The sequence below is a fragment of the Nelumbo nucifera genome, chromosome 1, assembly GCF_055504915.1.
Source record: "Nelumbo nucifera cultivar China Antique chromosome 1, China Antique-T2T, whole genome shotgun sequence".
NCBI classification, from domain to species: domain Eukaryota; kingdom Viridiplantae; phylum Streptophyta; class Magnoliopsida; order Proteales; family Nelumbonaceae; genus Nelumbo; species Nelumbo nucifera.
In genome coordinates, this window is record NC_142649.1 from 115,473,744 (window position 1) to 115,762,101 (window position 288,358).

General features: G+C 38.2%; 7 protein-coding genes, 2 long non-coding RNA genes and 3 pseudogenes across 21 annotated transcripts in view; 6 read left to right on the top strand and 6 right to left on the bottom strand.

Moving 5' to 3' along the window:
* The window catches only part of LOC148803728 (uncharacterized), a 3,932-nt gene extending 3,582 nt beyond the window's left edge, over positions 1–350 (bottom strand). The window contains exon 1 of the long non-coding RNA XR_016079526.1: positions 113–350. This is a non-coding gene — a long non-coding RNA (uncharacterized LOC148803728). The remainder of the gene's footprint in view (positions 1–112) is intronic.
* Positions 351–30,663: 30,313 nt separating this feature from the next.
* On the top strand, positions 30,664–67,016 carry LOC104601859 (uncharacterized). The gene is made up of 9 exons (XM_010265350.3): positions 30,664–30,899; positions 32,053–32,124; positions 32,201–32,275; positions 52,583–52,666; positions 53,872–53,941; positions 54,022–54,113; positions 66,003–66,044; positions 66,150–66,230; positions 66,515–67,016. The coding sequence occupies exons 1-9, from the start codon at positions 30,873–30,875 to the stop codon at positions 66,584–66,586; spliced, it is 615 nt and encodes a 204-aa protein (XP_010263652.1). The 5' UTR covers positions 30,664–30,872; the 3' UTR covers positions 66,587–67,016.
* A 1,974-nt stretch (positions 67,017–68,990) lies between these two features.
* On the bottom strand, positions 68,991–74,026 carry TTN5 (ADP-ribosylation factor family protein). 2 transcript variants are annotated; one of them, XM_010265348.3, is made up of 5 exons: positions 73,486–74,026; positions 73,236–73,337; positions 72,771–72,933; positions 70,946–71,026; positions 68,991–69,401 (listed from the first exon to the last, which is right to left on the bottom strand). In XM_010265348.3, exons 1-5 carry the CDS (start codon positions 73,548–73,550, stop codon positions 69,264–69,266), a joined length of 549 nt encoding a protein of 182 aa, XP_010263650.1. In that variant the 5' UTR covers positions 73,551–74,026; the 3' UTR covers positions 68,991–69,263. The 2 variants fall into 2 exon arrangements, with proteins under 2 accessions (XP_010263650.1, XP_010263649.1); XM_010265347.3 differs by having other exon boundaries at positions 73,227–73,337; positions 73,486–73,998.
* Positions 74,027–92,646: 18,620 nt separating this feature from the next.
* On the top strand, positions 92,647–94,715 carry LOC104601857 (3-ketoacyl-CoA synthase 4 pseudogene; annotated as a pseudogene). The gene has a single exon (XR_016079529.1). The product of XR_016079529.1 is annotated as a 3-ketoacyl-CoA synthase 4 pseudogene (transcript).
* A 12,731-nt stretch (positions 94,716–107,446) lies between these two features.
* On the top strand, positions 107,447–110,532 carry LOC104601855 (GATA transcription factor 18). Its single transcript, XM_088896605.1, has 3 exons — positions 107,447–108,023; positions 108,474–108,983; positions 109,141–110,532. The coding sequence occupies exons 2-3, from the start codon at positions 108,537–108,539 to the stop codon at positions 109,441–109,443; spliced, it is 750 nt and encodes a 249-aa protein (XP_088752731.1). The 5' UTR covers positions 107,447–108,023; positions 108,474–108,536; the 3' UTR covers positions 109,444–110,532.
* Positions 110,533–114,855: 4,323 nt separating this feature from the next.
* LOC104601853 (alpha/beta-Hydrolases superfamily protein) lies at positions 114,856–118,865 on the top strand. The gene is made up of 4 exons (XM_010265341.3): positions 114,856–115,650; positions 117,477–117,569; positions 117,662–117,729; positions 118,049–118,865. Exons 1-4 carry the CDS (start codon positions 114,967–114,969, stop codon positions 118,179–118,181), a joined length of 978 nt encoding a protein of 325 aa, XP_010263643.1. The 5' UTR covers positions 114,856–114,966; the 3' UTR covers positions 118,182–118,865.
* Positions 118,056–136,335, bottom strand: LOC104601854 (sugar transporter ERD6-like 6). Of its 3 annotated transcripts, XR_735978.3 has the most exons (19): positions 135,882–136,335; positions 135,723–135,785; positions 135,527–135,616; positions 135,346–135,405; positions 135,181–135,246; positions 135,020–135,085; positions 134,794–134,869; positions 132,737–132,801; positions 132,552–132,644; positions 131,245–131,325; positions 130,688–130,772; positions 128,214–128,260; positions 127,883–127,945; positions 127,727–127,786; positions 127,517–127,582; positions 127,362–127,421; positions 118,729–118,843; positions 118,352–118,637; positions 118,056–118,209 (listed from the first exon to the last, which is right to left on the bottom strand). XR_735978.3 is itself a non-coding variant. In XM_010265342.3 (18 exons), exons 1-18 carry the CDS (start codon positions 136,083–136,085, stop codon positions 118,525–118,527), a joined length of 1,473 nt encoding a protein of 490 aa, XP_010263644.1. In that variant the 5' UTR covers positions 136,086–136,335; the 3' UTR covers positions 118,291–118,524. The 3 variants fall into 3 exon arrangements, 2 of the variants coding, with proteins under 2 accessions (XP_010263644.1, XP_088749442.1); XM_010265342.3 differs by lacking the exon at positions 118,056–118,209 and having other exon boundaries at positions 118,291–118,637; XM_088893316.1 differs by lacking the exons at positions 118,056–118,209; positions 127,883–127,945 and having other exon boundaries at positions 118,291–118,637.
* LOC148803729 (uncharacterized) lies at positions 129,645–130,307 on the bottom strand. Its single transcript, XR_016079538.1, has 2 exons — positions 130,114–130,307; positions 129,645–130,027 (listed from the first exon to the last, which is right to left on the bottom strand). It is a non-coding gene; the product is annotated as an uncharacterized LOC148803729 (long non-coding RNA).
* An 11,343-nt stretch (positions 136,336–147,678) lies between the features above and the next one.
* Positions 147,679–151,045, bottom strand: LOC109114974 (uncharacterized; annotated as a pseudogene).
* A 5,118-nt stretch (positions 151,046–156,163) lies between these two features.
* LOC104601851 (uncharacterized) lies at positions 156,164–184,989 on the top strand. Of its 6 annotated transcripts, XM_088893337.1 has the most exons (5): positions 156,172–157,867; positions 180,134–181,119; positions 181,643–181,716; positions 182,974–183,054; positions 184,643–184,989. In XM_088893337.1, the coding sequence occupies exons 1-2, from the start codon at positions 156,612–156,614 to the stop codon at positions 180,162–180,164; spliced, it is 1,287 nt and encodes a 428-aa protein (XP_088749463.1). In that variant the 5' UTR covers positions 156,172–156,611; the 3' UTR covers positions 180,165–181,119; positions 181,643–181,716; positions 182,974–183,054; positions 184,643–184,989. The 6 variants fall into 6 exon arrangements, with proteins under 6 accessions (XP_010263642.1, XP_088749463.1, XP_088749458.1 ...); XM_088893332.1 differs by having other exon boundaries at positions 181,643–183,054; XM_088893333.1 differs by lacking the exon at positions 181,643–181,716.
* A 12,281-nt stretch (positions 184,990–197,270) lies between these two features.
* On the bottom strand, positions 197,271–201,442 carry LOC104601924 (putative receptor-like protein kinase At1g11050 pseudogene; annotated as a pseudogene).
* A 15,546-nt stretch (positions 201,443–216,988) lies between these two features.
* Positions 216,989–219,771, top strand: HB24 (homeobox protein 24). 4 transcript variants are annotated; one of them, XM_019198501.2, is made up of 3 exons: positions 216,989–217,942; positions 218,032–218,167; positions 218,270–219,771. In XM_019198501.2, the coding sequence occupies exon 3, from the start codon at positions 218,398–218,400 to the stop codon at positions 219,466–219,468; it is 1,071 nt and encodes a 356-aa protein (XP_019054046.1). In that variant the 5' UTR covers positions 216,989–217,942; positions 218,032–218,167; positions 218,270–218,397; the 3' UTR covers positions 219,469–219,771. The 4 variants fall into 4 exon arrangements, with proteins under 4 accessions (XP_019054046.1, XP_019054048.1, XP_088749475.1 ...); XM_019198503.2 differs by having other exon boundaries at positions 218,032–218,078; XM_088893349.1 differs by having other exon boundaries at positions 216,989–218,167.
* Positions 219,772–288,358: the final 68,587 nt, after the last annotated feature.

Here is a 288,358-nt window from a genome sequence, read left to right on the forward strand (position 1 = left end):
AACAGAAAGTCATTGACACACGAAAAATAAAAAAGAAAAAGAAAGAAATAGCTCTGATTTAACGGGGCATTATTATACTGAGGGAAGGTGAGAAGCCGAGTCCAAGACTTACCTTGTTCAGTATGCGCAAGAGTCAGGAGACGAAGCTGCAAGAAAAACCGAAAGCTTGTGTGTTTGGGAAAGCTACCTCTATCTCTATGCAATGAAAAATTGAAAACCGTATGCTCGTTCGCTTGTTTTGTCTTCTCCAAACCGCTTTATCAAGGAACGATATCCAATCCGCGCGCAGGAGATGTTCCCAATGCATGTGAGGTCGGTGTGAGGCGCCTTGGGTGAGGAGCAGATCCGGTCTCAAGTTCCAAGAGATGTACGCTGAGGGATGGCAATTGAGAAGATTTGGGGAGGGTTTTTATAAATTCTAGATTCTATAATCCTACTTGACGCTACCCTTCCTATATTCAAGGGTAGGGGCATGTTGGGTTTAAAATCTGCATCTAATTTTCTATTATTTCTTTTCATATACAAGCAATAAATAAATAAAAGGAAAAAGTACAGACAAGCCCATTGTAGAAACCTGAATCCTAGGCTAGCCCATACAGAATCTATAATAACAATCAAATTTAACTTTTAAAATTATAGGACAGATTCCCATGCCAACTAAGCATCATACTTTTTTCCCTATGCTTTTCCTTTGAGATGGCAATCCAGCTTGGATTCCATGTCATAATAACATTTATTTAAATTTTTATTTTAAAATTTAACCTTAAGTTGAAAAGACTAAAATGACCCTGCTAGGGCCGATGGTCAATGCTCTTTCCCACCCTCCCTCTTCTCTCTCTTTCGTTGTCTCTCACACTCTCAACTCTCTTCTCTTCAACTGCTTCTTCCTGCAACTGCAAGTTCTCCTCCCCAGCGGCGCTCCTCTTTCTCACTCTCATTTTCTCCTCCCTCGCTCCCCCTTAGTCTGGCTCTTCCTCTGTCGCACCCTCACTCTCTCCCGCTCTCCCTTTCTCAATCTCTCTCGCTCTCCCTCTTTCACACTCTCATTTTCTCCTCCCTCGCTCCCCCTTAGTCTGGCTCTTCCTCTATCGCACCCTCACTCCCTCCCACTCTCCCTTTCTCAGTCTCTCTCGCTCTCCCTCTTTCACACTCTCATTTTCTCCTCCCTCACTCCCCCTCAGTCTTGATCTCCCTCTGTTACGCCCTCACCCTCTCCCGCTCTCCCTTTCTCAGTCTCTCTTGCTCTCACTTTCTCCCGTTCCCGCTCTCCCTCCCTCTCTCCTGTTCTCCCTCCTTCTCGCTCTCACTCTCTAACTCTCTCTCGTTCTCCCTCTGTCTCGCCCCCCCCCCCCCCCCCCCCCCCGTCTCTCTCTCCCTCTCTCTTCCCCTCTCTATCGCTCTCCCGCTCTCCCTCTGTCTCGTTGTCCCTCTCCTGCAAATTTGTGATCGAGGTTGAATCTAGAGGCATTGGAACTTGTCAACTGGAGGCCATTTCTTGATGGTGCATAAGTTGAATTTTCCAAGTAGCATTCTTGTTTTTTTCAATTCTATTCCTGTCTCAGTATATACGAGGTGAAGGCCCATCTTAACCGTTTTTGTTTTTTGCACAGCATTTTTCACTGCTCCATCATTTTGTTTGGCTTATCCATAAAACTAAGGCTTTGCCCAATACATTGAGGCCTTCCCTAACTGGAGGAAGTTGTCAGTTTGAACACTGGTGTCACTAACAGGTATTTGACAATTTCTTTGTATGATTGTTTAATTTGTTTTAGTCAATCAAAAAGTCCTTTCAAATAATTTGATTTTTCGCTCTCTTTGTATGTGTGTTTGATTTTTAGAAAATGAGTGTACATTAGTTTACACATGAAAAAGCAGATCAAGCAAGTGTGTGTAAAATTTCTTCTATGGAAGGTCAATCTACTTTGCTTATGAAAATGTCTCTCCAAAATTAAGATGATAGTTTAGTGGTAATCACTCATAACAAACATTAATAATCACATATTGTTTTGTTTTAGACTCTAGGAGGGTGTGTGCCTTCTCAGCATGCTATTCAAATTCCTCCTATAAAGAGCCAAATTCAGTTAATGAGAAACATTAATTTGTAAGTTGAATGTCCTCAAATCAAAGAAACCTGGATTTGCTTACCTAAGGTGAGAATTCTAGCTAAAATTAAAATAGTAATTAAAAGTGATGTTGATAAAACTTAAATAGGAATAATAACTTTATAACCTTAATATGGAAGGACGCTAAACTAATTACAACGAAGGCCATCAATAAGCCTGGAATAAAGCAAACAAACATGTTTTGAATAAAGGAAAAGAAATTTATGATAAAAATAAATTTATAACAGATAGGCAGTAACCGTGGAACAAAGCAAATCAGTGGAAAAAAAATTAAACAAACAAAAGTTTGAGAACAAAACAAAAGTTAACTCCATCACACCATTTGTAAGCTATTGTCATACCAAAACCACAATCAAAGGGGGTGAGGCAAAATGAAGATAAGTTATAGATTGTGATTGAAGATACACTAGCATGAAAATCCAAAAAATTAAGATATGTGACTCATGAAATACCAAGGTTAAGAATCTCCTCAACCCAAACCTTACCTTCCCCATCAAATCCACACCTATTCTGTGTAAAGCACAAAATATAAACTGTTAGAAATATTTCTCCCATATGGGATACAGAGAACTAAATAAGGGAGAGTATTGTAGTGTATATTACACTGAACTGAATCCTAGTTGTTGTATTCCAGACATAAGTTCTTATCCAACCATCCAATAAAGGGCATTTACCTTACAATGATCCCAAGGCTTGGCATTTCAAAATTAAGTCCTAATCTTTGGCAGTTTTGGACAAGACTGAAGCCAACATTTTCTTGCTTGGCATTCCAAGACTTTACCATTGCACCACTAATGGCCCCCTCATACAACCAATTTAATGGCTTGGACTAAGCACCAACTTTTAAGTTCAAACATTTCTTGGAGCTAGATTTTCTACAAAGTAAATGAAAGAATATCCTAGAACTTGATAAAGATAGTCAATTAAATCATAAAATTGCTTCATTGGTGTAGTTTCTGAATTATTGCCCATTTGGTTTTGGTATTTGGACTCTCGATATTGTTGGGCAGATGTGTGCATTCATCACACATTTGATATGGCCTTGCATCACCCCTAATAAGTGCATATAAGTTCAAAAGATTACATGATTAAACCTTGAGGTATTCCATTATTTATCTCTCAATGCATGTCAATACTTTTGGACAATAAATCCCAACAAAGAAAAATTGGTTGGTAGGTTAATAGATCTGAAAGCCATGTCAGCACAAAAGATGGACATGGCATAATAGTTACAACTATTGTGTCCTTACACTCCTTATATTAGGCTTATATACTCTAACTACCATCTTATTATTCATGTACATATGGATTTAGGTTGTTAGGTAAATTGATTGGCAAGGACAAGACAACCTCAATTGTATTGACATTGCATAATGATGATCTATTTAAAAAAATGAAATAATAGTTGGAAAAAGTATAGACTTGGACCCGCCTGTAATGTATGGACAAGTTTTAGGCCTTCTTTCAACCAACATCTCAACTCTCGTATTCTTCACTCCCTTTTGGTCCTTCTTTTCAATGGATTAGAGTTTCCTCTAGTCCTCTCACTAGATTGAAGGTAGCCCCAACATAGTCACCAAACATCTCCATTGAACACATGTTTTAGAAGAAGAAAGAGCCTAAAGAGAGAATATTCATGAGAGAGCTTAAAGAGATTTACTTAGTTTCTAAAAAGGCGTATGGTGTTCCACCATAAATCAAAGGAGGACTACACATAATATTGTTCTTACATATTAATCACTTTCTAACATTGGACTTGAATGATTGAATGCCGAAATTGTCAACCAAGCAAATATTTAGAATGATGAGCACGAAATATTGGCCAAGTTCATTCTTACAAGAACAAAGTCTAGACATATATAATTCACATGGTCATAAACTTTCTCACTATCTAATTTATAGATCATTGTCCAATATCTGTCTCCCGTGAACAAAGGCACTTTCATTTGTATATATCACACCAACCAGAACAGTAGCCAAACTTTTATAAAAACTATTTAGAAGGTTAATAGGTCTAAAGTCCTTGATGTTAACAACCCCAAACACTTTGTGAATGAGGAAAATAAATGTGGCATTTACACTTCTTTGCAAGGAAGCACTGCTATGAAAAGGTTGGAACACATTCAACACATCTTGCTTGATGAACTCCCAACACTTGACATATAAAAGATTTGTCAAACCATCTGGTGTGGGGGATTTATTTGTGTCCATTATATCAATTGCTTCTTTAACTTCCATCTCAATAAAATGTTTTTCTAAATAAGCTTTATGCTCATCAGAGAGCCTATTGAAGTGGGTGTGAACAGTTGTTGGACCTGCTACAATTGTTATAAAAAAAAAAAAAAGAAAGAAGCCAAGGATTTAATTTCAACAGCCGATTCACCAACTCTACCCTCAAACTCTAGTCTGTTGATCTTCTAAACTCTTCGAGCATTGGCCATTTTATGAAAGAAGCCACTATTCTTATCCCCCACCTTAAGCCAAGTATATCCATCTAATTTTAGTAGCTTATCAAAATTCGCCTTGGCTTGATACCTTTTCAGCCTTTGATATTGGGAAATCCGACCAATTTCGGCTTTATCCACCTCTTCAATCACACTAAGACATTCCCTTTTTTCAATTTCTAGTGACATACTATTCTCTACCTTCCAAATTCTGGTTAATCTTTAATTATCCCTAGCTTTTTAGTTAGAATATTGGAGCTAGAACCATTCACTTCACAATCATTCTAGATTTTGTCCAATCAAGACAAGAAACCATTTTCCTCAAACCAAGCATTTCCAAATCTGAATGGGATATTAGATTTCTCAAAGGAACCACAGATTAACTAAATTGAGCTATGATTAGAGACAAGTCTAGGAATAGCAACTTGCTTAAAAGAGGGAAACAACTCATCCCAATCAGATGAAACCAGAAATCCGTCCAATCTAACGAACATGGGAGAATCCTGAATATTTGTCCATGTGAAATTACCACCCATAAGTGTCACTTCCAGCAAAGTCTCATTGAATAAGCTTAATTTGAATGCTTATTTTTTTCAACAAATGTTTGTTTATTGAAGCAAAACTAACACCAAAAAACTACAACTAATGATTTATTAAGGAAATATTAGATTTCTAAAACTTAGGAGATATCAGTTATAAGACAAGGAAAAAACTAAAACTTGAATACAATAACTTGATAGGAAAACATGTGTGAATGGGAGTGTAGGAGGAGAAACTTGAAAAGGCTGCATAGCCTTCGAAATATAAGGATAATTTTGGTTGAAAATATGAATAGGTATATGGAGTATGAGACTCATATTGACAATGGTTGTATTTGAAATTTATCTTTATTAGTGGTATTTCTCAATCCATATAAAGACATATAACTTCTTGAGCTATTAAGCCCCAAAAGAAAGATATACTAGGTATGGTGGTGTTATATTTTGGATATCCTCTTATTAGCAAGAGGATTATTACAACAAGCGATTTGGTATTGTCATTAACTGCTTGAAGCTATTTATGCTAACCATTACTAAATTGAGAGGTATACACCAAACATCTAACATTAATCCCCTCATAAACAAGTACATAGATAGACATTGTCCAAAGTATCAGAATATATTTTTGCACAACTTGCAAAATGTTATACCACTACTTATAAAAAATACAAACATTTTGCACATCTTGTAAAATATTACACCACTGTTGCTAGAAAATACAGTCATTACCAAGGTATTTGAATTTTTTTGGCACAACTTGCAAAATATTACATCACTACTTACAAAAAATACAATTATTACTCAAAAAATTCAAAAGTGTAAGACATGGACACTACCAAAAGACAAGACAAAAACCTGTACCTTTGCTTATAATACTTGGGAATGCATCCAACTAATCGATTGCAGTTCGGCAAATGCGTCGGTAGTGACCACTTTCTCCACACTAACTACAATGCACTTCCCTTCTTTTAATTGGTTATGATTCAATTCTTTTAGTCCTATGTCGATCAGGTTGACGTTTTTACTTTGGTGGCAACAAGTTCACAATATTATAATTAACACCACTACTCATAAAAGAAACCGACTCATTACTGAAATTAAGCAGATCTGAATTAGGCATCGCATGTATGTGCTCTAAGTAAATTGCCTGTTGAGTTTCTTTCAGATAGTAATCTTCAACAAAAATCATAAATGTTTAGGCCCAATAGACCAGTGGCATGACATGCATGCACACATGGTAATTCAACCATTTTCCATGCCTTACATGAACAACTTCTAAAAGTCAAGTACATCATTTCCTGTTTTCCCTTATAGCGAATTTCAAATTTATCAGCCTCACATTGTATGTACTCTAAATTTATGGACTCTGATATGTTAAACATAAGAAAATCCTCTATTTTAGGGTCTACTGGCTGTTTATATCTCTTAACCTCACATTGCCTCCTAAATATCAACTCTGTCATTTCCAAGCAAATTGTGTTGACTAAGGATATGATAGGTTGTTCCCGTGCCTCTAACACCCATACATTAAATGACTCTACAAGATTAGATGTAAACTTATCATACTGTCTACCCTTGAATAAAGAATTTTCCTAATGTGGTGGATCACTATCCATTATCCAATTATAGATATCTAAATTCTGATTATGTATTTTACTGAGATAGAGATCAAACTTTATGGTACCCCTTGTATAAATTAATTGGTTCACATAATCCTTAACTACCTCTTTTTTTAGCCTTTAATAAGCATAGACGACACATGTTTCCCTTACGGTTCTTTATCAAATGTCTTGAACAAAATGCATGATATTTATAGTCAAACACAATTTTTATTGCATGGCGAATGCTAGTATTACGGTTAGAAACAATTACTAGCTTCCGGTCATAGTTCAATGCAATTTTCAAATTCTCTAGAAACCAAGTCCAATCTTGAATTGACTCGGATGAAACAACTACAAACACAACTAGAAACATTAATTATTTGCATCATATGCATTGACAACTAATAATTGTCCTTGATAGCTACCATTTAAATGGGCCGCATCAATAAATAGCATTGGATGACAACCAATTCAAAATACATCTAAGGATGAGTGGAAAACAACAAATAATTGATTAAACCTACCCGAATCATCAATGGTAAAGTAGCAACTATTCCCGGATTAGTTTCAACCAACTTTTTGCACAACCAAGGAATAAACTTATACGAATCATTTGCAAAGCCATTAAGCAACTCTTTAGCTTTCTATTTCCCCCGCCATGCTTGTTTATAAGTTAGTGAAATGGCATGATCATGACTAAAATCCTTTATTATATCTGATGGAAGATACTTAGGAGAACCACGAAGCTTTTCCAACAAAATAGCACTTATGAACTTATTTGACATACAAAACTGACAACTTGATTCATCACCAGCTGAATGTGTATGTACGAGATTATATTTATACACCATGTATGTTGGTCCGCCACTAACTACACTTGCTCGGATTTCCCATCCATAAGTGTTGACAGTACATCTACATTGTATGTATTCTTTATCATTCTTTAGAAACTTTTATGCAAATCTTCCAGCAATGGAAAATTTATTTAATGCATTTCCAAAATCATTTCCACTATCAAATGTTTGCCACATTCCAACTATCTCCTACTCCCAAACTGATAACAAATTGGCATGATTGATGATGTTAAGCTCAGTTGTTGGTTGTTTAGAAGATGTTGCTAAATCATATATAGTATGTGCATGAAGACTTGGCTGAGTTTCAACATTAATTTGCTCTATGCCCTTCCAAAACACATGCACATTTGCACTCTCATTATTCAACTCCAATAAATTTGAAAGGTCACGTGGCCCATTTAGTGGCAAAAAACATGTTTTGTTGAGATATGTTGTATAATGTAAATTCATACTATTAGCATCAACCTTCAAACCACCACACACTTCATCAGCAAATTCATTAAAATCTATTTGGCTATCAACACGAACCCCAATTATAGTATATTCAAAAGTGCAATAACATAATAAGACCTTATGTGGAGTTGTTGCCATTTCTACACAATAAACAATATGAAAACCTTGTCATAAATTAGAATAAAGACATGAATATATAAATTTAAATAAAGAGACTATGCAATCTTGTAAATATTACGAATCATGGATCTAATTTTTATCACTATGAATTATTTAATCCATATTAATCTTTTATCACATCATTTTCCTCTATACATATTTCATAGTACACTATAAAATGTGTTAATTATGATGCTCAAACATTTATTGGACAACGTGATGATGGTTGTAGGGATGTGAATCATTAATCATCATAATATATATGCTTGAACTATAATTTAATCAAAAAAATGTTCGCATAAAAAAAAGATCACATACTCTGCATTTCAACATTTGCATTCTCTTCAAATATGAATTCTAAGGTAGATAATTTATAAATTAGAAAAGGAAAAACCTTATCATCATTCCCTTCATTTTTTTAATATATAATTTGGTTTAAATGCCTAATTGTATTTAATATATAATTTAAACATACTCTTCATTTCAACATTTGCACTCTCTTTATTTGTTGCATTTTGCTGATTTAATGTGGGAATATTGGAATTCAAGCAAGTCTAAAACAGGAAAAAAATGTTATTCAGACAATAAAAACCAGTCTTGTCCAATCCAAAACTTAAGTGTTGAGTGTGAATTCCATATCTGAAACCTTGTACAAGAGTCTTTTACTTATATGGTTCAGAGTTCTTGAGAATGCCATTCTTGGAATCAGCTGGAATATATTCCAACAAGTTGCATTGATATTCTAAAATGTCCTTAGGTACACCATTATTTGTAAAATGACCATAATGAGTTGTGTCATTGTCAGTGCCAAATTTGGTTTTGAATGGTGAGAATGATAACAAAATTTCTATGGTTACAGGATGTAAGTTTTAATGAAATTCCATTTGCTAAGAGTCCTTTTATAATTTTGTAAACTAGCTTTTTCTTATTGACGATGACAGAACCTAGTTGTGGTATTTACTATCATCTTAATCTAACATTTGCTACAAATTCTTTTTATTCTAAAGAATACTTCCATTAGAAAGTTTGGGTCTTCCAAGGACATTGCAGCTCTGCTCATGGAGATCCCATGTAAGTTTCATTTTAACCTTTTATTGACATTTCAGAGAAATATCATTAGTGTTTTAATTGGATTTGTGTAGTTAATAAAAATAGTTGTTTTAGGAATTAACAAAGCTTTCCGATTAAGGTTTGTCATTAGATAGGTTATGCTAGTATATATGAATGAATCATACAGGTTTGATAGAATTTACTAGCTCTTAAACTCTTTGAATTGATCTATTGAATATGTTTATCTAGTGATGGATATTACTAGCTCTTAAACTATTTGAATCAGTGCATTAGATAGGTTATACAAATCTGTTCAACTTTAGCTTCACCCACTTTTAATGTAAAAATAGTTCAGGAAATGGTGTTTCCTAGACCACTTGAAAGGAGATTTTTCTTTTGTTTTCTAGCCTTTAAGTCAGCCTATTCAACTTAAGTGGCAAGGGTAATCTATCAAAAAAAGTAGCAGCACGTATTCTATCAAATAATCTAAAAAAGAACTTCTATACAATAAGAATTTTGTTTATAGGATTGACCTTAAGACTTAATTTGAAGCATTTAACAATAAGAACTTTCCATTATGGAGGTTAGTTAGATTTAGGTACCGAGAACAAATGACCACACAGTGAGAAAAAAATAACATTAGAATTAAATTATAATTTACTGCTCCTAATTATATGCACAAGCTTAATAATATGCATATTGTCAAATACTTCGAAATTATTTGGTTCTTTCTAGGAATAAGATCATCTTAATACTTGTGAAATTGAAGTTAGCCCTTTTCATTTACAAACTAAACTCCATGGCTTATGTCATCAAGATCAGCCCTAGACCAACCCACCATGCTTGAATGCTAAATCAAGCTTGAGAAGGTGGAGTCTTCTGGCCAGTAGTGCTAGACAAGATCCTAACAAAGTAGAATCTAGTCAGAAGAGGTCTACAGGTGGTAGATTTGGATTGCCTCTTATGTAATGGTAATGTGGAGTCTTCTACCCACCTAATGATTCGATGAGAATTGAATTTACTCATTGGAGTTGGTTAAGGATGGTAGGTATATTTGATGCCAAATGGTGCTTCCCAGCTGAAGTTAAGGGTCTCATTGAGGCATGGCATCTAAAAGGTTTAAGTAGAGCTGGAAAGGTAGCATGGAGCATACTTCCTTCAATAGTGTTATGGGTTCTGTGTAGTGAAAGAAATAAGAGATTTTTTGAAGGGATTCAGGCTTCAAAGGAAGAAATCCTATGTAAAATTGTGGGGATGGCTCATTCTTGGTTGGTAATTCACCTTTTGTTTAGAAATAGACATTCTAGTTATTTCTTTGATTCACCCTTTGTTTAAAAATAGACATCCAAATTGCCAAGCAATTTGGGCATTCAAACCTCAAAAGACCAATGTTAGAAAATGAATTAGAAACAAAGTAAATATCTTCTACTTCCCTAAACTGGTAAATGGGTACCAATATAGGTTAGCTCATATCATTGTCATGCATCTTCACTCATACCTAACTTAACGAAAATGTTAGATTTGGGAATTCCACGCCAACTAATGAATGTTAGAAAGTGAATTAGAAACAACCATCCATTTAGTACAATAGGCATGCAAGAAGAATCAACAAACAAATGTATTTGCATGAACTTCTTCATAAACTAAAACAAAATGAATTATGTACAAAGAAATTGTCAAATACCTGTTAGTAAGCTTCTTCAATAAGGATTGTCTTCAACACACTAGGCAAAACCATTGAAGGAGAGGGAGAGCGGGAGAAAGGGAAAGCGAGATAGAGGGAGTGAGAGTGGAGAGGGGGCAGGAGAGAATGAGGATAGAGATGAGTTCTGGGAGGAAGAAAGTTGCGTAGGAAGAGATTTGAGAATGGCAAAACAAAAAAAGGAGAGTGGGAGAGGAGGGAGAGCAGGAAAGATCAAGGGAAAAGTAAGGAAGAAGTTCAATCGAAGGTCAAGGAAAAAGTTGTAGGAAGAAACGGTCAAAAAGAAGAGAGTTGAGAGTGTGAGAGACAACAAAAGAGAGAGAAGAGGGAGGGCGGGAGAGAGCAATGATCGTGGGCCCTAGTAGGGTCATTTTAGTCATTGCAACTCAAGGTTAAATTTCCAAATAAAATTTTAAATAAATGTTATTATGACATTGAATCCAAGCTAGATTGCCACCTCATAGGAAAAGCATAGGGAAAAGTATGATGCTTAGTTGGCATGGGAATCTATCCTATAATTTCAAAAGTTGAATTTGAGTGTTATTATAAATTCTGTATGGGTTGTGGCCTGGGGTTCAGGTTTCTACAATGGTCCTGTTCGTACTTTTCTCTAAATAAAATAGCACAAATAAACATCAAGATTTCTAATTATTTGATTAAGAAATGTAAAAGTTACATAAACTATCAATTATCTTTCACATAAAACTTAAAATATTATTAAATCCAACACCTATTACATAAAGTTTACATGCTTTCCAACAATATGCGGGTTAGGGAGAGTTAGGTTTAGCCTAATACCGTACCTTACCTATACTTGTACAGAATTATAGAATCCCAGAACTCGTACCTGCCCCAAAACCCATCATTTAAGCAAAAAAAACCTACCCCATTGGGGAGGGTTAGAGGTGTAAAGTGGGTCGTGCAGGGCACCGCGAGCTGTCACAGGCCGTGTTGCCCTCCCCAGTGAAAAGTTTGGGGGTCGGCATGGCACGACCCACGGCCCAAGCCCGTGCGGGCCTGTGGGCCAAGCCGGGCCATGGACTAGGCAAAAGCTATTTTTGCCTATTTATTTAAAAAAATTGAAAAACTTAAAATTTTAATTTTATATGAATTTTGATGTATACAATTGCTTATATATATACAATAATTAAATAAATTAGAATAATAAAATTGAAAACAATTGTTTATTTTATTAATATATTATACTATATATTATTATATAATTATAATTTATATAATATTATATATTATATATTATATTATAATATAGGGAAAAGTACGAGCAGGCCCATTGCAGAAATCTGAACACCAGGCCAGCGCATACAGAATTTACAATTACTCTCTAATTCAACTTTTGAAATTATAAGACCGATTCCCACGCCATGTAAGCATCACACTTCTACCTAAGCTTTTCATGTGACGTGGCAATCCAACTCGGATTACATGTCACAATAACATTTATTTAAAATTTTATTTTGAAATTTACCCTTAAATTGCAAAGACTAAAATGACCCTCTTAGGGCCCACAACCATTGTTCTCTCCCGCCCTCCCTGTTCTCTCTCTTTCGTTCTCTCACACTCGCAACTCTCTTCTCTTTGACTGCAGACGACTGAACTTCGGTTGCTCTCCCTCTCGCCTGTTCTCCCTCCTCGCTCTCCCTTTATCAGTCTCTCCCTTTCTCCCTCTGTCTCGCTGCCATTCTCTCTCTCTCTCCCGGTCTTCCTCCCCTTCTATCGCTCTCCTGCTCTCCCTCTATCTCGTTCTCCCTCTCCCTCTGTCGCCCCCACTTTCTCCCGTTCTCGCCCCCCTCAGTCTTGCTCTCCCTTTGTGGCGCCCTCACCCTCTCCCTTTATCAGTCTCTCCCGTTCTCCCTCTGTCTCACCACAATTCTCTCTCTCTCTCTCTCTCTCTCTCTCTCTCTCTCTCTCTCTCTCTCTCTCTCTCTCTCCCGGTCTCCCTCCCCCTCTATCGCTTTCCTGCTCTCCTTCTATCTCGCTCTCCCTCTCTTTTGTTCTCCCTCCTCGTTCCCACTCTATAACTCTCTCCTGTTCTCCCTCTGTCTTGCCCCCATTCTCTCTCTCTCTCTCTCCCAGTCTCCCTCCCCATCTATCGCTCTCCTGCTCTCCCTCTGTCTCTATCTCCCTCTCTTCTGTTCTCCCTCCTCGCTCTCACTCTATAACTCTCTCCCGTTCTTCCTCTGTCTTGCCCCCATTCTCTCTTTCTCTCTCTCTCCCCATCTATCGCTCTCCTGCTCTCCCTCTATCTCGTTCTCCCTCTACCTGTAAATTTTTAGGTAGCATTGTGTTTTTTTCACTTCTATTCCTGTCTCAATTTATACCTAGTGAAGGCCCATCTTAATAGTTTTTGTTTCTTGCGTAGCATTTGTCATTGCTCCATCATTTTGTTTGCTTTATCCATCAGACTAAAGTTTTGGCCAATACATTGAGGCCTTCCCTAACCGAAGGAAATTATCATTTTGAACACTTGTGCCACTAACAAGTATTTGACAATTTCTTTGTATGATATTTTAATTTGTTATAGTCAATCAAAAAGTCATTTCAAATAAATTTGATTTTTTGTTCTCTTTACATTTCTATCACAGTAAATAGGCTGTCGTTTTTATATAAAAAAAATTGTTAAGTTGTGTTTGATGTTGATTCATTCCTGTTGAATGTGCATTAGAGAACGAGTGTACATTAGTTTATACATGGAAAAGAAGATCAAGCAAGTGTGTGTTTGTAAAATTTCTTGTATGGAAGGTCAATTTACTTTGGTTATGAAAATGTCTCTCCAAAATTAAGATGATAGTTTAGTGATAGTCACTCATAACAAGCATTAATATTCACATATTGTTTTGTTGTAGACTCTAGGAAGGTGTTTGCCTTCTCAGCATGCTATTCAAATTCCTCTTATAAAGAGCCAAATTCAGTTAATGAGAAACATTAGTTTGTAAGTTGAATGTCCTCAAATCAAAGATAGTAATTAGGTGATGGTTACTAGGTTGGCACATTTGGCACCTTATTTGCCAAGGGGCCAATAAGATTTGTTTTTTTTTTTGTGCTTTTGTTGAAGAATAAGATAAAATTCATTAGGAAAAAATACATTATGATGGTGATAATCCATAAAAAATTCCAAAAGCCCAACTTTGATCTCACAAATCTCATACTAATACCCGTAGAACCGGATGGCAAAATCTTATCATATTTTCTCTAAACAACCTCTGTCACAGTCCAAAAAACAAACCAAAATATTCCTTTATTGTCACAAGATCTTGCTACACTTAACCAAATATTCCTTAACCAATATGTGTAGCAATCCACATTTAATTCATTACCTAGAAATATTAAATCAAACTGCAAAAAGGGTAATGAATATTTGGTTCTTGGTTAAGTGTACATCTTAACCAAAAGCCCTTGAGATGTCACCCTTGAATGCCCTGTGTACACTTAATCAAAAGCCCAACTTTGAGAGAAGTGAAGTATAATGTATTAACTGAAAAAAGAGTACGTGTATGATACTCTTCCCCTCTGTACAAAAAGTTTTCTACATGTTTTTACCCCTCAAAATTTTATTTATATCTACCAACAACATCCTTGGATTTTAGCCACTTCTAATCCTGCAGTTTTTTTTAGCACTCTACTTGGGCACCCATTTCAGAAATTATCAAAAGTCCAAAGTGCAACTAATCGACCAACTTTGATTCATCCTTCAGGAATTAACTGATAAATTCACCGTCAACCTACACTGCCCAATCCAGAAGTGTGGAGTGCATCACTAAATTAGGGGCCATTGCTTAGTGCAATATTAAAATCTGAGGCTGACAAGCATAAGATGGGTTCAAGTCTAAGAGCAATCACCATGTACCAGTCTACCACTACCAAGTTGTTGAATGATTCCAAAGAGAGCCTATATATATATGTAGGAAGCCTATAGTTGAGTTTGGTTTCATTTAGAAAAATTAATTCATTAATTAGAAAGTATAAGGGCATGTAATGAGCTGATGCCATAAAATACAATTAACCTTGCCTTCTCTCTCTTTCTCTCGAAAAAAAAAGTATCAAGGGCATGTAATAGACCATGACAGAGGTTATAGGCTTTTTGTGTTCTTGGTTAAGTGTACACAGGGCATTCAAGGGTGTCTGGATTTTCTCCATTTTACAAGTTGGACCTTTCTTTTGTTGACACGTTTTTGTATATTCCCATTGTACAGGCTCTCATTATACATGGGTTGTTATTTATGTTCTTCCTCGTACATTAATATAATTCAATACCTTAACCTGTTTCAAAAAAAAAAAAGCAGACCATGACAGAGGCCTCAACTTAAAAGGCTATGATCGAGCTGATTCCATTCTCTCGTCAAACTGAAGCCAATCTTAGCTCAATCAAGCAAAATGACTTACCTTTTAAAAGATGCAAATTCATTTTGTGATGTTGTGCACTCTAGATTTTGGTAAAATTTAAACTTCTCATGTTTTACTGACAACCAAGAAGTGGGAAATTCATATTTCCCAAAATATCCATTTCCAAAATATTCTACATCCAACCAAACACAACCAGCTATTTGCATATTGGACAAGATTTTGAGAATGGATCCAGTAAGTTGGAAGATATTACTTAAAGGATGCATCCATTGTATGCCTTGAGGGTGGGAAATCAGTTGGCAATGACCTCCTTCCTTTCCCCTTTGCAAAACATAGCATGAAGCTTTCTGCTTGTTGGGGTTTCCTAGGTGCTACAAGTGAGTAGTCATGAGATACTTCATAGTAAGTGATATGGTGGTCCAAGTGCAAGCAGATATAATTGAGGATAACTCTATTTGCATTTGGAACATGACAAAGAACTCCTCTAACATTTCCTTTATTTTTTATCTTGAACAAAATCCAAGAACTTTGTTGATATGTAATACAAGAATACACTAGTCTAGTTTACCCAAGGAAAACTAGGCCTGAAACCTCTCGAAGGAGAATGCCACCGAATGAATAACACCTTTTAACATCTTTTGTTTGAAAAGATAATGAAAGAACTTCATAATAACAATAACAATAACAATAATAAAATAATAATAGATGTAGATAAACAATGAATAATGGCTCTTAGATACTAAATATAGAAGCAAGATAATTGCAAAACTTCGAGTAGAGAATAGAGATAGAACACATATAAGTTGTTGGAAGATCTTACCATAGAGGTGAAGAGACAGACTATCTCCATTGATATAATCTGCAAGTACCAGCCTTTCTTGCTCCTTGGGCCCCCAATAGTAATTCTTGGACTCTGGACATGCCTCTCTTCCCTTGGGTAAAGCAAACTCTACAGTTTCAACCACAAACTCTTTCTGCCCAGACAATGGCCTTGCATTTGATGTCAACAAGTGATCATTTGAAAAAGTCAATGATGTTGGAGAGGGTTCAATGTTTTTGTGGAATTTGAAAAGGGAAGTAGGTGTAAATATTCCAGATTTAATATCTCTTCCCATTGTTTGGCCATTCATTATACTTTTTCTAGGAAATTGTTGGAACTGTCCACGATAATAAACCGGTAAAACAAAAGAAATCATCAAAGTGGCACTTACAGAGTCAATAATAAATGCTACTCTGATATTAGATTTTGAACTGTGATGTTGCCCCTTACCATTAAAACTCATGGGGCTATTGCTCTGTGAAGGCACAATATTTGCAAAGATTAGTAGCATATTTCCAGGATGAAATGAAGTATTTGGAAAATGCACCAAATTTTTAGGAACTTGTCCTGATAGATCACTATAAGACACATTGAAATCCTTTAGACTAGATGGAAGCCCGTCAGGGATCTTACCATTGAAATTATTATTGGATAAGTCAAGGTACTCTAAACCATTAAGCTTACTCATTGTACCTGGTATCTCTCCTGACAAGCTATTCCTTGCCAGATTTAGCAACCTAAGCTTCCCTAAGTTACCTAGCTCAGAAGGCAAGGAACTTGTCAATGAATTATTAGAAAAATCAAGTGACTCCAACTGCGAATAAGAAGGTAAAACCAATAACTCTGTTGTCCTTGAGCCTTGAAGAGGAATATTTCCTATGAAATTATTTCCTGAAATATTCAAGTTTATCAATGACAATGAAGTGAAGAAACTACTTGGAATGGGCCCAGTAAGTTCATTTGAGCTGAGATCAACTATAGTTAGTCTTGGATAGGTCCCAAATTCAATAGGTAGGTCACATCTTAAAGAATTATAAATGATCTTAATAGAAGACAATCTCTGAAATTGATAAGTAAGGTTTGGAAATGTTCCAGACAATGCATTTGAACTCAAATCAATGATCTCTAAAGTATCACCCCAGCTTTTCATAATATATATATCACCAGAGAGACCATTTTTGCTAAATTCCACCATCACACATTTTCCAAGAGTAGAAGGCAATGGGCCTGAGAGCAAATTTGATGAAAGATTTAAAAACTTCAGAGTAGTGGAATTAATTATGTGAATCAAACATGCAAAAAGGGGAAACTTTATACAATTGGTTTTATCTCAAGCTGATATACTTAGCACTATGAATTCTTCATTATTTCCTTGTGTATATATACTTGTTTTAACTGACCTTGATTATTTTCTGTAGATATTTACAACGCAAGATGCAAGTATACACTAGAAATAGTATCACCCATTTGGTGAAATTTATTTCATCACTTAATTTGTCTAGCCATAAGGGTGTTGAAGATGTCATGGGACAAACACCATTTGCACATTTTCTTGACTTCCTAGATGTAATGTCTGAGAAGTCACTTCTATCTGCACTTGTGAATTGTTGGGACATGTAGTCAGCTTCGTTTAGGTTAGGGAGAAAGCTTGTCACATTCATGGCATCTGATGTAACTTTGATTTTGGGTTTGCCTACGAGAGGCAATTTTGTAGATTTGTACATGGCCCCACATACATTACATTTACAAACGAAAATCTTTGGAAAAAATGTGATACAATGGGGCGATTTAGAAGAAAAAATTAGGGAGTTGTTAGGAAACAAGAAAGTAGAAAGGAAATATGTCCCAAAGTTGCTTATTGTCTATATATTGGGTCAATTCCTTTTTACAAAGACCTGCTATAACATTGACAGTAAATGGTTTGAGTACGCTGATAAGTTTGAAGAATTAAGAGATTATGATTGGACTGGTGTTGTTCATAGGGAGCTACTAAATAGTTTGAATGAACTCTCTATGTCAATGATGAATGAGGCACCACCCAAATCTAGGTAGCTACGTGGTTGTGCTACTATACTCATCGTAAGTTTACATTTTGTATAAAAATTAATTCCATTTAATAAACCTTGTATGCTAACATTGAATGAATTCTTATCTTGTCACCTGCAGATTTGGTTGTTTAAACATTCCACTTTATGGATTCCTTCCATGATAGATGCATTTCCAAGAATTGCAAAATGGTCTACCACCACTTATCATCGAAGGAGAACATATAGTAATACTATTGCCATGCTTGTGGATGATGAGGTAATATAATGGGATTTTATCTATAATGTCAATCTTCTAACATAGATTATTGTTCTAAAACATTTGTGCTTCATTTTTTTTAAGGTTCTTCAAATTTTAGTTCCTACCTCCAATGAAGAAATGGCTTTGTTGGATGGTGAAGAAGATGAGGAAGGAGCCTCCTCAAATCAGGAATTGGTTTTGGAAATTAGAAGTCTTAAATCAAAGGTTGCACAATTAACCGAGGAGAACATTTATCTTCGGTCCTTGTTACCATCACAAGTATGGGAAGAAAAACAATGTGATGAAGAAGATCAACCTGACGAAGGTGGTAGGAAGATTCACTCCAGGCGAGAAAGAAAGAAAGTTCATATTTTGTGTTCACCATTTGTTAACGAAGGAGCAAAAAGGATTGAGAAAATGTACACGATTGATGTAGATAGTACAACATCACCATCAAATAAGGAGGTATATTTCCATATTGTATCTATTAAATATGATGGGTTGGCAAAACAAGTTTAACAACCTAGCAACATTTTATATTTCAGGTCATCGATGGAAAAAGATTATGGAGATCCTGCAACTTCAAATGCCAGTTATCTAAGAGTCAACAATCAACAATTAGACGGTTTCTATCAGCTCCAATTACTAGGTTGATTACACATGCATTAGACATAAGTAAATAATACACCCCTGATTTATCGAGTTATTAATACAGTTTCCACATATGTAGTGAAATTATTTGGTCTGATATGGACTGATGGAACCAACATCTTGTAGTAGATTTTTTTCACCTATAATAACCATTTTTATTTCATTTATTATGTATCCATATATTGAATAATCTATTTTTTCTCTTTTCAAATACATATATTAGGAAATGGTTAAAACGGGTGATGATGCTGCAATAGAGCCCTATATTGGTCATCTTCTAAGGTAACGGTATAGCAAAGTATTTATAACCGTGCAAAATAATGGGCATTGGCATCTTTTGGTAATAAACGGGGATAGTGACTACATTGAATGGTATAGTTCAATTCAGTCTGCTATATACAAGCAATTTGCTAGAACAATGGTATGCGTATATGCATTGCAATATTTTCATGTGCAAGTGTTTTTGTATTAATCCATAATTATCATTGACTTTGTAATCAATATTTGTTTTAGTCCAACTACTACAGGAGTAAACTCTTAGGAGTGGGGATTTAAAGTATACAAGGATGCTCCATTCCAACATGCCAATGGGTATGATTATCACGTTGTTTACCATCCGTATTTAATATACTGGTACATATCTTAAGTATTGCAAAGTAACTTCGCCATACGTGTTGTGCAGGACCGAATGTGGGCTTTTTGTAATGAAGTACATGGATAGTTTATGTCAAAATGCCCCATGGGATTTTGCCTTCAATGATACAATAATTTTATGTGGAAGATTGGTGCATAAATATTGCAATCCTAACTAGAGTAAAACATCACTAGCTCATTCAGGTCATCCACCCATCTATACAGCTGTGTGTGTTACAACGAAATAGTGTATTAATTAAATTAATTATATGTGATGTATTACTTGTGGTGTATGAGTTACACCAATATGGTTTGGAACTTTTGCCATTTGCTTTTCTATCGACACCAATCAATTCTTGGATAGAGATGGTGCAAAACTTGCTTCGTGTAAGGTCTCAATGGCAATAGAGATGGAATTTCAAGCTATGCCAAAAAACTAAGCCAATGCTCATCTTGGTTACATTTTATCAATATTGCTATAAAGGCATGTGGTGCTATTGAGGCATGAGTTAGAAAGATTGTGACTCTTTCTTGTTCATAGGGTTTAACTAGTAAACTTTATATTAGATGAATCTGAATAGATAGTGAACTTTATATTAAATGAGTTTGAATACTATATTAGACATCAAAACTAAATACATAAGAACCTTCATTCTTAAATTTACAAGCATTATAAGCTAGTAGATGGGCATACGAGTTTGACAGTCTAGATATAGTATGTACATACTCAAAATATTTAATTAGGTTTAGAGTGTAATCATTAGAATTCTTCATAGACCAGTCCATCCCCATGTCTTCGGTAGTTGCATCTGTAATACTAGTAGAGTTGCAAAAAATCATCATATGTTTTGCTCTCAATTTCTTGGCTTTCATTAAATCATCAATTACAGCCCTTCATTTAGATTGAGCTGCAACCGATTCTTCTTTTGTTTGTATAGACAGAATACAAGTCTTCATACATTATCATAAAAGTTGTACTTCCTATCAGATTCTTCTTCTTTTTGGCATCGCATATCAGTCTTATTATAATTAGAAACTTTTCCAATAACAGTTGTACCTCCTACCTTTGGTAGGTGAGATAATTTAACAAGAAGAACTTATTGGTTGAGGTTGATGGGGATCCAAATGGGATCTTTCACCTGCATATCCTACATTCATGTTTTTATTCACACTAGCCCAAGTTGTTGATCTGCTAAGTTTGCTTCAATACCAAACAACTAACCTTTCATCTTATGGACTAATTTCAAATACAACCCATCTACAAACAATCGAGTATTAGGTTATGAAAGTTAATTTGATATGCTAATAGATATCATTCAATGCAATTCATATACATGCTTGTTGTACTTTATTTTGCGCCTTGCTGAATTATGTACTAATTCATTTCTCTGTATTAGTTGTAAAGAAAGATTGGGAACTAGTTTCAGCTGCTCATATATTGATGCTAATCAATTTTTATTGGTCACAGGTGATGGTGCTCTTTGGAATGTATCAAGTGATTTGGAAATGGAGTTTCAATCTATCTACAAAACTTTGTTCTTCCCGATGGAAGTGGAACCAAAAGCAATATCATACTTTCAGATGTAACATTTATTTTGATCTCTCTTAATGGCGAATAAAGATAATGTTCGGTGTTTTTTAGACAGGCATATCATATCTACTAGGGATGATTTGTTGAATTTATTTTGCTAAATTCATATGTATAGTAATTATTGTAAATACCAAAAAAATTGTCATAAGGACTATTATGGTGTTGGTTAAATATTTTTGAACGATGGAGTTATTACTCATTTGCAATGTTTTCGACAATGGCGTGATTGTTAATTCCACATTAGACTATGATTCAATATTGGTTTGATGGGCTAAAATGCCCAAGTTAATATATATTTATGTAGATGGATGTGAAGTGTTGAATGAAAAAAAGTAAAACATGAGACCATGCTCACCACCTCCTAAATGAACATTTATCAAACAAGGAGGTTATGTAGGTGGATGTGACAGCTTGATGGGCTAAAATGCCCAACTTCATTCACGTAATAGTCATACATGCCTTAACAACCACCTTAGTAAAGATTTTCCAAGATGGAATTCGAGATGTTGGTTAAGTTTATCTGAGAGAACATATCATCCGCAATTGGAACATCTGTTTCGTATGAATTAACTAATAACAAATGGTGAAATAGTGTCTATTATTATGTGTTTTCCCTTTCCTTAATTGTCATTTTCCAAGGACCCCATATTATTGAAATTTACCAGGTTGGTTCATATGACCACAAGTTGTCAAATAGTCATCTACCAACAGATGTTGATCATTGCATCAGCTACCCCCATCTCCCAGTGGCCACGAAGAAGAGTAACTAAATAATTTTGCTAGTAGTGCCCCATCCTGGTTATCCTAATCCCATTCAATGAAAACAAAGCTTTGCTAGATGTTGGAGAGGAAGCGGTTGAATTCACCATAGTGGAAACAAAGGAAGGCACTATGGTGAACGAAAACTGGCTCTTAAGGTGCAACCATTTGATTATATTCCACATTACTAACCTCTACTGCAATAAGCAAGAAAGGTAAGCAAAAAACAAGTTTATATAGTTGAACTACAACTTTGATTTCAAAAAAAATTAGAATTTGACATAAAAATTGTGGTCTAATTTTGGTGTTCTACAACGTGAATGTTTTTTCTTTCACTTGTTTTTGAAATTGACACATTGGCAAAAAACCAAACACTATTTCTTGAACCTTGTCTTTATTTGGAAAAGCAAGAACAAATTGGTTTTGTTCCAAAAATAATTCATGTTTTTGAAATCATCAAAATACTGGTTTTTAGACAAAAACAACTCTTGGAATACAGCATGGAATAGTTGATTCTTTTCTCTATTGACACATAATATTTGCATCCAATAAAATACTTAACTAATATATACTCTACAATATGTTTATATTGCTAGAAGAGTCCTGCCTGAGGATGATGGATTGATTTGACTACTAATGAGGTATCAGAATAGGGCAAAATAATGTTGAGTCTTTGATTTTTAGACTACATCATATTTAGATTTCTAATGAGGAAAAGCACAAAACTGCATAAATGGCGTTAGGCTCCTGGATTTATTTTCCTCAAAGTTGATGGTTCTAAAAGTATCTTGACTTTTAAGGGATAAACCTCTATTTACTAGCATCCAAGAAGATGCAAGCTTTGAGTGACAGATGATTCTATGTTTAATTTATATTATAGATTATGCTGCTTGCAGATTCTTGGTAACAACTTTATGCTATCTAAATACCCGTGTTATCAAATTGATGATGGGGTTGAATATGCTATTACTCAGTTAAAATTAACTTTAAGGGATCAACCCAAAAGTTGGTGCAAGTTTCTCACCTGGTGGCACAATAGGCATGTTTCTAAAGAAATATCAAAATCGGAGGTACAAGAGGGTTCTAAAAGCTGGTGTTTTCACTGCTAATTCCAAATTTTATTTTTGGCACAAGTTGCAAAATATTACACCACTACTTACAAAAAATACAATTATTACACAAAAAATTCAAAGTGTAAAACATTTGTAGTACCAAAAGACAAGACAAAAACCCGTACCTGTGCTTATAATACTTGGGAATGCATCCCACTAATCGATTGCAGCTCGATAGGTGCGTCGGTAGTGACCACTTTCTCCACACTAACTACAATGGATTTCCCTCCTTTCAATTGGTTGTGATTCAATTCTTTTAGTCATAGGTCGACCAGGTTGACATTTTTTCTTTGGTGGCAACAAGTTCACAACATTATGATTAACACCACTACTCATAAAAGAAACTGACTCATTACTGAAATCAGGCATATCTGAATTAGGCATCGCATGTATGTGTTCGGAATAAAATGCCTGTTGAGTTTCTTTCAAATAGCACTCTTCAACAAAATCATAAATGTTTAGGCCCAATAGACCAATGGCACGACATGCATGCACACATGGTAATCCAACCATTTGCCATGCCTTACATGAACAACTTCTACAAGTCAGGTACACCATTTCTTGTTTTTCCTTATAGCGAATTTCAAATTCATCATCCCCACATTGTGTGTACCCTAAATTTATGGACTCTGATATGTTAAACTTAAGAAAATCCTCTATATTAGGGCCCACCAACTGTTTATATCCCTTAGCTTCACATTGCCTCCTAAATGTCAACTCTGTCATTTTCAATCGAATTATGTTGACTAAGGACATGATAGGCTATTCCCGTGCCTCTAACACCCATGCATTAAATGACTCTGCAAGATTAGATGTAAACTTATCATACCGTCTACCCCTGAATAGAGAATTTGCCCAATGTGGCGGATCACTATCCATTATCCAACCATAGATATCCAAATTCTAATTATGTATTTTACTGAGATAGAGATCAAACTTCACAGTATCCCTTGTATAAATTAATTGATTCACATAATCCCCAATTACTTCTTTTTCAGCATTTAATAAGCGTAGATGGCGCATGCATCCCTTAAGGTTCTCCATCAAATGTTTTAAACAAACAGCATGATATTCAGAGTCAAACACAGTTTCTACTACATGTCGAATGCTAGTGTTACGGTCAGAAACAATTACTATCTTTCGATCATCATTCAATGCAATTTTCAAATTCTCTAAAACCAAGTCCAATCTGGAATTGACTCAGATGAAACAACTGCGAACGCAACTGGAAACATTTGATTATTCGTATCATATGCATTGGCAGCTAATAATTGACCTTGATAGTTACCCTTTAAATGGGCCGCATCAATGAATAGCATTGGACGATAACCAACTCGAAAGCTATGTAAGGATGAGTTGAAAGCAACAAATAATTGATTAAACCTACCTGAATCATCAACAGTAAAAGTAGCAACTGTTCATGGATTAGTCTCAACCAACTTTTTGCACAACCAAGGAATAAGCTTATACGAATCATTTGCAAACCCATTAAGCAATTCTTTAGATCTCTCTTTCCCCTGTCATGCTTGTTTATAAGTTAGTGAAATGGCATGATCACGACTAAAATCCTTTATTATATCTGATGGAAGATATTTAGGACAATCACGAAGCTTTTCCAACAAAACAACACTTATGAATTTATTTGATATACAAAACTGACAACTTGATTCATTACCAACTGAATGTGTATGTACGGGACTATACTTATACACCCTGTATGTTGGTCTACCACTAACTGTACTTGCTCGAATTTCTCATACACAAAGTGTTGACAACACATCTACATTGTATGTATTCTCTATCATTCTTTAGAAACTTATATGTAAATCTTCTAGCAATGGAAAATTTATTTAGTGCATTCTGAAAATCATCTCTACTGTCAAATGTTTGCTCCACTCCAATTATCTCATGCTCCCAAACTGGTAGCAAATTGGCCTGATTGATGATATTAAGCTCAGTTGTTGGTTGTCTAGAAGATGTTGCTAAATCATATATAGTATGTGCATGAGGATTTTGCTGAGTTTCAACATTAATTTGCTCTATGCCCTTCCCAAACACATGCACCTTTGCACTCTCATTATTCAACTCCAACAAATTTGAAAGGTCACATGGCCCATTTAGTGGCAAAAAGCATGTTTGTTGAGATATGTTGTATAATGTAAATCCATACTATTAGCATCAACCTTCAAACCACCACACACTTCATCAGCAAATTCATTAAAATCTATTTGGCTATCAACACGAACCCCAATTATAGTATATTCAAAAGTGCAATAACATAATAAGACCTTATGTAGAATTGTTGCCATTTCTATACAATAAACAATATGAAAACCTTATCATAAATCAGAATAAAGACATGAACAAATAAATTTAAATAAAGAGGCTATGCGATCTTGTAAATATTACGAACCGTGTATCTAATTTTATCACTGTGAATTATTCAACCCATATTAATCTTTTATCCCATTTAAAAAAAGACATGAACATACTCTGCATTTCAACATTTGCTTTCTCTTCAAATATGATTTCTAAGATAGATAATTTATAAATTGGAAAGGAAAAGCGCTATCATCATTTCTTTCATTTCTTTAATATATAATTTATACATACTGTGTATTTCACCATTTGCACTCTCTTTAATATATAATTTATACATACTCTGTACCATGTGAAAATAAAAGAACGTTTTAGAAACAAACAATATCTTTTGATTTTTGGAAACAAACAATAAAGACATCCGAATGCTTTTGGAAACAAACAATGTCTTTTGACAATAAAATAATACCTTGGTTTGTATTATCAGACTGTGATGGAGGTTCTTTAGAGAAAAAAGATTATCAGATTTTGCTAGAGACGGGGCCAAATGTGCCAACCTGGTAAACATCATCTAACTTGGTAAAATTTTACCATGATAGAATTAAAATGACAATATGAAATATAATGGCATGCAAAAGCCATAGAAAAGAAGCAAGATCTTGTGACAATAAAGGAATATTTGGTTTGTTGCTTGGGCTGTGATAGAGGTTGTTTAAAGAAAATATGATAAGATTTTGCCATTCGGTTCTATGGGTATTAGTATGGGATCCGTGAGATTAAGGTTGGGCTTTTGGAATTCTTTATGGATTATCACCATCCTAATGTATTTTCTCCTAATGAATTTTATCTTATTCTTTAACAAAAAAAAAAAAACAAATCTTATTGGCCCCTTGGCAAATAAGGTGCCAAATGTGCCAACCTAGTAATCATCACCTAACTCGGTAAAAATTTACTAAGATGGAGTTAAAATGACTATTTTTAATATAAAGACATCCGGAAGCCTTTGAAAACAAATAATGTCTTTTGACAATAAAATAATACATTGGTTTGTATTATCAGACTGTGATGGAGGTTCTTTGGAGAAAAAAAATTATCAGATTTTGCCAGAGACGAGGCCAAATGTGCCAACCTGCTAAGCATCATCTAACTTGGTAAAACTTTACCATGATAGAATTAAAATGACAATTTGAAATATAATGGCATGCAAAAGCCATAAAAAAGAAGCAAGATCTTGTGACAATAAAGGAATAATTTGGTTTGTTGCTTGGGCTATGATAAAGGTTGTTTAAAGAAAATATGATAAGATTTTGCTATTTGGTTCTATGGGTATTAAATTACCAAGATGGAGTTAAAATGACTATTTTTAATATAAAGACATCTAAAAGCCTTTGGAAACAAACAATGTCTTTTGACGATAAAATAATACATTGGTTTGTATTATCAGACTGTGATGGAGGTTCTTTGGAAGGAAAAAGATTATCAGATTTTGCTAGAGACGGGGCCAAATGTACCAACCTGCTAAGCATCATCTAACTTGATAAAACTTTACCATGATAGAATTAAAATGACAATTTGAAATATAATGGCATGCAAAAGCCATAAAAAAGAAGCAAGATCTTGTGACAATAAATGAATATTTTGGTTTGTTGCTTAGGCTGTGATAGAGGTTGTTTAAAGAAAATATGATAAGATTTTGCCATTCGGTTCTACGGGTATTAGTATGGGATCCGTGAGGTTAATGTTAGCTTTTGGAATTCTCTATGGATTATCACCATCCTAATGAATTTATTTTATTCTTCAACAAAAGAAAACAAAAAACAAATCTTATTGGCCCCTTGGCAAATAAGGTGCCAAATGTGCCAACCTAGTAATCATCACCTAACTTGGTAAAAATTTACCAAGATGGAGTTAAAATGATTATTTTTAATATAAAGACATCCGAAAGCATTTGGAAACAAACAGTGTCTTTTATAATAAAATAATACATTGGTTTGTATTATCGGACTGTGATGGAGGTTCTTTGGAAGGAAAAAGATTATCAGATTTTGCTAGAGACGGGGCCAAATGTGCCAACCTGGTAAACATCATCTAACTTGGTAAAACTTTACCATGATAAAATTAAAATGACAATTTGAAATATAATGGCATGCAAAAGCCATAAAAAAGAAGCAAGATCTTGTGACAATAAATGAATATTTTGGTTTGTTGCTTAGGCTGTGATAGAGGTTGTTTAAAGAAAATATGATAAGATTTTGCCATTCGGTTCTACGGGTATTAGTATGGGATCCGTGAGATTAACGTTGGCTTTTAGAATTCTTTATGGATTATTACCATCCTAATGTATTTTCTCTTAATGAATTTTATCTTATTCTTCAACAAAAAAAAAAAACAAATCTTATTGGCCCCTTGGCAAATAAGGTGCCAAATGTGCCAATCTAGTAATCATCACCTAACTTGGTAAAAATTTATCAAAATAGAGTTAAAATGACTATTTTTAATATAAAGACATCTGAAAGCCTTTGGAAATAAACAATGTCTTTTGACAATAAAATAATACATTGGTTTGTATTATCGGACTGTGATTAAGGTTTTTTGGAGAAAAAAAATTATCGGATTTTGCCATTCAGTTCTAGGGGTATTAGCATGAGACCAGTGGGATCAAAATTGGGTGATGACTTATCACCTTGCTAATGTGTTCTTTTTCCTAATGAATTTTATCTTATTATTCAAAAAAATCTACATAACCCCTTGGCAAATGTAGGGCAAAATGTGCTAACTTGGTAAGCATCATTTAACTTGGTAAAAAATTATCAAGATGCAATTAAAATGATAAATTTTAATATAAGGAGCTGCAAAAGCCATTGCAAACAAGGATTATCAGTTGGCAATAAAGGAATATCTCAATTCGTTTTAACATAAGGAGCTGCAAAACCCATTAATCATCATCTTCGATATTATTTCATTTACTTTGTGGAAAATCTAGGTCGAAGAAATGATTGAGCTTAAGAGTTGCTGCTTAGTCCAAGCCATTGAATATATTTGTATGAGGGGGCCATTGGCGGTGCAATGGTAATGTCATGGAATGCCATACAAGATAATGTTGGCTTTAGTTTTGTCCAAAACTGTCAAAGATTAAGACTTAATTCCGGATTACCAATCATTGGGATCATTGTAAGGTAAAATCCCTTTATTGGATGGTTGGATAAGAACTTATGTCTGAAATACGAAAACCAGGATTCAATTCAATGTAATATACACTGTAGTACTCTCCCTTATTTAGTTTTCTTGTGACAATAAAGGAATATTTTGGTTTGTTTCTTGGACTGTGATAGAGGTTGTTTAGAGAAAATATGATAAGATTTTGTCATCCGATTCTACGGGTATTAGTATGGGATTTGTGATATCAAAGTTGGGCTTTTGGAATTTTTTATGGATTATTACCATCCTAATGTATTTTTTCCTAATGAATTTTATCTTATTCTTCAACAAAAAAAAAAAAAAACAAGTCTTATTGGCCCCTTGGCAAATAAGGTGTCAAATGTGCCAACCTAGTAACCATCACCTAATTACTATCTTTGATTTGAGGACATTCAACTTACAAACTAATGTTTCTCATTAACTAAATTTGGTTTTTTATAAGAGGAATTTGAATAGCATGCTGAGAAGGCAAACACCCTCCTAGAGTCTATAACAAAACAATATGTGATTATTAATGCTTGTTATGAATGATTATCACTAAACTATCATATTAATTTTGGAGATACATTTTCATAACCAAAGTAAATTGACCTTTCATACAATAAATTTTACAAACACACACTTGCTTGATATTCTTTTCCATGTGTAAACTAATGTACACTTGTTCTCCAATGCACATTCAACAGGAATGAATCAACATCAAACACAATTTAATAATTTTTTTTATATAAAAACGACAGCCTATTTAGTGTGATAGAAATGTAAAGAGAACCAAAAATCAAATTTATTTGAAAGGACTTTTTGATTGACTATAACAAATTGAAATATCATACAAAGTGATTGTCAAATACCTGTTAGTGACACAAGTGTTCAAAATGATAATTTCCTCCGGTTGGGAAGGCCTCCGGTTAAGATGGGCCTTCACTTGGTATAAATTGAGACAGGAATAGAAGTGAAAAAAACACAATGCTACCTAAAAATTTACAAGTAGAGGGAGAACGAGACAGAGGGAGAGCAGGAGAGCGATAGATGGGGAGGGAGACTGGGAGAGAGAGAGAGAGAGAGAGAGAGAGAGAGAGAGAGAGAGAGAATGGGGGCAAAAAGGGGGAGCAAGATTGAGGGGGGCGAGAACGGGAGAAAGTGGGGGCGACAGAGGGAGAGCGATAGAGGGGGAGGGAGACCGGGAGAGAGAGAGAGAATGGCGGCGAGACAAAGGGAGAATGGGAGAGACTGATAAAGGGAGAGCGAGGAGGGAGAACAGGAGAGAGGGAGAGCAACCGAAGTTCAGTCATCTGCAGTCGAAGAGAAGAGAGTTGCGAGTGTGAGAGAACGAAAAAGAGAGAACAGGGAGGGCGGGAGAGAACAATGGTCGTGGGCCCTAAGAGGGTCATTTTAGTTTTTGCAATTTAAGGGTAAATTTCAAAATAAAATTTTAAATAAATGTCATTTTGACATGTAATCCGAGTTGGATTGCCATGTCACATGAAAAGCTTAGGTAGAAGTGTGATGCTTACATGGTGTGGGAATCAGTCTTATAATTTGAAAAGTTGAATTAGAAAGTAGTTGTAAATTCTGTATGGGCTAGCCTGGTGTTTAGATTTCTACAATGGGCATGCTTGTATTTTTCTCTTATATTATATATTATATATTATATACATAAATAGTATATATGGGCCGTGCCCCAGGCCGCGGGCAGCATGACCCACGGACCTAAAACCCTAGGCCCAGCATGACACAGACCATTGTGCCAGGCCTGGCATGGCTCGTGTGCCATCGTGTCGTGCCGGGTGGCCTGGCCCGATTTACACCTCTAGGGAGGGTAGGGGCGGGTACCCATCGGGTAGGGTTGGCCAATCCTCGTGTGACATTTCAACATTGACCCACATGAAAGATGACGTGGCTAAGTTGGTCGGGTTGGCCGATCCTTCCAGGTTTCTTGTCATCAGGTTGAACCGGAAAACCCTGGTTCGAATCTTGGTCATCAATCCTCTTGGGGTTCTCATCTCTCCACACTCCCAGCCTATCTCGGTGATTGGTCTACGCAGTATATACCCTGTCTCGCGCCCGCTGTGCCGTACAGATCTCTTCCGTCTTTCCCCTGAACTGAAAGAAAAGCTTGAACTTCAGAGGGTTCGTGCGCATATCAAGTAGTAGTGCTTCCGTTTAGCTCCGGGCATAAGAGATAACAAGAGGAGGAAACAGCGAGATAGAGATAGATGGCTACAGATACTGCTTCCTTCAAGGTAGCGTCCTCCATACTTGGAAAATACTCTGCCCCTCTACTATCTTTCTGCTATTCGTATCTCTACGTTTCTTATCGACTTCCATGAATTTCCTTTTTCTGTTCCTATGGATATACTGTGCAAAAATTTAGTTTTAACTTACTCAGGTGATGCTCATGTTGTATACGGTCTTTGGATGAAAATCACTCTCTTGTAACCAACTAGTGTTTCCCCTCCAAAAACTTATGTCTTTATAATAGTCTACGACATCAGTGAGAAGAATTCATCTGTTACAATTCGAAGGGTCAAGAAGAGCTAGGGGCATACTACACAAAAAAGGACATGGGTTGAAGTAGAGATAATGATTAAAGGGCTCAGTTGAGTTGGACATATAGTCTCCACTTTGGGTTTCATTTATTCCATGAAGTATGGAGCGGGAGATACAAAGAGAGTCAAATGACATGGAAAAAAATGCATTACTGGGAAAACAAAGAATTTTACACTGTTCATGAAGAAACAAATTGGTAGAGTTAAATGTGGTCACAGGTCCTGAACCAACGAATGTTAGGTTGCTGTCACCTCAGTTGAAATGTTCCTGGCAATTGACGATAATCCTTCATTTTGAAGGGCTTCGGCATTGTGCTAGTGGAAATGGGCAATTAACTGGAAGGGACCGTTACCATTACTTGGTGTAATGATAAAATCTCAGGTTGACAAGAGTGAGATAACAGGTTTGAGTCTGAGGGTGGCTACTTTTTGTGACAAATGGGGAAGGTTAGGACCCTACCCAGTCTACCCCTCCCAATACCCCCAGGTAGCAGTGACCAACATTGGTAATGGCCTTTTTTACATAACTGCAGCTAATTTAGTTTTCTACCTTGTAAAACGTAGGCGCTTTATCAGATATACAAAATAGGAGTAATCTCCAGGCTGTTGCAAGTAGCAACGGGATAATATTAATTATTGCCCACGTAGTTCTGCTCATTTCATTCATATCACAGACTGTGTCCACCTTCTTCATGGGAAGAGAAACTCTATGTGAATATCCATGTACAAACTCATATATGTAATATTCGATTGCTTCAGTTCTTGTAGAACTTTTAAAAAAATTGAAAATTCATTGTTTGGAATATGTATATTTCTCAACACTTTGATATGATTTCACATGGAACAGATAATCCTGGGGTCCAAGTCAATGACTCGCCAAAATATTTTAACTGAAATGGGGTATAAGTTCACTATAATGGTAGGTTCTCGACATACACTTGTTCTTTCTCTCATTGTCTATGGAAACCAGAAGTTTAATATGGCTTGTGATCTAGACTGCAGATATAGATGAGAAGGCAATTCGAAAGGAACATCCAGAGGATTTAGTAATGGCTTTAGCTGAGGCAAAGGTATGAGTTTGTAGAGAACACTGATGTGGCCCCCACTGTACTGCACTTGTATGACTGTAGTTAGCAGTTAGTTATTTCAGTTGTTAGTTGGTAGTTATTTCATTTTATAATTATTAGTTTCTTTTATTTTTTGCCATGTAAGCAGTAAGGGTAATTCAGCCCTTTTACTTTTATTTGAGAATTAATATAAATTGTAAGAGTGGGGCGGCAGTTAATTGTCTCTCCCTTTTGTAAGTCTCTTCTTCGAATTCTTCTTCTCTTCTCTTCTTCTCTTTTCTCAATCTTTCTTTGTTAATTGGACATTAAACCTAGGACTGATTGTAGTCCTATTCGACTACATGGTATCAGAGCCAACCTAGGAATTCTTATGATAGTCTAATATGGTCGACTACATAAGAACTTCCTAGGGTTGGAAGTTTCAGCAGAGATATGATCATTGGCTGGTTCTTGGAGGTTGCTGGCAGTGTGCAATTGATGCCCAAGGACTTGTAGAACCTTGGAGAATGTTCAGCGATCAGGAAGAATCAGAAGAAAGGAAGAAACCTAGTTTTAGGGTTCCAATTTTGGTTTGAAGGTGGCGGCTGATTTTTTCTGGGTAAGATAGTATCTTTTCTTGAGATCGAACGTAGAAAGTTTCTCTTTTTATCAGTCTGGGAGGTGCGGCTGGGAGATTTTGAGTTTTCTCAGTTTTTTAGGGTTTCCTTCTAACCTACGACCAGTTTTAGGGTTTCTAGGACTGAAACCCTAAAGTTTTGTTTGCTGCCAATTCTAGGGCATTTTTTTTTAGACCTGTTTCAGCTTTCAAGAGTGGGTTGTTCTGGACTCTGAAGATTTATGAAGTCTGTTTTCTCTTTTCTGGGTGGTGGCTGAACCTTCTAGGTCTGCTGTTTTGACCTATTTGAGTTATAAGAGTTGTGTTTTGACCTATAAACTGAAAAGGGCTGACAGCAATGGAGCTTAAGAACCAAGGGGAAAGTTTTTTGGTAGCTGGTGGTACTGGTAGCATGCCTGAGAACAGTTTTTGGATTACCATTGTCAAGTTTGATGGATCAAACTAGTTGGAGTGGGCCCAATCAGCCATGATGGCCATTGGGGGTAGAGGGAAACTGAATTATTTGTTGGGGGATGTGAAGTAACCAGCCATGGAGGACCAAATATATGCCAAATGGGTTTAGGAGAACTATTTGGTTATGACATGTCTATGCAACTCCATGCAGCCACATATCAGTCGAAACTATTTATGGGCAAAAACAGCTAAGGAAATTTGGGATATTATTAAAGAGACCTACTCCCAACCCCTTAATGTTGCTAGGGCTTATGAGCCGAAATGTGAGGTAAATAACCTTAAGCAAGGAGAGAAACCAATCTCGGTTTATTTTTCAACATTGAAATCCTTATGTCATGAAATTGATCATTTAGAAACAATTGAGTCTGAAAGTCAGAAGGATGCACAGACTTACAGAAAGCAAGTTGAAACTAATAGGGTGTTTGAGTTCCTAGCTGGTTTGAATTCTGAGTATGACATTGTGAGATAGCAACTTTGAACAAGAGACAATGTGACCTTATCACAAGCCTACTCCTTGGTGCACAGTGAAGAGAGTAGAAGGAAGGTTATGTTGCAGCACCAGCCCCTTGAATCAGCCTTGGCAGCAACTAAACCTAAGTTTGGGGGTGGTAAGGAGAGAGATATGAAGAAGGAAGACAAGAGGGACCTAGTAGGTGAACATTGCAAGAAACCTAAGCATACTAAAGAAACCTGTTGGAAGTTACATCCCCATTTAGTTCCAGCAAAACTTAGAAACAAAAAGGGGAATGCTAATGTGACTGTTACTACTGATTGTGCAACCTCATCGGGCACAAGAGCCGCATTACTAGACACTCTAGCTGCTGTCTGGGCTTCTCTGACTCAGTTGGAAAATGAAGTTGGTAATTCAACACCATCATCTCAGCCGTCAGTAATAACATCAACTCCTCTCACCTCAGCTTTTGCTCATTCAGGTACACGGGCCTCAACTTATCATGCTTCAGCCCAGGTAATGCTGAACATTGTTGGGTGATAGACTTAGGTGCATCTGATCATATGACTATCTTGCCCTCACTGTTTACTACCTATCACTTATCCTCTGGCAGAGACAAAGTGTCTACTGCTGATGGCTCTCTTGTTCCCATTTCTGGCAAGGGAGACATCAAGTTGTCTAATGTCATTTCCTTGTCTTCAATTTTGCATGTTCCTAAACTTAGTACTAATTTGCTTTCAGTTAGTAGCATTACCAAAGCCAGAATTGTTCAGTGGCTTTTTTTCCTGATCGATGTGTTTTTCAAGATTTGGAGACAAGGAAGGTGATTGGGACTGGCCGTGGGACGAATTAGATCTATCTACTTGGAGGGAGCTCTCACTAGGAAGATAGTGAAGTTAGGGGGTCTCTTTTGTTTCTCAGTCTGTTAGTCAAGTTATGCTTTGGCATAACCGATTGGGTCAATTATCTTTTAGGTCTTTGAAAAGTTTGTTTCCTACTTTGTTTGAGTCTATACAGATGTCCAATTTGAAATTTGAAAGTTGTGAGCTTGCAAAGCATTGTAGAACAACCTATTCTTTTTTTTGATAGATAAAATTCAATTGATTTCATTAGAAGCGAATGATAAATAGTTCGTTACAAGCATCCCAATATGAGGCATGAGGTGTAGCCTCACTCATTGATATAGAAGCATCATAAAGTTACAATTGGGCCCAGTACAATTGTTCCCTAGTTACCCCTTGTTTAGCTAGAGAATTAGCAAAAGCATTTGCCTCCCTCCCTCCCCACCCACTGTATAGTTACCTCCATCTACTGAGTTAACCATTTGAATTTCTTCAATTAATTTCTGTAAACCCAGATCACTGAATATGGGTTTTATAGCCAACCCACCACCACCTTGGAGTCCCCTTCTATCACCAAATTTTCCAATCCTAACTCTCATGCAATCTATACACCTTGTAGGGCTGCGTACAATTCTGCCTTTAAGGAGTCTCCATTCCCTACTAGTCCTGAGAAGAGTGCTCTTAAGTTTCCTTCCTTGTCTCTAATGACCCCTCGTATTCCAGCTGGGCCTGGGTTGCCTTGATTACTCCCATCGAAGTTTAATTTCAAAATCCTTCAATGGGAGGAGCCCAAGGCAACCTTGCCATAACCTTCTGCATTGAGCTAGAAGCCATTAAAGACCAATTCCTCCAAATATCATCAAATGTGAAAATTTTGAATAGTTCCACCATTTGTAGCCAGTGTATTACCCTAGTCATTACACACCACAATTTGTTGTTTGCCCCTTTCTTTCTCTTGGAAGATTCTGACATTTCTCTCTTCCCACAAGGTCCATACCACTATTCATTGAGTAATAAAAGAAGTAGTATTCCTTTTGACATTGTGCATACCGATGTTTGGGGACCTTATCACATCACTGTTATGGGGGGGTACAAATATTTCTTGCTGTTTGTTGATGACTATACCTGCTTTTCTTGGGTTTACTTGATACGTTCTCGAGATGTGGTTCCTACCTTGACCATGATCTTTCATCAAATGATTCTAACCCAGTTTGGGGTAAAAATCAAAATTTTCAGATCCGTTAATGCGAAAGAGTACTTCACAACACCACTAGCTTCATATTTCCTTGACCATGGGATTATCCACCAGAGTACTTGACCTCATACACCTTAGCAGAATGGGGTTGCTGAGAGAAAGAATAGGCACATATTGGAGGTGGCTAGAAGCATCATATTTAACTCTAATGTGCCTATACGTTTCTGGGGAGATGCCATTCTCACTACTGTATATCTCATAAACCAAATTCCTTCACGGGTTCTTGACATGAAACCTCCATTCACTCTTTTATATCCTGATAAAGAGTTGTTTTCCATTCCTCTTAAAACCTTTGGTTGTACTCGCTTTGTTCAGACTCTTGGCCCTTGTGTTCGATTGAGAAGAGAAGAAAAGAGAGAGAGAGAGAAGAGAGAGAAAGAGAAGAGAGAGAGAAAAGAGAAGAGAGGTTTGATTGAGAACTAAAGATAAAAAGGGGTTGGCTGACTACCAACTTCTTATTTATATTCTCTTAACATAATAAGACTAGTAATTACAAGAATGCCTTTGGTGGCAATTCATAATAATGAACAAATAACAAAAAAGAAAAAAAGGAACTAGTTGACAGCACCTAGGTTGACTAGGCTGATAGCATACTAACAGCATACCAAAATAAGTTTCACAACACTCCCCCTCAAGTTGAGCTGTATATGTTTATCATGCCCAACTTGTCATACAACTCATTGTGCCGCGAGTATGGAAGTCCTTTTGTGAGGACGTCAACAAGTTGCTCCTTGGAGTTGACATAAGGGATGCAAATTCCCCTTTTTTTTTAATTTTTCCCTTATAAAGTGTTTGTCCACTTCAATGTGCTTGGTCCTCTCATGTAGGACAGGATTGTTAGCGATGTTAATGGCTGCCTTATTGTCATAGTAAAGAGACATAGGATTATGAACAACAACTCCAAGCTCCCCTAGAAGATTTTTTTAGCCAAAGAACTTCAGCCACCCCATGTGCCATAGCTCTATACTTCGCTTCAGCACTTGACCTTGCTACCACACTTTGTTTCTTGCTTTTCTAAGTCACTAGGTTTCCTCTCACAAATGTGCAATACCCACATGTGGATTTTCTGTCATCCACAGCACCTGCCCAATTAGAATCTGTAAAGACTTGCACCTTTAGATGATTATACTTATTGAATAGTAGACCTGTTCCTGGATACTTTTTTAAGTATCTTTAGATGATTATACTTATTGAATAGTAGACCTGTTCCTGGATACTTTTTTAAGTATCTAAGAACTCTCTCTGCTGCCTCCAAATGAGGTTTCCTAGGAGAGTGCATGAATTGGCTTAGGACACCAACTGAATAAGCAATGTCTGGATGAGTCATGGACAAATAAATTAACTTTCCCACTAACCTTTGAAACTGTTTTACATCTTTCAGAGGTTCACTGTCACAGTTACCCAATTTATGATCAACATTCGTAGGAGTATCTGCTGGTCTTGCAATTAACTTGCTTGTGTCTTGTAACAGATCAATAGTGTACTTCCTTTGAGAAATGAAGATACCCCTTTTAGAGTGGGCAACTTCAATTCCAAGAAAATACTTTAGAGGACCTAGATCTTTCACTTCAAATTTAGATGCAAGGAGTTATTTCAATTGTTGTATTTCTGAACTCCAATTTCCTGTGATGATGATATCATCCACATACACTATCAAAACAGCAACCCATTCCTGACATCTCTTCACAAAGAGTGTGTGATCGGACTGACATTGCTTGAACCCTACTTGCTGAACTGCCATATGAAACTTACTGAACCAAGCCCTGGGAGATTGTTTCAAACCATAGAGAGACTTTCTTAGCTTACACACCTTATTCTCACTTCCCTTGACACAGAATCCTGAGGGTTGAACCGTGTACACCTCCTCCTCTAGGTCACCATTTAAAAAGGCATTCTTAATGTCTAGTTGATGCAATTCCCAATCAAGATTAACAGCTAATGATAGAAAAACTCGAATTGAGTTCATCTTAGCTACTGGAGCAAATGTCTCATTATAGTCAACTCCGTACACTTGAGTGTACCCTTTGGCTATGTTAAAGTTTGACCTGCCCTAGAATTCTATCTTGTTCGTTGACTGTAAAGTAAACAACAAGAAGTAGGAGAGGAAAGAGGAAGAGAGAAAAGAGAGGAAAGAGAGAAAGGCTGGTTCGAATTAGAGAAAAAAGTTATCCCTAGATTCGACCAGACCTGTTATTATATTATTAACTTATTGGAAAAGACTTAAGTGCCCTTCTTTAAGTAAGAGGCACTCGAACTAACATAACAGTACACATCAACATTCTCAACAAGTACAAAGACCGAAATACCCCTTCACTAACACCACTAACACTCCCCCTCAAGCTGGTGAGTATATATCATATAATCCCAACTTGTTACATATGTAGTCCACTCTCCCCCGACTCAAACCTTTTGTAAACAAGTCTGCCCACTGGTTTCCCGTACTAACATATGCAGTTTCTATCACCCCATTCAGCACCTTCTCTCTCACAAAATGACAGTCAACTTCGATGTGCTTGGTTCTTTCATGAAACACCGGATTGGAAGAGATATGAACCGCTGCCTGATTGTCACATTAGAGCTTCATTGGAGTACTGATGTCATATCCTATCTCCTGTAGAAGGTTCCTCAGCCACACTAATTCACAAGCAATATGTGCCATGGCCCTATATTCTGCTTCTGCACTGCTTCTTGCCACAACTGTTTGCTTCTTATTTTTCCACGTTACCAGGTTACCCCCCAGAAAGGTGCAATAGCCTGTGGTAGATCGTCTATCAGACATAGAACTTGCCCAATTAGCATCGGTGTATCCTTCTACTACCAGTTTTCCACCACTCCTATACAGCAAACCACGACCAGGAGCTCCTTTCAGATACCTCACAATCCTTAGCACTGCATTCCAATGTGGGACCAAAGGTTTCTGCATGAACTGACTCACCACACTAACCGCAAATGAAATATCTGGCCGAGTAATGGTTAGATAGTTTAGTTTGCCTACAAGTCGTCGGTATCTGCCAGGGTCTTCAAATACTTCATCTATATCACTACTCAACCTCGTATTTGTTTCCATAGGTGTCTCAGCTGGTTTAGTACCCAACAACCCTGTTTCTTCCAGTAAATCAAGCACATATTTCCTCTGACACAAATTAATGCCATGCTTAGATCTTGCTACCTCTATGCCCAAAAAGTATTTCAACTTGCCAAGGTCCTTTGTCTGAAAGTGTTCCTGTAGGAATCCCTTCAATCTGTCAATGCCCATTTTATCATTCCCAGTCACAACGATATCATCCACATACACCACCAATATTATTTTGTCTGCCGACGAGTCAAAACTGAAGACAGAGTGATCAACTTGGCACTGTTTCATACCAAACTTCTTGACCACCTCACTGAACCTACCAAACCATGCTCGAGGGGACTGTTTAAGTCCATAAATAGCCTTCTTAAGTCTGCATACCTTACCATCCTCCCCCTGAGCAACAAACCCTGGTGGTTGCTCCATGTAGACCTCCTCGAGCAAATCACCATGCAAAAAAGCATTTTTGATATCTAGCTGATGGAGAGGCTAATCATACATAGCTGTAAGGGAGATGACGACACGAACTGACCCTATCTTTGCAACTGGGGAGAATGTCTCTGTGTAGTCAATGCCATAGGTTTGGGAGTACCCTTTGGCAACCAGTCGCGCCTTCAGGCGCTCAACACGACCATCTGGCAAGTACTTAACACTATACACCCACTTACAACCGACAGCCTGCTTCCCAGGAGGGAGAGCGGTGAGATCCCAAGTGTGGTTATGATGCAGAGCAGAGAGCTCTTCTTCCATAGCACAGCACCACTCTGGAGAGGTAAGGGCTTCCTGGACATCCTTAGGAACAACCACGGAGGATAACAAAGAGATGAACTGGCGATGGGAGGCGGAGAGGTGGGTAAGTGAAACAAAATTGGAAATAAGGTGAAGGGTGCAAGTACGTTTACCTTTCCGGAAGGCAATAGGAAGATCTAGGTCGGAGCTGGAGCCGGATCTGTCGACGGTGATGAAGCTGGAGGAGCTGCAGTTGGTACACGCGGGCGATGTGTATACACGTGACGGATGGGTGGACGGTCAACCGACGGTGGCATTGGAGGCAAGGACGTAGGCATGACTGGAACCAGAGAAGGTGGATCAACCACAGGAAGAGGAAGAGGAGGTGGTGATGTAGAGGAAGCAGCAGCACCGGACCCCACGAAGAACGGAGTAGACTCGAAGAATGTAACATCAGCACATACCAAGGAACAACGAGAACTGGGATGATAACACTTGTACCCTTTCTGAGTGCGGGAATAGCCAAGGAAGATACACTTCAGGGAATGTGCATCTAACTTGTCAGTCCCGGGACCCAGATTATGAACGAAGCAGACACACCCAAATACCTAAGGAGAAAGTGGAAACAGAGACATGTTGGGAAATAAGGCACTAAAAGGAGAACGACCATCAAGGATAGACGTGGGCATCCGATTAATTAAGAAACAAGAGGTGAGCATTGCATCGCTCCAAAAGATTTTGGGAACATTCATGTGGTGCATGAGGGAGCGTGCCGTTTCTACAAGATGGCGGTTCTTTCTCTCAGCAACCCCATTTTGTTGCGGAGTGTAGGTATATGAAGTTTGGTGTATAATGCCATGTTGGTCCAAGTATTCTTGAAAAGATGAAGACAAGTATTCACGACCATTATCAGCACGGAAAATTTTGATGTGAACACCAAATTGATTACGGATCTTAGCATAAAATTTCTGGAAGATGGCAAATAATTCACTTCTTTCTTTCATTAAATAGAGCCACGTCATTCTTGAACAGTCATCAACAAAAATAACAAAATATCGGTATCCATTATATGACATCACTTTATAAGGACCCTAAACATCTGAATGAATTAAAGAAAAAAGACTCGACACACGGTTATCGACCCTAGAACGAAAGGGAACACGATGGTGTTTCCCAAATTGACATGACTCACAATCTAAAACAGAAAGTTGACTCAATGAAGGGACTAAGGACTGCAACATTTTCAGCGAAGGATGACCAAATCTACAATGCCACTGGAGAGGAGAAATGGATGACTGAAGGGCCGTTGACGTTCGTCCACCACCATCAAGATAATACAGTCCATCGGCTTCATGCCCTCCACCAATCTTCATCCCCGTCTTGAGATCCTGAAAAACACGCATAGAAGGGTAAAAAGTGATGGATCACTTAAGGGACTTGGTCAGCTTACTAACAGACATAAGATTAAATGGAAGCTTAGGTACATATAAAATAGAGGATAGGGATACAGGGTCTAGGTCAACATTATCAACACCACATATAGATGATGTGGAGCCATTAGCAAGGGTAACAGATTGTGATGTCGAGCAATGAGTGAGAGATGAAAACACACCTGGAGTTCCCGTCATGTGATCGGAGGCCCCAGAGTCAATAATCCAGGGGTTGGGTGTGGATGCCAAACAAGCCATACTTGAGTGTGCAAAGGAAGCTGTGTTCTGCTGCGACTTGGATTGAACAAACCTCTCATACTCGTCCCGAGGAACACTCACCATCTCCTTGCCTGGACCATCTGAGGGAGTAGAAGGCATCGGGTCAGCTGACCGGTTCTCCTGTCTAGAGCTGAAACTGGTGTCACTAGTCATGGCATGGTTGGCCCACGTCGAGGGAGGACCATGTAAGTCATAGCAGTAGTTAATGGTATGTCCATCCAAACCACAATGAGTACACTTCCGTGAACCCGAGCCACGTCCTCTACCACGAGCTCCCCCTGAATCTCTGCCTCCAGTACGACCACCACCACGGATATGTGTAGATCCACCACTACCACTCCTGCCAGACTGGGCTCCTCGAGCCCCACTTCTGCCACCTCGACCTCTCGACACTGCGAATGCTGATTTATCGGAGACATTAGAATCCATAGATCCAATGGAAGCCCTCCGAAGACGAGCAAACACCTCCTCTGAAGCTGGAAGAGCAGATCCCCCTAGTATCTGGGCTCGTACTGGTTCATACTCAGACTTCAGCCCCACCAGAAACCGTGTCACATCAAGCTGCTCTCGCTGTTGCTGTTGAACTTTGACATCAGAAGTGAGAGGATGATAGACATTTAACTCATTACGGATATTCCTCACACTGGCATAGTACTCCTCAAGGTTCTGATTTCCCTGTTGCAGATTGAAGTATTCCTGATACAGTTGATATACCCTAGTGGTATTATCCTGACCTGAATACAGTTTCTTAGCATGATCCCACACCTCTTTGGCTGTGTCAAGAAACATGAAGTTCACACTGATTTTGGGTTCCATACTGTTCCACAACCATGTAATGATCTGTGCATCTTCCTGTTTCCAGTCTTCATACTCTTGAGAATTAGCGGGGGGTTTCTCCTCTCTTATATGCTTCACTTTCTTCTTCGCCTTCAGAAAAACCTCTACAGACTTGGCCCAAGGGACATAATTCTCTCCATTCAGTTTAATGGAGGTCATTTGGACATTCAGGTAGTCAGTAGATATCATGACACTAGGTTTACTATCACTATTATCTACCATTGCCGAACTCCCTTATCACTGAATTCTGAGCACTGAATTATGAGCACTACACACTGCACACTACACACAGACACTTCACCGAAATCTGCACACTGATTTCAACAGTAATAAATGCTGAGAACTGCAACACCACAAACCCTACTCACCGAAATCTGCACACTGGTTTCAGCAGTATTAAATGCTGAGAACTGCAACACCACAAACCCTACTCACCGAAGTCTGCACACTGATTTCAGCAGTATTAAGTTTTGAAAACTGCAACACCATTAAGTAGACACTATTGCCCTTCGAATCACACACAAACCAGAAAAAATAACTCTAGCATAAACCCTAGCATACTGCAATCTGAAAACCCATCATGCGAACTGTACTACACCTCTCATGTATTCCATAACAGATAATATGCATAAAAAAAACTTTACCTCATCGCCTGAAGACCAACCACACGAAGGGCTGAGACACCACTGCACCACACATACCAGCCCTAACTAGGGCTTAGAAACCACAACAACCAATCACCAACGACACAATCGGAGGCATAGGAACCTCCTAGGGAAGAGGGCGATCACTCCTTTTCAGCCCTTTTCCCAGTCTCCAACTCACAGCTGAGAACCCAAGAGAAACCCTAATTCGAATGTGCAGAAGACAGAATTCTAGCAAGTCTGATTTGTTGAACCTCGCTTTGATACCATGTTAAAGTTTGACCTGCCCTAGAATTCTGTTTTGTTCATTGACTGTAAAGTAAACAGCAAGAAGTAGGAGAGGAAAGAGGAAGAGAGAAAAGAGAGGAAAGAGAGAAAGGCTGGTTCGAATTAGAGAAAAAAGTTATCCCTAGATTCGGCCAGACCTGTTATTATATTATTAACTTATTGGAAAAGACTTAAGTGCCCTTCTTTAAGTAAGAGGCACTCGAACTAACATAACAGTACACATCAACATTCTCAACAAGTACAAAGACCGAAATACTCCTTCACTAACACCACTAACAGGCTACTAATCTTGCTTTATACCTTTCAACTGTCCCGTCCGCCTTGTGCTTAACTGTAAATACCCACTTACACCCCATTGGGTCTTTCCCCCTTGGAAGATCCACTAATTCCCAAGTTTGATTTTTATAAGGGCATTAATCTCCTCCTTCATAGCATCTGTCCATTCAGGGTAATTTAAGGCTTCTGCAACATTTTTGGGTACAGGGATGCAATCAACTGCAAATAGGAAGGCTTAGTATGAGGGGGAAATGTGAACATAGGAGACATACTAGGTGATGAAGTGTTTGGTAGTGCATGACCTGACTCCCTTTCTTTGAGAAATAGGAATGTCAAGGTCATCCACAGTAGGAGCAGGGGTGTCAATAGGTATAACAGGGTTTGGACTTACCTCCTGGGAGTTTGACGGTGTCGGATGCTCAATGTTTGGTAGTTCCACATCTCTGTCACATTGTTGATCTCTACGGCGTGTACGTTGGAAGACACGAAAGGGGGCTAGGTTCGGAATAGAAGGAAGAGAGACTTGGCGGACTTGAACCTGCTTCTCTTCCACACTACTCTCCCCCTGAGGAGAAGCAGGGAAGAATGGTTTAGACTCAAAGAAAGACACATCCATAGAGACAAAAAATTTATGACTAACGAGATCAAAGCACCAATACCCCTTTTGAGAGGAGGGATACCCCAGAAAGATACAAGGAGTGGACCCAGGGTCTAACTTTCCCTGAGACGGAGACAAATCAAGGACAAAAGCATGGCAACCAAAGACTCATGGGAATGGAAAATAGAGGGGACTGAGGGAACAACAACTGATGAGGGGCCATGCAATTCAGAACTCTAGAGGGCATGCGGTTGATGACATAAGTGGCTGCAAGTATAGCATCCATCCAAAACCTTTTTGAAACATTCATGTGTAACATCCAGTGTTTTAAAAGGTGTGGGCGGCGTACGCCTGGAGGTGCGCCTCCCAAAATGCCCTGAAGCGTATGCCAGAGGCGTTAGCGTACGCCTCATGTGCCTCATGCACATTTGATATAAAAAGAAAGAAAAAAAGAAAAAAAAGGAAAGGAAAGGAAAGGAAAAGAAAGGGAAGAGAAAGAAAAAGAAAGAGAAGAAAAAAAAGAGAAAAGGAAAGGAAAGGGAAGGGAAGCAAAGATAAGGAGAAAGAAAGTGGTTTGCCCCTTGCCCCCTTTGAACTAATGTTATGCATCTTTATTCTTCTTAATATAAAAGATTTTTATTAAAAATAAAGAAAAAATGAGATCCCCCCTTCCTCTTCATCCTCTTCCTAACCCCCCTCCTCTTAAGGAGGCTTACGCCTCACGCCTCATGCCTCACGCCTCACGCCTCTAGGTAGTGGAACGCCTCGCGTCATGCCTCCGCGTTTTAAAACATTGGTAACATCATCCCTCAAGCTACCTCAAGAAGGTGAGTTTTTTCTTTCGACAACACCATTTTGTTGCGGTGTTCTTGCACATGAGCTCCTATGAATAGATCCATGGGAGGCAAAGAACTCATTAAGCTCACAATGGAAGTATTCCTTGGCATTATCTGATTGAAAGATCTGTATTTCAACATGGAACTGCGTAAACACCATCCGCTGGAAATCTTGCACGATCTTTGGAACTTCATCTCTGTTACACATCAGGAATACCCATGTATAGCGAGAGAAATCATCGATCAAGGTGATAAAGTACTTATACCTGCCCTCAGAGATTATAGTAGCAGGCCCCCATACATCAGAATACACAATATGAAAAGGAAAACTGGATCTTTTATTAATTGAATGAAAGGTTGTTCTACATTGTTTGCTCAACTGACATGTTTGACACTGGAAATCGGACACTGGACATGACTGAAATAAAAATGGAAACAAAGACTTCACTATTTCAAAAGAAACACGACCTAACCGACTATGCCACAAAAAAATTTGACTCTTATTTGACTGACTATATGACTTCGAGGACAACACTGAGAGACCAGCTTTATTGTCGAGAATATAAAGACCATCCACTAGGCTTCCTCTACCAATTGTCCTCCCAGAAGTTAGATCCTGAAAAACACATGAACCAAGGAAAAAGGTTACACTACAGTTTAAAGAGTTTGTGATGCTACTGATTGAAAACAAATTTATAGGAAGTTGGGGAACATGCAACACACTATTTAGGTTAAGGCCATGGGGAAGGGATATTGATCCTTGGTCTGCAATGGAGGAGAATGATCCATCTGCAAGCCTCACTTTATCCTTTCCTAACAAAAGGCTACAAGTCTGAAATAAATTTGGCTTACTGGTCATGTGGTTAGATGCCCCTGAGTCAATGATCCAAGGGGAATCAGTAGTAGTGGTGACATGGAATGTAGAAGCCGCATTACCTGATGTAGATGCAAATGAAGTAGGAGTACCAGTAATTGAACTATCCATCTGTTGCAAAGCCCTACCATGTGACTCCAAGTGATCTCTGAAGGAATTCATGATATCTTCCTTGGGGTCAGAACTAGTAAAGTGGTCCCGGGTAGTACCAACAACTTGAGTATCTTGGGTTGTCACATGTGCTGCATTATGTGTTGTATTCGACTTCTTCTAACCTTGCACTTTATCTTGTTCTTGGTTCTTCACTGCCCACTTGCGCTTCCCGTGAATTTCTCAACATGTGTCACGTGTATGTCGCAAGCGCCAACAATGGGTACAAAAAAACTTGTCTTTATCATCAGCCTTCTTAGAGTCACTTTTCTTCCCCAGATTGTTATTACCCATTGCAACCAAAGCTACCTGTTGCTCCCCCTCAGTTGTAACCATCACACTCCGCCTACTTTCTTCAGATTGAACAAGGGCATATACCTCTTGAACCGAAGGCAACTCTTTGCTTCCGAAGATCTGAACTCTCAAGGGTTCATAAGCAGGGTTCAGTCCCAACAAGAAAGCAAACACCCGCTGCTGAGAAACCAACTTCTTATAGGCCTTAGCATCATCATCATGTTTCCACTCTATAGCTTGATAGTGATCCAATTCTTTCCATACGGAAGTAAGGGCCAAATAATAGGCAAACAAACTACAATTTCCCTGTTTACAGGTTGAGGATTCAGCTTGCAACTGGTAAATTTTGGCATAATGCCTTTGTTCAGAATAGGTGGTTTTGGCTTGTTCCCAAATCTCACTAGCGGTGTCTGCCCACATAAAATTCTTCTTCACCTCGGGTTCCATGGCTACAAGGAGCCAAGACATCACCATACTGTTTTCTTGGTCTCACCTATCATGTTCAGCTGCCTCACATTTGGGTTCTTTCACTCTGCCATTTATGTAACCAGCTTTTCCCCTTGTTACATAAAGTTTCACACTTTTAGCCCACTCCAGGTAGTTCAGGCCATTTAAAGGGGTAATTGGCATGGGAAACATCATGTTTTCACCCTCCATACCAGCTGTACTACGAGTTGGTGTAACTCCAGAAGATGCTGAATCATAATTTGCCATTGAGAATAAAAAAGGATCACAAATATACCAGACCAGATCCCATGCAAACAGAATGCTAAACTCCTAAGAATTTCTACTTCCGGAAAGAGAAAAAAATACTGCTGAAACAGTTCAGCAATATGTCGGCCCTTAGAATAGCCAAGTAATCAGTCCAACCACTAGTCTACTAACAGGCTACTGAAAACAGTCCATTAGCAGCAATAGTTCAGCCACAAGGAGTCATTAACAAGGCCTACCAACAGTTCGACAACAGCACATGATAAAAAAAGGAAACACATACCCCTGTCCAACATGGAGATGTAAACCTCAAAACCACGGCATTCACAGCTCTTCACAGCATGGACCACAGAGAAAAAAGGGGGCACATACCCCTGTCCAGCACTTGTACGAAGGTGCAAGAGATCAAGAAAAAGAACCCATTTTTTTCACAGCATCGGAAAATCCAGAAAATGCTTTCCACAGCAGTGAACTAAGAAAGGAGGGTCATTCCAGCATCGCCCCTCTTCTATTAAGGTTTCCTTGGTGTTATGACCAAGGAGGAACCCAAAGAACAACAACCACAAGAAGTTTGGTCAATCCGATTAGAGTTCTTGGTCTTCCATGTCCAAGAGATCAAGAGAGAGGAAAAAAAGAGGATTGAGATTCAGATGAGAAAAAAAAAATCAAGCCCCAGAATTATTGCTCTGATACCATGTGTTCGATTGAGAAGAGAAGAAAAGAGAGAGAGAGAAGAGAGAGAGAGAGAAGAGAGAGAGAGAAGAGAAGAGAGGTTCGATTGAGAACCAAAGACAAAAAGGGCTGGTCGGCTACCAGCTTCTTATTTATACTCTTAACATAATAAGACCAGTAATTACAAGAATGCCCTTGGTGGCAATTCATAATAATGAACAAATAACAAAAAAGAAGAAAAGGAACTAGCTGACAGCATACTAACAGCATACCAAAATAAGTTTCACAACAGCCCTCACTATTCCAAATTTGATCATAAAGCCTCAAAATGTATTTTCCTTGGTTATGCACAAACTCAAAAGGGATATTGTTGCTATGAACCTACTTTTGGAAAGAGATTTGTCTCTATGATGTCACTTTCTTTGAGGATGTATCTTATTATCCCAAGGTTTCTTCTCAGGGGGAGAGTAGTGAGGTTGGGGTTACCACATCAGAAGTTCCTTTACCTGTCCCATTGAGTGAAGAGGGATGTAATGGGGAAGGTTGTCAGAGGTGTCGAGATTTGAGAGTCTATCACAGATGGTGGAGGCAGGTTGATTTCGGTCATCAGTAGTCCAGGTGCCACAGTTCATCTTCTATTACAGATGAGATACCTTCCACTGTTGAGCCTTCACCACCTTTTGTTGAGCCCTCACCTCCTTTGGATGATCTTGACCTCCCCATTGCAGTCCGTAAAGGCAAACACCATTGCGCCTCATCCACGATCCACTGTATTTCATAATTCTTGTCTTGTGGTCATTTGTCTCCCTCTTACAAGTCCTTTCTTGCATCCATTGCTGATATTCCCATTCTCAGAACAGTGGAGGAAGCCTTGTTAGTTCTTGAGTGGAAGGATGCAATGAAGGTAGAAATGGATGCCCTTTTGAGAAACAATACATGGGAGCTAGTTGATCAACTTAAAGAGAAGAAATCGGTTGGATGTAGATGGGTGTTTACTGTGAAGCATAATGCTGATGGTTCCATTGAAAGGTACAAGGCCTGATTAGTTGCAAAGGGATTTACTTAGACATATGGTATAGACTATTTGGAGACTTTTGCACCAGTAGCAAAGATGACCACTATCAGAGTTTTATTATCTCTTGCAGCCAATTACTCCTAGCCTTTGTTTCAGATGGATGCTAAAAATGCCTTCCTTAATAGACTTGCAAGAAGAAGTTTACATGCAGTTGCCTTCTGGATTTTATAGTACAAAGATAGGAAAGAAGGTTTGCCGGTTGAATAAAGCCTAGTACGGACTAAAACAGTCCCTCGGAGCTTGGTTTGATAGATTCAGACAAGCTCTTGAAAAGTTTGGCTATGTGTAGGCTCAGTCAGACCACACTTTGTTTATTAAGAAAGTGGATTCTTCCCTAACCTTGCTTGCTGTATATGTGGATGATATTGTAGTGACAGGGAGTGATAACAGTGAGATTGTGTCTCTTAAGCAACTTCTTCATCAAGAGTTTAAGGTAAAAGACCAGGAAGAGCTACGATACTTCTTGGGTTTTGAGGTAGCTTGGTCCAAGCATGGGACTTTTGTTTCTCAGAGGAAGTATGTTATTGATTTGTTGGAGGAAACAGGAAAGTTGGGTGTTAAGCTTACTGACACACCTATTGAACAGAATCACAGGATCAGTGTGGAAGGTGGAGAGCCTCTTGAAGATAAAGCTATGTTCCAACGGTTAGTTGGAAAACTCCTCTATCTTTGTCTCACACGACTGGACATCAACTATGCAGTTAGTGTTGTTAGTCAGTATATGTACTCTCCTAGAACTACTCACCTATTTGCAGTTGAGAGGATATTGGCATATTTGAAGAGGTGTCTAGGCAGAGGTGTACTATTTAAGGATAATAATCACATGAAGATAGAAGTTTATGTTAGACAGTGTATGCCCTTAGCTCCAATCAGATTGATGTACTTGATGACATTTATTGTAAATGAATAAAAGTACATAATTGATTCATGTGTTTTGTTGTGTTTCTGTGTAATACCCTTAAACTGGACACTTATGAGACTCGTGTTAGTTTAGAATCTTCATAGCCGTCGGATATATCTGGGGAGATTTATCCTGTCAAGGCTGACATTGATGTGCCGCCAAGTTGGTTGGGGTGGCTTGTCTCGGCTGTTAGGGTGAGAACTAAGGTACATGCAGTGTGGGTTTTCTTGAAACTCTGAACCGGACCAAAATTCTAGTATTGCCCTGGACCTTGGAGATAGATGGGCAAAATTGGAATGTTGCACCTGACCCCTAGACTCGATTATGGTACTGCACTAGGTGTCGGATCGGGCTGTCTTTGATATGCCAATCAGTGAGATCCTTAGAGGGGGTCAAAACCTGAGTATGTTGGGACAGTCCGAGAATTCATCTGAGTGGGTGATCATATTGACAGGATCAACCCCTTTGTTGGACAAAGTGAATGATCAGGGATGCACTCTCTCTGATGGAAACCTGAACTGCCGGTAGTTGATTTCAACCGTTGAAATTTGTTTTTGCAAAATATATTTATATAGAGATATACATATATATATTATGGTTTCAAAATGTTTGCACAAGGTTTTAATTCCCGGGATCTATGTGAGTAGAGAGTGCAACACTGTTCTTTGCAGCCAAGGGAGAGGTTTTCTCTTGTTGGACAGTGTTTGATCATTATGGATTGAGAGGTTAAGTGTAAGACCACTGAGGGTAATGCCTAATGGGCTAATCTTGCATTTGCCCACAGTCATTGGGTTTTCATAAGGTGGCTGGACCCAATGACCATTTAGTGTAAATGTTGGGCCCATTAAGAGCCCATAGTGATGGACTCAGGGGTTTACTATCTCCTACAATGAATTGGGCCAGACCTTGTAACAAAGGTTGGGCTGAACCCATGTGGCTGATGTGTAGATCAATATTTGGGTCCTACGCCATACAAAGAGAGCTAACTGAGCAACAGGTTAAGAGGTTAAGTGAGCACATAAACTTAATGGGCTTAAAGACCAATTCGAACTGGGCTTAAGTTAGTTAATTAAAAGGAGGCAAGATAGGATTTATAATCTGATTAGGATTAGTTGAAGGATAAAATAAGTCTTATCCATTCAAGAGTCTAGATCCAAATATCATATTTGGATTAAGGAACTATCTCCTAATTGGATTAGGAGGCTGATCCTGAGAAGGCTATAAATAAAGGGGGTGAATTCCTCAGTTATACCAAAAAACAGCAATCTGCAGAGTTCTCCCCTGTTCTTGCCGCCCTTACCCAGTTCGATCTCCACTTGTGGGAGTGATCAAGAATTGCTCTTGATATTGCTTCTTGGTAGAAGAAGCAATCTGGTGTCGTTCTCATTAGCCCTCTACTCCATTCTTGCTGAAGAATTCGGTTCTTGTTGAAGAGCTGTCCTACTGATCCTGTTTCACTACACACTGTGTCATCTTCAGTGGAAGCGGGTTTTGGTTTTCTCTTTGGGCGTGAACACCTTCATTGGGAGTTACTGCTACTTCGTATCAGGTATATCCCTATCATCCCTTTGGTTTCAGATTTGGTCCGGTTTTGGTTCAAGATTGATCATTGAAAATGCAGTTTTCTAAAATAGGGAATGCGATTCCCAGATGGGAGAGAGAGAAATTTTTGAAATTTCGCCCTACCTTCCTGCAGGGTTCGGCCATCTATGTGATGGATCTCTCATCCCTTCAGTTTACACAGATGCTGATTGGGCTGGGTGTGTTGATGATATAATGTCTACCTTTGGATATTATGCTTTTGTAGGAGGTAATCTTGTCTCTTGGAGGAGTAAAGAAACAAACAAAATGTTGTTTCTCGTTCTAGTGCTGAAGCTGAATATAGGTCCATGGCAAATGGTGTGGCTGAAATACTATGGTTGAAATCACTTTTTGAGGAGTTGGGTATTGCCTATGAGAAATCCCTAATGTTGTACTGTGGTAATCAGGCTGCTATTAATATAGTCTATAATCCGGTACAACATGACAGAACTAAGCATATTGAAGTAAACCGACATTTTATTAGAGAAAAAGGTTGCATCTCAAGAAGTATGCCTTCCATATATCACCTCCAACATGCAACTTGCAGACCTTCTCACCAAGACTGTTTCAAAGAAGAAGTTAGAAGCAGATCTATGCAAGTTGAGAATGATAGACATCTATTCCCAACTTGAGGGGAAGTGTAGAGAACACTGATGTGGTTCCCACTGTACTGTACTCGTATGACTGTAGTTAGCAATTATTTATTTCAGTTGTTAGTTGGTAGTTATTTCAGTTTATAATTATTAGTTTCTTTTACTTTTTGCCATGTAAGCAGTAAGGGTAATTCAGCCCTTTTACTTTTATTTGAGAATTAATATAAATTGTAAGAGTGGGACGGCAGTTAATTGTCTCTCCCTTTTCTAAATCTCTTCTTCGAACTCTTCTTCTCCTCTTCTCTTCTCTTTTCTTCTTCTCTTTTCTCAATCTTTCTTTGTTAATTGGACATTAAACCTAGGACTGATTGTAGTCCTATTCGACTACAGAGTTCTCTATTTCAATGTAAAAATTTGAAATGATAATGTTTTCAGAAATACTGTGAGTTTATGAAAAGAAAGCCTAATTACTTAAGTTTACTATGTCCTCATTTCTACTCATATTTTTACTAAAGGTGCACTCAATATGTTTCCCCTCTGTTTGCACTGTTAGGTTCACCTTATATTCAACCTTAGTTTTTTTATCATCCCAAAACATGGATTACATGCCTATTTAGAAATAACAGTGAAATAGTAATTAGATATTAGTGAATTTTGGCTGGCATTAAACTCCCATTTTCTAACATGCTTAATGATTTGATCCATTACACTTTTTCCAGTATGTATTTTCTGTTTGTTTCTCTGAAAAAGAAGATTATGATTTCTATGTCCGTTCTGCTAGTTTGGGAATTAGGAATAGTGGAGGAAAGTTTTCAGATCACTTATCTCACTTGAATGGAAATTTCTTCTCAGGCAGATGCTATCATTTCAACGCTCCAAAACACTGATTGCAAAGACAAAGACGCTGTCCCAACACTTCTAATTACCGCAGATCAAGTATAACTCAATTCCTTCTTTATTTCCTCAATCCGACAAATTGTCTAATGCCATGTTGCACATAATCACTGACATGATAAAATGATTCACTTCATGGAATTTTGTTGGATGTAATATGGTGCTCGTAACCTTGTTCTCATTTGGTTTTTGGCAACAGAAAAAAATGGGGTCTGATCCTAAGCATTCCATGGTTCATATGATGTAATATTGTTGCTTTCAACTATATGTGCTTATATTGGTTTTTGGCATTAGTGATAGTTGGGTTTTATCTCCAACATGCTATTTAAGTGCCCACATATTTTGCTTCATTGTTGGTTGTGGAAGACAAGGACAATAGTGTGTTGCAGTTATAACTACTAATTATACAATAAAGTATCTTGAATTCTTGACATTGTGTCTTGAAGCATATTTACATTGAAATAAGAGATGGAGAAAAGCTGCCCTGCCTGCCTGTACTATACATCTTGGTGTAGATTCAGGCCATTGCAGTATATATATATATCACTTGATTGATTTGAGATGGCTTTATCCCCTAAAGTAATCTCCTCAAGAACTCATGGATAGTAGATTGTGTGCAATGGAGAAACAATGATTTTATCTTAAGTGTTTCACCTACCATGTAATTTTATGGATGATGGATGTCTCATGTCTGCAATCTGCATGTTAGGGCTGTAAAAAGTATCCACCCCAATCCATTCTAATAGATCCAAATCCAACAATATTATGACATATATTTATATACTCATAGGAAACCAGCATCTATTTATTAGAAAACTTGGTCTAGTTGTTTTATCCAATGGATTATAGGTTCAATTTTCATAGAAATGATTTTTATATTATCTGAATTCTATCTGAGTCCATTCTGAATCTAACAGATAAAATTTCATTCAAATCCAAATATTAATAGGATCAAGTTCAGATACAGGTATATCCAGGTCCAAACCTGATCCTTCTGTTGTTCTATGCTAGGTCTGCTTGAGATTGCCTTCTTTCTTTCAGTATCCTTAATCATAGATGGCCTAATTAGCTGACCCCATATAGTTTGGGTAAGGCTTGGATGATGTTGATGAATCATAGATGGCCTAATATTAATGAAATATGTTGCTTATAAATAATTTAGAGGATGTTATCTTTTACTTCTCTATTTTGTTGGAAATGACACATATTGAAACTATATCTTACTTGTATACTTAAATGATTTGGAGGTGGTAGTTATTGAAGGTAAAATCAGAGAAAAGCCATCCAACAAGGAAGAAGCACGCCAATTCATCAGAGGTTTGCTTAGTAATTTTCCTTGATCCATATGTTCTTGTAACACAGCTTATCTAGATATGGTTGTCTTACATGAATTGCAGGCTATTCTGGTGGGAATGCTGTAACAGTGGGATCTGTCCTTGTTACCAACCTTAAGACTGGAACCAGAAGAGGAGCATGGGATAAAGCAGAGGTAATGCTTTCTCATCCATCTTTATTGCAGTATCTTTTCTATATCACTCCTAGCACATATGGTTATCTAAAAAGTTGTATTTCAACTGCATTGAGGTAATGTTGGATTGATTTTGTTCAACTGAGAACATTTTTTCCTATTTTCTGACAACCAATGTAGAGAGTTAAATTTATCTAACTATAACCTTTGGAACTACAAAATATACAGGCTTGATGTTTCTGGATAAGATTTTCTGCTGATAAAATAAAAGGAAAACTTTATATAAAATTAAAGGAGCTTGAGGAAACACCCTAACATCAAACATTTATAACTAGAAACCAAATTAGAAAGATCATTACTAGCTGGCATTGATTGTTTACAATATTGTATTCTAAAACTCCAGCCTAAAAGCATCCCATCTACAAGAAGTCCAAGTATAAGGTTCAACTACATCTGATGATTGTGGCTGTTTGATCATTTTGCCAATTTTATTACATGTTTAGAAGAATACTATTCCCTTCACAAAAGGTCATTATACGCCCATTTAATCAGGTTAGTATTTGGCACAGGAGACCTTGATGGGATCTAACCATCAAGGAATTGGTGGTTACTGACATTTTTAATATATGCATCTTGTGAACCTCACAAGGATAATATTGCCAAAGAGGAAAGAAATTCTGATCTCATGATTATCCAAGGTTTGTTTAGAAATTAAGATAGTTGCTTTGTGCTACTTTGCTACTAAACATATTCAGGGGGGAAGTTCCATGGTGCATGTTGTTTGCAGATGACATTATTTTAATTGATGCAACTAATGAAAGCGTAAATGCAAAATTAAGTTTATGGACAAATGCCTTAGAAACAAGAGGTTTTAAAATAAGTAGGACTAAAAAAGAGTATGTGACATGTAAATTTAGTAATAATAGGAGTGAAATCAAGATACACTTGGGATTGAAGACCAAGAGATAACTCAATATGACCATTTCTGTTACCTTGGTTCAATAATTCATAACAAGGGAGAGATTGAGGAGGATATCACCCAAAGAATTAGAGCAGGATGGGCAAAATGGAGGGGTGCATCTGGGCTTTTATGTGATAGGCGAATACCACTTAGATTAAAAGGAAATTTCTATAAAACAGTTGTAAGGCCAGCTATGTTGTATGGAGCAAAGTGTTAGGCAGTCAAGAAACAACATGTCCAGCAATTGCATATGGCAGAAATGTGAATGCTAAGATGGATGAGTGGAAAAACTAGAAAAGATATTAGGGCTGTTCACGGGTCGGGTTGGGTCGGTTTACTGATGTTTTTCCAACCGACTTGACTTGGTCGGGTTACCTGAAAATGAAACCGAAACCGACCCTGTGTTAAGCAAAACCGGCCTAGTCGGTTTGGGTCGGTTTCAGCTCTACGTAGTGGTGACTCGGTTGTTGTTCTTTTCTGGCTCTACGTTTCCAAAGGAAACCGACATTTCCTTAATGGGTCTCATGATGCTTGTCTGTACTCTTCCAATTACTTTGATATACTTCCCCCAATGGGGTGGAATGTTTTGTGGCCCATCCATGGATCCAGATTTTGTGGAGGGAGCAGAGTACTATTTGTTGGATCAAGTTTTCAATCTGTAGGAAACTATGTAATAGATGGATCAAACTATCAAAGCCGGCTGGCTCCAACAAAAGCTAAGAAGATGCTCCCTGCTACTGTAGATAAGTAATGGTGAAATTTACGGCAAACATTTATTCATGTACTCTTTTTTTATTCGCTAATGGGTCATCTTTAATGTTTACAACATACCTACTGATGAACTCGGTAGTGAAGGGTTCCATATAAAACTCTATCTTTCTTTTAACCCTTTTTATTGTTAAACCCAAAACTTTAAGAAAAATATTTGATTTCCTTTAATTAATGAAAAGAAATGGAGCCTTTGGATCGGTTGAAACTCTATCTTTCTTTCAACCCTTGCATTGGTTGAAATTCAAGTAAAGATGTCACAAAATTCAAAGTCTAAAGTTTGGATGGAACTCGATCAAAATCCATTGTACGAGTAGTGTAGTGTAGTGTAGTGCCTTGTTTCAATTCCAATTTCCACCGAGTTTTGTGGAGGGTAACTGGTGTGTAGCCAAATTTGAGCATTAGATTCCAGACTCCAGAGCATTGCACTAGTCGTTTTGCCAACCGGTGTCCACTTACACTATAGAGATGAGAGATATATAGGTGTCCACTTACACTCTAGAGAATAGAGATGAGAGATATATAGGTGTCCACAAACAAGAAAAGTTTGTTTTAGATTGTCACATTACTTGGAAAATGAAAATTTAAATTGTAGAAAAAATAATTACACTTGTAAAGATTATTAAGTCTTACCAAAACATCAATCATCATCACTTAATTACACTTGTTCCGTTGTTCTTGAGAATTCTAAAACAAAGAAACAAATATTAGTATGTAACCCAAAAAATTATATGTTATAAATAATATCATGAAAGTTTATTCACAAGATAACAAATATTACCTAATGCAATTTCTTCATATTTTTCCACTTCATCCATAGCTTATCAAACATCAATTGGGATTGGTTTGGACCGTAACCAATCTTGACCACATATATGAGCCTCCACCATTTTTGGAGATAGTGAACTCCTAAATGGATCAAGTAAACACCCACTTGTGCTGAATGCCGATTTAGAAGCAATTGTAGAAATTGGCATGACCAAGACATCTCTTGCTATTTGAGAAAGTATAGGATACTTTTGAGAATTCATTTTCCACCAAATCAAAATGTTAAATGAATCACTTGGCTTTTCACAACTCTCTAACAAATACCTTGCAACCTTAGATTTACTTTCTACATTTTTTCACTTTCTAAGTGTTTTGCAAATTGAGATGCTAAGAATTTCCATGTATCCTCTTCATTATCATCAAAATCCATCTCATTAGAAGCTTTACTTGAACTTGATGCTTCATGTCCAGCATTAAGATTTGAATTGCATTCATGATCATGATAATGGTAATATAAACGATTAAGAGTTGCCTCTACTCTCTCGGTCATCTCTCTAGCCCTCAAACTATCTTATATTTGACCAAAACAAAATTTCACATATTTTAATTTGTAACAAGGATCCAAAACAATGGCAACATATAACAAGAAATTCAGATTTTCAAGGTTCTCCCAATATTTATCAAACTTTCGTTTCATGCTCTCTGCCATAGAACTCAAGAGATTGTCTCCACTTCTAGACAAACGAACCAACCTAGTTTGCAATGCCACGAGTTCATGAAAAAATGCATTCGATGTGACATAAAGAGATCCCGAAAACCACAATGTTACATTATAGAAAAGCTTTAGGAATTTCACAAAACATCTAGCGTTGTCCCAATCATCATAATTAGGAGGCCCAATATGCTTATTCCCTCTCCCTTTTCCTCTCCTATTCCCACCTCCACTCTCCTCATTTTCATCCTCATCATCGCCTTCAAAGTATAAGAGATATCTTGGGTCATCCTCACCTAGCCGATCAAAAGCTCTTTCAAATTTTCAGCAACTTCCAACATCAAATAGGTAGAATTCCACCTAGCCTCAACATCAAGACATACAAGATTCTTATTTTCTATTTTCTCCTTCTCAACACACCTTTTGAAAGTTTGAAACCTAGATGGAGATGATCTCACATATCTTATTTCATTTTGGATTTTGAGAATAGACTCATGTAAGTCTTCCAATCCTTCTTTCACTATCAAATTCACAATACGAGCTGAACATCTTAAATGCATGAATTCATGTTCTAAGATGGTGTCTTTCCAATCCCTAGTTCTTCTTTTTAAATATCTAATTGCACCATCATTAGAACTTGCATTATCAACAGTAATTGTAAAAATTCCATCAATGCCCCATTCTAGCAAGCAATCCTCAATAGTCTTACCAATTGTTTCTCCCGTGTAATTAGGAACTTGACAAAAGTTTAAAATTTTTTTGTTCAAGTTCCATTCACTATCAATCCAATGTGCTGTCAAGCACATATAATTTAAATTTTGGATTGATGACCAAGTACTAGTGGTAAGACATATGTTGATTTTTCATTACTTTTTGTAGTTTCCTCTTCTCCTCAAGAAAAATTTCATGCAATCTCTAGAAACTGTGATACGAGATGGGACTGTAAACTTAGGTTGCAAAGCTTGAGAGTAGTTTTTAAATCCTTCCCCCTCCACAATCGTAAAAGGCAATTCATCAATTATAACCATTTTAGCAAGCTCCTTTCTAGCTTCCTCAACACTAAGGGTCACTGCTTTTAGCTTACCAGTAGTGAGACCATCTTCTCCTTCATTTTTAGGCTCAAAAGACAATGTCTTTTGCCTTTTATCAACCCTATAGGGATATTTCATGCACTGTTGCTGCAAATGACTCCACATGTTACTAGTGTTATGATTTTTTGTGTCACATGCGTAGTCTTTGCCACAATAGTTACATGCAGCCCTAGGTTCATCCTTATCCTCCATTTTAATGAAATGATCTCAAATTTCTGATTTTAATCTAGAACCTTGCCTTTTGTTTTGTTTAGTGGGTTGTGTCCTAGTAATTTTACGAGGAGCATGGGGATTTTTTACCGGATTTGCAACCTCAGAATCTTGTTGCTCTGAGCCGATTGCTACTGGATCTTCAACTTCATCAACTCTATGCACATTTTCACTTCTTTTAGGATCCACCTGAAAACAAAATACCATTATAAATTTATAATGATTATTTTGTTTCTCAAGATGAACATCCCTAATGTAACAAAATACCATTATAAATTTATAATGATTATTTCTGATATTATATATCTGATATATTTCAGATATATATTTGTGGAAATATAGTTTTTGTGCAAATTATGAAATTACTATAAATATCTATTACTACATTTCAAATATATATATGAAAAATATATTCCGAAATATATCAGATATATATTTATGGAAATATATATATATCTCAGCTTTATTATATATTTCAGATATATATTACTATATTTCAGTTTTAATATATATATTTCAGATATATTACTATAATTCATCTTTATATATTGGAAATATACATATTATATAAACTGAAATATATATATTTCGGAAAAACACATTATATATAATATTTCAAAATATATTTTCTGGAAATATATTTAAAACTGAAATATATATATTTAAACAAAAATATATATCTGATATATTTCAGAATATATATTTTTTAGAAATATATAATTGCGGAGGTTTTGGGGAAACTGATTCACAGAGTAGATTCTAGGGGCTCTTTAGAGGCTGGAGAGTTGGGAGGGTGGAAACCCCTTTCACTCACTTGTAGTTTGCTGATGACACGATTCTGTTTTGTGAAGGCTGTAATGTGAGCTTTATCAGGAACTTGAAGTCAGTGATACAACTGTTTGAGCAAATGTCTAACTTGAAGGATAACCTTGGGAAAAGCTGTGTAGTGGGGGTGAATTTGGAGGAGGGAGAGATAAGGGAGAGTGCTGAAGTGCTAGGGTGTGAAGTCTCGGGGTGGCCTTTGAACTACTTAGGGTTGCCTTTAGGTGATAATTCCATGAGAGAGCTTTTGGAACCCGGTGGTGGAAAGATTTGAAAAAAGACTGGTTTCCTGGAAAAATAACTACCTCTCTCTTGCTGGGAGATAGTTTGTAGGAGTAAGACCTATGGTGGTTTGGGGCTTGGGAGTATTAGGAGAAGGAATATGACTCTGTTGGGAAAGTGATTGTGGAGATTCCCTATGGAGAAGGAAAAGCTATGGGCTAGAATAGTGGCAAGTATACATGGGCTGGAGCATAATGGATGGGACACTGGAATCAAAGCTAGGACCACAAGCAATTCTCCTTGGAAAGCCATTCATGACTTGCTACCAGCTTTCTCCCCTAATATCATGTATGATTTGAATTTTGGTAACTCCATAAAATTTTGGGAACAAACCTGGGTGGGGAGTGCCCCTCTAAAGGATCAGTTTCCTTCTTTGTATGCTCTTTCTGATTTGAAAAATGAGCCAATCTCGTCTTTTACCACCCCATCCTCTTCCACTTCTGGGATTGGGTGGAACTTGGGTCTAAGAAGGGATTTGAGGGACTTAGACTTCGACAGTATTTCAAGCCTTACTGCACTTCTTGATAACGTTGTCTTAGACCCCACTAGGGCGGATTCTAGAATTTGGACACCTACCCCCAACGACATCTTTTCTTGTGCTTCTTTCTTCAAAGTCTTAAGTCAGTCCACCAGTCCTACCTTCCCCCCTTTTCCTGTTGATGAGGTTTGGTGTAGAGCAATACCTCCTAGGGTTGGTAGTTTTTGTTGGAAAGCCTATCTGGAAAGAATCAACACTGGTGATCTACTCCAAAAGAAGAGACCCAATACTTGTTTGTCACCTCAGTGGTGTGTTCTTTGTAAAGCGGATAGGGAGACTGGTTTTCACCTACTGGTGTCTTGCCATTTTGCGAGGTCAATTTGGGAATGGGCTTTCTCCCTATTTGGATGTAGCTGGAATCCCCCATCAGACTTGCAGGGCCTTTTATCCCCTTCTTTTTTCAGGTGGCAGATAAAAAGGGGAAGGACAATGTGGAGAGGACTAAGGGTTGCAGTATGTTGGACACTTTGGGAAGAAAGAAACTCTAGGATATTCTCAGAAGCTCAGAGAGGAGCAGCAGATCTGAGGGCTATCATACATATTAGGGCGGTACAGTGGCTGAAATCTTTGGAGCTTTTCACAGATTACACTGTGGATGACATGTTGAAGAAGTGGGGTGAAATTGCAATTTGCACACATACCAAGTCAGTAATGAGTGTGGCTTGGACCCCTCCACCTGGTGGATTCGTGAAACTAAACTTTGATGGGTGTAGTAGGGGAAATTCGGGACAATCGGGGATTGGGGGTGTTTTTAGGGATGAAAATGGGGTCATTTCTGCCATGTTCTCAGGCCCAATTAGAGTGGGTGATTCCCTTAGAGCTGAGATCTTTGCAGTTATGGAAGGAGTCCAGAAAGCTAAGGAGTTGAACATCAGGAAACTCATAATTGAAGGGGATTCAGAGGTGGTGATAGGGTGGCTGATTAAAGATCACAATGGCTTATGGAAGTACAATAATGAGAGGAGGAAATTCAAGTGGCTGGTGCGGCAGATGGAAGTTAAGACACGTTGGGTTAAAAGGTCGGCTAATTCCTTAGCTGACGGTTTAGCTAAACAAGGGGCAGAAAGGGATTCACTGTTTTGGGCTAAGCTGTAACTATAGTGTTTTTTCTTTCTTTTTTTCCTTTTCTTGAGGTTCTTTGCTGCTCTTGGAAGATAAGTGTGTTTGTCTTCCTCTTGTAAATCTTCTATTGATGATTTAATGAAAGTGTTATTGATAAAAAAAAACAGTTTTAAATATAAAATATATTTAAATTAAAACCGAAATATATATTTAAATAGATTAGGTTTTTCATACAAAACTGAAGTTTTTTGTGCAAATATATCATAAATAACCGGATTTTTTTCAAAACTTAAACTTAAACAAAACACAAATAAAACATATCAACTTGTAACATGCATTAAATTCAAAAAAAAATTAAATAAAAAAATACTAACCTTTGAATGACTGAATGTGATGCTTGTTGCTTGAGTCTTGAGAAGTTGAGACTTGAGACTTGAGCTTGAGTTGAGAGAATGAGAAGATGGGAGTTGGGAGAGCCAAGTTCGAGTGATGTCTTGAAGTTGAGAAGTTGAAATTTCAAATTTTTGATTCTTGAGAGTCAAATTGCATTAGAGATTGTGCTTGAGTTGAGGGGCTAAGGGTGGACCAAGTTAGAAGTTACCAAGAAAAGAGAAAGTCAAATTGTATTAGAGAAAGAAGACTGAAATTTGGAAATTTCAAGAAGGCTTATAATCTAAGTAAAAAAGGACACCTAATTATAATTGCCTATTTGGTGTAAAAGACCTTAGAAACTAGGCTCCTTTCTTTAAACTTTTCCAAAAAATGCAAGAAGTTATCATCTAAAGGAGGAAAGGTATAGGGGGAGAGAGAGAGAGAGAGAGAGAGAGAGAGATGATTTGTTACACATTGAAAAGGCTAGAAGAGCTCGGTGTAAACCAAAAGGGACATGGAAAGTAGTAAGAAATGATTTAAGCAATAATAATTTAACAGTGTACTATGTATATGGCTTTAAATAGAATGGATTGGCGAAACAGGATTCATGTGGCTGACCCCATATAGTTGGGATAAGGCATGGATGATGATGATGATATTTCCAGGTTCGTTCCAGTTTCATTCAGAAGTTGGGTGATAGGGGGGGATTTCAATGCCATAGTAGACCCAGAAGCAAGAAAGGCTGTAAAAGGAGAAACAAAGGCATGAGTCTATTCAAGGATTTTATTCAAAATTGGGAGCTAATCAATTTGCCCCTCTCTGGAGTTAGGTATACCTGGACCAATAATCAAGATAGGCCTTCATTGGTAAGACTAGACAGATTCTTGATCTCTACTGATTGGGGAGATGCCTTCCCCAACTCAAAGCTGGAAGCCCTTCCAAGATTTGTTTCTGACCACATTCCACTTCTATTAGACACAGGTGGTTTGAGAAAATTTTCACCCCCCTTTAGACTTGAACACTGTTGGCTGGAATCAGAGGAGCTGGTTTCCAATATCCAGCAATGGTGGGCTGAAAGTTCCTTCGAAGGCACAGCCAACCATGTGTTTTTTAAAAAACTCCAGTGGCTGAAAGCTAAACTAAAAGAGTGGCAGAAAGAAAGATCAAGGAAAGATGAGGAGAAAAAGGACTTTTTCTTGAAATTAATTGCTGATTTGGATGCAAAGGGGGAAAACTGGACCTTTGGATGAGGAGAAGAGAAGGAGAAGGGCAGGGGCAAAGAAGGATTATCAATCCTTGGCTTACCAAAATGAAATTAAATGGAGACAAAGGTCAAGGGCTATGTGGCTAAAAGCAGGAGATAGCAATTCAGCTTTCTTTCACAAGTTAGCTAATGCTAGAAGAAGGCTAAATTCCATAAACCAGCTAGAGGTGGGAGATAAGACTATCTCAAGAAAAAGAAATTGCTGAAGCATGTGAATTCTTCTTGGTAAGCCAAGAAATTGCTGAAGCATGTGAATTCTTCCGAGAAAGGTCAATACCAAAGCTGAATGGTATTCGGTTTGACACCCTCACGGATCAGCAGGCAAAGGATCTAGAAAAACCTTTCTCGGAAAGAGAAGTTAAGGAGGCTATTGACAGTTTGGAAGGGGAAAAGGCCCCTGGACCAGATGGATTTACTGTCCTTTTCTACAAGAAATTCTGAGAACTAATTAAAACAGAACTGTTGAAAGTTTTGGAGGAGTTTTATAAATCCACTGCTTTAGAGAGAAGTCTGAGTGCCACTTTCCTATCTCTGATCCCTAAGAAAAGCGGAGCTAAAGAGATGAAGGATTTCAGGCCATAGTGTATACAAAATCCTAGCCAAAGTACTGGCAACAAGGCTAAGAGCTGTGATGGAATCTCCGATTTCACCTCACCAAGGTGCCTTTGTTCATAATAATCAAATTCATGATGGAGTTCTTATTGCAAATGGATTAATTGACTCCAGGTTAAGAAGTGGGAGGAAAGGGATGATTTGCAAAATTGACTTAGAGCCTATGATCATGTTAATTGGGCATTCTTAGACTATATGCTGGATAGGATGCATTTTGGTTCAAAATGGAGGAGCTGGATTAAAGTCTGTATCTCAACCTCAAGGTTTTCATTTATAATAAATGGGTCAGTAAAAGGAAACTTACAAGCCCAAGAGGGCTGAGACAGGGTGACCTGTTATCACCCCTGCTTTTTCTAATTGTGATGGAAGGCCTAAGTAAACTGGTGGGAAGGGCTTCAGATTTGGAGTTTCTAGACGGTTTTGAAGGCCCAATGGGACCAAAATCCCCATGTTACAATACGCAGATGATACACACCTTTTCTGCAATGCTTCAGAGGATCAAATTATAAACCTGAAATATCTACTGTTGTGGTTTGAGATTATTTCAGGCCTGAAGGTGAATTTGACAAAAAGTGAAATAATAGCTGTGGGGGAAGTCCCTAATATTCATGATTTGGCTGATCTATTGGGATGCAAAGTGGAAAGTCTGCCCTCAAGTTACTTGGGTCTGCCCCTTGGAACTATATGTACTTCCAAAGCTATTTGGGGAACAGTTCTAAAAAGGATGGATAAAAAATTGTCAACTTGGAAGTCAAGGTACCTCTCTAAAGGTGGAAAGGTCACACTAATCAAAAGTATGTTAGCTAGTTTTCCAACTTACCTTATGACCCTTTTTCCTATCCCATCGAAGGTGGCAAAGGAAATGGAGAAAAAGATGAGAAACTTTCTTTGGAAAGGCTGGAAAGAGACTCACAAGTATCATTTAGTGAGCTGGGATCAAATCTGCAAACCTCAATCACAAGGTGGTTTAGGGTTAACACTTAAGACATTTGAAGTTGTTCAACATAGCTTTATTGGGAAGTTGTCTGTGGAGATTCTCAACTGAACCAAATATTCTGTGGAGAAAAGTGATAGAGGAGAAGTATGGCCTAAGGAACAATGGGTGGGATGCTGGACCACCCCCTCAAACCTATGGTTGTGGAGTATGGAAAGGAATTTGTAAGGCAGCTAGAAAGTTCTCCGACTGCATCAGTTTTAAAGTGGGAGATGGAAGAAAAGTGAAATTCTGGTCAGACCACTGGATTGGTGACAGAGGCCCCTAAAGGAGATATTTCCTGACTTATAGCCTTAGACGAAGAAGCCTTAGTGGCAGACTCATTCAGACTTAAGGAGAATAGCATGTGTTGGACTCCCTCATTTAGGAGGAGTTTCAATGACTGGGAAATTCAGCAGGTTGCTGACCTTCTCTCTCTGTTACAAAACCAGCAACTAAATCTCCATCCCCAAGACACACGAATCTGGAAAGGAACCAAAATTGGAGTTTTCACAGTTAAATCCTTCTATTATAAGCTAGTGAGGAGGACTGAATCTCCTTTTCCTAGTTGGGCCATTTGGGGGAATCTAGCTCCTACAAAAATTAAGTTCTTTGTTTGGGTTGCAGCTTTGTAGAGATGTTTGTCTTAGGAAATGTTGATAAAAAAAAAAAAGGAATGAGCATTCCAGATATAAGGTGCTGTCTATGTAATGAGGAGGTGGAGTCAGTTGGACATCTCTTCCTATATTGTAAGTTTAGTACTACAGTATGGAGCCACTTTTTGAAATCCCTGAATCTGAACTGGTGCATGCCAGCATCAGTTAAAGCTCTTTTGGAAGAATGGCAGATTTCTCCACTTTGCAAAAACGGGAGACTTTGCTGGGCTTCTGTCCCTCCAGCAGTGCTATGGGCTGTGTGGTCAGAAAGAAATAGAAGGCTGTTTGAGAAGAAATCCTCTTCTGAAGCTGAGGCCATTAATTTAGCCATAGATGCCATTAGGAGCTGGTTGTCAATACATTCTGATTTCAAAGATGTTACTTCTGATCATACTTTTTTGATAGTGGACTTCTTTTGAGGTCCTTTTTTGTACAGATTCTCGTTGTACAAAAGACCAGTTATTAATATAATCATACTTTACCTTCTTTCAAAAAAAAAATAAATAAATAATAAAGTTTCATCCAGAAGTTTGATACCTTGCAACTTTGCAATTTACAATCTTTTTCCTGATAAAACTGTTGTGACTGTTTGGACAAGGTTGAATTTGCGCATTCCTAAATTTTTCGAGTCTTACATGCATTTTGAAGGAATAATATTCTGTGGATACCTTGCAACTTTGTAATTTACAATCTTTTTCCTGATAAAACTGTTGTGACTGTTTGGACAAGGTTGAATTTGCGCATTCCTAAATTTTTTGAGTGAGTCTTGCAACTTGCATGCATTTTGAAGGAATAATATTATGTGGTCATGCTATGCAGGTGTATTTCCGTGACATACCAAATGAGATCATTGAAAACCTGGTAAAAATTGTAGATGGCTTATCTTATCCTGCTATTTGTTCTTGTCTCTTCTTTTTTCCTTCCATTTTTCGTTTTTATGATGGTTGGTTGGTCTTCTGAGTTCAGATTGAGGAGGGGCTTGTTCTCAATGTTGCTGGAGGCCTGATAGTTGAACATCCATTGACACAGCCTTTTGTTGAAGCAGTGGTTGGTTTTCTTTTCTCTGTTTGCATCCCTGTCTTGTGGACAATATATGCACTGATTAAAGCATGCTTATTAATAAAGATACATTCTGGCTCAAGAAATTCCTGATGTCATGATTCTGAATTCTGATTTTTGTGGGCTATTTTCTGAGCATTTATCAGTGCTAATAAAGACAGGGCTAGCTAGCCTTATGGATTGATGTATTGGTGAATGACTTTCATAGTGTTGTTATTTGGTATCATTGTATATTTCCTCTATTTTTCAAGTCATTTGATGACAATGTGCAGGTAGGGACCACAGACAGCGTGATGGGTCTCCCCAAGTCTCTCACGGAGAAACTTATAAAGGAGGTCTTCTAGCAGAAGTAACAGTTATTGCACCAAGGAATCTCTACTTTGGCTGAGTTGCGCAATACATGGTTCTTTTCTTCTTTTGCTCACTATATAAGCTGGGATCAAGCCCCCAAACTGAAGATTACAAGCATTGAAGAGAGCAATATGCTTCCTTTTGGTTTATTTAACATCTGTGAGGGGCTTGATTGTTACTTAAATTTCCAATGTATTCATTCAGAATGGAATCTTGGCAGGCTCTAGATTATTATAGAAGATGTTAATCTTTTGTTCAACTTTCAGCAATGTTACACTCCTCAGGTAAAAGGGTAGATGCACTAATATTTCTCCTTTTTCCTTTTCTCTTCTTGTTCAGGGAGACCGTTTTAACTCATCACCTATCTATATTATTATAAAGTGGATACTTGCCTTGGTTTTGATGTAGGTTATAAAAATAAAATGTGATTATATAATGACCTTGTATCTTTACCTTCTTGCACACCTGCATAGCATATGCTTATGCATGTGCCCTGGTAATTTATAAGATGTTAATTGATTCTCGGCCTGTCTAATCAGCTTTCTTCTATGTGGGTGTATCATCTCCTTGGTGTGCTCGAACAAAGCTTAAAATTATTGCCTGCAAACTTGAATTTTAAATAAAATCATACATATAGAAGAAAATCATCTGGTTTTTCAGAATATTTGGATAAACCACAAAGACTAGTTCATTGCTTTGGATGGTATCTCATGCTTAGGTACAGTGAAAAACCACAATGAAATTCATTTTCATTCCATGTTGCATCCTGACATGCTATAGGTTTTCGACATCAGAATTCAGGAGAATATATACACCATGCTCACCAGTCACCACTATAAGGTCTTTCATGGTTTCACCAAATCTCCTACAGTGTGTTTGGTCATACTCATGGTGGGTAAGGGTGAGTAAACGAGTTGGTTCTACCTAGAACCAAATGGAACCAACTTCAAATTGGTCTTGAACTGACCATATCCAATCTGTTACCAGTTGGGGATTGGATCCAAATTCTTGGACTGGTTCCTATCCAGGCCAGTTCTAACTTCTAGGGTCTAGGGATTTACCCAAATCAACCTGAGGAACTTGCTTTGGTTGGCCTTGGAATCAAATTTGCATTGAAATAAATCTCAAAATACTCTTGAGGATGTAAAGGTTTGAAACCAAACACTCATAGTTACGAAGACAATGGTCTCACTTGACCATTGAGTCACCTAAGGTTGTGTTTGGTTTGAAAGGAAAGGTAATATATTTATTGAAACAAGCATTTGAACGTGTATAATGTAAAAGGTAATATTTACAAAATGTAAATTATAGTTATAACTTATAAGTTTTGAACCATATATTATATTAATATAGGGTAAATTACAAAGACCTCCCCTTGTACTTTGGGGTCAATCATCAGTGACAAAGATGCCCCCCTATATTATAATTTGTGACAAAGATCCCCTTGAACTTTTATATTGTGACACACCCACTCAACCGTTAAGTCAAATGACACAAATTACCAAAATAGTCCACTAAATGCTCTCTATTTTTTTTTCTTGCCCATTTTCTCTTAAAACCTAATTTACCCAAAAATACCTTCATTGCTTCTCGTCGGGAAAAACTTCTATCATATCATCAGTGATCATCATTGGAAAAGGAAGAAATCTCCGATAGGTTAATTACAAAGGGACACTTGCCATTGGAAAAGGAAAAAATCTTTGGTGAATTAATTAAAAGGAGCATTCACCTATTGAGCATGGATTTTGAAAACTCTAGACATTCATCTTGTCTTTACTATAGCCATTTCAGTTAACTTTAATGGAGAAGAAAATAAACAAAGTATAAAAAAAAAGTAAGATGGTTTCATAAATTAAAAAAGAGGGTAAAATAAATTAGAAAGGATAATTTAGCAATTTAGAAAAAACAGTTGAATGACAATCTCAGAATACTAACAGAGGGGGTTTTTGTCTAACGTCTAAGTTTAGGGGGGGTCTTTGTCACAAATTAAAGTACAGGGAGTCTTTGTCATTGACCCCATACTAAAAAGGGGTTTTATAATTTATGATAATTTACAAATTAAATTACTCAATTTAATTAATAAAGGTAATATAAGTTTTAAACTATATATCATTATTGTTGAAAATCAAATTTTATTTTTTAGAGGGGAAAGGGTAAAGAAAGAATAGGTTCCACAATTGGACCCTAAAACCACCAAGACCGGAAGAGAACCTGGAATTGATCTTGATAAAGTAGGTTCAACCTTTGAACCAAACCAAATGGAGCTATGCTCACTCCTAAGAGAAGGTGGTGGGAATGATGGAGAGAAATAGAATCAAAGAAACAAAAGCAGAATCCAATTTTCCATTGTTAAGCGCAGCAGTAGTCGGTTCGAGTATTTTAGACGTAGAATTCATCTTAAGGAATAGGAAGTGTATCTTTTCATTAAATTTGCCATTCCCATAAGGGTTTAAATTTCTTTGTATGACTTAGCGAGAGTTATCTTGCAAATTAAATATAATTTTACACAAAACATGAAAACCAGTTATTTATGCAAATTGTTTCAGCAATAATCAGTCTTTTTTTCTCTAGCTCGGCAAAGGTAGAAGGGGCCAAAGAACAGAACGGGAGGGTTAGTTCATCCCCCAAAACCCCATGCCCCCTCCCCCCACCCCAACTCTGCAACAATAATTAGTCAAGGACATAGATTCGAGAGGCAATGTCTTGAACCAACCAATTGAATCCCTCAAGTAGTCCCTCTCCAGTGTATGCACTACATCCCACAATTTTCCAGTGCCGAGTTTTGTCCATTGCGCCCAAGTTGAGCACCTGCAAAGGAGCAATGAAAGCCCAACTTAGCCACTCAAGAATTCCACCTGCATAGAGTATGTTGCACTGAGAATTAAAAAAATAAAAGAAAAATAATTTAACAAAAATAATAACAAAAAAAAAATGAAGTTGTGGTGCTCAATTTGGCCTTTTCATTTTCTTTTGCTGTTTCAGTAGCATGACTGCATGATCATCTTGGTTTATACTCCTTCCCGTCCCCATCCCAATTTCTATTAAAATTTAGCGGATATAAGCCTCAGTCACTTTATCCAACAAGTCCCTCCATTTCAAATATCAATAAAATTCTAGTAAATAGTTTTACCATTGTTTAATCTGCATCAGTATCTACCCTCACAACCCCAACTCTGTAGTTGATGATCAAATTACTGCACAAGGCATGCAAAGAAATTCTATAAACTTGAACTCCATTACTGTGAAATTGGTTTGAGATGAATAAAAAGGGCAGCCCAGTGCACAAGGCTCCCGTCAATGTGGGGTCTGGGAAGGGGCAGATGTACACAGCCTTACCCTTGCACATACAGAGGCTGTTTTCCAAGATTTGAGATGAATAACCCAGTAAATTTTAATAGAAAGAAACAGAGAAATAAGATAACCCACCTCCCACACATAAAAAGTAAATAAATACAAAATGATTTCTAAAGAGAATCCCAATAATGTCATCCAGTGCTCTTAGATCCATTTCTGCAACAAATAAAGGTTTAGTGTCTGAATGGATACGAAGCACCATCTGCGAAAGGCCTCTATGGCTAACAATGCAAACATAGAAAATGTGCCAATAAGAAATTTTGGACCTTTTCTAGTATAATTCCTTAAATCTTTTAACACTGGTCCTTTCTTAGATTTTGCCTTGCCTCTTCAACTTGCCCCAAGTCATTCTTCACAGCACAGGTGCAGCCACTAGTCATTGATGCATATGCTTAAGCCATCTCAATTCACATTCTCTCATAGTCTCATTTTCTGGAGCTAACCCTAGGTCCCTATGAATGCACTCACTTTCCTAGTCTTTCCATCCATTGGTCTCAACATTCTCATCGTAGGATTTACTATGTATCCATTATTGGTTGATGAAGATGGATAAAAGACTCTAGGAAGTAGAAAAATGGATCTTAACATAAAACATTATGAGGGGAAAATATGTTTTTTTCTTTCTCTTTTCTTCTTAAAGGCAACCAGTAAAGAGCATATACACGTGTACATAAATTATACTTTGCAGCTCCATACTCAAGACAAAAGAAAACCAGATGGTAATAGAACTGTCACCATACTGAAAAGTATAGTTACGAATGAGCTCATTTGGGTAATAATCTTTTCTAAAGGTTATGGTTATGAATCAATTAAAAAGTCAAAGCTGGATAAGGGATACTAAAATTGAAGTATCTGACATGATGTGACACCCTTGTACAGGTATCTGGGTATCATAAGGCCAAAGATATATATATACACCTACTGCAAAGCAATATGCATTTAAATTAAGATGATATTCAGATATTTAGGTATGGTAATGCATCAGCATGTAACCTTACTTTAGCTATTTCATTTGGTGTAAGAGCACCTTGTATGTCCTGCTTATTTGCTAGTATCAATAAGGATGCTCCAGATAATCTCTGTCAAGAGCACAGATAAGTAAAAGCTGTAAATAAATCATCCTTATCATCATCCAAGCCTTATCCCAAAAGCTGTAGATAAAATGGAAATAAAAAACTGAACAAAAAAATCAATAATAGAAATTTTTGTGAAAATTAGTGGTACTCTTTGTGAAATGGTTGTTGCATGTAAAATTAGGTACTAGTAACAGAATGCAGCATTACCAAGAACCTGAAAATGAAAAAAAAAAGTCTTGTGGCGTAGTAGAGATGTGTTCTTCTATAGCAAAACTTAAAATAACCTATTTCTTGTTTATATTTCTTTTACGAAAATTTATGACTTTACTGCACTAAAAATGTTATACCATTCCAATAGTTGATCAGTCTTGAAAACTTGAGTTATTACTTATAATCTTGAATATTTGCATCAGAATTACCAATTTATATGGGAAATGAATCATTCTAGAGGATTTAATGGTGTGAAGAATTCCCAAGAAGGAAAGTAATTCTGCTAGGGTACCAGTTTTGTACATGCAGTTATGGTAAATTATATTTTCAATCTGATGATGAAGGCATAAAAACCGGTTGACTTGGTTCCAGTGTTTTAAAAGTGCAAGGCACAAAAAAGGCGCAGGGGTCAATTTGCGCCTGAAACGCAAGGCGCAAAAATACAAAAAAAAAGTTAAAAAATAAAAAAAAAGTCAGAAAATTCAAAAAATTCAAAAAAAACAAAATATATACATAAACATAAGATGTAAAGCATATTCGAATGAGAATTTAAGAATTAAATCAAACATATAAAACATTTTCAAGCATGTAAAACCTCTAATCTCTTTTCTCACTCAATAGCATTACTTCAAGTAGCTAATGTAATGTAAAGCATATTATATTCCTGATTCTACAAGCCACCTTTGTGACACGCCCCTCGAGGAAAGTCCAAACAAGTCCACGTTAGGTGTTAAATTCTTAGTTCTCACACTAAAAATAATGAATTTATAATTTTAATTGCTTTTTAAGAAAATATTTTATTAGGATGAATGAATGAACAAGGACTTGTTTGGGCTTCCTTCGAGGGTCATGGCATGGGGACTTGTGACTCAAGGAACTAAGAATTTAACAAGGACTTGTGAGAACTAAGAATTTAACACCTAAAATGGACTTGTTTGGGCTTTCCTCGAGGGGCGTGGCACGGGGGTCCAGGGAAGGATCCCCCAGCCCAGCCGCTATGTTCAAAAAAAGCAAAGAAGCGTCAAATTTTCAAAAGGCGCACACCTGGGCTGAGGCGCAAGGCACGTCAGACACACACCTAGGCACACCAGGCATGCACCTTTTGAAAGGGCTGCGCCTAGGACCTAGGCGAGGCACAAACCCTAAAATGCATCACGCATGTGCACCTAGGCACGCCTTTTAAATCACTGTCTGGTTTTGCCTTGAACAGCCATTCTATCTTTGCTCTAAAAGTAATCTAGAGCTACAAGTTGCATGGCATCTAATGCCAGGACTATAGTAATAATAATAATAAACTTTGATTTTGCACTCAGATTCAACCTTGGATCTGTATTTCCTCCACAAGTAGCCGGTTACTCATTAAACAATCTTGATCTATAAGTTAAGTACTGGATTTGAAGAAGATGATTGATTATTGTAACAGGTTAATATTTTTTTATAACAAAGGACACCATAATCACAAAGGACAAGAAACCCGATTGCAATAATAACTTGATTACAACAAGATGCTGGTAACAGGAGTCGGAATATGCAATACCTCTTCCTTCAAAAGATTATCTAGCTCCATTTTGCAATCATCCAAACGTCTGACATCTGAACTATCAACAACCCATACCAAACCATCAGTTTGTTCAAAATAGTTTCTCCAGTAAGACCTTATTGTTCTTTGGCCACCAACATCCCATATATTAAGAGTATACCTGACAAAACGAATTTCAAATAAAAATATCAATAATACTTTGAGTGCAATGAAATGCCTTCTAGAACTTCAGAACATCATAAGAACAAGGAGCCAGGTTGTAAAATCAATTTGATGCAACACAACCATCCTCTGTATGACGAATTGCCTCAGAGAACAGAACTAAACGGGCCGATCCACTAGGTCCCAGGAACAAGAGTTAGGAAAACAAAATGAGAAACAAAAACATGAAAATGTAAACCCATAAAAAAATGCAGCTCCCTAGCTTTCAATAAAGAAAGTAAGAAACCTTACTTTTCGTACTTGATAGTTTTGATATTGAAGCCCAATGTAGGGCTGATAACGCTTGTGTCCTCCCCATTAATTCTCAGAACGATTGTGGTCTTGCCGGAATTATCAAGGCCCCTTCCAAAAATTAAAAAGGAGAAAGGAAAGATACTCAGGAACAAAGTTGAAATGGGAGAAGTAGATGAAAGTAAGAATATCAATGCTTCATGTGACAGTAGTAGTAGTAGTAGTATAACTATTGGGGGAAAGGGGTTTCGGAGCATACACCATAAGAATTCGCATCTCTTTCTCCTTCCTCTTGATCTTTCTGATGATACTGAGGAGCCCCATTTTCGACCAGAGTCAGAGACCAAGAGCGAATCCTTGCTACAGATCTATTCAGTATTCACGGCGATACAAATTCCCCTTCGGTCTATTCACGGCGGGTAGAAAATGTGAGTAGGAAATCTGGGTTCGTCTGTTTTTCCTTTCTTTCGAGTGTTCAAACGAAGACGGCCCTACCAACTGAGGGGTGGCTCGATATGTTAGTGGCCCAAGATAGGGGTGGCAAAAGGGTGGGGCCTACTGACTCTTGGGGATGGAAAAGCCTAGTGAAAGGACTCCAATGGCTAAAGAAGGGTTAGACACAAATTTTTGGTGAGAACTGGGTGATCAATAGACCTCTTAATGATTTCAGAATTCAGAGGGGCCTGTAACTTCTCATGATCCCAATCAAGGTGGCTGATTGTATCCAACAGTTTGATTGGAATCTTACAGAGGTAATATCTATCCTCCCTTCTGGTGTAATAAAGAAAATTTTAGCAGCTCCAATTTCTTTCAACTCTTCTCTAAGGGATAGCAAGAATGGGAAACCTTCTGTTAACACTTAAGAGTGCTTGTGACTTTATTTTTGCTGAAGTGTGGATGACAGGTCGTGGAGAAATGTCAAATGGGACCCTCCTCCCCAGGTTCGGATCAAAATTTATACTGATGGAGCGGCAAAAGGACATCTAGGATTGGCTTCTGCAGCTGGTATTTTTTCAAGATCATCAAGGAAGTTGGAAGGATGGCTTCACAACCCACATTGGAATATCCTCTAATAATATGGCAGAGCTAATGGGCCATCCATGAAAGTTTACGACTTGGGCTTCATAGGGGACTCACTAACCTAACAACTGAACCTGATTCGCAGCCTACCATTTCATCTCTAATCACTAGAAAATGCCCGAAATGGAAAGCTGAAGCTCTCCTTTTGAGCAAATTACTGATTTACGGTGTAGTTTTGGAACACTGTTATAGGGAGGCCAATAGATGTGCATATATGCTAGCTAAGTTAGGCCTTTACCGGTTAGGACTTCGGAAGATGTAACTTTTTTCATAGTCTTCTTATAGAAGTGTTATCCTTAATGTGGGAGGATATTTCCGCTTTAGCTCAATGGCTCCTAGTTGGAAGGCAGTTTGGATGTCGGTTGTGTAGTAGGTCGGTCGAACTGCAAGATAGATGGGATCAGAGAATCCGGAGTGGTTAGCCTGGTGGGATCACTTCGATGCTTAAGTTACTACTGGATGTAAGCAGCGAGCTGAAAGTTTGAGATCTAGAGATCTAGAATCACTAAATTGCATGTACCTGGGTCTCAGGGGCTGATGCCCTTATATAGTTGGTCTATCGTGGGTCTCATGAAACATTCCTGAGATCTTCAGCCCGAGCCGTAGGAATTTGTTCTGCTCCGGAAGGTGAATAGCATGCTAGCTGATAAGGCTTATCGTGTCCATTTGATTCGGGCGGGATGAGGATGAGGCCTACGGTTGCACGGTGTGATCCCGAAAGGCTCAGAGACAGTTGGCAAGATTCTAGAATCTACTACGTGTTACTTCATCAGGCTTAGTCATCCTGAAATTGATGTGGGCGCCGGCAGTAGCAGCAGTAATTTAGTGCAGCAACAACAATAATTTAGTGTTCTCAGCAGCAGCAATTTAGTGTTCTCATCCTATCTTATCTATTCAGTATTCTTACCTTATCTACTTTCAGTAGCAGGGATTAGTAGGAGTCTTATCTATTCAGTTATCTTATCTTATCAGTTCAGTATGATAGATTAAGGGAGTCTTATCTTATCTTATCAGTTCAGTCTTATCTTATCTTATCAGTTCAGTCTTATCTTATCAGTTTAATAGGATAGAGTAGTAGATTAGCAAGGAGTCTTCCTAAAAGTAGGATTCTACCTCTTGTAATCTCCTATTTAAGGAGCTGATATTATTCAATAAACATATCAAAAATTTCAGTCAAGAAAGAGAGCAAGGAGAGTTAGGTGATCTCTTGGACAAATCACCATTAGGGCGCCAAGATAAGTTCATCAAGAGCAGGGAGGAACAAGGGAAAATAGGAGGTTTTCCCAGTGGACCGACCCATGACGAGATCCTATTCGTGGGCCCATAACAGAAATACTCGGGCTTCAGTGCTATCCAAGGTGACCAAGGTACCCGAAGTGGCCCATCCTGCCGAGGTGGCTGAGAATACTAAGTCATGTGACTGATTACCAAGTTGTGTCCACGTGTCCACTACTTAATAGGTCGGGCCTAATCACCTCTTATCAATAAGCATCATTGATGAATAAAATGGGAAGGTCATTATGGTTTGTTCTTCCTAAATTGCTAAACAAGGGGCTGGTTTATTTAATAAATGTCCTTACAGTTTGGTCTGGGCTTTGTGCATGGCCCATCTATTGGATTGGACCTATTTCATTGTGACCTTTGAGATCCCTAGACTTGAAGCTGGATCTTGTTTGTTGCACACAAGCCCGTCCTTACAAAATTATATGTTTGGGAGCAGGAAAAAAAAAACCTATATATTTGGGTCAAGCAAGCAGACTTGTACGCTTTTAATTAGGGGCGCAACTAGGGCGAGCCCAACTCAAGTCAGACTGACTCAACCCACAATTTTACATGGATTGTGCTTAAATTTTTGGTTCTTCAGCTGGATTTGGGCCCAAAATTTTCGGCTTTGTTTATTTTTCAAATTAGGCTTAGGCCAGCCCTTAGGTAGTCCAAACCCAGCCCGAGTTTATCCTAAATTGAGCCCGATCCAACTATATACATGTATATATAGACACATATTTGCTTGCATATATGCATCTATACATGCTAATTTTTAATAAACCATGTATGTATACAAATGCACATATATGCATAAATATACACATACTTTTGTTAATTTTTAGTTTGGACTGGTTGACCTGTTAGACAGTTGTATGCCCTTAGTTTCAATCAGAATTATGTACATTATGAATTTATTGTAAATGAATAAAGTACTCATTTGATTCATGTTTCTGTGGTGTGTTTCTGTGTAATACCCTTAAACTGGACACTTAATGAGACTTGTGTTAGTTTAGAATGTTCACAGCCATTGGGTAAGTCTGGGGAGATTTATCCTGCCAAGGCTGACACTGGTGTACAGCCAACTGTTGGGTGGCTTGTCTTAGCTACCAGGGTGAGACCCGAAGCACATGCAGTGTAGGATTAATAGAACCTTTGAATCGGACTAGATTTCCAGTATTGCCCTGGACCTTGGAGATAGATGGGCAAAACTGGAAAGTTACACCTAACCCCTAGACTCGATTATGATACTACACTAGGTGTCGGATTGGGCTGTCTTTGATGTACCAATCAGTGAGATCCTTAGTGGGGGTCAAAACCTGAGTATGTTGGGATAGTCTGAGAATTCATCTGAGTGGGTGATCATAGTGACAGGATCAGCCCCTTTGTCGGACAAAGGTAATGATCGGGGATGCACTCTCTTTGATGGAAACCAAGACTGCCGGTAACCGATTTCAATTGTTGAGATTTTGTTTTGCAAAATATATTTATATAAAGATATATATATTACGGTTTCGAAATGATTTGCAAAAGGTTTTAATTCCCGGGATCCATGTAAGCAGAGAATGCAACATTGTTCCTTGCAGTCGAGGGAGAGGTCCTCCCTTGTCGGGCAGTGTTTGATCATTATGGGCTGAGAGGTTAAGTGTAAGACCATTGAGGATAATACCTGATGGGCTAATCTTGCATCTGCCCACAGTCCTTGGATGTTACAAGGTGGCTTGGCCCAGCGACCACTTAGGGTAAGTGTTGGGCCCATAGAGCCCATAAGATGGGTTTCAGGGGGTGCACTGTCCATAACAGTGTATTCGGCCAGACCTTGTAACAAAGGCTGGGCTGAACCTATGTGGCTGATGTGTAGATCAATGTTTGGGTCCCACGCCATACAAGGAAGCCCAACTGGGCAGCAGTTTGGAAGGCTAAGTGAGTACATAACCTTAAATGGGCCTTAGGCCCATTTTGAACTAGGCTGATTTGATCAGTCAATTAAAAGGGGCGAATTCTGATATGGATCAGCTGATAGGATTGGGCCTAGACCCTATCCACTTAGAGAGTCCAAGATCTAAATGAGATTTATATATGGAAGCCTCCTAATTAGATTAGGAGATGGCTGATCTGATCTGTAGATAAGATAAGGGTTATCCCTTATCACTTAAAGTGACTTCTAATCCAAATATGATATGGATTAGCAACTCCTAATGGGATTAGGAGCTGATCCCTTTAAGATTATGAAAGAAAGAAAGGGGTGATACAGTTAGTGATTGGTGTTCAATTCTCTTCAGAGCTGAAAATCACAAAAAGAGAGATTTCTGCACCCTACGAATTCTCTCATGCCGCCTCCTTCCTGCCGCCGCCATTACCCTCAGTTCGATCTCCAGTTCTTGGGAGAAATCAAGATCTGATCTTGATTCCAATCTTTTGGGAAAAGATTGGTTGGAGCTGTACTCACAAGCCATCCAGTTGATTCTTGCGAAGGGTCAAGTTCTTTTGGAAGAACATTGCTGATTCTGCTCCATCCTGCACTGCGCCATCTTCAGTGGGAGCAGATTTTGGATCATTCCTTGGGCATGAACACCTCCATTGGAAGATATTGCTTCTCTGTATCAGGTACATCCTCCCTCCTACTCCTTTTGGTTCAGATCTGGTTTGGTTCTTGATTCAAGATTGATCATTGAAAAACATGTTTTTCTAAATACAGGGAATTCGATTCCCTACAAAGATGGGAGAAATTTTTGAAATTTGCCCTATCCATTCTGCAAGACTTGGGCGTCCATGTGATGGATATCCCATCCCATCATGACCAACCCAAGCCCAGGCCAGGTCTGAGTCTAACCACCAATTGCATCAAATTTCTGTGTAGGATAGCCGGATACGCCTATGTTGGATAGTTCAGGCTTGACCTCGGGCTTGATCTGGTTTCAAACCTTAAACCCAATTATTAGGGTTAAGCCCACCCAAGGTTTTAAATTTTGAAACATATCGGCCGATATGGGCCAATACGTATCATTTTGGAAGAGTTTTGATACATGGAACATATACAATTAAATAGTTTCATATTTTTTCATTCGGCCTTGTATCAGACCATTTCGGGTATGTATCGGTCGATACAATCTTGAAATAGGCCGATATGCATTATGTATCAACCGAATTTAATTTCACTCTCTTTTCTAAATTCAAATTTAAATTTAGTTCATCTCTTCTCTCTCATTAATATCAAAGACGTCATTAAATGTTAATATTATTTAATTAAATGCTCATTTGAGTTACCTTAAGGCATTTATTACGTATTTAAATGTTATTTAAGTCAAATAACTTGTTAAAAATCACAAACCAAATGTAACAAATTTTGAACCCTAGTCATTTTACCAACTGAGGGCTGGCTCGTTGGTGTGTCAGCTGGTTTTGTTCCAGCGTTAACGTAGAACCAAGTCCCACAACTAGCACTTTGGGGAAAAGGGGGTCAAGGGGGGAGTTATTAATGGTGCATGGCACCCAATACAAAAAAAAAAAAAAAATCTAGTCATTGGTTACAACAATAATTAACTAACCACTATGCCAACCTTAATTGCTTATCATAACATGTTTTTTTATGGTTAAAGTAATCTTTCTTGCCTTGGTGGGTGTTTCCCAACAAATACTAAAATTTGATTATTAAAATTTATATAATAATAAGATGAATATAAATTATATTTATTTATTAAAAATTAAGGTATATATTAATTTGTATACATAATAAATAGTATCTAAATATATATAACAAATATTAACTAATAAATGGCTTCAAAAAATATTAACTAATAAATATTAGTATATACACGTACATACATTTTAGTTCTTCTATTATTTTTCAACAATTATTAATTATATCCCGATAGTTTAGATAAATCATCAAAGAATGGTTTCTATGTTTAAATAAATTAGTTATAACCACATAAAACTTATCTTTATTATTGTTCATATTTTTTAAGGATTTTTTTTTGAATTTTCTGGTGCATCCATGCGTATCTTGATTTTTCATCCATATCAATGTGTTTCCAAAGTGTATCTCGATACGTCTCTTAAAATTACCTTTTCGATACACCTTGCATTTTTGATACTTTGAACCTTGAGCCCACTTGGCTTACACTCTTACTGTGGGGTGCAAGTCGGGCAAGTTGGGCTGGGTTTATGGTCAATTTAGGCCCAACCCAACATCAATCTTGATCTTCCCAATTCGAGCCCAATTTACATTGTAATTTGATGCATTTGAGTTGGGTTTGGACCCGGGCCAGGCTCGGGTTGGTCAATGAACTCGTTCTAAAATTATACATGTACGTATGCATTTGTACAAATAAATATGTATGCAATATATATATATATATATATATATATATATATATATATATATATATATATATATATATATATAAATTACATATACATATGTGTGAATGTGTATAGTTGGATCGGGCTCGGGCCAAGTTTAGGCTACCTAAGGGCTAGGCCGAGGCCCAACTTGAAAAATAAAAATGTTTGAATTCTTGGACTCAAACCCAACTCGTGTAAAATTTCAGAATGAATTGATTCATGCTCAGACTGGGCCCACCCAAGTTGCACCCCTACTGTTTACTATAAAGCTAGTTCCCACAAGTGCATATGGGGAGCGATATGGTTGGACCTTGTGGAAAAAGCTTCCATGATATGGTCGGACCTCCATTTCTGATTACCAATGCATTTGGTCCCTTCGCTAACTGCTCCTCCAAGCTGTATTTTTGAAAACCGGACTGAACTCTAACCGATCCTGGTCCTTTTCAAGTTTAGCCACACATTTTAAGGCATATTTCTATATACATTTTTCCCTAGGCAGTCCGGATCTCCTTCACTTGGGCTTTTATGCTAAGTCGCACGCTAACCACCAAAATTTACGAGGTGGTTTGATTGGTTATATTCTTGTGCTGAGAGTGGATGGTTGCTCTAATGTTCAAAAATTTGACCAATCAGAACTATTTCATGATTTTTTTATTTCTAATTAATTAGTGTATGATTTAACATAAAAGAAGTGATCAATCAGATGGTATTTATCAAAATTCACGGGATGCTTTGATTGGTCAAAACTCTATAAGTACATATCTTTCTGGAATCATAGATTTTTAATAGAACATCTCGGATCTGGTCCCAACTGTAATACCATTACAGTATATTCTCTAGCACATCTCGTGATGCTAGCTTTCCTCATTTTTACCAATCACATTGTGCAATAATCCCCTGATTAAAAGATTAAACCAATATTTTAAAAACCGATCCGGAGGCTGAACCATTTTTGCCTCTGGATTACGGGTCACCAGTTCGACTGATCGAGTCGAACAGTTCAGACCATGTCATGTCGTCGCATGTATATATATATATATATATATATATATATATATATATATATATATATATGTGTGTGTGTGTGTGTATAAATATATATTTTAACAATAAATAATGTATAAATATGGTTTAAATATTTATTTTATATTTAATTTATGTTTTTTTAATTCAATTTCTAATTTTTATTTATAACAAAATATTATAAATTGCAATTTGAGGCAAAAAGGGGTTTTTTCACGAAAATAGTGGGGCAGCACCTTGAGATGCATAGATCTCAAAAAATTACCTAAAAAAAAAAATCACTCCAATAAAACATCGGAGTGCAAAATTATGGCCTCCAAAAATTTGTATGCATTGAATATGCAACCCGCAACCCAGTTACCAAGTCGAACCAGCTGGGCCGAATAATTCTTGACCAAGTCAATAATTTTTGACCATTTGATGGGTCTCGACTGAACCGAATCCAAAGTCCCGTCTAGATAATGGTTCGAACAATTCAACTGATGACGGGCTGGGTCAACAGCGGATTGAAAACATTGGACTAAACATCTCTCCGGCCATCATTTGATCTTTTAATTATTTTGAAATTTTGGTTGAGGTTATACTGTTTACACTTCACAGTTTTAAAATTGAGGCAAAACCGACAACTTGGCTAAATAATTCTCTAAATCAATTAATGGTTTGCAAGTTTTCTTTTCCAGGAAATTAGGTAACTAACTACTCAGCCGCGGGTCTTTCTTGAGGATCTTACCATAAAGATCTGGGGACAGTTCATAATTTTGGACACTGCATGAACCAGTTTATGATAATGAGGATGACCTGTGCTTTGTCTTTTGCTTTGTTGGGTTGGGTCACTGTTGAATGTGATTGATGAGAGCTCTTGCCCAAAATGCTGAAGACAATCACAAGCTCATTATTAAGTTTCTCATTGATACGTAACATTGACTGGTGGTATCTGGTTTTCTTTATTTTCATCATTTAACAGATTCAAAGTTGGTCTTTAGATTAGTTTTCGATTTATAATTAATTAGGTATGGTGTATATCTCAATACATTAATTGCAGATGACTTTTCTTTTTTATGTTCAGACCCTCTGGAGGAAGTGATTGGATGCTAGCTATTTCTCCATTGTGAAGGGTCTTAGAATTGTTGGATCCGGATCTAATTAATTAACAGATTAACTTTTGAGCATGGAATGAGTGGTAGGAGTCCTCTCTGGAACTCAGAAATGGAGCTTAAAATGAGGATCATCTTATCTGTACTCCTCAATTAAGTATCTGAAACTCGAGAGTTACAGATAATCTAAAATAGTTTGCTACTTAAAATTATCTGTCTGCACTTAATTCTTTCTTTTTTTTTTTTTTGGCTTTTCTGATCGATCCCTTGAAACCCATACATATAACGACTTTGGTCGCAATTCCTTTCCAAAGGGAAACCATTAAAGTAGCTACATCTATTGACTGTCATCAACTTTGTTTTAATGCCAACCACTCCTAGTATAAATTAAACTCATCTTACATATTGGCTTGATTTTGATTTTGAAAGCATGACAGGGAAAGGTTTTTTGTAAGAGGTTTTGTGGATTCAGAGGCAAAGGTAAACGTAATGTTATTCTCTTGCTGCATTGCAATCTGCCAATCAGTGTGACCTGTGTGTGCTTATTTTTTATCATCATCATCATTTAAGTCTTCCATATGGGTTCGATTACATGAATCCTTTTTCACCATTTTTTTTACTTTCATTGCATTTAGTTATAAGGGATGCCCATGCTTTAGTAATGGGGTCTCCTCAACCTTGTCTCATGGTTCAGGGTCCAAGTTAAAGAAAAAGAAAAAAAGGGGAGTACAAATAGGGTTTTGAGAGAAATGGGGCCAGATGGTTTACTACAAACTATATAACCATTGTTACTTTTGAAATGGTTGTAAATTTTACAACCCACTTCTACTTACTACTTCAAATATTAAACCCACTTCAAATAACGGTTGTAATTTACAACCGGATTGGTTGACTCTACCTCTACTTAATACTAACTAATTCAAATATTTTTAACTGTACTGTTTTTAATTTTACAATGATCCAAAGTCTTCATTTTAAATATTTTTTAAGTTAAATTATTTGTTTAATCGTTACTTTTGAAATGGTTGTGTTTAAATAAAATTCAGTTATTCCCATAACATTTCAAGTGGCCACTTTTTAGGGATTAGGATGCTACATGTGTGAATTTTAAAAGAGTGAAATTATCACTTTTTTGAGTGAATAAATTTTTTTAGGAGTGAGTGTTTAACCTCTTCTAAGATTCTATCTATTGAAATTTTATAATGCCACTTGTCTGTATAATCAATAAATATTGATGTTACTTATGGCATTTATTATGATATTTATGTAGGTTACCCTACCATATTTATCTGTATCTTAATTATTCCAACGAATCCTAACTTTTTCAAAGTGTATATCGATACAGCTCTTAGAAGTTTCTCCCATGAACTCTTTATAATACCTTTACTTTCATTCGAAGGTAAGAAAAAAACAAGTCAATTTAAGATGAGAGGTGGTGATAAAAACAAAAGTCAATATTCAAAACACCGGGCATATTGTATTGTATCTTTCAGGCACCGAATGCTGGTTAAGATATCTGGCAACTTTAAAAGGGTAATACCCTTCTTAGAGATGTCCTGACTCAATTCTTATAATCTAATTATTTTTTAATCTATGTTTAATGCCCTTTCAAAATGCCCAATAATACCTTGTTGAGTCCTTGAACCATTTTTTGCATATTGAATGTATCGATACCTTGAACCAAGGCAAAAATACACTGTGGATGTGTTTTTTTTTATTAATAATTGCTAATCATACCATAGTGGTGGGTCTTGTCTTCACTTTGAAGATTTATTTAAGTGTAGAATTGTCACATTAATTCGTGAAGGTTAGAAGGTAATCTCTAATCTGATCAATTAATGTTTTCAACCCTGCATTGATGACCTGCACAGTCGGACCATTCAACCCACACATCAATTGGGGGTCAAGATGTGCAGGTTAGGTTGTCAACTCAATTACTGTTGACCCATTCAGTTGAAAAAAATAAAAAAAACCAACAGTATTCAGATTTCAAAATCTCAAAAACCTATTTATATATGCCCTTGCGTATTGGATGGATAGGGTGCATTCGAGCTTAGCTCAGACAATTACTTGGCTATTCAAATTTGGCTCATCAAAATAATGTTAAGCTTAAGCTTGAATTCGACTTGTCTCAAAAGTTTGGAAGTTTGAGCTCAGATCAATTCGAACTCAATTATAAGTCAAACTTCCTACAAAAAATAAAAATTAAATATATTAAAAATATTTATCATTATACATATAAAAGATAAAATATTATTAAGTATATAATAAAAGTTATTTATTTTATTATATATATATATATATATATATATTTATTTATTAGGTTTGATTAACAAACAACTTTATGTATACGCTTTGAACTTGACTTGAAACTTAATTTAAATTGATCCAAATCAAACTTTTCACAAGTCAGCTCAATTAGCTCATGAAAAGCTCAATGCGTTTTCACCCCTATGGATCAAATGTAACACCTATCACAACCTAATGAAAGTGCAAGATAAGAATATGGCAGATCTGGATCCGAAATGAACCTACTATTACTAGGGGTGGGGGGAGGGGGTCACTGCTCCCACAAGTAGTCCGCCTTACAAGATGCGTAGAATACAAGTTTGAATCTGTTCTTCACATAGCTTATCTCATACCAACGTCACAATATGTTTCAGCCGTCCATCTAGAACATCTCTTTATTTATAAATTTTTATTCATGAAAAGACATTTTTAATATATATCTAAAACGTACTGTGAGATTGGTGTGAGACTTGCTCTAGAAAGTAGAAATAGCAGATCGGAACTCTGTAGAATACAGCCCTTCTAGAAAATAGTCTACGATGTGTCCTACCACACGTGGCCTTTGGTTTGTGGTGATGGGACGTGAAGTTAATGCGATGGGGTGGTCAGTTAACAGGTAATGCAGTTACTCCAATCATAAATGAATGAGGTGAGGGGATGTACTTGTCAGTATATCATGATCTGAATGTGTAGTTAGTTAATGTGGTTGATTCCTTCCAATCTCAAGGGCGGGGTGGAGCAGGGCACGCGCGCACCAAATCAGGGGCAGTGCCGTGGGGGAGTCGTGATGGAACAGTTCACTCACCTAAGGCCTTAGCGGCAGCACCGCTCCCACAGCAGCTACCAATACCACGAATTAATTGATTTAAATGAATAAGGGGAGGCCTGCTAATAAGCCGATCAAAGGAATTCACATCTCCGCCCCACGATAGAAATAATTTCAATGTGATAAAATTTTTAAGGTTCTCTTTTGATGGATGGGTGACATGCCCAACTACATCTCATCCTTGGCCACTTATTGGCCCCATTCATGCAGTAGTCTAGCTGCTGCATTATTGATCAAAATCCAAGCCAATAGCCAAAATGAATTCACAAGCAGAGAGAGAGAGAGAGAGAGAGAGCCGTGTGGTTGCAACAATTTAGCTTAGCTCGACGTTCTATTAATTCTACATACTCTCAAGTCTCAACAGGCATGCTTCTACCCTTGTGCTTATAAACTTTTTATTTATTTATTTTGTTTTTTAGAAGTGACGCATGAATGTATGTCAGGTCAAGGTTCCCCGCAAATTAAAGCTCCTATTCTTCTTTCTCTTCTTTTTGTTTGTTGGGAGGGGCTGGAGATGGTTCCTTTTCTTGATATTATTGAGAGTATCAGACATTCATCTATGAACCCTCTTATCCTTGTCTGCTTGTCATACCTAATCCAACTTGCCCCATTTGTATGGTATTTTAACCAATGAAATATTGTATGCTGATAGGATGCCAGATTTGCATTTTTTTCCACCTCAATTTGGTATCTTTATTTAATTAATCACCATCATCTAAGCCTTGTCCCAATTATATATATATATATATATATATATATATATATATATATATATTAGCAGGGACCCGTGCAATACAGGAGAACCGGTATTGAATCATATTCCATCATTCCTTTCTATTGAATCATATTCCATCATTCCTTTCTATTCAATATGCTAAACCATGGGCCCCTAAATCATTTCTACCTGCTTCAATCAATGTATGCCCTTTTGGGTTTTTCTCTCACACTTTAGCCCATGGTTTTTAAAAATGAACTGGTGACCGAACCGGTCAGGGGTCCGGTTACCAGTTTGAATGGTTTGACCGTTTGACCCGAATGATCGGCCCATTCTAACAAAAAAAATTTAAAATTTTAAAAAAATTAAAAAATTGGAAAACGGTCAAAACCGTTCGAACGGTTAACCGGCCGGTTCAGTGGTTTGCTAACCAAAATCAACGGTTTTAGGGGAAAAAGCGGTTTTGGAGGAAAACAGAACCGGTCAAGTGACCGGTTCCCGGTTTTTCTGGTTCGGTTTTGAAAACAATGCTTTAGCCCCTCCAACTTGTATAATGGAAGAGCTTTAATTTGACCAATCAACCCCCTTCCTCCCCGTTTTTTAACAATTTTTGTTTGGAATCAAAGAATTGTGGAATCAAATAATTTCTTAAAATAAGGAATGCCAAATGCAACCTTAAAAGAAAAAACCACTGCCACTTAGGCTCAGTTTGGAAAGGGTACAAATACAAATATGTACGGTGCAAATACATAAAAAATAATACAAAATATAAGGTTTTACACTATATATTTGCATTTGTACTCCTTCCAAACTAAGCCTAAGGGCTTGTTTGTTTCCTCTTAACTCTTATTTTTTAAGAGGAATCTTTTAACTTTAAGAGAAAAATGGTTGTTTGTTTCCTCTTATCTTTTAAAGAGCAATCATACAACTTTTTGTTTTCCAATGATGCCCCCAAAATGACAAACAAAAACTCTCATATGTGGGGTCAAAACGGATATTTGATAATTTTCAGAATTCAGAATTCAGAACAATATTCTCTACATTCAGAGTTAGGAGAAAAGAAAAGTTCACCAATACCAATATACCTCTTAATATAATTATTACACTTTTAGATGTCAAACTTCAAAGCAAACGAACAGGCCCTTAGAAATAGAAACCGGATGGTCACCACATACCTGGAATCAAAGAATGGGCACATAGCTAGAATTGTAGACAGGTAAAGGAAAAGTACATATGCTCTAATGTTATGCATATATATAACTGCACATACCAGGTTTCCCTACCTTTCCTTACCTTTTCTTTCAAATCAAACACAACTTAAAGGAGATTCTGTAAACAGACCATATGTAGTTTATGTTATTATCAAACTAAGGATTTTTTATAAATATTTCGGAAACCAGTAGTTCAGCACTGTCTTATCAAGAAAAATGATTAAGAAAGGTAAAATAAAATGGATGTCCAGTATTATTCTTCAATTTTACAAAAAAAAAATTAAAAGAAAATTTGTAAGCTGGGAACTACTACTTTGTTACAGTTTAATACTAATTACTAAAAAAACTAGTAAAGTATGTCGACATTTAACATACTTATATACAACTATCAAAATGAAGTGTTTTATCATGATTAATTCTTTTTCTTCTTGAGAATAGCACAACAGCCACACTAATATATAACTCTCGTTTAGGGACTTAAATCCACATCTCCACAGGAACAAATCAGCTAACGTACCAATTGAGCCACCGATCATTTGGTATTATTATTCATATGTTTTTGATCCAAAGTATTCTAGCTAGAAACTTTTTTAATGATGATTATCGCATTGAATAGGGTTGAATCCACATTTGACACAAACAACATTGAAGAAATCTTTTATTAATTCTTGACCAGATATAAGAAATAGTACTGTGAATGCCAGAATAAATGCTTATTAAATTTACTTTGTGCTAAAAAATACCAATAACGCCCACAAAATTCTCTCCATTTTAAACATTTGGAATGACACAAAATTTTTGTAGGAGAAACCACTCAACCCTTACTCAGAAATATTTATTCAACCTACATTCTAAAAAGTAGGAAATCCATTTACGATGCATTATCTTTTTATGAAAACATATGTTCGTTTGCACTGCAATCTCATTTATTTTAGCAAATGTATGGGAGTGCAAATGAAAAAATTGCAAAGTAAGATTCATTTTTGCTTTAGGGGTTTCATTTTATTTTGATTAAGATTTTATTTTACTTCATCTACACTGCAAATAAACAAAAGAAAGTAAGACACTAAGACCTATAACTAAATTAAACCAAAATTTGGGCTCAACTTATTTCCAATTTTCCACACCTATGCTTTTTTACAGAGACCTACAACCAAATTAAACCAAAATTTGGGCTCAACTTATTTCCAATTTTCCACACCTATGCTTTTTTACAGTAAGACCTACAACCAAATTAAACCAAAATTTGGACTCAACTTATTTCCACACCCATGCTTTTGCAGTAAGACCTATAACCAAATTAAACCAAAATTTGGACTCAACTTATTTCCACACATATGCTTTAGCACCGGTGCAAATAGAATTGCACTGCAAACAAACAAGGCCTTTAGTTCATACGTAAGAAACAATGCTGTAGGTTATGTGCATTTTGGAATTTAATTTCAGAATTTTATACAATTCTTTTATCGATCATCATATCTACATAGTGAAACACATGGTTTTCAAAACTGGATCAGACTGGATGGTCAGACCGGAAAAACCGGGATTTGGTTAGCAAACGGCTGACCTGAGCGGTCAAACTGTTTGAACCATCCAACAGTTTTTGGTCATTTTTTTATTTTTTTTTTAATTTTTTTTATTTCTTTTATCAGAACGGACCATTCGTTCGGCTCAAATGGTTAGACTGTTTGACCCGGAGACCGGATCCTAAATGGTTCGTTGTCCAATTCAGTTTTAAAAATGTGAAACATGAATGTAAATTTCCATGAAACTTAAAAAAGTTCAATGTCAATTATGGTTACTGAAATGAAATCTCAAAGAACTCTGATGGATTTATTTTGGAAGACATTTTGGAACATTCATGAAATTTCAGGATTTTTTTGATATATTTCATCTAGAAAAGTCAAGGTTTTTAAAATCAGACGAGATAGGGAACCGTTATAGGGTCTGGTTTAGTGGTTCCCGGGTTGAACGGTCCAACCAATCGGTCCAAACGGACGACCTGCTCTAATAAAAATTAAAAAAAAATTAAAAAAAACACAAAAATGGCCAAAAACCATTCCTGGGTCGAACGGTTCGACTGCCTGGATCAACAGTTCACTGACCAAATCAACGATTTTTGGCCAAAAAAATTTTGGGGTAAAACAAAACTAGTCAACTGGTCAAGTGACCAGTTTTTTCGGTCCGACCGTACAATCTGGTCTGAATTTAAAAACATTGATAAAAATAATTAATGTAATTAAATACAGAAATATTAATAAAATATGAAAAATTGGTCAAAATATTTTGAAATTTCGTTCCAGATCTTAGGATCCAAAATGAGTGAACTCCAAACTTCAACTCCAAGCCTTGTAGTCAACTTATTAGTCTGATTTGATTGGGTTTAGATTTTAGGGCATCATTCAGATCTTAAGATCCATCTGATCCAGGTGTAGCCCTACTAAAAAAAGTTGTAGACTCTGAAAATAAAGAAATCAATTTGACCCTAACTGGCGAGAATTTCAGGCCATTGCTTTAGACTCACGGCTTGTGCCAGATGAACTCCCTTCTTTTTCATTTTTATAATTAGTTTAATATATATATAAAGGAAATTTAACAAGAGTGCCACCTACTAATAGTCATTATGGGCAAATTCAGGATAGCCACGTGGCAAATCAGAGTAGTTGGTGGTAAAAATCAGGCCCCAGATATCCATCCCCCAATTTTCAGGAGAATTGTTCATTCCTGAAAGAAATGCCTTCTTAACAATTTATGCAAGTCATCTAGTGTTTGAAAGAATTGCAGAGAGAGAGAGAGATGCACTTGTAAAGCTAACAATTGACAGGGTTAATTAATGGGATGATTTCTTAGGTGAGACTAAATTAGTAGTAGGCCCCAGTATCCTAACAGTGTGCATCTCATAGCCCTATGCCAAGCTTTGCTGCTTTCGAATCGAATGCAACAGTTAAACAACTGCAACCACCATCTCTTAGAAGAGAAGATGGAGAAGAAAAACACAAATATACCTAAAAAATAATGAATACGTTTAGGTGGGTACACCAGAAGCATCTGCAATTAACCCTGCAGTATTCATTTTTAGATACCATCCATAGACATCGATATCTGTGGTCCAAAATATACAGGGCCGAGGGTTGAGTTGAGTTTCTATCTACTTTAAAAAATAAAATTGAACCGTTTGCTTATCAAAAATAAATAAATAAAAATAATAGATTGTAGTTTCTTTTGTTAGGAAACCAGGGAGTTGAACCAAAATCTACGAGCCATATTGGCAATGGATTCAACGTCGTCATCTCTACGTTGAAATTTAATATTTTGTGTTACCACTGTGTTGTGTCATCTTAGTATTCTCTTTTACCCCACTTAGCTTGTTCTTTTATTAATTGCTAAGTTGTTCACTACTTCACTGGTTGATGAGAAAATTATTTACAGTAGCATATCCCACATTGCGATATGCATTATTTTGACACTACTGAGTTTTTTTAGGGGGTCGTGAAGTCAGGACTACAGCCGCACGTCAAGACTAATAAACATTTCAATTGTTTTAATTTTATGGGAAGATGTTTTGATGCATGGTTGTAGTTTATGCATGCATATATATATATATATATAGCGCCAACACGATAGGGATTCATAGTTCATTCCCCAACTGTATACTGCTGAAAGAAGTTATCAACTGAACCAGTTTTTGATCGCTACTGATGAGTTGGTCTCAAAACTTTGCCGAGTTTCCAAAGTAACAAGTAAGTCAAGGAGCTCAGTCAAAATCATAGGCCAACTCGGTCTTGCACTCGGTAAAAATATCATTTCTTTTGTTACATATGCACAATAATTTTTAATGAATAATAATAAAAGCACCAACTCGGACTTAACATTAATATATTTGACATTGGAACTAAATAAATTCTTTCAAGACTTATCCACTTTTTTTTTATTATTACCAATATTGCGAGTAGTTTGTTCATTCACCAGTTGAGGACAATTTTTACCAAGGACCATGCACGGTAGATCCCGATTCCCACGTTGCCATTGGCATTGCTTCATTTGCTTGGGCGGCACTGAGTTGGTCCAAAGACCTTGCCGAGTTTGTCGAGTAACTCAGTCAAAATCGTTAGTCAACTCGGCTCGGCACCTCGGTGCCTAAAAACATCAATTTTTTTTTTTTTTATTACATGAACATTATCAATTTTTAGTAAGTTAATAATAACATGAAGAGCAAAACAAGGAGTGCCTGAAGACGTCGTCCATGCTTGCAGAATATGTAGCAGAGTTCTTGTTTGCAGAAAATTCCTTCACTTGAGTCCTGTTTAGTGACATTCACACCAAGAGAGGCAAACAGTGCTGCACACCTCGTGGCACGTCATGCTCTATCCAGGGCCAGGGGCGACCCCGAGGAGCCATGGCGATGGCCCCCCTCTGGCTCAGAAATCCCCACACATCTATTACACTCTCCCTCCCCACCCACCCCAATGGTAAATGGCTTGGTCTCCCAATGGCCCATCCATATTTATTCTCTCCCGGCCCCCTCCCCGATCTACTTTAGATTTTAGCCCCCTCTCATAAAAGAATCCTCGCTCCGCCCCTTGCTGGCTCTACCCAGTACCCATTGATTCTATACAATCTTATTCGATATCTACATGCAATACCTGATTTTTTGAAGCATTGTTAATTGTAACTTAAGCAGATAAATGAAATGGTGGGAAAAGAAGATCAAACTTCTCGTCCCCATTGTTGAAAAAAAAAATGAAAATATGCCCACAATCATAGGAACGTAAAACCTAGCTACATTCATCATGAGCAGTTAAGAGTGTTTTAGTTACCAAACAGCCCAAAAACTTGATGCATGTATAAATGAATGAATGAACTTACTGAGAACTAATTTGATAGGAGTTAGGAGATATAATCTCCATATCTAATTATGATATTTTCTTGCATTCTTGTGATTGCCAAATGAAGTTATGAATTTACAGCAACAACAATTAAATGCAATGGGCTAATTTAGTCAGAAGTAGATGCGCCAAACAGATAAAATGGATAGACTAGTAATCCAAGAGATGAGAGTTGGATACATCTGCCTGTTGCCAATCTCTTGAATGAATGGAATTGCCGCCCCCAAGTTTACAACAATCGTGTTGACCTAGATCATCACCGAATTAATGATTTATTGTGTGTTTGCATTAATTATTCCTTTGTCCGCAATTAATTCGATGGTTGGAAGTTTGGACTGAATTATAAGCTGAGGAGCCCAGAATACGCACGGAAACCCTCAAAGAAGCTTCCAAGTCTATGTGTGTGTTTCAGACTGGTTTTTTAATAATCTTTCGGTGAGCTGTTTTGAAGCTTAGTTTGTTACCTACATAAAAATGAAATGATTTCACCGCTCAATTAGTGTTTTAATTGATCACCGCCACGTTAGATAAGATTTCTTCCATCTTAATTTTTCTCTTATTCACAACTGAGAATTTGAGATAACAGATTACTTTCTTCTATCCTTCATCCATTACTTGACTAGTCTTGTCAAATAAGTTTAGTCCTGCTATCTCTAGTTGTTGACTTGTTGTATCTACCTCCCACCAATCTTCTTTTATTTCTTCAATCTCTCTCTCTGTGACCTCTGACCTCTCGTTTTATTTTATATTTTTTTGTTCTAATCGATTAAGGTGCCAATATCTTTATATATATACCCTTCTATTCCTTCCATCCCTCGTCCTTTGCAGTTTACAGAGAGAGATATCTATTATCTGGCTTTAGAGTTTATTAGAACCACTAGGCTCAGTCACCAATTCGCCATGGAAGGAGTGGGAGCTCAAGCCGCCAAAAATGGTGGTGCCGGTGAAGGAAGCCGCATTCAGGCCCGGCAGAGTCGGAGATTGCCTGATTTCTTACAAAGCGTGAACGTTAAATATGTGAAGCTGGGGTATCATTACTTGCTGAAATATCTTATCACTTTCTCTCTTATTCCGGTGATGGCTGTGACCCTGGTCCGGGCGTCGCAGTTGAGCTCGGAGGATATCCTTGAACTATCACATCAGCTTGAGAAGAATTTGGTGAGTGTCGCCATTTGCTCTGCACTGCTTGTATTAAGTGCTACCGCCTATTTCATGACGCGGCCACGCCCCGTGTATCTGGTGGACTTTTCCTGCTACCTCCCTCACTCACACCAGAGGGTTAACTACAAGAATTTCATGGAACACTCCAGGCTCACTGGGGACTTCGATGAGTCTTCGCTCGAGTTCCAACACAAGATCCTCGAGCGCTCCGGACTCGGCGAGGAGACGCACGTCCCTGACGCGATGCACTACACTCCTCCACGGCCGACGATGGCTAACGCTAGGGAGGAAGCCGAGCAGGTCATGTTTGGCGCTCTAGAAAATCTTTTCTCCAATACCTCCGTGAAGGCTAAGGACATTGGTATACTAGTCGTGAACTGTAGCTTGTTCAATCCGACCCCTTCGCTGTCCGCCATGATTATCAACAAGTACAAGCTAAGAGGTAACATTAGGAGCTTTAATTTGGGCGGAATGGGATGCAGTGCGGGAGTGGTCGCCATCGACTTGGCCAAGGACATGCTCCAGGTTCACCGCAACACTTATGCCGTCGTCGTCAGCACTGAGAACATCACCCAGAACTGGTACTTCGGGAACAAGAAATCAATGCTGATACCTAATTGCCTGTTCCGCGTGGGTGGATCGGCGGTTCTGCTGTCGAACAAGTCCTCAGACAGGCGCCGGGCCAAATACAAGCTCCTCCATGTCGTGAGGACCCACTGCGGAGCCGATGACAAGGCGTTCCGTTGTGTGTACCAGGAGCAGGACGACCAAGGTAAAACCGGGGTCTCGTTGTCGAAGGATCTCATGTCCATCGCAGGAATGGCACTTAAGACCAACATCACCACATTAGGACCTCTCGTCCTCCCAATCAGCGAACAGCTTCTCTTCTTCTTCAATTTGTTGGCCAAGAAGCTAATCGATCCCAAGAGGAAGTCCTACATCCCAGACTTCAAGTTGGCGTTCGATCACTTCTGCATACACGCCGGGGGAAGGGCCGTGATCGACGAGCTGGAGAGGAATCTGCAGCTGGAGCCGACTCACGTCGAGGCTTCCAGGATGACACTGCACCGGTTCGGCAACACGTCGTCCAGCTCCATCTGGTACGAGCTGGCCTACACGGAGGCTAAAGGGAGGATGCGCAAAGGCCACCGCCTCTGGCAGATCGCATTCGGAAGTGGCTTTAAGTGTAACAGTGCAGTGTGGGAGGCGGTTCGGAATGCGAAGCCATCACCCAACAGTCCCTGGTTGCATTGCATCGACAGGTATCCCGTCGAAATTGTATCTTAGCTCTTCATTGATTCTGAAGCGGAAAAATAAATATCAGAGGCATCAACCGTACGTCTTCATCTCTTTGATTAATCATTCATGTATCTGGGGTCAATTAAGTCTATGTTATATCATCATTCATCAGGTTTTCTTTTTCACTGCTCTTTATTGTTTATAGATTATAGTGTTGCATACATGCATCAGGTCATGCATGGTGGTCACTGTTGCTTTTTTTTTTCTTTCAAAGAACTTTCTCTACTGCAATTTATTTGTCCCTGCTTCATCAGGAACTTAATTTAGAGAAGATGTGTATACTATTAATCCTTTACGAACAGATCTAGTGTGTTACATATATATGATTTTTTTGGTTGTAATAATCAATATTAATGTTGGGTTCCATTTGAACAATTATTTAACTCGATATGATCTATGGAAATTGGCATTCTATATAGCAGATATGCAGGTTCATCTCTCTCTCTCTCTCTCTAGCAAGATAGGTTGAGTTAGAACAAATAAATTTGCAAGTAAAGGGGTCAAGTCTTGACTATGAAATCGCAAATCGGTGTTGGTATCGGCCAAATTAAGGATTCATTAACCTTCTAGGCACCAGGCTTCGATCGACGGTGTATGTTCATATTAATGCTTATGATGTGCATTTATGGAAAACCCAACGATGACCTCCAAGGGAAAAAAATAAATAAATAAAGACTTCTTTTCCAACAATTTTGTGTTTTTTTTCCCAGTAAATTAATATTGAGATGTAACGAATTGATAAATAAGGTTCAACTAGATAAAGACAAAATTATTAACGTATGCATGAAAGCCAAAATTTTGATTACCATTTTTACCAATAACTAAGGGCCCGTTTGGTTACCCATCCACCAATGACCAAACGGAGAAGCTCAAAATTAAACAGCTCTGCTGCCGCGCGCCTCTTGTTCTTATTATATCCATGGAGAAACTTCCTATTGCTTACCCATCCACCAAAGACTACGTACTAGACACACATTTATTCAAATTGAAGCAACAACAAGGATCTTTTTTAAAAGCTACCCTATATTGTCAATGCAAACATATCATTAATTAATATTGTCTTTTGGTAACAATTAAGGCTCAATTTGGTAAGAGTATGCAAAACCTTGTGTATTTTGTATTTTTTAGTATATATTTACATTCTACATATTTGTATTAAACGTAAAACTCAGTTTGAAAGGAGTATAAATACAAATATATAGAGCGCAAAAATCTATGGTCCACTGGAGCCATATCACCCCTCTATCGTCCAGAAATCCCCCACTAATAATACAGTGCTCCATGTAAATTTCTCCTCCGCCCTTGATTGTAATAATCTTTAATTGAGACTTCTCCATCAGATGGTCCAGGGACAGTGTGATTAATATAACCATCCAAATATGGTTAATGAAATGCATTTTCCAAAGAGGTGGTCCACACCTTCCTCTAACCCTCTTGCTTGACCATATCGAAATGACACTTCCAGGTCTGTAGGCATAGCGCGTGTCGCTCTGTATTAGGGCTGCAAATGGGTTATCTAAACATGGTCAAGCCAGGCCAATAAGTGCAGGACATGGGTTGAGGGTTGTTGACTTCTGGTCCAGGCCTCTCATGCATTTAACATGGTCAAGCCAGGCCAATACGTCCCTGTCTTTTTAAGTATTTCCCACCCATCAATCTAGCTCCAAGAAAGATACATATATGGTCTGTACTACTATTCATATTCACTTTGCTTTCTGCATGGTGTTATATGCTTTGCTGGAGACTGGAGTAGATAGGTTTGAGGTCATATGGACACCCCATGCATTTTGTGGAATATAATGGGCTGGAGGTAGGGCTGTTCGTAACAATATCTAAATCGACCAAACCGATCTAATTCAAGTTAGTTGGTTTTTCTTCAGTATCAGTCGGTTTTGAGTTACAAAAAAATATAAATCGATGATTCGGTTTGATTTAATTTTCATGTGTAAAAATCAAAATCGAACCGATCCAAACCAATTTAGATATATAATATATATAATATATTTCAGATATTATATATATTTCAGCTTTACTTCAGAAATATACATATTATATATAAAATATCAGTTTTAATCTATTAAATCATTTTTAATTTCCAGGCATCCAACTTTTGCTTTCTTAGACTTAAATCCTTTACCGTTTACATCGAGAGAATCATTCACAAAACCGACACAAGCCGACCCAAACCGATTCAAACCGACTAGGTCATTTTTACTTAGTACTGTGTCAGTTTCAATTTTATTTCTACGTAAACCGACCAGGTCGGATCGGTTGGAAATACGCCAGTAAACCGACCCAACCCGACCCGTGAACAGCCCTAGCCGGGGGTGTAATCAACTCTGGAATCATGATTTTGTTTGGACAACTCTTTTGCTCTCTTGAGTACTGTAGGGGTGTCAATGGACCGGGTTTAGATTGGACTTGTCCAAACCAAAATCAATTTGGATGGATTGGGCAGACCAATAAGACATATTGAATTGGACCAGTCCAAACTTAAGGGTTCAAAGTATTTATTATTGTATTGGATTGAACCTGGTCCATCCATAATAAATTTATATTGGATTGGGTTGGGTTGATCTAATATCTGATACATTCATAGAAGATAAGAATATGTGTCAATGGACCAGGTTTGGGTTAGAACTAATCTAAATTAAAACAAATTTTAAAAAATTGGACGGTCCAGACATTGAATTAGACTGGTCCAAAACATTCATTGGATTGGATTGGACCTGATCCATTTGTAATGGACTCACTAGATTGGACCTGATTGGACCAAATCCAATCCAATTGACACCCCTACTTGAGTGGTAGAATAATTTTGCAGTTCACTTAACCCAATTCTCTTTCCATGTGTTAAGCTTCCTTGTTTCTGTGTTCACCATTAATGCTTCACAAAGGGGAGATGGCAAGATGGATTTACTGCATGGCCCCATTTAGCGCGTCTTTCTGTATTGGCGGTCGATTTTTTAGAAATCTGGCAGCTCGTGTTTTAATCTTCCTCTGTTTGGTTGGAGGAAGATCTTTTCGTTGAAAGACCGTGTTCTAAAAAGACGTGAAAAACTTGATTTGGACTTATTTCAGAAAGCTTAATTTCAACTTATTTCATCTTCACATAGAAAGGCACACCTCCAACCAAAAAGTCTTTGGACTGCCGAGATCATTATGTAAAAACTCACACCGTCTTTTAACTATTAAATCTTTTAAAAAATCTTTAAAAAAACTTACCAAACGGCACCTTACTTATCCCACCCTGCCCTAGCAGCCTGGCTAACAAGCTTGAATATCAAGCTGAGGCTCGAAACCACAGTCAACCAAGCTGATATTGTTGACAGGCCTAGAATGGTAAATCTTGGGTTTGGGCCATTAGTGAGATAGGGTCCGACATTGTTACAGGCCCCTGATATCTTGCAATGTGGGCCGTCATATATTAAAGACCAGGAGCAACCATTGAATGGATCCCATATTTCCATCTGGTAAATTAGCTAGGGTACCGAATCAGAACAAACAGTAGACAGAACCATGGCATTTTGCTGTTGTTTCATTGGACGGTGTGCAAAAGGGCTCTCTTGTACTGTTCAGCTCAGATGGTTAAAGATCATCCTATTCTGCCAACGTGTTTACTCAGACCTGTCCAATAATGGTCTGTCTAAGCCTCGAACGCTGGTCCTATGTTCCCACACCATTGATACCCAAGAAACTTCAATAATCGACTGGGTTTAAAGATTAGATTTGAGCCCAGTTTCAGGCCTAAAAGATTTGCTCAAGCTAAGGTTAATTGGCAGATTGAGCCAGGTTGTGGTCCTCCGGGGAGGAGAGACCAAGAGATCAAGGTCCTACTTTCTTGTCTGCAAGTAACCTTATGAAATATAAGAATTACTACTCCCTAAGACCAAGAGTATGAAGCATCAATTTTAGGGGAACGATCAAGTCGTGTCACTTCATCTATTTCACTCTTGAATCAGCCCTCTATTGTTTGGACGAAGCCCAAGTTGCTTAGGTTGGCTCTGTTTTTCTTTTTTCTTTTTTTTTTATGCTATAATTTTATTCGCTACAGATTTCCCTATCTTGGTTATTATATATTTTAATTTAATGGGCTATAAAATCTTCAAATATGTACATCTTATCTGTAAGACGGTATATTATCTGCTTTCAAGTTTATAAAATGGCCCTTTACCATATGGTGAAGATATAGGTAGGAAGGTGACTCACTGAATAGGCGGACTCTTTGAGCTCGTCCACATATAAAAATTATTCAGGGCTGTTTGGGTCGCGATCGGAATTGAAATTGGAATCGGAATCGGAATTGGAAACTCTTGGAATCAGAATTGGAATGGCCTATTTCGCTGTTTGGTTCATTAAAAGGCTGGAATCGGAATCAGTCGTGATTTTCAATTTTGCCCCTAATAAAAATAAAAATAAAAACAGAAAATGCATGAAAATACCAAAATATATAGAAATTTTACAGGAAATACAAAAATTACAATAATTTTGTAGAAAATCAGAAAAAAAGCATGAAAATACTCAAAATTTGCAGAAATTGCAAAAACAAAAGTAGAAATTTTGCAGAAAACACCATTTGCAAAAAAAATACAGAAAAATGCATAAAAAAATCTATTAAAAGGTGTCTATTAACTAGGTTCTATCTTGTTAACTCCAAATGGGGAGAGGAACCGTTGGCTGTACAGATTCCAATACCACCGGCTCTTTGCAACTACAAATGTCTTTAACGTTCAATGATTGCGGGTGTGTATGACATTTTGGTGGCAAACATGAAACACGACCCATACCCGGAATGGGAATGGCATTCCTTGGGGTGGAGTCGGGAATGGGCATTCCCCCATGTGGAGGGAATCCCATTCCGCCTAGAATGAAAATGAGTTCCATTCCATTTAACTAAATATCCAGAATGGGAGTGAACCATTCCGATTCCGATTCCAGACTCCTATTCACTCAAACTAAACGGACCCTCAATATCTTAGGCCAGGTTAAAGAATTTAATTAACTTCGTTAAATTAATAAAGACAATAAATTAGAAGGAAAATTTATAAAGGAATTTCACAAATTTGTTAAAAATTTTCCTCAACTTTTTGTTTCTCTCTTATTTTCTATCAAATCAAATAGAGCTTAAAATTGACCTTAAACCTACTGGTTATTTGTGTAAAACTAAACATTCAATCCAGTGGCAGAGTTAGGAATTTTCTTTAGGAGGGCGAGTTATATAATTTTTTTTTATTTATGATAATGAAAAAGTTATTTTAAGTCAATTATATCATAGAGATTTGCAACATAAGCAACAAAAATATTGTTACAAAGGCTCAGTTTGAAAGGAGTACAAATACAAACATGTACAGTATAAATACATACAAAAAATACAAAATATAAGGTTTTGTGCTCTACATGTAACGATTGTCATATCTTTTGGTAATGGGCTTTGTGGCAAATCTGAAATCCTACAAGTACTACTTAATTCTTAATCTAATTGACTTATGTGGCATTTGATAACACTTTTCAGATCTTTGAAGTCTGAAAATGTTGCTTTTAGACGTCACCTATGTTTGGGTTGAGTCTGAAAATTCAGATCTGAAATGCAAAGAGTTGCAGCGGCATTCGATTTCCCTCTCCCTCTCTCTCTCTCTCCCCCTGTCTTTCCACCATCGTCGTTGCAACTCTCAGCAGCGACGTTTGGATTTTATTCTTAATAATTTATTATTATTTTAATTTTTAATAATTTATTTTTAATTTATAAATTTATATGTATTTCCAATTTTATTCTTATTTTTATAATTTTTATTTGTATTAATTATTAATTATTAAATAGTTTAATAGGTTTAATTTAACAATTTGATAATTATTAAATATTTTTTCATTGCTTCATAGACTTTATTACTATTTCCGTTATTATTTTAACTTTTAATAATTTATTTTTAATTTATAAAATTATATATATATTCAATTTTATTCCTATATTAATAATTTTTAATTTTTATAATTTATTATAATTTGTTCATATTTTTCAATATTATTTTGAATTTAATAAATTATATTTTATGAAATGGTAAAAATTGAAATGAAAAATACCAAATAGTATGTTCTAGGGGTAAAATAGTAAAATTAAGGAATTTTAGATGCAGATTTCAATCACCATTAATATCTTTTTAGCTTTTTAGACTTCAGATTTTAGATTTATCAAACCCCACCTTACTTTAATTCCAATTACCTATCTTCTTGTCAAAAAACAAGACAATAAGATAAAGAGTAAAAGAGGTAGGGTTTGGAGAGAAATAGGAGATAAGGGTTTGGGTTTATTATGGCAATTTATGACAGAAACGTAAACAGTATTTATTTCTTTCAATCTTGGAGTTAAGTGAAGGGGAATTAGAGAGTTAGAGAACAGTCCTTAACATTTTAATGGGACTTCTTTGTTTGGAGGGGGGCAAAGACCCACTTTATTAGTGTCCCCCACTTCCTCCAACCACTAATTATATACAAGTAATACTGGTTTTAACAAAACGTTTGGGGGGCAAGGACCCCGCCCCCCAACTTTATTCTTGGCTCCACCCCTGATTCAATCGAATTAATGGACGGAGAGAATGGCTTTAATCTCTTGTTGTGCTCTGTTTGTAGATTGTTATAATATGTTTTAAGTGTAATTTAAAAGTTTAGTAGGGTTAGTATCGTCATTTTAACTTTTTTGTCTTTATTTGCACACACCCACACAAGTTACATGCTCACATAAGCTTTGACATTTATCAAAAATTTCAAAATTTTGTTTCCCTCCATTTTTTAGCCTAACTTTTCAATCTCCTAGTTTGCTTGAATCCCACATTGGAAAATTACAAGTGTTAAGATTATTACTAGAAGATGGCATTTCCCTTATGTGGACCCAAATGGGCTACTATACATATAGTCTCATGGCTTGGGGCTTCTATTTCACGTGCATGCCGAGCCAGGTTGGGGCGTGGGTGTGGGTTATTCACCTACTTTTTTTGACTGGTTTTCTTTTAATTCAAACGGTTGTGCCTTCATTTTAAACTTGTTTTAATTTCATATTCAAACAAATGACTGTTCATTTTCTTCTTTTTAATCAAAGCCGTCGGTCTTAACTTAGCATCTCTTCGTTGCAACCTTTAATGGCTCTCAGAAGAATCATCACTTCTTTCTCTTGCATTAGAAAATCTATTTATACCCTGCACATTTTACTCTTAGCATTCATTCATTCTCTGCATACTGCACTCATTTTCTGAGTTTAGAGATTGTTGCAATTCTTGTTATTCAGTATTCCAAGTGCACAGTTACGGAGTGCCTTGAAGGCTGTTGAATCTTGGAGCATAACGCCAGATTTCTTGTACTGCACCGGACATTATCCATAGGAAGCAAAATTCTGCTTAAGGACAGTATTACAGACAAGCCTCAGCTGATAAGCCTTCGAACTTCATTTACCTTTATATCCTCTACAGATTCACAGTAGCCTCCACTTTCATGCACAACAAATATGTTTTGCTAATGCATTTGGGGGCCCATTGCTTTCCCATGTAGAGCACACCTAGTAAAGATGGACACCATCTGGTCACTTTTAACCAAGGTAGCATTACTAGTAAACCAACAATAATGAAAATTTGTAGCAAGAAAAGCTCCACTTATGGGCTGATGGATCCAAACAATGATGATTAAAGGTGAAGGTGGTGGTCATAATAACGGTGCATGGCCACAGATGGGGTATCAAGTTTCCAAAAAAGCAATTAAAGGTGCACTTACACTTCTTTCAGGATTCTTTCTTATTTTTTCACAAGACAAGACATGGAAAAAAAAAGCGACAAAGAAACTTGACATGGAGCATGGTTTGTAATGAATTAAGGTCAGTGATTAGTTGTAAGAATTAAGGTCTAAGTTTATGTTGCAAACTTCCAGTAGGCTTGATTAACTATTTCGCAATTCATGCAGCATTGCTTCCTCTTGCTAGTTCATAACGAGATCGGATTAGCTAAATGTGATGGCTGTGCAACGGGCTGTGGAATCAATGATAATCCCTCATGCCAATTATTAAATGCATATGGCCAATAAACTACTCACTCTCAAGTCTGGATCTCCTATCCACGAGAACTTTGTTCACGTTTATCGCATTCATACATGGAAAACATCTCATCATAGATCTGCATAATATTATGCAGGGCGAGATGTTCTCAATTTACCGGGGGGGGGGGGGGGGGGGGGGGGGGGTAGTGTATTGTAGATAGGCGTGAACAGTGTTCTTATGACCAGGAGATCCGGAGTCATAGCTAGCACGTAATATTGTCCTTGGTTCCACATCATTTTCATAGCCATTGTGTTCAGCTAGCTAGTAATACGTATGCTTAGCTATTTGTAATTTTGCATGGTACCCAAAGTGTGGTAGTCTTTGGCAAACAATCAGTTGTATAGCTTGAACCAAATGTTCCCAAGGCTCAGTTTGGAAAGAATATAAATACAAATATGTAGAGTGCAAAATCATGCATTTTATATTATTTTACATGTAGTTTTACTCTTCCCAAACTGAACCCATGGGAATTGGCAACTAGTAGGTGCATTCCCAATTTCCTATCGGGTGACCAAAGTGCTAATTACATAAAGGGTCAATTACTTAAATACCTCTTGTTTATAATTTCACAATTTATTAAAATATATTTATAGTTTGCATTTTATTAAAACAGCCCTTACAGTTCTCAATCGTTTTACTTAATCAACCTTATATTAATAACTATTTGCATTGTCATCTATGAATGGTCATACCATAAGTAGGGGTGATCATGGGTTGGGCCCGGGCCAGGCTTTTCACTTATGATAAGGGTTATAGCTTAGGCCCGGGCCCGGCCTGGCCCGGAGTTCTGGGCCTGTAACATAAGCCCTAGCCCAGGTCTACATGGACCCGGGCCAGACTAGGCCTAATTCCGGGCCAATGTCTTTTATACATAAAACATTATATATCTATAATATTTTATATTAAATGACATAACATACATATAAAATTTTATTTTATATATTATATAATATAAAATATTATATATAATATATATTATACATATCATGTTATAATATTTACATATAAAATATATAATATAATGTAAAATAGCATATATAAATATGTATACATTATACACAAAATGTACAGATTTAAATATATGTGAGCCGGGCTTGAAGTATTAAGCCCAAGCCCAGCCCTAAAACTTATGGGCCTGATATGGGCTCGGGCCCAGGCCGGGCCTAAACACAAAACCCAGGCCCAAGCCTAAAATTTCCGAACTGGACTTGTGCAGGCCGAGCCAGGCCGGGCTGAAATGATCACCCCTAACCATAAGCTGAGTGAAAAATGTATGATTGAGGCATCATGTTTCTGCTAGGTAGTATTTTTTTTAGCTTCATATTTTGTTCAATAATAATTGATTCAGAGTGTAAACAACATACACCCTAATTTAAGATGAAGAAGAGATATCAATCGTAGTGATTTTCTCCTATACATGATCCATATTTGTAAGCAACAGTTGGATTGCATCAATTAGAATTGTAACGTTACTGTAAGTGTGTAAGGTCTCTTCATCATTTTGTTGACGTGGTGAGAAAGTTTGCCCACATTTTAGCAGGAACAAAAATAACATTTTCATTTCTTTTTTATTTTCTTTTGACAATTTGTTAAAATGGGAATTAGGGTTAAAACCGTCATTTTAAATTTCAATCCAAGAAACATCAGTATTCAATCAATTCAAATCGATTACAAACGTGAAACGTGTGTTTTAGTAAATGACCCTTATTATAAATAAAGGGGATGTTATTGTTATATTATATATAAGTGGGATAGGAATGGTGTTTTTGATAAATCCAAATGAAGACTGGTAAAAGGGGTTTCATTTAGAAGTGTAAATCAGGTTGTGCCGCCCGCAACCCAGCACGAACATGGACCAACTCGGCATGGCCCTGCACGACGGTCTGCGGGCCATGTTGGGCTTGGGATTTTAGGTCCACAGGCCAGTACAACATGACACGACCACGGGTTGGCACGGCTCATATATATATTTTATATATGTTTATATATATTTTGTATATATTATAATTATATAATAATATATAGTATATAATATATTACTAAAATAAATATTTTTTAAATTTTATTGTACTAATTTATTTAATTATTGTATATATAAACAATTTTATACACAAAATTCATATAAAATTAAAATTTTGTTTTTTATCAATTTTTTTAAATAAATAACTTTGACCCGATATACAACTCAACCCGACCCAAAGCTCAGCCCACAAACCAGCCCAGCCCATAACACGGCACGGCACAGACCCACATGAGCTCGGGCCATGGGCTATACTGGCCGACCCCTAAATTTTTCACTAGAGAAGATGGAACGGCCCACTTTACACCTCTAGTTCCATTCTATTTCCAATTTTAACACTCTAGATGTGATGTGCACTGTGAGAGGAAATATTGTGGGAGGTGATGATAGGGTCGGATCGGGTAAAGTTATCGGTCAGATCAGTAGATCTCTACCAAAAGCAAACTAGATTGCATGCTATTGACCTATATATATAGGGGGACTGGGGGAGTAACTAGCTAGAGCCTAGATGCAAGGGTTCTTTCTCAAAATTCTTACTTGTAACACTGAGCCAGTCATGACATGCCACGTTATCAACGTACACGTGGGTCCCACGTGTCAGGCTGATGTACCGTAACACGATTGGCCCACTATCTTCCTGCTGGTTCCCTAGAGGATTCGAAGTGATGAAGGGGGACTACTGGGGAAGAAAAAAAAATACTGCAATTAATCAGGGTCTATGGCTTGTGTTGTCAGTGCAAAACAAGTACACTCCAAACCGGATAAAAGGCAGTTTTGGCGGATTAACGGTGGTTGGATGAATAGATGGCATCGATGAACCTCTTTAGCTATGGCTAGCTGCCCTGGTTGGTGATGCAGATTACAGAAGAAGGGGTTGGTTTTATCCATACACAACACTGCTCAGTGGAATCGTAGTCAATAAAGAAAAGGAATTGGGATGCGTTTGGTTGGGATGGCTGGACCACCACCACCACTTGTAGACTTTGAGAGGGAGCTAGGGGACAATTAGAGGTTAATAGTGTGGTAGCTAGACTTCATGGGAGAAGCCATGTTTCATTCATAGGACGGCTTCTTGGTGGGTTTGGTTTTCCTATGTATCTCAAAATTTTTTGAATTTTGAGCTAGAGGTTGTTCAAATGTTGGCCTGTTTGGGGTCTGTCTTACTTTATTATTTTCTTTTTTTTTCTCTGTCAATCTTCATTATAATATTATTACTTAACATTATCTGGCAGATATAAAGATATTAATGGTATAAAACACTGGATCAATCCCAACCCTTTTCCTTCTTTATTTTTTCTTTTTAGAGAGAGAGAGAGAGGGGGGGGGGAAGGATTGAATTAGCACTTCATTCCCACTTGTGTTTTGTGGCTTTTGAGGAATGTTTTATTTATAATTGTTCTGATTACTGTTGTTAAGATGAGGGTTAATATATAGGCTTCTGTTTCCCAGCTTTGTTTAACACATCTGCAGCCTGTGCATGCATGCAGTATAGATCCTACAGTATGTACACGTGGCACATGGATTTGTACTTATTATTTTATTATTCCGTTTGTCGGTCCAAGCCGACAAGATTGGCTTGTCTCGGAAAACGGTGAAATGGGTCCCACAGAATCCAACGAGCCATGTAACATCATGATTAGTCAGCACGTACCATTGTATTGTGCAGACAGAAAATAAGAGAGAGAGATGGGAGGTGGGATTTTGATACTTCAATTCGGTGACTACTTGATTTTCTTTTCAATATTCAACATTCAAGGGAGAAAGAGAGATGTTTGGTCCAGGTAAATTAAAGCAAATGCCAACTTAGAATTAGGGGGGGGGGGGAGATAATCAGATATCATAAGTAATAATAATATATTAATTAAATGTGTGATAGTAGAGAATATAGAAGGAGAGACAGAGCAGCGTAGTATGATGATGTGTGGTGGGTTGTCTGTCTCGGGTCGATGGTTGTTTGTTGGTCGTAGTTTACAAAGCGAATGGAGGGAGAGCATCTTTGGGAAAGCGGTAGTCTTCCCGTTGGTCGAACGACGGACACCAATTCCTAGATGATCTGATTCTTTTGACAGACATGGTTTTGAATCTTTGAGTGGATCGAATGGATCAACATGAGGAGAAGGGAGATGATTTGTTCCAAGCTTGGCGATGGCGATGGCGATGATGGGGTTTTGGGTTCACTTTATTGTTTTTATTTTTATTTCTTAGCTTTTCTTTTTTTAGGGAATGGTTTTTGGTTGCCTTTAATTTTCTTTTTATTTCTTCCTTTGACTCGACTCGACTCAAGAAGCAGATTTTCTTTGTTTCTTTTTTTCGCAAAACCCATAAGCAGAGAGAGAGGGCTTGTTGCTTTGATGATTGCAGAGTATATTTCGTCTCGACACTTTTGTTTTTTCGCTTTCCAATCAAAATCTCCGGATCTTCCATTATCCCAGCCTGTGATGTGATGAAGTCTATACTATAGATTCGTGGTTGAGGTGGCGATGATGACCAACTGACCGACTTAATTACTTTGATATGGGATGAGAGATGTATCCACTCACGTGATTATACCGTACGGTGTATCATAGTTGTTGTAGGAGGGCTTCACTCTCTCATCAACTGGTACTGGTGGTGCTGGATCGAGGAGGAGGAGTACTACGTACTGAAAGAAAAGTCTGAACACTGATGAAGAGAAGGCCGTGACAATGACCAACTGATGAGGCCTCGACAAAAACGATCGACCGACCGAGGATATATCGATTAATGGTAGAAAGGGAGTGTTGTTGTTATAGTGTTGGAGACGAGAGAGAGAGAGAGAGAGAGAATTGGGCTGAAGCCTGAAAGTGAAAAAGGGTGGTGGGTCGATAGTTTACTGGATAGCAATAGCATCAGTGCATCACCATATATAGATGATATACAGATATACTGGGACTGACATGTAGAGAGAAAGATGGACAGAGACAGAGACAGAGAGACTCAGACTCTCAGACTCTGTGAGAGAAGAGAGAGAGAGATTACATACATACATCCAATACAATACGATACATGGACATGGAATCGTGGATGCATATTTGAGTCCCTTTTCCTTGGGAGGCTGGCAGTGACAGAGCAGAGATACGGATACGGACAGAGGTTTGATGTCGTCGTTTGAGGCTACGCCTCGTGATCGGAGAAGGCAGATCCCTGGAAGACTGTTCCCAGAGTCACGTGGGTTCTTTTGACTACCCAATGACCAACCCATCTGCCTCTCTGACTCGCATTGTTTGCTGCGCCTCTTCTCTCTCCTGCTCTCAAAAGTGTATAAATTGAGTGAGAGTGTGAGAGAGATCTACCACTACTACTACAACTACAACTGCAGTAGTAAGTAGTACCAGTAGGAGAGGAGAGCACACTACTCACTACTCCGCAATCAAAACAGGGAAGACCAAATTCATCCACATCCACACCGCACAGAGACTGACTGTGACTCACTCACTCACTGACCAACTGACTCGTCTCTGTCTCTGCTGGATATATATACACGCACACATGTAATCCAGTACTTCTCTTTTCTCTGTCTATCCTATCTAGTCTCTACATCTCTATCCTTTATTTATTTATTCATTAAACTAAATCTCTATCTGCGATTGACGACAACGTGGACTGCAAGTGCTGACTGGTCTTCCGCCATTACATTAGCTTTTGAAGCTAGGAGACAACACCCATCTCAGGCTCTCAGCCCTCTCGTACACTCCCACCCTCTCTTCCAAGCATTTTTCAAGGATTAGATTATTACATTATCTGTCTCTCACTGTATCGCTTGCTTGTACTCCCAACTCTCAGTCTCTCACTACCATATATATCTTAACTACAAATACTTCAGTTCTCATTTTCTCTTGGTATTCTAGTACTCATTCATTCCCATTCTCCATTCATATTTCACAATCTCCATTATAATGCAAACCCGTCTTACCTCTCTTTCTGTACTTTGAACTTTTAAGGCTCTTAGAAGAACACCCATCAACCCAATAGACACAGAAAGAGAAATAGAAAGTAAACAAGAGATGCATCGGTGCAGCAGCCCTCACTGCAATTCAGTTGGACCGTGCTCGTGTGGTGTGTTCCACCCTCAAGGTAGCTCCTTCTCTATGTTATTCTCCATGGCAAACCACAAGCCAATCGATGAAATCGACGCCTACTCCATCACATCGTCTTCAGCTTCTGTGGACTGCACTCTCTCGTTAGGAACACCATCCACCCGCCAAACGGAGGACAAATCGATTGGCCACCACCGGCGGTCTGGCTCGTGTATGTCTAATCTATGCTGGGACATATTTCAGACCAAGCAGCCGCCTCCATCAGCGATGACCCATAAGAGCAGCCGAGGAGGAAGTAGCCACAGTGGCGGTATACTCAACAATTTGAATGGGGATCCTCTCCTAGCTCGAAGGTGCGCCAACTGCGACACGACATCTACACCACTTTGGAGAAACGGACCCAGAGGCCCCAAGGTTCGTCTTTGTCTCTGTCTTTCCCTGGTATATCTGCAACAAGCCAACAACTGTACATGTTGTCTTGGTCATGTTCATTATATTCTTTTTACTTTGAAATCTGAATTATGGTTTTCTCTGAAAGTGACTCTATCATTAATGTATATTTTTGGTGCAGTCGCTTTGCAATGCGTGCGGAATCCGTTACAAGAAGGAAGAGAGGAGAGCAACAACCACCACCAATAGCGCTGCTGCCGCTTCTTCTTCAATGGTGATGGACCCACAACACCTAATGAACCACCATCATCATTCATGGGCTCACCACGCGCAGACCCAGAAGGTAGCATCCATATCTCCGGCACTCGGCAACGAATTCAGGTTTATCGAAGACGATGACAGGGATTCCAATACCGGCATTCCTTTCCTTTCTTGGCGTCTAAATGTCCCAGATAGGCCCAGCCTCGTTCATGACTACACATGATGAAGATGATGATGATGCCGACGAAGGTCATCGTATATTCGTTGATTCTGTTGTTTTATTTTCTCCATCTTTATAATATATAGATGGAGTGAAATAGCGATAAATCTATGATGTTGGTTAACTTTTATGAGTTTCTCTTTTTAAACTTTGGTGTCCAAAAAACCTCTGTTTTTTGTTCTTCATTTAGATATCAGCCAACAATCTGTCCTTTCTAGTTTACATAGAGAGTAGTAAGACATGAGAGAACTTAATTACCTTGCCTGATCAGTCCGAAGCCATCTGTTTGTTCTCTTTTCTTACATTACATATTTACATGTAGATGTAGTAGCACTGAGAAATTGAGAGAAAGATAAATCCCTAATATATCCTATCTTTCTTTGAAGAGTTGAAGAGGAAGAAGAGATGGATCTGGGCCTCTGGGGTCTGTCCACAATGATCAGTACTGGTTTAATTGGCATTTTGTGGTATGGTCCTCATAAGCTGCTTTGTTATTAAGCATTGCATATTCGAAGAATCATAACGAGGAGGAGGCCCCCCCGCCCCCACCAAAGCTTGATCATCAAGATTTTACGACTCTCATCATCTCACCCATCTGAAATATGGCGTTGTTCCTTTCAACTTTCCAACAGGCAACACTTCTTCTACGTCTTTGGAATATAAAAACTAAATTATTTTCCTACATGTTCTGAATATAGAAATTTAACCAAGTGGCAAATTTGAATATTTGCTTTAAGAAAAATTATTCACATGGGCCCTACGTGAGGGGGAACTTCTTTTCCTGACGTCAGATTAGAATCTAAGTAAGAGACCATACCCATGACTCCACCTTGCATAGATCGCCTTATCTCCCATCTGCACCAATTCATTGGTTGAAAAGATGCAATAATCAAGTGAGTGAGTTGCTGTGCTACTGTTGGAGCCTTAGTACTTTTCTTTTCTTTTACTCTCTTTATTTCCATTTTAAAGAGTATGGGAGCCACACAAGCCGTATGTAAGTACTTTGGTTTAGAGTTTAGACTTCAGATTCGCATAACTTGTACTTGCCAAATGTACCCATGTTAAAAGACCCGGACCCAACTTTAAACTGGACCCACCTAAAAATTTTGATATGATCAAATGGTTTTTCAACCATCTGATGTATTTGCTATTTTATATATTTATTTATTTATTTAAGTTGCTACTTCCTGCAGTCTTGTTTTTATTTCCCTATTGTTCTCTTCTTATTTTCATTTAATTGTTGTTGCCATCTCTGATATGTTTGTTAATTAGACTTCCTCTATCTGCTTGTGATTGAGTTTTAAGAATTCTTTTAGGCAACTGGGCTAGAAGAGGATGAGCCCATTGGCACCTCAAGAATTTAAGATTTTTAATTGCTTGGATTTTAGCATTAGAACCACAGGAAGCTAAAGTTTTGAAAAACTTCAGAAGCTTCATAAAAAACAGAATGCCTACTTTGGTATATTGATTGATTGATGGCATTCAGCTACGCTTAGCTTATTCTATGTCCACCATATAACTTAAACCTTTTACTTTTAAGAATATTTTATTTGTAGATATATTGTCAATAATATCACAAAAGGAGACTAATTTAGTAATTTGGATGATCTGATAAAGGGGGAGGGGGGAACCTAATTATCAGTCAAAAAGTACACTTTTTTTCGGAAGACAATAGTGCCCCTGCATTTTAAATCTAATCATGATATACACATACAAGCTTATCTTTCACCAACGATGTGCCCAATTTTTCAAAAACAAAAGTTGGGATGTTTCCGAGTCACTATAATAGTCCAAAAAACGCATCAAACAAAAATTAACATCTTCAGCCGCTATTTTGGTTGTTTCCGGCTTTGTTTTTCAGAATACTTTACGATACATCTGTTGTTGTGTAGCCATTTTGCTTAGAGAACAAAAAGATAATTTTTTATACAAACACAGGGTTTTGGGCCTCGGATAATTAATCTATACCAGTCCTGCCACTGGTAATTCATTAATTTGTACCAATAATTTTCTACAAAATGAGATCAACTTGGATCACTGCACCATTTGGACCTTGGACTTGGATTCAATCCCAGTGGGCTTTACCAAACCAAATTGACATGGAGATTGGAGTAGTATTTGTAATAATTAAGGTGCTCTTCTACAAGAGTAACAAAATTTGAGGTATTATCTATTTAAAATAATTATTTTGAGTTGATTAATAAATTTTTGTGAAAGAGATTTTTTTACCTGAAACATTTTGAGTTGATCTAAATATATAAATTAGGGATGGCAATTTTCCCCACCCCCATATGGTGCCTGTCTTCCTTGACCCCATGGGGTGGGAGATGGAGATTGCCTTGAACACCCGATCATCGACTGGTGATGGGGGAGTGAAGTCCCTGCCCCGCCCCAACCCTGATTTTATGTATATTAAATATTATTTATATTATGTATCAAAATTTATTTAAATATTGATACTATTTTAAACAATTTTCTTTTAACTTAAGTAAATCTATTATTCAAAACACTTCTAATTTTAAAAATTCCGGGGATTCATCAAGCCCTCAACAAGGACTTGTTTCAAAGTGGGGGTCGAGGGGAGTCGAGGATGGGGAGTATAATCCCCACCCAGAACCCGCCCCATTACCATTCTTAATGCAAATTATTGTTTTAATCTCAAATGTTAAATTTGATATTTCAACTGCAAATGTCAATGATCAGTTCCACACATACAATTTTCTTATTTTATCTAAAATAAATATATTAAAAATTCGAAAACCACTAATACATTGCCTGTCTCTACTATTTTCAAACACATCCTCCCATATCATTAAACTTGATTCATTTGGAGGATTCCCAAAACATGGAAGTCTGTCTGTCTGAAACACACAGCCCTATTAGCTAAATAGTCACTACGCCAGTTTGCAGTTGGACTTGCTGTATTTTTTATAAAAGTTCCATGATCCTCTGAAAGACATGCATGACCTGCCTATTGCGAGATTTCTTTCCTTTGATGGATTGAATGCATTAAAGCAGATCCGATTCAAGGGTGACGTTCCTGTATCCTTTAACCCATACATTTTTTTAGTTGAATTCAAAGTTCAAACTTTAAAATATCGATGTGTATTGACTCGTATCAATCGATATGTATTGTGTCAATGACTTCTCGAATCTTGATATGCCCCTACAGGAGTTGTGTTGGGTCAGGCCATGGTTCAGAAGGTATAACCGGAACTTAAACCGGTTTTAAAAAATAAATAAATCACCTGTATAGATATTTAGCACTTAGTTGAATCGACCCTTGTATATAATGTGACAACACATTTTTCATTAATTTATAACTTAGCAGGTAGAACATAAATGATACGAAATATGACCCAAATCACTCATTTAATTAAGACATCTCCTAAACAAAAACAACTTTTTTTTTTCTTTTAATGGGATCAAGTAATCAACAATCTACAATCGTTTCAAAGAATTAAACCTGTTTGAGGAAAATGTCTTATAGATGAGATTTCGGACGTACGACAGTGGTAAATCCTTTCAAGAATTGAAGTTTAATTCCTTTTGCTTAACGCAACCAACAACTTAGAATTGCTCAAGAAGCTAAGGTGTTGTATGGTCGAACGTGGTTGGTTAATTTGTTGATCCTCCAACTTGACTCCAAGAGAATACGCAGTTGCTTTTCCTGTTAGTAATTTTTTGATTTGCCAATGAGAGAGAGAGAGAGAAATTCATTTTGAGGGTGAAAAGAACTAAGTAATTCTTTCTTTTGAACATAAGATGACCTACTTTATTCTAGCCACGTGGAGGATTCTTGTGGGCAATCCAGAATAGTCAATAGAATCAGAATCCTTTGAATTGGGTATACCTATTCACCTATTCCAACCCTCAGTTGGAATTTCATTTCAATAACTGTAGTCCCTGTCCTATTCCTAATTTGCCCATAAAAGATTAGCTTAACGTGTATAAGAAAAAAAAAAAAATCATAAGCAGGCGATCAACCACTACCGGTAAAAGAGCTTTGCCAGTTGTCTGATGCAGACAGTCATGTTATGCCCAGTTTCAAATTCCAATGCAAAGAGTTTTTAGGAAGTAGAAGCAGAAACATGTGGACTACATGGGTCACTCTTCACTGATCATATTATATAGCCGCTTGTATTTTATTTTATTTTATTTTTTTTGCACCAGAGCTTAATATTAGTCATGTGATAGAAAATAGACGAAGAAAACAAATTAAAAATTAAAAATATATATATGCACTGTACACACCAAATTTTAGGTATAAATTAAATTCATAATTTTTAAAAATATATAAAAAATCTAATTAAAGAGCTAGCTTCCACTTAATTAATATAATATAAATAATAAGTACTACTTGTTAGTCCTACATAGGATTACTTAGGAAGCTTGATCCCAATATCAACTACTTTATATTTTATTCAAAGTGACGCGATTATATTCCTTGAGCAGTGAACAAAGAAAACTAACCATGCATTTAGAGAAGGAAAAACTAAAATACATGGAGCAGAGACAGTTATCTTTAAAACAAATAATTTTTTAAAATCGAGCTTTCTATTCAGGAATCTAGAGCAGTTAGCTCGATCAGTTTGTTTAATTGCAGTGCAAATTCATTTATATTAGTATAAAATATAAATGAAGGAGAGTGCAAATGAGTGTATTTTAGATTTGATATTTTCTTATTTGTAAGAAATAAAATAACGTGATCCCCACTTTAGAAAGAATTAAAGTAGGAGGAAGATTTTTGTCAAATGCAAATTTGCACTGTTAATGAGTGTAAATTAATAAGACAAAAAAAATGCAAATCAAATATACAAAGTGAATAAATCAGGTGCAAAATTTGTATAACCCAATATATTCAGGTTAATTTGCACTCGAAAAAATAAAATGGGAAACAAAAAAGAGATCCAGTAGTTGTCCACAGTACATGAGACGTGGTGACACGTTGTCCTATGAATTGTTTGATCATCCATAGACACAGATTAGTGATCCAATTCATATTTTTTATTATTAAAAAAAAAGAAAACTAATGAAATACAAAACAAAGAGGTAGAAAGTAGGTTAGGTATTAACATGTTGTCACTTTGGTGCCAAGGACCAAGTCCAACTCCGGCCATGGGAAACCACCCTCCCTCCTTCTCTTTCTCTCTCTCTCTCCACCGACGACTTAAGAGAACGAACAAACATGGTCAAGGTAGGCAGTGCAGTTGATCCAACCACAAGGGAAGGAGATCAATGGCGGGGAATCATTGGGTTCGGATGAATGCCGAGAAACACACTGGTGTAGGGTGGATGGTCTAACTACTGCTACTTATGAAACCCAGACCATACGTCAGATTTCGTGCAAGCAACATTTCACATCCAACGATTTTTCCGAATTGGATAAAAGTACGTATCCCGACCTTGATTGCTACCCAACACCAACCTACTACACTTTTCTTCCGAATTTAATTAAGGTGGCCTCTCTCCCATTCGGCATGCATGTGAGGGGAGGGAGAGAATTTTGAGAATCTTCAGAGAAAGATGGTGAACTTGGTGGCAGCACAGAAGCCATTGTTGCATGGGTTGATGAAGCTCGCGGGGCTCAGGCCCCATACTGTGGAAATCGAGCCTGGAACTAGCATGAACTTCTGGGTTCCATCCGAAACGCTCAATAAGAAAAGTGATGAAGGCGTCAATGATCAGTCGGAGAAGGAGAAGAAGAAGAAGAAGAAAAATAAGAACAAGGCGCAGAAGCCTGTTGTGGTTCTGGTGCATGGGTTCGCCGCTGAAGGTATTGTAACGTGGCAGTTTCAGGTGGGGGCGTTAACGGGGAAGTACAACGTCTACGTCCCCGACCTTCTGTTCTTCGGTGGATCCATCACCAACAGCGACGACCGTTCCCCAACGTTCCAGGCCGAGTGTCTGGTGAAGGGACTGAAGAAGCTAGGAGTGGAGAGGTGTACGGTGGTCGGGTTCAGCTATGGTGGGATGGTGGCGTTCAAGATAGCGGAGTTGCATCCGCACCTGGTTCAGTCTTTGGTGGTGTCTGGGTCAGTCCTGGCCATGACAGACTCGATAAGTGATTCGACTCTGGAGCGACTCGGCTTCTCGTCTTCCTCGGAGTTATTGCTGCCGACATCAGTGAAGGGTCTTAAAGCCCTTCTCTCCGTGGCCGCTTACAAGAAGCTCTGGTTCCCCCATCGTCTTTACAAAGACTATCTCGAGGTTTGCTCCTTTGCCTTTTATTATTTTATCACTTGTATTCTCTCTCACACTCTCAGTCTCACCGGGTAATACAAATCGGTGAGAAATCCGTGTTATATGAGACTCACTTCAACTACAATGATAACTTTCACCCCCACACACTCAATCCATTCACCAGCTAGTAATGCAGGCGTCCTGTGAGTAGGGATGTGGGAAGAGTTTGTGGGTTGAGATTCAAGATCGTAGTTTCTTTAATAATGTTGTCATTCACAACTTTTAGTTTTCTAATATTAGATTTCCCCAAAATTTAATATTATCATGTGGATTTTTTTTGGGATTTTAGAAAAGCCTGTACTTGGGGTTGTACATGGGTCAATTCAATTCAATTGCAAGTTATTTGGCCAACCAAACTATTTACTCGGGCTGATGAATAAACCACCTGAAACCGATCAAACATGAGTAAAAATTGACCTAAACATGAATTGGTTTGGGCAGGTTTCTCAGTTTGGTTGAATAGGTCCAAACTATTAAAATGTGAGATTTCTTTTTGAAATCGTACGAGTTTTAATGCATTCTTGGGACGTGTGTGAGAGAGAGAGAGAGAGGGAGGCAAATTGTAAACATACAACTTTAATGCACTGTTGAGACATTTGTGTGTATCTGTGAGAGAGAAGAAGAAAAAAGAAGAGCCAATTGGATTTCCTAAATAGTTATTACTTAATAGGTAATAACTATTAGCCTATTTCTGTTCACTAGCTAATTAACTAAGATATGTACATAGCTATTTAGATATTATATTAAATATAGGTGAGTCGGGTCGGTCTTTTCAATTTGCATACTTATAGACCGAAATCGGCTTGACCATTCAGTTTGTTACGTTCCTTAAACGAAAACTGACCAATAACCAAAAACCAGCCAAATCAGGTTTAAGTTGGGTCAATTTGGTCGATTTGGTGCAACGCATGAACAACCCTACCTATAGGGCACAATTTTGAACTATAACATTTTTCCAATTGGGATATTGATCCCTTCCTTTCAACCATATCTCCTCTACTTTCTGGCATTGGAATGGTGAAAGCAATTGACGTAGAATTAGTAAACTAAAAAGGCAAAGTTAGAAGCAATCAGTCTTAGGGTACTCGTATCTTGACACCTAGACCTGTTCATGGGCTGGGCTTCAGGCTCGGTTCATGAACATTACACTGCCTCGGGCACAGGCTTAAGGCCGGGCCCAATCAAACTTTGACAAATGTTTTTTTTCCTGGAAAACACAGAAGAATTCATTATCATGGATAGGAGAAACTGTGCTAAAAGCAAAGCTAGTTACACCAGCACATCAAGTGTGAGTTTTTTTTTTTCCGAAAAAGAAAGGTGTATGAAGTTCCTTGTCGAACAGCCCACCAGAGATCTGGCCTCGGAGGCTTCGGATATTATTTTAAGTTTGTCCATGATAGAGTGTATTTTGGGGTAACTACTGATACGGTCAGCTACAAAATTAAGCTGCCTGCTACCCAAATCACTTGTATATTAGAACCTATGACTCGTTAAAATTCTTTTATTGATATATCTTCCCTCAAAATTATCCTGCCTTTAAAAGAAACACCCCAAATCACTTCTAGTTAGGCCATTGAGAATTCTATTCCAATTCTTTATTTTTGGTCCGAAGAGAACCCTTAAGACTTGATCATCATACACTGGTGAAAGTTACCAACTTTGCATCTTTCTCATCAGCACTATAAGTCTCATAATTGAACTTGCATTTACTACACTTGGTATCTTTCATATTACTCTGGGAAAACGTGTACCCATACCAACTGATGTGTGGAGTACGTTGGAATAACAAGCAGGTGATGTTCACAAACAGAAAGGAGAGATCTGAACTCTTGGAAGCTTTGGTCAGCAGCAACAAGGACATCACTACTGTTCCTAATTTCTCACAGGTATGTACGTATATAAATGGATCTTGTGCTCAAGGTTGCATCACTCAAATTTGTTTTCCAGGTTCAAGCTTTTCCTGTTTTGCTCTTTGCAGAGCATACATCTCCTATGGGGGGAGAACGACCAAATTTTCAACCTCGAGCTTGCAAAAGCATTGAAAGAGTATGTCCTAAGCCTTAAGAACGCTTTGTCTTTGTATATATCCTTCACTACAATCCTACTGTAATCATTACCATAGAGTCGCTAATAGAGTTCAGTTGGTGAATTGCCTCTTGAATGAACTCTAAGCCTGTGCTCTATCTCTATGATCAAATTTCGTCCAGCAGTGGATCAGAAATCCACAGCCAACCTACAATCTTACCTCTTGCTCAGATTTGATTCATTGAATGGCATAAAACAGTTCAGAGGGTGCCCAATTGTGCAATTTTTGCTGGTATATATAACTTGGTCTGGAGAATAATCGTGCCCCATGTGATTACAGGAAGCTGGGAAACAAGGCTTCATTGCATAGCATAAAGAAGGCAGGTCACCTGGTTCATCTGGAGCGGCCTTGTGCCTACAACAGGCACCTCAAAAGAATCCTTGCCTCCGTGCAGGCAGATGGAGACAAATAAGGAGGATTCACTTATCCGTCTTTTAACACTGTCGACATGTTTTACTAGTGTATTATTTATATGCAGTCTAAGAAACTTGGTAACCTCACGTTACTTGAAGAAATAGAGGTTACTGTGAAATTTATTTGGATGAATTTTAATAAAAAAAAATGACAGGCTGATTGTTATACCTGGAAACACTGCTCATGATACAAACGGACAACAGAGCTGGATCATAAAACTAGCCAATCAAACTCACAGCAGTTGATGTAAGAGAGAGCCGCTTTATCCCAATCTGCGACAAAATTTGCTTTTACAGTGTGTCAAGTACAGGAATTCAAAACCCAGATCTTCCAGCAAAAACTCATCTGAATGACCACTGGATTTCCTCCAAAGTTCTCCCTTTGGTCTCAGGGACCCATAGTACTACGAAGACTATGGTGAAAGCACTCACAACCGTGTAAATGGTGAAGGTTCCTGTTGAGAATGAAGCATCATTTCAGTTCATATATGTATGCATGTGTGCACGTGTAAAAGATCAAGTGGAGAGAGAGATAGAGAGAGAAACCTCCACTGCTCCAACTTAGAAGCAAGTTTGCAGTCATTGTTATCACCCAGGATGTAAGCCAGTTGGCTAAAGTTGCAACACTGCCAGCAAGACCCTTAATATTCACTGGAAGTATCTGCCATGTCATATTCAAGATATACACGTTGCTTAAAAGATTTTTCTAAATCAAGAAAAGATGGTAATTATGAATCAACATTAGCTAGATTAGTTGGCAAAGGCTGTATGGTTGTGACCACCAATAATTTAGACCTGAACTTTAAGAGCTGAGACCTGCCTTTTTAGCAATTAATTACTTAGGGCTCAGTTTAGGAGTACAAATGCAAATACATACAAAATATAAGGTTTTACACTCTACAAATTTGCATTTGTACTCCTTCCAAACTGAGCCTAAGTAGAGATGTGCAACTTGGTGAACGCTACTTGAGCCTAATCTAGCCTGGAAAATCAAACCTGCAAGGCTGCAACCAAGGTTGGGCTTGAATTGAGGCCGCAGGTTGCCCAAGCCCATCCTGAGCCCACCCAATATTTTATACCATTTATAATATGTATCACCAAGTACACTACATATAAATATAGTTATATATAATGACTATGTATCAACATTTTGCAAAATAATACACAAATAATATTTACTGGTACTTGGCCCAAGCCAATGCACAGATATACTGATATACACTACATACTCTTAAGCAAAAATCTTCTCATATAGAAACAGCATCAAGTAATTAGTAGCATCTTGCTTTCTAAGACAATTTTGTTCATCCATCTTAGTAGTATAACTATTGCTTCTCCTTGCCATTCTTTTCTCTTTTAAGTGAATAATGCATTAACAATCACCTGATTTATTAGTATAGAAATTGATTGCCTTCATAAATTTGTATTAGAATTTCCCCCCGCTTAAAAAGCATATTAAATGCTATTACGTTAATAGTCCTAATTTTCCCCTTTAACTTTTAAGTGTCACTATTTTTCTACACCTTTTATTTTGGATAAATATGATTTTAGTTCATAAATTTCCAAAAGTAAAAAATGGTCATCAGGTTCCTCAGATTCCTGACAAATGGAGACTGTTAAGACACAAATAAGTGGAACAGAGGGACAAGTGTACAAGAAAAGGCCACGTCAGCCTTTAAGTAATGTAACTGAAAGCCAACCACTTGAACAAACTACATAACAAACGGGACAAGTGGAGAGGCTGATATAACAGAATTATAACTGAGTGTTATAAATAAAGAAAGGAAGTCCAGAAGAGCAGCATTGATTCTGGGAATTCAGTCTCTCTCTCTCTCATTTCAGGAGGCAGGTTTCCTCGAAAAGCCCTGAGTTAGGCAGTTACTTAACAGAGACCTTAACCTGTATGTATGTATGTATAATACCACTCACTCAGCTCGAGCCCACCACTATATATGTGCATCTAATGATATGCAATATATTTTTCGTTTCATTTTCTAAATTGGACTATAAAACTGAAATGTAAAACAAAATTCCAAATACATAGCAAAAGATAAATCCTGAATCCCAAACTACCCATGCAGGACGAGCATAGCCAAATTGGGTAGGATTTAGTGCTGACTTAGGATCATTAGGCTTTGGCTGGCCAGTTGGGGTTGGACCTGGCCTCTGGGCTAAAGGCTAATTGGGCCTGAGTTGGCTATAAACCCAGCCTGACCTGCCTATTGCAGCTCTATCAGTAGGCACCCCCCCCCCTCCATCCCCTACCCTAAATAAATAAATAACGAGAAGTAAATATAGATACACTACAGGAAATAACTGTACAAAAAAAAAGAAAAACGATAAAGGTATAATGTCTGCTAAGTGTAGGTTCTTTTATTAGTGATACAAAAGGGCTATTTATCTAACAAGAAAAGTTCCATCATCTTGAGCTCCATTTTGTGATCCTGATCTCACCACATTGAATACATGTCTATAGCTAGGTTCAGTTTGTGCTCAAGTGTGCACTCAGTGATTTAAAAGGCGTGCCTAGGTGCACAGGCGAGGTTTAGGGTATGCTCCTCGTCTAGGTCCTATGTGCAGCACTTTCAAAAGGTGTATGCCTGGTGCGCCTAGGCATGTGCACCTTGCACCTCATTCCAGGAGTGCACCTTTTTAAATTTCAACGCTTTTTTTTAACCTAGCAGTTGGGCCAGGGGCAGGACCCCCAACCAAGCTCATCAAAGCTCCGAGAACCCCCTATTTTCTAATGTCATTCATTCATTCATCCTAATAAAATATCTTCCTAAAAGGCAACTAAAAATATAAAATCGTTATTTTTTGTGTGAGAATTAAGAATTTCAGACCATAACATGGACTTGTTTGGGCTTGCCTTGAGGGGCTTGATGCGAAGGCGGCTTATAGAATCAGAAATGCAATATGTTTTACATCACATTAGCTACTTAAAGTAATGCAATTGAGGAAAAAAAAAAAGAGATTGTGGGTTTTACATGCTTGAAAATGTTTTTTGTGTTTGATTTTATTTTTAAATTTTCATTTGAATATGCTTTACATGTTATGTTTATGTATTTTAATTCTAAATAATAGTTTTTTAAAACACTTATTTTAATATTTAAGTCTACATTTTTTATTAATATTGTGTTTTTTTTTAATTTTTTTTGGCTTTTTTTTTTGTATTTTTGCAAGCATGCGCCTCGCCTTGCGCCTTGCACCTCAGGCGCAAATTGCCCTTGCACTTTTTTTGTGCTGTGCACTTTTAAAATACTGCGCACTATAAACTAATAGGCATTCGAAGTTCCAAACTACTTGGACATAATGATGTATTACATTTTGTACAGAACACTGATGTGGGCCCCACAGCTACGGTCCCACTGTGTTCATAGGGTAGAAGGTGTTCTAGTCTTCCTAGGGTTAGCTATTGGTCATTTAGTTGTTTCAGTTATTTATTTCAGTCTTATTTTTGCTCTATTTGTTATGTAAAGACTAAGGGCAGATCTGTCCTTTCCATGTAATGAGCATAACCTATAAATATTAATTAAAGTGGCGACGGCAGATGATTAAGCTTCTACTCCTCCTTTTCAACTCTTGTGTTCTACTGCTTCTCCTCCCTCTTCCTCCTCTTTTCTCTTTACCTTTTTTCTTATTTTCGAACCTGATGATTAAGCTTCTACTCCTCCTTTTCAACTCTTGTGTTCTACTGCTTCTCCTCCCTCTTCCTCCTCTTTTCTCTTTACCTTTTTTCTTATTTTCGAACCTGAAATCCATTAGGGTTCAAGACTGATAACAGTCCTGAACTTCTACTTGGTATCAGAGCTAGGGTTTCTCATGTGAGTCTAGTCCAGCCAACCACATGAGAACCATCTAAGGATGGAAGCTGAGAAAGTAGAGTTCATTGACTGGTTCTTGGAGATCTCCAGAGGATTAGCAGTTGTTTGAAGAATTGCCACAGTTGCAGCGAGTTGGTGATCAGGAAGAATCAGAGAAGGCTAGGGTTCGGGTAACCTTGGAAGGCAACGAACAACATCCTATTGTAAGTTTTTTATTTTCTGAGAGAAGTACTATCAGAGAAGATAGGTTGGACCTATCTAGCAAGGGCGGCCGAACCACTCTAGGGTTTTATCTTTCTATTCTCTAGGGTTTTGTCCTAATCCTGTGGCAAACCCTAGTACTGGACTGAACCTTGTGATCTAATACTGCGGCAAACCCTAATAGTTCTCTCCTCAACATTGATCAGTTTTAGGGTTTCATATTAACCCTACTACAAGCCTTATCCGTACGGTACTGTCTGGAGTGTACGGCTGAGAATTTGCTTTTAGGACTGATTAAAACCCCAATTCGGCTTCAGCATATCAGATTGTTCTTCAAACTGTTTTTCAGTTTTCTTTTGGGGTTTCGAACTCTTCTAAGGGGGTGAAAACAATTCGGACTGTTGCTGTTGTGTATGGTTACTGATTTTAGATCAGTTTTATACCTATTTCATGTACATCTACTGTGAGTACAGACTGGTTCTATACTGATTTTGTGATTGTGGTTGATAGTCCAAGTGCTGTTTTTGACTATAGTAACCCTAATTTTGAGACTTCTGGTTCTTAACCGAAATGGAGTTTAAGAATCAGGCAGAAGGCAATATTGGGAACAGCAGTTATATGGTATGTGGGCATTGTAAGAAACCCAAACACACAAAAGAAACATGTTGGAAGCTACATCCTTATTTGGTCCCAGCAAAGTTAAGAAGCAAGAAGGGTAACGTTCATGTGGCAGTGCATACTAATTCAGCATCCTCGTCTGGCACAAGAGGCACATTCTTAGAGACCTTAGCCGCAGTTCGGGCTGCTCTTATACAGTTGGAAGGAGAAGTTGGGAACTCAGCTCAGCCGCCGCAGTCACCATTATCCCCCGCCACATTTGCTTCTGTACATTCAGGTACTCGAGCCTCAGCCTGCCATGCCTCAGCTCCAGGTACCACTGAACCCTGTTGAGTAATAGATTCAGGTGCATCCGACCATATGACTAGCTTGCCTTCATTGTTTACCACTTATCATTTATCTTCTGGTAGGGATAAAGTATCAATTGCTGATGGCTCTCTTGTCCCCATTTATGGCAAGGGTGACATCAAGCTATCGGATACCATCTCCTTGTCTTCTGTCTTACATGTCCCTAAGCTTGATACTAACCTTCTTTCAGTCAGTAGTATTACCAAACACATGAACTGCTCAGTAACCTTCTTCCCTGACCGGTGTGTTTTTCAGGACCTGAAGACGAAGAAGGTGATTGGGACTGGCCGTGAGACGAATGGGATCTATCTGCTCGGGGAGAGTTCTCGTCGGAAAGAGTCAGGGGATAAGAAGTCACTTGTTTCCCAGAGTGTGAGTTCGGTTATACTTTGGCATATCCGATTGGGTCATTTGTCTTTTTGGTCCTTAAGGAGTCCATTTCCTAATTTGTTTGAGTCTGTTGAGTTGTCCCAGTTGCAATGTGAAAGCTGTGAGTTTACTAAACATTGTAGACACTCTTTTCATTGAGCAATAAAAGGAGCAATCGTCCTTTTGATCTTGTGCATACGGATGTTTGGGGGCCATATCACATTCCTTCCATGGGTGGGTACAGATATTTTCTGTTATTTGTTGATGACCATACCCGGTTTTCTTGGGTTTATCTTATGCATTCACGAGATGAGGTTCCTGCCCTGACCCAAAACTTTCACCAAATGATCATAACCCAGTTTGATGCCAAGATCAAAGTTCTTAGATCTGATAATGCAAAGGAATACTTTGCTAAGCCATTGGCATCTTACCTTCTTACTCATGGGGTTATTCACCAAAGCACTTGCCCTCATACACCTCAGCAGAATGGGGTTGCAGAAAGGAAGAATAGGCACATCTTGGAGGTGGCTAGAAGCATTATGTTTACCTCCAATGTCCCTATTCGCTTCTGGGGTAATGCTATTCTCACGGCGGTATATCTTATTAATCGGGTTCCTTCCCGGGTTCTTGATATGTCATCTCCTTTTTCCCTTCTATACCTAGATGAGGAGTTGTTCACTGTTCCCCTCAAAACATTTGGTTGTACCTGTTTTGTTCAGCTTCTCGGTCCCCATCACTCCAAGTTCAAACCCAAGGCCTCCAAATGCATCTTTCTTGGTTATGCACAAATTCAAAAGGGTTATTGCTGCTATGATCCTGTCTCAGGGAAGAAGTTTGTATCCATGGATGTCACTTTCTTTGAGGAGACACCCTACTATTCTCGGGTCTCTCCTCAGGGGGAGAGTAGTGAGCATGGAGATTTGGGTCCTTTTCTTCAAGGGGAGTGCAGTGAAGGCAGGGTTAATACTTTTGGGGCTGTTCCCTTACCTATTCCAGTGGGTGATGAGGGCTGCAGTAGCGAGGGTAGTCAGGGGGATCGGGAGTTGAGAGTCTATCATAGGCGATGCAGGCAGGTTGATCCCGATCATCAGCAGTCCCGGCCAGCTCCAACCTCTTCTGCGGCTCCAAGTCTAGATATTACAGTCCCAGGGCCCACAGAGACTCCTTCCATTGTTGCTACCTCACCCCCTGCAGATGACCTTGACCTTCCCATTGCCATCCGTAAAGGAAAACGGCATTGCACCACATCTACAGCCCACTACATCTCCCAATTTTTTGTCCTATGATTGCCTATCTCCCTCCTACAGGTCCTATCTCACTTCCGTTGCTAATATCCCTATTCCAAGAACAGTACAAGAAGCCCTATCAGTCCCGGAGTGGAGAGGTGCAATGCAAGTTGAAATGGATGCCCTGTTGAAAAATAATACCTGGGAGCTAGTTGACTTGCCCAAAGGAAAGAAACTAGTTGGATGCAGATGGGTATTTACTGTGAAACACAATGCGGATGGTTCCATTGAGAGGTACAAAGCTCGGCTAGTTGCAAAAGGGTTCACTCAGACTTATGGTATAGATTACTTGGAGACATTTGCCCCGGTAGCCAAAATGACTACCATTCGGGTTCTATTATCTCTTGCAGCAAGCTACACTTGGCCTTTGTACCAAATGGATGTTAAAAATGCCTTCTTGAATGGAGACTTGCAGGAAGAGGTTTACATGCAGTTGCCTCCTAGATTCTATGATACAGAGGCAGGTAAGAAGGTCTGCCGGCTCAATAAGGCATTGTATGGTTTGAAGCAGTCACCTAGAGCTTGGTTCGACAGATTCAGACTAGCCCTTGGGAAGTTCGGTTATGTACAGGCCCAGTCAAATCATACACTGTTCATCAAGAGGGTGGAGTCCTCACTGACACTACTTGCAGTATATGTTGATGATATTGTGGTGACAGGAAATGACAGCCATGAGATTGAGTCCCTCAAACAGCTCCTTCATCAAGAGTTTGAGGTGAAAGATCTGGGTACACTACGGTATTTTTTGGGTATTGAGGTTGTTAGATCTAAACAGGGGATCTTTGTCTCTCAGAGGAAATATGTTCTAGATCTGTTGGCTGAAACTGGAAAGCTGGGTGTCAAACCTACAGATACACCCATTGAACAGAACCACAGGATTAGTGTAGAGAGTGGGGAGCTGCTTGAAGACAAAGTTATGTTCCAGCGGTTAGTGGGAAAGCTCCTATATCTATGCCTCACTCGGCCAGATATCAGTTATGCAGTTAGTGTTGTCAGTCAATACATGCATTCTCCTAGAACCACGCACCTTCTAGCAGCAAAAAGAATACTAGCATACTTGAAGAGATGCCCGGGTAGAGGTATACTGTTCAAGAACAATGACCACATGAAGGTGGGAGTCTATACGGATGCCAATTGGGCTGGAAGTGTTGATGGCAGAAGGTCTACCTCTGGATATTGTGCTCTTGTGGGAGGTAACCTGGTCTCTTGGAGGAGTAAGAAACAGAGTGTTGTCTCCCGATCTAGTGCTGAAGCTGAGTACAGGTCAATGGCTAACGGAGTGGCTGAAATTCTTTGGCTGAGATCACTATTTGAGGAGTTGAGTATTGAGTATGAGAAGCCCCTGATGCTGTATTGTGATAATCAAGCGGCTATTAATATAGCACACAACCCGGTGCAACATGACAAAACTAAACATATTGAAGTTGATCGACACTTTGTACGAGAGAGGGTCTCATCACAAGAAGTGTGTCTCCCATACATCACCTCCAACATGCAGCTGGCAGATATCCTCACCAAAGTTGTACCACGGAAGAAGCTAGAGGCGGATCTATCCAAGTTGGGAATGATAAACATTTATTCCCAACTTGAGGGGGAGTGTAGAGAACACTGATGTGGGCCCCACAGCTATGGTCCCACTGTGTTCGTAGGGTAGAAGGTGTTCTAGTCTTCCTAGGGTTAACTATTGGTCATTTAGTTGTTTCAGTTGTTATTTATTTGTCTTATTTTTGCTCTGTTTGTTATGTAAAGACTAAGGGCAGATCTGTCATTTCCATGTAATGAGCATAACCTATAAATATTAATTAAAGTGGCGGCAGCAGATGAATAAGCTTTTGCTCCTCCTTTTCAACTCTTGTGTTCTACTGCTTCTCCTCCCTCTTCCTCCTCTTTTCTCTTTACCTTTTTTCTTATTTTCGAACCTGAATGCAGCAAGGTGATTATTAGAAGGTGGACAACACATCTAAAATCCATGCAATAAAAAGGTCATTACCCAACGTTCATCCCAGCTTCTGTCCTAATCTTTGGCATTTTTTCCCACACAAAGTGGCCAGCTGGCCACCCTCAGACTCAAACCCACTTTCTCATGGGTTAGGACTGTGGAATACAGCATGAAATTTTGTAACTATGACTTTGCTCTAAGACAAGTGTTCAGTGGCCCAAGTGCAGCAGTGCAGAAGCCCAAATAATAGGAGGCAACCATCTGAAAATTCCCTATTGATATGGCCATATGGCCATATGGGACGTGAAGAGTAGTTGAAGTATCATAGTCACTGCTGATAATATTTATAGATATTAAATGCTAGCTCAATGGTGCCCTAGCTACATGGTGAATCCGGCAATTACAGAATGTTACAGGCAGAGAATTCTTTCTTATCAGTACCACAACAGGAAGAGGACATGTATTCAATTTCATAGTCCATATGAAAGGTTAAACCTTATTAGAATAACTCACAGGAAAAGGTCATATGTCCCATTAATTTGCAAAGGGTTATTCTCCTTAGCATGGAAAACAAGGTCAATGAGACATGCATACCTCAGACATGATAACCCATGGAATAGCTCCAATTCCGAGAGAAAAGGAAATCACCATTGCCTGAAGAAAAGAAAAAGTTGAATGAACTGAAAATCACTAAATAAACATGCCAAATATGAACTCTTAACGATACCATTCTGAAAAGAAAGCCATACCACAAGGCCAACCAGTGAGAGTATGCCCATCAAACTATAAAAGCGGGAATCTTCAGATAAAACACCCTGCCCACAGCAGAAAAGAAAATCAGGAAGAATTTTTTATAGTATAAATCTCTTCTCCTACATCATGAACCCTCAAAAGAAATAGGCAGCAAATATGCATCCATAAATCAAATCAACTTCTGGAGGGCCCAAGATATGAGTGACCTTTAAATAGAATGCCACTGCAACAAGGAGGAGGCTAAGAGTCATTCCAGATGAAGAAATCTGCAGAAAGTTACCACAGTATTCAATTTTCTTCTATCCAATTAAAACATTAATGGGGGGAAAAACATGTACAAGTCCTTTTTTGCTAGGACTCACTATAAGAAGAAGCCGACGGCCAGCTTTATCAATCAATGAAGTTGTAACTCCAGTTGCAATAACCTAAACAGAAAATGGATGATAGAAATTGCTCGAGTATTTTAGGATTTAAGTTGCATGAAGAAATTATTTGAAATAGGGGCATTGCTTGGTGCAATGGTAAAACCTTAGGCTGACAAATGTGAGAACATTGGTTTGAGTATGAGAGCAACCTCTATGGCACGTTAGGTCCATATCCAGTCAACTCCTCCCAATACTCAATATAGCAAGGACCAGCATTGTGTAGCGGGTTTTTTAAAATTATTTGAAATATGGTAATTTAATACAATACCTGAATTACACCAACTCCAAATGTTGCAAGGTTGGTTGATGAAAGCCCTGTTAAAATTTAAGAGATCTAAAATGAATCATCTGGCTCAAATAGTAGACTGAAATCCACTTTATTTCTTAGCCATACAAATAGTAACACTAATAACCTAAGTTACTGCTCAAGTCAACAATTTGATCGAGTCCAAGCACAATAGTAAAATTCCAGGTCTATTATGGCAGTAGTAATTGAAGAGATGGACAAAAGACATGATTCAGCATCTTTAGCCTTTGTCTTCTTATTTTTCAGATCTATTACATAGAACTCTTTTCTTCTTCTATTGGGATTACCCCAGCACCAAACATGAATTATATCTTGAATCACCCTGTCAATGGATCCGCATCAACTCTAGTAGCAAATATAACATCTAAAGTGAAAACCTTGAACCTAGTAGGCTAGTAGCCAATTAAAATCTTTGCCAGAAACCACTGATAGGTAATCATCTAATGTTAACACTAATTTTCAATTCATATAGTGAAAAATGTTTTTAAGTAACAGAAGTTACAGAACTTCAATAATTTTATTGATAGCAGAGAAACCCAGCCATACAGGTGGTCCACACTGAAGATCACAAATAATAGCCCAAGCTGATATGTAATTCTAATCTAGACCTCAATTTTTTAAATTTTTATGTAGTTTTCCACGGCCCTGGTTCACCCCAACATAAGCTTTTTCTTGCCACTACATACCTTGCTAATGAATCAGCCATGCTATTTACTGATATTGGCACATCTAGTACATCAAATGGAATTCAAGAGTGAACCATATAATTTCCAGCAACCATATGAGAAACTTTTATCAGCAATAGGATGTCATTCAACCTCACCATGAAGTGGCAGGGGGATCTAGAGAGGATACAGTGTAGCTAGAAGAGGGTTAGGGGGATTAAAAAAATGCAAAGCTTATGTTACAGAGCCTTCAGCTTTGACATCTGGAGAGGACGTTTCATTCAGATAGGTTCAGAGATCAGAAAATTCTCTAAGTAGACAGTACAGATAGAAGAGGGTTAGGGAATGCAAAATTGTATTGGGGTATTTCATTGCCATAATAATGTAGTTTTATGGACAATTTGGAATGGTTGATATTTTTTTAGACATTTTTTATGAATTATCTTACCGTTATAAGAAAGGTTGGTTTCTGGCACCTCCTTGCCTTAGCAGCTAGAGTTATGTACTTTCTTTCAGTTTTTGCTTTTTTTTAATCAGTAGAAAAGTGACTTATTAAACTTTGGAATGAAGAAATGATTAGTACAATTTTTTAATCAGTGTCAATCCCACTTTACTATTCCAAATTACATGGATGTCCGAAACAGATGTTGCCTCGTAGCCCCTTATTTAGCAAGGGAGTCAGCTAAACCATTTGCATACCTTCTAACCCATTTAAATCCAACCACTATTTCTTTTGCAATCGTTTCCACTTCCCTTAGTACATATTAAAGGGAACAAGGAATACGCCTATTGGATTTAGCCCAGGATATGACTACTTGTGAGTCTCCTTCCACCTCAACCATTCTAAATCCCAACTGCTTAGTTAATCTGAGGCCTTGCAATAAAGCCAACAGATCAGCCTTCAAAGAATTTCCAAAGCTAATTGGTCTTGAGAAGATATCCAATATCCTCCTCTCTGAGTTTCTAATATCCCCTCCTATTCCAGCCACACCCGAGTTACCAAGAGAACTCCCATCAAAGTTCAATTTTACTTCATTGCCTTCTAGGGGTTTCCAATCCATCCTGATTTTGTCCTTCACTCTTGATGACTGTGCTATTTTGGTCCATGCCCTGAAAAAAAATCAATTATTGAGAATGTTTTGAAAATATCCAGTCTTTACCCAGAATGCAACCTTTATTTTTATACTATCTATCACCTCTTCCAAATTCCAGCTTTTTTCCAAGAAAATTCCTTTATTCCTCTCTTCCCACACCACCTAGCAAATTGATGCCTTAGTGATTCTCCAAAGCACTTTCCTCCTTTTCTTTGGTTGCCTCAAGAAGTTAGGGTTGAAGAGACCCTCCACATCTTGGGGTGGGATCCACCTGTAACCAAAACAAGAACAAAAAGACTCCCAAATTCTAAGCACACAAAAGGGCAGGAGAAAAGTAAATGAGATAATGTCTCGCCATTACCCCTACAAAGGAAGCACATGTGAGGAGAAAGGCATATAAAGGGCCTTCTTTTCTGCAACAAGTCACAAGTATTCTTTCAGCTTTTACATTGGCAAAGCTCTTTGATCTTATTGATCAAAAAATGCAATAAAAATGCTAGCTTCAAGTTCCTTCTTTTTTCCATATCAATGTAATTCCATGTTCATATTGACCTTCTATCACCTTATCCAAGGGAAAATATACATAAATTGAAGGGAAAAAGGACTAAAAGTAGCACTATAAAATGCTTCACTATGAGATAACAACCATTTAAATTTAATGAAATGCTAAGCTTACCAGCAGCTTTGAAAATGTTGCTGGCATAGAACAGAACACCATTAATTCCACTCAGCTGCTGCAAGACAAGCAATCCAATTCCCACCTGCATAATAGCGATAAAATGAAGCAAAGTATTATTTCCATCCCCAGGTATGCTACCAAACATGATTATTGCTTGACCTGTTAATGGTTTCAATACTCCTATAGGGGTTGCATTCCATGGAATCTCATTCTCTTTGCGATTCATTGGCTGTTTTGGAGGAGCATGAGAACCACATTTTTGAGAACAAGAGAAATTCAGAGAATGCAATATAATAGCCAAAGTTTTCAATTTGATGTATTTTTAGACAACTATTTTGGTGGTATTTAAGGGTTTTTAGGTCTAAACAGAGCAAATCATTTTCTATCCTCTTTTCGATGTTTAACTTTTTGTACAGCAGAGCACATCCAGGTACACATACTTTTTACACACACACACATACAGAAGTCAAAGCAAGTTATGTTTCATGGCCACCCACTTTCAAGGTTCAACATTATAGGAATGAAAAACAGAAGAACCAGCTAAGCATCAATACCATCAAAGGATACCAGTATCTTCTTCGCCTAAGATCTGAAAATCGAATTGTAGTTCTTCGGGTTGTTGTTGCAACAGATCTCTGCAAAAAAAAAAAAGAGAATTCCCAAAAAATAATGGTGATTGGACATAAAAACTCACAAAATATCAACTATATTCTCCATATGTTTTAACTCTTAGTCCATGTATGTGTAATCCACTGGTAATTGATTTAACAAAATAGGAGACAAACCTTGAACATGTAAGATTTGATACATCTAATAATTATGAAAAATGTTTAACTAAGCTCTATTTAAAGGTTTAGACTTTAGATGGATCAGCTATTCCAGAAAACCATTCCTAGCTACATGGGGTTCATGTGGCATCAATTCATAGACCCCCTCATACAATATTAGATACATGAGACGTACTTTTTATCTTACTCAACAAGGGATGATCATTTCTATCCCGGCCCAGAAATTTCCAGCCTTGGGTAGTCCAAATAATCTTTTAAACTAATCACTTGAGACATTTAAGTAAGTACAAAGTACACTAAAAAAATTCAAAATCTAAATGCCTATTCAACTTTTTGCAAATAGTTATTGTCCAGCTATTTTAAATCTATTCTTTGAATTAAACTAGAAAACCAAATATAGATTCGATCATAGGCCCAGAATCAGGGCTTGGGTCCAGGCCGGGCCTAGGCTATATCCCTTATAATAGGTGCTGCAAATGAGGAGGATTAGTAAAGAGTCAAATGAAGGTGGTTTATCTTGTTTTTCTTTGAATCTGATGTTAGGATTTTTTTTTTTTTTTGACAGATAAAGAGAAACAGTGAATGTGGCATCAAATAGAACAAATTGGCAAAAATTAAGAAGATTACAAAGATCCACAGAGGGGTGCGAGGTGCAACCCCTCACAAGCATTAGACCAAATATTACAATTGAGCCCAAAACATTTGACCCCTGGAAACCCCTTGTTTGGCTATATCAGCCAATTCATTAGCTAATTTTCTCTCCCATTGAATTCTTATGGTCATATTGGTGGTAATCTGATACTAGGATTATTTACTGAGATCATAAAATTGGCAAGCTGGAAATCATCACTATTGGCATACTAGTAGTTGGAAAGGTTTGAGGCCACGGGATGACACGCAGTGTAAGGTTGAGTCATTTCACTGAACTGGTTCATACTTCATAAGAACAACGAGCTGATAGATTACTCTGATAGACCAGCTCTCTATTAACTGATGATTTTTACATAACTTACTACCTGCATGTATGCTAGAATGAGAGAAACACACCAAACTATAGCAATTTAAAGCAGCACCTTGATTTCATTCACTTCAAAAGAAATATCTGTATCAAAACCCCGCAGGACTTGCAAAGAAGCTTCAAAATCTTCCATCATACCCATCTTTGCCTAAATATTATGAGGAAAAGAGTATCAGAAAATAAAACAAGATTTACAACTCTCATGGTGGTGACAATTATTAAACGGTTGATAATACTCACTAGCCATCTAGGAGATTCAGGGATGAAAAATAGACCAGGTATCAGTATTGTACAAGGTAAGATTCCTGCAATGGAAAAAGGAATTGATGTCCCACAACTTCAGGCTTCCAAAAAAATGTTCAAACTGGATTAGGCGCTTCTAATCAATTATTTGGAAGATAACAGAACTTGGGATAAAGAGAATCTAAAGATGAGTTTGTTGGTCATGAACAAAATATGCCTTAAATCTTACTCAAGAATTAAAAATAGAAAAAAAAAGAGTAATTACTGTTTGGGTAAATAAACCAGGATGTTGATATACTAAAACTTAATATAACTGTAACTCCCATTTAGAAACTTAACTTGGTATACAACAAGAGAGTTAAGTATTTAAAATAGTTGCACTGTTCAATTCAATCAAGTCATTGATTAAGTCAGGGGGAACAAAGTATTTCGGATGCCAAAAACGACTAGGTGCAGGTTCTTAAAGCCTCACCTAAAGACGCCAAAAATCAAAGGCACATTCTAAGTCAAGTATTGGAGACTTCAATTAAGTTTTTGTAATATTCACTGATCAAAAATGCATTTGTAATGTTCAACCAAGACTCATAGATTACCAAAACTAAGAAACAGTTTAAAGATTTAACCAAGTTGTTAAGCAATCTGGTTAACTTTTTTAAACTTCAAATGACCAACCAGAATGCTCAGAATCTCATAATTCAAACACCACAAGTTTCCTTTTTAGAAGCTAATAAACTTGTATAAGGAGAAATCAGTGCACATTAGAGGATATAATAAGTTTAACTATACAGCCCAATCCAGCTCTTGCTGACCCTATCCCCAACCAAATTAATTAAACCGTCTACATTGTTCCGTTGGTATCCCCAGGAATCCATTTAATTTGTGCTGAAAGAAATAAGGATTTGTCTAATTTGTGATAAATCCCCTTCACCAGAAGGGGATGTAAGATGAAGGTGCTTAGGTACCTAGGACCCTGTAAGGAGAAAATAATCTTTTGTTTGGTTGCATCCTAATCACCTATGTAAAGTCCAGCTGATGCTGCCATCCCTTTAAAGAGTACCCTACCAATCTCAGTGGTCTGGGGTAACTCTGGAGTTGCCACAAGATTGTAACTTACTCCTCATCAATCAGTAAAGGGTGTGAGCCTCTCATGAAGACAGGGGGAGGATTAAAGAATCTCTATACTAGATCAGACAGCTTAATCAAGGATTCTCAGTGGTTTAAGTCATTGGAACAGAACTCAATTTGAGATTCTAGGTGTACAACTTCTTTAGCAGTGCAAGTTTACAAGAAATTTGACCACAAAGGAACTATAATTCTATAACCATCAATCAACTGTGAATGAAAAGAAACAAGTAACTTGATTTCATGTCAAAAAAAAAAAAGTAAATGGGTGTTTTGAGAAGAAATTAAGACTAGAAAGTTTACCGGTGCTGAGATGAAAAATGCTAAGATACACGATTTCAATACTAGAAATTATAGAATTAGAAATACATGCATGAAAGAGGACTTAGGAGTAGCCCCATTTGGTAACAAGGTTAGGGAAAGTCAACTGAGATGGTCTAGTCAGGTGCATAGACGGATAATGACTGCACCTGTGAAGAATAATTCGGTGCAAGGCTATTACCCAATGCCAATCTCAAAATCCAGTGTCTTGGGAGGGGTGGACTGGAAACAGGGCTAACCTCCAGCACCACTTTTGCAGAAAGTGGCAGTTCTCAGACTTAAATGCACATTTTCACACTTGTCAGCCCAAGAGAAAAATGTGAGCTGAAGTGGTTAAAAGAATGATCTAAGGACTTAAAATTTGACAGGAAAAAAAACATGCATACTGAGAGAAAATAGTGGCATGACAGGATTCACATAGCTGGCCCCTAATAGTTGGGATTAAGGCTGACTCGAGTTCAGTTAAGTTTTCCAGTTTATTGATTATCAACATAATGACATAAGTTAGAGATTCAAGTAACGGTATCAGAAATTTTCATAGGTCCAACAATAGTAAGACAGTCTCTTTATATTAGTAAACTATCAGCAACTTTGGTCATCAAGAAACATACCTAAAACGGCAAGAACTCTCCAGTGAACAAAAAGCCCCAGAAGATACGCGAGCATTATCCCCAACGTGACAGAGAGCTAGACGGAGAGAGAGAGAGAGAGAGAGAGAGAGAAAGAGGGAAGAAGAAACATGGTCATTTTGCTGATTTTAGGACAAGCAAACTTGAGAATAATAACTATAACAACTCTGCCAGAACAACGATTGAAAACCAGCACAAGGTAACCAACCTGATTGACGGATCCAAGGCGGCCTCTCATGTTCTGAGGTGATATCTCTGCTATATACACAGGAACCTACAGAATATCAAAAGGACCAGTAAATGCCATAAAGCCTCTCATATACAATTTGAAACATAAACAAGGAAGAAAAGGAAGAACTTCAAGCTTACAGTGTAAGAGATTACACCTACGCCAAATCCTTCCAACAGCCTTCCCATGTACAGAAACGAAGAGTCCTACACACGGGGAGAGGAAAGCAAGTGTGAGAAGCTCGCCAAAGACATTACAGAAAGCATTAAGCAAATTAAAGCAATGTATTGTTAGAAATTTCTCACTTTGGCGAAAGATATGGCAAGCCATCCAATGATATTAGGGATGGAAGCAATCATTAGCGACTGCAATTTCACATTATGGATCATAATCAGAAGCACAGACACAAAAATTATAACGATAGAACATTATCCAAAAAGTATCATGTCGATAGAAGGGAGAAACAGAAATGAGCCCATAGGGTACCCCTTTTCTCCCAATGTATTCTGCAATCTGACCACTGGCAATTGCGCCAACCATAGCGCCCACATTTGATAAAGAACCAAATATAGAGAACTGGAACCAAGAAAATAAGTAATTAAAAGATTTAATTTGATCAATTCAACCCAACCAAATAAGATTAGCTTCCAATTTTCATATGAAAAGAAACAAAAGATTTAACCTCGGAGATTGAAAGACCGAGATCGCTGATTATGTCGGCTTGCGTCGGAGAAGAATAACCGGCCTGGAAGAATGAATTGAATGAGAGGTTGAGACTTCCAATTTAAAGACAAATAATTGAGAAAGAGAGAGAGGGGGGGTGGGAAGAAGAGGAGCTCACAGTGAAGCCGAACTGAATAGGACCCAAGGCAACGATGAGGACACAGAGAACAACGGAAACGGAATTGTCACGAATGACCTGAGCGGAAGAGCCGAGCTTATCCAACATACTCGACTGCCTGGAACTCATCCGGTACCAGCTCCCCGTGTGGAGGAACGGCTTCCGGAGATCCCTCCCATCATCGTTTTCTTCCCTGAAACTCATCCGCTGTCCTGCTCAGTGGTCACCACCGCCGCCGCGTATGTTAGAAGTGAGGTTCAGATGTACAGTGAGTCGGTAACGGAAGACGATCGTGATTACAGAGATCCGTCGTGAAGGTAGTGTGGTAAGGATCGAGGAAATGAAGATTGAATGAGTAGAGTGATAAAACAAAACTTAATAAAATGTATCAGAGAGCCAGGTTGGCGACTTGGCGTGTCGTGTCATCCGGTTCTCATTTCTGCTCGATCGCCTCGAGTCGATTTAGGTGGTTCTGGTGTAGCGTCTATAGATTACAGAGCTGCCCTTCAAAGGGTGTAAACGGGTAGATTGGCATTTTTAGCTACTTATTAGTTAGCTACTGCCTCCGGATTGGTGATGATTAAAGAATCACAGCAAGCCCACCTGGAAACGGTTTTTGGCTAATGGCAATTCGACGATTTCTGCACTTCGGGAATCGTGTTTCTTTGTCATAACACGGTAACACCGATTCGACTTTTTATTTTTCCTTTTTAAACCACGTGCGCATTTTAGTCACCATCCCATTCCAAATTCCAAAAAGAGGTGCGCTCTACATCCCTTATTTGCCACGTGTCATGTGGTGAGAGTGTGAAGTACACCGTAATCAGCTTAATTAGATTAGAATTAGATTAATGCTAACCATCTAATCTTCAGAATCAGAAATTTTTTACCCAACTATTTTTTGAATGAATTTGCTTCTGCAATTAATAAGCCAGATCTCAATTCTCAAAACTGCACTAGCAAGTAGGAACAAAACAGCGAGGATCGCGTCCTTAGGATCCGGATGATTCAAAGTCCAGACTCCAGACTACATATGCTACAGTTTAGCCGAATACATTCATCTAGGCCATCCCTAGAGAAGAAATCTGTATTGGGCTTGTCCCTGCTTTTTCGAATTTTTTTTCAGTTTTACTGTTTTAGGCTATTAGCCTTTGGCATGAAACGCGAATTGATATCAACTCCTCGTTGAACACTCCCCACACCAAACTCACAATCACATCTCACTAATTCACCATGTATTAGGAACATCTCGGCATGCATGTTGCAAAGTCGGTGTAAAGTGCTGTGATGAGTAAAATGAGGGCCTACAAACATCTTCTGATGACATCATCATTTTTTGGTATTATGATTGTAAAATGTTCTTAATACATCAGCGGGGATGCGAGGATGTTATCATCATTTTCTGGTATTATGATTGGGAGATATTCCTAATACAGAGGCGGGGATGCGGGAATGATGTGCTGTAAAACATTGTAGGGGGTTGATTTGGTCTCGCGAGCCGCTAGATGACGGTGTTCATTAATCTGGATCGTCAAATCAATGACACACAGCTGATATTTTTGTATAACAGTTTCACTTTATCTCATGTTATAAATTTTTATTTACTTTTTAAGTTTTATTTTTTAAAATACTCGTCTTGATTGATAAATTCCCCCATTTATCATCTTGATTGTACAAACAGATAAAAAATTGGAAATGTAAAGAATAACAAAAATGTGGTTGGACCCACCAACAAGTAGTCGCCCATCAGTCCATGTATACCATCCATTCAAACCATGAGAGTTGAAAGGCAGCTTATAACTGTTTTGCCAAGGGATCCAAGAAACCAAACCTTGCGGGCCCCGTCCGGGGGTGGTACAATACTACAATACAAATCTGTGGATATAAAGCTCCCAACCAACTTTTCATGTCAAATTCAACAAGGTTGTGTTTTATAAGAATGTTTTTTTGTTTTTATTTGTTTCTGAAATCGTCACACTAGCCAAACAATTAAAATATGTTTTTCCAATTGTGATTTTGTGTTGAAAGGCAAAGTTATTTATATAAGTTGGTTTTGTTTCGAAAAAGAAAACATTCATGTTTTTAGAATCATCAAAATGTTGGTCTTTAGAAGGGAAACAAATTTTTGATGAGTACAAATATCTTATGAAATATGACAACTGATCATCATATGAAAACATGTTTTTTCAAATCAGAAACTGAAGAAAACGACGTATTTGGTTTCAGTTTTAGAAACCAAGACGGATACAACCAATAACATGTTTTCGTTTTTTTTTTTGTGACTTACCAAATTAATTAACCATAAGATGCATACTTGACAGGTATTAAGATGATATACTAGTAATTTATACATTGATTCTGCACCAAAATGAAGGAAACTAGCTCCCACTAATTAAATCTGTAAACCTTGTAAGGTAAATGTTGTACTAATAAATTGATATCTAATGAATTGTTATAAAACCAAGTGCTTGTTTATCATGCTCATGTATGTTTATGTACTAATTAATCAAAAAAAAAAAAATTACTGCCTCGTTTGAAGGTTCCAACTGGCTCAATTGGTAAGATCTCTGGCTGGCTGAAGAGGACCCCCCTGGTTTGTGTAACCCCATGAAGCCAAAACAAACAAATAAACAAAAAATTAAGGTCTCATTTGGAAGCCTGATTTAAGGAATGCTATCCATTGTAAATAAATGGGAAAATTCCTGATTAGTACCATGTATTTTGGGCCTAGTGCCACTTTGGTTCTCGAACTTTAAAATGCGACAATTAAGTACTCAAACTTTCAAAAAGTGTCAATTTAGTACCATTAAGTGATATTTGAAAAGGCACAAATGCCTTTCGAGTGTCATTTAATTTTCTTTATTAACCATCCAAACGTTGACAAGAAATAATCAGTCCCAAATCATTTTCTCTTCTATTCAATAAAGTTGGGGTCACATCTCACTAGGGTTGTTCATGGGTCGGGTTGGGTCGGTTTACTAGTTTTTTTTCAACCGACCCGACCTGGTCGAGTTACCTAAATATTAAACCGAAACCGACCCTTTATTAAGCGAAACTGACATGGTCAGTTTAGGTCGGTTTTGGTTTAAATATATACATTTCCAAAATAATTTCAGCTTTAAATATATATATATATATGAATATATTTTCTGGAAATATATTTAAAACCGAAATATACATATTATATATAATATTTCAGTAAGAATATATTTATAGATAACTTAGTTCAGTTTCGGTTTTCATGTGTAAAACCGAAACCAAACCAAATTATCGGTTAACCCATCTTTACAACCCGAAACCGACCTGTGGTGAAGAAAAACCAGCCAAATCGGGTTGGGTCGGGCTGGGTTGGTCAGTTTGAATTTATTTGTGAACAGCCCTACGTCTCAGTGGACATTCTAGTGACCCGAACTTTCTTGAATAGAGGAGGCAAGGATTTTGGACTGTTCATCTTTTATCAATGTTTGGATGGTTGATAAAGAAAATTATATGACACTCGAAGGGCATTTGTGTCTTTTCAAATGTCACTTAACGGTTGATTAAAGGTAGGTACTAAATTGACACGTTTTAAAAGTTCGAGTACTCAATTGTCACATTTTAAAGTTTAGGACCAAAGTGACACTAGGCCTAAAGTACAGGGTACTAATTAGGAATTTTTCCTAACGGATTGTGTTGAATGATCAATTATGATTTGTAGGGTACGTCAAGATTTGGTTGTATTTGTCTAGCTCTTGTTTTCCATTTAGAGTTGATGTTTAATTACTTATTTAAATCCACTTGAGTTCTTATTGTAATACATGATTATAATTACGCGTATAAAAATGTATCATATTCTTTAGCTATATTTCAAATTTGAAAAGATAAAAATAGGTAAGAGAAATTGTATTTCCAATGTGTTACAAGAGAACCCATATGAGTTTAAATATACTAAATAAACTATAATATGAAAAATTTTGCATGGATTAGTTAAATGCTTTTCTAAAAGCTCCTAGGCTAAGTCAATTCAACAATAAGAAGTCAAGGACTCTCTCTCTCTGATATCCATCCCTAAAGTTGTGTTTGGTTTGATAGACAATAAGAAATGAAATTTTGAGGGGATGTACTCTCAACTTTCTGCTATCAAACCAAAAATAGCCCAATGATGGTTAAAATACAGTCCAAAGGATCCTTGGTCCACCATATATATAGTAGAAAGAGGAAAGAGGGGAGGTGAAGGTCCTCTCACCATAGAGCACATGCATACCTCGTCCTCCTCCTCTCCTTTCTCACACATGTGCATATTTATTTTTAAATTAAATCATTAAAAATCTCACGGGTCTTCATTGTCTCTCATAAAATTCATATTTATTATCTAATATGATCATTCTTCAATCTCTCTCTCTATAACCTTAATATTTAATGTTTGTAACATCTCGCTCCCATTAAATCCTTATTTTCCTCTTAAACATCTATTAATCCTTTTGGTTCTCTCTAATAAAGTATGGATGTATGTTAGATGGCTTGGGTTAGGTAAAGGGTCAACCTAAATATGAACCTTAGCTTTTTTTTGGGTAAAATACAAAAACCTCCCCTGAAGTTTCTGACAATCATAAAAACCTCCCCTATATTTTCATTTTAACAAATACCCCTCCTGAACTTTTGAGAAACTCAACGAAAATCTCCCTTCCGTTGCTGTCCCAGACGGAAAAATGTTAGATTGATGCACCCATTTTTTCCAAATATCCATTCTACCCTTTTATAAATTATTTTATGTACAAAATTACTAAAATAATCCCATTTTAACTCAACCAAAAACATATTTCAGTAATTTTGTATGTAAAATTACTAAAATGATCGTTAAAAGAGGTTTTTGTTGAGTTAAAATAGGGTTATTTCAGTAATTTGTATGCAAAATAATTTATAAAAGGGTAGAATGGGTATTTGGAAAAAACTGGTGCATCAATCTAACGTTTTCCATCTGGGACTGTGACGGAAGGGAGGTTTTTGTTGAGTTTCTCAAAAGTTCAGCGGAGGTATTTGTTAAGATGAAATATAGGGGAGGTTTTATGATTGTCAGAAACTCCAGGAGAGGTTTTTGTATTTTACCCTTTTTTTATAAATAAATATGAACCTCAGCTTGGACCCAAATTAATGTAAACAAATCCTTTCTCCTTTCCTTGGGCTATTAGGTTTTTCCCTCTGTTTATATTAATTTAATTTAATGTAGATTTATTTCTGGTTCAAGAATAAAATGTAGTAAAAAAGAACTTAATGTGAGTCTTTGATTATCTTCATTAATTCAATTTTGAAATTGTTTTTTTTTAACTAGGTTATTAATCTCATGCTAAGCACATTTTTTATTTTATAGGGCTACAAAATGGGGGCTAGCCTATCCCCCTAACCTAAGTCTCTACTACAAATAGCTAGATAATATATCAATTGAATCACCATCAATTGGTTTATATGCTTCTCATAATATATAAGTTATATAAAAAGGAAAATTTAAAGATCAATAACTAAAACAGAAAAGAAAATTATTTCTTTCTACTATTCTACATATAAAAATATAGAAATATATAAAATAAAACTTTGGTGATGAATCACTATTACTTCATTTTTCTCCCTTAAAATATATTTTTAAAGGGCATCCCGTGCATCGCACGGGTCACCACTAGTAACATACTATGAGGAATCATGAGATGCCATATAGAACAGCTTTACAGATCTCACCAACCAAATATGACTGGATTTAAAGCTGGTAGTAATCATAAGAAATTGACTTTTGAAGACAAAGCCACAGATGGAAAAAGAAAATCCACACAAGAAAAGTCCAAGGCATACCATAAGCCACATAAATTGATTTCATACCACCCTCCTATACACTAATTAACATGATAATTCATGCCAAACAAACAGATCTAAACTATGAGGTATAGCTTGAAGATTAAACTTGGGACATACAGATCGATTGTCATTCTGCTAAATCACATTAAAGCAGGAAAAAGAAGAAGCAACAAATTCCAACATGCAAATATTCAAAAGAATTTAATTCAATTCTGATGGAGCCAAATTGTGGAAGTAACAGCCATCAAATTGAGTGATAACAAACATGAAAAGCTTTAGAAATTCACTCCCAAGTATGCAAGGTCAAAGGAAGTTGAAACCAAATAAATAAACAAAATGAAGTAAAATCAAAATTAAAGTAAAAAATAGAAAAAAGCCTGGCGTATGGGCAACAGACTTCATGCGTGTTGGAAGGCAGAAGCTTTTATAAATAGGATTTGAAACATAACAATCAAATTAATATAAGCGGATTTTTTTTTTGTAGAAATTAATATAAGCACAAATTACTTGTTCTAATACCATATCAAAATATGACTAACAGAAAGTTCGTGTTTTTTATTTGTATAAATCTATAAGGTTATGTTTGGTTTGAAGGAAAAGGTAAAAAAAAAAAAACTATACAAGGTTTGTAAAGGTTTCCTTACCTTTCCCTACTATTTTTTTCAAACCAAACACAGCCTAAAGGACTTAGGTGGAAGTAATAAGAAATGATTTAAATGCTAAGCAAAATAAAATGGCCGGACAAAATTCAAGTGAACAAGACTTGAATGATGATAATAATTTGTATATAGGTGTGCAACAAGAGAATTAAATATGGAGTGCTCTATTAGTTATTATATGAAAACTACAACTAGCTATATATCCGATTAAATATTGATTAATCTAATTCCATAGACATTGTGGGATATGCCAACAATAATACATGTGTCTCACTCAAACTATTACAATACATATATGCCTTTTCCCAATAGAAATGTTGCTATTTGGGTTCAGTTTGGCAAGGATATAAATACAAATATATACAGTACAAAAACTTGTATATGATATTTCAAAATTGAGCCTTATGTTTACTTTTAAAAGAAATCAAACAAGTGGTTATATATCCACGTTTATATGTGTTTGATTGCATCTCTGATATGTTTCCTAATAATTGATTGAATCATCACTTATCACTCATCTACCATGCATATAATAGTTTCTATTTGATGGAGGGTGATTTGGCCCGACCTCATAATAAGGGGACACATGGACATGACTCGACATAGGTGCCAACTCGGCATGGCCAGCTCGCTACAAAGTGATACTCCACTACCCCGAACTAAGGGTTCGAGCTGAAATCATCCCGAGCTAAGGGCGCCTCGGTACCAGGTCACGGCACCAGTACATAATTCAGTTCGAGGTGTACGTGCCTTAACTCGAGAATATCAATTTGAGGCAGAAACCAGCTCGGGTATACCGATCTGCCCTCAATACAACCCCGAAAGTCACTCCAACGGTTCCCAAATTTTGCGGGATCATGCCTCATAACAACTAAGCATTATCTCTCCGTCTGATTCGGGCAGAAGTGATTAGCCTTGTCAACTAATAGTGTTATCTCCAGATAACACGGAAACGGATTCTATCATGGCGTTGATCTCGAAACTACTCCGTGAAGCCCGCAAGGACTCCATTATATAAAGGCCTCCCTCCCGGGGCCCAAGGTACGCACGCAATTACTGCTTACTAGCTCTCTTGCTCTTTAATTACTCTCAGCTCACACATACTGACTTAAGCGTCGGAGTGACCTCGCCGGGTAAGCACCCCCGGGTTCTCTGATTCTTTTTGTGCAAATTCTCTACGTCCGTCGTCTACTGGAAGCCGAATCACCTCCAGCTAGGAACAGCCAGATTGCGTCACATCACTATTTATTCATTTTGACCTTAAAACTTCATTGTGACAAGATTGTTCCTTGTACATCATCATCTAAGTCTTATTCCTAACTACATGGGCTCCCTACTATTTTGTCATTCCATTATGCCATATACATTGGAATTCCAATATGATAGTCTAATCAATTTCAAGTTAATTTACATAAAAATAAATTCTTATTACAATAAGATCCAAAACTCCAACATGACAATTGATTTAATAAACCCAATTTGAATGGGCCCAATTTGAGCTCAGGCATAGTTTTTGCCAAAATTTGAATGGGCCCAGCCCGAACCCGAAATAGTATAAAATTGAGCCCAAAGCATGGACCTGAATAGGTCTAATCGTGATTGGTCTAACAATACCAATAGAGTTAGAGAGAACTTTTTTTAATAAAAGAGTTAGAGAGGACTTGATTTCATTGAAACGATCCAGTAAAATGGAGGCAAGTTCGCCAACTGTGTTTGGCTTGAAGAAAAGGGTAGTAAAACCTGAAAAGTCTGTTATTTTGGAAGGCTATTTCATAAAAGGAATCCATCTTTAGTAGGGGTGTCCACAATATTCAAAAATCCGATTTCGAATTCGATATTCGACATAATCGAATCGAATTCGGATAATTCGAATATCTAATCGGTCAAATTCGGATATCCTATTCATACTGAATAGTTAATCGGATTCGAATTCGGATATGACCTGATTCGATTTGATAAATATCTGAATTCGGCCGATTATTTAATTCTTATATATAATATATAAAATATTTTATATAATTTATATATAACAATTAAGTTATATAAATAATTTATAAATTTATATACTTTATATCAATAAAATATTTATTTTATATATTTACTAGTTATCTAAAATAATTAATTAATCGAATTTGAATTGAATCGAATATTCGAATATTTAATCGAATTCGAATTCAGATATTAATTTTCAATATCTATCGGATATCAAATCGAATTCAGATATCAGATTTGAATTCAGATATTGCCTGATTCGAATCGAATTCGATTTGTTTACACCTCTAATCTTTATGATGGTGGGTTCCCTCTTTCGGATACTCAACCTATAGCACGTTAGACCTTGGTCAACGTCAACAAAATCCTTACATCGACATTCAACCAAATGTGAGTCAACATCCAAGACAAACTCTCAATTTAATAGATTCATTTATAATTTGGATCCAACCCGGAGAGAGAGAGAGAGAGGGGGGAGGGAGGGAGAGATGAATAGACTGCGGGAGAAAAACATTGTGGTCTAGGTTCGGGTGAGAGTACTAACATTGTTTATGTAATCCATGCCTATGAATTTTGAGAAACACTTGATTGGTTACAAGCTTTTTTTTTATGTGTGTGTGTTGGGGGGGGGGGGGGGGGTCGTGGGGCTACGCAAATGGGTAGGGGTGCAAATGGATCAAATCGTGATCTGAGATCCGATCCTATTTTGGTCGAATTGGGATCACCCCTATCTGATTCGAGAAGATTTGATCCGATATATGTTATATATTTATAAATATAAATATATAATACAAATATATGTTATTTATTTATTTATAAATATATTATTTATATTGTATTTTTATAAATTTTTTATATTATTTATTTTTTTATAAAAAACATGTATATATATGAGGAAAATAATTAAAAAATACTTGTATATTTTGTTTTTCTTTATTTAAATTGGTATATTTTATTTTTCTTTTAATAATTTATTAAATTTTAAAGAAACAATTCGGATCAGATCAAATATGAAGATCAACTTACTGATAGGATTCAAATTCAAATCAAGACCTATTAGGATTGGATCCAACATTGTTCATGTCGGATCGGATTCGGATCTACCTTGATTCAATTCCGATCCAATCCGTTTGTGTCCCTACAAATGGGGGATATCCCATAAACCCCAACCCCTGCAGGCAGGATTCAAACCCAAGTCTCTATTAATACAATCAACATGAGACCTTATTGCACCTTGTGGTTACAAGCTTTTTTGGAATTCAAATTTGATCCACATAAAATTGTTTTCACTATCCTCTAATTCGCCCCTTACAGTTGTGTATTGGGAATATTTTCCCACAAATAAAAGCATATAAATACACTTTCCCAATGCACAGTCGCAAGGGGTTGTGAGGATGGTGTGAAGACTAGATTTGAATTCACTTTACTAGTATCATGTATTTCCAATATTAGGGGTGTCCATGAAAAATAGAAAAATCAGACCAAACCAAGAAAACCAAACTGGAAAATGCGATTAACCGAACCGATCGGTTTGGTTTTGGTTTGGTATTTTTGAAAAACCAAAGGTCAGGTTCAGTTTTTGGTTACCCTAAAAAAACCGGCGATTAACCGAACCGACTAGTATATATATTTATATGTATACTTTATATATATTTTAATTAGATGTCACATATTTTCTATATATTATATATAAATATATATGTATAATATATATAAATGTATACATATATTATATTTTTAATAATCTATTTATAAATATATTATATATTTTTATAATATTTTTAATATATTATATATCATGTATTATTTATAATATAATATTATACATATATTTATATAATATATATTATGAATATAAAAAACCAAAATCGACAGACCGGTTAACCAGTGGTTTTGAGAAATTGAAAAAACAGTAGGACCGGTTTGGTTTGCAAAAAGTGTTAATGGTTCGGTTAACCAAACCGTGGGCACCCCTATCCAATATCATAATCAAACCCTAAATTTCTTAGTGTCTATTTGATTTGTGATTGGAATTGGAATTGGATTCAGAATTGAAATCATCCCCTTGAACCAGAATTGGAGTAGTCTATTCCCCCACTTGTTTGGTTCAAATAGGAATTGGATAAGATTCTATTAGATATGCATGACTTCCAAGGAAGGTTATTGTTGAGTAAAGAGAAATAGGGTTTGGGGGTTTTCAATCACTCTTATCTTTTTTTTTTATGGATTGGAAATCTCGTTTCCAATGAGGGAGGCCAAAATGACCATTCCCTCAAATGGGGGAGTGTCATTCTGCTAGGAATGGGAATCAATATTCTATTCTACCAAACCAAACAATTGAAACACCAGTCCAATTCTAGACCCCTATTCCTGCAAAACAAACAGATCCTTAGAGGATAATTGATTGTTCATAAAAAGAATTCACTTTTTATGTGTCAAGGCTTAAGTGAGAAAGTTTGAACTCACGGTGAGTCGTCTTTGAAAAATGAAGGACAAAGTACCCCTAAGATTTAGGAAATTGACTAACCCTACTCTTACCATTTACATATTGTTTTAAACTACCCAAGTTTTCTAGCAATTGTCATCGTCGTCAAATCTTGACGAAAATGATGAAATGTCAATTTTACCCTTCAATTAACTCCTATGTCAAAAGGATATCCGCCATGGTTTACGAATAGGAGAAACTCCATTACTTGTAATGGTTATGGTTGTAACTTCCAACTGGCGGTGTGATGATGCACATAAAATTGGGAAGAAGAGTTGTGCACTTTACAAATCTCCCCGTTAAGTTTCCCATGCCATCTTCTCTCACCAACAATAAAGAGATTGCTCTCAAGACCATCCCTTCAACTTCAAATATTGAAATCAAGAGGGTTCTAGTCTCGACCCTGAACATGGAGGCAAGAAGAAGAGGAGGGGTGGAATCTTGATTGCAAAGCCAGATTACAAGAAGGCCTATGTAATGTTGAAGAGTCTGTTATCGATCTCTCCTAACATACACCCAATTCACATCATTGATGAGGATAGGAAGAACATGAATAATGTTTCGTACCCTTTTTAAAGATGGAAAGAGATACGTAACTCCCCCGAGCAATAACACCGGAGTGTTGCTGAAAGAGGGCTCAACAATCACAAGATCATTGAAGAAGGAAGAAGAATTGGGATAAATCGTTGAATGACCTTCCTTAGTGGTTTATCTTACTTATATAGGCTCATGGATGTTACAAGGAAATGCTTTATAATGATTACAATCAGTAATCATAATAGCAATGATTCTCCCCTCCATCAACATCTCTAACGGTCTCTAGGAGTGGTCATGGTTTTTATGAAATACCCATGATAGTCCCGTAAACATTAGCAGTAGTAAGGGTGGTACCCTTTTCATCATGGTGGAGGATTACAACATGTATCAAGGATCGTAACATTCCCACCCCCTTAATTTCAGCCTTGTCCTCAAGGCTGATGTTAAAAAAGTGATGACATATGATTCCCCATCTCTTTTTGGTGGCATTTGCTGTTGTAAATAGCTGTCTAAATGCATATGTAATAGCTAACTTAAGAGTATACATACTGAAATCTACATTAGGAGATGCCCCTTTCTCCATCAGAGTTGAGTGGTTGTAATCCAATATCTTTGACAAGAATGTTACAACATTTAGCTTCAAGCCCTTCTGGATCTTGGTCTTGACTCTTGAGTAACTTGAAACCCTCTTTACCCATTCTATGTTGGCTATTCCCAGTGATGAGTAACATGAAGCAGAGGGAATTTGCAGTTGGGATTTGCCTAAAACCATGGAAAATGTATCAGGTAAATTCATATTTTGAATTGGCTTCAGTCTAGGGGTAGGAGACCATTATTTCTAACTCAAATCTTGATTTTGCCGTGCAACCATGCGACACTGTGCAACTAGTCAAACTTGCCAAGGTAGATAATAACAAAATCATCTTTGGTGTCATGGAGAAGGGAACATGATCAAGTTTTACCCCTTCATTCACCATCAATCCAAAACATTTCAGCTTCCTTTATTGCATCACCGAATAACCATGTAACCATTAGTGAGTTATTGCACTCTAGAGTTCTCACCAAGCATTCCTCTTCAATCTAGCCACGTTTTCCATACAAGCTGATAAGCAAGAATTGAACTTGGACACTTGCACAAACTAATAAACCCTGTTTCAAAACATAACCGTGAGCTTGTTTCCCTAGTTGAAGACTCTTGGTCCCATTGGTTGCATTCAGAGAGAATAAATGGTTGAACTGAAATCTCTCATTCCTTACCTTTAACAAAAGTAAATGCAGTGGGCTTCCTTGTATATGCCAAACCTCCACAAGCTAAGTAGGAGTTTAGTATGGTGTTGTCGGCAATTAAATCCCACTATAACCATTCAATTTTGTCCACATAACCATGTAGCCGTTTCACTCCATTTAGCAATTTCCCAACACTATAGCCAACTGAAAAGGCCTGCATTAGACGCAAGTTTGTATATTCCCAAGATATCATAGGAATAACTAGAATAAGCAATGGGAGGGTTTTCAAATCTACCTGAGGGGAGAAGGTGCACATGTTACAGTTTGTAGATGATACTTTGTGTTTTATTGGCGTTTCTTGAGATTAATTGGAGAGTATGTTGGGAATCCTGTATTGTTTTGAAGTGGTTTCAGGGTTCAAAGTAAATTTGGAAAAGAGTGTTCTTTTTCTAGTGGACCAATTGGAAGAGTTGGCTGAAGCCTTTGCATGTAAAGTGGATTATCTCCCTAGGAAATACCTTGGGTTCCCTCTAGGTGCCAAGTGTACCTTGAGTGCTATTTGGGATCTTATGGTAGTAAGGATGGAAAGGAAACTGGCTTCATGGAAAGCCAAATATCTTTCATCAGGGAGTAAAGTTACTCTCATTAAAAGTACTATTTCTTACCTACATATTTCTTAGGGTAAAATACAAAACCTCCTCTAAAGTTTCTGACAATCATAAAAGCCTCCCCTATAGTTTCACTTTATCAAAAACCTCCATTCTATTTTTGAAAAAATCAACAAATACCTCTCTTTTGTCAATGATCAAGACAAAAAATGTGCATAGTTACATTTTCACCCTTTCGTCAATGACACTGTTAAGGCTACTTGCTAGCATCATCTACTTCCCATTTAGATCCTGCCATAGTTGCAGTTGCTGCTACTGACATGGTAACAACTACAACCCCTAACTTTACTCCACCCGCAACCTTCATTGCACCAGCCACTTTTGCAAATGCAATTATCCCTCCAACTAGAATAGCCCTCAAGTGGAAATCCAATCTACAATATCGATCCTGCGACATCTTGTGGTTTTCCCTAAGGACCCAAACCTCTTTGTGGTCTCTTTTCTCTTCAGGAACTCTTCTTCTTACTTTGACAAACTTGCTCTCATGGATGCCGATTTGTTTCACATATTGTCGGTCTCTCTCTCTCTCTCTCTCTTTCTTCTTCTTCTTCTTCTTCTTCACATTCATGGAGCTCTTTGATCATCAAACAAAGCTCACACTAATCAGATAGATGCTACATCATTTTTCCTATTCATACATAGACAAGAGAAAAAAAAACAAACAACCAAGTAGTTTCCAACATAATGCCCATTCCCCTTCAACTTGGGATCTATGGTCGTGCTTGGGTTCCTCGAAATCATTTGATTTCTGAGCCATTTGACCAAGCTCATTTCCTCTATGGTCCGAAAGAAGTCATCCGAAGGCAGCTTGCCAGAACCAACACTGCTAGAATGACACCAAAGCTGTAAATGTTGCACCTATTGGTAAATTTGAGTGTTTGGCGGTACTCAGGTGCAATATATCCAACAATCCCAGCCACATTGGAGGTTGTGGCATGGGTGTTCATCTCCGAGACTACCTTCGCCAGCCCAAAATCTGTGAATTATATGAGGGTTGTGGTGCATATGGAGATGCTCAAGGCCAGCGGCCACTCATAGTGCAATCTTGTGTCACGCCAACCAATCCAATTCTCTCTCCCCTTTTGATACCTTATTCAACACATCCTGTAAGCTCCTATTCTTCATGTATTCATACACCAGGTAGTGGCAATCTGGCCGTGGCACATGGGCTAGCAGAGGGAGCAAGTTTCGATGATGAATCTGACCCACAATTTGGATTTTTGAATGAATTTTGCCGCATCTTCTTCGTCAGAAGCTTATTGTCTTCCTCCACTAGTTCAGTTGCATCGATGGGTTGGGCTGTATTATCTTCTTGATTGCTATAATCTTCCCATTGCTTCCCGGTAATTCAGCCTTGTAAACCTCTCCGTATCATCCTCGTCCAATGATCTCCAGAGATGCAAGCCCATCTTTTTTTTCCAAGAATGCTAAATCTTCGGCCTTCTTGATTAGCGGACTGAAGATAGCAAGGCCCGAGTCCTTCACCCTGCCTCTTATGCAAATGAGTAGTAATTTAAACAATATCGACACAATCAATCCTGATACCATTCCAACAGTCACACTAGCAAGGAATCCAAAGATCCAACCCTTAAGCTTCTTTTTGCTCTTGTTGTGCTTATGGGTTTTTTCCGAGGGCAAAGGAGCTTTGGCTTCATTAGAATCGGTTCTACTGGAATTAGTTTTACTAGCTGACTTCGCCATGACAAACTTGTTGTGATTCTTTGTCGTATTATTCTCGACAAGTATGTAACACTTAGGGAGGATATTCTTCATCCCCAAGCCGGGTTTGGAGTGTTGGACCCGATTCAACGACGTAGGCACTGGACGTTGATGACAATGAACAGTATTTCTCGAAGAAGAAGAAGAAGAATGAGAAAAAAGAGGACCAATGGTATGGATCGGAGTAGGTTACGCCTTTTAGGTGCTTTGAGAAGTTGAGGACAATGAACAATATTTCTCTTCCGATTAGTTAAATGAGGTATTTTAGTGAAAATAAATGCGCATTAATTCGTAAAAGGGTAAAATAGGTATTTAAAAAAAATATCATAGGTTTAGCGTTTTCCGTCTTGGTCATTGATGGAGGGGAGGTATTTGTCGATTTTTTCAAAAATAAAGGGGAGGTTTTTGCTAAAGTGAAACCATAGGGGAAGTTTTTATGATTGTTAGAAACTTCAGGGGAGGTTTTTGTATTTTACCCTATTTCTTATCCCTCTTCCCCATCCCTTCCAAAGTAGCAAAAAAGATGGAATCCCTTTAAAGAAATTTTCTGTGGAGAGGGTGGGCGGAAGAAAGAAAAATATGGCTTCGTTTGGCACGTCTTTTCGTGCGGGCTATTGGCCTTTTAGAAGCCCAACAACCCACATTTTGGTTTTTTCCTATTTGGTTGGGAAAAGATCTAGCCGCCAAAAGCCGCAGCCCCGAAAAGACACGGGAAGCCCATTTCGGACTATTTTTGGAAAGCTTTAAATGGAGTTTTTCACCTTTTTTTAACTCATCTTCACATGAAAAGATGCATGGACAGACATGCCTTAACCAAACGGTCTTCAAGCTGTTAAGATCTTGGTGCAAAAGCTCACATCGTCTTTTGACTGTCAAAGCTTCCAAAAGATCTTTCAAAAAAGACTTGCCAAACGACCTCGTCATCTTGTTAAATGGGATCAGGTCTGCCTCCCTGTGGAGGATGGTGGGTTAGGTATTAGGAAGCTAAAGGTTTTTCATCTCTTCTCTCCTCAGTAAATGGCTTTGGAGGTTTGGTGTCAAGAGGAATGCTTGGTGGAGGACTCTAATTGCTTCGAAATATGGGGTGGATTGGGGTAATTGGAAATCTTTGGATCCCTTTTAGAGCTAGGGGTGTTCACTTTGGAAAGGAATTTGAAATCTTTCCCGACTTTTTCTGATGGCCTCGCTCTCAAGATTGGTAGGGGAGACATGTTGAAGTTTTGGAAGGAATCCTAGTGTTTAGACACCTCCCTAGATGAAGCATTTCCGTTGTTTTTTCAGTGTGCCTTGAGCCCTAAGGCTTAAATGGTTGATTCTTATGATGTGACTGGGGAATCAATCTTCTGGTGTCCCCTTTTTAGACGAAATCTTTTTGATTGGGAGATGAATCAGCTGTTGGCACTTCTACAACTGTTACCGAGGCATTCTATCTCTGCTAATATGGAGAATGAGTGGAGGTGGAGATGGTGTTTTTACTGTTAAATCTTTGGCTTCAAAGTTGAGTAGAGCAAGTAATTTGATTTTCCAAGCAAGCAGGTGTGGAATTCTATTAATCCACCTAAGCATAATTTTTTGATTTGGGTGATGGTTCTAAATAAGTGCCTATCGAGAGCTAATTTGGTTAGGAGAGGGGTTTAGCTTTCAGACCTTAGTTGTGGCTTATGTGGGCTTTTGCCGGAGACAGTTGATCATCTTGGCATCCACTGTTTGATCTCTATAAGAGTTTGGGAGCACTTTCTTAAAGCAAATGGGGTCTGCTAGGTTATGCCTGGTTCAATTAAGGATTTCTTATGCTATTGGAATTTGTCGGGCCTAAAGAAAAAGGTTAATCTGATATGGAGAACCACCCATGTGGTTGTCTTAGTAACTTTATGGACTAAAAGAAATAACAGAATTTTTTGCAACAAAGTGAGAAGTTTGGAGGAATTAATTCAGAGCGCAATGTCTAAGCTTGCTTCTTGTCTATCAGTTAATTCTAAGTTTAAGTCTTAGAATCTTTTCCATTTGCTTTGTACTTAGTTCGTTTGGAGTCTGTAACATGTCTTCTTTTTGGGTGTGAGATGCCTGAAAATTGTTGTATCTTTTTCATCCTTCTTTAATAAAATTTTTACCTTGCCTTTGCATCAACTCCTAGATGCGAAAAGCTTCCCCAATAGTATAGTCGTTTTGTTAATTAGTGGTCGAGCATCACAGTTCTAACTGATGATTTCTAGTTGAGTTGTGTAGCAAAGTTTTTAACTTTACCTCTTGTAGTCTAGATAATTTGTTCCCCACATGCAGACTTCTCCTCATGTGCTCATAAGGATTGCCAAGATCATTGATAATCCCAATTTCAACAACTACAATTTGTGTTCGAATTTGTTGATCCAAACCAATGTCTATCCAAAAACTATCAAATTTGACTTAGGAATCATTTGAGACATTCTTGTGCTCCAAACGTCAGATGATGGAAGCTAGAATCAATTGCTCACTTCTTTGATTTTCCGCAAGGTGGCACATAGCAAATAGAGCAACCATGGCTAACTCCCGATGAGAAGGTGGGACAAGGGAACCAGGAGAAGAAGTCGAGAATGGTTTAAACATTGGGGGCCTCTTTGTTGAGCCAACATTGATTGACGCATATGGCTTTGTTTTTTCTTCCAAAAGTCCTAGAAAATTAACAATGAATATCATTAAATTAAGCTTGACATGATTCACCATGGCTCTAGCTGTCAGAACCCCAAGATGAGTCTCAAACATGGCAGACTTATTTGATGTAATTGTAACTTCTGTCTCCCCCAAGCTGATCAAATGCATAGGGAGTGTAGAAGTCATGCGTCTGCAACACCAATATGTCTCTGCGAGCGAGGAATCTCAATATCATGGGAGTGAGTGAGAGCATGCTTATTGCAACAAGAAACAAGATGGTGAATCTTGGGTGGTTTACAGTGATCTTCATGCACCACTGATACTAGATTCTTAGAAGAAATCTGCCTCCACCCTGGCATTGTTTGTCAAAGGCACTCTGACCACCATGATCCTCTATAACACAATGCCAGAGCTTGTAATTGTTGCTATAAAGTGAGGGTGCCATCTTAGAGAAGTTTGAACTCAACAACAAAGTCAAAGGAAGTAGGAAGCTAGGCCAAGGAGGGGGTTCATCAATAGAAGCAGGAAGAAAAGGTAATAGAGATAGGACAAGGTGATAGTTTGAGCTATGGTTGGGAAACGAGATGGAGAGAACAAGGTAACCTGAGATTGGTTTATGGCGAAAGTCGTTGTCTGTTTGAAGGAGGGGGTGATAAAAAGACTAGGGTTCAATGAGAGCAAGAAGAAAATGGGGTGAAGGGGGATTTTGTAAGAGAAGGGAGTGTTGGTCATTCTAGAGTTGTTATTCAGCATGCTGATGGTCACCATATCGGAGTGAACTTCTTGTGCCTCTTTAAGAATCAGAGTCTTCAACCTTGCATCACCGATGGAACTTGGCGGAGTTGGCCCTGGTTTGTAAACCTCCATCAAGTTAGGCAAACTTAATGCTACGACCAGACTTCTAGAACTAGTGTCCACAGGTGAAGCTCGACGATTGTGTTCCTCTAGTGAACTAGTCGGAGGCAAGATTTAGTTGAGCTTCTCTTCAATTTCTGCTAGATGAGCCCAAATCCGCTCTTGGTTACTCTTGAGGCGACTGACACGATCTTCAAGTCTAGCCCTCCATGCATCCATGGATCTGACCAGCTTTGATACCAATTGTTATATATCCTTTTTAGAGATGGAAATAGATACGTAACTCCCCCAAGCAATAACATCGGAGTGTCGCTCAATGAGGATTTAACAATCACAAAATCACTGAAGAAGGAAGAAGAAATGGGATAAATTGTCGAATGACCTGCCTTATTGGCTTATCTTACTTATATAGGCTCATGGTCATTACAAGGAAATGATTTATAATGATTACAATCAGTAATCATAACGACAATGATTCTCCCCTCTATCAACATCTCTAACGGTTTGTAGGAGTGGTCATGGTTTTTTTACGTAAATACCCATGACAGTCCTGTAAACATCAGCAGTAGTAAGGGTGGTATCCTTTTCATCTTGGTGGAGGATTACAACATGTATCAAGGATCATAACAAATAAGTAGTCCAAGTGGAGTATTGTTGAGGATGGGAAGGTGAAAATCCATTAGCTTAATAGAAAAGGTTGATGGTAGATTTAAGCCCAAGAAGCAATCTAGTGAGAGAGGTGGCTATGGGAGGTCGTGGGGACAGCGATGCTGGAATTGCTAAATTCCCCTAGATACAAATTGCTAACTTCTGTAGTGCCCTCTAGTGTCCAGGATAGACAGAACTGTGGGTCTAGAGTAGGGTAAGAAAACTTTAACTGGGTTTTAAGGACTACAAGAAAACGGTTTTGGGAAGAAAAGCGGTTTTCAACAACAACTTTTCACTAGGTTAGGGTTTTAGGAGGGGAATTGAGTTATAGACTGAAATATCAAAGATTAGCTCTTGTAAATTCGACAAATAGGAGTTGACCCATCGATGAGAAATAACCACATTGAACTGATTCCACGAACCAGGGCATCTAAGATTTCAGCTTAGAAGGGGGTGAGGAGTTTAGATAGCGTTGGTTTGGCTCTGAGTTCAGGACGATGATGATCACAAGTGGGATGAAACAATAATGATTTATGAACTTGGTTTTCTTCCTTGTCCTAGTGCTCCATTCCTTCAAGCACTTGACCGTCGATTTGTTCATCCAAGGCCTTTGAGCCCTTCTTGCCTTTCACTTTTTAACTGAAAATATTGAAGATGACAAAAGCAATAAAAGGCCATGGAAAGGTTAAAGAACAACAAAAAATTTTGAGAAAAAACAAACGTTATCAAGAACTTATGATCTCTTCTCTGTCGACTAAACCGACCTGATGAGTGGGGTCTTGGTCCAAGCTTCAATGAACCCAAAATCAGAAGGGCATTTTTATTATAAAAGGGTAATTTTAGAATTTTTAAAAATTCAGTCACGTGATATCACGAAAGGTTTTAGATAATTATCAAAAAATTTAAGATGATTTAAAATAATATATAAATAATAAGGATAGACTTAATCAATTTCCTAGACCTTAGAGATACTTTAAGAAATTGGACCAAAAACGAATTAGGAAAACACGCCCATAAATTTTTCAATCCTTTGCACACATGAGAATTGATATAACGAGAATATAAGCAATAAAAAAAAAAAAAACTATTGCAGCACAGTAACGGGACGGGAGGAAGGACACCGGCCGTCGATCTTAAAAGCGCCGGATAGAGCGAGCGAGAGTCTTTCAGTTTCACGAGTCGCGTCGCGCTCTGTCTCTCTCTCTCTCTCACCCCCACACTACTTGTAGAGTTGTAGTAGTTTTGAGCTTCAACCCAAGCGAGCCTCTCATCATAACTCTAGTCAATCTAATTAAGATACTGGTTTTGTTTCTTTTCCTTTTGTTTTTGGCTTTGGCTTTTCCCCTTTGAAAATTGAAATTGAAATTGAAAGGAAAGAGAGAGAACGAGAGAGAGAGAGAGAAGATGGAAGAGAGTGGGATAGATGGATAAATAGAGTGAGCAGTGAGCAGTGAGGAGATTGATCGATGATCGTGTTGGTGTGGTTGTTATGAACCAACAACCAATTCAACCCCCAATTCAAAATCGGCATCAGCTTCCTCCTTCCGTCTCTCTCTCATACATGGGGGAGCAAACCCAGCCTCCAACCCAGACCCAAATCCAATCCCAATCCCAGGCACAGGCTCAGTCGCAACCCCTTCCTCTTCCTCCTCCTCCTCCTCCTCCTCCTGCTCCTCCGCTTCTCCATGACATCACCACCAATCCTCCTCAACTAGTCGCACCAGCGCCACCAACCACGACCGCTTCTTCTGCTCCTCAGAATTCTGCATCATCCACTAAGATCCCATTCCGACCGCGGAAAATCAGAAAAACATCCTCCGATGTCTCCTCCGACAACTCTGACAACAAAATAGTCGACGGTGAGTGCAAAACCACTGCTACCAACGGCGACCACAAGACCAACAATAATACTGCCCTCACCACCACCAGCAATAAGAAGAGCAGAATCGTAGCGAAACAAGTCAGGGTTGTTCCAAGGGTTGTTGCAAGGACATTATCTTGCGAAGGAGAGGTTGCTCTGGCCCTTCAGCACTTACGCAACTCCGATCCACAGCTTGCCCGCTTAATCGACATCCACCAGCCACCAACATTTGATTCTTTTCATCCCCCATTTCTTGCCCTCACTAAGAGTATTCTCTATCAGCAGCTCGCCTACAAGGCCGGCACCTCCATCTACACAAGATTCGTCTCGCTTTGCGGCGGTGAGGCCGGCGTCGTTCCGGAGGCCGTTCTTGCCCTCTCTCCTCAACAGCTTCGTCAAATTGGCGTTTCTGGCCGCAAAGCCAGCTACCTCCATGACCTCGCCAACAAGTACCGAAATGGGATCCTCTCCGATGCCTCAATTGTAGACATGGATGACAAGTCCCTATTCACAATGCTCACCATGGTCAAAGGCATTGGCTCCTGGTCCGTACATATGTTCATGATTTTCTCTCTCCACCGACCGGATGTTCTCCCCGTTGGGGATCTTGGCGTTCGCAAGGGTGTCCAGCTTCTCTACGGTCTAGAGGAATTGCCCCGGCCTTCTCAGATGGAGCAGTTGTGCGAGAAGTGGAGGCCTTACCGCTCTGTTGCATCCTGGTACATGTGGAGATTCGCTGAAGCAAAGGGGGCTCCGGCTTCAGCAGCAGCTGTGGCGGTTGGAGTAAGTCAGCAGCAGCAACTGCCGCCGCCACCGCAGCAGCAGCAACAGCCACCGCCGCCCCCGCAGCTTATAGATCCGATGAATGGAATTGCAAATCTCGGGTAGCCATCTTTGCTCTTTCTTTATTTAGTTTCAAAGCAAGTTCTTGTTGTGATTAAATGCTTCTTTCAAGTATGGTAATTTTACCTTATTTGCTATTAGTTTCCCTTTTATTTTTCACATATTCATCCTTCTGAGATCTTCAACAATTAATTGCTTGAATAACATGAAACTAGCAAATGCTGATACTGGCAATTCAACTCATAATAGCCGTTTCTTTTATGCATATGTAACTTACAACAACAGCCCGTTCCAACCTGGTACTTGTGATATTCTCAGGAAATTCTATTTGTACCATTTGATGTGTTCTAAGATGATGGCATCACTATTCTTGATGTTCTAAGGGCTTACTTAGGTTAGCCTGTTGGTAATGTTGTTCATTCATTCATCCTGATAAAGTATCGTCTTAAAAAGCAATTAAAACTATAAAATCATTATTTTTGTGTGAAAACTAAGAATTTAAGACCCTAATGTGGACTTGTTTGGGTTTAATGTAATATGTCACATTAGCTACTTGAAGTAATGTAATTGAGAAAAAAAGAGATTGTGGGTTTTATATGCTTGAAAATGTTTTATATGTTTGATTTTATTTTTAAATTCTCATTTGAATATGCTCTACATGTTATGTTTATGTATTTTAATTTAGGTTTTTTAAAACATTTATTTTAAACTTTAAGTTTATATTTTTATTAATATTATGTTTAATAATTTTTTGATATTTTGACATTTTTTTTATTTTTAGCATTTTTTTTAATTTTTGCGCTTTGCTTAAAAAGGCACATGCCTCGCCTTGTGCCTCAGGCACAAATTGACCCATGCACCTTTTTTTGTGCCTTGCGCTTTTAAAACACTGAATCAAATTATTTTCCCTCCCCATGGATCTTCTATGTGGAGGTTAGGTGTGTACAAGTGATCAATTGTGGTGACCAAGTATTTAACAATGGACAACAAATTATTTCTGATATTGGGAAGCATGCAGAACATTCTCCAAATATAAATTATAGTACAGGGTTTGTAGAAAGATATTGCAAACAATACCAAGTGCTTTAATTTATGCTACTTCCCTTTTTCATTTGATAATTCATCGATCAGAACATCTACCAGGTGATTCAGGATCCATGTTTGTAAGAGTTTGGTGAACAGTTTTAATGTTGGTGCCAACCTGACATGATCCTCCCTCTTTATTTGTATTTGGGACTGACAGTGTATGGCAAGCTCAATATTCACCAAGTTGAAGGGCCTAGAAGAGATACAAGTGCTAAAGATGAGCTATTTTCTCAGGTCTGGTTGATCAAGGAGACTTCACAAGGACTGAATTATTAGCTGTTGTGCAAGGCCTTAAAGTGAGCAGAATACTGAACTTACGGAATATACTGGTAAAAGGTGATTCCCAAGTGGTAGTGTGCTGGATGAAGAAGAACAGGAAAAGAAGGTGGCAACATAGGCTGATGGGCACATTATGAGGGAGGCAGGACAGATTACAAGAGAGCTGGAGTCATCTTTCAGTTGGGTGCTAAAATTAGTAAAAAACTTGTCTGATACCTTCGCTAGCTGGGGGGTAAATAGGGATCAATTATTCTGGGTTCATTTGTAAATAAATATGTGGGTTAGGTCATAGAAGGCAAATGACCAGCCTATACATGGGATGCATGACATGTTGTATATAAACCTAACTCTTTTATTATATTAATTGAAGTTATCTGCTATCCATAAAAAAGGGTTGAGGAGAGCTATGGGTAGCCAGAAAGGACAAGAGATGAAAGTCGAATCAGTGAGAAATCATCTGAGGGCCCATAACTTAATGTGGACTAAACAGAGTGGAATAAAAGAATAGGATTTATGTAGAATATCTACCAGTCATGTACCATGCTAGATCCATGATTAATAGTTGTGTACACGGGTCAGGTTGGTTCGGTTGCCAACATTTTGGCCAACCAAACCAACCTCTTGTGTTGGTGAACAGGCAAACCAAAACCGACCAACTGTAAGGGAAACTGACCCAACCATGAATTGTCGGTTTGGGTCAGTTTCTCGGTTTGATTGGGTCAGTCTGCTGGCCATGCCCACAACAGAGGTTAAAGTTAAACAGATAAAAGAAGTGTCAAGTAAACAACAAACCAACTACAGTCAATAGACATATAGTCATTTTACAGTTTAACACAATATACATTAATACATTACCTATTTAGTCTTTACCACATTGCACATTCAATCCTTCATACTTAGAAGTTAGAATTCCACAGTTCACTAGTCCAGTCCTTCACATCACACAATGGCCAACTTCTCAGTTCTCACACTACTAGACACTAGAGATTGACAACCTTGGAAACTTAAAGATGTTCACAGATACAGTCTTACAGTCTCCTCCATAGAAGTTACAGAGTCGTAGTGAATGAGCGATGGCCAGGACTTAGGAAGTTAGGATTTTCAAACTTTTATTCAAAGTTTCAAAGAGAAACAAGAAGAAAATGGTGAAGGCTTGAAGAGTGCACACTAAGTCTTTACAGAGTTGCAGAGGACTGAGAAGAGGTCAGGGACTTGGGGTCGATTTGCTTTTGCAGCCTTGCCGATTTCTTTTTCCAAAATTGTATTTGTGTCAAGCGTCATTGTGTCATTGTTTCATTGTGTCTTTGAGTCAAACAAGTATACTAGTCTAATGTTCTATAGGCTGGCTGAAATCCCAACGAACTTTTCCCTCTTTCCGTTTTAGTGTATAACTTTCCAACCTCAAGAATTATGCAAAAAGATTCTTATTGTTTAAGTGTAGATTGAACAAAGCTGGCTTTCAAAAAAAAGTTAATCAAAGCTAAGTTACCACAAACCATGAAGCATACACCCCTAAACCTAATAACCTATGTTAATCCAAAGCCAAGTAACCATAGTCGGCTCGGGTCGGGTTGGTTTTGGTTTTCAAATTTGAAAACCAAAACTGAACCAAACTCTTGGTTTGTTCCAATTTCTAAACCAAAACTGATCGACAACCTTGGAAAACCGACCAGATCGAGTTGGGTCAGGCTGGTTTGGTCGGTTTGGTTCTCTTTGTGAACAGCCCTAATGATTAATCTTGGCAACACTTCCTGTTTGAATCTCTCCTTTGTATAGATAATTTGTTGCCTTAATTTTCCATTTTATTTCTTTCAAGTGTTCAGTTCCTTACCTTTTTGCTGTATCACAAGTTAGTGCTTTCTACTAAAGATTTTGCAATTCTAAAGATTTGTTTGAAAAAGTTGACCAGCATGTGGGGTGTATCTCGCTGTCAGTGGTGTTTCACAATCTAGCTGAAGGAAAAAGTGGATTTTCTTAGTGGTGTATGGCTCTAGCTCCAACTCTCTCAAGGATTCCTTTTGGGTTGAATTGGAGAGTATTCCAACAAAATGGGATGGACCATGGTGCATTATTGGTGATTTTAATGTGATTATTTTTTGCCATGAAAAGAGGGGAGATATTAGGTTGTTGCAAGACATGAAACAGTTTGGTAATTTTGTGGATAGGTGGAGCTTAATTGGTCTTCCCTTATAGGGTGCAAAATACTCATGGAGTAGCCTTAGATCAAGACCATCCTTATCGTACCTAGAAAGGTTTTTGATAGACTGCAGATGGAAGGACATTTTTAGTGACATTTAGGGCCTGTTCGTTTGCTCTGAAGTCTGACATCTGAAAGTGCAATAATTACCTTAAGAGGTATATTGGTATTGGTGAACTTTTCTTTCCTCTGAACTCTAAATGGAGAGAATGTTGTTCTGAGTTCTGAATTCTGAATTCCGAAAATGATCAAATATCCGCTTTGACCCCATCTATGAGAGTTTTTGTTTGTCTTTTTGGGGGTATCATTGGAAAACAAAAAAGTTGTATGATTGCACTTTAAGAGATAAGAGATAAGAGGAAACAAACATTTTTCTCTTGAAGTTAAAAGATTCCTCTTAAGAGATAAGAGTTAAGAGGAAACGAACAGGCCCTTAGTAGCAAACTTTGCCAAGACCCACTTTGGACCACAAATCGATTTTTCTGAAGGTTGGTCCTTTCCAGAGCAAAGGTAGCCACTTCTGCCTTGAGCTAATGCTTTTCAAAGTGCTAGGTTTTATGGAAAAAACTTAAATCTTGGTGGAATGATGTGGCAACAGAGGGTTTTCTTTGTCACATCTTTTGGAGCAAGCCGAAGTTCCTCAAGTAAAGGATAAAAGAGTGGTGCAAGAATGAGCTGTGCTGATTGATCAAAAAAAATAAAAAAAAGAGCTGTGCTGTCTCCATGTCCTGAAACAGGAGTGGTTGGGGATGATTCAAGCCCTAGATTCTAGAGAAGAGTCTACCTTATTGGAGGATGTGGGAGGCTACAAGACTTAGTCGGTTAGCTAACATGGAAGAGATTACTAGGAAGCAAAGATCTAGGGTGCAATGGCTAAAAGAGGGGGACAAAAATACAACATTCTTTTACAAAATTTTCATTGTGAGAAGGATAAGAAATGTCATTAGTTAGATATATATTTCTAGTTCGCACTGTGAAGGGAACAAGGAGATTGGAAGGGCAATTGCGGAGTTCTACATAAGACTATTTTCAACAAATGACATGGTAAGGCTGAAATTTGATGGACTTCATTTCTTCCAAACCTTAGCCCAAGAAAGTGGTGGCTTGGAGAGGCCATTTGATTTGATGAGGAGCCAAGGAGGAGATTTTTGAGGTGATTAATGAATTGGTTGGGGATTTCCAATCACGTTCTATAAAAAGTGTTGGGATTTTTTGAAGCAAGATCTTGTGGAGGTGTTTACTGATTTCCATGCAAACTCCGCAACTATTGATGGCAACAAATGCCACCTTTATCTCCTTAATCCCAAAGAAACAGGAAGCTTCTGATACAAGGGACTTCAAGTTAGACCTTTAATGTGGGCCATGCCGTGCTGGGACAACACAGATTGTAGGCAGCTTGGATGCCATCCGTGTCGTGCCATGCTGTGCCGGTCTTGGGCAGCATGGTTCCCCTCCCAAGTCAGGCCCGACATGGTTAGTGGCCTTTTTCCATCCATGCTGGTCTGGGCCTGAGGAACTAGGCCATGGAAGGCTGGGCCTGCACTGGGCCTACTTTATTTCTTTTCCAGTTTTCCACTTTTCCTAAACTAATAAAAATTAGAAAAAATAAAAAATAAATATAATAGCAGAAATTTAGCATGAGTAGTAATAGGTAATAAGTTGGAAAAAAATTGTCATTTCAAATATGATGTGTAAAAAAAATGAAAAATACATTAAAAAATAATACAATGGAGTCAATCATTCAAGTTGCTCTCCTCCTTTTCCCTGTTTCAAGTGATATTGCATGTGTCTAAACAAATGGCCAATGCCACCACTGGTGTGGCAGTTGAAATCATGTTTGCATTTTTTGCAAACTGCTCTTCTTCCTTTTCTAGGGATTTCCACAATCTCAAACATAGTCTAGACTTCACTCCTTTTGTTACCAGAGTGGGACTTGGTATTACTGAATTGGGCTTCATCAACAAAAGGAAAAGGATTTTTGGAAGAGTATGAGAGTATATAAGAGAGTATGAGAGTTGTTGTGGTGAGAATGAGGGAGGGTAGGGGTATTTATAGGAATTGGGGGAATTAATATGACCAAAATACCCTCCAAAACTAGTTGTTTATGGCTATTGGGAGGGGTATTTTGGTCATTTTAGGGGTTATATGTTATTTGACATAAATACCCCCAAAGGGCCTAAACTAGCTGTTATATAGCTGTTAGGGCCTTAGGGGGCGTTATGTCACTTTTTGCCTCCCCTATCCAAAATACATAAATACCCCTAGTGGCAGTTTATAGCTGTTGGGGGGTGTTTTAGTCAAAATACCCCCCAAAAAGCAAATATAGCCGTTGAGCCCCCTTCAATGACTATATTCTCATGGGCTGCACATGTGCCGTGTTGGAGAGGCCTGGTCCCCTTTGCAACCTAGGCCCATCCCAGCCTGGTATTGTGGCGACCACGTGCTAGGCACGATGCCACGACCCCTGTTGTGTTGGGCCATGCCATCCCGCCACCAGTCTGGCCCACATTGCAGCTCCACTTCAAGTCTATCAGCTTGGTGGGAAGCATCTACAAGATTATATCTTAACTCCTAGTTTCCTAGCAAACTAGCTAAAGAAAGTCTTGGATTTCATTATTTCCCTCTCCCAAGGAGGTTTTATTGATGGGAGACAGATTTTGGATGTCTCCTTGCCGGCCATTGAATTCATTGATTCCAGATCAGATTGAGAAGTGAAGAGAGGGGTGATGTGTAAATCAGATATGGAGAAGGCTTACCACTTTGTGGATTATCTTCTTTGAAGGATGGGTTTTGGTTTGAAGTGGAGAAGAAGGATTAATTGTTGCCTCTTAATAGTCGATCTATTCATCTTTGCAACCAAAAGGGGTTTGAGGTAGGAGGACCCTCTCTCCCTTTTCCTCTTCACCATTATGGTTGAAACTCTCACCAAGTTTATTTAGTGGAGCTGTGGACGGAGGTCTTTTGGAGGGATTTAGAGTTGCCCTTGCAAGCAGGCCTATAACTTCACTTCAATTTGCAGATGCTTTACTTGTTTTTTTCAAGGCTGTGTGCTCAAGATTTGCAGGTTTTGAGGTGTCTTTTTATTTGTTTTGAGGCTGCTTTAGTAGAAGACTGGTGAAATTAAAATCTGTAAAAGAAAAAGAATACTTCTTGAAGAAGAAGGAAAGAGAGAAGAAAGAGAAGAGAAGAGATTTGAGAGAAAAGAGAGCAATAATTCTGGCCACCCTCTTCACTATTATTTATAGTTTTTAGAATAATAAAGAGTACAAAGACCAATATGCCCTTATAGGGCGGTTAACACATAAAATACTTAAAATAACTGCTCAAAAAGGACCCAACAAGAGTGCTGTGGTCCCCACTTCTTATCTAAACAATAAATAATAAAAAACTACCACTACAAACTGCACAAAAATTGTCTAAAACCTCACTTGCATAGATTGTGTTTAAGCTTGTTCTTTGCAACCCCTTTGGTGAAGACATCAGCCAACTTTAGTTCAGAGGAGACATAAGGCAAGCAAACTTCTCCAATTGTCACTCTTTCTCTTTTATTAAAAGAAAAAAAAAGAAGTGCCTATCAACCTTAATGTGTTTAGTCCTGTCATGCTGAATTGGATTGTCGGCAATATTGGTTGCAGCTTGGTTGTCACAATATAACATTATGGGCTCCTCAGCTTTTATTTCAATCTCACTCAGTAGAGATCTCACCCAAAATAGTTCTGAAACACCATGAGCAATAGATCTATATTCAACCTCTACACTTGATCTAGCCACAATTGACTGTTTTTTACTCTTCCATGAAACCAAGTTTTTTCCCACAAAGGTGTTTACCTTTGATGTAGATCTCCTGTCATCTAAACAATTTGCCCAATCTGCATCTCCAATTTTAAATTTTCATGATCTGAGAAAAGAATCCCTCTGCTAGAGTGCTTCTTCAGATGTGCAAGTATCCTCCAAACAAGGGGTGAATAGGGATCACTGTTTTTGGGTTCAACTGTAAGAGTGAAAAATCAATTTAATAGTGGATACACTATAGTGGGGTAGCCGAGGCTACTCATAAACTGTAACCCCTGTAATTTCTTTTCATTAATGAAATTTCTTTTTACTAATAAAAAAAAAGTATCTTCTAGATGGCTTCCTAGTGCTGAACCCGAGGAGCATGCATGTACTAACTCACCACACTAACAACATAGGAAATGTTTGAACGTGTCATACATAAATATAGTATCAGCTGGTTTAGTTCCTAGCTTCCTAGTTTCCTGTAGTAAGTCCAACACATACTCCCTTCTAGAGATGAAAATCCCATGCTTGGATCTTGCAACTTTAATCCCCAAAAAATATTTTAGTTCACCTAGATCCTTGATCTCAAACTCTTGTTGTAGTGACTTTTTGAGTGCATCAATCTCTTTCAGATCATTTCCTGTAACAACTATATCATCTACATATACAATCAATATTGACAAGAGTGCCTCTTTTCGTTTTACAAGGAGAGTGTGATCGGATTGAGTTTGTGTGTAGTGTACCCAAAACGGGTAAGTGCCCCTCTGAACCTGTTAAACCATGCCCTAGGTGACTGTATCTAACCATATAGTGATTTCTTCAGCCTGCAAACTTTTCCCTTACCAACATTCTCATAAAAACCAGTTGGAATGCTCATATATACCTTCTCTTGTAGATCACCATTAAGAAAAACATTTTTAACATCAAGTTGGAATAGAGGCCATGAATAGGTAGCTGCTAGGGACAAGATTATTTGAACTGAACTCATCTTAGCAACTGGTGCAAAAGTCTCCAGGTAATCAATACCATAGGTCTGTGTATACCCTTTTACAACCATCCTTGCCTTGTACCTTTCTATATTACCATCAACCCTGTACTTCACAGTGAACACCCATCTGCATCCGACAGTCTCTTTGTTTGTAGGAAGATCAACTATCTCCCATATTTGATTCTTAACCAAAGCTTTCATTTCTTCTTGCATAACTATTTTCCACTCAGGTTTGGAGAGAGCCTCATTGACATTCCTGGGTATAGACGTAGAATCCAAGGAAGAAAGGAAAGTATGGTAGGAGGGTGATAAGGCATTATAGGAAAGATGATGTGAAATGCAATGGGATGTACACTTTATCTTCCCTTTGTGGAGTGCAATGGGAAGATCAAGATCAATGGGATCAACTGCAACAACAGTGTTAGGTACAGAAACATCATTATCAAGGGAAATAATGGGCTTAGGCTCAAGGGAAATACTTAGAACTGTATTAATTGAACTTGGGATCTCAGATGGACTGACGGAGAGTGGTGCAAGTTCTTCTATTTGAGCATGTGTGGAGTCAACCCTCTTCTGTTGGCACTGATAGGACTGTGAAGTTGGCCGTAGTGGATCGGGGAATGAGACTGGAGTTGTTGATGATGGAACAAATGGATCGGATGAAAGAATAAATGAAACAGGAAGAGGGATAGGTTGTGAGTTCTTCTCCCCTGAGGAGAACCACCCGAGAAAAAGAAAGTAGACTTAAAGAAGGTAACATCCATAGTGACAAACTTGCTCCCCAACATTGGATTATAACAACAAAACCCCTTTTGGTTTTGACCATACCCAAGGAAAATACATTTCTTGGCCTTCGGATCCAATTTCTTGCAATGAGGTCCAAGAATGTAAACAAAGGAAATACACCCAAAGACTCTCAAAGGCATATGAAATATCTCGCCATTTGGAAAAAGCAGGCTAAAAGGTGCCTTAAACCCCAAAGTGCGTGAAGGAACACAATTAATCAGATACGTGGTTGTGAGAACTGCATCCCCCCAAAAACGAATAGGAACCGAGGCACACACCTTAAGGCTTTTTGCCACCTCCACATTGTGTCTATTTTTCCTCTCTGCTACCCCATTTTGTTGCGGTGTATATGCACAGCTACTCTAATGAATCACACCATGCTCCAAAAAATATGTGGCTAAGTCCTTCTCAAAGTATTCTCTAGCATTATCTGATCTGGAGACTTTAATCATCACTCCAAATTGTGTGAGAACCGTCTTGTAGAATTGTCGCACCAAAATAGGTACTTCATCACGTGATTTCATCAATATATCCAAGAATACCATGTATGGTCATCCACAAACAAGAGAAAATAACGGTAACCACCCATGGAGGATGTGGTAAGGTCCCCATACATTAGTGTGAACAATATCAAAAGCAAATGAACTTCTTTTTTTACTTGGATTAAAAGAATGTCTACAATGCTTTTCCAATTGACAACTTTCACATTCCAAACTAGATAACTGAATGACTCAAACAACTTTGGAAACAAAGACCTTAATGAAATGAAAGAAAGATGACCCAAATGATTATGCTAGAGCATAATCTAACTTACTGACTCTGATCCATTACTACTGTTGCTACTAACATGATGGTTTTGATGTTTCGGAATCTCATCCAAATGGTAGACTCCATTCACCTCATGATCACTCCCAATCGTCTTCTTTGATTCCGGATCCTGCAAAACACAATTACCAGGAAGGAAGGTCACTGAACAATTCAAATTTTTTATCAGAGAGTTTACAGAAAGAAGATTAGTATGGAGTCTAGGGACATGTAAGACAGAGGATAAAGTAATGTCATTAGTCACTCTAATAGTCCCTTTCCTAGCAATGGGAATATGAGAACCATTTGCCGTAGGGACTCTATCTCTACCAGAGCACAACTGTTAAGAACCGAAAAAGGGTAGATATATTGGTCATGCACTCAGATGCTCCTGAGTCTATAATCTAGGGAGGTCCCTCCTTACCTGAGGTGGATGCATGATTTGCAACTGCATATGAACTACCTGTATGAGCAAAGGAAGTAGTGTGATTGGCCTTGCACTGTGTTGCCCGTCTGAAGAACTAGAATTGGCTGAATCTTTCTTACTCATAGTTTGTCCATACTTCTTCAATTCAGTTCTCACTGTTGCTACAATGGACTCCAAATCAACTTGGGAAAGGGGTCCTAAAGAGTCTTCTGTAATTGCCACATTTGCATTTCCCTTCTTGTTCTTGACTCGAGATGGTATGAGATGAGGTTAAAGCTTCCAATAAGTGTCTCTGGTATGCTTTGTCTTCTTGCAATAGTCACACACCAAGTCCTTCTTGTCCTCCTTCCTAGCCTCATTACTCCCCCTGTCTCCATTTGGCTTAGATTTGATGGTACTAATCATAGCTGACTAATCAATCCTAGGCTGTCTCAACATGACATTCCTCCTGCTCTCCTCTCCAGAGACAAAGGCATAAGCTTGATAAAGAGTCACACTTGCTTTAAAAAGGAGGTATTGCCTGGCAATGTCAAATTTAGGGTTCAACCCAACCAAGAACTCAAAAATCCTATTCTTTTTTAACAACCCCTGATAGGTTGCTGCATCCTTCATACTCTCTCAAACCACAGCTTCTAAGTGGTCTATCTCCTGCCAAAGAGTTTTCGGTGTGGAGAAATACATGGCAAGAGGTCTATCTCCTGTTTGTACTAATCATCTGATTCCTTAACTGATAGGCCCTAGCTACATTTTGTTTATGGGAATAGGTTTCAGTCACTCCATCCCAAATCTCCTTTGTAGTATTAGCCCACAAGAAAATTTTACTAATGTGAGGTAACATAGAGTTATACAGCTAGACCATCACCATGTAATTCTCCTATACCCACCGGGAGGGATTTGTATCAGGTTTCTTCTCCCCAGTGATGTACCTTAGTTTCCCACGAGCACCAATGGCCATCTTGGCTGATTGTGTCCATTCTAGGTAATTTGTACCATCAAATTTCACTATAGTAATAATTCAGACCAAAAAATATCACTACTACTTCCAACACCCAGACCCATGTTACCGGTGGACTTCTGCTCAGTACTCCAACTCTCCATTTAACTTCAAACTGCTCAAAACCAGGAAATAACTAGGTAGAAAGCCTCCAAGATCAAACCAATCTCACACACAAGGGTACTAGACCTTTTCGGAAGAAGAAAACCCTATCCGGAGAGAAATCTCTCTCCTCCCACTGTCTCCCACCAGAGAGAAATATGGATCGGTCACTCCAGAGGGCTCAGAAATTCCCAGAAACCTTACCGCCCCCTATAAAATACCTAGAGAAGTCCAACAATACCTGAGTGCCCAAGATCATATCAAAATTGAAGAGTCCAACTTGACTAGGACTCTTCCCCACACTAGTTCTTCATGATTTTGATGCTGCCAAAACATAGATCACCCTCCTGATGACTAGGAAACACCAAGAAATCCAATAACTGGGCAATCTGAAGTAGATCGATCAGCCCTTTATCTCCTCATGCAAGCGGTTGATCTAGGACTGTGTGGAAGAATTCCAAGAAACCCTAGCCGAGCTCTGATACTAAGTAGAAGATTGCTGAAATAAAAATCTATAAAAGAAAAAGAATACTTCTTGAAGAAGAAGGAAAGAGAGAAGAAAGAGAAGAGAGCAATAATTCTGGCCGTCCTCTTCACTATTATTTATAATTTAAAATAATGAGTACAAAGACCAATATGCCCTTATAGGGTGGCTAACACATAAAACAGCATAAAACACTTAAAATAACTGCTCAAAAAGGACCCAACAAGAGTGCTGTGGTCTCCGCTTCTTATCTAAACAATAAATAATAAAAAACTACCACTACAAATTGCATAAAACTGTCTAAAACCTCAACACTTTTGGTTTGAGGATAAACCTTCAAAAGAAGGAGCTTGTCCCAGTGAGGGAGGTTTCCAATATTGTTTTTTTTTTTTTAATGAGAAACGGTTAACTTTTTTTTTTTTTGATCAATAAGCTTGTCCCAGTTACCTTTTTTTGAGAAATGGTAACTTCATTAATGAGAGTTTAAAACTGAAATACAAAAGTCAACCCCTAGTAGAAGAGGTTGAGCCAATAGACATCATACATTACAGCACTGCCCAGTAAAAACTTTCCCTTACAGTCCCTTGTTTTGCTAAGGTATCAGCTAATCCATTTACTGATCTCCTTACCCACTTAAAACAAACACCCACCTCCCTTGTTATGCTAAAAATTTTTCTTATCAGCTGTCTATGGTGCCAAATTCCTAGATGCCCTGATTGCATCCACCCAATTACCAATTTGGAGTTCCCCTCTATCTCAATCTTCCGTAGCCCCAATTGTTTGGTCAGTCTTAATCCTTGATGTAGTTACAAGATTTCTGCTCTTAAGGAATCTCCAATTCCTACTGGACCTGAGTACAGAGCCATTATCTTACCTTCATCATCTCTGCAAAACCTCCTATTCAAGATGGGCCCAGATTACCAATAGAGCTTCCATCAAAGTTCAGTTTTACCCTTTGTTGTGTCAGTGGGGACCAAATTTCCTGTACCACAGCTTTGGATGGAGTTGTAGCTGCCACAGTACCCCAATTTCTGTAAATATATTCAGCTAGGAAGTTCTTAAACAGATCACAAGGTTTCCACAGATGACCTTAGTAGTTACTCCTTCCACTACCTCTTCCTTGGATCTAAAAACACCTTTGAAGATCCTATTGTTTCTTTCCTCCCATACTGACCATAATACAGCTGCTCTTGTGGCTCTCCACATAACCCTTCCACGAACCTTTGGTTGCCTGCAAAAAGATGGATCAAAGAGGCTCACCATACTCGGGTGGGTGGGGGGGGGAGGAGTCCACTTGCAACCAAAGAGAGAAGAGAACCAAGACCAAATAATGAACACAAAAGGGCATGAGATTAGTAAGTGTGAGATTGTCTCACTAGATCCAAAGCAGAGACTACGAACATGGGGGGAGAGGCACATATTTGGCCTTTTTTTTGCAGTAAATCCAAGGTATTAACTTTTTGGAGTACCACTTCTCAACAAAAGGCCTGAATTTTTGCAGTAAATCCAAGGTATTAACTTTTTGGAGTACCCCACACCTCCTTTGAAGGAAAGTTCCCTGCAAAGTTATAAGTCTGAAGCAAAATATTGTAGAAAGAAGAGCAATTGAAAAAACCAGAAGGGGACGGTTTCCAAATTCTGCTATCCCTACAAGACTGATCTAGAAAGATTGCCCCTAACTGAGTAATTATATTATCAACCATCCCCATTTCTGAATCCCTTGGACCTCTTCTCAAGCCTAAGTCTCAGGAATTATCAACAAGCACTGATGAGATTGCTTTTCTTTTGTTTTCTGACAAGGAGTAAACAGAAGGGAATCTATCTCTAAGGGAGTGCAACTTGGGATCAATATTGTTGAGTTTGCTGTTGTGTTGTCAAGTAGGCTTAGGGGTGCAACTTGGGTTGGCTCGAGTTAGCATTTTACACAGTTCCAGTCTATTCAAATTTTGACAAAATCCCAACATGAGCCCATCCGAGTTGCACCCCTAGGTAGGCTCCCTTCTATCCAAATTTCTGGGGCTCTTGTTGGGTGCTCATTGTAGGGATAAGGAGATTTGGGATCAGTAAGAGAGAGGATCGGGCATAAGTTAGTAGGTTGTAAGAGAGATGCCCCATCCAAAGAGGGGAAGATCATTCTTATTCGAATTGCATTATAAAATCTCTTTACCTATTTCATGTCCTTATTCAAGGCTATAGCCTTAGTCATTCATACGTGGAGAAGAAATTTTCTATGGGATGGAAGAGAAAATTTGAAGTTCCACCTAGTAGCATGGCCAAAACAGCATTTTAAACGTGAAAGGCACAAAAAAAAAGCATCAAGGGCTTTTTGCACCCAAGGCGCAAGCCCTTTTGAAGGAAGGCGCAATTTTTTAAAAAAATTCAAAATAAATAAAAAATTAAAAAGGATATTAATTAAAAAATGCAGACTTATTTTAAACTAAATGTTTTTAAAAGCCTATTAGCTCAAATTAAAATACTTAAAGATAACATATAAAACATATTAAAAGTGAAAATGCAAAAATAAAATTAAACAAAACATATAAGCAATTCAAGCATGTCAAACTGTCAACTTCTTTATTTCTTTCCCAACCACATTACTTCAAATAGCTAATTTGATGTTAAATATCTTTGATTCATAATTCTATGAGCCACCTTTGTATCAAGTTCATGCTAAGATGCTAAGGTCTTAAATTCTTAATTCATGCATAAGAAATGGTTTTGCAATTTTATTTATAGTTTCTTATCTTTTAAAAGTTATCTTGTATTAAGAAGAATAACATTAGCAAAAAGGTTGCTCACTCACTGAAGCTTTGAACCCCCTTTTTTGCTAATGTTGTTTATTCATTCTTCTTAATACAAAACAAATTTTAAAAGATAAGGAACTATAATTAAATTAGAAAACCATTTCTTATGTATAGATTAAGAATTTAAGACCCTAGTATGAACTTGTTTGGGCTTGCCTCAAGGGGCTTGGTTGGGGGGGTCTGGGGGGCCCAGCCACCATACTTTAAAAGGTACAAGAAAGCGCAAAAATTTAATTGAGGTGCAATAGGTGTACACTTTTTCAAAGGGGCTATGCCTGGGCCTAGGTGAGGCATAGGCCTTTGAGATGTGTCTTGCCTGTAGGCATGCCTTTTAAATCCCTGGGCCAGAAGTGTGTAAATCAAAAGGAGATACTGATATTTGGCCTCTGAAACAAATCAACATAGCTCTTCTATCAAAATGGTTATGGCAGTTTGGATCAGAAGGGACTGAATTGTGGAGAAAATTGCTGCAAGTATGGTGAAGCAGGCCTTGGTTGGGAAACAAACCCAGTGAATGACTCTTATGGATCAAGTGTGTGAAAAGGTGTAATTCTTTAAAGAGAGTTTCTTTAAGTTCTTTTCTTTTAAGATTGGTAATGGGGAGAATATCTATTTGTGGAAGGATTGGTGGTGTGGTGACAGGCTGCTTTTCCAAGCTTTCCCAAACATTTTTGTTTTTTCTGAAAATAAGCAAGAAGATGTTAGTGAATGCTAGGAGATGATTGCATGTCAGCCAATTTGGGTCCCCTGGCTGAGAAGGTATGTTAATATTAGGTTGGGATGTGGAACCACTTACTGCAATTGTGCAGTTAGTGGAAGAAGGTGAAACCTCAACCAGTGTATGCTGATCAACTTTGGTGGACTGGATATAAATCCAGTCACTTCTCTGTAAAATCAATGATCTTAGTAATTCTGATGGAGAGACACTCTCTTGGAGCTGTATGGGCCCATAAAGTCCCTGCTAAGGTCTATTTTTTTCCCTGTGGACAGAAATCAAAGGAAAGTTCCCCACTGCTGGTGTCTTGATATCTAAAGAATGGTGATTCTGTAGGATGTCAAAATGCACTGGAAAACGAAATTTAAATCCTTGCCAAAATTGCAAATCTATGGCTCTTTGCCTTCTGCATATGGTAGATTGTTGAATCACTGTTTGGCTTTTTCTATTTTGTTTCTAACTCGTCTTTCTTTTTTGTGTTGTTTAACTTAATTTAGGGCTGAGGCTCTTTGAAAAGTGTTGTTAAACAATAGCTATTTATGCATTCCATAAGTATTAAATTCATATCTTTGGTAACATAACTAGTTTTGCACTTGACTGGTATTGCATTCTTATTTTTGGTAACAAGGGATTCCTTTCTGTTCCACCTCCTTAAATGCAAGAGAAGCAAAGACATTTTCACATTGGAATATTTCTAATTTTGTCCTTTTGTAAGGAGCTTGTTCAAGTTAGGGATTCCTTTCCTAGCCTTGACCATAAGTAATGATGCATCTCTCTTTTGAAGGACCTTAGTTTTGACATCTCCAACTAGTTGTTTGGAGATGAGAGATTCTTCTTTTGGTGGTGAGGTTCTACCTTTCCTCTTCTCTGGTTGGTGAGACTTTAACCAGGGGATTGGAATCTAGCAGTGAGACCGCCTATTGTACTTTTTCTTCCTTGATTCATTATGTTTCTTTTTTGTCAACCACCACTGAAGCAATCTTCTTTTTCATTTCAAAGAAAAAAAAAGGAAACATTGAAGCAATTTCATTATGATCCCTCTAACATGAAGCCTTAGTCATATCTGAGTATTTCTTTTAAATCTGATGTATACACTTCTCAGAGAATAATCACAGGGCTCGCTCAGTAAAAATTTTCTCAAAGGAATCCCAATTATTATGGTATTACTATGTTTCTTTTTCTGATTAATGTCATTGTATTTCTATACTCATTTGTTTTTTTTTTTTCTTTTTTTTGGTCCAACAATCATCTGATAAAGAGGTATAGGAAAGGGTAGAGAAATTATGTCGCCATTCTATGATTGAATTCTTGTCAATTGTTCTGTTGGAATCATTCCCTTGGGTCATATAGAGAGGGATTGTTTCAACACAAAGGCACTGTTCTTACTGCCTTCTGAAGTTGTTGATGTCAATATTGTGGTTCTTATGTGCGCATATAGTTGAAAGCTATGGACTGGCCATCAATAATTCAACATTTTTCAAAAAGGGAAAATCTATGATAGTGGAAAGACATGGTATTGGAAGAGCTCTGACCAATCAAAGCACCCCTGTGAATTTTGATGAGCACCACAGATTGGTCATCTCTTTTTATGATAATAGTTGATTGGCTCTAAGTTTTTCTGGTATCATGTCTTTCCGATATCATAGTTGAACCCTTTCAAAAGTTCAAATAGATTAGGTGCTGTTTTTTTAGATCAGTAATATAGATTGGGTACTTACATTGGTATGTTTACTTTAGATTCATGCTAAATTTATATCACCATGAACCATAAATTAGTAGTGCTGGCCAGTAATACAAAAGCAAATTCATTCCTGTAAACTCTGGTAAGATTCTGTTAATGGTGCCCATTGTTCTAGTTGGCAATAGAAACCCTTTCATCTTTGTTGGCAATGGTTTATGCATTTCCTTTGAGATAGAAGTTGGTGTCTAATTTCAAACTTAACCAAATTGAATGGTTTTCAACTGTTGACTTCGGTGTTGTTTTTTCTAGGGCCTGTACATGGGGACAATGATTAAGAAGGGAAGTGGGGGGGTTGACTTCTTTCCCAAAATTTTCTCCTATGCTCCATATCCTTCAATCGTATTCGATGAGTATTTCAACGCCATTTGAGAAGGAGACTGATGCACTGAAGATTTGGAACAGAAAGCTTGGAAGTTTGAGGTTCTGGAGGTTTTTTGATGTGGACTCTGATTTTTATCTACTACTCTGCTTTTGAGTTTTAATAAAAGAGTGTATGTGCTGAATTTATCAGTCGTCTGAAAAATTCAAAATGCCAATTCAGAATGGTTTGTCTCTGAAGGACTCTTATTGAGTTGATTTACTCGTACGCTTGGCGACCTTCTCCCTTGGGATATTTGATTTTCATCTGTGATAATTTAAGAGTAGTTTTCTGGTCAGTAATTTTAGGAAGTGGAAAAATGTACTATATACATTTTCATGCAAGTCTTACCGAGTTATCTCGAGCCTTATTTTTGAAAGATAATAAACTGGTTTTCATCTGGTAGTCAATTGAAGATCAGGGCCAATAAATTGAAGGGATGGCAATTGGCATCACCGTGGGAATCTTCATTATCTATTTGGAGTTTTGAACTTACCACTCCAACAAAGTGGTTTGGCGTGGCTGAAGACAAACATGTTTCAGCTTTCAGGAGATGCCAGCACTTCTTAGTGGGGTTGTTCCAAGGTGTCTGGTCAGACTATTCAAGATCTCCTCTTAGAGAACAGAAATGGGTATAACTATTTTAACCATGTAGACATGAAATTTCTTGGGTACCGTCATTGTTGCCCAACTTGTTAACCAAGTAATTGGTAGGAAGGCTTCGTATTTCTTCTATATCTAGTTAGGACTTGTGTGGTTGTGTTGCATTGCATATGATGGGTGGGTGATGTATAAACATGTCAAATCGTTTCGTTCCTTATTGGTGGAGTTGGAGATCATTATTACTGGGAGAGCTAGGAGTTGTGATAATCAACATTCAACAGGGCCGCGAGACTTCCATATGCGCAAAATTTGAAAATATTGAATCTGTAAAGGGAGCGTTTTCGAATGTTAATTGTTTTAACTGCCAGTCCTAAATAAAAGGTTGATGGAATCATGGAAGTGGAGGGGCTCACCACTGAACCCCTGAGAGTGTGGGCGATGGAGATCGCTAGTCCCTAGTCTTGTAGACATTGGACCTTGCAGTCAGGTGGATCTTGCAGGTATAAGATTTCGTGGGACTCCGGACTTGCAGTAGCCTGGTATCGCGGGTTCATCTCCAGCTAGAATTTGTTGATTTTAGGATTGCTGATCTCACTCGAGTGGTCTTGCATAAGGTGCGAGATCAGTTGTTGCATCTTATGGAGACCATTTCATTAGGGTTTTTCCTCTACAAAATATTCGTGTATTCTTGCATGGAAGTCATTTTGTACCTTGTATGTTGGGAGCTTGGGTTTTGATGAGAGACTATGAACACTGTAATTGTAAATTTCCATCACTCGTAGTGGATTTATTCTCTTTGACGCCATGGACATAGGCAATAAGTTGAGCCACATAAATCGCTGTATGCTTTGTTTTGTGGTTTGTTCTTCTATTTTCTCTATTTACCAACCCTTTTTATTATTTTTTTTAAAACCAGTTCAGAGGAGTCGGTTTAAGTCGACTACCCTCTAAATCATGGTCTGACCCAATACAACCCCTGGAGGGGCATATCGGGAAGCCATCGGTACAATATGTATCAGCCGATACGGACTGATATGTGGCGATACTTTCAACCTTGGTTCCAATGGTTAAATAGCCTAAATCCATCCTAGTTTTAGAGATATTCCTATTACATTACATGAACTGAGATGATTTACTTATATCTATATTTATTGAAGATAATACATATGTAGGATCATCAGAATTTATATAAATTATTGATTGGTGGGTCGTATTGAGCACTGCACAATGCACCCTCCTATCAATTTGGTACCAGGGGTGCAATTTGGATCGGATTGAGTTGGGAATTTGTTAAAAATTCAACAAGCCCAAACCCTAACCTGAGCTTAATGTAGTTGAAATTTTTTAGGACGAGAAAATCCCACTTGCAGCCCATGTTTCTTCGAGAAATTAGAAGTTTAAGTTATCTCTTGGCCCTAGTGCTGGCAATCCAGCTTAGGGTAGACCCGGTTCCAAACCAGTTCTAAACCAGGCTCCATGTAACCGGCCCAATTATTAATTCATCCATGCATATACTTTTGAGGGTAAATTTCTTAAACTACCCTTATGGTTTAGTTAATTGACTAAGTGTACCCTTACTGTTTGAAAATTGACTAATGCTACCCTTACTGTTTCTGACAATTGATTAACTCTACCCTTACCGTTAGTTAATATTCCGTCAAAACCCATAAACACGTGACACCACGTGACGTTTAAAATTTTTTAAAACTCAATGCTATCCTTTCCCCTTCCTCTCGACCTAGCACACCCTTCCTCCTCCGACTTCTCTCTCTTCCCTCTATCTTCCTCCTATAGTCTCCATCAACACCAGATCACCGGAGAGAACTTCACCGTATCCGCACTGTATAAAAGAACTAAAAAAAACCAAAAAAAAGTAAAGCATATGTTGATCTTTTCACAATTAAGAACAAAAAAATGAATAAAAGAAAATTAAAACAGAGAACGAGTGAGCCGAATAGGGGCGTCAGCAGCGGCAACTGAAGTGGTATGAGCGAACTGAACAGGGGTGATGACAACGACAACTCCCTTTAAACTCCAATCTCTCTCTCTCTCTCTCTCTTCTTCCTTTGGGCGACGGTGATGGCAACCCCCTCTGAACTCCCATCTCTTTCTCTCTCTATTCTTCCTCTAGGTGACGGTGACGATAACCCCCTTTGAACTCCAATCTCTCTTTCTCTCTCTTATTCCTCTGGGCAACGGCGGCAGCAACCTCTTTGAAATTCGATTTCTCTCTCTCCCTCTCTCTTCTTCCTCTGGGTGACGACAATAGCATCTGAACTCCGATCTCTCTCTCTTCTTCCTCTAGGCGAGCGGCGACACTACCCTGTAACTCCACCCATTGGCGGGTGGGTGGAGTAGAAACTATTGGAGAGAGAAAGAGGTAGAGTAGAAATTTACCATAAGGGTAGAGAGAAGAGGTAGAGTAGAAACTAGAAAGATATGTGTAACTCCACCTGCTGCCCTATAACTCCACCTAGCGGCGACAACATCTGAACTTCGAAGGGTAGTTTAGGCATTGTGCATTTTTTGACAGAGGTTAACGGTAAGAAAAGAGTTGGTCAATTGTTAGAAACAGGAGGGGTAGCATCAGTTAATTTTCTAAAGTAAGGGTATAGTTAGTCAATTAGCTAAATCATAGGGTAGTTTAAAAAATTTACCCTACTTTTTAACTTGTAATGGAGGGATAGACCTACTCACTATTGAAAATTATACATCCAAATTGATAATATTTAGGGCAAGCTTTTTAAATTACCCCTACTATTTAGCTAATTGACTAACTATACCCTTATTGTTTAATTATTGTCTTGACATCGTTATTAAGTGCTAATAGAAAAAAAAAACAAAATATCAAATTTATCCTCCATTATTGCAGAAATTTTCAAAATAAAACCCAAATTTTAGAAGCAAATCGCTTTTCTCTCTTCATCTCTATCTCCGTCATTGTATTCGTTTCCGTTTCCGTTTCCATCTCTAGCGAGTTTCCTCACCTCTCTCTCTCTCTTCTTCTTCTTCTTCTTCTTCTTCTTCTTCTTCTTCTTCTTCTTCTTCTTCTTCTTCTCTTCTCATAGTTTCCATCCCCCCTGTCATCGCTGAACCAGTGGCGGTGACTTCGTTCTTCCTCTTTTTCGCTTCATTAACTGGTTTCTTCTAGGCAACTCCGTTAACAGGTTTTGGATCCTGGAGGAGGTTAGACAATGATGGCGAGGATTTCAACAATGTTGCGGCTTTGTTAACGGGTTTTTCCCTACGGTTCAGGTTCAACAACCAAGCTTCTCCTTTCTGAAACACTCGATTTTCCTAAGATAAAGGTACCCAAGGAGATATATATTTTTGGGGTCATAGTCCATGCATCAAAAGTAAGAAAAAGAACACATAAAAGATCCCAATCTTTCACTGGTCATCATCTTTCCCACTGCAACACTGAATAGAGTGCGGCGACCCCTCTTCTTCAACTCTTCAACACTCTTTCTCTCTCATTATCTCCTTTTTCCTCCCCTTCTTCCTTTTTTTTCTTTTCCTTTTTCGTCTTCTTTTTTTCTTTTTCTTCTTCCTTCCCCTGTTCTATCACCGCCACTACAACAAGTTGCAGCGGTAGAATGGAATGCATCCCCTCTTTCTCCGATCTCCCATTCTCTCTCTCTCTCTCTCTTCTCCTTCCCTTTCATTCTCTCTCCCACTCATTCGTTTTTTATTGTTAAAATGCTTTGCCTACACAATTTTCAGTTTTGTCGGCTGAGCACAGAAGACTGTAGCAGACAAAGAAACAATACATTATATCTGGTTTTCGAATTCAATTAAAACATTGCTCCTGATATTAGTTTTTCTCCATTTTGGAAAATATTGGGTTCTCTAGTTTCTTATGCAGATCTAATCTATATGGAAAGTACATTATAACAAAGATTTTGTTTTTTCTTAGATTATGATCTCAATATTTCCATCTTTTTCACTTAATTCATTTGTTTGGTTGTAATCCTAAAGGGTTCACATTTACTTATTTTTAGAGAAAGTAGGAAACTATGCATAGCCACCGCCTCCTAGTTGTGCCTTTCAGGATTCAAAAGAGTTGCAAAGAACTTGAGTCCAGCTTTCTCGCCTTGCAGAGGCAGGCGGCCATAGATACTAAAGACCTTTAATCTCACTAATTTGTTCTTCCGATTCTCAGCTTCAAGAGAATAGTGCCACCACGATACTAAATCTTTGTGCGATAAGAATAAGGATCTAATTACTGCGTTGGGAGCAATTAAGCCCCTGCAAGGAGCTCTCGAGACTGGAACTGCGACCATGAAGGAGAACGCTGCGTATGCTCTACTTTGGTTTTATTGCCTGAAAAGCCACCGACTGCACCCGGAATTGAAAATTTTCATCAATGTGAGTTGCGAAAAGACTGTGGCCGATGACCCTCCGATTCCATCTCTCTCTCTCCCGTGTGTCTCCTCTCCCTCCTTGAAACGCTAGATCTGAAAACTGGCGTAACAGATTTGCCTACGGGCGGTGATTTTTACCTAGATTACATAAGAATGACCAAAGGTAATATTGGGTTTTGTTGAAAAGTTAGAGTGGTAATTTTGTAATTTTCTTTTATATTTTATATTTTATCTTGTTGCTTTGGGAGTTGGAAACAGTGTAAAACTAAAATTCTTTATATATCTTGTAATCTGAAATATTTTGTAATAGAGTTCAATAAGCTAAGAACGAAGTAAACTTAGAATTCTACGTGGGCTTTTCATATTCTTCTCTTCTTCTCTTTATTCTATATTCCTCTTCTCTTTTACAGATTTTTTTTTGGGTTCTTCCTTTGATTTTTACCACCACACTTTCATTGCTCCAATAAACTTTTGATATCAAAGAAAAGATCCTTTCAACCATTCAAATATAAAACTAAAACCTTTCATAGCATCAAGTTCCAACAGCTTTGTTTTAGATCATTTTAAAAAATTTTTACTTCCTATTTTTTATGGAGAAAACTATGACTATTGGAGCATACAGGTGAAAACATTTTTCATCTCAAAGGAGATTTGGGAGCTGGTAGAAGAAGGATATGAAGAACCAGAAAATCGTGAATAACTTGCAACATGGACTGAAGACAAGAAGGAGTACAAAGAAAATAGGAAAGATGATGCTAGAGCCCTGTACCATATTCAGCAAGCAGTAAGTAAAACAATCTTTCCAAGAATCATGACTAGACCTCCTGACCCCCGGACGGGCTTGAACATGCTTATAGGCCCGCGGGCTTAAATTCGGGCCAAAAAGCCCGGCCCGCAATAAATTCGAGCCGGGCTCGGGTTTTGTCAAAATAGCCCAGCCCGGCTCAACCTAATATTAAACTTAAAATTAGTTATGTGATTATGTCCATTTGAATAAAATTTTTTGATTTAAGAATGTAAAATTGTGTTTTAAAATATAAAAGAAAGGGAAAAATACCATATTGTAGGCCCATTGTTCATTTAAATAGAAAAAAATACTATATGAATTTTTAATTCTAATTTGAATAGGGAAAATTGTTTTTTTTTTTTCAATTAGGTCGGGCTTCGGGCTTGGGTTTCGGGCTTTTTACCAAGGCCGGGCTTGGGCCCAAATTATAGGCCCGTTGGTCGGGTTGGGCTCGGGCTCGGGCCTAGTATATTTTCATTAGTGACAAGTGAAAGCCCGACCTGACCCGGCCCATGAACAGGTCTAATCATGACTGGCAAAAGCTCAAAAGAAGCATGGGATATTCTCAAGAAAGAGTTTCAGGGCACCAAAAAGGTAATATCCATAAAACTTCAAACTCTTTGGAGAGATTATGATGAAAGAAAGTGAATCTGTTCAAGAGTTCTTTTCTAGAGTTGTTGGTATTGTAAATCAAATAAGGACATATGGAGATGTTATTTCAGATAAAAAAATTATAAAAATGGTTTTGAGGAGCTTACCAGTTAAGTTTGATCATGTGGTGGCTGCCATTGAAGAAGCCAAAGATTTGACTAAACTATCCATGCATGAATTAATGAGCTCACCTAAAACTCATGAGGATAGAATAAAAAAAATTTCATCTTCTTCATTGGAGCAAACTTTTCAGTCCAAACTCACCATTTAAAAAAAAAAAGAATGATGGTGAAAAAGAAACTCCAAGAGAATGGTCACATCAAGGTAGAGGAAGAGGATACCAAAATAATGGAAGCGAACGAGGAAGAGGTAGATTATATGGAATAGGAAGAGGTGAAAAACAAAGCAATTGTTGTTTTATTTGTAAGAAAGACAACCATTTGCCCCAAGACTGTTATTTATAATTAAAATTTTTTATTTATTTTAAAAAATATTATTATCTGAAAAACATTTTCGGGATTCGGGCCCTCATAGGGAACCCATCCCCATCGAGAATCAGGGATGGGGGTTAATTTCAGAATCAGGGTTGGGGATGGGGAATATGATCCCCACCCCATTGCCATTCCTGCACACCTTATAGTTTTACATATTTACTTAAACCTACCTTATAGTTTTCATTTTACTAAAACATCCCATGTATTTTACAACTTATTTACTTAATCAACATTTCATTAAGGAATGTTTGTTTTGCCAAGGCCATGATGTTTTATTCTAAAAATACCCATAATATTTTTTTTTGTATAAAAAGCAAAATTGATATATATATATATCTATTAAGTTAAAATGTATATGGTAAGAGGCTTGAGAATGCAGCAAAGGGAATCTAAAAGCCCAGATCCTTCTGAGTGAGGAGATTGATATGTTGGTTCTCTTGATCTGATTCACTTTAAGCAACGCCTATATGGATGGGGGGCTTTGGGATCATAAGAGTAAGACGTATGCTTCTCTCAAATTTTTTGTTGTTGTTGGTTTGATGCTTCCATGAATTCTGAATTTCTGTTTTACTTTTTTTTTTGTTGTTGTAATTTGTTGACCTTTTCTTTCTGGACGATATTCTGTCAATGCTAATTCTGAGGGACCTTATTGTTATTTAACCCCTTTCTGCAATTTCCGTGTATAATTTCCATCTTATATGTTTAGGGGCTGTGGAAAAGGGTGGGATTTGGCTATTCACCATGAGTTTGCTTACGGGAAGTTGATGCATTTTTATTTTTGAAGAAGGTAAAGTATATTCATTCAATCAAAAAGAGAACTCATGTGCATTGAGGATCTGTACAATGGGAATTTACATGAAGGCCTTTGATTTACAGAAAGAGATTATTCATAATAAAAAAAACATAGGACTTTACTTAAACAGTCTATGCACACCAACCTAAGACAAAATTCTCCCATTAGAATAGCTTTTAGCTTATCTTCAGATTCGAACTTATTTAAAATTCTTGAATTTCTCTCTGATCAAATAATCCATATTACAGCATTAACAGTGGTTTTCCACACAATATAGCCTTCTTTACTCAATCCTTTCAGTTGCCAGCTCCTGAAAAAAATTAATGACAGATATTGGATTGCAGTCACTCATGCCAAACAGCTTTTTATCCCAGACCAGCAGTACTTCTCAAGAGGAATGCCCCCTCCAAAAAAGAAAAGCTTGAACAGCATGGACAAAGTATACAACTTATGCAATGTAGAAAATCTCGTTAGAATTTGTTCTTCAAAGGCACAGTCCCAATCAAGCTCATTGGCTACTGAGTATGCTGACCATGCAATCCAATTGCATGAAATATTCATGCCCTTCTCGTATGCTGTCTAAATCTTTATGAATCATCACAATCATCCCTTATCCATCTGGTGACTACTTGAGAGTCTCCATTCACCTCAATCTCTTCAAATCTCACTGTCCATTGACTTTATGAGAAAGCTAGACTATAAGTGAATGATTTAGCTGAGATTTTCAAATAGTTACTAATCATAGAGATAACAAACAGAGTTTAATTCTGAATGCAGAAATATCCAGACTTTCTGAGAAAGCTAGCACATAGAGTACAAGTGAATGACTAGTAGTTAACCCATCCTTTAACCTCTTGACTAGAAAGACTATAAGTGAATGATTTAGCTGATCTTGGTATCAATCTAAACATGATTTTCTCTGCACATCTCTAACCACTTCATGCACACTGATATTGCCATTCTCTAACCACTAGTAGTTAACCCATCCTAACCACTAGTAGTTAACCCATCCTTTTCGTCTTGTTTGTATAATGAATGTTCTGCTCTCTACACACTTCATGCACAGTACTCTTTTATAAATCTTCTAAAGAAAATCTTTGAGTCAGTAGAAGATGGACTGATCTCTTTTGGCATTTCGTGAATTTGATATTTTTTTTCATTTAGGTGTAAGAGAGGAAGGCTTGCTACATATGCATTGGTATTTTCATGTATATACTGCAAATCTGGGAGCCTTGAGTTGATTCAATTGAAATTTTAAACAGTGGACAAAATTGCAAGCTTGTCATGCTTTACTGCTTTTTAAGATACAAATTGAAAAATTTTTATGAATATGAAAATAAGTGCTCTCCACGTGGCAATAATTGAGGTTTTGTACTGTTAGATTGGAATTTCCAGGTCTCAATTCAGTGATTTAGTCTATCCAGAAAATTGAAAAACTAAATATTACCAGTCAACTTTTGATACTTTTCTTTTTGCTTGTCAATTTCTTATCTACAATTTTGCATTATGATCGATGAAAAAATAGAAATTCACAGAGATTCAAATGTTTGAATTAATATGGATTTGTTTCTTCTGCATGCAGATATTTTAATTCATTGCAGAGTGAGTGCTTCTCTGGATGTTATCTCTCTGACATAAACATGGTCATTTCAGCACCAACTGGTAGTGGTAAAACAGTCTTATTTGAACTGTGCATTTTGAGGCTTCTCTCAAAGTTCCTCTCAAAGGAAAGAGAGTTCATTCATATAAAGGGAACTCTCAAAACAGTACGTTAACTACCTCGACAGACTCAAACGTCCATAATCAAGCCCTTTTTCAATCAAGTTTTTCATTTAAGAGTTGTTGATATTTTATTCTATTGATTCTGATCATGTCTAAACTAAATGTTCTCAAGGCAACTCTAAATCGAAATTTTGGTGCTTTTAGCCATATTATATGTCGATAGCTGATCTTGATTAACATTTAGTACCTTCTAATTGACATAGAACAGTTTACATCTTGAGTCTTTGAACGTGCATGCTTTAGGGGAAATCTATGCCTTTCTGACTGGTATTTTATTTCATTGGTAAAATATATTCCCTTACAAAGACTGACACCTTCTTTCATTTGCTTGAATGTTGCAAAAAGATATATATATATATATATATATATATATATATATATAGCTCCATCAAAGGCCTTGGTACAAGAGAAGCTCTGGGATTGAAACTAGAAGCTTGGTTCATGGGCGGTCAATTGTATGGAGCTTATAGGTGACAGTGATTCTTATAACATAAGAAATATACAAGTAGATATTATTCTAACTACTCCTGAGGTAAATAATTGGGGATTTTTCTCTTTTTTCCCAACTTACTGAATTCAAATAGACACTGATTCAATTTGATAACATCTGGTTTGATTCGATTGTATAATGTATATGTATCAATTATTTATTTAGTTTAATTTATTGATTTTCAATTTGATAGGTCAGCTTTTTTGATAGGATAGCTGTACTTATTTTGTTATACATAGATAGTTTTGGACTTTTGACGAATAGTTGTATAGCTGCAATTGCAAAGTTTCATTTTTTGTTCCTTGGTTTTTGCCCACGCACCTTCCATTCCCTCCTATCTCCCTCTCTCGCACGCAGCACTGAACCAGATATTTTTTTCTTGTTCCTCGGTTTTTACAAAATTATTGGGTTGCTACCGTTATTAGTAGTAGTCAAACCCTGCCCACCATGCACCCATCCACTCCTTTTCTCTCCTTACTAGACGCTACCAAAGCTACCTTCCTCTCCTTCCTTTTCATTTCTATATTTATACTACATCAAATCTGTTCTGGTCTTGCAGCAATGTGTTCTAGTTCTTCATCTTAACCAGCAACCATGCAATCAAGAACCAGAGAGTAAATAGGTGTACGTTGGAACAATGCCAGAGTGCTATTGGATAATCTTTGACAATGGAAAAAAAAAAATTTAGTGATGAAAAATTCTATTTCTCTTAAATAGAATTTTCATGATTTATTCTCACTTGGTTTTAATTACTTCTCTTGCTTGCCAAAGATGCCATAAGTGGTTTGATAAATATTTTGAGTACAACTGTACAAGTCCACACTCACTCCTCACGACCTCACTGCATGTTGCTAATACACTGGATTGTGGCTGTGAGGAGCGTTCTATGAGATGTGGCCATTAGATTATATTTGCTAATTAAATTAATACTAAAAAATTGTAGAAAATAATCCAGTGCAATGTTTTTTAGTATAAATAAACTCCCAACTTGTCATTTTTTTTCATATTTAATACTTTTCAGACCAAAGACATCTTATCTTATCTTTCTCAGCCCAAGCATCAACCATTGGTACTCTACTCATTCTCTACCTCCTCTTAGGAACACTTTCTCTCCCTCTCAATTTAATTTCATTAATTAATTAAGTAATTATTTTATACAACTCAGTTAAAATAAATACTTAATTAAATCACTTAATCAACTAAGTTTAGATTAATTAATTGATTTAACTAATTAATTTTTTAGTATTAATGTAATTATTTAAATTAAATTAGTTACTTTAACACATTTTAAAGACATAAAGAATGGGGGAGAGAAAAGGAAAGAGACGGTTTTCTATGGACCCAAAATCATAAGAGGGAGGGGGCTCCCTTTCTCCTAGCTACTTCTTTTAAGATTTAGGGTATAGGGTTCAGTACACTCCCGCTCCCATTTTGTTAAAAGATCGTTACATATAATTTAATGTTTCATCAAATGTTGCAAGCATTATCTTATTTATATATAATTTTATATTATAAATATATAGTCATATTTATATGATTTATTTGTGTTTACTTATTAATTATTAAACATGATTAATTGACTTATTATAATTGCATCAAATGAAATTACTCATTCTTTTCTCTCACCTTTTTAAGCACATAGTTTTTCCCTGCAACGCAAGGGCCCCTCCCCTAGTATATATATTAAAACAAGGAAGTCTAGAAATTTTCCCCTTTTTGAATTTTTTATTTTTTTAATTTCATGTCATTTTTTAAACAACCAATGAGATGTACATTTCCAAAAACCTAAATAATCTCTTCTCCTAAAATTACTCCTAAACTACCTCCCCCATTATCCCCCACTTTTTTCAAAATTATCTCTAATTCTTATTTATCTTTTAAATTATCTCTAATTCTTATTTATCTTCTAAATTATCTTTAATTTCTATTTATCTCTAATTTATCTCTAATTCTTATTTAACAATTATTTAAATATTCTAACAAAATTATATAATAACTTTAAAATATGTATTAAAAACACAAAAAATAATTTTATCTTTTTACAAAATATATCATGAAATAATGTACTAATAATTTAAATTATGTTTTTTTGGATTATCGATTTAAATGTTTTTTAAATATTTAAAAATATGTAATAGCTTTAAATAATAAAAAAAATTAAGTATTTTATAGATTATTTAAATATTTAAATAACTAAATATTTATTATAACTAATCCAACTTGATTGCATACTAGAAAACCAACCAACTCGGGTCGATTTAATCATGTTGGTCGGTTTCATCAGTTTGATCAATCTAACTGAAATTAATTATTGTTATTTTTGTATTATAAAAATTTTATTAAATGTATTATGTAAAATATGAATAATTATTAATTATTTAAAAGTTGAAAATATAAAACAATTCTATACTCTTATGTGTTTCTATTAGGGTTATTTATTAGAACACACTTTTAAAGATTGCTATTTTCCCCATCCCCAACGGGGATCCGACTTCCCTGACCTAATGGGGTTGGGGATGGGGATTGTTTTGGTGAGGTGGGTCGGGGATGTGGATTAATAGGAATCCCCAGTCGAGGTCGTGGTCGGGATGGGGATTGAGGTATATTATTAAATATATATTTAATATATTAAATATACTAATATAAATATACTATTATATTATTTATATTATATATATCAAAACATATTTAAAACATTATTTATAATTTAAAATTTTTATTTATTTAAAAAAATACTATTACCTGAAAAACATTTTGGGGATTTGGGCCCCCGTAGGGAACCCATCTCCGTTGAGGATCAAGGAAGGGGGTTAATTTTGGAATTTGTTTTGCCATTAGGCCCATGATGTTTTATTCCCAAAATACCCCTAATGTTTTTTTTGTATAAAAAACAAATTTTATCGAATATAGCCAATGGAGTGGTTGCCCATGTCTTAATAGGAATCCCCAGTCGAGGTTGGGGTCGGGGATGGGGATTGAGGTCCCCTCCCCACATTGACCCCGACCTAGATTATATATATATATATATATATATATATATATATATATATATATATATATATATATTAAATATACTATTAAATATAAATAGTATATTTATATTAAATATATAATTATATTATTTATATTATATATATCAAAACATATTTAAAACATTATTTATAATTTAAAATGTTTATTTATTTTAAATAAATTTATTTAAAAAATTCTATTATCTGAAAAACATTTTGGGGATTCGAGCCCCCATAGGAACCCATCCTCGTTGAGGATCAGGGATGGAGGTTAATTTCAGGATTTGTTTTTCCATTAGGCCCATGATGTTTTATTCCCAAAATACCCCTAACATTTTTTTTTGTATAAAAAACAAAATTGACCGAATATAGTCAATGGGGTGGTTGCTCGTGTCTTAAAAGGAATCCCCAGTCGAGGTCGGGGTCGGGGATGGGGATTGAGGTCCCCACCCAACCCCGACCCCGACTTATATTTAATATAAATATACTATTATATTATTTATATTATATATATATATATCAACATATTTAAAACATTATTTATAATTTAAAATTTTTATTTATTTTAAATAAATTTATTTTGAATAAATACTATTATCTGAAAAACTTTTTGGGGATTCAGGCCCTCATAGGGAACCCATCCTTGTCGAGGATCAAGGATGGGGGTTAATTTCAGAATCCATTTTTCCATTAGGTCCATGATGTTTTATTCCCAAAATACCCCTAATACTTTTTTTGTATAAAAAACAAAATTAACCAAATATAGCCAATGTTGTGGTTGCTCGTGTCTTTTTAGTATTTTAATATTAAATTTTCTTTGATTAAATTTATTTAAATGAACATTAGGGTCAACATTGTCATTTTCCACTATCTTCTAATGGAAGATTGATTAAACCCATTGCAAATTATAAATGGTGGTTTATTAAAATGCTAACTATAGGGTAGATTTTAGTAAATCCATGAAACTATAAGGGGTATTTTAGTATATGACCCTTTTTACTATTTAGCTTTCTCTTAATAAATCCTGTGCACCGCACAGGTCCCCGTTAGTTTATCTATATGTATACAGCAAGACAGTCTACGCCACCATGCTTCTTGTTTCAAACTCTCCTTTTTAGTTATTAGTTTTTTTTATTTTTATTTTTATTTTACATAATTACCCATTAAACCAATAAAGAAATAATGTAGGTTAACTATTTCTAACAGTCATAAAGAGAGAGGGATTTGCTTTTCTAATATTTAGCCAAGTGGCACCACTTTCCCCCACTTTCTCCTAAATTGTCTCTAATTCATTTTTATCTCCTAAATTACATCTAACTCCTATCTCTCTTAAATTATCTCTAATTTAATAGAGTGATTCTCTTCCAAATTATCCTTAATTCCTATTTATCATGTCCCCCACTTTTTATTTACATCCATCTAAAGAAAGTATTAATTAAAAAATTTCAGAATTATTTAAATATTATAATGAAATTATATACTAACTTTAAAATATTTATTCAAAACACACAAGTATGTAGTAACAATATAAATGATAATTTGTCAAATTATTTAATTTAAATTTTATTCAAATAATAAAAATTTAACATTAAAAAATAAACAATATTTAAATATTTTAATAACTAAATATCTTAAATAACAAAAATTTAAAAATACCTAATAATTATATAACAAAATATTTAATATTACATAATAACATTAAAATAAATAAAATTTAAATAATGAAAAATTTTAAATATTTTACATATTATTTAAATATTTAAATAACGAAATATTTAACATGACTAAATTTTAAATAGTTAAAATAATGAAATTATGTAATAAATTAGAAAAATAATTATAATATATTTCATTATATTCATATTAATAATAAATTAATATTTTACAAAACTAATGACCAATTATGTAATAATGGTACTAATTATAATTTTACGGATTATTAAATTCAATATATAATTAATATTTAAAAAATTTAAATAACAATGTTATTTAAATAAATAAATAATATTATAAATAACTAATTTCACTTATATATCAATTAATAATTATAGAAAATAACTTTCAAAAAATAATATTTATTTGTAATAATTTTATAATAATAATGTACATTAATTATATATTTATATATATACTAAAACTTATATTTTTTTATTTTTAGTAATTATTTATTGTATTTTTTGATAAACATGTTTTCAATAATTATTTATAAATCTAATTTTGTTCTGCTATTTAATAGTGTAGGTATATAGTGCTCACTCAGACCCTTATAGCACAGTAAACATCGCATTGAACCTATAGCGCATCGCAGAACTGCGATGAACCCACAACTCATCGCACGATCACGATGAGCCCATTCTTAACTCGGGCCAAAACAAACCGTGTTGGACCCACGATGAGGTTCACACGCACTCAACCTTGTGGTAAACCCTCAATCGCTATGGCACCCTGGTCTATCGAGAACCGCATCCAGACGTCATCTGTGCATGTAATGCTGAAGGGACAAATGCGACAAGGCACCACGTAGGTTTAATGAGACGCCGTTTGCCAGAAGGTGAAGTCACTAACGCCTCTTTAGTTGAGTCAGACACACAAAAGGTAGCATCACACGTGAGTTATGAAGATCTCTGAGTGAAAGGAAAACTGATCCTCGGAGAAATCCCCATAAGAAGACGTGGCAAAACCCCGACAGTGCCCTTAACAACTGACAACAAATCTAATATTCCCTTTCGTAGTAGGAAACGAGCATCTCTGGCTCCTTTCAAAATCTCAGAGATCTCCTCCATAAATAGAGATCCTCCTCGTGATGAAATTCATTGACCCAATCATTGATTAACCTTATCATTACAACTTGACGCCGCAACTTTAGATTCAATCCCCTTTGACCCATGGTCTTTCTTTGTCTTTCAAGGACACTCCCCTTAGCATAACTACCACCATACTTACAAATAGTAAATTGTCAATAATTAATGTAGATTAAACAACTATTATATAACTTTTGAAATTTAATTTGTCGTATTTAATGTATTTTTGTTATAAATTTATTTTTAGTAATTGTGTATTTTTTTATAATTTATTGATTAATATTTATTAGAAATTAAATTATTATTCGAGATTACACTATTTATTGACTAATTTAATATATTTTCAGTATTTATTGTTTTTTTTGTAATTGTCGTATTTTTATTTGATATCCAATGATGCGCAATCTGGTAGCTCCCTATTGGTGGACAGCTCGGACGCCGAAATGGCGAGTTCCCTGTTGGAGGACAGCTTGAATGCCTAGTCGGCTAGTTCATCGGGTCGACTTGTAAAGAGACAGTGTCAGAGTGCCCAGGTTGCTTTACCCAGGGTGGGCACTCCGATGCTTAAGTAAGCAATGTGGAGATTTTAGAGAGAGCTAAAATGCTAGAGAGCTGTGAGGGCTAAGTTGCGCATACCTTTTGAGGTTGGAAATGAGACCTTTATATATGCGTTATTTGGTGTGGGCTTCACACACTACGTCCAAGATCTCTAGGAAGACGTGGCTAGCCGGTCCAAAGTCCTTGGAGGTAGTGGTGCACGTAGACCAGGCTTTGTGCCTAATTCGATTTCCTCCGGAACATTCGGTGTGGGAGTTGAGTTATAGAAGACCTGGGAGTGACAGGGGTGATATCAGTTTGAGTCTATTTTCGGTTTGGTTTATTTGTTAAAAACATTTAAACTAAAAAATTAAATTTAAATTTATGATATTAAAATATTTTAGACTAAGAAATATGAGAATTTTCCCACTTTTTTGTATTATAAAATTATATTTAAAATATAAAATATTAATATATTTCTATGGTCAAGTTGGTTTAGTTTTGGTTGGTTTACAAATTGCAAAATCAAAACTGACCTAATTTGGTCGAGTTGGAAAATTGATAAACCAAAACCGATCGGAAATACTAGAAAACCAACAAACTTGAGTCGAGTTCGATCAAATTGGTTGTTAAAAAATTAAAATATAAAACAATTATATACTCCTATATATTTTTATTGTTTAACTTTCGCTTAACAAAGCCCATGCATCGCAAGACGGTCCACATTAGTATGCCTCTCCTTGCTCCATTACCCCCACCATGCATTCTCTTTGACTCTCCTCTCTCCTTCCCACCATTCCCATTAAGCCATGTGACCATTCCCAACCCTACCCAAAGTTATTCCTAGAATCTCTCTCATAAGGTATCTCTTCTAAGCCATTAGAAACTTATCATGTTACCCCATTCCCCAATCAATTCCTGAAATCCTTGCCCCCAATCTATATCCACTCCCTTTCATTTAAAATATTCATATCAATTAATGAATAATTAAATATGATTAATATTTAATCCAACCCATATTCAATGGTCGAGTATTAAATAGTGTTATTACCAAAAGTTAACAAATATGGTTAGTAAATTACTAAAAATTAAATATTCTTATTAGTATGGTTAGTAAATTACCAAAAATTAATAAATATTGCTATTAATTAACTCATCATGAGTTTTTAAAGTATTTTGGGTAAATACTATTATATTCATGTTAATTAACAACATTTTATAGAAACTGAAAACACTTTAACTAATTTCTATAAAATCGAGAATTATATTTAAGAATTATCAAAAAATATAAAATTTTAGTTATTGCTATTATTATAGATAATAACCGAATGTAGCTGGGGAATAAAATATTATGATGTTGGAAAATAAAATTATTAATTAATTTATATTGGAAATAAAAGATAAATTGACGTAATTTTGTTAGTAAACTACCTAAGAAAAATAAATATTTAATAACAAATTAAAATAATTTCCAACAAATCTTCAAAATTACACAAATGTAAATTTTTTTTTAAATTTTCATAAAACTACATTTTTGTAAACTAATATTTTGGAAATTAAAAGATATAAAATGTTTGAAAATTTATTTAAAATGTATTAAATAATTATTGAGAATTATTAGAATATTTTGGAAATTTTAGGAATAGTTATTACGTTAGATTTTGGAAAACTATTGAAAAATTATGTAATTTTCATTGTAAATATTTGAAAATTATTAAAGATAAATGAGTATGGGAAAGGGAAAATTGTAATTTGAATCAATAATTACACAATTTATTAAGATAAATTAGTATAATATTGGAAAAAGGAAATTGTTAATTAGTTTATATTAGAAAATATAAGATAAATTAGTGTAATTATGTAAGTAAACCATTTAAAAAGAAAATAAATTATTTAATAACAATTTAAAAACAAATTTGAATAAATTTTCAAAATTACACAAATGTAATAAATTTTAGAAGGTTTTCATAAAATTACATTTTTGAAAATTAAGGACAATTTAGTGTACTGTTAGAAATTTACCATGTGGTTGATACTCTGTATATCCTTTTGATCAATTTTGTCATTGAATTGAATATTGGGTTGACAAGAGTGGGTGCCTTGCCTTGAACCTGCCCAACATTGGGGACGAAGTGAGAAATTTGAGGATTCTCCATCCTTGATGAGAAGTGGGTGCCTTGCCCTGAACTCACCTGACATTGAGGACGAGGTGGGGTAATTTGTTGATTCCCCATCCCTAATGGGGAGTGGGTGCCTTGCCTTGAACTTGCTTGACACTAGGGACGGGGCAGGAACAAAGATGGGGTGCCTCGCCTAGAATCTGTCTTGTTGCCATTCCTATATAATTCTTAATTATTAATGAAAATAATAAAAATGTTAGCTTTTGTAATTATTTTTATTTATTTAAAGTCAATCAAAATTCCATTTAAAAATAATGAAAATAATAACAGTTATTAAAATTAATACAAATGATTAATAAAATTAAACTTATTAAAAAATATTTGTTCATATTAAATCAACAATAATTATTTTTTATAAATCAACATTAAATGAAAAGTATAATTATTAAAATTTTAAATATTAACAATAACTTTGAATACTTTTAGTTGATTAATAGCAAATTTTAATTATTAATTTATCAATTAATTAATAGTAAATAAAACTATTCAATCTTTCAGTTTTTCTCGTGCATCGCATAGGTCTCCGCTAGTAATTATATATTATGGTTCCTTACTCCCTAGAGCAATGGGTCTTCCTAGCCTAAATATGGCAGCCTCAATTGTCATCTATCCATGCTTTACCAGCAAAAGGCTGCACCTAAATGGGACCAATTCAATTCTGCACATAAGCAGAAGCCTACCTAATTGAATCATCACACTAATTGTCACTAGTATTTGTGTATGTGCTTTGCATGTGACAAATTTTGTGATGATGATAGCATTTAATATATTTCAAAAATTTTTTGAATTTTTTTATATTTCTATGTTTATAAAAATTACTCTTGTTTATCACATTTATTATGGTTCATTAATATAGAGATATGTTGAAATAAAATTCTTGCAAAGGTAATGAGAATTAATAAAATTCTTATTATTCTTATTTATTATAGTTCATTAATAAAATTAATAATTTTTATTAGTTATCTTCATCAGAATTTTATTTGAATTCTCGTTACCTTTGCAAGAATTAATTTCTATATGACAAATTCAAGTTCAGCTCCTTCAACTACTGAAAACCTTATCACTTACTCTTGAAGATATCTTGCCATTCAAGACGTGGGATTTAAGGTAAGAAAATTAAGAATTAACCCACCATATGGTGGGAATAAAGAAGAGAAAACCACATGCTACCTTAATGACAAAGAACTAAACCAATAAAAATAGGTTAAAAATAGTTAAAAAAACAAGGGAATAGTTTAAAGAATAAATTGCTCGTCCATTTGCAAGTTGGAAATCTCTTCGTGGTGGTTAATGTGGCCCAACATTGCCTATTGAGAACATAAGCTGTACTTTCCGGTCTTTTTTTAATTTAAATAAATGAAAGGGTAAATTACTAAAACCTCCCGTAAAATTTTTGATCATTGTTGAAATCTCCCCTTGAGTTTGGTAAATGCAATTAAGGGTGTCAATGGGTCGGTTTTGGATTGGACCCCATCTAGTCCCAAATCAATTTGGACGGACCAAGAAGATATATTGGATTGGACCAATCCGATCCAAAATATTTATTAGATTGGATTGGACCTGGTCCGTTCATAATAAATTTATATTGGATTGGGTTGGAATAAGCCAATATCTGGTCCATTGACATAAGATAAGAATATAGGTATCAATGGACCGGATTTGGGTTGAAACCAATCTAAATCAAAATGAATTTGAACAAATTGGATGACCCGGGCATTGAATTGGACCGGGCCAAAATATTCATTGGATTGGATTGGACCTAGTCCATTTATAATGGATTCACATTGGACTGGATCGGTTGGACCAAATCCAATTTAACTGATACTTATGCAATCACCTTCCATGAACTTTTTGACACAGTTGCAAATAGATCATGTGTTAGAGTCTTCTAACAAAAAGCATAAAAATGTCAAAAACCTATATAGTTTACTTTCAACCAAAATGTTTATTTTCCAATTTTTTTTTTCATATCAATCACTACCACAATCCCTTCTCATCTCCTTTTGGAATTGATGTATTTTCAAAATTTGCCTTTCATATCAATTGCTCAACGGTAAAATTGCAACTTTAAACTCTCTTTTTTTGTTGCTCATAATATTTATATTGCTTTTTTGTGTATAAACCAACCTCAGTAATAGTTACATGGGTATTTTGGACATTTTCATGGCTCTTGTTAGAGGATTTTACCAAGGGGGTCTACTTGCAACTATGTCAAGAAGTTTAGGGGAGGTGATGGCAATTACCAAACTTCAGGAGAGGTTTAGGCAATTGTAAAAAACTTTAAGGGTGGTTTCAGCAATTACCATACCATGGTTTCTTTTCCAATTTTTGAGAAAAACGAGGGATTTTTGTGTATTTTCCCTAATAAGCATTAAATGGGAATGCAAAATAACATTTTTTTCCATTGACTTGTTTTACAATTAGGGTAAATCTCTTAAACTACCCCTATTATTTAGCGTAATGAGACGTGGTACCCTACTGTTTAGCTATTGTCTTGTGCTACTCTTAAGTTTTCTAACAATTGACTAGATCTACCCCTGCCGTTAATATCCGTTAATGTTCCGTCGAAATTCATACACATGTGACACTATGTGATGTATAATTTTTTTTCAAAACCCAATTTTGCCCTTCGTCCTTCTCCCTTCTTCACCATCCCTCTCCCCGGTTGCAGCTACAGTGAATCACTTTGCAACCATTCCACTCCCTGTTTCTCCGCCGCCATTGCCACTACTGTCGTCGTCTGTATCCAAGCACTTTCGCCGGTGACTTCTTCAAATTTTCAAAATAAAATAGAAAAAAGGGAAAGAGATGCTGGTTCACTAAAACCCTAACCATTCAAACCCAGAAGCTCCACTCTATGGTGAAGACAATGCAGAGAAGCAAAAGAAGAGTAAGAACAGAGGAGCCATGGAAATGGAGATAGAACTGTTCTTTTCCGCCATTGTTGAGCTCAGCTAGAAGATCATTTGAGCTGAACTTCCCTTGAGTCCAAAAGGGTCTGAACTCCACTAAATTCAATGGTTTTGAGCGACCACTACCAACACCTGTCGTAGAGATCTTTTGGATTTTCCAGTGACAAAAAAAAATTATAAAAATATCAAATCGAAGCTAGTGGACGGTGGAGTTGCAATAAGAACCTTGTTTCCCATGACAGGGTTGTTGTTTTTGGTTTCCACCGATTGTCTCTTCGATGCCTAATCCAACGCAGACCTGTAGAGAGCAAAGCAGAACCCATGCAACATATAAACGGGGTCTACTGACTGACTCTCTCAGTGAGGGGAATCGGCCGGTGAGGCCATTCAAAAGGGTAGATACAGAAACAACAGAAACAAGAAGAGGATTGATGGCATACAGAAAGAGAGAGGAGAGGGTGAAGGTGGGAGAAGAGGTGAAGCTGGGGATATGTTGTTCAGTGGAGAGCTTGGCTAGTAGGAGGAATGAGAGAGGAAGGAGGCTTAAGATGGTGAGGGTGAAGATGTAGAAGGGTTCTGCCAGGATTGATAATGCGTCGAAGTTGAAGAGCTTCTTGCTGTCCATAGAGAGCATACTCAGGAGCCAGATAGTTATGTGTTCCAGCAACTCTGGTGGTGAGATGAGACTCCCCTTCTCTGCTCTACTTGGCCAGCCCAAAGTCTACCACCCTTGCTCTCGTATCTGCATCCAACAGTATGTGGGTGGCCTTGATGTCCCTGTGATATATTGCAAGCTTTACCCCATAGTGCAGGTATGTGACGGTCTAACACAGGCTTAGCCTTGCCTACGCTTGGCAAGCTTACGTTAGGGACATCACCGTTATTTTTGCCTGTAAGATTTTTGGTAGAATTGATGTTATTTTCAGGCAGACCACCAAAAGCTTAACGTACTCTTTGGGGAGGGGTGGTCGACCTCCTTGGGTGCCTAACCTTGGCACTCCTAGACCATCATCCCCTTGCGGGGCGGCCCTGGTTAACGGCTAGCATGGCTACCAGGGTTCCTCATGGGCGCACACTTGCTCATGGGGACAGTGTTGGACCGGCACTGCGCTACCGATACTCAAGGGAGGCTTGGCATGCGGGCCTGGCTCAAGCATGACCCTTCACCACGCCAGCCCCTTGCCCAAGCTGAGTGAGCTACCCCGTTGCCTTTAGCGCACGGGTGTGTTCCGGCCCAAGCGGTTGCTTATCATCATGGCACACAGGTGCCTGTCATCATCAGCATACAGGAGACCCTTTACATCGGTGCCAAGTCACCTCATCGGCGCATGGTCGCCTTGCATTATGGTTGTCCCCCTTTAGCACGTAAGCGGCTCCTCCCATGGACCGGTCTGAGCCAGGAGAGTGCCCCGGCCATTGAACTTGAGGTCATGATCCAGTGCTACTGACTTTGGTGGAGCCATCCCATCGTGCAACTCCAAGCCTCTAGGCGTAGAAAGGCTTGTCTTGGCCTACCTTGGCCTGGATGTTGCACGGGTTTCTTCTGCTATAGAACTACCCCCGTGACAGTTGGTATTAGAGTGAGCTAGTCAATTGCAGCCGCAGTTGGTTTTGAGCAGATTAGCTCAGAGCCAGTTGAAGCGGTCATCCCGACAAGCAGCACATTGTGGGGTGCGGTCCCTAGGCACTTCCACCCAGGATCGAGCAGAATTCATATCAGGCCTGGCAAGATGCCATTCATTGTTTGTGTCTTCATTCCAATGACATTAAAACAGCTTCCCTTGCGGGGACAGACGCATTGGTTGTTGTTCTCATGCGGGGGCAGATTGCTTATTAGGAATGTGGGTACACCGTCCGAGCAGATTGCTTATTAGGCCTAGTAAGAGGCCATTCATTGTTCGTGTTCCCATTCCAACGACCTTAAAACAACTTCCCTTGCAGGTGCAGATGCATTGGTTGTTGTCCTCATGCGGGGGCAGACGTGTGACCCTTGTTAGGAATGTGGGTACACTGGCCGTTGGAGCATGGCGGCCCTACACCGGAAAAGTTTCAGGTGGATATGCTCAGTTTTTAGGTGGATCACTTGCAGCAGCAAAAGCTCATCACAAGGCGAGTGCATGTTCGGCAACTCATGGGTAAAAGTTGCCATCACTCGCGTTTGAAGCGGTTAGGTCTCCTTGAGGCCGCAGCAGTGGGGCCCCTCGGAGTGAAGATGTAGCCCGAGTTGGCGAGGTGAAGCGTAGTTTTGAGGGCCCAAAGAGAGCATAAGCCATGGCTAGGTTTGAGTAACTCGAATCGGCGAGGTGAAGTTTGTAGGCCAGCATGGTGAAAGGGTACCCAGGTCATCGCCAACATGAGGAGTAGACCTATCAGCGTGTTCGGTAGCATCACTGAAAAGCTACCAAGAAGACGGTTGAGCCTTGAGGTAAGATGATACATGGGGCGGACCTCCGCGAAGCACCACACACTTTTCTTCGAGGGCCCTTCTTTCATAGTTCAACGGCATAGCCATTGCGCGGTTTGAGTAACCTCAACACTGGGGGGTGAAGTCCAAGCAGGCCGGCATGGTGAAATGGTTCCGTCCCCATTAATGGACACCAATATAGGCGAGACCCGGGTTGGCTAGGCGAGCCCTGGAACTGGCAGAAGAGTGGATGGCGCGGGACACAGACGCGCATTCACAAGAAGGAGTCATTGTCGAGGTTGACAATGAATTGAGTGGGGGAGCCTGTGACGGTCTGACACAAGCTTAGCCTTGCCTACGCTTGGCAGGCTTACATTAGGGACATCACCGTCATTTTCGCCTGTAAGATTTTTGGTAGAATTGATGTTATCTTCAGGCAGACCACCAAAAGCTTAACACACTCTTTGAGGAGGGGTGGTCGACCTCCTTGGGTGCCTAACCTTGGCATTCCAAGACCATCATCCCCTTGCGGGGCGGCCCTGATTAACGGCTAGCATGGCTACCAGGGTTCCTCATGGGTGCACACTTGCTCATGGGGACAGTATTGGACCGGCACTGCGCTACCTATACTCAAGGGAGGCTTGGCATGCGAGCTTGGCTCAAGCATGACCCTTCACCACGCCAACCCCTTGCCCAAGCTGAGTGAGCTACCTCGTTGCCTTTAGCGCACGGGTGTGTTCCGGCCCAAGCTATTGCCTATCATCATGGCACACAGGTGCCTGTCATCATCGGCATACAGGAGACCCTTCACATCGGTGCCAAGTCACCTCATCAGCACATGGTCGCCTTGCATTATGGTTGTCCCCTTTAGCACGTAAGCGGTGCCTCCCATGGACCGGTCTGAGCCAGGAGAGTGCCCCGACAATTGGACTTGAGGTCATGATCCAGTGCTACTGACTTTGGTGGAGCCATCCCATCGGGCAACTCCTAGCCTCTAAGCATAGAAAGGCTTGTCCTGCCTACCTTGGCCTGGACACTGCACGAGTTTCTTCCGCTGTAGAACTACCCCCAGGCAAGCCCCTTGGCCACATCCAAGATTATGCTCTTTCTCTGGGGCCAACTGAGAGATTGCCGGCTACTATTGCTATGATCATTGAATAGGTAGAAGAGGTGATCATCAAGGTTCCCATTGGGCATGAATTCATACACAAGATACCTCTGTTTTCCTCTCTCTTCATCAGTCTCATCAGCCACACAGCAGCCTTTGAGGGGGACCAGATTCCGGTGCTTCAAATTGCTAATGATCTCAACTTCATTGCAGAACTCTACATCCCCTTGAAAATTTGATTCTATGATCTTCACAGCAACAGGAGTTCCATCTGATAAGGTCCCCTTGTAAACAACACCGAACCCACTACGTCCAATCAAATTCTTCTGTGAGACATTATCTGTAGCCGCGTTCCTCCAAATTACCCTTCTTGGAGTTGGTCTCCTCCAAATTAGCCGCGTTCCTCCTCCACTGCTTGAACCAGAGATACAAACCCAGAAAGCAAGACATAAGGATAGCAGCAGTTCCAGCACCAGTCAAGGCGAAAACAAGAGCCGAGTGCTTCTTGCTATCTGTAGATATGGCCAGTGGCAACCCAAATATACAGGTAGCTCGCGTGCTCTCGGGTCCATACTCATTCACAAAGGCAGTAGCATAGAGAACTGTGAAATAGAAGCAATCAACGAATGGGTTTTATTGCCATCGATGGAAACTAGTCTAGCTTGAACCTTGAACCAAGTAGCAACGCAGGCATTGCAGGCGGTGCCGATGCTGAGATCAGATTAGCATGCCGTGTCAAGTGCAGTGGAGGGCCCAAGCTTGTCGAGCTAGTCTTGGTTAGTATTAATACCGACACAGAGTTGGTGTCTTGCAACGAACTGGCTCAGGTTGAAGCTGATTGAGGCGAGATCAGAAGGGAGAGACAGAGAATCCAACTTGGACTGGAAGTCGGATATGCAGGCAGAGGAGGTGGGGATGTCGGGGAGCTGGAAGAGGGAGGTCTCCTTGAGGCGTACAGCTAGAGCGATGACGAAGAGGCTGAGCAGAGTTTGGCAGTGGTTGGTGTTGTTCCTTGGGAAGCTCGAGCATGATGAGGAGTCCCATGGGACTCTTTCCACATAGCCCATGTCCATGGGGCATGTAGAGGTGTTGCTGGTGGCTGAGACTGCTATAAAAGCAGAGCTTTTCTGGTTTGCCTTTTTCTTATTTTCATTCATTGAAGATTTAGATATATATATACACAACTCAAACGAACTCCTAATTTTATCCTAACTCAGCGGAGTCTCCTAATCCCGGAGACTCCCAATTCAATCCTAACAGCCCCCTAAGGGACACGGAGAGGGATGCAGAGAGAGACTCAAGCGCTGTGTGGTGTGAAGCACATAGTCTCTTAACCTTGTGGACTGCTGTTTCTGTCGATGCCCACGCCCTAAATGAGAATCAGAGTGCTGCTGTTGCTCAACATTGCCACCCCCCTGACGTCAGGACTGTCTTTGCTTGTATTTTCTGTGGTGGCGTCAGAAGAATGCATGGGTTCACTAGTATTGGCATTTGGGTCTACGTGGGTTTCTTCTTCTACACTGACTCCTTCTTCTACAAGTTCACCTTGCTGGTTAGTCTCCATCTCGCCATTTGCTTGTCCTGGTAAATAAGTGGACGGCACCAACACCTCATCTGTCCCACCTATTCCACAATGAAATTGGCCTTGTACTTTGTTTGGTTGTTTATCCTCCTTGCGTGCATAAGGGAATTCATCCTCTAAAAAGGTAACATCTCTTAATGCAAAGAACGTGCCGGACTCTAAATCATACAAGTTCCATCATTTCTTTCCAAAAGGATACCCAACAAAAACACACCGTCTGCTTCGACTGACAAATTTATCCCCTCCATGTCCATGATTGTGCGCATATGCCAAGCAACCAAAGACTCACACATTATCATAATAAGGAGGTCGCCCAAATAAAACTTCATAGGGAGTCTTTCCCTTCAATAGAATGGACGGTGTCCGATTGATCAAATAACATGCGGTCAATACACATTCCCCCCAAAAATCAATAGGCATGCTAGCTTGAAAACGCAATGCTCGGGCAACATTGAGTATGTGCCGGTGTTTGCGTTCAACCCTCCCGTTTTGTTGAGAGGTCCCGACACAAGTGGTTTGATAATTAATACCATGCTGAGCAAAATAACTAGCCAAGCAAACAAACTCAGTCCCATTATCAGTACGAACCACTTTGACAAGTTTGTTAAATTGCCTTTGAACCATAGCAAAAAAATTTCGAAGAACTTGTCCTACTTCTGTCTTATCAATCAGAAGATAAACCCAAACACCTCTAGAAAAATCATCTACTATTGTCAAGAAATAATGAGCACCACAAGAAGCTGCAGTTCTATAAGGACCCCATAAATCACAATGAATTAACTCAAAAATATCAGATGCTTTGTTATTACTAGAAACAAACTCTTCTCGACATTGTTTAGCTCGGAAGCACACATCACAACCCTTAATACTGTCATCCTTATTATTTTTAGTACTAACAAAAGGCAGCAACTTAACAATTTTATGAGAAGGATGCCCCTAACCTTTGATGCCAAATGTCACACGTCTTGCTTTCTTTAGTCTTCATTGCTCTTGCTGATGCAATACTCCGGAAATAATAGAGTTCCTCTCGCTGCTCACCCGCTCCAATCAGCATCCTCGTAATTCGGTCCTGTATCACACAGAATTTATTAGTGAATTGAACAACACAATTCGACTCCTCAATCAATTGGGACACAGAAATTATATTGCAATTCAAACTAGGCACATATAAAACATTAGTCAGTTTCAGATGATCGTCCAACGCAACTGTGCCTTCTTTCTCTGCTATTGTTGCTTTCCCATCTGGCAGCCCGACAGAGCATGGAATGATGTTCTTTATGTCTCTCATCGACTCGAGGCTTCCTGTCATATGATGAGAAGCCCCTGTGTTTATTATCCACTCTGACAATTTTCGCTTACCACTTAGTTGTTGACTCCCCTCTTTCTGTGTGTTCAAAAGGTTGAGTAACATGTTCCACTACTCACTACTTAGTCCATTTAACCCAGTCTTGACTGCATCGATTGATTCTCCTTGAGACGCATTGCCTTACGTAGAGACTTTGGCTGTATTGGCCTTGACTTGGCCGCCACGACCTTTTCCTCCTGCCCCTGTTCCTTGTTTCCGTCCACCACGCCCACCGTGTTCTTTTTCTTTGTTTTCAGCCATATCGACCACCGTGTCTGAAAACCCTCAATCGGCGGCAGAATCATCACAAAAACAGAAAACCAGATCTCCCTAAAACCTGCCGCAGAACTTCGACTCGCCGGAAACCCATTAAAGATTCGGACGTTTGTGAGTCTTATCCGGAACTCCCTGAAGAGGCACCGATTTTGAAGCTATGGAATCTGAGACCGATCTTCTGACAGCCTCAATGCGCGATTCCTCCGGGACCGTCCTGGAGGGTTCTTGAGTCAGTGTAGAATCTTCAGATGTTTGACGCAGGCGCTCATGGATACTTGATCGGTGGGCTTCTATTTAGGCCCGGGATGTGGTTACCACGATCGAGAGACAGAACCATGATGCTGAACTCTTGACTCTCTCCAAGTCACAACCTGTGTCAACAAGGCAGTCAGCGTTTCTAAGAGGGGCTTCACCAACTCCAACAGAAAGTTCCGTTGATATCCCAAAACTGTAGGGAAGGTAGGTGGTTTGATTAGGTAGGAGCTCGCAAAGTTGAAGAAGCAAGCTACAGCTCGTAAATAACGGCTGTCGGCGTGAATACAACTTTCCGAAGTGGAAACCCATGGATCGTCGCCCCTGTTTTCGCTATTGTGGTCGTTTCGTTGAGTGATCTAGGAAGCTGGTGTTCATCACTTCGGGTGCAAATATCTGAGACAGGATATCCGTCGAAAGGGGACGAAGATGAGGCTGGAGCGACGCTAGAGAACGCCAAAAAGTTGCCAGTGTTGTATACTCAAATTGATGCTGTATACTTAGCACCGATGCCGGAGCACTGCCGGTGGCAGTTTGGTTCTGGTAATGTGCCTAAGAAGAACGGCGGTTGTAGCGGTTTCAAAGACAACAAGAGGGAAGCGGCGATCTGCAACCGGTGGTGGAAGTGGCGATCTGTTACCAGGGATCTATTACCAACGGTGCGAACACTGAGAGGCGGGAATCGTTCCAGCGGCGGCGATCCATTACCAGTGGTCGTGTTTCGTTCCGGTGGCGGCGATCCCTTACCAGCGGCGACGGTCTGTTACCAGTGGTTCAGTTTCATTCCGGTGGCGGTGATCTCTTACTAGCGGCAACGATCTCTTACCAGCGGTGGCGTTCGTGTTCCGTTCCAGTGGCGGTGATCTCTTAGAAACGCTGTCGTCAGCACTGCTTCTGCTTCATATTGCTTCCACATCCGAACAAGGGAAGAAGCCTGCAATTTTGGGAGGACGAAGACAAAGATCTAACTCTGTGAAATCTGGATTCTCGATCGGAATCTGGCGTGCAGAGTTTCTTCTTTCCCGACACCGAATATCGTCGCTTCCGCCGCAGATCTCCAGAGGTCTTGGAACATAGACCTCTCGTGGCTCTGATACCATGTAAAAGCAGAGCTTTTCTGGTTTGCCTTTTTCTTATTTTCGTTCATTGAAGATTTAGATATATATACACAACTCAAACGAACTCCTAATTCGATCCTAACTCAACGGAGTCTCCTAATCCCGAAGACTCCCAATTCAATCCTAACAGCATTGTAATTAGCTACAGAGCACGGAAGCACCATTGTTAGAAGCAACAGTTCAAACCCCATCTCTCTCTCTCACTCTCTCTCTGTAATTTCTGTGAACACCATTGCCGTTGCCTCTGCCGGTACCAGCATCGGTCTCGGTGGAAATGAAACAGACCTGCTCCATTGAAGAGGAAGAAGAGAGCAAATTTGACATTTGTTTCCTTCCATTAGCACTTAACGGCACAACTGTCAAAAAACTTAAGGCTACTGCAAGGCAATAGCTAAACAGTAGGGGTACTCCGTGTCATTACGCTAAACAGTAGAGGTAATTCAAGAGATTTACCCTAACAATTATGAATAAAAAGAATGGAATTGTGTCTTTTTTGTAATAAGCATTAAATAAGAAAGAAGAGTAATTTCCCAATAAACATTAAATAAAAAAAAATTGCATTTTTACCATTGCTCATTCTCCTATTCAAACTTTAGAGATGGGATATTTTAGTCTAGTAAAAATTCTATAAGCCAACCACTTCTATTCTTATTTTTATAGATTGTATAAATTGTACTTTGTTTCTATAAACCTACTTTATAAAATTTGATTTAAAAACCAAATTAGATAAGGATGGACTGAAAGGGACCTAGTCAATCAAAGGTGGCATTTGGTTACATTGAACCGACCCTAAATCTGAAAATTTTGATTCCAAATGTGGTCTCCACTCCAAACACGTACGTTCAGCACTAAATTAAAAAGGTTATTTGGATAATATTGGCACTCGCGGCTTTTCAAGAATCAGAAATGAGATACAGAACCTAAGCCCAGAAACAGCACTTGATTTATTAAAGCCAATCATGAGCTGTGACTGTGAGGTTCAAAGACACTCACCCTGAAATGGTTTGGTCTAATTGAAAAACCAGGTGGGCCAACCCAACTGAACGGTTCAACCCATTGCAGAGCATACACCGCACAACAGTCAACAGCTAGCTCCTTTGTGTACAACCGTACGTATCCTCACTAGGAATTAAAAGATACGGAAGCATTACTCCTCAATCCCTCCTCAGGAGTAAAGACAACGGCCAGTGAGATTGTGAGGTGGATTTTAGTGCAAGACTATCTCCATCCATTCCATTGTCATTTGTTAACCCATCAAAGCCCATTATGGTAGGAATATATTCTCTTTCAAAAATTCAGTACACCAATGAAACGGGCCACTCCACTCCTCTTTGTTTGATCGGGTCGGTGTAGGGACCACCCATTAACCCCGACCAACCTCTAGACTCTAGTGGGTGAGGCTGCTCTGGCAGTATGGCTGGTGAAGTCAACCTACATACGTCAGACCGGGCCCTACTAGTATTGGCTCCAGGTAAATGGCATTTTGGGTCCCTGTACTGATTTATTGTTTGTGGTAATGGAAGATTCTGGACATCATTGGGATCTGGAAGGACGGGGCTTGTGGAACCATTTGGGTTGATCGGGTCAGCCATTTTGGCCCTTGTCCGTCTATTGGTCTATGTATTTGTTTCAATTTAAATCTTATCCTACATTTTTAATAGAAATAAATAATATTCATTAATATTAATAAAGAATTAAAATTTACAAAGGTGGGATACTCGGATCAACCTCGGCTTCAGTCAGTGTAACACTAGTTCGAACTGCCTTGCATTGAGAATATCTCTATTTTTATGTACTTTATTTAGTGGAGAGATATTCTCAATGCAAGGTTGCAAGTGCCCCATGAGATGGCTATGATCTACGAGTGTTCCCTTTGTTTGAATGATTAGTTATATGTTATGAAGTAACTTAAAGTATAGTCTGTTATTGATTGGTTGCTCTACCCTGAAATCACTGTGACGGCCTGATTTTGTGTTATTCCATCAGTTCTACGGAATATTTGATGAGGGTATCCAATATCCAATATGAAGTGACATGTGACATATTACTGTTCTGAAGGGTTAAATGGATTGACTTGCACCCATAATTTAGTAGTTTATTTTTATTTTTTTTTAGTTTTATGTTGTGTTTCATTTCTTTCTTCTGTTGTTTTATTTTCTTATATGATTGAATTTGGTTGTCTTATCATTCATTGGTTATGCTTTTTTCTTTTTCTCTTCATATGGGTATTAGTTTTATTTTATTTTCTTTTTTTTTTTAAATTCTGAGAATAGCCCACTTGTGACTGATCTATTAGACAGGCCCATCAATATGATGGTCCCTGAGGCTCGGTTTGGAAAAAATATAAAACCTTATATTTTGTATTATTTTGTATGTATTTATATTTATACTTTTTTTCAAACTGAGCCTGATTCTCTAAATAAGCGACTCGTGGAGAGTAATGGGCCCCGGGCACTGTTTCTCCAGGCCTGGACTTATCCTGTAAAAAGATTCTCAAGCTAGCTAGGTCATCTCATCTACTATTTTATAGGCGTTTTCCTATGATTTTTTACCGGTTTTAAATAAATTAAATCAAAACTATCTGATTGGTAAATAGAAGATATCTTTATAATAGGAAGTCAAGAACTATTTATTTCTGAGTTATGCTTTCTTGAATAAAAACTAGTTAATAAAGAAGGGCTAAAAAATCACTAAGTGATAGAGATTTTTATTTTTTTGGACCTATACAATATCTCATCATGCAAACACACCATGATAAGAAGAAGTATGTGTATCCTTACAAAAAAAAAAAAAAAAATTATAATAATAATAATTAAGAAGAGCAAGATTTTTTTCCTGTAGAAATGGAGATTAGGGAGGGTACATCAATGGGTAACCCCTGATAAGAAGGGAAAATAACCAGGATGGAACATTTGCAGCACTGGGTGGAATGCCAAACTCTAGCAACTAATTAAGTCATGGGCAACACCATTAACTCTCCTTGAGTAATGGGCAACACCGTTGTCAAGATGGCTTGAAATAATCCAGCTGTGTCACAAAGAAGTTGGTTCTGTTCAAAATGCAGTTCAATTCCCATGAGTAACTTTATTTTGAAGAATTGGGTGGTGTTAATGGTGGAAGCTTGGCCAAGGAGGAAATAATTGGGATCTACACCTTTCATGAGTTCAATGCAGTTCTTCCCATGTTGTCATCTTTCTTAAGGCTCAGTTTGGAAAGAGTACAAATACAGATATATACAGTGCAAATGCATGTAAAATAATACAAATTGCACTCTATATATTTACATTTGTACTCCTTCCAAACTGAGCCTAAGCAAATTTTGGTTCTTAGATTTCACGCTGAGATGCCTACATCCTTTAATAATTAAACTACCATCTATTGAATGCATCACTCCATTCTTTTATCTCTTAGAAGCCACGGAAACCTCACAAGTCCAGAGCGATTAAAATATTATTAATGCTTGATGTAATTTCAAAGAATGTTGTTTGGCCACGGTTATGGAGTGTCAAGAAGTCGCCGATTCCAGAGCTAGTAATGGTGGTATGATATATAGTAGTAATCATGCAATCGATATATTAGAAAACTTGTCTCCTTGTAATATGAAAATGAATAATACTCTCCAAATAAGAGATTGTGTTTGCCAATCCCACATGAGCCTTATTTTGTCAAATTTTCTCATTCATGCAAGTTATTAAGCATTTAAATTCTATTTGGGCGAATGCAATGGTGAGGATTTGGGAATCATATTCCATTGAATTTTGTTGCATGATATGAAATTAGATTCAATTGAATGGATATATTTTCGTTTGGATGTTGGTTTTGAATCATTTGGCGTAAAAACTCTCCTTGGATCTGCGTCCGTCTGGATTCCTTTTCAACCTTGCACTCGGATCATGGGTCAGATCTTGGAGGGATGTCCAAATCTACACTAAATTTTGTTACTACCTACATAAATTTGCCCACTTTAAAATATGGATCCTTTGTGATGATCCATTCTTCCCTAAGCTAGAATACTATGTCGTACACATTAATTTATCAGGGAATTAAGGTAGGGGAGATAGAAAAGGGTGCACATGACCTTACTATGTCGTACACATTAAATTTTGTTTGATCGCAGTAAATTAAAACATGAAGTAGAATAAAATAAAACCCAAAACAAAATTAAACAAGAATTTGTATTTTTTTTCGTTAGCACTTTAATGCATTTATAGTAATGCAAATTAAATTGCACAGCAACTAAACTTAGCCTGAGCGAAATTGCCATCTCAACTTGTGATGGCTTAGAGAGCAGCAGTCGTTGGGATAGGTAGAAAGGCCCCTTCAGCCCAGACTGACGCATGAGAACAGGGGTGGAGAAGGGAACATGTGGGACTCTTTGGAGACCAATCCAAATGTTGCCACATGGAGGATTCCTGACTGGTTTTTGACTTGTTTCATAAATCATCCGACTATTATACATCTTTTGCTGAGAAAAATGGACTTGTTTGGATGTTGAGTGGTTATGGTACTTACAAGTTGAAACACTTTATGGTTGTAGAATTCACGTTGATACAACTGCTCTCTTACTGGACCAAGATGTGACGGCCCATCCCCAGCCATAATACAGATACCATATTATTCAAAATTTGTCTGTGTAATTAAAAGCTTCTCTGGCTCCAATTTAGCTTCTAGGTCCCTATCTCATAGATCGTCCTCATACTTAGACTAAACGCTCCTTAACAGCTCATTCTGTGATTTCAACCCAGACTTAAATCTCTCAGAAATTTAGAATCTTCTAAACACCAAACAATTATATAGTTTTGGTTGGTTAGATATCAATTTCATGCCTGAATATTATGCGGAAAATCACTTTCAGTATTGTAAGGCTGGTAAAAATATAGTTATTAAGTAAAACCCCCAAAGCCTTGCAACAACCAATAGAACTATCAGAAAAATCCTATCCAATGACATTCTACCTCAAAATTCTAAATAAATATACATGTATTTTATAGAGGAGTCGTTAGCTTGTGTGAATTCGATTTATCAAAAGTTTCCTCAACCCAAATGGGGAAATACTAGAAAATTACATTTGAGCTTTGAGATTACTCTTACTTGATTGCAATGGTTGTTTGACAATTCAATGAAAACTTTTGTCAAAAATATTCTTTTAACCATCCGAATAGGATTTTTTTAATATATATTTAGAAATTTGCATTTTTTAAAATATTTGAGAAATGAAGTATAATTAACTTCATTATATATATATATATATATATAAAAGACAACTTTATTACTTAAGCGTGAAAATGCAACTATGTATATCTATGGCCATCCTTCTCATTGGTTGAGTGCAAAAAAAGTGAAAGAAAAAGATTTACTACCACTTGTTTAATTCGATCAAAAAAGGCTTTATCTATCCAACTCCTTGGATTGCGGTCCATTCGGCCTGAAACTGAATTGCCTGCCATAACCTTTGTGGCTCTCCTGCTGCTGCAACAAAGTCTTTGTTTGGGTTAAAAATAAGAATCATAAGTATGGGATCTGCTCTTCACACGCACATCATATTATGCATTAAGAACATCTCCCATATTTATTAGTCATTATTCACAGGAGATATTTCCAATATACAATAAATGTGCCTGTCAGGCACCCACTGTGAGGAGCAGATCCCGCTTCGCACCAAACAGGTTCTAGATTTTGTCATCGTAACATTGGTCCTCAATCGCCCTTAACCCCTCGTTACACGTGTAAGGGTGCAGTGAGAACATATGAGCAACTAATATCCATACCTTGGGTTTTGTATAAACAATTTTTACATTTTCTTTTTTTAGTAATGAAAAGAACATACAACGTATCATATCTATACACATAATCCAAAATACTTTATCTAATTCTAATGTATTGCTATTGCTTAAAAAATCTTCATTGATACCAAATATGGCCTTAGTCGATTATTGATAAGGTTTGGTGAGGGTTTCTGTTTTAACCCAATATCTCATGTAAATTTGGTTTGAATTAGGATGTAGTAAGATGGTTAGAGTTGGTAAGATGTTTGGTAAAGTAATCAATTTGCCAATTATACTTTCTCATTCTACGAGATTAGCAGATTTGGCAATCATGAATCACCGTAAGAAATGGCATTTGTCAAATCCTCAAAATCATTAAGGAAACCATCACTCTGGATTTTCGTGTTTAAGAGCGATTCTCAAAGCCAGGGGAGGAGATAGCTTCTTGGGATCGGCGGATGATAAAAGCGATTTCTGTCATGCCACTGACATGTCAATAATGTGTTAAGTTCTGCATGCTTTTATACGAAAAATAAAAAACGTGGTGTCAACATTATTAATGTTGAGTATGGATCATCTAACACCACACATCTTATGCAGTACAGGTTACACTTTTATATGGGTCCCAGTTTTATAATGACACGTGCAGTGTCAGAACAAGTTGGTAGGGTATTGAAACTTGTTTTTTTGGTAGGTTATTCCAATTCCATTATTTCATCCAAACACTATTTACAAGCGAATTGGGATATGCTCCTCATATTATATTCAATCATATACCATTCTATATTGAAAACATCTCTTATGAATAATAACGTAGAAGTATTGGAGATGTTTCTGATATGCGGCTGGAACATATAAAGTTGGTGAGTAGGGGATGGCAATTTCTACTACCCCGTTGATGGGTACTCATCCCTATCTCCCTTAAGGGGTGTTTTTTTTTTTTTTGCTTAAATGACAAGCTTTGGGGCAGGTACAGGTTTTGGAATTCTACAACCCGTACAGGTACGGTATAGTATTAGGCTAAATCCAACCCTCCCCGACCCGCATATTATTGGAAAGCATATAATTCAACCCTACAGGTGTTGAATTTAATAATATTTTGAATTTTATGTGAATGGTGATTGATAGTTTATGTCATTTTTACGTGTCTTAATCAAATAATTAGAAATCTTGATGCTTATTTGTGTTGTTTTACTTATTTATTGCTTATATATGACAAGAAATAATAGGAAATTAGATACGGGTTTCAAACCCAACTAGCCCCTATATATCATTGAATGCAAGGAGGGTAGGGTTGGGGAGGGTTTTGCATTTTCATGTACAAAGAGGGTTTGGATTCTTAAAATCCAACCTATTACGAGTTTTGTGGCAGGTATGGGTTGGGAGGTTTAGGGAGGCGGATAGGGTCTAGAATTTAGAAAACCCTCCCGAACCTACCCCATTGCCATCCCTAGGTGGGAGGAGCACTCTGTGAGGAGTAGATCCAAACTCTTTACAAACTAAGAAATTGATGATTCCCTACCTCAAAATGGGTGACTCCTTGCCACCCCCACCCCCCAAAAAATGGCGATTCCTCATCAATCAAAATATTGGTTATTCATCTATAAATGATTATAAGGAATCAATTCCCTTAATCCATACCTTATACATAAATATGATTTAGTGTTTGAATCAGATAAAGCTTAGCCTTAGTTTGGAAGGAGTACAAATACAAATATGTGTAGTGTAAATGCATACAAAATAATACAAAATACAAGGTTTTGTACTTTACCTATTTGCATTTATACTCCTTCCAAACATAGCTAATGATGAATGATTTGGCCCAACCTAGTAAGCAGTTGACATGTGGACATAACAAGGTGAGTAGACGTATGCCTCAACATCCCTTGCCACCTCGGCAGGTTGGTTCAACATTCTCGGCCACCTCGGGTACCTTGGTCACCTCGAATAGCACCGAAACCCTGGGTACCTCGGGATGACCAAACTTGCCCAAAGTGACACGTAATGACCCTCTAGAAGTTTCCTAGACGTCTTCGAACCTTTTGGGATCACCGCCGCATAACCGTAGGCATTGTCCTCATCTTGCCCAAATCGGAAGGAAATGGTAAGCCTCATCAATTAGCGCACTTTTCGCCTCCTAGGGCGTAACGGACCCTTACGGCGCAGTCCGAAGATTCTGGGAGCGTTTCGTTAGACCCACGACTCTCAGCTAAATAAGGGCAATAGCCCTTGAGACCCAGGTACATGCGACTGTTTGCTCATTAGCTTACTAGTATACAACTTCCAGCTCGCATACAAAGATATTGACTCAAGCATCGGAGCGACCTCGCCAGATTAGCCACCCCAAATTCTCTGATCCATTTGTCTTGCAGTTCGACTAACCAGCTAAACTACCGGCATCCAGGTTACCCTCCAGCTAGGAGCATCCTGGTCGTACACCATCAATAGCCTTACCCTTTATTTAAGATTGTTAATGGATTGGATCATGTTAGACTTCAATCCTGTCCAAATAAGAAAATACTGATTTAAATTTTGAATTGAGAATGGGATGACTATATAGTGGGCTGTGGAACCAATGATAACATATGGTGCTAGTGGTAAAATATATGGACCTATGATAAGAGGTAAGAGGTTAAATGGTTGCAATCTACATGTTTAAAAAATAGAGCATTATCATTGGTGGCACAGCCTAATGAACAGCTATGTGTTTGTAAGTGATAGACCAGAAAACTGACCTTGCTAAAAGAGGTTCATCAAAACTCCTATCAGGTTTGACCCAATATGACACCGTTTTGACTATATCTTTAAATTGGTAACTTGGCTATAATATGTTAATTCCCTTGCTTTCTGTTTTAAAATATCTTCTAGGTTGTTATAAAAGGATAACTTTGCAAATTACAAGCCAAAATAATATTTGAATGGGTGAGATATGTCAGGATTTTGAGTTAGTCCAAAGCATTTGATAATCCCACCTTTAGATTGTGCTTAGTGTCAGTATTGTTTCTACTTTTATTTTTTTTTCTGCCTTAGTGTCAGTATTGTTTCTACTTGAATTGTTTTGAATTGATCAAATATAAATGGGCTAAAAATATGTATTGTCACATCACATATGAATCACTTCAATCACAAAAGGGCATGTATATATGAGATTGATTATTGATGTTTATAGTTGAGATGTCAAATTCGATCAATTCAAAATGTTTTAACTAAAAACACCAATGATACCAAACATAAACTTATGGGTTTGACACTAAGAAATATTGTAAATCTAGACTTTTAAATATTAACATCTGGCCATGAAGTCTAGATCAAGATTTTATTAAGTAAAACACACCTCTTAATGTTTTTCCATAAATTTAGAAGGAGTACAAATGCAAATATGTACAGTATAAATACAAACAAAATACAAGGTTTTGCACTCTACATATTTGCATTTGTACTCCTTCCAAACTGAGCTTTAATACCAAATTCTAACCAACCAAGGGCTGGATTGTTGGTGTGTTAGCTGGTTTGTTCCAGGGTTGACATGAAATCAAATCCAACAACCAGCGCTTTGGGGAAAAAGGGGTTAGGGAGAAATTATTACCGGTGCATAGCAGCGAATAAAAAAAAAAAAAAATCTACGAACTGAAATCAACTAAGGCCATGTTTGGTTCACTGCTTTGGGCCTCATTCTTTTAATTCTTACTCATTCTGGGCAAGAATGGATAACATTAGTTTTTAGTTACAAAATTCTTGCCATGGGCCATATTCTCTTCAGAATGAAAAATCAACCCACAACACAAAAATTGAGGTGGCGGCAGCATGAAAAATAATTATGTGCCATCTTGCTCATTTTCATTCTTTGAGTAAACTTTGCCTATAAAATTAATGCCATAGATGTTTACTAGTGGATTACTGTGGAAGTACCTTTACATGAAATCACTTTTATAAAAGTACTTTTATAAGAAAGCATTTTTATGAAAGCACTTTAATAAAAGCACTTTTATACGAAAGAACTGTTGCAAAAGTACTTTTATGAAAGCATCTTTGTAAAAGCACTTTTGCGAAAGTACTTTTCAAAAATCACTTTTAAGGAAGTATTTTTACATGGAAGAACTTTTACAAGAGTACTTTATGAAATAACTTTTACGAAGTACTTTTATAAAAACACTTTTACGAAAATACTTTTATAAAAATACTTTTAAGAAAACACTTCTATGGAAGTACTTTTATCAAAGTATTTTTATGAATCACAAAAGCTCTTTTACAGAAAGTATTTTTACATAGGACACTTGTTAGTCTAAAAAGAATTCATTTTTAGGAAGAAAGCATTTGATTCATAGCAATATTTTTTCACTCTACCTATTTTTATCCATTCTTATTCATCTTAGAATTTCAGCTTGAATAAGAATAAGAATTGAACCTAACATGTCCTAAATTTCTTTACCTTATTAATAATGCAGGTACAATTGCTACAAATCCAGATGGGAAAAAACAAAATGATATCTATCAGTAGGGATTTGAAAATCCACTTGAAAATGTAAAAATTTTGACAAACTAATTGCATTGTTATAGAATTCACATCGGTGCCCCACATCACATTCCAACCGTGGATCGAAATGACAAGTAGAGGATGAGATATGCATGTGGGGCGTGCCTCGATGTGATCTCGTTGCTATAAGGTGTAAGATTACAATATAGTTGTGAGGTAGAACGTCACAACCCGAGTGTGTAACATGTTCCAACGGGGTGGCGGTATCGAAACGACTTCTCTATCTTGCAATAATAAAAAGCGAAGACATCAAGCCAACAAGTAGCAAATCAGAATCGTTCAGTTTATCAAAAAAATGACCCCGACAATTCGTTTAGGTTGTGTTTGGTTTGAAAGAAACCTCTCTACTTTTTCCTTTCACTACCTTTTCTTTCAAACCAAATACACCCTTAGATCTTTTCGTTGTTTAATTGTTATAATAAAAATTGGTTTTGTTGGGCTATGGGGGCCTATCAAAAAAGGCGTAAATGGGACCTATCAGAATAGGCTGGAGCGCAGCAGCTGTGACTGTGAGCTATGCAGGAGCAGGACTCTTACACTCATTCCTCCAAATCTTCCGCGTTTGTCGCTTCACTTAACAGGCCGCTCCCTACGGTCTAACAGTGTAAATGGTCGGACCTTGGAATCGATTGAGATTTGTGGAGTGTCACGCTCCGCACGCGCCCGCGCTCAAACACTTCCAAATCCTCCGTGAGATAGGATAGGAACAACCCGATACACGTGCGCGCTTGAAAGACAGCGTATGATAGACGACATAGACGAAGGCCGACTTGCGTGCGCCGACCTGGCACTGTTAACCGCTCACTTTCGCACGAATGCACGCGCTCTTAATTAGTAATCGTTAATTAATCTGAAATTAATTAAGTAATTGCAGAAACAAAGAAGATGATGAATGAAGATTGAAGAAGAAGAAGAAGCGTACATGACAACTCATGAGGTACTGCAGCAATTGAGTCTGTGGCCTGACAGCAGGCGAATTGACTTTGGCACGGACATTAAGAAAAGCAGTGGGCCAGAAACCTTACAGAAATGGTCCGGCTTTTGCCACGTGTACTGAAGACCCGGCCTTATATCACTCTCTTAATTAATTAGATCTCATCCCCCATTTTCTTTACATAAATTTATTAATTTAATAAACCTTTTTAATCTTTATTTAATTGCTCGGGACTTGTACCCCAAAAGATTGAATGGCTCATGGGCCATGCATGGGTACGATTCTTCCAGTCTCCCCTACTGTAGAATTAGAATAAGCCTTTTTTTAAGGATAATAATTACTATTAATAAAAAAATCAAACCACCAGGGATTAGATAAAGTGTTGGGTTTCCTAATTTGTCCTTGTAAAATAATTCCTAAATCCACAAGCTTACCATCTTCGGGGAGAAGGTTAAGAAAAAAACAAATAAAAAAAAAATATTTTAGAGTAATTTTATAAGCAGAGACGCAGAGACATGATGGGCAAGTTGCAGGGCACTTGCTAAGAGGAAGGATGCATTTGGACAAATTGATTAGTTTAGTTTTGAGATTAGGTTCATGAAATGAATGAAAGAGATGAATTAGGAGTTTTTAAAATGGAATTAATATGTAAAGACTAAAGACTGAAGAGTTGGGTTTGATTTGATTAAGACTGATTAATGCAAAGGATGGTGCGTGTAGGTAGCTCATTGTACTTATCGTGGGTGAGGAGGAAAAATTAAAAAGGACAAACGAAGGATCGGAGATGAGATGGTCAATTAGTACAGTGCCCACTTAAAAGAAGGCTGTTCGATCCCTCCTTTCTCTTTGTCACACCTTACGCTTTCCATTGGCCGACGCAACACTGCACCACTTGCTCCAACAAACAAGTACCGAAGCACATACACAGACAGAGAAGGAGTGAGAGAGATGCTTGCTTGTGTGACGACTATGGTTTAGATTTCAGAGAGAAAGACCGAACGAGAGTGGGAAATGGATTAGACGGGGAAGGCATCGATTGCATCAGAGAAAGGGAGAGAAAGAAAAAGGCAATGCTTGAAGAAAGAGTGGACTTGCAGGAGGTGCAGCAGGCGCACAAATGCACAATAGCCTCGAGTGGAGAGAGAGGGGAAAGAGAGAGAAAGGATGGCTAGAGAGAGAGAGAGAGAAAGAGAGTAGAGACTGACACACACCAACAGGACAAGTGATGTGCTGTGGACCAGACGTTTTTCACTTTACTTGCACTGTACTGTGTAGCCTCCCGTCCTTTGTTTCTCTCTCTTCTCTCATTCTCAATTCCTAACTTTGCATCTTTGTTGTTTTTTTCTCAGAGTCTAAATAAAAGTAGCCATGTTTGATGCTTGTTTCTGGTTAATTGAGGATTTAAGATTGCGGGAAGGATTCCAGGCAAGCAAAGAAACGTCTGGACATCTCTCACCGTGGGCATGTTAAATGTCATAGTGTGCTCACAAGACAACAAATATAAGGGCAATAATTAGGGATGGGACCAGGTTGCAGGGCGTGGGAAAGGATGAACATGACCTTGTCGGTGGTTCTGCAGAGAGTCCCCTTAATCTCGTCAGTCTCTCACAGTCATAACTCCTCCCCCAGCACAAGCAACCAATCTGTTTCATGTTGGATTTTAGATGGGCGGTAGGAAGCAAAGCCCCATCTCATCTCCAACCACAAAGCTTTCTCTCTTTTTATCTCTCTCGGTAATTTGGGGTGTCTGCATTAATGCAACCAGGAGAGGTTTATGGCTTCATGTTCACAGTCAGTCACAGCAACCCCTTCTTGCTTGCTCTCTCAACAGTGGATATTGTTTATTGAGAGGTAAGGCTAAGGCACTGGCACTATCATATAAATTGGGCTAAATTAGTAGGCCCCATTTTAAGCTCTGCTCACCTGTTTTGAGTTTTCAGGGTTTTTGTGTATTTTTGGGAACAAGGGAGCTTAAATCTCCTTCAAGGTATCTCTACCTACTGCTCAATCGCTTGCTTACGTCTTGGGAAAAGGGTTGAATTAGCTGAATGGGTTGGTGGATTTAGCACCCACAAGGTCAAAATCAACCCAAATTTAATTTTATAGGGAAAAAAAAGGAAAGAGACTTAGTTTACTCGGTTGATAATCTCTATTTGATTAGTTTTTCTCTGTGATTAGATGAGTTGGGCTTCGGAACAGAAGGATCCATGGGTTGAGCCGGATGCATGAAGACGATGGTATAGCAGAAAAGATTAAAATAGGGGAATTTTGAGGAGAGCGAGAGGTCGGGTTTACTGTAGATTTTAATGGAATTGAGAGGCCAAGACAAGGAAAGAGGGATGCCAAGTTCTTTGGTTTATAATCCTCCCATTCGAGAATCATCCTCCAAGGTCTCCTCTTCTCATTCAGTAATTTCCACAGGACTGGTGGGAGTAGGAGAAAGAAGAAAAGATGGGACTGGTAACGGCACTGCGATCCTTAACCCATCTCAAACCCTAGATCATCTTCAACATCAGCATCTTCACCTTCATCACCATCAACCACAAGGGCAAGGGAGAACTCCAGACCCCCCAGAGCCAGATCCAGTTCCGGTAGCAGTTGCGGTTGGTGGTGCAACAGGTGCACCAGTTGCAGGTGGATCGAACTCAAGGACGCCGCCGTCTGCTCCAACAACCACAGTATCAACGATCCCCAGGACAGCCACCGGTGTTCGATATCGAGAATGCCTCAAGAACCACGCAGCAAGCATTGGCGGCCATGTTGTGGACGGCTGCGGAGAATTCATGCCGAGCGGCGAAGAAGGGACCCCAGAAGCCCTAAAATGCGCCGCTTGCGATTGCCACAGGAACTTTCATCGGAAAGATATGGAGGGGGAGCCCCAATCGGGGGCGAATTGTTATTACTACTACAATAAAAACCACGGCGGATGCGGAGGCAGAAGTAGAATCCCTCCTCCTCCCCCTCAACTACCTCCTCAACCTCTTCAGCAACACCAAAAATTCCAACTGGGCTTGCCCACCAGTCCTTCAACAGGGCCAATTCCACCACCCATGATGATGGCCTTCTGCAGTGGAGGTGTTGGTGGGGGAGCCACCGAGTCATCAAGCGAGGACCTCAATGTGTACCAGTCCAATGCAGCTGGGGGAGCTACACGGCCTCTGCCACCATTCTCACTGTCAAAGAAGCGGTTCCGGACGAAATTCACGCAGGAGCAGAAGGACAGGATGTTAGAGTTCGCCGAGAAGGTGGGATGGAGGATCCAGAAGCAAGATGAACCGGAAGTCCAGCAGTTCTGTGCTGAAGTGGGTGTTAAGAGGCAGGTCCTTAAGGTTTGGATGCACAATAATAAGCACTCCGCCAAGAAGAAGCAGTTGTAAGACGAAGTACATCTGTTTCCATTGATTACACGACATAGATAAATAGATAGATTTCCAGAGAGAGAGAGAGAGAGAGGGAGAGAGACCTAAGAGTGAAGAGTGAAGACCACCCGCTGTTGAAAACATCATCTTGTATTATTTTCTATTTAACCATCCATATTGTGATCTCGCCGCTTTTCTCTTCCTCTTCTTGTAACTCGCACTCTTGAAACAGAAAAGAATAAAAAAGGTCCATCATCTTTTCTTCGTCTTTAGAAATGGTGGTGGTGGCGGTGGTAATGTTGAGAAGTGTTTGTAATTAAATTTTGTCCAAGATTCTGGCTTCCATCAGTCGCAGCTCCCAGTTACCATCTCTCTCTTGAAACCTCAAATAGACATCTCTCTCTCTCTCTCTCTCTGAAGGTAAAGGACGAAAGGGCAGAGAAAAATTCTCTCTTGAAAGAAAAAAGAAAAAACTCTGAACAGTAAACACACAGGCACAGTCTTTCTGAGTCTTATAAGGTAATAGGGAAAAATCTCTCTCTTCAAACTTTTCGGCCTTATTAGACACGGCAAGGGAGAAATCCGACCCTGAGAGTCATCGTTTTGCATGCTGCCCATGAAAAATGAATTATATAATTTTTATTGAATTTAATCTGTGTTTGGTACCCAATTCTCTTTGGGTTACACCTCGCGCTCTTTAATGTTATACCTTAAGGCACAAAAGTACTATTTACAACAGTACTTGGTGCAACCTACAGACGAAAGATAAGATTCGAACTTGCGGTAGGACTGATCATTTTGACCTTGAACGCCATCCTCTGTCCGGTAGGATTTAGAGTAAAATCTCGCCAACATGCCAGTTATAGTCAGTGCCCTCTGTATTAATCTCTTCCAAATTACGGTACATTGGTGACTAGGTCCATGAGGAAATTTTCTATGATTTTTTAAATATTTTTAATTATTTTATACTATATAATGGTCTTTAGTAGTATTTTATTATTTAGATTATTGATTTTTAATATCATTTTCTGAAACTATAAGCGTGAGAATGCTAATTGGGTGATATTTTTGATCGGTCAAAACCTTTTCTAAAACTAATTGCTTTCTTTAGGTCATAAGGGGGTATTCTTTTTTTGGATTTTGAGAGGAATGAAAGTTGGTTAATAGGATTTTGGTTCTCATTATTTAAGAACCTCATGTTCTTTTTTTCAAATTTATGTGAGGATCAGGGAAAGTTTATTTTCCTATGTATCACTTGCCCATCTCTTAGGTGGGTAAATAACTTTCCCACATAGGGGAAAGTTGCCAACACTTGAATGAGACAAAAATACCCCTTTTAATAATCGATTTTTATGGCTAAAATGGCCATTGCCTTATTAACATAAGAAATAAAAGAACATGGGTACATGCACTTACCCAAATAAGTGTTTCCCAAGAAAAATTTACCTAAGTTACTGCATTTACTTAGGTAACTTACCAAATGTATGTTACGTATGTTGATACTTACATGCATAATAATATTCTTACACTGGTATAAAATAAAAATAGATCCTCTTTTAAGCTTAATTTGGAAGGAGTATAAATACAAATATACATAATGAATTTTGTATATTTACACTAAGATATTTGTATTTGTACTCTTACCAAATTCAATTTGTTAAGAATACATATGCAAGGTTTAGAAATATCATATACAAATTTTGCATTATACATATTTGTATTTACATTTCCCAAATTGAAAGCAAATACAAGTATGTTTGATTTTAAACCTTGCATACTATATTTTTTTTAAACCTTACATTTTGCATTCTTCTGAAATTGAACATTTATGAATAGAACACTTTTTCATCTTTTTGGTTCCTTATGTGGATGTAGTCGGGAAGGATCACATGATACATAAACATGGCATAGAGGAAAGGAATCTTTTTTTTTATCTTGGGTTTCTAGCATATAAGAGCAACTTTTGGGGTTTAATATCAATAAAAGTAATATATTTAAAAAAAAAATAAAAAATAGATTAATTTTTAAAAATAATATCAATAAAGGGCAAAAACACTGTTCATCATCTTCTTCTTTCCATTTGTTCACTAGAGCTGCCGTCCACCGCTACTCGCCGCCTCCTCTACCCACCTCCACCTCTGCCTCCAGCAACGTTGCCGGAGGTGGAGGGTAGTGGTGGGCAGCGGCTCTGGTGAACAATGGCAAGAAGAAGAAGATGAACAGTGTTTTTGCCCTTTATTAATATTATTTTTACAAAGTTAACCTATTTTTGAAAGTGTTTTCAATATATTACTTTTATTGATATTAAACCCCTAAAAGTTGCCCTTATATGCTTTACCCCTTTTATCTTTGCATGGAAAACCATTAATAGTTTAACATGTGGCGTGGATGACTAGAAACTTTTCTACCAAAAAGAATATTAATTGTGTATAGTGTGGGCCGTGGTTGGCTGATTGGATGGTTTGCCTTGTCCATGCATCCACCCATTGGGATGGGATCTTCTCCTCACAAATGGGTGCCTCATAGGCACATCCACCATACATTGGGAACATCTCCTCACGGGAGATCTTCCCAATGCATGATAGGATGTGCGTGTGAAGTGCCTGTGAGGCGCTAGGTGTGAGGAGCAGATCCGGTCTCCCACTCATTAACTATTACTGCGATGTGAATTATGATGTTGAGTTCTCCGCCATCACCACGGATATTACAAATTTATGGTTCCATCAAGTAATTCACATCTGGGACGCCCCACAACTCCCCACAATACATCTCAACCGTGCATTGAGAACATCTCCCAATGACAAGCTACTTGAGATGTGTTGGGATGTGAATTGTGATGCTGAGTTCTCCGTCATCATCAAGAGATGTTTTTAATTAATACATAGGCTCATAGCTGGGAATGTGTTGTGGGGCGCCCCTTAATGTGAACTCGTATAAAAAGAGAATTGCACGTGCAAGCTATTTGGCATATGGAGCAAAAGAGCTCCTCCGACTTATCACCTCTTGATTTTCATGTCTAAACCCTAAATCCTAATCTTAAATTTAAAACCCAAAATCCTAAAATCTAATTACCTTTTAAATCCTAAAATTAACCTATAAAATGAGACCGAATCAGTCCCCACAACGTCCCACAGCACATTCATGCCATGTATTGGGAACATCTCTCGATGATGACATCATTATTTCAGATATTATCATTGGAAGATGTTCCCAATACATGACGGGGATGTGCTATGAGACATTATGGGGGGCTAATTTGAACTCCTGTAAAATGCCTTTAATTTAATTAGTGCCTTATGAAGTTAATAATAAAGCCTTGTTCATTTCTTACTTATTATTTTTTGTTTAATTTACCCAAATAAATATATCTTGTGCGAGATTTTTTGGCCATTTTTTTCCATTTATACCATACTCGGGAAACTCAACTTACCCAAATCTTAGAATCGGATAAATGTTAACTAGGAAAATCAATTTTGTCATGGATCCCACATGTTTATGAAATAACTTAAAAATGGGTAAATTCCCCCTCCCCCCCTCAAAATCCCAAAAACAGTGGGGCCTAAACCCCTAAATTTCTAAACCCTGTATTCTGCTAATTAGATTTACGCTTAGAAGGCAGTTTAGAGCTTACAGTTTCATATTTATTTTTGATATATCTTCTAACTTGTTCAGATATCATGATCATTTTGTGCATATTGTGAGTAAAGCTTTCGCTGTGAAAGTTTCAACAATGTTATATTGCTCCAAGTCTGTTAATTGTTGATCAGGGGAGTGATGTTCTCGGCATCGGCCCAGTTCAATGACATTCAGGACTCAGGAGGAAAGCATACAAATAAAACCAGCTTTTGTTGACCAAAGTGCCTGGAGTTGGATGTATTGTCCTTTTCCGATATGCATTAGCCAGAGAAAAAGAGAGAGAATCGACTTCAGTTTCCTTGGAATTCCCTGGATCCAGTCTTTGCCCGGTCCAAGAAATCACATCCATCCATCTCAAGTAGCAATGGGGGATCCTGATTGTGGTATGTTCTTATTTATTTTACATAGTTCCCATTTCTTTTGCTAAGATTTTCCTTTTACTGGTCACAAAAGTCATTTTCCTTTTGTTATGTGACTTTATTTGAATAGAATAATCTCAGTAGCATACAAGCAAAAGAAAAACAAAATAAAATAAAAGGCAATCCACACTGAGTTCCAAAATCAGTCTCCTGATGGCAAACAACTTGAAAATTTGTTGTCTGCAATAAATGCCACAAAGAAAATAGTTAAGAACCACAATGAAGAACACTCACTTATCTGCTGTGTTTGGTTCCTCAAACAAATAACTGAATAAGCGAGAAAATTAAAGAATAAAAGAGTCATTCATATTATCTTATAGGTTTTTTCAGTGGCTAGAGAGTGACATCAATTAAAGTCTGCACACTGCGCTGAAAAGCTATGTTCGTCTGATTTACATTTTAACCAACAACCATAAATGCCTTGCAGTATCACAAACCTAAGCATATAAATTTCTTTAACAAAGAAATTTGCATCCGTGTTCAGTCATGAGGAGATCGGGTTCAGTCCTCATACTGCCGTGCTTACACCGTCCTCACAACAATTTGCATCCGTGTATGAGGAATATCTCCCTTCTTTATGTTTTAATTTATGGGGGATGGGGGATATTCCCAATGGGCAGCTGTAAATCGCTGTGAGGAGTGAGGACGGTGACAGAACTGAGAATGGCTTATGGTTATTCCTTTCTCTTGTTCTGGCATGCCTTTGCTGTTGAATAATGGATAAAGGGTTAGTGATTAATAGATGCTAGTAGAAGAAAATGAAACTCAGATCTTAGTACAAACTGTACCGAAGAGTATGTACCATATACATTAAAGCTGTGAAACTTCCTAGAACTTTCCCTCAACTTATTTTCTATCAAAGTATCAAACCAAACACAGCCTTGTGAGCAAGACCTATTTTTAAGAAGAAGAAAAATATCTGTGAGAGAAGTTAATAGTCATTGAGTACATTTTGTTAAAAATAGGCCTGTTTTTAAGGCCTGAAAGCAAAGCTACCAAATTTCATTAAAAGCATTGAGTACATTTTGTTATTTTAAGAAGTAATAAAATAATCAATTTGCATAAATGGATTAAACAAAAGTTGTCTTTAAAGCAATCCAAAGTCTGTAACGAACACAACAAAGAACTCTCTGAGAGAGAGAGAAGAAGAAGATTAAGGCTTCTAAATTAGGTTCTCTCTAGCATACCTTGGCCTAAGGCAGTAAGGCATACTAACTTATAATACCTTGGCTTGATATTGTTATGGACACACCATCGGACAGTGCATTGCGGTGCAGTTATAGGCAGCAGCACGCACAGCCGATCGCCCAGCAACATGCACCGCTCGGCAACGCGCACCGCCGGTAGCACGCCGCACGCACTGCATGGCAGCACGCACCGAGCACACGTCCGGCACCGCACGGCAGCAGCACCATGAGCCGCACGCACGCACTGCGTGATGAGACCAAAAAGAACCCTATTTCTATCCTCTAATATTCACTCTTTTATATTTATTTAGCACTTAAATGGACTCATTACTCTTGTATTTCGATTCAGGGCAATAAAGAAGGCAATTGGAAGAAAACAGGGCAAATCAGGTGATTTTGCACAGTTTTGGCGACAGTCAGTAGTTTGGGCCTAACTCTCAATTCCGGATTCCGAATTGGACAATTCAAGAAGCATTAAAAAGATGAAAGGAAGGCCCACAACTTTTGTGTTCTGGGTTTTGATAAATTCGGCCCACATCGATTACGAAAATGAGCCCGAAGTTGGAGCAAGTTCGTAATCAGGCCCATTTCACAACTTAAGCCCAACTCGCAGAAGTACCTTGAAGCAGCCCAACTCGAATTCAAGAGTTAAGAGTCCGAATTTCGAATGTAATCTCCAAGGATAGAGTCTTATCAGATCTAAAGTCTTGAATGTAATCCAAGAGAGATAAGAAGATTGAGATTAGATCATTAGATAAGAGATATGATAGGATTAGTTCAAAGAAGATCAAGACTCCCTAAAGATAAGATGATCTCCTAGAAGGAGTTGGAAAACAGCCCTCTCCTTTGGCTATATAAAGAGGGGGGCAAACTAGCTCTAGCATCACTCACTCTCAGATCCAAGAGATCATCAAGAAGACCAAGAAGCTCAAGAAGGTAGTTCGGCTATGGAGAAGAAAAGCATGGAGATTGCGCAGATCATGAGCAGCTAAGCTTATTTTTCTGGTTCAAGGGGGGAGGTTCGATTGTGTCGTTGTGAGGTTCTGTAGTTAATTTACTTTCTTGCTTTTTAATTCAAGTATTAATTGATTCTTGTGCATATTTTTATTAGATGTTGATGTTAATTAGTTTGACAAACTGAATTAATGTTGATTTTCCTATTGCTAACCATGATTTCGGTGATCCGTAATTGTCACGAATAATGGTACAAGTAGTAATTAGGTTGATATCTTTTTGGGTCTATTGTTCGTGACAGCCTTTGACCAATGTTTTAACATGGTTCAACCTAAAGGAATCGATGGAACAAAATTCAGTAATTGCAGCTATCTCAATTATTGTTATTTTGGTTTAATTGTTTTCACAAATCTTAATGCTATCATTGTTTAACATGGAACGCTATCGTACCCAGTTGAGTGGTGATAAGTGTTGATCGAATGCTGGGTTTGGTCAACTGAATTAGGAAAACACAAGGTTTATTATGGCTATCCTAATAAATCTAAGGTTAAATGCTTGAATTGCAAGAATGCTGAAATGTACCTAGGATCGATGGCCAACCGATTCAACCCGAACCCTTGAACCAGAATTTGGTAAGACTGATTTTCTCTTGTTTGTTTAGTTTGTTATTCTTTTAATTTTAGTTATTAAATTTTCCCACACAATTACTTTATCCATTCGGCTAAGAGATTATTGATTTGCTCCCTGTGGGATTCGACCTAGTACCACTTTTACTACAAATATTTTATTGTGGGACTAGTACTAATTTTGAGGGTTTCGACAAACTCGTCACTACGCGGCAGCAGCACCGCGCGCACGCACCCGGCAGTAGCAGCAGAGCGGGGCCCACATAACAATTCATAGGGGTGGGGCCACCCTTATCTAGACACGTCAAGAGAACTCGCTGCCAGCCTTATCCCTTATCTTATCTTATCCTTATCTTTATCTTATCTTAAGTAAGAGTGTGTTACCAATAGGAGTAGGTAATTAGGAGTTTGAGTTCAAGTTGGAGTTTGAGTTTAATTAGGAATTTCCATTTGTAATTTCCTATTTAAGGAGCTACGAATTGAAATAAAGGATTCAATTTTCGCAGTCAAGAAAGAGAGAAAGGAGAGTTCGGGTGATCTCTTGGACAAATCACCCACGCGATTGCCGCAATAGGGTCTGCACGCAAGGGAAGGCGCAAGGAAAAGCAGGGCTTTCGCACTGTGGGCCGACCCGTGGCGGGATCCTACGCGCGGGACCATAACAATTTGGTATTAGAGCCAAACGTCATGGGCGATATGGAGCAGCTGTCTTCCAAGGTCCACGAACTGGAACACCAACTTGCAGAGACCAGCATGGAGGTACGTGAGGTGAAGGATGATGTCCGGGAGCTTCGACGCTTGCTGGAGACATTCTTAGCCAATAGGGAAAGAAACTCAGAAGGAACCGCCACCAACAGCAACCGCAGATCGGACGGGGTAGAAACGCCTGGCGAACATCAGACGGCCACCCCGGCTGCTGCTGTTATCCCCAAATATAGTCAGCTAGAATTTCCGTCCTACAACGGCGCGGGAGACCCACTGGGATGGTTGCACCGCTGCGAACAGTTCTTCCGCAACCAGCGCACCGATGACAGAGACAAGGTCAACCTGGCTGCGTTCCACCTGACCGAAGAAGCGCAGCAGACCGGTACCGTAGCAGAGACAAGGTCAGCCTGGCCGCGTTGCACCACTGCGAATAGTCCTTCGGTTCGGACCCCCACTGACAAACAACCCCTTGGGGGAACTCATTAATCTCAAGCAGACCGGTACCGTAGCAGAGTATCAGCGGCAGTTCCAGACCCTTCTCGCCAGGGCCTCGTCAGTACGCCCAGACCAGCAGGTGGATATGTTCACAGTCGGCCTATCTGAATCTCTGAGAGTTGATGTGGAGATGCAGAGCTCACCCAACTTAGTCACAGAATTGAATCTGGCCCGAGCCTTCGAGCGCAAACTACAGATTATCCGAGGGCCGTTCAGCATGGGATGCCCAGCAGCGGCTTGGACAAACCCGAAGCCTACTGGAGGAGGGTCTTCACTGGCAGCCAACAGGGAACCACTCGGAATGGCTCCATATCCAGCAGCCAGCCCAGAACGGAAGCCACAGACAAGCACCAATTCCAGACCAGCATCCAATGTGGGGAGCAGCGGCGGTACACCCCCTATTAAGCACTTGTCCAAGGCTGAGATCGCAAAATGCAGGGCGAGGGGGCAATGTTTTAATTGCGATGAACTCTACTCAGCAGGGCACATGTGCAAAAGACTTTTCTGCCTCCTGGTAGAACAAGAGGAAGATGAGGATGAACCCCCTCCATGGGAACCCGACCCAGGAGGGCAAAGCCACCCAGGATTCCTTTGAGGGTGTCTTCGACACCCAATTCGAGCTTGAGGACAAGCTCGTAGTCCGGGAGGGGTGTGATGTTATGAACACCACCGGGCAGCACACTGCGGTGCAGTCGTAGGCAACAACACGCACAACCGGCCGCCCAGCAGCACGCACCGCCCGATAGCACCGCACAGCAACCCGGCAGCGCGCCGCACGCAGCACGCACCGCTCGGCAGCGCGCACAGCAGCACGCACTGCCGGCAGCGCGCCGCACGCGCCGCACGGCAGCACGCACCGAGCACACGCCCGGCACCGCACGACAACGACACCATGAGTCGCGCGCGCGCACAGCAGCACACCGCACGGCAGCACACATCGAGCACACGCCCGACACCGCACGGCAACGGCACCATGAGTCGCGCACACGCACTGTGCGGCAGCGGCACCGCGCGGCGGCGGCACCATGAGCCGCACGCACGCACCCGGCAGCAGCAGCAGAGTGTTCCCACACGACAGGTCATAGGGGTGGGGCCACCCTTATCTGGACACGTCAAGAGAACTCGTCGCCAGCCTTATCCCTTATCCTCATCCCTTCTCTTATCTTATCCTTATCTTTATCTTAAGTAAGAGTGTGTTACCAATAGGAGTAGGTAATTAGGAGTTTGAGTTCAAGTTGGAGTTTGAGTTTAATTAGGAATTTCCATCTGTAATCTCCTATTTAAGGAGCTACGAATTGAAATAAAGGATTTAGTTTTCGCAATCAAGAAAGAGAGTAAGGAGAGTTCAGGTGATCTCTTGGATAAATCACCCATTAGGAGAGTTTGGGTGATCTCTTGGACAAATCACCCACGCGATTGCCACAATAGGATCTGCACGCAAGGGAAGGCGTAAGGAAAAGCAGGGCTTTTGCACCGTAGGCCGACCCGTGACAGGATCCTACGCGCGGGACCATAACAGATACCTAGGATGCTTGTTAGAAAGAGCAAGAGGTCACGCCAAAAAAGTGGAGTCTATGACAGTACCTCCTAGTTAAATTCCACATACCATTCCATTGACAGATTACTTCTAAGAGTTTTAGCCATGAAATCAGCTCAACCATGAAATCAGCTCAAGTTTTGTAGGAGAGGTCAACTAAGTCAGCCACTTTGCAATTTGGCAGTTTCCTGCAGGGAAGGTTTGCTGAATGTATGATGTTATAAACTTCTCTTAGTGCACTCAAAATAAAGGGCAATGCTGGTTATTTAACTTCATTGAAATTTTAGACAAGAGAAGTTTTTTTTTTTGAACTCCCTATTACAATTGAATCAGAGAAAACATCCTCTCTCAAAATTTTGCAACTCATTATTCCCAGAATGATCATTAAAAGAACAAATCTCCCTGAAACCAGTCATGCAACTGATAGGGATCAATAAACACCTCCCAAAAGCATAAAATTTGACTGGACAGACAGTAAAAAAAGTGGCAACTTCTAGCATACGAACCCTAGATAACTAGTGCCCTTTTCATGTCATAAACCCTTCTTTTTTCTTACTCCTTTCTTATTTGTTATATTTATTTAATTGGCAGTGGAATATTCAGAATAAACCAAATAGTCTTAAATTCCAATTGTAATAATCTCTACTTTTTTGGGGTACTTAAATTGGAAAAAAAAGGGGCTACATCATAGAATTGGACTCTAGAATTATTCTCTCCTATTTTGCCATTCAGTTGGTCTTCCGATTTGCTTTTTCTATAGATGTGAAAATATTTATTTAAGTCAGAACATTGACCTCTCTCACCATGTTGAAATAAGGTTGGCTATGTTCTATGTTTTTTTTTTGCCCCCGTAGGCTTTTGATCACTATCTTGGAATATCCATCAATCTGGACTACACCCCCTACAATGTTTTGCCATTTTTTTCTCTTATTGGCTATTGCATTCATGGTTGCTTAGAAATTTCTATTTGACCTACAGCAAATTTCCATTTTTGGCCTTGCTTTCTTTTTTAGAAGGTAGAAGGTCTTCATTAGTGCATTAAATATTCTAACCCACCACCAGTCCATTTTGGGAACTCAGCCTCAGATTTTATACTGTGTAGTTAAAAACCTAAAAACAACATTTTTGTGACGGACCAGATCACCAAACAACAAGATCTTGGCCCAACCGTTTAATTGACCAGTTTGATCTGAGACTCGACCCAAAGCTACCATTGACACGGGTAGGCCAGAACGAAAATGCAAATCTTCTTCTCCAGCTTTATATCCATGCTCATCTTCAGTAATCAGTACCCGGACTCACAGTCCCATACCAAATAATTACTTGACTATGCTGAGAATTAAGATGTTTCGAGAGAGAGAGATGACGGGCTTTAAGTTTTAGTACGGGACCCTCTAGACACCTACAACAAGATAAATAAGGAAGACTTCTCTCCTCCCCGGAAAAAACGAAAACACAACCTTTTCTTCATTTTCTCTCTCATTAATAATACGTTCCTTTATATATAAGCAACAAACTCGTACGACCAGGACGCGGCGCCGTGCCCTCTCTAGTCCTCGGTACCTCTGCAATCGTTGCAACCCCAAGCTAGCTGCTCTTATCTCTCTCATGGCTACCTCTGTGAACAATATAGCGGCAACGTTCGCCACTCTTCCGGTTTCATCGTCCTCGTTTTCTTCTTCTTCGTCATCGTCATCATCTTTAAGCCCAGCACTCTTCGCTGCTTCCATGTCGCCTCAGCCCATATCGGCGGCGTGGAATCCTCACGCAGCCCTTCCTCGCTCCAAGAAATCTTCCCTCCTAAGCCTGTACGGCGGCCCCGGTCCACGACCCCTTCACTTCGTGACCTTCCGTCCTGGCCATCATATAACCCAACGGCCCGCCGCATTCATCTCCGTGGGCGACAAACTCCCAAATGTCACCCTCTCTTACCTGGATCGAAACAACAAGCTCCACACCGTTGCCGTTCCGACTCTCGCCAAAGGGAAGAAAGTCGTTGTCATCGGGGTCTCCGCCGCGTTCTCACCGAGTTGCACTCGGTTCGTTCGAGCGGCCGAGGAGAAGAACGCCGATGTGGTCACGTGTGTTGCCATGAACGACGTCTTCGTGATGAAGGCGTGGGGGGAACATCTGGAGGCTGGAGGGGATAAGCCGATCATGATGTTATCTGACGGGCAGGGTGAGTTCTCTAGGGCTCTTGGGATGTCACTCGATATCAGTCCAAGTTCTCCTCCGTTGGGACTGGGGACTCGTTCCAGGAGGTTCTGTTTGGTTGCTTTGAATGGAGTGGTCAAGAGTCTTCGCTTGGATGAAGAGCATGGATTTGTGCCTGCAGACGGCCGTGACGTCTTATACGACCATAAAATCCCACAAAAAGCAACAAGAGATCATTTATTCTTGCATTCTAATTGATTGGCCTCAAGGTCCAGAGTTTGTTTTACTGGTGCTTTGTTGGAGTGCAGTACCACTCAATCCACTGGTTTATCGGCTATTGCTTGTCTTTTGTCTTTCTTTCTATCATTTCACCGGAGACTTTTGATTTTTGAGGCGCTGTAGCCTGTACTCCGTAGGGACCATTGTGTATTAAAATATATGTTGCTTTGGGCACAAGTTGAGCATTTGTTTATTTATTTATTCAAAGATTAGAAGTTAGGAGATGTCAAGCCATATTTTGACCTAAAAACTTAAAATTGACAAATTCAAGGTTTTTTCCTCTCTCTCTCTCAGTATTTCAGCAGTTTTGTTTGTCCAACACTTGTTTCTCGACATGGAAGAAAGCCTCCGAGAAGGCGAGAACAACAACAGCAGCAATGACCCGTTGACTCACAGCTCGCCGAGATTCCTTTTAATGTCTCCTAAATTTCCAGTTGCATCAGACATCTTTTCCTTGGCGGCCTCGTAGTTGGCCTTGGCCGGCTTACTCGCAGAGTCCTTGGCGGTGGTGTAGGCATCACAGAGCTCTTCTATGGCTTGGTTGTAAGCTTCTGTTGCCTTGTCTTTCCCGTCCCGTACAACTGCTTCAACTGCCTTTTCAGAAGAACAGCCCTTTGGCCCCTCCGCTGCCCCTGCAAGCAAGCCCAGTGCCATCTTCATTGCCATGTAAGCCAATAAAATGTGCAGTGCGCAGTCACTACGATGTCCGCAGGCAGGGGCCAATGGCCCAGGATGAGGCCATTACCCTTACGGCCTGCACTCCCAATGCTTGTGCATATCAACCTGCAAAACCTCCAATTCGTGTCGTACATTGCCATTGGTCCTATCAAGGATCAACAAAATCCCTTCATTGATTCACTCCCTAACTTTGGAATCATCGTCCTCCCCTAATTTATGGATTGTTTCTGTTTGCCATTACATTTTATAATCTGATTACTGTTGTCATTACCATGTACGAAACTTTTGGTTTCAGGATTAAACTTGAAAAGCATGGTTTGTGAATTGTGATGAGAAATCATTTGATGATAAATGTTATTAAAAGCTTTCATTCTGAAACCTATCTGGTTAAAGAAAAAGTAAAATCTGGGGGATGTGTTTCGAAGAAAAGGTTAAAGTAAACAACATCAACGCCACTGTGGAGAGGAAAGAGGAATAAAGGATGGAATTGTGTGTCCCGCTCCGATCCGACAAAAGCTAAGACGATTTCAGTCATTGGATTCCTAAACACGGCAGATTCCGGAGACTGCGAATCAGAAGCCACAAATATCAACAGAGATGGAACAAAAGTCTTGCAAGACTTCTAATCATGATAGCGGGAAACAAAGTCAAAACAAGAATAGTATCTTCTCTCAAAGAATTTTGTTGTATGAGCATGGTTATAAATTTGGTTCACGCCGAACAGAGCAACAATTCGAGAAGAAGAAAGTGTTATTTCATTAAGTGGCTGAAGTATTTATAAATACAATTTTGGAGAAGAAGACAACCCTCTAATAGTTGCACACCTAAGCCCGAATGTGGTTGATGTTAGGCAGTGTATGATCTTATCTCCAATGACATTTAATGTAAATGAATAAAGTACATATTTGATTCATCTTATTGTGGTGTTTTTCTGTGTAATATCCTTAAATTGAATATATATGAAACTCGTGTTAATTTAGAATGTTCATAACCGTTGGATAATTCTGGGGAGATTTATCCTGTCAAGGTTGACACTGATGTGCGCCAAGTTGATTGGGGTAACCTGTCTCAACTGCCAAGGTGAAACGCGAGGTACATGTAGTGTAGGTTTGCTTGAAATCCTGAATCGGACCAGGTTTTCAGTATTGCCCTGTACCTTTGAGATTGATAGGCAAAAGTGGAAAGTTACACCTAACCCCTAGACTCGATTATGATACTACACTAAGTGTCGGATTGGGCTGTTTTTTATATGCCAACCAGTGAGATCCTTAGAGGGGGTCAAAACCTGGGTATGTTGGGACAATCTGAGAATTCATTTGAGTGGGTGATCATAGTGACAGGATCAGCCCCTTTGTCGGACAAAGGTAATGATCGGGGATGCACTCTTTCTGATGGAAACCAAGACTGTCGACAGCCGATTTCAATCGTTGAAATTTGTTTTGCAAAATATATTTATATTTTGAGCCCATTAAGAGCCCATGGTGATGGACTCAAGGGTTCACAGTCCATAACAGTGTATTCGGCCAGGCCTTGTAGCAAAGGATGGGCTGAACCCATGTGGTTGATGTGTAGATCAATGTTTGGGTTCCACGCCATACAAAGAAGCCCAACTAGGCAGCAGTTTGGAGGGTTACTGAGCACATGAACTTATTGGGCCTAAAGCCCATTTCGAATTGGTCTAATATGATTAGTTAAACAAGGGCAGATCTGGGATTTGGATTAGTAGATAGGATAGGGAGCTATCCCTATCCACTCAAAGAGTCTAGATCCAAATAGAGATTTGGATCTGGAAACCTTTTAATCAGATCAGGAGAGTTGATCTAATCTGCAGATAAGATAAGGATTTATCCTTATCACTTAAAGAGAGTCCAGATTCAAATAAGGATCTGAATTAGGAATTCCTAATGGGATTAGGAGCTGATCTCTTTAAGTCTATAAAAGGAGGAGGGGGTGAACCATTCAGAACATCTCAAAACCCCAGACATCAAATCTTAGATCACACAGAGAGAAGATAGCAACAGTGTGACTGCGCCATCTTCTCCCTGCGTTCTCCTCTAGTTGCCGCCAATTGCCAGTTTGATCTCCATTCTTGTAGGAGCGATCAAGAAAAGTTCTTGATGTCAGTCTTTGGAGAAAGGCTGATCTGAAGTCGTTCTCACAGCCTCCATCGAATTCTTGCTGAATGGTTCGGTTCTTGGGAAGAACACTACTGATTCTGCTCCACCCTATATTGTGTCATCTTCAGTGGAAGCAGTCTTTGGAAATTTCTTTGGGCGTGAACACTTTCATTGGGAGTTACTGCTACTCTGTATCAGGTATATTCCTCTCCTACCTATTAGTTTCAGATCTGGTCTGCTTCTTGGTTCAAGATTGATCATTGAAAATGCAAATTTTCTTAAATAGGGAATGTGATTCCCAGATGGGAGAAAGAGAAATTTTTGAAGTTTCGCCCAACCTACCTGTAGGGTTCAGCCATCTATATGATGGATCTTTCATCCCTTCAGTGGTATCAGAGCCATGGTTCAAATCTTAAACCGAAATAGACTAGACCTGAATCTGCGCAAATGGGCAGAAGGTGTTCTACCCGATTTGCAGAGATTAGGGTTTTTTTGGGAAATCGGTTCCTAGTTATAGGGAAAATGATTTGAAATTAATTTTTTATAAATCTAGAATATATTTATAATTGTTCTTTATGATTTTCTTGATTTATGGGTTGTTCGTACAAAGGAGATCGAAATCTTTATTGGCGCAGGATTTCTACGATTTGTAGATTTTTACATTCTGGTCTGTAATTAATTATTATTATTTTTTTTTAATTTTAGACTGAATGTATAGGTATTCGATCTGATGTAATATTAATAAAAAAATTAGGGTTTTTTCTATTTATTTTATTCCAAGATCAAAGCTGGATGCGCTGGAGAAGGAGAATTCGTAGAAGGAGAAATCACAATCTACGATTTGCAGTTTATGAAACTGCAACTAGTGATCTAACGATTGTTTTGCAGGTTTGAGATGTGCAAACAACCTTGTTACTGATTCTTGTTTATTCTTTAATCAGTAAATTTAATTTCAGATCATTTTTTTGAATTAATTCTTTAATTAAAAATCAAACCCTAGACCCATTCAAACCAGATTGGTCCAAACTGGTTGGACCGAACCTGTGGTTCGATGGAGGCTGATGTCAACCCTAATTTCTCACTTTTTGGTCAAGGGATTGATGGTTAATTATGAGATTTAATTCGGCCCACACCTGTAAAGGCCAGTTTTAAAGAGTTAAAACTGTTAAAGCCCACTAATTGCAGAAAAGCTATATGAGCCGAACTGCTTAAGCCTATTCAGCCCATATACTTAGATAATATTAATCAGTAATATTATGGATTAAAATGGGCTTTAATAATGGACTTTACAGATATTAATTGATTGGATCAATTCTATCATTGCATGTGATGTATGGATGTGTGATGTGCAACGTACATGGGCCATAAGTACTTGGCCCATGCAAATATGATAGTGGCTCTTGCACACACCATGGCTGAATGCACATCATTGCCATGGTGTCCCTATGGGTCATTTGATGACCTCCCTCAGTGGTGGGCCCCATACCCCTGAAAAGGATTCGTACAGAACCCTAGCCGTTTAGGGTCCACTAGAAATCTGGCTTTATGAAAGTTAGTGGAAGCCACTTTGGTTTGACCTAAATTAAACTAGGGTGTAATTTTGTTCCCTTCTGAAATATGAGTGCATGTGATAGGGAGATTCATATGATGAACTCTCTAAAGACCTTCCGTCATTAGCATGAAGATGGGTCCTTCAGTTATGAGGAGACGCACCATAAAATTGGGCTATCCAAGTGCTGTTGAATCTGTTGGAATGTTTCATAAGATGATAGGGGCGTAATAGACTGATATGGGAGGGGCCTATCCTAAAATGGAAGACTCTCTCACGGTACCTTGGCGTTCACGAATATGATGGGTGAGCACTCACTGGACAGAAAGGTTTAACTTAAAATGGCAATGAACCTTGTATGACAGAGGCTAAAGGGAAAGTTCATACGATGAGTGGATATGATCATTCACAGAAAGGGGGTGGGGTTATGCAGCTGAAACAGTTGGCTCCATGCACCCTATGTGATTTCCCATATTTCCAAAGGCATATGTCGCTATCTCCGTCATTGAGATAGGAGGGAAATCTCGGAGATGAACAAATGGAAATGGAACATAGATTAAAAGCCATATCTATGTAATTAACCTGAATCAAATTAGGTTGTGGACTAATGTTTGCTTTTTACCAGAAATGGCAAGCAGACAATTTGCAAAGCTGTTGGACGACAACAAACTTAAAGGACCAAACTATGCTGACTGGTACCGTAACCTTATATTGGTCCTAACTTCTGAGAAGTTGGACAAGGTGGCTAAAAACCCTGCCCCGGAGCGTCCGGGTGATAGGGCTTCTGAGGCCCATAGGAGGGACTATCAGGATTGGGAGGAGAAAAACTCCCTAGCCCGGTGCTATATCATTGCCTCCCTGGACAATCCGATACAGAGGCAGTTTGATCAGATCGAACTTGCCAAGGACATATTGGATAGTTTAAAGATAATGTACGAAGAGCAGAACCGTTCTACTCGGCAGAAGGTCTTGAAGCAGTTCATGACCGCACAGATGTCCAAGGGCCAGCAAATTCATGACCATTGTCTTCGGATGATGGGTTATATCAGTGAGATTGAGGCTCTTGGATCCGGGCTGGATCATGCGACCCAGATAGATGCCATCCTGAATTCTTTGTCTCCTTCCTTCAATCTGTTCAACATGAATTACAACATGAATAAGCTGAATGTCAGCGCTCAGGAACTCAACAATATGTTGTAGAGGGCCGAGGAACTGATTAAGAAGGATGAGTCTATTGTTATGCTTGTTGAAACTAGCAAGTCAGGCAAGAAGAAGAGGAAGGCAAAGAAGAAGCTCCAGAAAAAAGCCATAGTCCAAGAAGCAGAAGAAGGACAGAGCATTAGATGCTTGTCACTTCTACAAACAGACCGGCCACTGGAAGATGAACTGTCCTCAATACCTGGAATCCAAGAAAGGTAATTTCGAATCCTGTCATAGAAACCAATTTGTTGGTAACTTCTGCTTCCTGGTGTATTGACTCCGGGGCATCAACTCATGCGTGTAACTCATTACAGGGGTTCAGGATAATCAGAAGACTGAGTGACGGAGAAGTAACTCTTTACTTGGGGATTTCTGCAAGTGTTGCAACTACGACTATAGGAACCGTCGGGTTATTTTTTAGAGAATGATCTATTGTACTAAAAGATTGTCTTTATGTACAGAATTTGAGAAGAAATTTGATTTCTGTTTCAAAATTGTGTATGGATGGATATTCTATTCTTTTCGGTAATACGATTACTATTAAAAGAAATAACAAATTCATCGCATACGAAGAACTTGAGAATGGTCTCTTTGTTCTCCATCCTTCTCTGGAAACTAACATAGTCGAAACTACGTAGATTGATATCCCCAAGAAAAGAATCCGTGATACAGTTAATCCCACGTGTCTGTGGCATTACCGACTTGGCCATATCAGCATTGATCGTATCACAAGGTTGGTAAAGGATGATCCTTTGGATTTTCTAGCTGTAGAAGATCTTCCCAGTTGTGAGCCTTGCCTTCAGGGTAAGATGACGAAACGATCATTTAACGGTTAGTCTGAAAGATGTATGGGCACGCTTGACCTTATACATACTGATGTATGTGGTCCCTTGAGTGTTAGGACTTATAACCAACACGCGTATTTCATTACATTCACCGATTATTCTCGGTACGGTTACGTGTACCTAACGAGGCACAAGTCCAAATCCTTTGAAAAGTTCAAGGAGTTCTGACAAGAGGTCGAGAAATAGTTAGGGAGAGAAATTAAGACCCTTTGATCGGATCAAGGTGGCAAATATCTCTTTGACGAATTCAGGGACTACTTGAAGGTCAATGGGATAGTATCACATTTAACTCCTCCTACTACACCATAACTTAATGGTGTTTCAGAGAGGAGGAATATGACCTTATTGGATATGGTCCGGTCACTTTTCGTGCATTCAGAGTTATCCACATCCTTTTGGGGTTAAGCATTAGAGACTGCGATATACGTGCTGAATCGGGTTCCAACCAAATCGGTTCTGAACTCTCCATATGAACTTTGGACCAGAAAGAAACCAAGTGTTAGACACTTGAAGATTTGGGATTGTCCAGCGCACATTTAAAGAACGAGTGCGAACAAATTGGAATCCGGCTCTTTGGGTTACCTATTCTATGACCCAGGTGAACAGAATGTGTTTTGTAGCTGAAATGCCCATTTCTTGGAGGAAGACTATATCCTGATGAAGAGAGCTTAGGGTCAGTGGGAGGTGTCCCACAAGTTCTGGGTAGTGACCAACCTAGAAGATCTACCCAGGTTTCCTGGCCTTCGGTTCGTCTCGACTATGACCAGGATAGTTACCTGGTGGAAGCTACGACAAGTGAGGAGGATCCTGTGACCTACACGGAAGCTATGTTGAACATAGATTCCATGAAGTGGGTAGATGCCATGAGAGTTGAGATGGTCTCAATGGAGACCAATGGAGTCTGGACTCTAGTAGATCTGCCCCCTGGGGTAAAAGCAATTGGTTGCAAATGGATCCATAAGAGGAAGAAGGGCCCCGATGGTAAGGTTGAGACCTACAAGGCTCGTCTGGTGGCAAAATGGTATACTCAGAAAGAGGGCATCGATTATGAGGAAACCTTTTCGCCGGTGGTCATGCTTAAATCCATTAGGATCCTGCTACCTGTAGCAGCATACCATGACTATAAGATTTGGCAAATGTATGTCAAAACTGCGTTCCTGAATGGAGATCTTACTAAAGATATCTATATGCAGCATCCGCAAGGTTTCATAGCTGCGGATCAGGAACACATGGTATGTAAATTAAATAGATCCATATATGGACTTAAGCAAGCTTCTAGGAGTTGGAACATCCGGTTTGACTCTACTATCAAAAGGTTTGACTTTGAGCAAAATCCGGATGAACCCTGTGTTTACAAGAAATCCAGTGGGGATAAGGTTACGTTCTTGGTTCTGTATGTAGACGACATTCTACTCATTGGGAATGATGTAGGAATGTTGACTACGGTGAAAGTATGGCTTTCACAACAATTCTCCATGAAAGATCTTGAAGAAGCCTCCTATATACTGTGTCTTCGACTCTATAGAGATAGATCAAAGAGGATAATAGGATTATCCCAATCTGCTTACATTGACAAAATTGTCAAGAGATACAACATGGAGAACTCCAAGAAGGGAAATGTTCTTTTCAGGCACGGAGTCACTCTCTCCAAGGTGATGTCTCCCAAGACTCCCGAGGAGATTGAGGGCATGAAGAACGTTCACTATGCCTCAACCGTAGGGAGCATCATGTATGCCATGTTGTGCACTCGTCCTGACATTGCTCAGGCAATGAGTGTGGTAAGCAGATTCCAGGCCAACCCGGGGCAGGAGCACTGGACTGTTGTGAAAAATATACTTAAGTACCTTCGAAGGACAAAAGAGTTTTGTTTGGTCTTCGATGGTAGCTCACTACAGATCTAAGGGTATACTGATGTCGATTTCCAGTCGGATCCAGATGATAGAAAGTCTACATCTGGGTATGTTTTCACGATAGGATCGTGTGCTATTTGCTGGAAAAGCAGCAAACAGGGGTCCACTGCAGATTCCACAACCAAAGCCGAATAAATTGCCGCAAGTGAAGACGCCAAAGAAGTCGTATGGATGAAGAAGTTCATTCATGAATTGGGGGTAGTTCCATCCAACACATCACCCATTCTGTTGTTGTGTGACAACAATGGAACTATCGCTCAGGCTAAGGAGCCACGAGCCCACTCGAAGTCGAAGAACATCGAGAGGAAATACCATGTACCGTGGGAGATAGTTGGAAGAGGGGACGTCTTGATTCAGAAGGTAGCATCACCGGAGAATGTAGCAGACCCATTGACTAAGCCATTGACACAGAAAGTGTTTGAGAAACACGTGGAAAGTATGGGACTCCGGCTTATACCAGATTGAACCTAAGTGCAAGTGAGAGCTGTTAGATAGTGTATGCCCTTAGCTCCAATCAGAATGATGTACCTTATGACATTTAATGTAAATGAATAAAGTACATATTTGATTCATGTTATTGTGGTGTGTTTCTGTGTAATACCCTTAAATTGGACACGTATGAGACTTGTGTTAGTTTAGAATGTTTACAGCCGTTGGATAAGTCTGGGGAGATTTATCCTGCCAAAGCTGACACCGATGTGCCGCCAACTTGGTTGGGGTAGTTTGTCTCAGCTGCCAGGGTAAGACCCAAGGTACATGCAGTGTAGGTTTACTTGAAACCCTGAACCGGACCAGATTTCTAGTATTGCCCTAGACCTTGGAGATTGATGGGCAAAACTGGAAAGTTACACCTGACCCCTAGACTCGAATATGATACTGCACTAGGTGTCAGATTGGACTGTCTTTGATATGCCAATCAGTGAGATCCTTATAGGGGTCAAAACCTAGGTATGTTGGGACAGTCTGAGAATTCATCTGAGTGAGTGATTATAGTGACAGGATCAGCCCCTTTGTCGGACAAAGGTAATGATTGGGGATGCACTCTCTCTGATGGAAACCAAGACTGTCGGCAGCCGATTTCAATCGTTGAAATTTATTTTGCAAAATATATTTATATACGGATATACATATATATATATATATATTATGGTTTTAAAATTTTGTAAAAAGGTTTTAATTCTCGGGATCCGTGTGAGTAGAGAGTGCAACACTACAACTGAGGGAGAGGTTCTCTCTTGTCGGGTAGTGTTTGATCATTATGGGCTGAGAGGTTAAGTGTAAGACCATTGAGGGTAATACCTGATGGGCTAATCTTGCATCTGCCCATAGTCCTTGGGTTTTTATAAGGTGGCTTGGCCTAGGGACCACTTAGTATAAGTGTTGGGCCCATTAAGAGCCCATGGTGATGGGCTCAGGGGTTTACTATCCATAACTGTGTATTTGGCCAGGCCTTGTAGAAAAGGCTGGGGTGAACCCATGTGGCTGATGTGTAGATCAATGTTTGGGTCCCACGCCATACAAAGAAGCCCAATTGAGCATTAGTTTGGAGGGTTACTGAGCACATGGACTTATTGGGCCTAAAGCCCATTTCGAACTGGTCTAATATGATTAGTTAAACAAGGGCGGATCTGGGAATTGGATCAGTAGATAGGATAGGGAGTTATCCCTATCCACTCAAAGAGTTTAGATCCAAATAGAGATTTGGATCTAGAAACCTCCTAATGAGATTAGGAGAGCTGATCTAATCTGCAGATAAGATAAGGATCTATCCTTATCACTTAAAGAGAGTCCAGATTCAAATAAGGATTTGAATCAGGAAACTCCTAATGGGATTAGGAGCTGATCTCTTTAAGTCTATAAAGGAGGAGGGGGTGAACCATTCAGAACATCTCAAAACCCCAAACATCAAATCTTAGATCACACAGAGAGAAGACAACAACTATGTGACTGCGCCATCTTCTCCCTGCGATCTCCTCCAGTTGCCGCCAATAGCCAGTTTGATCTCCATTCTTGTAGGAGCGATCAAGAAAAGTTCTTGATGCCAGTTTTTGGAGAAAGGCTTATTTGAAGTCATGCTCACAACCTCCATCGAATTCTTGCTGAAGGGTTCGGTTCTTGGGAAGAACATTGTTGATTCTGATCCACCCTACACTGTGTCATCTTTAGTGGGAGTAGTTTTTTGAGATTTCTTTGGGCGTAAACACTTTCATTGGGAGTTACTGCTACTCTGTATCAGGTATATTCCTCTCCTACCTATTGGTTTCAGATCTGGTCCGGTTCTTGGTTGAAGATTGATCCTTGAAAATGCAGATTTTCTTAAACAAGGAATGTGATTCTCATATGAGAGAGAGAAATTTTTGAAATTTCGCCCAACTTACCTGTAGGGTTCGGCCATCCATATGATGGATCTCTCATCCCTTCAGTTGAAACAAATGACAGATTTACAACTAACTTATAGCTGTAATATCTCTAACACCCCCCACTTCAAGTTGAAGCATGGTGCAGTCGAATGCCCAACTTGGATACAAGGTGATGAAATTGATCGGAGGTAAGGGCTTTGGTAAACAAGTCATCCGGTTGGTTGTAACTAGGTAAATGTTGTGGATGGATGGTTCCTTATTGAACATGGTCTCTGACAAAGTGGCAATCGATTTCGATGTGTTTTGTTTGCTCATGAAATATTGGATTTGCTGCAATGTGTAAGGCAGCCTTACTGTCACAATGTAGAGGTATGGCATTAACAGAGATGGTGAGTTCAGCAAGGAGTCTTTTGAGCCAAAGAGTTCAGAAGTTGTGACTGCCATTGCACGATACTCAGCTTCAGCAGAGGAGCGTCAGACGGTATGTTGCTTCTTTGTTTTCCAAGATATGGGAGAGTTTCCAAGCATGGTAATATAGCCTGTAGTGGAGCGTCATGTTAGTGGACAGCTGGCCCAATCTGAGTCACAAAATCCTCGAAGGATGAGGTCATTCTAGGCTGCCATGAAGATGCCAGAAGAGGAAGTGCCTTTTAGATAACGGACAACACGCAAAGTAGCATCGAGATGTTCTTGCTTGGGGTCATGCATGAACTAACTTAAGTAGTTGACATCAAAGCATAGGTCCGGTCTAGTGATTGTGAGGTACACTAGTCGGCCAACAAGCCTACGATATTGTGCCGGATCAGCCAGAGATGGACTAGAAGAGTCAATGAAGTGTCTTTGGCACTCCATGGATGTTGGTGCAGTCTTGCAACCTATCATTCCTATATCTTGAAGTATCTCATGAATGTATTTTTGTTGACTGAGCAATATGCCTGAATCAATGCAGGTTACTTCAAGGCCCAAGAAAAAACTGGGTGGTCCGTGATCCTTGATTCCAAAGTGCTCATTGAGGTAGGCTTTGAGAGAAGAAATGACCGAGGGATCATTCCTAGCAACTAAAACATCATCAACATAAACGATGTTGTAAGAAGTGCCATTTTGTTTGGTAAATAATGAATAATCTATCATGGATTAAGTGAAGTCTAGGGAAAGAAGAGCTTGGGTGAATTTATGAAACCACATGCGAGAAGCTTGTTTGAGCCCATAAAGAGATTTCTATAATTTGCATACTCGATGGTCACCATGTTTGGCAAAACCGAGAGGGATAGTCATGTAGACTTCTTCATCAAGACTTCCGTGTAGAAAATCATTGTTGACGTCTAGTTGGTGAATGCCCCAGTTCTTGGTTATGACAACAGCAAGTAGGAAAGCATTGTAACCAGTTCTTCATCAAGATTTCCGTGTAAAAAAGCATTGTAACTAGTTTTGTTATAGGCGCAAATGTGTCATGAAAATCAAGACCTTCCACTTGGGTGTAACCCTTGGCTACTAAACGTGTTTTGAACTGCTCAATTGAGCCATCAACACAATATTTGATGCGATAAATCCATTTTAAACCAATAGTTATTTTGCCATGTGGCAGTTCTGCAAGAGTCCAAGTGTTGTTCTTTTCCAAGGCTGTAATTTCATCATCCATCGCTTGTTTCCATCGAGGGTCAGAAGCTGCTTGAGCATGTAGTGGATTCAACATCTAATGAATTGGTTGCATTATTAGAGGATGATGGTGGGTTTATGGATGGTGGGAGGGAATAGTTGTAATCTTATAGTCGGGCTAGGACTTTGTGAGACCGTTGTGGTCGTGTGGTGATGGTGGCTGGTATCTGTTGATTTGTGGGTGAAAGAGGCGTAGTGGTGGGTTCAGGTTCATGGATATTAGGACTTGGAGGGATCGAGTTTTGAGTGGATTCGGCAATGATCTCATTTGTGGGCTGAAGAGTAGTATCAATGTGTGTCTCATTTGATTGTGGTAAAGGAATGACAGGGGATGGCTGGGTTTTCTGAGTTTGGGAGAAGGGGAAGATATTCTCATAAAAACTTACATCTCAAGAAAAAATATACGACCAGTTGTTAGGTCGAATATACGGTATCCTTTCTTACCATGTGGGTAGGCAAAAAAGATACCTTTAATAACCTTGCTTGCAAATTTATGAAGGGGTTGGGGATGAACTTGAGCATAACATAGGCATCCAAATACCCGTAAATGTTGATAAGATGGTAGTGAATGAAATAGTGCTTCATAAGGTGAGTGCCTAGATAACACCGATGTGGGAGAAGGTTGATGACGTAAGTGGTTGTTAGTAAACATTCCCCCCAAAATGAAGGAGTAAAGCCTAAAATTTCAAAGCATGAGGTACTTCCAACAAATGCCGATGTTTGCGCTCAACTATACCATTTTGTTGGGGTGTATCAATGCAAGTGGTTTGATGCAAGATCCCATGCTAAAGGAAATATTCTTGCAGTGGCTGTGACATGAATTCAGAGCCATTGTCGGATCTAACCATTTGAACTAAACAATTAAATTGTCTATGCACCATGTTGCAAAAGTATATGAGGGAAGGGACTGCCTCTGATTTATTTCGTAACAGATATACCCAAGTACAACGGGTGTTATCATCTACAATTGTTAGAAAAAAATGGGCCCCAGAATGTGAAGGAGTGTGATAGCCTCCCCATATATCATAGTGAAGAAGCTTGAACGGTTGAGAAACACGTGTTGTGCTGATTGGAAATGGAACCCATGCTTATTTGGCACAGTGGAAAGCATCATAACAAGTGTTTTGGGAGCTAGCTTGAACACCAAGAATAGAAGAAATGCTGTTGTTGGAAGCATGGCCAAGTCGCCTATGCCATAGGTGCAATTATCTTTAGAAACAGCCGAAAGAGAAGATGAGGGTGACTGATCCACAAACTTGAAGTGGTAGAGACCATGGTGGAGTTTACCCACTCCAATCACCATCTTGGAGACAAGGTCCTGGAGGACACAAAAGGTTGGAAAGAATAATACCACACATTTTAATTGAGAAGTAATTTACTAATGGATAGTAAATTGCACTTGAATTGTGGCGTGTATAGTACGTTACGAAGGAAAGTCCCATCAGCTAAAGAACCACTGTCCAAGATCCAAGAAATAGGAGGGAAGTCATTACTGGATGCATTTGCCACTGCAAACTCAGGGGAGCTTACGTTCAATAGAGAGAGCAGTTGTGTATATTGTTATGTGGTAAGTCCATTGATTGGAGAGGTATCAATGGTGGTGCAAGGCTGTGAAGGAATGGATTCAGTTCCAGCTACACAAGAACTTGATCCATTGCTAGGCCAGGTAGCTGGGGCCTTCTTGCCTTGACGGCCATATTTTCCTTTTCCCCAGTTGGGAGGGTATTCGACTAATTGGTAGCATTTGTCTCAAGTATGCCCCTGCCATTGGCAATGGTCGCATCGAATCTTGGTTCATGCTGGTCCATTTGAAGCACGAGGTGGTGGTTGAAACGAGGCTTGCAATGCCAATGCTTTAGGAACCATCGGGCTACGAAGAGAAATAGACTGCTAATGGTGTTCTTCTTGAAGTATCAAAGAATACGCCTTGTTGAGACAGGGCATTGGATCTGACCCGAGGATGCTAGATCGTATGGTGTTGTAGTTTTCATGCAGGCCCATAAGGAATTGATGCGATCTTTCCTTCTCTCATTCAACCGCAAGTATTTTTGTAATAGTGCCACATGCGCATTTTGGATATGTGGTCAAGGTGCCGAGCTCATCCCAGAGTGTTTTTAATCTAGTGAAGTAGTTGGTGATAGAGAGATCGGCTTACTATAGCATGGCCAGATCTTGTTTCCACACATTAAAGGTTGAATCTACGAATGCCACACTGTCGTAGATCTCTTTTATCAGGGAATTGAGGATCCATGCCACAACCATGGCATTGCATTTCTCCCTAGCGCTTAAATCTGGCGAGGTAGGGTCAGGACGTGACAATGATTTGTCTATGAAGCATATTTTGTTCTTGGCACGAAGAGCATTTTTCATAGCCCTCTGCCAAGGTGGATAATTGTTGCTAGTGAGCAACTGCGAAACCAGGATGTTTCCTGGACTATCGAAGGGGAACAAGAAGAAAGGAGACGACGGACCAATGGATGTCGTTAGATTACTAGTGGATGATGAAGTCGTCATCTCTCCTATCCAGTGGAACACAAGAAGAAGGCAGACGAAGACGATGTAGTTAGTAGATCACTGCTGTTGTAAGAATTAACGGCGATGGCCACGGATCGGAAGATTATTCCAAGCACTCTGATACCATGTAAACTAGTGAATGACCCCATAGGGAAGTTAATTATATATATATAAACATTAATGATTTTTATTACCACTTTTTATTATTGTTTATAAACTACCATTTTTTAAGACACTCATACAGTCTATGAGTCCACATAAATTGACTCTTATATGTCAAACCCGTAAAATTACACGGGTCACTAAATTCAACTTGAACCATTTATTACTTTAATTTAACCATTCTTATTCTTCTTCTTATTAATTTATTTTAGTATTTAATTTATTTTTTTTTTGTTATATAGTAATAATATTAACTAAATTTGTAATTATTTAAATATTTACTTGAAATATTTTTTCCAACCGACTATAATTATTATATAATAGATTTTTTAATTCATATTTTGCATTTAAGAATAAACATTAATGATTTGGCTTAATTATTTTAATGACTGTTAATAAACATTGATTCTTATTTAAGGTTTAATTACTATATTCGATAATTATTATGGGGCATGCGTTGAATAAACATTAATGATAATTGATGATTGTTATTTCGATTTTTATTATTTACTTAATTAAGTACTTGATGATGATTATTATTATTATTAATTATTTCTATAAATAATTGATTGTTATTATTATTTACTTAATTCAATAATTTTCAGCAAGTAATTATTTGATTTAATTTGAATTATTTCATTCTTTTAATTATTTATAATAGACAGTTAGGGTAGTCTATTTATTTGTTTTAAGAGACTTACCATGTTTTATCTAGACAATGACCCCATACTAAGTGAGAGGCAACTACAGTATCATTTAATTTGAAATTTACTATTTAACAATAAAAAATCAATGTCCTCTTAAGCAACCCACCCCCAAAAAAGTATCAATAACTTTGAAATCATTAATCTATTTATAAAATAGTAAAATTAGATGGATGTTTACAACAATATCACCAATATTGCTTAATATTTAGGGACATATGAATGGATAAAAAGCATTTAAATGATATCCATTCAAAGAGGAAAAGAAGAAAATCATTGAAAAAGCTGCTAAGAAAAACAATCCATGCCAAACAACATTTGCAGATGCATACATGCTCTGAAGTAAGAGATGAAAAATATATGACTACAATCAAATCATCATGTATGGCTATAGTCAACTAATAATTTAATCAGGACTCCAAAGCCCATCCAATAGAGGAAACATGAAAGAAAGGAGAATAATGGGACTATCCTAAGTATGAAAGTCACCTCCAAGTCAGGTGGCAACACTTCTTTTGGTTGATCATGGTTACGGATTTTAAGTCTAAGCTCCCATAGTGTACATAGACTGACTAGAATTTATCTTTAGGAAAAAGGTAGGAAAACATGTACATAACATAATGGTACGTTTGAATTATGGGAATTGAGAGATAGAAATAGGAAATGTAGGTTGAAATTATAATTTTGGGCATGTTGATGTGTCAAATTCAAGTCAATTAGAATACTCATAGATTTTTAGTTCATTCATTTAGTAGCAATTTGAATATTTTTTTTTATTCCATGTCTTTATTGAGTAATATAGATTAATAATATATTAACAATTATGAAATCAATAATAATAATAAGTATATTATTATTATTACTATTATTTACTAATAATATATTCTTATTATGTATTGGTTTTGAAATCAGTAATATTAAATTATTATTATTATTACTATGAAATAATTAATTTGTTATAATTATGATTTTTAGTTAATTCCTGAAATAATAATTGCGTTATATTTCTTTTAGTTTAATAATAATGGATAGTTGAAAGTTTATAATTTAACTTTAACCAAATGAAATATTTATTGCAGAATAATAATAGTATTAATTATAATTACTTATAATAATAATAATAATAATAATAATGTAAATAAGTAACGCTAATTATATATTTATAAAATAATTAATATGAATTAATATAAATATAAAATTATTTTATCCCGATTAATAATTGACATTATTAAAATACTTATTAATTATCATTAATTAATTAACATTCTGAAGTAATAATTATTATTGTTATAATTAAGGAATTAATTATCAGTAAGTAATTATAATCAGTAATTAAGTTTTATTAGAAATGATTATTATTAGTAATAATTAATTATAATTATTGATAAAATTAATATAAATATCCGTAAAATTACACGGGTCACTAAATTCAACTTGAACCATTTATTACTTTAATTTAACCATTCTTCTTCTTCTTATTATTAATTTATTTTAGTATTTAATTTAATTTTTTTTGTTATATAGTAATAATACTAACTAAATTTGTAATTATTTAAATATTTACTTGAAATATTTTTTCCAACCAACTATAATTATTATATAATAGACTTTTTAATTCATATTTTGCATTTAAGAATAAACATTAATGATTTGGCTTAATTATTTTAATGACTGTTAATAAACATTTATTCTTATTTAAGGTTTAATTAGTGTATTCGATAATTATTATGGGGCATGCGTTGAATAAACATTAATGATAATTGATGATTGTTATTTCGTTTTTTATTATTTACTTAATTAAGTACTTGATGATGGTTACTATTATTATTAATTATTTCTATAAATAATTGATTGTTATTATTATTTACTTAATTCAATAATTTTCAGCAAGTAATTATTTGATTTAATTTGAATTATTTCATTTTTTAATTATTTATAATAGACATTTAGGGTAGTCTATTTATTTGTTTTAAGAGACTTACCATGTTTTATCTAGACAATGACCCCATACTAAGTGAGGGGCAACTACAGTATCATTTAATTTGAAATTTACTATTTAACAATAAAAAATCAATGTCCTGTTAAGCAACCCACCCCCAAAAAAGTATCAATAACTTTGAAATCATTAATCTATTTATAAAATAGTAAAATTAGATGGATGTTTACAACAATATCACCAATATTGCTTAATATTTAGGGACATATGAATGGATAAAAAGCATTTAAATGATATCCATTCAAAGAGGAAAAGATGAAAATCATTCAAAAAGCTGCTAAGAAAAACAATCCATGCCAAACAACATTTGCAGATGCATACATCCTCTGAAGTAAGAGATGAAAAATATATGACTACAATCAAATCATCATGTATGGCTATAGTCAACTGATAATTTAATCAGGGCTCCAAAGCCCATCCAACAGAGAAAACATGAAAGAAAGGAGAATAATGGGACTATCCTAAGTATGAAAGTCACCTCCATGTTAGGTGGCAACACTTCTTTTGGTTGATCATGGTTACGGATTTTAAGTCTAAGCTCCCATAGTGCACATAGACTGACTAGAATTTATCTTTAGGAAAAAGGTAGGAAAACATGTACATAACATAATGGTACGTTTGATTATGGGAATTGAGAGATAGAAATAGGAAATGTAGGTTGAAATTATAATTTTGGGCATGTTGATGTGTCAAATTCAAGTCAATTAGAATACTCATATATTTTTAGTTCATTCATTTAGTAGCAATTTGAATATTTTTTTTTATTCCATGTCTTTATTGAGTAATATAGATTAATAATATATTAACAATTATGAAATCAATAATAATAATAAGTATATTATTATTACTATTATTTAGTAATAATATATTCTTATTATGTGTGTATTGGTTTTGAAATCAGTAATATTAAATTATTATTATTATTACTATGAAATAATTAATTTGTTATAATTATGATTTTTAGTTAATTCCTGAAATAATAATTGCTTTATATTTCTTTTAGTTTAACAATAATGGATAATTGAAAGTTTATAATTTAACTTTAACCAAATGAAATATTTATCGGAGAATAATAATAGTATTAATTATAATTACTTATAATAATAATAATAATGTAAATAAGTAACGCTAATTATATATTTATAAAATAATTAATATGAATTAATATAAATATAAAATTATTTTATCCCGATTAATAATTGACATTATTAAAATACTTATTAATTATCATTAATTAATTAACATTCTGAAGTAATAATTATCATTGTTATAATTAAGGAATTAATTATCAGTAAGTAATTATAATCAGTAATTAAGTTTTATCAGAAATGATTATTATTAGTAATGATTAATTATAATTATTTATAATATTAATATAAATATATAATTATATTAATTAATATAAGTATTAATTATAATTACTGATAATAATAATATAATTAATTATTTTATATAAATATATGAATTATAATTTCTGATAATAATAATATAAATAATTAACATTAAATATTTATTTTCAAAATAATTAATATGAGTTAATATAAATATAAAATGATTATTTTTGAATTATTAATTACCATTATGAAAATCGTTATTAATTATCATTCCAAATTAATAATGAGAAATATTATCAATAATTATTTTATATCAGTAATTCAGTATTAGCAGTAATTATTATAAACAACTAATTATTATCAGAGTTATTATTAGTAGTAATTAATAGCTGAAATTAATTAATTAGAAGTCATTAATTATTAATAGTACTCCTCTCTTTCAAAAAGTTGACTTATCATCATCGTCATCATTAATGACAACAACTTGATAAATACATAATTTGATAAAAATAGGTAAATATCATTAATTTATTTTTTTTATCTTTTGAAAAACTGAATAAGAGTATTTAAAATGAAAAATTATTTGGATTTTTGCAAAAAAAAAATATTTAACATAAAAAAAAAATTATTCAAAAATAAGGTCTTTAATCAAAGAGTATTTAAAATTATTCAGTAAATAATAATTTAATGAAATTAAAATTATTAATTAATTATCTATCTGAATTAAATTGGGTAATTTCAGAAAATAATTTTAAGCAATTAAATTTCTTTATTAACATTTTTTAATAATGATCAATATTATTAATGGATTAATAATGTATTAATAATTATGAAATCAGTAATAATAATAAGTATATTATTATTATTAACTAATAATATATACTTATTATGTGTGTATTTATTTTGAAATCAGTAATATTAAAGTATTATTATTATTATTATTTTATTTTTATTTTTATTAAGTAATTAATTTGTTATAAATATGATTTTTAGTTTATCATAAAATAATGTTTGCTTTTATAATTCTTTAAGTTTAACAATATTGAATAATAAAAAGTTTTATAATTTAACTTTCACTAAATGAAGTATTTGTTGGAGAATGATAATGCAATTAATTATAATAATAGTATTAATTATAATTACTTGTAATAATAATAATGTAAATAAGTAGCACTAATTATATATTTATAAAATAATTAATATTAATATAAAATGATTATATCCCAATTAATAATTAACATTATTATCTTTAATTAATTAACATTCTGAAGTAATAATTATCCTCATTAGTATTAGTATTAATTAATTATAATTATTGATAATAATAATAATATAATTATATTAACTAATATAATATTATTGATTACAATTACTTATAATAAAATAATGAATTATTTCATATAAATGTATCAATTATAATTTCTGGTTAATATGAGTTAATATAAATATAAAATGGTTATTTCCGAATTATTAATTATCATTATGAAAATATTTCTTAATTATCATTAATTAATCATCATTTCGAATTAATAATGAACAATATTGTTAGTAATAAATTATCAGTAATTAAGTATTAACAGTAATTATTATAAGAAATAATTTTGGGTAATTAATTATTATCAGTGAATAATTATTATTTGTAATTAATAGCTGGAATTAATTAATTAGAAGTAGTTAACAGTAATTAATTAGTAATTAACAATAATTATTATTAGTAATTAATAATTGTAATTAATTAATTGGAAGTAGTTAACAGTAATTATTATTAGTAACCAATAACTAAAATTTATTAATTAGTTTAGTAGTTAACATTAATTAATAACACATTTTTCTTTTTTATAGGAAATGATTAAAAATGCATGGTAAGCTCCACTATCAACTCTTTTCTTGAAATACCATTAATCATAATTTGACACGTGTCCATTTTATTTAAATGTTTGGAATGACAGGTGCTTGAATATAGATTAACCAGATGTCTAACTGTAGGGGCTTTTTCCTGAACCAAACAGAGCAACAATTGGAGGAGAAGAAAGTGTTATTTCATTAAGTGACTGAGGTAATTATAAATATAATTTTAGAGGAGAAGACAACCGTCTAACAGTTGCATACCTAAGCCCGTTGTTGTAACATATGACAGCTGTACAACTAATATCTCTATAACAATGGTCATAACTCACAACACAAGACAATAAAGCATTTGAAGCTAATAGTACTTGGAACCAGACAACTCAACTTTTACAGCCCAAATTGTACCCATATTCAACCTGTGTGTTCCAGGGCGCTTTGCAACAACATCGCCCTTACTCTCTTCAAATGTACCAAAAAGCATGAAAAACAAAACATATATTTTAAACAAATATTACCCTAACATTTTATTTTATTTTGTTTTAAGGGTTAATGTTTGTATTCGGTTTCAGGGGTAAAGCTTCTTGTTTCCCTTTCGGTTCATTTTAATGAAAAGAAAGAAAAATGTAAGATTTATTTAAACTTCACTTATAATCTAGATGGATTTGACTAGGAGAGCAGTGACTATCATATAAGAGGATGATGATGAGAATTACTCCCTGCTCCTCGTTCTTGTGCATCAACTTGGCTTTCTCCTTCGCGTTCTCCACGATGTCGTAGCCCCAACATCCACTCATCACCAGCGAGACTGCAACCCACACAACCACGATTTCAATAACTTTGTTCGCCATCCTCACTCCTCTCTCTCTCTCTCTCTCTCTCTCTGTGACACTGTTCCCAGTCTCTCTATAGTTACAGAGGTGGGGAGGAATGGAGGAGGAAAACGGTTAGTACAATAGCTTGCCAGCTGGGGCTTGGAGACGTGAGGTGTAGTGCCATGCGGCATCGCGTTCGCCTTAACCGATACGTGGTTCTCTGTCTGTGCCGATGCGTGTCCTGCTGTTGAAGTTAAAGCTAGGTGAATGAATCTGGTACAACGACCGATTTCACTCGGACTCGTTATCCCTAATTCCCTGTCTTTCCCATCTCATGCCGCCCTTTGTACTACTGAGATTCTACAGGCCGAGTTGACTCATCCCCTTCTATAGTTTTACGGATTTACTTAAACTTTATAATTTTCATTTAGGTAAATTGTTGAAACCTTTCGTATTTTTTTAATATTATTGTTTAAACATCTTCTGAATTTTGATAACTGTAATCGTAGATTTTTTAAGTAAAAATCTTCTAAAAAAAGTATAAAGTGTCCAATATATTCATGCATTTATTTTTCAAATTCTCTTTATATGAATCCTATTCCAAATCCTTCTAATTGATTTATTTTTCAAATTTACCTTTCAGATAGTAAAATTGCAACTTTAAATTTTATTTTAATAAAATTTATATTGTTTTTCTGTAGAAATGGGTCTCAATAGTAATTACATAAATATTTTAGACTTTTGCATTCTTTCCAAATTGAGCCCAGTGGATATGCCTGAAAAGCATCCTACATAATTTGGACAACGCTTATTTTAGTTTAGTTATATTGGGGTGGATCTGAGTTGAGTTGCTTGCACATTGTTTGACTTTAAGTTCGATTTGTGTTAAAGACTTGAACTCAAATTTAACTCCACTCCACTCAAAAATTTGTCTTGGTTTAATCTAAACAGCCTTATATAAAATTTATTTTATACATTTTATAATATAAAATATTATATATAATGCGAACTATGGGTGTCGTCATATTTTAATATTTTTATATAAAATATGCAATGTAACATAAAATGACTTATATGCATGTTTATTTGTGCAACATGTATGAATTACATATAAAAATATATATAGAACAGGCTGGGGTTGAACACAAAATCTATGCCCAAGCCCAAAATTTCTGGGCTGGGTCGGGTTGGACTTTGTGGGGCAAGATGAAAATGATTACCCCTACCAAAAGCTGAGATTGTGGCTCGGTGTCCCTCTGAAAATAGAGGCATTGAATCAGAATAAGTATGGGTGATTCACAGCACAACCCAACCGTGTATTTAGAATATCTCGCATGACAAGTACATCATCGAATGCTGAGATGTGCGTGTGGGGTGCCTGTGGGTCAAGTTTCGTGGGGTGTCAATCATACTTTATGAAAAATGTTTTTAAATTTAAATATTAAGGGTAATTTTTGTCTTTAAAAAATTCTAAAAATATTCTTGAGACCATTTGTAGTATAGGTGTTCTTTACATATATGTTAAATTTATGGAAAATGTTTCCAATGTGTGACTGCAGAATTCTTATGCTTGTAGAGTGTACAAAGTTTTTGATTTTATTAAGTCTCTCACCTAGCTGGCACCTTGCTAGACTGCCCTAACTGTGTTTCAGCAATTTACCCTTTTCTGTGAAAAGCCAATAAATTAGTTCTGGACCAAAGGGCTTGCGTTATTAACATGGGATTGCTTGCTGTTCATATAAGGTTATGTCTGGTTTAAAGGAAAAGGAAAGAAAAGGAAGAAAAATGTAGAAAAATCTATACAAGATTTGTAAAGTTTTCCTTTCTTTTCCCTATCTTTTCCTTCAAACCAAATACAACCTTAGGTTAAATTCGATTGTAATGTTAATGGGTTCCTTCAAATGCTATGCCCGATTAATGTGGGGCTATTTTAGAGTTATCTATTGTTGTTTATGGTTATTTTCCGCTTAACATTATTATTTTTTCTGTTTCGTGTTTTTTTTTTTCTTTCTTATTTCATTTTCTTCTGAGACTACTGCTTTATTGCTTTATGGTGGTGTTCTTCTTCAGTATGGGAAGTGTCATGAGGTGCAGGCCAAGTGAAGGTGAGCCATAGGTTGATATTATAACCTCCTTCTCCAGTGGTAGAGTTGAGCTAGCTAGTTTCTTTGATTCCATTGGCAACGAGGAAAAAAAAAAGACTCAGAAGTTTCCTTGTTCCATCGTCTTCATCGTTGCTGTGCCTGCAATTCTCTGGTAGCTGATATTTGAACTTTTGAAGGAGAAGAACCCGTGCCGGAAGTTGATGAATGAATAATTGCTCGGCTTTCTTTTCTTTCCATTTCCCTTCTCTACGTTGCAATAATATAGACATTAATTGTTGGGCTTTCTTTATTTTTGTTTTCCTTTCTCTATGCATGTGAGAAAATTTTCTTCATTTACTTGAATTTTAGATATATCGTAGTTAAGATAAAAATTGAAAATCAACAAAAGTAATAATATGATTAAAAATAAATTTGGATGCTTGTAGTAAATGTGCATGTGCTTTGCACATGAAAATTTTAAATTCTAATAATAATAATAATAATAATAGTAATAATAATAATAATAATATTATTATTATTATTATTATTATCATTTGTATTCAATTTCAGTCATAAGTAAAAATAATTTTTATTTTAACATTTTTTAATTTAATATGATGAATATATAACATTAGAAATGTTTCCAAATGTTTTTCAGCAAAATTCTGTACATTTCATTTATTGTGTTATATTTTTAAAATTTTTATTATTCAATTATGACATTATCTAAAAAGTTAGATCATTTATTGACCATCTATATAAGAAAATAGCTTTGCTTCGATTTAATTTTAAATTATATATTTCATCTATATTTTATAAATAATTTTTAACTATCACAATTGATTTTTGTTTGACATAATTAATATTAGAGATGTACCCAATATTTTATCTTTTATAAATATATAACATTAGGGATTTTCCCAAAAATTTCTCTATTTTTTTATTTTTGTCATTCTTTGTATTTTTTATTTTTTAAATTTTTATTATTTGAGTATGATAGCATTTTATTTTTAGGTTGATTTTAGGGAGAATGACGGTTCAGCCTAGGGTCAGAATTCATATGCCCAAAGTACAGTTGGAGTAGGTGCTGGGAATTGCTGCCAATTCATGGGCGGGCATTGGTGCATAGGGTGGGGGTAATTGACCTTTTGAAATGTTATAGATCTGCACTGAAAATCAGAATTCTGCAATGGGCCTGTCTGTACTTCTCCGTTGATTTTAAGCTTGACATTTCATTTTCATCATTTACATGTCATACTTATTTTTATTTTCTATAGTAAATATACAATATTAGAGATATGCCAAATTCTTCTTTTGTGTATCATATATTTAATTTGTTTCTATTTTATTATTTAATTTGGCATTATTTATTAAGCCATTTGACCCCAAATGGTTGAATTGCTTACCCACTGCCAAGATGAAAGAAAATGGTTTTGTTTTCAAATTACTTTTCAAAATATTTATTTTTATAATATTAAAATTCATGTTGTGGGTTTAATTAGTAGAATTTAATGATGAGAAAAATATATCTTAAATATACGAGTTAATGAGAGAATATACCTTAAATATGAGATTTAATGAGAGAAAATAGGAAAATAATTTTATTTCCAATTGGTTTAAGTTTTATATTCCATCTCCATCATTAATAAAAACATCTATTGTTTATCATACTAGTTAATGTTTAATATTTCAAGTATATAATGTTAAAAATGTTTTCAATTTTTTTTTGCATTTTATCTATTTTTGAATTTTATTGTTTAATTGTGGGAACATGGATTAGCCCATTTGATCCAAAATGATTTAATTTCTTATCACCATCTAGATGAAAACAACTATTTATTTTTTCAGGTAGATTTTAAAAGTATAAGTTGGTATTATAATTACTAATTTATTATGTATGAATTTATTTAATAGAATCTAATGATAAGAAGAAACAAAAATTCCTTAAATATATAATTTTATGAAGATGAATACAAGTTAATATCTTAAATGTTGGATTTAATGAAAGGGAATTGAATGCATTAAATGCCTTATATATTTACTTCTTTTGAACTCATTTAATATTAATAACTTATTACCTTATTTGCCCTCATTTTTTATTAATAAATTTAAATATAAATAGATAATTTTGTCCTCAAAAAATTTCAAAAATATTTTTGAGGCTATTCTTGCTTTTTATAGTATAGATATAGTTAGATATTGCAGTTATAATAGAGACATTGGTTGCCTTTTCTATAATTTATTAAAGATAAGATCCCATGTTTGATGTTTACAAAATTGTATAAACCGTCTCTCACACACGCAATCTCTCAAGCTAAGCCACTTCCTTTTGCAATCCAAAAGATACATGAGGAAATAAGGCCAAAAGATACATGAAAACTAAATAAATAAATAAATATGTAATATAACACATTCTGGTCAGATTGTCTAATTAGATGTGGGCAATGAAACCACTATGAAATTTTACCTTCGAATTTTTCTCAACTTTATTCAGAGCAAGTCATAAAGTGAATCACAATAAAGAATTCAATACAATATAACCAATACCAAAAAAGTAAAACAAAACACAATATGATAAATTTCTGTGTACGAATGCAAATTTCCATTAATAGAATTAACAAGTGATTTCAACATTTGGATTAGTCTGAATACATGACTCCCAGAAGTTGTCTAATACTGGGACTGTTAAGGAACAAGAACACTATGAGGTTTGAGGTTTGAAGGTTAATTTAAAATGGGCAAATAAGAGCCAAGTTGGCAAGACCAGATTCCAAAACTGATGTAGTTAAATACGCAAAATAGTTCAAGAACAACAAAAAATCAACAAGTAGTAGGTAAGCATGGGAATGGTCAAAACGTCAACCTGAGCTTGCATGGCTTGATACTGGAAATTTCTCTATCGCCAATTTGGCCGAAGGATTCTCTTCTTGTTTCTTGTTACTTCCAAAACCTAAAAACGAAAACGGGGGACGGGTGCAAAAGATAGAATTTTTGTCAAAATAGGCAGACAGTTTAAGAGACAAAGGATTCTGTTTGGAAAGATTAACATGTAGTAGAGTGCAAAAACTTGCTGTACTTATTTGTATTTGTACTTAAGCCAAAGGCTCAGTTTGGAAGGAGTACAAATACAAATATGTGGAGTGCAAAATCTGGTATTTTGTATTATTTTATATCTATTTACACTGCACATGTGTTGATATGTAAATTTTTGGCTCAATAAATGAAGTAAATAGGGCCCAATATGAGATTGAATGAAACGGAGCTATTGACCCACTAAGAAAAGAATAACAGAATTTGGGCCCAAGAACGATGTTGGATGGAACCCAATGTGAAGTCTAATTAGAAAATGGGCCTCTACTGTATTTCTGCAAAAAGAATTGAGTGGGGTTAAAGAAAAAATAAACCATTAAATCCAAACCCAAGAGTGTATTGGATAGGGCCCACTACAAATCAAAATGAATAGGAGCAATGAACACCTATCACATGGAGGCTTGAATTTTGAGACAAAGCCCACCGTTGTGGACAATTGCAAAGGTTTCCTTACTCTCAAATCTTGTTAGAGAGATCCCCTCTAATCAACTTGGTGGGACCCACATTTAAATGGTAATTAATATGGAAAGAAGGTTTAGACAAGGTTCAAAATATCGGCTTGTATCAGTGCAGTTTTTTTTTTTTATGTTTTCTTTATTTTTTTTCTTAACTGCTTCAGAGGGGTCTGTTTAAGTCCCGGCTACTCTTTGAACCATGGTCTGACCCGAGACAACCCTTGGAGGGGCGTATCGGAAATCCGTCCACACGATATATATCGACCGATATGGGCCGATTCGTGTTGATACTTTCAACCTTGGGTTTAGATTGCCAAGATATGTGCTAGTTATTGACCTAACTGGCTACAGGAGATTTCTTTATAAGTGGATTTAATCCCTTGGCGCTTAGCTTTCAAACATGCCAATCCAATAAGGTATGGCTACACATGATGCGTAATCACCCAATTACCATTCCAAACCCCAACCTTTAGGTGGTAGCAAAATGACAAATCAAGCAGTAATCTTCTCAAACTAATGTGGCGGGTTTGGATTAAATTGTAATTGACATTTAAAGGTTCTTTAAGTGACAAAATAAAAGGGAAAATGGCAGGCTAATTGATATGATATGAAGAATCGCTAATTGGCTGAATGGTATTTTCTTTTATGTGGGCCCTCCACCCTATTATAAATATTGATCCTATGGCCTAATTGCGGGGACCAATTAGATCTTAGTAAGATGTCCCCATTAATATACATGTCGATGATTGATTAGGGGAGATAAAAGAGAATCGCGTTAATAGTTGGAGGATCTAGTGGGACTCATTTAATGGAGATTAATGTGTAATAATGTCTAATAGACGATCAGGTAAGAGGAAAATTAAGGTTGGTGAACAAATCTATTGAAGATCACGAATGACATTCCCTTTTATAACATGGATTTCAAAATTGAAATGGGGCGGGCTCTTCAAACGTAGCCATCCACTATAAAATGGAGAGGAGAGCAAGGAGACTCACTTTGAGAGGTGATCAGGAGAAAGAGGAGAGGAGGAGCGTTGAGTCGCTGTAACCAAAAAAAGCTCCCATCAAATTACTGCAAACAATAAATTTTTTTACCAAATTGCTGCAACCAAAATTTTCATCAAATCATTACAACCAATGGACCTCCTACAACTAAACTCGTCATGCTTTATGAGTCGTGTCTGTGACAAGCTACAAATACAAGCTCGGGTCGTGTCTGTGACAAGAGAATTAGGTGTTCAAAAAAAGTGAAGAAAAAAAGAATTTGTACTCCACTTAGATTTTACAAAAAAAAAAAAAAAAGTTAATTACATTTCTTTGAATTTGTCTTCTTTCTTATTTGTGCTCCAAATTTAGCATGAAATTTGTATTAACAATACATATTTATATTTATAATCTTTCCAAACTGAGCAAAAATAACAAATAACTATTTGGCATATGGAGGTTGTTTATTTCGCTAAGGGCATTTTCACCTCTTAAAAGCAAAATATGAAATAGGAGATACATCACACATGCATGTAATCTCACGTGTGAATTGGATTTTATAAAATTTTGAAAAAAAAAAAGTAAAAGTATCATAAAAATTATAAACAACCACATCACTACTGGTGGCCTTCTTATAAATAGCATCCCCGTTCCCCCACTTGATAGCTGACACTGACCCGAACTATACCTCATAATTCATTTATTAATTCCTCAAATGTATTTATACAGCATCCCATTCCCCACTTTATAGTTGGCACTGATCCGAACTATACGATTGCATTATAGATATTGGGGTGGACTGAACTGAAATTACCCCCTAATACATACTTTGGGAGGACTTAAATTTAGTTAGGGTGCTTTGAATAAAGTAATGAAAGATGTTAATATAGGGATAAAATTTGACTTCCCAAATCTTTCATGCTTGGATCTCACTTTAAAAAGCCACATCATAAAATCCTCCCAAAATAGGCACTTAAACGAGTTAAAAGAATAGAGACATTGGCTTATACATGGAAAATCCCCATCTCCAGATTACAAGTAATAAGCAGCAAGATTTTCATTTTTACACCAATGACCGAGTAGGTGAGATGGTAATAACTTGGAAAACGAAAATATATAAATATATTTAGATTTTGATAATAAAATGTTCATTGATAACAATAATGGATCTTTTTTAACATTTCAGCCCAGCTTTGAAGTAGAAGAGTGGATTTGTACAATTCGTATTAAATATAATATTTTTGGAGGTTTTGAAAGCCTTTCATCATCAATGGCGAATTTTTCGTATGTACAATTTGACTTTTTCTCTTTGCCAAAGAGACCGGATGGACTATACATTTTAATTTATTGTTACAATGTGGGCGTAACTTTCATTTGCATTGTAGCACGTCGTTCTTTTTGGGGAAACATGTAAAAGTATCAGGAGTTAGGTTAATACTCCCATTACTCTTTTTTTTTTCCTTTTTTTTTCAAACAAAAAAACTGAAAGAAGCATTTTTTTGGAAAATCCCCTCTATTCTTTGTCTTCTCTATCTACGTTTCAGGAAAAAGACTTTGAACAACGAAGATAGCATCTCACTGGGTAAAAAATTATATGGAATTTGGAGTGGGCACTGCAAGAAGACTTGAAGAAGAACGGTAGAAAAGAAGGTTTTTGGCAAATCCTGTATCCTCTATTGTTCAGATGGAAGACATACACTGATTGTTCTCTCTCTCTAGGTTCTTGGGTGAAAGGATTTGAATAGGGTGAACTTATTTTTTGAATGGGTTTTAGACTTTTAGGGCAGAAGGTTTTGATACACGGTGAAGCTTCATAAATAGTTGCTTGACCAACTGTTATAGTCCTCTTGCCCGGTTGCCCCTATGGCAATTAATAATGTTGAAGCCTTGAATAACTTCCTCTCCCTCTCTCTCTTTTGCCCAGTGTCTCGTTCTTTCAAACGCTCATAATGCATCGTATTGCACAACTAATTGAAATCTCTCCATTGTGCAACATACTTGATGAAGGGTGATTTGGCACAACCTAGAAAGAAGGGGATACGTAGGCATGATCTGATCGAAGGATGACAACTCAGCCAAGTAAGTCCAGTTTGTAATATTCGGAGTTCGGGTATTCATCCACTTCGGCCCAAAACCCACCTCGGTGTAGTGGCACCTCAACACCCAATCCAGTTCGGGACTAAAGAATCGAAGTCCTAGCTCGGAGCTAATGATCTGAAACGCCACGTAACGGACTCCAAAGGCCTCCCCAACAGATCCCGAATCTCTTGAGGTCACGATGAGCCAATAGATCCCGAATTTCCCGAGATCACGGTAAGAACTCATCCCGGTTCCGCCTAAATTAGAGGTAGGCGATAAACCTTATCAACATACTGTTCTCCTTCAAAAACGGAACCAACCTTATCTCCACAACTCGGTGATCCCGAAGCTCTTTTGTAAGGCCCATGACTACTCTAGTATATAAAGACTCGAAATCTCAAGGCAAAGGTACGCACGATTATTCTACTCACTAGCACTCAAGCTCTCAAGCATTCAGCTCGCAGTCATAGTATAAATACTGACTTAAGCATCAGAGCGACCTCGCTAGGTTAGCTACCCTAGGTTCTCTGAACCACTACTTTGTAGATCGGTCCAGCTCGACACTCATTTGGAGTTCGAATCGCCCTCCAGCTAGGACTAGCTAGATCGCGCACCATCAATTGGCGCCTTTTGCGGGAATCGATCGAAAGGTCATCCCTATCTCTTTGTAGTTTCAAACTTAATCTCAACCTCAATGGCATCCTCCAGCCACACCGGGAAAAGTGTCGAGATGAACGTCACAGGGGGGCAAGCCCAGCAATCAACCTTCCCCCAAACTCTTATGGTGTGTATCGGTCAGTTCACTATTCCGCTCACAGCGTCTGGAGTCCTATCACTGCCCGCACCACCAAGCACCACACAAGTGAGTGTCCCACTTCCACCAGTGGTAGACGCAACTTTCTCTGAGCCATCCGTGGTTCCCCCGGAATCAGGCATTCTAGTTTCATGACCTCGTTCAGTGTGTCTGGGCTATTCATATCTAGATGCAACAGGTCCAACAGTTCCAGCAGAACCAACAATATTATTTCTACCAGCAGTATCAACACCAGTTCCCTCCATTACAACCAAACCAACAACCGGTTCCACCTCGGCACCCAGAGCCCCATCAGGGTCAAAACCCAAATCGGCTTGGAACTAACCAGAACATCAGCCGATCTCCCCATCGGGGCGAAGAGACCTCACAACTACCGATTCCTCTCAGGAGTTAGGTCTCGCCCTGTGGGAGGAGAGACGGTTAGTGCACTCCTCCAGTCTTGCAAGGAAATCTCAGAAATAGGTCCAAGGACAGTCGGCCTAATCCGCCTTAGTACTTACAACAAGAAAATGACGACTCACGAGCAGATAACCAGTTTGGGTATCGAGGTGCGAACTCGAGACAAGACCTCTCTATCCCTCGTGATAGCCAGTTCGAGCCCCACAACCTACAGAATCTCACAAGGAACCAGGATCTACCTTACAACAAGGCCGAAATACCAGAACAGACTGAAGTCAGCAGCACCAACGCCGAGCCAGTGAAGAAGCAGCAGTGGTGACGTCGCAAAACACGTCGTCCCTCGGTCAGGAACAACGCTAGCAAAGCCAAGCCAACGAGAAGAGCAAACCAAAGGGAAGGAAGAAGCGAGCTCGGTGGCTACAAAGATCGTGCATCCACTACTTTTCCAGTCATCCCCTCTGTCTCCCGAGCTCTTGGCAACTCCAATGCCAAAAGATTTTAAGATGCCCCCAATAGACAAGTATGACGGGTCGTTCGACCCCACTGACCATGTGGACTCTTTCCAGTCTCCGATGCACATAGCTGGGGCTGATGAGTCCTGCATGTGTGTGGCCTTCTCTACTACGTTCAAGGGGGTAGTTCAAACTTGGTACCAAAATCTCGCGTCGGGCTCCATCAAAAGTTGGTCCCAGTTCGCCGACTTGTTTATTGTGCACTTCATTACTAGCAGGAAGTGCCTGAAGTCGTAGGAAAGCCTTCTAAACGTGGTCCAAAGGGAAGGAGAATCGATCAAAAGTTATATCAAGTGCTTCGACGACACTTGCCTGCAGATACCGGACCTCGACCTGGCAGTACGGCTCATTGTAGCAAAGAAAGGAATCACCCACAAGGAGTTTAAGTGGAATGTGGTAGCTAACAAACCAAAGGACATCACCGAATTCCTTAAGTTAACAGATCAGTTCATCGGTATCGAGGAGGAGATCAATCAGAAAATTGACAACCCACCGCCAGAAAAGAGGAAGAGAGAGAATGAAGGAACGAGCAATGGTGGATAGAAAAGGAAGAAAAGCAAGTCCCCGAGCTGGGGAAGAAACAACTCCAGAAGCTGGTCCCCCTTGCGAACTCGCAAATCTGGTCGGTGCTCCAGGACCTCACCTGTGGTGAAAACGAGCTACACGCCTATGAACGCTAAGAGAGGATAGATCCTAATGGCCATTAAGGACTCCTCCTTCGTCAATTGGCCTCCCAAGCTAAGGGGAGACCCAGCAACAAGAAACCCAAACGTATACTATCATTTTCACCGAGATCACGGGCACATCACAGAGAATTGCAGGAATCTTCGTGACGAGATCAAGGAACTTATCCAATGTGGATACCTGAAGAACTTCATCTTACGAGAAGAGAGGGGACAAACAGATCGGCAGGCAGATCGACAGGGGGACCAAAGGAGGAATTCCCCCGTGACTAACAGGCAGGATGAGCAACCACCGCGATAGTTGCCAGAGGAAAGACCGATCCGTGGGATAATTAACATGATCACCGGCGGGTCCATCATCGCCGTGTGTACATCAGCAGTCGGGAGGACCTCGGTCCACTAGTAAGAGAACGAAGAGGAAAACCCACCAAAGTGACATCGGCTCGAAGAACCGATATACTTCAATGAAGATGATGCATGCGGGATCCAATACCCTCACGACGATGCCCTAGTGGTGAAGCTATGGATTAACGACTTTGAGGTAAAGCGAATCTTGGTAGATTCAGGTAGCCCGATAGATATACTCTTCAAGGAGACCTTCGACAAATTACAATTACAGCATAGTGACCTGAGACTGGCAGATACTCCTTTGGTAGGTGATGTAACCGTTTTTGGTCACGTACCATTTTTTGGGATGTGTAAAATTTTTTGGCTAAGTTCCTCGTGTTTGACCTGGTGGTGACGTGCCTTGGTGATGAGCTACTTGGTGGCGAACTTCCCGGGGGAGAACTGCCTGGTGATGCTTCCTGGTGGTGAACTGCCCGGTGGCGAACTGCCTGATGGTGAATTGCCTGATGGCGAACTACCTGATGGCGAACTGCCTGGTGGCGAACTGTCTGGTGGCGAACTGCATGATGGCGAACTGCCTGGTGACGAACTGCCTGGTGACGAACTGCCTGGTGACGAACTGCCTGATGGCGAACTGCCTGGAGACAAACTGCCTGATGGAGAACTGCCTGGTGGCGAACTGCCCGGCAGTGCTACCTGGTGGCGAACTGCCCGGCAGTGCTACCTGGTGGCGAACTGCCCGGCAGTGCTACCTGGTGGCGAACTGCCTGATGGCGAACTGCCTGGTGGCGAACTACCTGGTAGTGTTCCCTGATGGCGAACTCGTCACTTGACTTGCTCCTAGGCGGTCTACAACTCAGAGGATGGTGGAGCTCCCTGGTGCAGCGCTACCCGACTACCCCCTGCGTGAGGTGATTTTCTCTCCTTTGTAGACGGCGGGAGCTGAGGGACCTGCGGGAACTGAATCAAAGGACCCGGGGGTATTTTCCCGGCGGGGACTCTCCGATGCCTAAGTTAGCATTCTGATTACAGAGGGCTTGGAGAGAAATGAGAGAGCTAGAGAGCGGGGGTTACCATACTCTTTTTTCTCCCCCCTTGACTTTGGGGGTCGGAGTCCTTATATAGTGGTGCCCTCGCGGGTTAGGTGGGTAAAAAGCCTTCAAATGGTAAGACGTCATATCCCGTCAGAACCGGGGTACGGTGATGAACTCCTCGAGGTTGTCAGGTCGGCGCTTGTCAGTCGACGGGTCGGTGTCCGGGCCAGGTTGCGAGGTCGGCGCCTGTGTCTGTCGGCGGGTCGATGTCCGGGCCAGGTTGCCAGGTCGGCGCCTGTGTCAGTCGGCGGGTCGGTGTCCGGGCTAGGTTGCTAGGTCGGCGTCTGTGTCAGGGTCAGGTCATCAGGTCGGCGCCTGTGTCCGGGTCATGTTGTCAGGTCGGCGCCTGTGTCCGGGCCAGATCGCCAGGTCGGCGCCTGTGTCCGGGCCAGATCGCCAGGTCGGCGCCTGTGTCAGTCGGCGGGTCGGTGTCCGGGCCAGGTTGCCAGGTCGGCGCCTGTGTCCGGGTCTTGTTGCCAGGTCGGCGCATGTGGCAGGCTCATCCGGCTAGGTCGCGCAGGTCACGCCAGGTCGCGTGTAGGCCGCGCACAGTTCGGTGCCCGGGGGGGACCAACTTGGTAAGTTGTTGCCTGGGGGCTTGCCTAGTTGTCACGAGGTGCCACGTGTCGCAACTTCACTAGAGGGCCAAATCTGCCCTCATCAATTGCCCCCCAGTCCCGAGCTGAGAGTAACTCAGCGAAGGGAGTAGATTTCTTTTGGCCCGTAAGTCGACGAGTTAGTAAGTTTTGATCCAATTCCTTAGGCTTTGGGAGCTGCCTGTATGTGGCGAGCTGCCAGTAAGACGAGGGGGTCTCCGCCGGTTTCAGTAGTGTAGCCCTTAGTCTCTGGGGCAACTTATAGTTCACTTTTGCTGATTTTGTTCCTGCTGAGAAAGCGATTGGATATTTAGCAACAGTGTGGCCCGCAGGCTTTGGGAGTGACTCATAGTCTACTCTTTTTGATTTTTGCCCGTGTCGGAGAGGCGACCGGGTCTTAAGCAGTAATGTGGCCCGTAGGCTTTTGGGAGTGACTCGTAGTCTACTCCTTTTTGACTTTTGCCCGTGCCGGAGGGGCGACCGGGTCTTAAGCAGTAATGTGGCCCGTAGGCTTTTGGGAGTGACTCGTAGTCTACTCTTTTTTGACTTTTGCCCGTGCCGGAGGGGCGACCGGGTCTTAAGCAGTAATGTGGCCCGTAGGCTTTTGGGAGTGACTCGTGGTCTACTCTTTTTTGACTTTGCCCATGCCGAAGAGGCGACCGGGTCTTAAGCAGTAATGTGGCCCGTAGGCTTTTGGGAGTGACTCGTAGTCTACTCTTTTATTACTTTTGCCCGTGCCGGAGGGGCGACCGGGTCTTAAGCAATAATGTGGCCCATAGGCTTTTGGGAGTGACTCGTGGTCTACTCTTTTTTGACTTTGCCTGTGCCAGAGAGGCGACCGGGTCTTAAGCAGTAATGTGGCCCATAGGCTTTTGGGAGTGACTCGTAGTCTACTCTTTTTTGACTTTTGCCCGTGCCGGAGGGGCGACCGGGTCTTAAGCAGTAATGTGGCCCGTAGGCTTTTGGGAGTGACTCGTAGTCTACTCTTTTTTGACTTTTGCCCGTGCCGGAGGGGCGACCGGGTCTTAAGCAGTAATGTGGCCCGTAGGCTTTTGGGAGTGACTCGTGGTCTACTCTTTTTTGACTTTGCCCGTGCCAGAGAGGCGACCGGGTCTTAAGCAGTAATGTGGCCCGTAGGCTTTGCCTGTGAGGTGTCGAGCTATGATTGTGCTGCATCAGCTTCGTAATGCCGGTCACCCACTCCTACAAGAAGCTGCTAGGGGCTCGACCTTCGGGGGTAGCACTACTAACTTTAGGTTGCCAGCTCACACGGGAGCCTTGGAAGGCTCGACTGGTAAGGGCGCCTATGTAGTTTGTTGGCCGTCAACTCCCGCGGAAGCCACGAAGAGCTCATCTTTGTAGGGGGACCTTGCGGAGAGGACTGATGAGGCATCATCTGAATCGAAAGTAAGGTTGGTAGAGCTACTTAGTCTGTTAGCCTCCTGCATAGTTTTTGAGTTCATAAAAAATGTAAACTATAAAGTGATATCTTCAAAAAAGTGAGGACTTAGCTTTGGTTGGATGAGAACTTAGCTTTTGTAGGATGAGAACTTAGCTTTTCGTAGCGTAATCCCACAGACGGCGCCAATTGATGTAACCGTTTTTGGTCACGTACCATTTTTTGGGATGTGTAAAATTTTTTGGCTAAGTACCTCGTGTTTGACCTGGTGGTGACGTGCCTTGGTGATGAGCTACTTGGTGGCGAACTTCCCGGGGGAGAATTGCCTGGTGGCGAACTGCCTAGTGGCGAACTGCCCGGTGGCGAACTGCCTGATGGCGAACTGCCTGATGGCGAATTGCCTGGTGGTGAACTGCCTGGTGGCGAACTGCCTGATGGCGAACTGCCTGGTGACGAACTGCCTGATGGCAAACTGCCTGGTGACGAACTGCTTGATGGCGAACTGCCTGGTGGCGAACTGCCTGGTGGCGAACTGCCTGGTGGCGAACTACCTGGTAGTGTTCTCTGATGGCGAACTCGTCACTTGACTTGCTCCTAGGCGGTCTACAACTTAGAGGATGGTGGAGCTCCCTGGTGCAGCGCTACCCGACTACCCCCTGCGTGAGGTGATTTTCTCTCCTTTGTAGACGGCGGGAGCTGAGGGACCTGCGGGAACTGAATCAGAGGACCCGGGGGTATTTTCCCGGTGGGGACTCTCCGATGCCTAAGTTAGCATTCTAATTACAGAGGGCTTGGAGAGAAATGAGAGAGCTAGAGAGCGGGGGTTACCATACTCTTTTTTCTCCCCCCTTGGCTTTGGGGGTCGGAGTCCTTATATAGTGGTGCCCTCGCGGGTTAGGTGGGTAAAAAGCCTTCAAATGGTAAGACGTCATATCCCGTCAGAACCGGGGTACGGTGATGAACTCCTCGAGGTTGTCAGGTCGGCGCCTATCAGTCGACGGGTCGGTGTCCGGGCCAGGTTGCGAGGCCGGCGCCTGTGTCTGTCGGCGGGTCGGTGTTCGGGCCAGGTTGCCAGGTCGGCGCCTGTGTCAGTCGGTGGGTCGGTGTCCGGGCCTGGTTGCCAGGTCGGCGCCTGTGTCCGTGTCATGTTGTCAGGTCGGCGCCTGTGTCCGGGCCAGATCGCCAGGTCGGCGCCTGTGTCCGGGTCTTGTTGCCAGGTCGGCGCATGTGGCAGGCTCATCTGGCCAGGTCGCGCCAGGTCGTGCGCAGTTCGGTGCTCGGGGGGGGACCAACTTGGTAAGTTGTTGCCTGGGGGCTTGCCTAGTTGTCACGAGGTGCCACGTGTCGCAACTTCACTGGTGGGCCAAATCTGCCCTCATCAGTAGGGTTCAGTGGCGAGGAGGTTAGACCTCTTGGTCGAATCAAAGTACTTGTGTATGCCGGCACGTGGCCAAACATCGTGCGATTTGAGCACACGTTCTAGGTAGTCGCGACTCCCTCCCCCTACAATACCATAGTAGGTCGGCCCATCATGCATGTTCTATGTGCAATAGTATCCACTTACTATCTGGCGATGTAGTTCCCAATTGATTACGGAGTGGGAGTCGTGCGAGGTGACCAGCTCGAATCTTACAAGTGCTACGTGGTTGCTCTAAAAGGAAAAGCAAAGCTAGTAGAGGATGTCGAGCTCAAGCGACCAGCGGAGTATACCGACGAACGAGCTACCCCGACAAAGGAGACGGTCCACATACCGGTCTCTGTTGATGAACCGACCAAGACTCTCCAGATCGGTGCCTCGATCAACGAACCACTTCGCTTCTAGCTAGTAAGTTTCTTACTTGAAAACTTAGATGTTTTTGCTTGGTCCGCGACAGAAATGCTCAGAATTGATTCAAAAATTATCTCACAAACTGAATATTGACCCTTTTGTCAGGCCAATAAGGCAAAAGAAGCGCAACCTCGCCCCGGAACGTTAGAAGGTAGTCGATGAAGAGGTTGGGAAGCTCCTCACAGCAAATTTCATCAGGGAAGTCCATTACCCGAGCTGGGTGGCTAACCCGGTTTTTGTGAAAAAAGCCAATGAAAAGTGGCACATGTGTGTCGATTACACTGACCTAAACAGAGCTTGCTCGAAAGATTGCTTCCCGCTACCCAAGATCGACCGCCTAGTGGACGCGACCTCAGGGCATGAGTTGCTGAGCTTTCTGGACGCCTATTCTGGTTACAACCAGATTAGGATGGATCCTACTGAAGAAGAGAAGACCGCCTTCACAACTGAGCTCAGTTTATACTGTTACAAGGTCATGCCCTTTGGATTAAAAAATGCTGGGGCAACCTTCCAACGCCTTGTAAATAAGATTTTTGAACCGTTAATCGGCAATAAAGTAGAATGTTATGTCAATGACATGATCGTGAAGACCAAGTTTTCAGATTTTTTGTTGAATGATTTAAAGAATGTTTTTCAAATTTTACAAAGATATGACATGAAGTTAAATCCAAATAAGTGCGTCTTCGGAGTCACTTCGGGTAAAATTTCAGGCTATATAGTCAACCGGCGTGGCATCGAGGCCAACCCCGATAAAATAAAAGTCATTCTAGATATGAGACCACCCCGAAAAATAAAAGAGGTTCAGAGGCTGGCTGGTTAGATAGCCGCCCTGAGCCGCTTCATGTCCAAGTCGGTAGATCGGTGCCTACCCTTTTCTAAAGCAATAAAAAAGAGTAAGGACTTCGAATGGACTGAAGAATGCTAGCTCGCCTTTGACGAGCTGAAAAGATACTTAGGTACCGCCCCAGTTTTAACTCAACCCGAAGAAAGGGATGTGTTAAAGCTATACCTCTCTGTGAGCGACGAGGTGGCTAGTTCAATACTGATAAAAAAGTAGATCAGGTCCAACGACCCATCTACTATGTTAGCAAAATTTTGTAGGAAGCAGAAACCAGGTATCCCGAAATCGAGAAATTAGCATACGCACTAATCATAGTAGCCTGAAAGCTTCACCCATACTTCTAGGCCCACATTATCATCGTTCTCACCAACAAACCCTTGAGGCAGATTTTGCACAAACCCGAGGTGTCTGGGTGATTAATGAAGTGGTCCATCGAACTGAGCGAATATGATATCCGGTATGAGCCTCGGCCAGCAATCAAAGCTCATGTATTGGCCAATTTAGTAGCAGAATGCACGTTCAACACAACGACCCCCGAGCTGACCGATCTTGATCATACGATGAGAGCTTCAACCAGTGCGGCGCTAGTCCCGGTCAGAGCGGAACCGGCCTGGATGAGGTGAAGCTGGAATATATTCTCCGGTTTGAATTTGAGGCATCAAACAATGAGCCAGAATACAAAGCATTGGTCATCGGGTTAACCTTAGCAAGGGAAATGAATGCAAAGCACCTCATTGTATGCAACGACTCACAACTAGTGGTTAACCAAGTCACTGGTGAGTATGAAGCCCGTGACCCTACTATGGCAGCTTACTTGGCCAAAGTTAGAGAGATCCTACATAGATTCGTCTCCTACTTTATCAGATAGATTCCGAGGTTCGAGAATGCTGAGGCCGAGGCCTTGTCACGACTAGCTAGCACGAGCAGCAACACCATGTGAACTGTGTACATAGAGGACCTACCTCAGCCTAGCATTCTCGGGGGGGAGGGGGGGGCAGAAGAGGCCGCTCCCGTATCACAAGTGGAATTGAGTTGGATCGACCCACTCGTAAGTTATCTGTTCCACGGGACCCTACCTGCAAAACGTAATGCAGCCCAAAGGGTAGAGTGTCAGTCATCTAAATACGTCCTCATAGACGGACAGTTGTACAGAAGGTCTTTCATCGCTCCCTTACCTACGCTGCTTGCGACCCTCAAAAGCTGAGCATGTACTTCGCGACACCCATGAAGGCTTGTGCGGTGGACACTTGGGGGGCAGAGCTCTCACACATAAAGTGTTAAGACAAGGCTATTATTGGCCCATGATGAAGGCGGATGCACTCGAGATCGTCAAAAAATATGACAGGTGCTAGAGGTATGCCAACATTCACCATCAACCTACTGCTGATTTGAAGTACCTCACTAGCCCATGGCCCTTCGCATAGTGGGGAATCGACATCCTTGGTCCTATCCCCCCAGCAACAGGGCAGAGGAGGTTCTTGGTTGTAGTAGTAGATTACTTTACGAAGTGGGTGGAAGTCGAACCCTTGGTTACGATCACAACCCACAACATACAGAATTTCTTCTAAAAAAGCATAGTATGTCGCTTCGGACTACCTCGAGTGCTGATATTTGACAATGGAAAACAGTTCAAAGATATTAAGTTTCAAAACTGTTGTGCCAAAATGGGGATTCAACAAAATTTTACCTCGGTGGCGCACCCCTAGGTGAATGGGCAAGCAGAAGTAACTAACAGAGCGATACTTTGCGGATTGAAAGCTCGCCTAGCTTGAGCCAAGGGGTTGTGGGTGGACGAACTGCCTAGTGTCCTTTGGGCCTACCAAACTACTATTAAGACTGCCATAGGTGAAACCCCTTTCAACCTCACGTATGGCACAGAAGCGGTTATCCCGGCGGAAATCGATGTACCCACATTACGATTGGAGGCCTACGATAAGGAGGCGAGTGATGATGAACTCCATACCAACCTAGACCTGATAGAGGAGGTATGAGACATGGCTTACATTCGGACCGTAGCTTACCAACAAAGAGTAGTTCGGTACTATTACGCTCGTGTCAGAAAATGACACTTCCGCATCGACGACCCAGTTCTTCGAAAGGTTATGGTACCTAAGCCTGGCGTTGGCAAGCTTGGACCGAATTGGGAAGGTCCATATCGAGTAAAGCGGGTGTTTGAGGAAGGCACATATGAGCTCGAGAATTTAGAAGGGAAGCAGGTATCACGAGCATGGAATATCAATAACATAAGAAGGTACTACTCATGAACTTGCAACTCTAAGGCAAAATTTTCTCAAGTCTAAGTGACCACCGAACTGGTCGAAAAAGATGACGGATTGGAGAGAGGACTGTGAGACACTCCCAGAAGCCTAAGGGCTATGGCGTCGAGCTGATAGAAGACCTCGGCACTACGACAAGTCCTAAGTCGCCTCTTCGGCATAGGCAGACAAGTCCTAGTCGCCTCTTCGGCATAGGCAGACAAGTCTTAGTCGCCTCTTCGGCATTGGCAGACGAGTCTTAGTCGCTTATGAGGCATAGACAATCGGGTGCAAACCCTATGGTGTCTAATTCACCTCAGCGTATAACAACATAAGTTTAATCCCACATGGAACCAAGCTCGTTAGCTTGGCACTTGGGGATAACCAACACTTAGGCAAATAAGTGACCCAGACATAGATAGGTCGGGTATGTACCCTACAATGTCTAAGTGTCCTAGCATACAATGGCAATTATATCGTTCCTACACTAGTGTCGAGCTCACCAGCTTGGCAGCAACCTATACTTAGGAAAAATTCACTCCTATTTGGTTTAGTTCGCCAACTCAGGAGTAATCTACTCTTAGAAAAAATTCTTGCACACAAAGATTGCAAAACACTTATATTTCATTGATGTAGAATTTCGAGTACAAAAAAAAAACTACTATACCCGAGCTCGGAGGCCCGGGATGTACATTGTATGTAAGGAGGTCCAAGAAAAAAGGCATGACTATACATCCGATCTGCCAGAATCCCCTCCATCAGGTCGCTCGGTTCCCATGTGGTCCTCCTCCACGTCCTCTCGGCCTGCCTCCCTTGACGGCCTTGTCTCAAGAATTTCATCGTCGCTCTCCCCTTCGGAGGAGTCGGGTTCATCGTTAGCCTCCTTCGCTATCTTAGGAGTGACGATCGACATGGAAACAGATCCGAAGTTGGGTTCGGGAAACTTCCACCGCATCAGCCACTTGCAAAGTTTGAAGCCTGACCGGAATGAGCTAGACCCATACTCGACCTGGAGTTCATGAAACTCTGGGGACTCCTTGAAATTCTTGATGGTGCGCTCTCTCTCTTGAATCCGCGCCTCTTGGATGGAGGTGTCAAAGATCTCGTTGCACTCCTTGATCATCGCCTCGAGGTTCTCGTTCTCCCACAAGAGAGTCTCCTTCTCCCCCTTGAGTTTCTTCTTCTCCTCTGTCAGTACGAGGAGCAGCTCCTCTTGGCTTCGAGCTCCCTTCTTGTCTGAAAGAACCTCACCCCGAGCTAAATCTAGCTTGCGGTAAAGCTTCCGAGCATTCTCTCCGGCCTCTCGGGCTCGCTTCAAACGGATCTCGAACTAGTAGACGAGTGAATGAATAGTGGAGTTCACCTGGCAAATAGAAAGAAGATGTAAGTACTATTAATAAGAGTAAGAAAATAAAACAAAGGGGCGGGTTACTCACCACCATGCAGTAACTAGTTGCTCTTCCTCCGAGCTGACTTGTTGGCATGTCAGCCCATTCTGTGACCTCTGCAGAAAACATGGCATCCTTGCTTTTGAGGAGCCCAAGCCGCGGGGTCATTATGCTCTCCTTCGGGAGCTGAGGCTCGAGCACCAAAGTACCCTTTGGCTCGCGAGGCGAGGCCCCTCGTCATGGTCCTCATCCAGATCAACGACTAAAGGTTGGGGGCGAACCTCCTCCTCCAGGATCTCGGCTGAGATAGGCTTTAGCGCAGTGACCTCGGGTTGGGCAGGAACTGAAGGACCGACCTCCTCCCGATGGGACCTCTTTGAGGCCTTCCTCTTCTTTTCCTTCTGAACACTCCGTAGAAGGTTTGCTACACCAATGCTTGTCATAGCTTCTGCAAAGAGAAAAAGAAAAAAACTTAGTCGCGAACTGAAGTAAGTGCAAAATTAAGAAAGAAAAAGCGATGTGTGTGTCGAGGTGGAGGCTTACCAGGAGGACTTAGCCCAGCTCGTACAAGCTTCTCCTCAGCCAAGAAATCTTTCATTTCAAGGTCGAGGTCCCTCGAGGAATTAATGACCACCCTAGTCTCAGCATCCAGCCTCAGCCTGGTACTTTGTTCGGGCTACTGAACAAGACTTTGAACCCAGGGCGGGGGGAAATGTAGTAACTCTGTCGGGTGTCCCCGCGCAGGCAAGCAGAGTTCTTCTTGATGGACCAAATCGAACTAAAAGTGTCTAAGGAAAGAGGTCGGTTATACTCGTGGAATAGAGAAATCGTGCCAATAATGGTTCGGATGGAGTTCAGGTGTAACTGGTCAATGGTAATGTCGAAGAACTTAATAATTTCTATGATGAAAGGGTGGAGCGGGAAGCGCAACCCAGCTACAAGCTGCTCCTCAAAGACCGTGAGCTTGTGGTGATTGTGAACCCAAGGGTACTGACCCAAAGGAATACTGAAGGTAAGGGTGTTGAGAAGAGAGTAACGGGCTACAAAGGACAATAATCTATCCTAGGTCATCGTGGAAGGGTCGAAGTCATCCGGATCCCGACCCCGAGAAGAAGTTGGGACCCCCTCTCCGGAGGTCGGTCGCTCTACCCGAGGTTCAGGTTCCTCAGGCCGTGATGGCCCGACTTCGGGTAAAGGTGTTTCCCCTAAGAGGCGTAGAGAGGAGCTCTCTAGCGAAGAGCTGACCTCACCGGCGTGAGCCGAGGACCGCACCTTGGCACCCTCGGGCTCACTAGAATCGCTAAGTAACCTATCTATGCTAGCGCTAGACATACTAGATAGGAAAAGGAAAGGGGAACAACTAATGAAAGAAGGCGAACTCACCAAAAGAGACGGCAACGACCTCAGACACAAAGGAAAGGGTGGCGAGTTAAAGGACTCCGACACGACCTCAGGAGAGCTCAATCACAAGATTTATGGCGAAGGTAATGGGCCCTTCGACCCCCTATTTATAGTTCATCGCATCCGACAATCAACGGCTAAGACCTATATGATCCGATGTTTCCCATTAAAACCGGTTGCACGCTACCCGAGGACAAAATCGGTTGAGCGCGCTCTTTGTCATCCACGAGATCTATAAACAGTGTGACGTCTGCGCATGCCCGGGATGCGACCTGGGTCATTTTGTGGTTGAGCCAGATGGTTGAACAGACCCGACCAATGGTTCGCCCTCCAAATTGACTAGACCTTGTGCCAAATCCACCTAGACTCTTCATGAACTCCCCGCACCGGGTTGGGACCCCTGGCATGAGGAGTGGGGGCAATTGATGAAGGGTAATTTGGCACGACCTAGCAAGAAGGGGACATGTAGGCGCGATCTGATTGAAGGATGACAACTCAGTTAGGCAAGCCTAGTTCGTAACATTCGGAGTTCGGGTATTCAGCCACCTCGACCCAAAACCCACCTTGGTGTAGTGGCACCTCAACACCCAATCCAGTTCGGGACTAAAGAGTCGAAGTCCTAGCTCGGATCTAATGAGCCGAAACACCACGTAACCGACTCCAAAGGCCTCCCCAACAGAACCCGAATCTCTTGAGGTCACGATGAGCCAACAGATCCCAAATTTCCCGAGATCACGATAAGAATTCATCCCGGTTCCGCTTGAATTGAAGGTAGGCGATAAACCTTATCAACATACTATTCTCCTTAAAAAACGGAACCAACCTTATCTCCATAGCCCGGTGATCCCGGAGCTATTTCGTAAGGCCCACGACTACTTCAGTATATAAAGACTCGAAATCTCAAGGCAAAGGTACACGTGATTATTCTATTCACTAGCACTCAAGCTCTCAAGCATTCAGCTCGCATTAACAGTATAAATACTGACTTAAGCATCGAAGCCACCTCGCTAGGTTAGCTACTCTGGGTTCTCTGATCCACTATTTTGTACATCGGTCCAAATCGATGCCCATTTGGAGTTTGGATCGCCATTCAACTAGGAATAGCTAGATGATGCACCATCAATACTTAAATAAAGTATAAAAAATTTTTTAATCAAAACTAATACAATTTAATTAAATATCATATAAAAAATTCATGAGATTTCAGAGATCTTCAAAGACAATCAAAGCCTTCATGTATAATTTTTTAGAGTGTAGGAGCTTGTTTTGAGCAAGAAAGATATTGTTTAGTATGGTCTAGTTAATGCCGTATAAGAAATTTGAAGCCTCTATGTTATTTTAGAGATCTACAAAGACATTTGAAGCCTCCATGCTCAATTATTAAGGTATAGGGGCTTGTTTTGAGAAAGAGGCGTAATAAACTATCAAAGATTTATAAAGTTCGTGTTCTATTGTTTAATATGGTCTCATTAATACCGTAAAGAAATCTACCAAAGCCTCCATGCTCAAATATTAAGGTATATGGGCTTATTTTAAGTGAGCCATAATAACCATTGTTTGTGGGAATTGAGAATATTCTCTATTTGTCTTTTTTTCTTTGTATCAGTGGGAGAAAGATTTTGAACAATAGAGAGGGACTGACTTATTAATGGATAGACAAATAATTGGAGAATCAAATACCTGGGCAATAGAGAACTTCAAGAATGTCGGAAGAGAAGCATTTCAATAGGTTTTATGTTCTCTCTGCTCATGGGATGGAAGACATGAACTGATTGTTTTCTTTGTTTGAGCTTTTGGGTGTGGGTGGAAGGTTTTGAACAAGGTAAAATTTCATAGACTTAAGGTGGCGGTGTTGAAAGATAAATGTTATTTTTTTAATTTTTTAAAAAAAAGAAAAAACGGAAGTGTTAACCCACCTTTCATTATTTTTTACACATCTCCCCAAAAGAGCAACGTGTTACAACGTGAATGAAATTTCAACCCGCGTTGTAACAACAAAATGTGTAGCCCATCCTGTCCCTTCTTATATATATATACTAGCGTCATCCCCCTCGCAAGGGCTGGAGAATTTGGGGGGTCAGCCCAACATGATCCACAGCCAAGCCCGTGTGGGACCATGTCGTGCCATGGGCCTAGGTCGAGTGAGTTGTAAGTCGTGTCGGGCTGGGCCACAGCCCAGACTTTGGGTGTGGACCAAACTGGGCCAGACTGTTCTTTTTTTTTGTTTTCTTGATATTTTTAATTTTTTGTTATTTCTTTGCTAAGTAAAATTAAAATATTTAACTTTTCTTTGAGAACTATTTGAAAGATAAGAAATCTAACAAAGAAATGAAAAAAAATACTTAACCAAATAAAAAGTCAAAGAGACAAAGACTCAAAGTGAATAGTAGATTGGAAGAAAAATAGGAATTTTGTTTCATTTAAATTTGAATGATACAAAGCATACAATGGTTGGATGAATGAAATATGAAAATTGGAAAATGGAATAAATTAATAAAATATAAAACATCCAATATAGTTACAAATTGAAAATAAAAATTATGTTATTAAAAATCAAATAAATTAAATAAAATTAAAACAAAATTTATAATAATTTGAAAAAAAAAATGTTATACAACTGTTGAGTATACAAAAAATTTTGACTTCATCATTTTCTCCTATTGTTCTTGACTTTGATAATCTGCTTCAGGTGAAACATCAGATGTAGTGTCATGCCCTCCTTTGTCATGTAATCTATCTTCAACATCCAGTCAATCTTTAAAGCAGATGCACATCTCTAGACTTCTCATCATTCATGCAACTTCTCTTGTCCAATACCCTAATATCTGCACGAAAACAAGACTTCGATGGAACTGTAGGCACCGAAGGGGTTAGTAGATCACGTGCCATGGCGGCGAGAGCTGGATAATTTTTTGCATGTTCACTCCATCAGGCTAAAATATCAAAATTATTTGTTCCCTCCGAGATGAAGAAAGAAGCACTTAAAGTAAAAAAAATTGCTTGCAAATAAAAATTAAGTTCAATAAATGAACTTGTTGTCGAGATAGTAGATATTTGTTTTTTACTTATTAAATAAAAAAGTTTTTCTTTTCCACTATTAGACTCAAGTTCAGAAGTGGAAGATGCAATTGTACAAGTTGTAGAATTTTTATTATTCCCTATTACTTCACTAAGAATTTGTATTATAATATCAATAGGCATTTTTGCGTTATAAAAGTCACTAAGAATTTGTTTGTGAGAAATACAACTTTCTAACACAAAATAGGTAGAATTCCATTTATGTTTAACATCTAATATAAAATGTTTGTATTTTAAACCATAATTTTGACATAAATATTTAAATTATTGTTTTCTTGCTCTAGGACTTTTAATATACATAATACAATTTCTAATTTTAGAAATATGAGTAGAAATAATAATTAAAGCATCCTGAATACATAAATTTAAGATGGCCATTCAAGCCTAGTAAAACTTAAAATTCTTTTATTTAAAAACTAATTTTCATTAATAAAATGACTAGTAACACAAATATAACTTATGTTAAATTTAGAAGTCCAAATATCAAAAGTAACTGCAACTTTAGAATTAAAATTTGATATCATATAAATTAAATTTTGTTTATATGAATAAAAAATTTTAAAGCATTTGATCTAATAGTATTCCTAGAAACATTTTTAAATTGTGGTTTTTTACAAATTTACCTAACCATTTTTCAACTTTAGTATCTTCAGCTAACAAAAATGGTTGTTCAACATGTGCAATGTATTTTGATAATTCTTGTCTCATTTTTTTCTTGAGAATATTTAAAAGTACCAATCCACGCCGCCCAATTTGTGTTTGTGTTGTTTCTCTCCCTTCTTCTTCTTCTTCTTCTTCTTCTTCTTCTTTCTCATGGGTGAGCAAATGTTTGCCTAAATAGCCAATACCACCCTTCCTACAATAGCTAAAGTCTTTCCTACATTTTTGGCAAATAGCTCTTTTTCCCTTCCCTTGAACCTCCTCTATTTTAAACATTTTCCAAACCAAACTAATCAACTTAGTGGCATTCTTTTTCTTTCCCCTAATATTAGTAGTTGGGGTGGAAGTTCCATCAATATCAATAGCATCCATATTGGTGCTAATACTACCATGATGTGATTGAATATCATCAACATTGAACATATTGGGGAATTGGTTTTGGAAGGAGCCAACCATTTTCTTTTAATTCTAAAAAAATAAAAATTAATTTTATTGCACTTACCCGGATTGTCGGTTCGGAATCCTAACTTGATTTCAACGATTAAAGCCTTTCAACTCCAAGAGTCCAAATCTCCCAAATTGCTAACTTGAGAGTTAAGATACTTGAGAGATTGAGAGTTAAGAAACTTCAATAAAGTTGAGAATTAGAGAATCAGAGAATGTATGAGAGATTGAGAGATTGATAGATTGAGACTTGAGAGAGTATGAGAACTAGAGAAGAGATTAAGAGAATTGTTGAATTACTGTGATGAGAATGGTGGAGGATAAAGCTATTTATAGGAATTGAAAATAATTCAATTGCCCAAAATATCCTAAAAACTAGTCGTCTTTTAGTTGTTAGGAGGGGTATTTTGGTCATTGTAAAGTTATTTATCACTTTACCCAAAATGCCCCCCAAACTAGTTGTTATATAGCTCTTGGAGGGGGGCATTTGTGTCATTCTTTCTCCCTCTAAAACCAAAATACATAAATACCCCCTATATAGCTGTTAGGGGTATTTTTATTAAAAAACCCCCCAAAAGCTGAAACTAATTGTTGGGGACCCCCCAATGGCTAGTTCATTGACGGGTCGAGCCGACCTGTGGACTTGGAACCCCATGCCCAGCACGACACAGACCATTGTGCCTAGCCTGGCACGACTGTGTACCATCGTGCTGTGTCGGGCCACGGGCGGCACGACTCGATTTACACCTCAAATTCCTCCCCACCCTCCCCTTCAATTGTATTCACTTATAAATGTATGTTAAGTTACTTAACTTCACTTATTATATTTTTTAAAAGAATTTATTAATTATAAATATTGTAAAACTATTTTTTTTTAATTTTGAGTAATTAATGTAATTTAAGTATATAATTAGATTATTAATTATTATATTTTCACTTATAATTTTTTTAATTTACCATGTTTAATTAACTAAATTAACTAAGATAACTAAAGAAACTATACTAAATTAATTTGTTTAATTTACCTAATTGAAACATCTAAAAAATTTTTAATGTTATAGTTAGGCCGAAATCTATAATACATTGTACGAAAATTGATTTCGCCTTATAAATATTATAATTTAATTCATATCACACATTTTCTCTATCTCTTGCTCTCTCTCAATCTTTTAAACCCGTGTCAAGTTGAATATTTAATCTAAACCCGACCTCCCTACTTAATGAACTGGGAAGATATCATTTGTTTCAACATTTACCAAAGCACTAATTTTGCAGATGTCACTTCACCCCTTAAACCCAAATAGGATTCAACCCTGATTCGTTCCCGAGTCCGCATCTGCTAGTCCGATCAACATCTTGCTAGTCGTAACTAATAAAAAACCTCCACGCAGCCTAAGCCATTTTAATTGAAAACCTTACGGGCTAACGGCCGTCGTAGACTCCAAATGACATGTCTCTTTCTTCCTCAAACTAATTAGCTTTTGAAGAATAAGTTGGACAGCGGCGGATTGTGAACCCTTTTACCCTCCTTGAATTGTGAATTGTGAACTACGGCACTGGGTGGCGACAACCATTTGAATAGAACAGTTTGGACGGCAACAATAATTCCGACGACAATAACTCGGATGACAACCCCTGTGAACTTTTCATAATCTTTGTTAGTGGTTAAGCATGAACTCTATATTGGTCTGTTAGTCGAAGTTAATCTAAATCCATGTGATTGATGTAAAAGAAGAAAATGAAGATATAGCTGGTTATGTTGGAGAAAATAACGGTAAAAGTTTTTTTAGTTTTCGGTAAAGATGATCTTACCGCCGAAGTTCATAATTCAGGGAGGGTAAAAGGGTTACAGAGGCCGGAGTTCACAGTTCATTTTGGAATCCAAGACTGCCGTTAGTTTCGACTCCCATTAGTCTTTCAATTAAAGAGGTTGGGCTTCGTGGAGGTTTTTTTATTGGTTTGGACTAGCAAGCTACCAGATGCGGACTCTTCATTCTCTTGATGATTTGGTGTTTTGTTATTATAAAAAATTGATATTTTTTTCTTGGGAGTTGAAAAGAAAAGTTTGCCATGCATTAATAAGACCACATCGCAAGGGAAACAAGACCCTCTTGAGTGACATATAAAGAAAAGTTGAAAAAAAATATATTGGGAGAATGACTGTTCAGCTAGCTCACTTAGAATTCTTAGCTGGGGGGCTATTAATAGACTATAGGGGTTGTAATTTCAGAATTCTGCAGTGTATTTTTCTTGAATGTTTTTTTTAGGGAGAATGATTGTTCAGCCCACTTCAGAATTTATAGCTCCACCTTACAGTTAGGATGAATCCTGACCATGGATTAATGCTAAATTCATGGGCAAGATGCGATTTATAGGCGGGCTACTAATATACTATAGAGGACTGTAATTTCAGAATTATACAGTGGGCTGCAGTTCTCCATATTTTTTATTAACGCTGAAGAGAAAATTTAAAAAATATTTTTTCTTAGAGTTGAAGAGAATAGATATTTCATACAAAGGTGGTCACATCGCAAAAGATACATAGTTTTGAGGCTATCTCGACTCTCGAGTGATAGATGAGTCCAGCTTCGGTCAGTGCATGTGTCCTGTTCATATTGTTTGAACATAGAGAGATTGCACCATGTGTCCTTCCATACGTGTGATTGCTAAACCCGTGCGAAGGCTGTTTAGGTCTCACCACACATCCTTTCCCCTTCTCCACGTTCTTGCTTCTCTCTCTCTCTGGAACCCAACCCACCATCACCAGGCCACCACTAGCGACACCACCTTCCCTGACGCTAGAAACTTCAAATCCGAAGCCTATGCCAAATCCATCGCTTATGCCATGATCACCACTTAGACTTGCATCCCCACCTCCACCCAGGCCTGCACTCTCGCCACTACCAAACCCACTGCCTTCTCCATGTCCATCACAAATGCCTCCACCTCCACCTCCTCCAATGCTGCCGTCGACACCACCACCTATGCCAACCCCCACACCAAAACCGCTACCATGACCTCACCCACCTTTGGGGCTTCCACCACCATCACCTCCCCCGAAACCCACACCACCTCCACCACCACCTCCCCCGAAACCCTCACCACCTTTAGCACCTCCACCACCACTTCCACCTCCTACACCATCATGACCATGTCCTCCATCGGAACCACCTCTTCCACTACCATCAAAACCAACACCATCTCTAGTGCCTCCCCTCGAAACCAACGACCAGCACAATGAACTTAGTTTTTTCCCCTTCCCCTCTTTCTTCCTCTCTCTTATATGTATACTTAAGGCTGCAACTTGGGCTGGGTTAGCCCAAACCCAACCCTAACCCAATCCAAAAAAGTCAGGTTGATGCTTGGGTTAGGGTTAGGGTTGAAATTTATGAATGCGACTTTACTTCGGGTTGGATTAGGGTTGACTTCTTGGACATCCCAACCCAATCCGAACCCGACTCAATAGTACATATCATATATAAATATATGTTATATACATGATCATGCATTGATTTGTTTAGATGCATGATAGTTGTATAGCCATTACCACATACTATCATTTAAGATATTCACTTCACTTGATCCTAATTGGAAATACTAAAACCTTGATAACATATTTTATGTTTTTCTAAATATTTTATTCTTTATCTCCTCTTGTTGTTTGCCACACATAGCATGGTGCCCATAAAAGATCTATTATAAGTCATCATAATAAACTATAGTCATTTCAAACACTTTTTTTTTTCTGGATTTTGTATTTAAAGAACCAATAAAAACATCAACAAACAAATACTAATAAAATATATGATTAATATATGTAATGAAAGTTGAGTTAAGATCTAAGATTAAGAAGTTCTACAAGATTTTTAAGGATGGGAAGAAGGTAGGGTTGGGCCCAACCTGAGCCCAACCCAACCCGAAGTTTTGGGTTGGATTAGGGTTGAAGAAATTTAGTTAGGGTTGGGCAGGTCGGGTTGGGGTTTAGAACTTAGGGTTGGGATAGGGTTGGCCTCAACCCGACCTATCCTGGCCCGACTTGCAGCCCTAGTATACTCGAGAAAAGATGCATTGGTAAAACAGCGAGGACAATGAGTTGATGACATTGGGAACTCACATGCTCAACGGCGTCAAATGTGCACCTGACCCTGCACGCTAACTTTATAGCAAACTATTGTAGATGCCATTTCTTGAAGGGAAAAATCATATTTTTCTTGTCCATATGCCCTTTTGTTGTTAGGATATATATATATATATATATATATATATATATATATATATATATATATATATATATATATATTTAGCCAATCTTCCTACTTCACATGAAGCACATTGTGGCAATCTATCTATCTATCTCTCTCTATATATATATAGATTGCCACAATGCGCTTCATGTGAAGTAGGAAGATTGAACATTGACTAAGCATAGTGTCTCAAATTAAACTATTCTACCCCTTCTGATGGAAATGAATGTCTCAATGATCATGGTTCTCTATTACATCATGATCATACAATAACCCATTCTAAGGCAAACAATCCTTTTGCTAACTTGATCAAAGGTTGAATGTTTTCAACTTAGATCCAATGACAACCTTATGAATATGTCAAATACAATTGAGAGAAAACAATTTTTATTTTTATTAAAAAATAATAAATAATAATATATTAAAAACTATTAGTTTGCGCTGTAATATGTTTATAAGGATGGTATTAACAAATTTTCCATGAACGTGTGGCTTTTTTCAGGGCTAGTAGATTCTTCCACAGGATTTCAAAACAAGGGCTTATCGCTTATGTTCACCCTTTCCAACACAATACGCCACATTCCTCCAAATACGGAGGTGGTGGACCAATGTCAAAATGGTTCATCCCATTGAATCGATTATAGGTTAAAGCACTCGTCAAACCTGCCTAAATGCAAGCTCTCTGTGGCAAGGTCAACGGACCTCACGCAGTCACGCTCTGTCTCCACCCCTTAACCTCCCGTCTGTTCCTTGCATTTGATGCCAGCTGGATCATGAATTCGAAGTTACCTGGCTGGCTGGCCATAAGGCACCTAGGACTCTAGGAGCTAGATAGCGCCAGATATACCACAGACAAGATTCATACAACACGGGTTATAGAATAAAGATGTCTATTTGTGGTACTTTTTGTAACTGTATAGATGATTGATGAGTTTACCATTATTGGGTGAGGTCGGCTTCCATAATAGGGCAAACCTGTGTCAATCTCCCCATGAAATAAAATACGTAAATGCGGAGATATTTTCAATAGAAGACGGTAAAGGCTGTTCGAATAGGCTTTGCCCTAACTGGAGCCGAACTCTCTTATTGGGTCATGTAACCCCGTGGCAATGTTGAATCGGATGACACGGCGACCCAATGACCTAGATCCCCACTTAATAACAGTTTACATGGTTTGAGCGGATTTAACTGCCTGGACAACTGACAAAGCTATGATCTAGTGAGCATTCTGATTTTATGCCCGGTCCAAGCAGCCTAGCAAAATTGCGGTGTTTATGTGTTCCATCGATTTTTTAGAATCCTATAGAATGTTAATGACTTAATGAACTTTAGGCTGTGTTTGGTTGCAACGCAAATCAGTTTAGACTGATTGCAGTGCAAATGATTTGAGTGTAAATTCTGACCCATTTTTATTTCAAACTTTAGCTTATTTTGTTTGATTGCAATATAAATGAAAAATTAAGACATTAATTAGTAGAATAAAGTAAAATCCAAAACGAAATTAAACAAGAATTTTCATTTTTTTACATTTGCACTTCCATGCATTTATATTAGTGCAAATAAATTTGCTCTGCAACTAAATACAGTCTTAGGCTCCGTTTGGAAGGAGTACAAATACAAATATTTACAAAATGCAAGGTTTTGCATTCTACATACTTGTATCTGTAGTCTTTCCAAACTAAGCTTGGGAAAAATGCAATCGTGGGAATACAATTATGTGCAATGCAAATACAAAATTAGGAACATAAAATAATATAAAATAAGATTAATTACTTGTATATACCCTGAAGTTTGAAGGAATTACTTGCATATAATTGTTGGGGCCTCACAACAACCACCCACATTATAAAATAACAAGGTATTTGAAATAGCAAGTACGAGAAATATAATGAAAGCAAAAATGATAAAATCCAAACAAAAACAAATAAAAGCATGCATCACAAAGAACACAAAGATTTACGTGGTTCGGCCTTACTGCTTACATCCACAAGAGAGACAAAATCTGTTCACTATGAAAGAAAACTAAAAACAATATAAGTACCTTGCGGCTTGCAGCCCAAACCAACCCTTACCCTTGTACACCTGTACTCCCTTTCCTCTAAACTTGAAAAACAAAAACAAGAGAAAAAACCCACTCTCACACCAATTGCACTCTGTATTTTTTCTCTCACACATTTTCTCCCAAAAAGAAAGCCTTAACCCTACATACAAAAGAAAACTTTTATATGTAAAACCTCTTTAACGTAAAGAGGGACCATACCAACCGTTAGATTAAAATTAATCCCGCGGTTGTAAAATAAGACACAATCCCAACAATCTCCACCTTGGCTTATTTTTCAACCAACTTAGAGATATAATGTTTGTCCCTCCACCTGCTTGCAAATACCTCAAACTTTCATTGGCCTTGTAAACACCACTTGCTACACATAACCTGAATCATTCGATCATGACTCCACCTAATTCAAACAAAACGACCAATGTACTTGTATAACTGTACCCAAGCTAACAATCCTAGTTAACTTTAGAGAGGGACCTCAATCCTTCATCTCTTTCAACAGGAATCTTTCTCTCACCATCATCTATACCTTAGAAGCTTGCAGCACTTGTCTCCACTCTATTTGTAAAAGAGACCCTTTGTGTGGCCACACTACCTTGCGCATTCCATTTCCAACATTCCATCGATGTCTTGGGAACCACTGTACTCCCAACCAGATGATACAAATCTTTACATTTTTCTCCCTTCATCAGGACCATACCACCACATGTGATTTTCATGGCTCCACTTGTAGCAAAAACCTTACATCCCTTGGAGTCTAACCGACTAAGTGATATTAGATTCCTGTACATTTTTTGGACATATGCTACACCATCCAAAGTGCGAAATATGCATAGAACATCCTTTATCTAAAACCCACTCATTTGGAAAAAAATTGTACATACCTTCGAAGACTGTGAGAACATCTCCATTATCATTAGATACAATTGTCATGCTTCTAGATTCATCCCCACTCTTGTATCTTGCCCTTTTCCCTGTCATTGGATCTAGACTTACTACTCTCAGATCCCCTATTAGGCGACCTTCCTTTTCGATCCATTCCCACCGTGACCAACATAAGTCTTGCCCATTCTCATACATTGGCTTCCTTCTAACCTCATTAGATAGAAGAGACACAATAAATTCTTCTAGCTTCATTGTATCTTTCCCGTACAACAATGTTGTCACCAAGTTTTCATACGAATCAAGAAGTGAGGTAAGAAGTAAAATGGCCTTCTCTTTTTCCTCCACCTTGACATCAACTTTCTCTAGTTGATCCAAGATACTATTGAACCCATTTAGGTGTTCTAAAAGATTCCCACCTTCTTCCATCTTCAGCCTGTACAACTGCCGCTTCAGATATAGCTTTGTCGTTAAGTTTTTTCCCAAATAAAGCTTATTCAGCTTATCCCACAATTCTAGTGCAGAATCTTCCTCCATAATGTTATCAGCTAGGAGCAATTGAATCATACTAACACACCTTGACTCGATGTCCTCCCAATCAATGCTCTAGCCAAGCCTTATTGAACCAGGATGTCTTTCCCCCTTCTTTGCCATAGGGTAAAACTGCCTTTGCCATCAAACCTCTCAATCTGGAACTGAGAACGTGTACCTTTTGCTGCCATTATCTCTCAAGTAATTTTACAAACATCTTGTAAATACTAACCTATGAGCTCTGATACCACTTTGTTGGGGCCTCACAACAACCATCCACAATAAAATAACAAGGTATTTGAAATAGCAAGTACAAGAAATATAATGGAAGCAAAAATGATAATATCCAAGCAAAGACAAATAAAAGTATGCACCACATAGAACATAAAGATTTACGTGGTTCGGCCTTACCGCCTACGTCAACGGGAAAGACAAAATTTGTTCTTCACTATGAAAGAAAACTGAGAACAATACAAGTACCTTGCGGCTTGCAGCCCAAACCAACCCTTACCCTTGTACACCCGTTCTCCCTTTCCTCTAAACCCGAAAAACAAAAACAAGATAAAAAAATCCACTCTCACACCATGAGCACTTTGTATTTTTTCTCTCACACCTTTTCTCCCAAAAAAACCTTAACCCTATATACAAAAAAAAACTTTTATATGTAAAACCTTTTTAACCTAAAGAGGGGCCACACCAACCATTAGATTAAAATTAATCCAGTGGTTGTAAAATAAGACACAATCATAACAGTAACCTTGTTCAACTTTCAAATGCTAAGTCTAATAGAAACATCCTAAAAATACAAAATTGTCCTTAACAATTCATTAAATTTTCAAAACATGCCCCTACATTTCCAGTATAGTATCAGATGACAATGCGGTGCTAGCTTTGACCTTTGATGAGCTAGAGGTATTATTTTTAGAACTTTTTCAATGTTTTCTTCACTCTAAAACATAATCCACAGCACCCCTTCTGCCCATTTCGCATCATAGCCATTAGACATGTTCATGGGCCGGGCCGGGCCAGGCTTTTACTCTTCATTAATGGAAATATATTAGGTCCGAGCCTGAGCCCGGCCTGACC

What these genes read in the sequence shown, in the direction of transcription:
- LOC104601851 (XM_088893332.1), top strand. Translation starts at nt 156,612, where the DNA reads ATGAACCAACAACCAATTCAACCCCCAATTCAAAATCGGCATCAGCTT. An exon ending in AATGGAATTGCAAATCTCGG is followed by an intron (nt 157,868 to 180,133) that starts GTAGCCATCTTT and finishes TCCGATTCTCAG; the next exon opens with CTTCAAGAGAATAGTGCCAC.
- LOC104601853 (XM_010265341.3), top strand. Translation starts at nt 114,967, where the DNA reads ATGGTGAACTTGGTGGCAGCACAGAAGCCATTGTTGCATGGGTTGATG. An exon ending in TTTACAAAGACTATCTCGAG is followed by an intron (nt 115,651 to 117,476) that starts GTTTGCTCCTTT and finishes AATAACAAGCAG; the next exon opens with GTGATGTTCACAAACAGAAA. An exon ending in CTGTTCCTAATTTCTCACAG is followed by an intron (nt 117,570 to 117,661) that starts GTATGTACGTAT and finishes TGCTCTTTGCAG; the next exon opens with AGCATACATCTCCTATGGGG.
- TTN5 (XM_010265347.3), bottom strand. Translation starts at nt 73,550, where the DNA reads ATGGGGCTCCTCAGTATCATCAGAAAGATCAAGAGGAAGGAGAAAGAG. An exon ending in GAGATGCGAATTCTTATGGT is followed by an intron (nt 73,338 to 73,485) that starts GTATGCTCCGAA and finishes AATTTTTGGAAG; the next exon opens with GGGCCTTGATAATTCCGGCA. An exon ending in ATAATCTTTTGAAGGAAGAG is followed by an intron (nt 71,027 to 72,770) that starts GTATTGCATATT and finishes TGCTCTTGACAG; the next exon opens with AGATTATCTGGAGCATCCTT.
- LOC104601854 (XM_010265342.3), bottom strand. Translation starts at nt 136,085, where the DNA reads ATGAGTTTCAGGGAAGAAAACGATGATGGGAGGGATCTCCGGAAGCCG. An exon ending in CTATTCAGTTCGGCTTCACT is followed by an intron (nt 135,786 to 135,881) that starts GTGAGCTCCTCT and finishes TCATTCTTCCAG; the next exon opens with GCCGGTTATTCTTCTCCGAC. An exon ending in CATGGGTTATCATGTCTGAG is followed by an intron (nt 118,844 to 127,361) that starts GTATGCATGTCT and finishes ATGACATGGCAG; the next exon opens with ATACTTCCAGTGAATATTAA.
- LOC104601859 (XM_010265350.3), top strand. Translation starts at nt 30,873, where the DNA reads ATGGCTACAGATACTGCTTCCTTCAAG. An exon ending in CAGATACTGCTTCCTTCAAG is followed by an intron (nt 30,900 to 32,052) that starts GTAGCGTCCTCC and finishes CACATGGAACAG; the next exon opens with ATAATCCTGGGGTCCAAGTC. An exon ending in GGTATAAGTTCACTATAATG is followed by an intron (nt 32,125 to 32,200) that starts GTAGGTTCTCGA and finishes CTTGTGATCTAG; the next exon opens with ACTGCAGATATAGATGAGAA.
- LOC104601855 (XM_088896605.1), top strand. Translation starts at nt 108,537, where the DNA reads ATGCATCGGTGCAGCAGCCCTCACTGCAATTCAGTTGGACCGTGCTCG. An exon ending in ACGGACCCAGAGGCCCCAAG is followed by an intron (nt 108,984 to 109,140) that starts GTTCGTCTTTGT and finishes TTTTTGGTGCAG; the next exon opens with TCGCTTTGCAATGCGTGCGG.
- HB24 (XM_088893349.1), top strand. Translation starts at nt 218,398, where the DNA reads ATGGAATTGAGAGGCCAAGACAAGGAAAGAGGGATGCCAAGTTCTTTG.